Below are 270,811 nucleotides of genomic sequence, written 5' to 3' on the forward strand. Positions count from 1 at the left end.
TAGAAATCTGACTATTGAAAGACATGTTTTAAAGGAATTTGGTCATTAAAAAAATGTTTTTTTTTGTATCATAGTTCAAATGAGTCGTGACATTTTTTTTTATTATTTTTGCCGGCAGGCGTGTGCACTGGAGTCTTTAGGATTTGCAAAAGCACAAACAAAAATAAATAAATGGTTGTAGATTTAATTAAAACAAAACAGGCTATCCATTGAAGTTTGAGAAAATTATTGTGATTTTTTTCAAAGTAAATGACTGTAATTCATCCAGCGTGTCCTGGGTTTTCCCCGGGGCCTCCGCCCAGTGGGACATGCCCGGAACACCTCCCCAGGGAGGCATCTAGGAGTCATCCGGACTAGATGCCCAAGCCACTTCAACTGGCTCCTTTCAAATGAAATCAATTAATGAAATTCTCACACGAAAGTATCACTACAACATCTTACTCTACAGCTTACTATATTACTGAAACAATCAGATAACTATAGAAGTTACATCATGATTTTATTTGCCGTGCAAACAAACATGATCATTTCATCAGCTGAAGAGCTGTTCACTAGGTGTATTAATGTAATTAATAATAATGTTTTAGATTCCCTTTTTTTAGTTGTTTCATTTATTAGACTTCTACCAAAGAAATCTACTAAAGATGAACTCAGGGCAGTACTTTTTAAATGCAACACCAGCCGCATCATTGTCTATATTTAAATACTATTTGTTCGACATTGCAACTATGAATGCATCATTACTGTCCAAAAGCTTTTGTGTTCGTTTAAATATCATGTTCAGTCATTGTCCAAATTGATTCTTGATCTATTTAGTCAAAAAAATATGTAGGCACATAATGGTGTAAAGGGAAATAAATAAATGAAGACATAAAAATACAATGCAGTAATTCACAATGTAGCTTTACTTTTTAAGGTTGAGATGTTGCTGAGAGAGAGCATTGGTGATTCCTTAAACAGCCGATAGCAATGCAGTTTCAAAAAACAGCAAACAAACATAAAATAGTCTGATTTGGATGTTATCAGCATGCAGTCATTCTTCTGTTCTTTTTAAGGGGCCAATCAGTCAAAGACATGCAGCAATTTATGTAATCAAATTCGATGTCAAACTGTGCTCACAAACTGGGATTTTCCTGTACTTTCTGCAATACATTACGAACAGGCTTACAGATCTGTGAATGCTTCTTCAGCTGTCTGTACTGCTGGAAGAGCACTACTCTGGTTTAGTGTAATTAACAATGAGCAATGGAATTTAGTGTCAACACTATACACAGTGTTTTACATCATAACACTTATGGTAAAAGTTCTCATGGATTGTGTTGTTTTTCTCTTTAATTTCAGTGAAAGTCATGTTCACAGATCTGCAGGTGCTGCTATGTAACATCTTGACCAAATCACATCTGTGTGGTTTAGTTCTATAATGTTATATCACGTTGTGCATTTATATTGATGTTTTTGTTTTTTTTCTAAATTATTCTCATTTCTGGGTTCTTTGTTTGCAGATTTTACCAAAATGAAACACATGTCACCGTAAGCCTTTGATTAGCTTCAGATTCAAATCAGATTGATGCAGATCTGAAATCTTTTTTTCTGTTGTAAATATAAAAAATGATGCTCCTCACTGCATAAGCTGGTTTTATTTTTGGTTCCTATCTTATACCTATACCTTAGCTGAAAGAGGTGATTCGTGTGAAATGTGCTTTCATTTCTAACAACACTGCAAACTTTCTCTCAGCTCTTTTTGATAATAGATGGTTGAGAACCTCAGGTATAATCACGGAGGCTGTTAAGATTGTGCAAGTGGAAAACCACGGTTCTGTTTTTTTTCTCAACACCATCCTCACTGCAATATTTCTTCCTGGCTTTCTGCAGCTGCTGCACTGTTCTGCTGTTGAAGTGTTGGTGATCAGGGCTTTTGAGAAGTCAATGGCTCATTCTGTTTAACAACAGCTCCCCTATCATTTTCATCAGATTGCATTGGATTCCTTCTTGCTTGCTGTGATGAAAAGATTTGCATGTAGCACCTCATTGTCATCCTCAGAGCATGCTGTTTTACATTCTACAGCTATTCCTTAAAGACTGCATTTTTGATAAGTGTGTGATTTTCCCAAGATGCTCTTTTCAATGACATTTCTTATTATACTATTTTTTGTTGCATGTCAAGCTATTTTCACAGCTACTTTGAGCCCAGTGAGATACCGCCCTTTGCCAGTTTGTTCATTTGACCGGAAGTCGATTCGACTTCCTTTCTGTTTGCCCTTAAATCCACATGTGATCACCAATGAACATCTAACTGAGGAAATCCTTTTTATAAATACAAACTTGGAATTTTAATTTCTTTTGTTACCAAATATCCATTATAGTATAGCATAGTTAATTATTATTCATAACATTTAGTAACTTATGTATGTAATATTTAATAATATGAAGAACATTTTTTCTGTTAATATCGAGTTTGGCAGCAAAATAGCTTAAACACTTAACCCAGATTCCAATTATGCTAAAACATAAATAAAAAAAAATACAAAATGAGTTGAATAAAGTATAAGAAAGCTAAAAGTGTCTGAAAAGTCATATTAAAAAAGGCTGAAAGGTAACACATTTAATAAAACCCAACTTTCACTGATAAAGCAAGTCAAATAAGCTTGATTAGTGAAGCACTTATCATATACAGAGCCAAGTCAAATTTCTTTTTCCTGCAGATCTTAGAGCCCTGCTGGGCTTTTGAGCCACAAATATATCAGGTTTGGTGTCTTTATCCCACACTAATAAATCATTTATAAACTGGCACGCACATTTAACTGGTAACCACTGTAAGCACTTCAGAACAGGATGAATGTGATCAATTTTCCTGCTTCTGGTCTAAATTCAGGCCGCAGGTCTTTTAGATGTGCTGCTACTTTCTTTCATAATTTTCTTTTGAAGCGGAAGACAGTATAAAATGTTGGAAGTATAAAATGTTATTAGTGTTCGATATATGACAGAGAAATAATACAGAGACTACACAACAGAAGTCCAAAACCTGGGGTGTTCCACATGAAAAAAGTGATTCTTTCTGAATATTGATGGAAAGAACATATCCCCCTAACATTAAAACATAAGATTAAGGGAAAACATGAACAGAAATATCCTACCAGCTAAATTGAAAATCAACAAAACAGTGAAAATGAAAAAATAAATAATAACAAAAATGTAAACTGAAATAATGTTAGGTTCTGGTGCTAGACCTGACAAAGATACCCTCAATTTAATAATACCAACAACAACAAAAAGTAAGGAGTCCAACTGTTGAAACTGGAATGGCTTTAACTGCTGGACCAGGAGGAGATAGGTTATTTCCATTGATCACAAAGTTGACATCATAGCGGGAGACTGGAGACATGCAAAGGTGAAACTTTAGGGCACATTTAGCAGGATGGGCGTGTTGACATCCAAATCCAGGTCTAATAAACATAGTGGGGGTCATAACAAACACCTGTCCAAAGGAGCAACAACCCAATCCGTTATCCAAAACCGAAGTTAAGGGCTGAAACTGGTCAGTGTTTAAAAAGGAAGACAGACAGGTAACAAGGGTCAGCGAGTGACAGGCTTGACAAATATGGTGAAAATACTGAAATGCTCTGACACAGACAGTACGAGTGCAGGCTGTAAAGAAAGGATGTCCCAGGTTTTGTTCAGTGATTACCTTAATCAGAACCAGGAGCAGTGACTGAACCACACAGTATGACAAATAACTGAATGATAATGGCGCTAGATATATTGATCATGTAATGCTTGTGTTAAGATGTAGAGCGTTCAACCTCTGATCGAAAGATTGCAGGTTCGGTCCCGACCCTGTCTGCCCATGTGTCCAGTGTCCTTGGGCACTGAACCCCACGTTGCTCCTGGTGGTTGTAGGTTGGTGCCAGTGTTCTGCAGCAGAGTGAGGGTGTGAATGGGACTGTGACTGTAAAGTGCTTTGGGCCTTCTAAGAAGGTATTAAAGCACCAAAAATGTACGCCATTTACCATTTCCTATACCATTTAGAGGCCAAAGTGCTTTACATTCACAAACTCATTCATTCTCATACACATTCCTACAGCAACAGAGAAGCCATGCAGAAAGCTAAAGCAAGTTGATAAATGGCAACAACAGCAACAAGAAAGACAGAGGACAGTATATGACCAAATTAAAAAGACTAAAATGTATATTAAGAACAACATTATAGAAAAGTTAGAATATGTGAAGGAAATGGTTTTTATTATCATTGTTTAAATGTATTTGGTTAAATGTTAACTCAGATTGACCTTTTTACCTTTTTAGACAGCTTTGTGTGTGTTTTTATCTGCTTCTCATCCCCAGGAAGGATGAGGGGGTTTTTACAACACACTGTCCTGAGTTGATAAGGAATACTGTTTGAAGTTAGAATCCACCAAAAGGGGTCATTATACGATACCCCCTAATGAACGTTTCTCTTTGTCTGGAAATTGTATCAATTCAATTCAATTCAATTCAATTCAATTCAATTTTATTTGTATAGCCCAAATTCACAACAACAGTCATCTCGATGGGCTTCGTATCGGTAATTGAAAAAGTGAAACATGACCTCAGAAGGATCATGAATACATAGAATTCAATAGGAAAATACTAAAATGAACTAACAAACTGACTACACTAAACTGGACATCCTTGCCCTTAGACCCCCCTTCGCGGTAAGGAAAAACTCCTAAAAAAAACGGATTCTGGAAAAAACGAAGAAACCTCAGAGGTGTCCACATGACGGTGGGATCCTCCCCCAGGACGGACAGGCGATTTACCAGAACTCTTAGAAAGGAATGAACTTATCTAACTCTTCAACTACATATTTAAAGTCCAGCAGACGAGCTTCATCCAGCCGGAGTTGTGGGGACAGTCAGGGGCGCGAGTCGAGCCGGAGACAAGATCAGGAGCAGAGACGAGGTACACGGCCAGGTACAGAGCAGAGAGAGTATCCTCCTACTTGAATTCCTAATAAAAGGAGCACGGGGAGAGGAAGTCCTTGGAGAAGAGAAGCGTGGTGGTTGTCTTCTGTCACACTGGCTTCTTCTCTCGTGCATAAGAAACTTGATTCTTGTTGTGGTCTGTTGTTTCTAATTGTGTTTTCTTTAATGTCTAGATGCAGTTAACTGACAGAATAAGAAGTACATTTTACAAATACTTTTTAGCTCAGTATAACCATTTGTCATGAAATACCTCTTCTTTAGACTCAGTACACATTGTTGCAGTCAGAACTATGTGTCATTCCTATTAAATTTTTGTTTTTTTAATTCTTTTTTTTTGTCATATATCTTCCCAAACTCATAAGTAATTCTCCTTCACCTCCTCACAGGGGTGGGCAGAGCAGGAACTGAACAGGGGTTCAGAAGTAGACTGCTCTGCCTCTGCCCAACAGCCTCCCCTAATTTAAAGATAACAGGTGCCAAAAACACCTTAAACATAGTTTACATGATAAAAGAATTACATTTATAAATGCTACATTTATTAAACTAACTTAAAATAAAAGCGGTGTTCCATAGGCATAGTTAAACAACACCAACACAAAATGCTGAACAACTGTTATAAAAGCTGCATGATCAAACAGCTAAACAAACAATTGAAATAGAAATTAACTGAGCACACTCAGTTGATTGAAGTGTAATTACTTCATTAGATGCAACAATTGTAAAAAAAACAAAAAAAAAAAACACTGTAGTGTTTAACTGATGAAGGTTATTTTAATTTAACTAAATAGTGTGTTAAAGCTGAACAGGATTGCAATACCATCTATGATGAAAATATGAAGATGCAAAACAAGCACACAAAATAATGATGATTATAAAGAAAGACAATGAATTAAAAACAGACAAACAGGAATTTTTACTGAACAGCAATCAAACTAATTAGGTTTTTGAAAGCAAGTTTTCCTTTATTACATTTGGCTGTTTATCAGAAAGTTCACCTTCACGGGATGAGTGATCTCAAAATATTACAGACAACCAGAGAAGTCCTTTGTTGGAATTTACTCTGTCTTCCATCAAGCTGCCACATACCTACCGCTATTTTTAAAAGAGAAAAGGTATTAAAACTAAGAAAAGCTTGAATTTTCAGTGTTGATTATTGCATCCTCAAATGATTTCCAAATGAAGTTTTTCAGTGTGAAACTCAAGCTCTTCTTTCATTTCTGTTCGATTCAATTTAAAATGAAGTTGTGCTGCCACACACCTTTCCTTTGTTTCCTTTGCTTTACTGTATCAGTCAGTCTGAAATTTGTTTTCTGCAAAAAAACAGATGTACCAAAAATAAAAAGGTGGACGAAAAGGAGGAAGAAAAAAAACTGAAGCTTCCTGTTAAAAGGTTTCGGAAAGCACTGACAGCACAAGGACAGCTTTTTGTCAAATTGCTGTTTTTTTCTCCATCTCAGTCACAAAAGAAAAAAGGAGGAAACCTGAGAATAAATCCAGCTTTCACTACACATCAAAGCTGAAACATCCTCAATGGGATCTGCTAGTTGGTCCAAGATGTTTGCCTCACTGACTTGAACCAAGCCACATCTCCAAGAAGCAATCGTATAGTGTTTCTTGGAAGTATCTGGAAGACTCTGCTCTTTCAAAGAAATGGGTATTTATTTCACAAAAGAAGAAAACTGACTTGGATTGAAAGGCTCTTTTTGAATTTTCTTTTATTCAAGGTTTCTACCTGTCTGTTGTTGGACCTGGAGAGGGATGGAGGAGGCTTTGAGAGATTGGGAAAAAATTAAAGCCTGAACTGAAACCTCTTCAAAATAAACTCTAAAACTAAAAAAAAGTGTGTTTGCTTGAAAGTATATTTCACTTTTTCTTTGTTTTTTTTATTTCTGTAATTTATTTAAACTCAGAAGGATTGAAGGGAAATCCTGGAATGGTGAAGCTTAAATGAGAAGGAAGTACAATCAAAGTTATTGCTCATGACGTTGAAGTAAATATTTGACAGTAGTGCAAGAAATGAGACAAATTTTAAAAAAGCACTGTGAAAAATCTAAATCAACATTTTTTTTTTTTTTTTTTTTTGAATCTTTTTTTTTTTTTTTTTTTTTTTTTTTTTTATTGTTTTCAAAATTTGAACAATTTGAACACAAAAACATTTGAACAGTTTAAGCATCAAGTATCAAAAATATGTCAGCCCCCCCCACCCTTCAACTTAAGACAGCCATTCAAGTAAAATAATTAAAACAAAAATAATTATAAAAAGGATAAAAACTAAATAAAGACAAAAAATAAATAAAAAGGTATACAGGCAGTTATAATACATACAAGGATGTGAACTTTTTTTTTTCCACAGGTGTTACAGTCCACTGACCAGTTTGTTTATGAACAAGGCATTAAAGAAGATTGCTTAATGTTTTGTCCCTGTAAAAGTAGACCCTTTAAGTCGGCAGGCAGATGGTTTAAAAATGGAGACCATGTTGTAAGAAACATCTCCTCCCTTCCTTCCATAACTGCATGTAACCTCTCATGAGGAAGTGTACTGAACACCTCTCTGTACCAGAGAGTGACAGTGGGAGGGGACTCCTTTATCCATTGTATCAAGATACATTTCCGAGCGATTAAAAGCAGTTTCTCCAGAAGCTTATAATGTGCAGTAGGAATCTGTAGTTTCCTCGAGGGAAGGCCCAGCAGGAAGACACCTGGATCCTTCTTGATTTTTAATTTGAAGATCTCACTGATCACAGATGAAATATGATTCCAGAATCTAGAAATTTTCCTACATTCCCAAAAACAGTGAAAATATGTTCCTCTCTCCAAATTACATTTCAAGCACAAAGGAGACAGAGAACGATTAATTTTGTGTAAAATAACAGGAGTTATGTGGAGTCTGTGGATTATTCTATACTGAGTCTCTCTTAGTCTGTTGCACGTGAACGTAGATTTAATCAAGCGGAGTGCTGTTTGCCAATCATCTTCTATATATTGAGAGTCTAAGTCTATTTCCCATTTACGGGAAATATCTGGAAGGAGGCATATGCCTAAAGAGTTAAGGAGAGAATAAAATGATCCAATCAGGTGCCTCCTGTCTTTGCGATCCCCCAAGAACTTTTCTACATCATTAACAGCGGATGTGGAAACAACATGAGAAGAAATAAAATGTCTCAGTTGGAGATATGCAAAAAAATGTTTTTGAGGAACATGAAATGTGGTTTGTAATTGTTGAAAAGACATAACAGTGTCGTCTTTAATTAAATCGCCAATTACATTAATTCCTAAATTACGCCAGGAGGAGAATACAGATGAGCCAACACCAGCAGGAAAATCAGGATTTTGAGTTATTGGGGAAAGCAAAGACTTAACTTTTGTCTTTCCCAGGTGCTTTAACACATCACGCCAAACTCTAATACCATTATAAATAATAGGATTTTTTCTAACAGATAGTGGGATTTTGGCCACGTCACAGGTGATCAATCCCCAGGGAGAATGAGGAGAGCATGCCCATGAGTCAATGCAGTTCTCCCTCTTTAGATATGTATGTAGCCACAGCCAGTAATGATGGGCATGGCAGGCCCAGTTATAGAAAATTATATTTGGTACCGAGAGACCACCCATATCGGGATGCAACTGCAAAATCTTAAGTTTCTGTCTTGGCTTCTTCCCGAGCCATATAAAGTTGGTAAAGGCCTTTTCCAGATCTCTGTTAGTTTTCTTTGATATGTATAGAGGGAGCATCTGCAGAGGATACAAGAGACGTGGCAGAACATTCATTTTGATTAAACTAATTCGACCCAACATCGACAGCGGAAGTTTATGCCATCGCTGTAGATCCTTCTTTATCTGTGTGCAGATGGGGGAGAAGTTCAGTTTTAACATATCGTTCAGATCTGGGGACATTTTCACGCCGAGATACAGCAAACCACCAACAGTCCATTTGAATGGGAAATCATTGGGAACGTCAGCCTTACTCAGGCCTCCCAATGGCATAGCTTCTGATTTATCAACATTTTTAATGTTCTTTTCCTTCTTTTAAAACTGATCAGAGGTTAAGAAAAGAACCACATGGTGGCACTGTTAAGATGTTTAATGAGTAACCTTTGAGTCCTGCAGAATGGAAATAAACTTGTCTTTTCTCTGTCCTCTTTTTAATTATTTAGTTTTTTTTTCTGATGCAAATCTTACTAAACTTTTAATGAAATTTTCTGTAGCCAAAAAACAAATCTCTTACGTGATAAAAAAAAAATACATATAATATATGAAGCTCTGGGAGTGAAGACTTTTACTGCTTCACAAAAAGCTTTTTCAAGTACAAACATGAACTGCAGATTGACATTTAGTTTTCAATATTTTAATTTTAGATGATTGTAAGACAGATCTGTATTGTGTGTTAAAGTTGATCAATTTGGATGCTACCCCCTTTATTGCATTAGTACAGCAGGTTCTAATTCCCAATTTTTGGTTTAATTACATGTCAGGAGTGGGTGTTTGCTTTTTAAATACAATTAGTTTTTTTAACAGCTATTGCACAACAGTAACTTGCATGGAAACAGATGAAAAATAGAAAAAACTTTATTCATTCCAGAAAGGAAAGGAATCTGAAAGCGTGCTCTGACAAAAACTAACAAGGACATACATGCATAGCGCACATAAGCAAGTTAAAAAAAGAAAAAATCATGCATGTATAAAAAAACCTCAATGTATACAAATACAGAGAGCGTAAACATGACCACGTATGAGTTGTACAATCTATTTGTCGACGGTGCCATCGCTGTCTTTAGCGTCTTCATCCTGGATCTCAGTGACAAGAACCTTTGGCACGACAGCTCCTCTGTTAACACAGCACTTTGTAGTTGGAGTGCTGCATTTTGCTCATTATGGCAGGCAGCTCGCACGCCAGTCTCTGATCCACCACTGCATCCAGTGAGTTCCTTTAGCAGGCTGCGTCCCCAGCTCACAGGAGCACACAGAAAGGAAGTTGCCACCACTTTCAGCTAAAACACATGTAGCATGACCCTGCAGACATCCAATGACCCAACTTTCTTTATGTAAAAACAGACCAGTCTGCCTCTGATGCCAATCATCCAGGTGTGCTCAAAGATACTTAGAGGTGTGCATTTCTTATGATATACTTTGTAATTAATTATATTCCCTCTGTCTTCCTTTTTCTAATTTTTTAGTCAGTTTTTGCTAAATAAGTGATGATGTACTTCATGCAGTTAGTTGGAGGTGTCATAGCTGTTTAATCTTTTAAAGGAATCTGTCAAAAAAGCACATATTTTTATGCTTTCTATATCAGATTAGAAATGTCTTCTGTGTAGCACATGAATGAACACAGTTGTGACTGTTTACAGTAATGCTGTTAGCTGCAAAAACCTGTGTCAACAAGAGAGGCAGGATATAGTCATTCCAGTAGGCTGTTGCAAGAGACATAGTATACCTTTTATGTTCTTTTTTTATAAGACTTATTAGATTCCTCTTTTGCAATACTGCAGACTTCATATGCACAATAGTTACAGTTCTGGCAAAAATGACGACAACAACAAGATCATTTGTGAGAACAAGGTGATCTTTATCTTTTAAGCTAAAACCTGCAACAATGGTCTCCATCTAGCGCTTTAAACGTTAAAGTAAAGACATTTTCACATTCATTTGTTGGCCAGCAGCTACAAAAGAAAATCACCTTAAAGAATTGAAATAAATATACGTTACAGGGGAATTCAACATGTTTACTGGCACTAAAAACTTATACGCAACACTGATAGAAAAAGAAAATTAGTTAGTTTTAGACAGACTTACTCCTACATTAATATCATAATTTGAAAATGTGTTTTGGTCAAATGAACGAAAGAATAAATTCGAAGCACTTAATTGTAAATGTTTTTAAAATATATTTTTCCTTTTTATGGAATCCTGTTTTTTCCCCGTTGCTTATTCTGTATAACAATAAGTCAGCCTCTCTGGATTTTGTGTTGGCATCATAACTGGAATTTTATGTTCTTAACTGACACTAGCCTTGGTACTCCTTGAAGCAGTGAGGTCTAAGTCTGCTCAGAGTTCTCCAGCACGCTCTCCGAAACGCATGGGAGGATATGCAGAAGAGTACGGGGTCCAAAGCCCCGTTGATGTACCACAGTGGAAGGGACAAATAGGATTTGAGGACGGTGTAGACAGAGAGCACCGTGTCAGACCACACGACCACATAGACCTGCATCAGTGAAGACGCAATGTCAGGAAAGTTGAGCACAAAGAAAGCAACCACAACAGCACCTAAAAGAAAACACAAAAAGAGTAAAAAAATAAATATTGTGAAGGTTCACCCAAAAAATTCCCATTAGCATAAACTCCAATGAAATCTTTGGCTTTCCTCCTACTGCTTTGACCCCGGCATCAAAGGCTTAAACCATATGAGGTTCCATTTGTGCCAAAAATATGAACCAGACATGGGAGAATAGAGACACCAATTTCTCAAAGTAAAAACCTAATAAATGTAAACATTTTAAGATAACTTTGTAAATCCAGAGTTCAGATGATGTAAATGTAAAATAAATATTTTACATGTTTTTATTTATTTATTTATTTATTTTTTTTAACTTGTCCTGTCCAACAGCTAGGCAAACAGATGAGAGCTGAGGGCCTCTTGTGTTGGACATATTTTATTTTAACAAGAGGGGTTATTAATCTTCAGACAAACCAAAGGTATGTCTGAATAAACCCCTTTTGTAATTGAGGCCAAACTTTATTAATTTCAATCATGTTTGAAAATCTTTGGTGTTGGACCGGACGGAAAAGGAAAGAGGGGAAGAAGAGAGAGGGACGTTAGAGAGAGGGGGGGTAGGGGGTGATAATAGGAGGGGAAGGGGGGTAAGACCATGAAGCAGAATCAAGCAACAAGTTTACTGGTTGTTAATCATTATGGTACGGTTCAAATGTAGTACAAAAAGGGCGGGGCCTGTTCACACACACTCAAATATTATCAACACACCTGCTAGCTGCAAGAATGTCCACATGTCAACATGTACACAAAACAGATAGTGTTCACACGCATACTTATGCCTTTAAACCAACTAGTGTGAAATCTTTCTTTCATTCAATCATGCAAACTATTAGTGCAAAGGTGAGCTAACACCTGTGCTCAAGTGAGTGTTTATGTTCTTCTAAAATGGATGGTGGAATGTGAAAAGAAGGAGGAGGAGCGCCCAGCCACCCCCACACCCAGACCCCCGCCGCAGCAGCAGCGGCAGCCGGAATTCCCCCAACGCCATACGGGAACAGGCAGGGAACAACCGCCCCCCGGGCGACCAAGACCGCCACCCAGGCCAGGGCCAGCAGGACCGCCGCGAGGCCCCCAGAGCCAGAGAGCAGGGAGGCGCGGAGGGAAAGAGGAAAGAGAGCGCCGCCCCAGCCCAGCCAGGAAAGCAGCCCCCCCGCCGCGCCGGAAGAGCCCAACGCAAGGCCCCACCGGAGAGGGACGCCCACAGCCCCAGACGAGCACCCCACCACCACCCAGGAGTTCCGGGCATCCCCCCGCCCCGACCCCAGGTACGAGCCAGGACCCCCCAAGGGAGACCCGCTCCGCACTCCAGGCAGCCACCCACCCGGCCCACGGTTGGTCCAGGTAGGAGCAAGGCAGGGGCCCGCCGCCCCCGCCCGGAGGGGGGAACCCCGGGGAAAAAAGGGCGGCCCACAAGGGGTGTTATAAATATGGCCCGACCAGGCTCGGCCATGTTGGAAGTTTGGCGGGGCCCAGCGCCCAGGGGCAAGGACCAGGACCCACCCCCCAGGGACACGAACACCCCCTGCTCAGGTGTAATATGAACCCCCCCACCGTGCGGAGAGAGCACCGCCGGGCCCAGGGAGCCGGCACCCAAGGGACACGGCCGCCATCGCCAAGGGGCCCGCACCCCCCACCAGGGAAGGGGTAGGGGACAGATGGACCCAGGTCCCACCTTCCTTGTAAAATGTGTGTGCGTGTATGGGTGTTTGAGAGGGTGTTTGTGTGCATGTGTGTGTGTTTATGTTTGAATGTATATATTGATATTATATATTGTTTTTATTTTTAAATGAAAAAATGCTCAATTGCAATGCATTGGGGTCTATATTTGCCAATCTTGTGAGTATCAAGGTACACTGGTTTCTCGCAGAGACTTCTATGTGAAGGAATTCAGACACAAACAATGATTACCAACATGAAAACAAGATTGTAATTAGAAAATAGCTCTGCTGTGAGGAAACATTATATTGGAAACTTATTAATAACAATAGCCGGGAACATCTCCATAGCACCAACCCAGATGGCAACAAGGTCCACTCCATAGCCGTGAGGCAGCAATGCTGGAGCCCAGTAAAGGTGTGCAGCGCTGCAATAAGCCGGCAAGCCCCAGCCCCATGATCTTAACTAGTTTGGAGCATACGGAACACTGACAATGAATATCCAAAAACTTAAAATATTAAAACACTTTTAATAATAAAAAATGATTAAATACAATCATTCAGAACATTTTGGAGGATATTAATGAAGAAATATCATATTTTTCTCACCTTCTATTATAGAATTCTTAAAAAGCTCGTGCCATTTCCTTGACAATAACCTTTCATCTGACGGAGAATTCTGAAAGCTCCATCCACACAAACGTAATGGTAAAACAAGAGGAAGAGAATCTCTCTCCGTCAGAGACAACCAATCACAAGATCCTGTGCTCTTTCACAGTTGGATACTCAGGGCCAGACATGCTAATGACAAATGTCGGTGGCGCCAGCAGAATTCTTTTTCTACATCAACTATAAAAGGGAAAACATAACTTTATAGAAACAAAACCATCACATCAAAAGAAGAGATGGTCAATTGTTTTATTTGTCCTGTTTAGTTTTTTTTTCTGCTGGAATGAATGGATAAATATTTAATGTGTGAAGGTTGCTGCTTTTCCTGAAACTTTTCAAAGGCAACAAATTTGTGTTCATCCACTGTATTGGAGAAAAAAGGTTTTTGGTCTTACAGTGAGAGCTGCTGTCATTTGTAAAACAGCCACACCTTTCTACGTCTCTCCAGGCTCCCCATTTTTTCATTTTCTTTTCTGTTTGGGCTGTGAATTCAGAGACCACTGAAAAACTCAATAACTTGGTTTTCTTTTCTTTGCTTTACAGAGAAGTGTCTTTGTTTTCATTGCTAATCATCTACCTGTGTGTGTACTTTTGGTGCAATCCAGCAATTTTGCACAGAAACATGAAGGTCTGCATCCGTTCAGGGCTTAAAATAGAAACGGAACTCTGGATCAAGAACCGCCTCGAATTTGATGGTGACTGAGATTTATCAAAGGGCTACATGTAATCACTGTGGCTGCTCAGCACAGTGGTTATTAGTGCATTTGCCTCACAGCAAGATGGTACAAAGTTAGAAGCTCAGCTGGGTGATTTTCACAGCTCTCTGGCTGATTTTCTCTGTGGATTCAGGGTTTAGTCAATCAGGTTGGCTGATGACTCCAAAAGGACTACAGTGGGGGTATCGGTGGGGATTGTGCTCTGTGGTGCACTGGTGACCTTTTTACATAGTGCATAACATACACCTATACCTATAATTCAAAAGACAGCAGGGTTTTTTTCTACTATTTTACAATTTTGTACACTCACCCATGAGTATCAGTGCTCTTTTCTCATTTAAAAGCAGCTTTCCATTCTGGTGGCATTGAACATCTCGCCTTCCGTCCACATCCTGCCTCATGATTCCCATGTTCCTCCTCTGCTGACTGTTTCTTCTGAGGTAAAGCAGGATTAGCATGTAAAGCGTGAAGATGGAGATCAGTGGCACCTGTGGTGAGAGATGCATTCTGAGTGCCCATGAGTGATGCAGGTAAGGAAATGTTGTCAAATGGCACTTATCTGACCAAAAAGAAGAAGGCTGCTCTCAGAAGAATGATTCCTTTGTACATGTGAGCAGGGTCAGGCTCAGTCATTTCGCACATAGTGGAGACTTTAAAAGCATCTTCTGGCCTTGTTGCAGTGTAGTCCAGAATGCAAGCCCATGCCTGATCATAGACGAGAGCGAAGGGTACGGCTGACGCCAGGGAAACAACCCAAACAATTAGAAGGCAGGGCACTCGGGACTTCTTCAGATGTGAAAAGCAGAGGAGAAGAGAGGGGATTCATGGAAAGTGTTTGCAGACTGACAATTCTTTCCTACATTTTTCTTTGAAAATTACTTCTCAGTTGCTTTACATTTTATTCTCGAACACATCTCGAGCTGGAAAATTCAATTCTTTACCCTCTGCTTTCAAATCTTAGTAATATCTAATCTTTTCCAGTCGCCCATCATAAACAGTGTGAACATTTATTTATGTGTTTACATATTATTACACCTTTATAAGTGGACATTTTACAGTTTATCTTGCAGGATAGTTATGCAAATCCATGAAAAGCAATCTTCTATAACTCTGAGTGAAAGGCCCAACAGCATGTGTCATTAAATAGTGTCACTAACATGTAGTTGCAGAGACAAGTGATATGTGGAAAAAATAATAGCGATTAGTCAGACAAGTGCTTAACCTTTAAGCTGGAGACAGACCACATGGTGTGGCAAATTGCTGCATAGCGTTCAGTCGTGAAGATCACAATGACCCAGCTGGTGGTGGCGCAGTACATTTGGCGGACCATAAAGTAGACTTTGCACACAGCTTGGCCAAGACGCCATGGATAGCTCTCCCAATAATACCGGTATAACGTTACTGGGATGGTCAACAACTGCAGAACATCTACAATTTAAGGAAAAGTATTGAGAGAAGTAGTTGTGTAACAAATTTGGTTTGGAATTCTGAGGGAAAACTGATGATAGGCTTGTTGAAGAAGGCTACTTTTACCTACCTGATATAACCAGGCTGAGCAGGTATAAACGGATGGTGCTGACTCTCATATGAGGATCCATGAGTAGGGTCAGAATGCTCACACCGTTAAATAAAACCTGCAGAACATTTGTGGGGAAACATTGCATGACAAATGCTGCTTTACTTGTCATCCACCAGTGTGTTTCAGAATCAATACTCATACTCCAAAAAAGAAGATGATGCTGTAGAAGATTGTCATGGGAATGGCGATGGTCAGCGGCTCACTTTTGGTGACGCCGATGTCCAGCTTTGGCGTCACACTTGGACTCACGTTGCAACTGAAGAGGAACGGAATCTGCTCTGAGCTGTTCATGGTGAGGCCACCAGATAAAAGCTGGATTGATTTTGATGATGAATGGGCATATAAAGGAAAATTAGACACAATTGAAAAGATATAAGGCACATTTCAGTGTTCATTTCAAAAGCAAATGATTGGCAGAAAAAAATGTTTGAATTATTTTGTATTTGCGCTGACGAGCTGTTCACATAATTAAGTGTATTTATATTGATCAAAATGATGAGCCTGAGTGAAAAGAATGAAGCAGGTGGATTGTGTAAATTTTCTCAACAACACACAACATTCTCATAAGCAGCTGGCCTCTGGGGAAGAGCTGACATATGAGAGGCAGAACAGACCAGCAGCCCCTTCAAAATCAGTTAATCCTCTTCTACATCATTAATTCTTGGTGGTGCCATCTTATTGCATAAACCCTGAAGAAAAGATGAGTAAACTACATGCATACACCCAAGTAAAAAGTTTTTCTGGCAATTTATGTTTTATCTAAGATATACATTATAATTCTGGCACTATTGATATGGAAAAAAAAAAGAAAAAGCACGTGCCTGAAGGATAGATGATTGCAGGAAACAGTCACACGTTTTGATCTTTCAGAATGAGTTTTTACACATTATGTTTCCCCCAAAAAATTTTTTTTACGATTTGTTCAGATTAAACAATTATAAAAGGTTTAAAAAAACAGAATTAAATGTGTGACTGTGAGAACATCTGATTTTATTTATTTATTTTTAGTTTCTTTTTTAGTATCAGAACAGTTAAAGCAAAGGTAAAAAATTGAAATATATTTTGAATGAGCAACAGGTAGACTCACCTTTCAGGGGGAAAAAAAATGCGCGACCAGAAGCAGCTCTCCTCTCAGGCAAAACAGCAGCTTCAGTCGTGTCTCTCCTTGCCTCTGTTCTCTCTTTCTCCCCTCTGATTCCAGCTTCTTGCACCACCCTCTCTCAACACATACAGCCAGCCGCCTGAGCAAAAGAAAGCATGGAGAAAAGCTCGTCTAAATGCATGAAATTAACAATAATTTCATGTGATGTTGACAGCGTGAGCATGGAGTAAATGCTGCACTAAAATTTCAAGAGATGAGCATTAAAAAAAAATGAAGAAATTGGGTCTGAATTAACAGAAGTGTCCCCTCTAACAGGTTCTGATTGATGTTAGTGAGGTTGGACAGTTCTAAAAATAATCTATTCACAGCAAGAAGATAAATCCAGAAAAGAGAAATCCAAACAGAATTGTTGCATTAAAATAAAAAAATAAAAAACAACGCTTTTCCTACCTTTAATTGTGCCCCATAAAAAAAGAAAAAATGTTTATGATTTATTCCTAAACATTAGATCTTAATATGTTTCATTCTATAGCAGTATTTTAGGGGTGTAATGATTCATTTTAACTATGTCATAATAAGTGGTTGCTTATAATATTCATAGACAATTTTAGTTCATTTTTATCTATCATATTTACTAACCTAAAAATCAATCCAGGATATCTTTAGCCAAAAATGCAGATTCCTTTTTCCAGATTCCCTTTTTTCCTTGGAAGATAATCAAATGTAAATTACCTATGTGTACAAACAAGTAAACAAGAATAAATGGCAAATCCACCAGCCTACCAAATTAATTAAAGGGAACATTATTAGAACATTCTACCACACCATATGGTGACACGTCTTGTGTGTTTCCACACATTATTAGACTGTATTGATGGCTTGATCATTTTTTGTTGCCATCATGTGAGTGTTGTCCGCTATGATGGCACCTGATCGTTTTAACGTTACAGTACTACAGTGCCTCAATCCAAATGGTATTTTCCATCATCGATATACAGCTGATTAATTTATTTTATTTTACAACAATTTTATAATAGTTTAAGTTGATTGGATGAACAACTTGCCTCAGACAGATCCATCCAGTTGAATTGTAGGAAGCTTATGAGTCATTACACCCCTAAAGGTTTTAAGTATTTAAGAATTATCTAGTACCACACACATATACTTTTCCAATAAAAAGGAGACCCGAGGCTGCCGTGTATTTATTTATTTCTTGCTGCTTTATATTGGCTGGAGTTAATAAGTGCAGCTTTATAAGATCAGGGATAAAAAGAAAGATATGACAAAGGCTTTAAAAAGTTTGGCATATCCAGATAACTGAACCCATTATTAAGATTGCTGGTCAGAAAGGTTTACTTCAACAATCGAGCGCCGACTTTAAGTTCAGGTTCCTCCATCAGGATTTACCCATCGATTGTTTTAAATGTCAGAAATTGAACTGTTGTTTTGTGGTTGACCTATGAGTAAATTGCAAATGTGCCACTTTTCTTTAAAAACAAGCAAACCTGTTATTCATTCTGATGAAGAAAACTAAAGTTGGGCATATACTGTATATATTAAATACCAAATTAATTGTGTTTATTGTGAGTGCACGTGGTTTAAACCAGTGGGATTGCATCTTATTTCAAAAAGAATACTTTATTCTCACAAAACATTATTTACATGTACAGTTGCATTTCTAAATGTTTCTTATATACATACATTTCTTATCACAATGTTAATATTCTGAAAAGGAAACAAAAACATATTTAAGCAATCAAATTATATTTTAAGAGTGAAAATACAAGAGAACAAAATTACAGAGATGAAAATTCTTCTTGTGTTATCCCAGCATCCTTTGCCATGGAGAAGAAATAGCCCCGATTTTCAAGAAGGTTGCTTGGTGAGTCAAATTCAACAATTTTCCCAGCATCAAGCACCATCACTCTGTTGAGAGAGAACACAGGTTAGAAATAACCATCGGCTGAACAGACTTCACGTTGACTTGAAAAATAATTACTACAGCTAACTTTTTTTTAAATTGATTTGCACATTCTTTAATGGCCTACATGTTTATCAGGAAAACTTTGAAACGAAGAGAGAACTGGAGGAAATTAAAGGAAGACTGCTATGAGCTCTAGTTTATTAGAAAAAGCAAATCCATTTAATAAAATTATACCAATCTACTTAAAAAGCTGTTATAAATGCTTCCTGTTCTTTGAGTTGCATGAGACAAGAAAAAAGTAGGTCTACTGGTGCAGCTTTCTGTGCATGACATATCTGTGTAATAGTATTTCTGAACTCTTTTGATCTATAATCTCTGTGTATTTGTTATACTTGATTATTTCAAATCACCAAATAAATAAGAATAATTACGTTACCCAAGTTAATTGAAAATGTTGTTTTAAATGTATTCTTTTATGTAAAAAAGAAAAGAAAATGTTCAAATCCTTTTTGAAGAAGTTATTTTCACCTGAAATAAAAAACTGGTTGAGCCACATTTATAAGCAACTACTGTTAAGATGTTTGAGAATTTTTTTTACTCTTCAAAATTGAGTGGCTAGTTTTTCCCAGCAGATCCAGCTTGTTTCAGCTTATGCTTTAGCGTGAATTCAAATCAATTTTCAAATTTGGACCACTCCAAAAGCCTTTGTCTGGTTCTCTTAAGTCTCCTTAATAAATGTGCTATCTTAGATGACCCCACCCTTACATTGACGTGTTTTCCCTACCATGACAAAGGTGGATAAAGGTGGAAAGATTTCATGTAATCCATGGACACCAGTGAAGATCACAAATCATTGAAGAAAAAAGGTTCAGCGCACTGTCTAGTGGGTCTAGATGAACCAACTCCCAATGTTAAAGTGCCTAGGATAGCACAAGTGTTACAGACCCGCTCAGCGTATTCTCCGCTCCATTCCAATACATCTACTTGCAGACAGATGGATCCATAAACGCCTTTGTTTATTTTTAATCTGAGCTGGCATCTGGTTCAAAACTGTACAGCTGGACAGCTCCAATTTTGTTTACTATTTTGGTTGCACCAGTAATGTTAGGTTGCAGTTGTGAAGGGCTGTAAGCTAGCGGAAGAGCATGTAAACAGACGGGTGATGGGAAATGGGAGAGGGGTTGCTCCACGGCCTTGCCCACAAAGCGTAGGTGAATTTCTAATGAACTACTGCCACTCTGCAGAAACTACGTCCTAGATAACTACAGTTTTTGTTTTTTACTAAAAACGGCATAATCATAATTAAAAGACCACAGAGAATGCTTTTACGATAGATGAAATAGGTAGGAGTGGGAATTTAAGTCCCTGTTAATGTTATTTTTCATTGAGTTTATTCATTGAAAGGAAAAACTGTAAAGTTACAGTTGAAAACAATAACATTAGAGGCCATTCTAGTCTAATATCTATGTTTTTTTATTATCCAACTTGAGACAAACAATATTGCACTGTGTTACATTTAATATTAATGTAATATTAATGGAAAAAATAATCTAACACTGTCTTGCAGAGTCTTCTGTCTCCTGATTGGTCATGCTGTTTCACACCAAGCTAAGGCCAAGGAGGTCTTTGAAGTACATCTTTTCATGTTGAATTCTATGCACAGAGGCTAGTCTGAACCTCAAAGTTGCATCAGCACCTGAACACGAAACCTGACACTTCGTCATGACACCCCATTGTTTGGGACTCCAGGTCTGAAAATTAAAAATGTGATCAGATCTGTTCATCACAGGGGGAATCACATACTGAGCAACCTTAATCCTATAACCCTTATCATATGAAGTGAATAAACTGAAAATAATTTCTTCTGACATTAACGTGGACAATAATTCTGTCTCATGCTGCTCTTTCAATTTTGTCGCTATCTACACCCCACGTGGCAATTAGCTCCTCTCCCCTTCTGTTCCAGAATAAGCTCTGGCAAAGCTGTGCTGCAACTGACAAACAAACTAAGCCACTGGGCAGCATTTCAGACTTCCCAGATTAAGATTTTACTGAGCAATTGTTAATTATCAGCTGGTGTTAATCAATGTATTCAGCAACATGATAACTTTAAAAAACCTATTTGATAATATAAATTTTGCAGAACATTCTTCAGATTTATATTTAAGTTAAGAGCAGACAAAGAAGTGCACAGATGTTTGGGGTTTAAAGGATTAAGTCAAATCTTTTGACATCCAATAAAATCCCTGGGAGGCGTTTATTGATCGACTCACCTGGAGCTGTCCATGATGCTGTGCAGGCGATGAGCGATGGTGAGGACAGTGCAGTGTGCAAACTCTTTGCGGATGGTGTTCTGTATCAGGTTGTCGGTTTCAAGGTCAACAGCTGCAGTGGCCTCATCCAGGATTAGAATGCGAGACTTTCTGAGCAGCGCTCGAGCCAGACACAGCAGCTGCCTCTGCCCGACGCTGGGAAGACACGGATAAGCTCACAATTTAAAGCAACATCTATCAGTGCTCCTAGTTGAAGAGAACATGTGAAAAGTTCCTGGTTTTCATTTTAATACAAGATGGAATAAAATCAACAGAAACATATCTTTACTTTTTAACAGGTATACAATGACATAACAAAACGACGGACTATCATTTACATGTCTGACGACTGTTTTTTCTGTCATTCGAAAGCAAATCGTTCTTGGACGATGATACTTACTGTACTGTTAGGATAAAACCCTTGTTATGCCATTCATGAGTCTCCTTTCTCACCTCAGGTTCTCTCCTCCTTCAGCAACTTCATGCTGTAATCCTTCCTGCAGTCCTGCTACATAGTCCTTCAGGTGGGAGAGCTCCAGCGCTTTCCAAAGCTCCTCATCGCTGAATTTGTCAAACGGATCCAAGTTCATTCTCAGCGTTCCAGAGAACAAAACTGGATCCTGGATTCATGAAATTAAACACATCAGAGCTCAAGAATGGAACGGACTTGCACTCATAAATGTGTCGATCGGCCTCATACCTGTGGGATGATTGTGAGCCTGCCTCTGAGGTCATGCAATCCGATCGTGGAGATGTCCACATCATCAATGAGGATTCTTCCTTCGGCCGCTTCAATAATTCGGAACAAGCAGTTGGTCAGACTTGATTTACCAGCTCCTGTGCGCCCCACTATACCAATCTGTAAGAAAAAGAGTACAAAGGATTGAAAATAGTTGATTGACAAATTAAAACTTGATAGTTCAAAATAAACTTTTTAAAAGCTTTCCTAATCTGTTATGAATAAAAAATACCATGTGTTTTATATTTATTACAGAATCCATTAATTCAACGATTAGCTGCGTTTCTGTTGTGACAGCAGCACACATTGAGCTGGTGAAAGCTTTTGGGTCTTTAGTAACAGCATTAACAGTTATCTTTGACAGAAATAACCATCCCCTGGAGAGCAGAGTATTCTACAAAAGCAATAATTATATCTAATTTTACTGAAGATACTTGGAAAAGATCATTCTTATTTTTGTTTTTTTGCGCTGCAGCGTGTGAAACCAAACATTATAAACCCAGACTTGTAGAAGCTTCAACATTTATCAGGGGAAAAACTCAAAGCAGAAGTTAATGGGTGACTCAACTCGATTGCATGGCAAATAAAATTAATAGACAGCAGAGCAAAGAAGAGATAGTTATGACATTCCAAAGATGAAAGGGAAAGACAGAAGGGTCAGAGGTTCAGATGCTCTGCATAGCTGCTTGTTTTCTTTTGGTCCGTTGTTGTACACCATCATCACAACACAGCAATATAAGCTGCTCCATTTGTTTTTTACTGTTCATGCATGGTTGTTTGTTCCTAAGCAAATGTTTCCTTAACACGGATGAACAGGATTATGCTTAGTGGTGACATACCGGTAATATTGTGTTAATTAATTACAGGCGATTTAGCTCATTATTTCTTTTTTTAATCGCATTTATCTCATATTTAATTTATATTTATTCCCAAAGTGTTGTCCATTGTCATAAATTAATGGATGACAGAGGCCTGATCACTCCAAACCCGGGGCTTTCATGAACTCCGTTAATTTCTGTTAATTGACACCTTGAAGGACATTATCTTATCTATTTTGCCACGGTCACTCACGAAATAAATAAATATTTAATTAAAATATTAGTACTTTAATCTTGTTATATTTTGAGGTTTAAATTGTGTTTCTCATAAGCGGACTGTGAAGCGTGGTGCAAAGTGTGGTCATGGCAACAGCTACAGCGCGTACCCCGACCTCACTCTGCCGCTCATCTACCGGTAAACATCATAAGTTAATACAAGTCATCATTTCAAAGGGAAAGTTCACCTCTTTCTGCTTGTTTTTGCCCAGATGATAAAGAAATAAAAAGTCTAAATAGTTCAATTCTTCGGTTGTCACCTCCTCATTTCTGATCTCCTCCTCCTTCCAATCTCTTTCTCTTTTGCTGCATCCCAGCCTTAAAATGATTAAATTCACTTAACAGGGTAAAGGAATGGGGCGTGTCCACATATGTATTATTCAGACGCTATTGGTTAATTTTTTTGGAATTGTTCAGAAGAGTGTTCCCACTGTTGTTTGATGTGGTCAATTAGACTATTCTGAAAATGATGTTTTTCTTTATCCTAAGTCTTCACTATTAATAAAAATATCTCTTGGTGATGGAATAGTTTAATTTTTGACAATTGAAATGAAAGAACAATGTTTGTCTGGAGGTCAAGTTTAATTTTTTGTGGAGTTTGATTTGGTCTTTAACAAAAAACACTTGTTTTTAGTTTAATGATGAAACCGGGGGAAAATGTGGAATTCGTGAAATGTGAAGCCTTTAATCCTTGACATTTACTCCACTCAATATGGCATTTGAAGAACTTTTATCACTGTAATCACCTGGAATTATTAGAAGTCACGTAAATTGTCGTAAGGAGTCATGTTCAGGCACCTTTTAATTACTCCAAAATACATCAGGCTTTAATTTCTCACCTCTATTCACTAAAAACTGTAATTGCTACAACAACATAAATGCTATTATGACTATGAGTACTTCTTATTTTAGACAGAGAAGGCATAAATACTGACTAAATAACATTTGTACACATACCTTCTCAGAGCTGGCAATATTACAAGTGATTCCATGCAGGACCAGGTCTAATCCAGGTCTGTAACGGACTTTATAGTCAATAAACTGCAGCTTTCCTTCATCTGGCCACCTTTCTGGGGGTCGACAATCAGTTATCCATTTAGCCTGCAAAACAATGTATCAAAGCATATGAGAAACTACAATTCTTCATTGTATCTCCTTAATATGTGCCTGCCTAATGTGGCAAAGCATAAAGTTTACCAATATAAAGCCAAGAATAACATATAAAAACTTGAAAAAAGACAAGATGGCTCACCTCATTTTCGATTTCAGTGTATTCGCTCACTCTTTCCACAGCTACAATATTGGTCTCCAGCTCTGAGCTCATCCTAACCAGCCAGTTGAGGGTCTGTGTTACCTGCAAGACCCCAGAAGGCATGAGTACTTTCATCACCAGAGTAACCCCTGCTGAGCAGATATGATCAACATCTGCTGTAAATGTCATGACTGAAACTCACGTTAAGGGCATAGGATATGGCCAAACCAACCAGGCCACTGTCTAAAGAGTCCTTAGAAATAACAGCAAAGAGAGCGGAAAAAAACACCACCAGATTTCCCAGGAACTCTAAGCGAATGGCGAGCCATCTGTAGAGCAAACAATAACAGACATGAACAAAAAATAAGAAAGAGGTACCATTAACAGATCTGGAAAAAAAGATATGCATAAAAATAATAAAGTTGTGAGAAAAAAGGCAACATTTTGCAAGAGTAAAATCATACATCTATTATTTAAATGGTCATATTTTACAAGGAAAAATGTATGTTGTTTTTTTTTTAAGAAAGTTGTAATTTCCTGACAAAAAAAACAAAAAACTTATTTTCTAAGAAAGTAAATCAGATTCAGACAATTTCTAGAGCAGTGATGTCCATGCGGTGTCTCAGAATTGTCTGGAACATAAACTAAACGGGTAATGTTTGACTGTCTTTGTTGAAACATTTTAAAGATAAGGCGACATTTTCATATAAACATGGTTTTTGAAGCATATTTACAACTTTATTATCATAATTATTTTTTATAGTTGACTTCATTCTCATAGATTTGCTTATTTTTCTTCTTTTTTGATGGCCTTAATACTCCATCGTATTACTTCATGTGTTTTAAAAAAACAGATTTCAACATTTGCTGATAATTATTTATAATACAGTTACAGAATGTTAAAATATGTGGATCAAATTTAAGACAGTGGCTAAATTGTGTACTTTTTTTCCTGAATATTTATGTTTTAAACTAACATTGTTGTGAGCAAAATCACCTAATGATATAATTGATCCATATCTCATTTGAAAAAAAAGACATTGCAATTTTTTTGTGGGTTTCATCAAAGGGTTTGAAAAAAATATCTTAACTACAAATACATTTGATTTTTTTTGCAAATTCTTTGACATAATGGGCTTTACAGGGTTAACAGTTGTACCTGTTAGAGACGATCCACGGGTAGACACTTTTGAGGTTTTCATCAATGGTCACCTCATTGTGTTTAAGAAAACGGTCTTGATGCCTGTACGCTCTTATCACTGACAGTCCGGAAACTGTCTCCCCAAAGTGAGAGTATATAGGAGAGCGGGACACCGAGTCCAGGCGGCGCAGCTGCCTTGACGTGGCCACATAGAAGCGCTGGATAACGACAAAAACAGACAAATCAATTAAGCTGTTCTGCATAAAGTTCTTATAGATTTCCTTGATGACTGGGGAACCTAATAATGCTTTCATTCAACCACAAATAAAGAAATGTTGGGACACTGTGTGTGAGGATTAGTGCCTCTTTAGTAGAGTTTTCTTTCATGTTTCTAAGCCGTGTTTTGCTTTTGGTTCAATACATTCAGTTTTATAGGCTTGTTTTTTCTCTTCTTCAGTCTGAATACCCCCAGCTTTTGATAGATATTTATCCACAGCTCTCCGAGTTTGAGTGGTTTGTCCTCAGCCTAAGATCATGATAATAGCTGTTCATTGCCAGATCCTGTCACCTTTGTCAGGTTTTCAGGACAAACATCTTGCTACGCAGAGCTGGTTTCATGCCACAGATGGAAAAATCTTTTTTTTTTTTGGTTTATAAATGTGTCTATAAATATAATGAACGTCACATCCATGCCCTAGAATAAAAGAGGAATTGTTGTTCATAAGACGAGATGACCGTGAGAATCTCACAGCCACCTCACTATAGCCAGAAATAAAGACAAATATCTTAAATTTAAATAAAGAAAGGTCTGCTTTTCCACTCATGATACATCTGAATGTTTAGATGGGAGATTGAAGTAATGGAGATATGGTCAAAAGTGTGCCTCATTATAGCTTCATCTAAATGCAAAATGTGCAAATGCACAAAACACGTTTCTAAAGAAGACCAAATCAAAATAATAGTTGAGATTATATTTTCTGAGGTCAACTGAAACATTAGTCATTTCTAAATATTGTGTTCTGCTCATCATGTCACTCCTTAAAGAGAAAAGATGAAAAGGTACCAGGACAGAAGTACTTTGAACATTTCTATGGTTAAACTTTCACACATCTTGGGGAGTTGTTTTTTTCCTCAAAGAAAAAAAAACTACTCCATGAGGATTCATTAGGATTCATTTTGTAAATAGATTAAAATTTGTTTATAGATAAGTCATTAATTGCAGCCATAGATGGATGAAAGCCTCCGGCTTGTATATTTCACAGAGCAGGGCTGCGGTGAAAGGTCTTTGGTTCAACAGCCTCCCACCTGTTTCTTTGGGCTTTAAACACATTTAAAACATTAAAATGTGAAATTCCTATTTTATTCCTGTGCCCCTAATGGCTGCATCTAGTGTGAAAAAATAAATAATTGGCATTCCATAAATCTTGCCTAATAAAAAAAATAGTATTTATTTATCTAAGGTTTACATTCACATTGCAGGACATTTGTGTAACATGTGTGAGATTAGTTTAGATTAGTTAGATCAGATTAGTTACACTGGTTGTCATTACCCTGTTTGTCTCTAAAGGAAAAATGAGAATTCTTAGTTTCACCACCTCCAGGGATGTTTATCCCTTACGGGTTTCAGGGGTCTGCTGGAGCCTATCCCGCCACAGCTGGGTGAAGGCTGGTCGACAGTCTTCCACAAGGCCACAATCACGCACCCATGCACACACATATTCAGACCTCGGAACAATTTAGAGTAATCAATTCTCCTAACAAGCATTTTTTTGGACAGTGGGAGGAAGCTGGAGTCCCCGTAGAACACCCACGCATGCACGGGGAGAACATGCAAACTCTACACAGAAAGGTCCCAGCTAGGTCCCAGCTTCTAGCTGTGAATCAAGTGCGCTAACACAGAGGGCCACTGTGCAGCCGATTAGTTCTGTCAAATGCTGATTTAAAAAAAGGTTAATAGTGCTAGTGGGTGGCATGGGGAGTTAGTAGGAGTTCGTGCTCTTGCCTCACAGCGAGAAAGCTCTGGTTCTGGGACCTTTCTGTGTGGAGTTTGCATGTTCTCCTCGTGAATGCGTGGGTTCTTCCTCGGGCGCTCCGGCTTTCTCCCCCATTCCCAAAACATTTGTCATAGGTTGATTGATCACTCTAAACTATGTATGGGTGTGTGACAGGCTGGCGATCTGTCAGGGTATACCCTGCCTTTGCCCAACAGTAGTCAGGTTAGGCTCCGGCAGCCCTGTGATCTCGAAAGGGAAACAGCGGGTTAAGAAAATGGTTGGATGGAATTTTATTTAGAAGGAAAATGGGTCTGGGTTCTTATGGATTTAGATATTTTTTTTACTCCCATAATTCAACTGCAGATCATCCTGAGCTTACCTGTACAAAAAAGTAGATGACAGCTAGAGGAAGGATGATGATGGTGAAGAAAGGAGTGGCCAGGCAGATGACAAACAGGGTCCCCAGCACACCCAGCAGACACAAGAGCCAGGAGCGGAAGGACTGAGGAATGGCTTCATCTATTGTGAAAATGTCCTTCATAAACACATACAAGAAGTCAGTAACTATAAAAAATAAAAAGGATCACAGTCATGTTATTAGAATTTCTGAAAGATATTGTTGTCATTTTTTGTTATTGTCTAAATGTGTTTTTAAATGTTTTAAATGTCAAGCTATAGTTTACAGGTTAGCCTTTCACCTCGTTACCCACAGTTTTTCGTTTTATCACCAGTTTCCTAACCCAAACTTGGATAAGGAATGGTGGTGTTTGAACTGAAAACATTCCCAAAGTTCACTACAGGGCACCCCTAATGAGCTTGATTACTATTTCTCTGCTTGAATGTTGTAACCTTCCACTTGTATTCTCAATAAAAGGACCAAAACGAGAAGCAGTCCTTTGAGAAAAAGAATGGCAGCATTTCTTCACTATATTTGTTTCTGCCTTGTGCACAAAAACTTTGCTTGCTGGTGTGGTCTCTTACTGTGTTTCTCTTTGTCTTTTGGTGAATTTACCTTCCAGCAGATACAATAGTTAGCATCTCAATTAGGATTTATCTGAAACATTTTCTATGAAGGAGAAATCATTCAGTCTTATATGTAACAAAAGCTTCAGTGTTTTGATAATGAAAGCTAATCACCCCGACCAGCAAAATCCGCTTATCCTGAATTAGTACAAAAGTGAACAAAGCAGTCCTACCTTTGCAAAGCGGTTGACCACCCTTCCAACGGGCGTCGTGTCAAAGAAAACCATAGGGACACGCAGTATGTTATTTAGCAGCCTTGAATGAAGGATGCGAGACGCAGAAACTGAAGCATTAGCGAGGAGGAGCGTGCCAAGAAACACAAGGAAACCTGGAATAAAAGCATAATTTTCAGAAAGCAGGCAAACCTTGACAGGAGCTCAGACTGAGCTGATGTTTCACCACTTAGAAGATCAAAAGTATCCAACTTTGTCAAAAAAAAAACAATCTCAGAAGTGTTTTTTTTATGAAAAAAAGGATTTCCTGTGTGACGTGAAAAATGCATTGAATCTTACGAAAAATGTCACAGTAAAGCATTAAATAGTAGGAAAGATCTTTCACATTTTATCGTTTTAATATAATTAAGCTAAAAATGAACAAAACTTTATAGAAAAAAAAGTTGTGTATTTTAATAAACCTGGCTTTGAAAATGTTTCCTTTAGGAGACTGAAAGCATCATTCTCTCTCCACTTCCTGTTATTAAGAGGATCAGTTCTTTTTTCTTTTTTGTCATTTTCAGTTCTAATTTTTGATTTATTTAACATTTCTATTCTTTTTACCTTCTGCCCTGCTCACTTGTACATCTGGTAGACTTCTTAACTGCTCACACCTGGTTTGGTGTGTAATCACCTCAGATGCTTCATTTTGTTGATTATCCTTCAGCGTTTAGGCAAATCTTTGGAATCACTCCACAGATTTCCATCTTACATCTGTTTCCTGCAGTGTGTCATGTGTCAGATAAAACTTCTTTTTACATTTTTTTGCCTCCAGTTCTTTGAATTTTTAAATGTACTGAATTGTAACTTATTTTTTTCCTTTTTTCTGTATTGTAATTATTTATTTAGACACACACAAACTATTAATAATGAAACATTGTTGGAATTGAAAAGAAAAAAGGCTATGCTATATTTTAAACTAAGAGCACCAATAAAAAACCTTTCAAAATAAAGATTATATTAATTTATATTATTTTACATATCGTCTGTTAAAATACAACTATCCTGTTGGATCATCTTGGGTTTCAAATGCAAAGAATTCTTTGAAACTTTTTAAACACTGTTCTCTGTAGACTGAGGAGTTTTAAACGTTTCATCATTTGCATCTCAGCACCTGCTACTTATGGTGTCAATTACATTTTTTTTTCTTAAAGGCTTTCAAAATTATTCAGAAAATGACGGCATTCAGAGATTTAGTGACTGTGATTTAAAAAAAATTAAACCAAGATTTCTATGTCCTCAGCCATTCTTTTCTCCTGATGAACAGACACTGAACACCATGAAGACAGACAGTTCTTTGAGAGGAGACATCACATCAAAGACAACACCATCTGCATAAAAAATGGCTCTAAAATGTTTTGAAAAAAGGATTTTTTACCTTTACATTAGGAGAGAGTACGAATTTAGAATCAAACATTTAAAAGCAATCAAAAAAAAGTGTTTTGTAAAATAATCCTGATTTTCAAATGACGTAAAGAGAAATACTGAAGGCAGATGCACAACACTGCTGTAATGTCTGCGGTGACATCGGCACCGTAAAGCTTTTGTGAAACTAACAGCAAAGGAAATGGTAAACAGTCTCAACGAAGAGATTTTGTGCAAACAAACACATAAAAATGCGTATAAGGAAGGTTAAGTAAATTCTCATAAATGGTGACAAGTGCTGCCAACAAGGTTATATCTGTAACATGAAAACAGTGTCATTCATCACTGCTCAATGTAAAATACATTTAGTTAAGTACTTTAACTTCAGGCTCACAAAGCCACAGTTCTAATATATCATTAAAGAAAAAGTACAAATGAAAAAAAAAAAAAGTTACCCTGAGCAATTCCAAGAGCTCCAAACACACCCACTCTGGTGTCCCTCTTCCAGTTTGGATATGTCTGGTTATAGTAATCCGCTGCATCATTGGTCCAGTCACTAAGCCACAAGTTCTGACCAATGAAAGCAACGTTCTGAATAAAGTAAATGATGAAAACCATAGAGGTATACCCCCAGCCCAGGGCGCGCAGGTACTGGAGGTAGACAGAGAACTTCACCTAGACATAGAAGAGAAAGGACACCCTTAGACCCCTAAATTCAAAGATCTGGTCGTGATATTTTTGTTTGAAAAAGGAAACACAAAATGCGTACCTGTCCCGTTTCCATTGTTTCTTTCTCTATTAGTCTCTGTCCTGCCTTTGTTTCATTAGCATCTTCAGATTTTTTTACTGTACTATTTTTCCGTACTCTGACACTAAAAAAGAAGAAAAGACGACATCAAATGAGAAAACAGATCAGGGACAGAGATGCTCTTTGATGCACTGCATACATGTAAACAAAATCTTTGGATCATTTTTTTAGCTGCAAATGTGCAGAAAGAAACCCATCTGTTAAAAAAATGACCCTACATCTAGTTTTTTTGGTGCTCACAGCATCCCCCAACTTTTTAAACATTTTCTCTAAAATGCTGGGAAATGGAAATGTGCATGACAGTTTCTTTATTTTGGTTCTTGTGTCCAAGTGGAAATGGCAGGTCTTTTTGCTTTCTTCTACAAAAAATAAATAAATAAATACACTTTTCAAGCCTTAAACTGTGCTGCCATGTCCACAGAGAAAAGCAGCTCAGAATTATTAGCTCACAGTGAACTCCTCTCTGTGAGGACTTCTTCCTAACCTTTACAAAGAAGCTATGGCTGTTAGGTCTTTTCTAAATGTGTGATAAATGTCAGCATTTAAGCCTTGATTTGTAGAGATATAGAGCTTCTTGAGCTAACAATTTCCAGGATCATTGAATGGTGTGAGTAAGAGGTGAATCCAGGGGTTTAGCTCCTGGGAATAATAAAAAGTGATATATTAAAAAATAAATGAAATAAAAATATTTGTAAATAACATTTTTACATTTGAACGATGATGAACTGAAGATATAAATGTCTTTTTTTCTGCCTTTTAGCAACACTGAAATGCCAAAAGGCATCAGGTGCTTTTTTTCAGGGTCATTGTTGTTTTCTGGCTTTTGCTCTGCCAGCACCAGCCTGAATGCTCCATAAGAGTAAACATGCTTTTTTTTTAAGATGCAAAGATACCCGTCAGCTGGAAGAAACTGAGTTTTTCAGTTTCTATCGTTAAATACATATTTTATTTAAAATAAAAACTACCGGTAATGCAGAAGTTATCTGACTTTTCATGGTCCGCTGAATATGAAAGTCAGTTCATTTTAATAAAATTCTCTTGATTGAAATCTTAGATCACAAAAACACGTGTTGCTTTTATTTATAAAGCTGTATTGATTGTTGTTTGTGTTTATTTGAGCTTTTTCAGACCTGCTGCTGCGCTGGCTGCGGCGGATGCTGTTCTCTCTCTTCAGAGTAAAAGAAACCGTGTCTTCCAGAGGAGAGTCTGGCTGAGTATCCTCTCTCTCAGGGATGATTTCTAAGTCTTCCGTATCCTGGCAACCATCTGAATGAGTATTTATCAAACAAAGCAAACACTGTTTGTCAACATAACATTAAGGATGTTTAATTAGAGGCTCTGATTAAAGCTAAAAAAGCGCAGCAATATGTTCAATTGATGTTTCAGACGATGGGGGAGACTGTAAATACCTTTGTCTGACTTGGTCTGATTGTTCTGCTCTTTGGCATACGTGTCCAAAAACTCTGAAAAAGCTCCTTTGCTGGCCCGAAGGCTGTTATAGGATCCAATCTCAGAGATCTTTCCATCCACCAAAACCACAACTTCATCCACATAGGGCAGGAAGCTTACTCCATGAGTCACCAGAATACGGGTCTGCAGACAAACACAGCTCTCAGTCAGATCAGTTAAAGGCAGGTTTATGTGGATATTGGAAGTTCAGTTTTAAAGCTTTATGTTTTTGTTGTACCATTTATAACACAAACACCTACAAAATTTGTTTTAGGTTTTTTAAGCCTAGATTTCTAAAAAGTGTCTCCTTAAAAGAATTCATACACACAGTGCACTAACCTTGTGTTTGAGAACTCCGTTTGGTCCAATAACTTTATCAAACAGATGCTTTCCCACATGCGAGTCCACGGCAGACAAAGGGTCATCTAATAAATAAATATCAGCCTGACTGTAAGCTGCTCTGGCTAAGCTCACTCGCTGCTTCTGGCCTCCTGACAGGTTGATGCCCTAAAGATAAAAAAACAAGAAAAGGCAAAAGATATCTTTAATCATCTAACATAAGGTCATGTATTTGCATTTATAGACAAAAAGACAAAGGTCATCAATCCTTTCCATGTAAAACCCTCAAGCTTACTTTCTCCCCAATCTCAGTGAGTTCTCCTGCAGCCAGCAGCTTCAAATCAGGTCCAAGGGCACAGGCCTGTATCACCTCTTGGAATCTCTTTTCTTCATGTGGAGACCCGAACAAGATATTATCCCTTAAAGTAGCATTTTGAATCCAGGCTTGTTGTGGCACAAATGCAAGGGAACCCTGAAGAGAAAGAAAGCAACAAAATGAGACGGTGTTTCTGCCATTTTCCCAGAAAATAAAAAAGGTGTGAGAAACTCTCAATACCCAAAACCACTTGGGTTGTATTTTCTGAGAAAAAAATGTTGCTTTTTTCTTTTCACTTCTGATAAATATAAAGGAAAAACTTTCTATATTGATTCATTCAGATCCCATTTTGAGGTCATCTTTAAATCTACAGGAAATAATATTTGGTAGCACATAACAAAAGATAAAACCATGTGAATCCATAACACAGTACCACAAAAAGTTAAAGACTCACTGTGATCATCTTTAAATCTACAGTAAACATGTCCCCAGTGGTCTTTTAAATATGATGTTGCAGTTTTGGCTTGGAGCAAACCCAGCCTTCCTTCCCGTCACCACTAAGTGAACTATCTTTTACGGGCAGAACAAAATTGGAGCAATCCAGCCGAACAGTTTGGAGCCAGATATCAGCTCAGGGGCCTCATTTATAAAACTTTGTGTAGGATTTGCGTCAGAAGTGGCGTACGGATGAAACATAGGACGTGCGTACGCACAGAAATATTCGGATTTATAAAACTGTGCGCACGCACATCCTACGCATCTTTCCCTTAATAAATCACAACCAATTCTAAATGCAGCGCAGCTTTTGCGGCTTCATGACACGCCCATAGTTGCCCATAAATAGTCCGTGAAACACCCACAAATGAATATTAATGTCTTGCGAGATCATGGCAAACACAGAGAGGAAATCAAAAACACGGAACTTCACTCAATGTGAAGTAGAAGTTATCGTTGGCGAGGTGGAAAAGAGGAGAAAAATGTTGTTTGGAGGGCACAGTGTGGGCATTACTAATGCCAAAAAGGCATTTGAGTGGCGAACGGTGGCAGACTCCGTAATGCTGCAGCCTCACGACCTCGGGGGGGGGGGGAAATTGATCAGCGCAAATGTAATTGCTTGTTGTTGATTTGTGAACGGCTGAGACATTCGCCTTACTTTGTTTCATCAAAAATAAAACAAACTAAAGGCATATGCATGAATACCATAATTCCATAGCTTATGAAGAAATGTTTTAATATGAAAACAACTTTCCCCAATGGACAATTAGTGCGTCCGCACGCCCGCACCTATATCTGCTCCGCCAGACGGACACATTAACGAGAATATCAGTTTTGTACATTATTTCGTTCTGTTAACTATATTATTTATGAGGATGAATTGCACAACATACCAATATTGCAGAACATATTTCACTTTTCTTTTTGCAAATAAGTGTTCATTTGAATTTCTGTTGTAGTTTTCGTTTGATTTTCTTTTTTCACTGGTGATCGATCAAACGGGTGTTCGTGTAGGCTGTTAATTGTAAGACTTGCTTTGTGAAGTCTTCATGTTATTTATGAGAGGCAGTATTGTCATTTTCACTTTCACGTGTTTCTGCCATCTGCCGACGGCGTCGCCGTTTCTCATTTCACCCGTTTTTGTGCGTACGCCTGGGTCAGAGCTTGCGTGAAGGACCGCACATTTTCCCGTCAAGTTTGCTTTTTATAAATATCAACTACTGCGTAGAGAGTGGCGTACGCCTTCTTTTGTGCGTACGCAACGTTTATAAATGAGGCCCCAGATGAGGAAAACGAAGATGTACGTGGATCTAGTCGTCTATAAGTGGATGCATAGAATGAGACGGAGCAGGAAGTTTATGGGTTGCCATAGTAGCTTCTATGTCACACCCACAAGCTTTTTCCAACGGTATGTTTTCCATCTGCTCCTGATTCACATTGATTTGATTAAAGAAATAAGAAATGCAATTTTAAGCTTGAGTTTCTTTATGTCCTCCATCATCAGAAAAATGCCACAAGAACATATTAAAAACACCAAAAACTCAAATTCTTATCAGGGTGATTCTTTAAGAAAACTAAAAGAAAAATATTTTTAACTCAGCAAAAAAATGTTCCTTTTCCTAACTCTAGTCACCTTGATGTTGATGAAGCCTTCAGTGCAGTGCATTTCCCCCAGCAGGGCTGACATTAGAGAAGACTTCCCTGAGCCAACAGCTCCCACTACAGCTACAAGACGGCCAGGTTCAATGTCCAGTGAGACACTGACAGACAGAATGAATATGTTCAACACCAAAAAAAAACACAATATGAACAAACATTTGGCAGCATTTCACTGCAATATGAGGAAGCTTTATCGTTGAATAAAAAAAACAAGCATACTCTTTCAGGAGAGGCTCTGCATCCCTTTCCCAAGAGAAGGAACCGTTTCGTACGCTGACGGCTGAGTCTAGCAGATGAAAACAGACACACTTTTCAGTCAAATGTTCTCTACACAGCTGGGAGGAAAGCAAGTATTGTGATCGCAAACCTACCAAAGCTGGGGTCATGCCGCACAATGTCAGGTTCAAGATCTTCACCTCCAAGAAACTTCTCCAGTCTCTTTTTAGACACTCCTGTCTAAAATGCCAGAGGAAAATTATGAGGGCTTTAATTATAAGTTAGCTGCATATGGATGGTGAATGTTCAACTTTTCCTTACTTGCACAATAGAAGCAATTAGCATGGGCAGCATGGCGAGGGGAAACCGAAGAATGTTGAAGAGCGAGATGGAAGTGAAAGCTTTCTCAGCCGTTAAAATGTTGTCAGGGCTTACGAGAACAAATACTGCAAAGGAAGCCAAAGAAACCTGCAAGTGAAACGATGCAAACACCATGAGGGAAAATACAGGTGTAGAAACCATGCTCATAAATTTATTATAATAACAAACCAGAGCAGGAGCACAGCTGAAGATAAATGTAGAAACTGAGGACAAATAAGCAAACTTCTTCATGACCTTCAGCTCTTCACCCCTAATGGACTCAACCTGAGACTGAAAGGAGGGCTCCCATGCAAACAGCTTCAGAATCTGTAGGATGGAAGACAAAGAGGGACATGGTAAGGGATGCCATGGTAAAAAGGAAAATGTTCTTTTTCTTTTTACATTTCATTTAGAAATACAAATTCTGCTAAAATTGTAAACTGACATTACTATTTTATACATGTTTCAATTAGTAACACAGTTCATGAAGGAAACATGTCAAACATAAACCTCAACAGAATCAATGAGTGCACTCACCTTGACCCCATTGAGTAATTCATTCATGATTTTCATTCTCTTGTCTTTGAAGTTCATGTTTTGCACCTGAAAACAGCACATATTGCAAAATTAACTTCACACAAAGATAAAATAACAGGTTTTGTTACATTCGTGGGAGGAATGTGAACTTCCAACATCAAGTTAAAAAAATCTGGTTTAGGCAGAAGCTCTTTTCTAATGTCTGCGGACTTCATGTTTTATGTCAAGCATGGTGTTTTTATTTCACAAAAATGTAAAGTATTCCAAAATTTAAAAAAATGCAAGATTTAAAACTTAGACTTTTTTTAAATTAATTTCTTTGGTCAATAAAATCCTGGAGGCTTCACTTCAATATTTGTGATGTCTTATGGGCATTAAACAGCTGGAGATTTTACATTACATCTGGATTCACTGAGTTAACTGAGTCTTCCATTTTTCTAAATCTATCATATCAGTGACCTAAATATTGGAATTAGAATGCAGAGAACAATCCTATTGTTAAAGAAAAATATTATTTACTCCCACTATAGTGGATTATCCTTTTCACTATTTATCCCATCAAAGAGAATAAGTCCCTCTTTTTTTTACCTTATTTTCCAAATCAATTATTGCAATTACTCTCAGTGCAAAGTACGTTACACCAATCGTGACTAATTCATCTTTCCAACCTGGTATTTCCTGGCCTGTGTGGCAAGTAGTCCATTGATGGGGACCATTAGCACCATAACTAGCAGGCCTGCTAACACCGAAGGTCCCAGCTCCAGCCACAGGAAAACAATGGACACAATAATCTGCAGAGGGCAGGACCACAGCAGGTGGATGAAGTTGGTCACGTCGTTGAAGCGCTGGGCATCTGCTGACATGAGGTTCACCGTTTCCCCAACTGTTGACTCCTTACGAGTGTCATTAGACACTACCAGAGCCTTAAAAACGAGAGGAAAGGAAAAAAAAATGTAAGAAAGGGAGGTTGTCTGATTCTGAAATATGCACTTACTCAGTAGATCAGGACTAACAGAAACGTTTACTCCTTTTAGCTTAGAAATCGCTGACTCGTGGAAGCACAGCAACCTTCTAAGTCATTAGAGAGAAATTCTACCTGGTATTCAAGTGTGTAATTACAGCTGAACACAACAACACACAACATTGAACAGCTCATTAACCGGCTATTGTGGAACTGCAGAACACCCATAAATGACATGTCAGGCAATTTTCCCTCTATATAGTGACATTGTTTTCATGGCATACATTCGTGAAAGAGATTTTCAGCCTAATAACTGCCTGCCAAGTCTCTTTATTGGGTGTCAAAAACTACTAGTAGTAATTTGTTTTGTCCACTAAAGTTCTGCTGTTGACCATTTTATGGATTAGTGAGTTATGTTCTCCAAATTCAACTGAAATGGCATATTTTAGGCACGGTAGCAAAAATGTTGTCAGATTTAAAGAGAAAAAGTGTTTTTATTTCTCTTCCTGTTTAAATTGTAAAACATGTTTACCTTTTTATAGACAGCAGCCATCACAGCAGTGCGGACCTTCATTCCCAGCACAAAGCAACGCTGGAAATACTGCTGCAGGAACAGAGACTGCAGAATGGCCACCAGCAGTAGCAGCACCGCATACATGTAACCTTCCCAGACAAAACTGTTCGGGTTCTGTGTGAAGGAGATCATCAACCTAAAGAAACAATCAGGGTAAAAGAGGCATTTTTAAAGCATGTGGTTACATTCAATGATTTCATCAACACCATGGTTTTGTTTGTGGCATGTTTTATGCTCATTCCCCCCTCTTCACATGTGTCCCTCTGCCTGGCACTGTCAGTTAATAATTAAACAAATCAATGAACAGTAAATAGTTAAACTGTCTCTGGACATTTACAAGGTCAGACAAGGTTACTTCAAACCACTCAGGTGGAACGGATGCAACATTTCCATTAATATTTTTAAACAGTACTGCCAATGTAGTTAGAAACATAGGCTCAGAAAGTTACAGTTTCTCGATTGCTCTTAAGATTCACCTTTTGGTTAAAACATTTTTTTTTTTAAAAAGGACCAACATTTTTGCACCTGAGTTCAGGGGAGAGTAAAGACTGAAAGCTTTTGCTTGTTGAAGATCAGTACAAATCGTTTGAGGCTTTTTGAAATTGAGAGTCATAAGAGCAAAAAAGAAGACTAAAACACTGCAAACACAAAGATTTTGGCTTTACTATGTACCTAAAAAAAGAACAAAGTACTTTTTATTAAAGAAAGCAAAAAAACAGCGTATTTTAAGAAAAATGTAAAAGAAAATACGATCTCAGAAGTGGAATTAGTGATGTTAGTGATAAAGGAACAGCAAAGTGAAGCCATAATTCAACAGTAAAAACTGCTTTATTGACTAAAAATAAACTAACCTAGACTTACCTTTTTGTATTACAATAGATTGATTTTTGATTTTTTTTGATTTTATTGATTTATTTCAAGCATTGTAGTCAAAGCAATAAAGAATTTACACATATTTATCAAACTCATTACAGAAAAGATGAAATGCATAGAATAAAAAGACAGAAAATAAAACTAAAATGTCACTTAAATCAAATTTGCTTAATTAAATACAGTGATCATTAACTGAAGTATAAGTAGAGATTCAAGTAAAATTTAGTAAAACAAGGTTACGAACATCCAAAACAAATGAAAAAGCACAAAATCTCACTTACTTAAGGAGTTGAGGACTGACAAAAGCCAGCAAGTCCTGCAGAAGTTTGAAGAATGCCGATTCTATCAGAAGCCATTTGAACGTTTTATACATAGTCGAAAGCAACCATGAATTGGGATAGTCTTCTTCCTTCTTTTCCTTTTTCTTCTTTTTCTTTTCTGTGCTTTTTCCTTTGTCCTCCTTAAATATGAGAAGAGTCTTCAGGAACACATTTACAGATTCTACACTTCAAGAAAAAAGCAGCCGTTCACAAGTGTGTGTGTGTTTTTTTATGTTCTTTGTTCTCACCATCATCAGAGCATCCCGACTCACACCTTTCCCCAAACCGTTGGAAATGCCATTTTCAGAGGCTTCTGCCTGAGACCTTCCTTTGTGTATCACGAGATGTTTCTTCAACTTGTTCTGATACCGAACTCGAGCCGCAGCTAACTCAAAATCCATGTGGTGCTGAAAACGTTGGCTGAGGTAAGAGGTGCCATCTTTCTCATTCAGATCCCACATGTCCTCCTGAACCAGAGGTCGCTTGTAGCCCGTCACAACCATGCTGCAAATAAAAACGAAAGTAAAGGATACTATAGAGTACCCTGATGGATGTTTACTTGGATTTTACTGAATGAAGAATCTACCTGTTGAACCAGTTGAAGGTGATTCTGCTCAGAAATGACGCACCTATTTCTGGATTCTGAGGTGGGAAGAGGAAATGACAAACATCACACAGGTAAAGATGAATAATGGTGAAAACATATTAGTGACCGTATGAGGAATACCCTTTTTGCCCGTTCCCTCGCCTCTGGGGTGATATCAGCTATAGCAGAGAGGACAAGTGCAACCAATTCCAACCCAAAAGAAATGTGGAAAAGGCTAAATCGAGGGATATCACTGACTTCTCCCTGAAAACAAAGATGATGGGGATAAAAAAAGTGACGCACGTACAAAAGAGCATCCATACATTTAATTCTCCTTGCTAACAACTTCCTTTGTGGTCTATGTTCATACCAGTTTTAGTGCGTCTCTGATGAGAGTCTGGAAAGTGAAAACGTCACACAGAACCAGCAACAGCCAGAAAAGAAAAAGGCTGGCAGAGTCCACGGCTCCTTCCCTCCGCCTCACTCCTTCCTGACACAGCAGCACAAGGATCTAACAAAGGAGACATGTCAACATTAAAAATAGATTAAAAAAATTAAAGACCCTGAATTGAGTTGAGCAATCAAGCAAATATTTGTCAACAATGTTAATTATTTACCCATGTCACAGCAAAGAGCACAGGATTTGTGTAGTAAACAGGTGCATTTTTAACTGTTGAGCTACTTGGACCAAAATCCTCTCCTAATGTGACCGCCAAGCCCGCGATGGCTGTCAGGAACAACAGAGCCACCACAAACTGAAGAGAAGGGAGTCAAAGAAGAACACGTTGAGGGTGCTTCTGCCCAAGATAAGCTTTATCTTCCTCTCAACATCATATAATCATAAAAGAGATGTTTGTATTTGTCTGTCTGTGTTACCTGTTTACATAGATAGAGCCTGGTCAAGTGTTTTGTGTTTACTCTGGTTCTTCTGCAGAGGGACATGAGGTGGTGAGGAACAAAGAGCCACAGGAACCCCAGAGGGATCCACACCAGCACGGTCTGCTCCACGCATTTTGGCAGATCTGGATCCTCCCGATCCAGATATGAAGCATTCTGGTGACACACAAATGAACAATCAACAACAAGTGTTTGAGAATCGCATTGACTATAAAAACATAGTAATCGTTGAAGACCAGGGAGACCTGATCACCAACCAGTCATTATTAATTTTCTTAAGAAATCAAGGATTGTTTAAATGGTTTAACATGTTAAATTTATAATACCGTTTCACCATTTTACCTCATGTCGTACTGGTGCTAAGAACACTGTTTAAATGTTTAATTTGTGAAGAATTGTGCAAGTTTAGCTTTGCATGCAAAATGTTAAAATGATTTTCAACCTTTACCTCAAAACTACCGGTAGTCAGATTCACTGAGATTATCAAGTTCTTTGTACTTTAAACGTAGAAACCATACAGTCAATGTAGTTTTACAACTTATTTTTCTTAGGTTCTATCCTACTTTTTCTTTACTCATATCTCTTTCTTTTTATTATTAAAAAGCTTGCCCAATGCATCAAAATTAAAGCAAGCATGTTCAGTGCACCCACTGCACCAAAAAACAGAAGTTTTCTTTTTATTTCCCAAAATGCAGCAAACAGATCAAAGTGTTTGTTTTATCAAGTCTTGATTCAGACATTTCTAAATTATGTACTTCATGATACATAGCACTCTTTGGAATAAATCCCCACAAAAAAACAAAAAGTTCAAGGAATGAAATAAACAACTTAACAATATTTTATTATTAAACATTTTCATAACTTAAAAAAATAATAATCATTTTAAATAAAACACTAAAATAACAGAATAAATTATTTTTCTTGCATTCAAAAAATACACAGAAACTCTAATCAGTGTATCAAATGTAAATATATATACATATATACTTTCAGAGACTTTTTAGCTTCTCTGCCATTTACAAAATACATACTTACAAAAAGCTGCAAGACAGATCCTTTCAATGCAACAAGGAGTTTATTGACTTTTTTTTACTTTTGTTAACGATAGTTCGTGCTCTTTACACAGACAATAAAAGTCAGTTATCTGATGCGATGGCTTTTGAGCTTAATTTAAGACCTGACGTAATCCATTATTTACTTTGCTTTCCTTTTCAATGTTTTTTTTTTAAACATTCACAAATCTGTCAGACTCGATCCTAACAAAGCTCTTTAGAGATGTTTTACCTCCAGATATTCCATATTCTAGAATTATTGGTAAAAGGAAATTATATGTAAAAGTATGAAACTGTCAAGCACAAGTAAGTTCATTCATTCAAATTCTAAATGGAACAGAAAACGAATTGTTCAGTTTCAAAAAATGATTGTTTTGAACATGTTTGAAGAATTAAAACTACATATATATGTATACACACACACACACACACACACACCCCCACACACACACTACAAAACCTCCGCTTCCAGTCTGGACACCGTTAAATTTTGTTCAATCTGTTATTTATTACAATTTTACATGCGGTGTAAAGTTCAAATTGTTTGGTTTAAATGTAACACATTTTATATTAGGAATGAGACTGTAGGAATTTTAAACTTGTTAAGATCAACATTATTTTGTTTTGCTTTTACTTGTATTAAAATAAAGAATGGAAACATGTAGGAACAGATTCCTCTCACAGTTTTGATCTTGAACAAAGCCTCTGACAAAAAAAAAAGAGAAAAAAAAATGGAAACAATGAACTTTTGTGAAATAATTTTCCTATGTTCACTAATCAAAAAAAACATCCAAATGCTTTGGTGTTTGGTTTCAGATCAAATGGGTGAACATCAAAAGTAAAAGTGTTTTTTCATCTGGAGATGCCACAATAAAGCCCTTTATACTCATTCCTTCTTTTCTTCCCAAACCAACATCTGCCTTTTCAACTCACCCAGAAGACTGACCCGCAGTACTCCTCCAGAGCGGCAGCGCACATGATCCGCTGTGCTGCCTTTAGCTGCCGTTCAATTATTAGACAACCAGATGCCCCGTGTCCTCTGCTCCACTGCTGCTGAGCTTGACTCAAGCGCTGCTTTTCTTCCCTCTGTCCACCCACTGTTCAGGCACAATTGCAGGATGTGGCTTCAAGGGACTTTGATCCATGAGTCTTATGGGAAGAAACAAAAAAAAATGCAACCTCATTGTGTGTAGAGTTCACTGGATTGACAGTGATTTGTCAGAAAAAGTGTGAACCCCAAAAGGTTGAATGATCGCAAAGTTTAGAGTTGGAATCCCTGGTGAACCTCCAGTTGTCCAAATCCAGGTTTGAAAAATATTCAACAGCTGAAGTGATGAAATCCAGATGTGTTCCAGCCCGCTGATATTCCTCAACCATAAAGGCCGTAAAGTTAAACCTTAATGCAGTGGCACAGAAAAAGTCTTACATAAGCGTGACAGTGCAGTCTTCAGTAGGTTGTGGAGCAGACAGCCCAAAAAAAGAAAAAAAAGGCGGCGTATTTGGGGAAGAGAAGGGAGGGGTCAAATTAGACCGGTTTTCCTGTTGGGCTTCCACTTTGCCTTTAATTTCCTACACTCACATTTGGAGGAGACCCAGACTTAGACCTAAGGCCAGAATCGATCGAATTCTTGAGAACCGGACAAGATTCATGTTTATGTAAAATAATTTGTGACTTAAGAGAGAATGTAGAAGAAGATGGAGGGGTGGGGGGGGGGTTGCTCAGTTCTGGTGCTTTTTTGTTCCCACTGGGAGCTGGGAGGGGGGATGGGGGGTGGGCTGGACTTCAAAACAAGGCTGCTTGCTTCACATCTGGACTCAAATATAAGTGGGAAGAAGTTGTTCAGCTGGATCCACTGATCTTTCTTTTTGAAATACCCTTTTTCTTAATCAAAGAACCATTCATTTCCTAATGGACCTAATAGTTTCTCTGTTTGTTGATCACTGTTAAAGATGATTAGCTAAATCTCCAGGTTCATCCTGAGATAATGTTAACGACGCTGCTGACTGTTCTGAATGATCTGAGTGAAATGGAAAAATAAAATATGAGTAGGCGGGTAATTATATATTTTTAGCATCATTAACATAAAAAAACTAAGCACAATTTGACTCAAATATTGAGAATTAGAACCCTAGACCTGCAGGATCAGTGGACAGAATGGGAATCCATCCATGTTTGAACTCAGCAGCATCTGCAGAGGACAGTCCAAGAAGCAAAATTGCATTGCAAGAAAATATGGTTAAAAATCTGAAAAATAAGTTGCAATTAAAAAGGATAGTGAGAAATTTGTGAAGAGTTTGCACTCTTACTAGTGGTGAAGGGATTCATCTTAACAACGATTCAATTCATCATAATTTGTGGAACGATCTGATTCACAAACCTAAAATTGATCCAGGACATCTTTAGCCAAAAGCTTGATTAACAACTTGCCTCAAACAAATAAATTTGGTTGGATCGTAGGAATGTAAATTTATTAATTCTAACACCACTAGAAAGTTACTTATAATAATTCGAAGAAAAAAGTGATACTCTGCAAACATGCCGACTGAATATCAGAAATGTTCTGTATATTGGAACACCAACACGTTTTCCACAAAAGCACATTTTAAATCATTTTTGTTCAGTATGAGGACATTTGTGGATTTTTAAATTGATAAAGCATTAGAAAGACATTTATGAAAACATTTGTGCAGAATTAGGAACCACTGTAGTCTCAAAAAAGGAAGAGTTTAGAAGCATTTACTGTCATGCCAAGAAAAAACAAATATCTTGATAAACAAAGACTGCAATGATACTTGATATATTACAGACAAATATTTTATCATAGCAAAAACCCAGAAGATTTATTGGGTGTGGAAGTAATAAAGTTATTACTCAGTAAGTACAGCCCTAATTAGTTTCTCATGTGTGTGAGAGGTCTCTCACTGTACCTGATGATGAACAAACAATTGCTCTTACTGTGAACTTGTTAATGATTAAATCCTTGATAACAGCCTTAACGCAATCAACTCACTGTGTATAAAGTTTAAGGGACGCCTCTGTCACGTGAGGGTAACATGTTCAAAGGGCATTTTGATAAACAATTTTGTGCAAGGATGCATAACAGTGAAGTTCCTTGTGTTTTTACAGTACCCTTTATTCCATAAAGGCTTATGGAAGACCGACCACAGTGAGGAGGATTTTCTGATAAAGACTGAATGTCTGGGAGACAAATTAGTATAAAGAGAAGAAACCTTTGATTTTTTTTTAAGTTCCAAACAAAATTGAGAATATAAAATATCTGACACCAGAGAAGAATGTAGACAATTGACTGAAATAATGAGGGCTTGTTGATCAATGGGTAAAGTTAACAGTCACATTTTAGCTGAGCAACATAAAATGATATCTAGAATTTATTTCTACAACATTATACGGTATAGAAAGTTTTGCAAGCTTAGTTTACTAAAACATCTACAGTATTCCCCCCGCAATATTTAAAGGTTAGGATCCAGAAACACCCGCAAATACGCAGAACCACCGCCCACCCCCCTTAAAAAAACCTTCTGAAACATTTCTGATGCTTTGTAAAACCTTTAGTAAAGAACATTGGAACATTGCTCAACAGAAGAGGTTTGTTTTTTTTTTACTCAAAGCAACAGACTGTGCCGTAGTGTACTTTATAATGCACAATAAGGGGGTCACTCTGTTCCTTAAAACCAGGAACCTGTGCTTCCTCCTTCATTAATTAAGTGCAAGAAGGTCTCCTCTTCCAGAGGAGGCTAGTTTCCTCCATCATTCATTCATCCGGATGATAATTATTCTCTGCGATTATCCTCCTCAGCGTATCAGAAAATTATCTGTCTGCTTCTGAGTCAGCTGACGCCATTTCTTTGTGCAGGGGCACAAACTTCGGTTGGTAGCGATTCAGGAACCGGTGAAAATAGCTGTGAAATTTTCCTTGGGCAAATTAAGAATAAAATCAAAAACAGGATACAATTACAAAAAGTAGTTTTCAATAAATTACATAAAAGATAAATAAGAATGCAAAATAAAAATAAAAAAACGCTTTTAATTGACATTTAAAGCGTGTAAGGTCAGATATCATGCGAAGTTCTGCAGGAATATTATTCCAAAACTGAGGGGCAGCAATAGAAAAGCTATTTAAATAGATATAAATTTTGGATTTGAAAACTGAATTTTTGAGTTTTTTATTCAAAAGTCTAACATTTGATCTCATATTTGTGCAAATTGCACCATTGGGTTGAAGTCCCTTAGAGAAAAACGCAAATTTAAAGACATGCTGCGTTCATGTGTTGTTGAAATGATCGGAAAAATGACTCTCCTAAAACATACAGGAATGTTAGAAAAACAACAGATCTTCCAATAAATGCAGAATAACTTTCAGCACCTCAATAAAGATATCTTATTTGTAGTGCACCATCTACGAAGAAACACTAGAATTACAGGTAAAATAAAACCTTAACAAGGATTATCAAATCAATTTAATCCAGATTGGCGGGCCAGATTTTTAACAGGCTGGATATTGCCCCGGGCTATAATGTGCTCAGAGTATCAAAACAATAGAGGCTTCTACTGAACTTTTGCACGGTTCCTTCCAGCCGCTATCGCCTGAGTAATAAACAAAGGCCAGAACTATTACCTTTGTAAAAACTTGAAAGCAAAACATTTCTGACCATAAAGAAGCAAAAAATCTGCGATCTCTATTGATCCTGTACTCAGAGCCTGCTCCGATCAGCAAATCATCTGACAGAAACTCACTGCAGTTAGGCATTTAGAGCTGTAAAACAAAGTGATGTCATATCTATTCTACTTATACAACTAAACCCTTAACTTTCTTTAAGTAGCAGCTTAAGCAAAAACCATAGATAAAATTAAAAACTCCCATCCAAAATAGACTTGAATTTTGCTTTTGCCACAATATTTCTAAGATCACTTTTTTTGATTATCATAATAATCCTAGTGTGTTTAGAAAACTGTAATGCTGTATGACCTTTGCCTTCTGGACCTGTTATTAAACATGTATAGCATCCCAATTCACTCTTCTGGAGAGTTTAGGAACAAGACAAACAAAAAAAAGGAGATTTAGGCAACAATAACTTTCATCTTGGATTAAAGACAAAATTAAGGAGGATCCTAAAAAAACCTTACTCAGATTTACAAAAAAAAAGGTGAAAATCTCAAAAAGTATTTCAATAATAAATTACTTTAAGTATATACTAGAATGAGAGGACACGTGATGCTGTAGTATCGCGAGAGCCGACGAGAGGAGTGTGGTGAGTTTACTTGGCGGCGCGTAAGTTGTGAACAAACATTTTTGATTTATTTTATTACACCGCCATATTTAAATGATCCAGAAAGTTAAAAAATAAAAATCAGAAAAAGTTTGTCAAGCATTTGCCAGCCTGGATGACCCGGAGGACCTGGAGGATCCGGAGAATTACATCGACGAGTGTTTCAATACCTGCCTCATGAGGAAATCCAACACCGCCACTCCGTCCACCAAACGCAACCGTCCCGAAGACTCCCCGGGGGCTGCCTCCTCTCCAGGCAGCAACATGAGTGATATCCTGGATTCAATTGATAAAAAGCTCTCCAGCCTTGATTGCCGTTTAAATCTGCTGGAGATCCTCCATAAGGAATTCCAAGGTCTGTGAGAGTCTCTGGAGTTCAGCCAACAGCAGGTGCAGGAGCTCGCAGCGGAGAACCAGGCCCTCAGAGAGGCCGTGAAGACCCTGAGCAACGACACCGTCCGTCTCTCTGAGGAAAACCGATCCATCAAGGAAACCCTCCTGGATCTTCAGGCGAGGAGCATGAGGGACAATCTAGTGTTCGCAGGGATTCCAGAAGAGGCAGGAGAAGTCCCGGAGAACATTGTTAAGTCCTTCATAGAGGTCCACCTGAAGCTCCCCAAGGAAGAGGTCCAGAAGATCTCCTTTCACAGGGTTCACCGGCTCGGAGGAAAGAGGCCGGACAATCAGCGTCCCCGTCCTATTGTTGCTAAATTTGAACATTATAAACAAAAGGTGCAGGTAAAAAGCTGTTTCTTTCAAAGATCAGTTTCCAGGCGAGATCCTCCGCCGGCGGAAAATCCTCTTCCCGCTGAGGAGGAAGCACCTGTCTGCTGGAGCCCGTGCGGTGGTTGCCGTTGATAAACTTTTTGTGAACGGCAAGCTGTTCCGGGACCCAGAGGTAACACCCTGGCTGTGCTGAAGGCTTTCAGAGGCGCACTGACATCTGCGCTGCCCAGAAGAAACCAGCAAACTTATTTAATTGAATAGGAAATAATCGGATCATCAATAATCCACACCTCTCAGGAAAAGTGTTTTTTCTTTCTCTCACATTCATGTTTCTGTTGTTGTTTCGTTGTTTTTGTTCTTTCTCTTTTCCTCTCTCTTTTCTCTTGTCCCCCCCCCTTCCCATGTCCTCATATGTGAATCAGGTAAAGTCAACGCAACCACGGTGAGTATTTATTTATGCACGGAACGGGCGCGCGCGCATACTAGCGAGCATAAGAGCATGCACACGCGATCCCGCACACACACGTTGATAAACTGCAAAAACCTCACTTAGGCTCACACAGGACGCACGCAACATGCAACTCACAGCCAAGACACGTTCACCCACAATGCACAGCGCTTGTCAGTGTAGCAGGAACGCACAGCGTGCACGCGCACACGGACGGGCACACGCACTATTTAGCCTTGCACTCTCCCGGTTAGAACAACTATGAACAGTCTTAACATCTTTAGCTGGAATGTGCGTGGACTTGGTTCTGGGCCAAAGAGATTGAAAGTGTTAAATCACCTGGATGATCTTAAAGCAGATATAGCTTTACTGCAGGAGACCCATTTATCTTTATCAGCTGGTCATCTCCTGTGCTGTTCCCAGTATCCAGTTATGTATTCTGCCAGTTTCAACTCCAAACAAAGAGGGGTTGCAGTTCTGATTAATAAAAATGTTACATTTACTCATAAGGATACAGTTACTGACCCAGAAGGCAGATTTGTAATCATTAATATATCCATTCAGAATAAGGACTATTGCATCGCCAGCATCTATGGTCCTAATGTTGACGACTCTTCCTTCTTTCACAGATTCTTCACCTCACTCTCAGCTCACTCTGACTCCACAATCATTATAGGAGGAGACGTCAACCTTGTTTTGGACCCTGAACTTGACAGACTCAGCACAGCAGCAAACCAGCGTACATGGCAGTCTGCAAGTATTCTAAAGCAGTACATAAATGATCTGGGTCTCTGCGACGCTTGGCGCTCATGTCATCCAAGCACTAAGGGGTTCACCTTTTTTTCTCCAGTTCATCATTCACACTCTCGTTTAGATTATTTATTAGTCAGTAACTCCCTTTTGAAAGAAATTAAAAGTTCCAACATTCATCCAATTATTATCAGTGACCATGCACCAGTTTCTGTTACTATTTCAAGGGAAGTACCCAGACCCTCGGGTTCAACCTGGAGGTTTAATACATCTCTGTTAAAAGACCAGGAATTTATTGAATTCTTTAAAAAAGAGTGGGCAACCTTCTTAGAATTCAACGATATTTCTGAAATATCACCAAGTGTTCTTTGGGAAGCAGCAAAAGCAGTCATGAGAGGGAAAATCATCTCTTATTCAACGCATAAAAAATGCAAAGAGAAAGCAGATTTATTAGAACTAGAAAATAAAATCAAAACCCTGGAGACTGCTTATGCTGCTTCTGCACAGGAACACATACTGGGCGACCTGAAAAATTTAAAGCTGCAGTTAAATGACATCATCAATAAACAAACACAATTCCAGATACAAAGGCTTCGACTGGAAAGATATGAAAACTCAAATAAATCTGGCAAATTCCTAGCTAATCAGCTTAAAATTAATAAAGAAAAATCAACAATCACTTCTATTATGGACCAAACAGGGAATGTCACCCATGACCCGGTAAAAATTAATAATGCGTTTAAAGACTTTTATCAAAACTTATACACTCTACAGATCAATCCATCAGAACAAAGCATCAACTCATTTCTCAACAATATAAACCTGCCCAAGTTAAACGAAGATCAAATCACAAAATTAGACTCTCCGCTCTCGTTGTCTGAGCTTCACGAAGCTCTGTTACTTATGCCTAATGGTAAAGCACCAGGGCCTGACGGCTTTCCTGCAGAGTTTTATAAGGAATTCTGGGAACAACTGGCACCAACGTTTTATAAAACTGTAAAATTTATCAATGAAAGCCAATCTCTACCACCTAACATGAACTCTGCCAACATTATCCTTCTTCTAAAACCAGACAAAGACCCCACGAGTCCTTCAAGCTATCACCCCATTTCTTTAATTAATGCAGATGTAAAAATTATCTGCAAAGCACTAGCACAGAGAATAGAAAAAGTCACTCCTCACATAATTGACTTTGATCAAACTGGATTCATCAAAGGCAGACACTCGGATGATAATGTCCGCAGACTCGTTAACATAATAGACTTTGCCACCATCAAAAAACAGGAAATGACTATACTATCACTGGATGCTGAAAAAGCCTTTGATAGAGTAAATTGGAAGTTCCTCATTAATGCCCTCCATAAGTTTGGGTTTGGAGAATCATTCATCAATTGGATCAAAATATTATATCACAACCCCAATGCATCAGTTAGAACTAATAAACAGACTTCCAACAGGTTTTTTCTTGGAAGAGGAACTAGACAGGGTTGCCCACTCTCTCCTTCTCTTTTTGCTATATTTATTGAGCCTCTAGCTGCAGCAATAAGACAGAATGAGAGTATTAAAGGAATCAAAACCAAACACAGCCATCATAAAATTAGTCTCTATGCAGATGACATATTACTGTTTTTAAGTAATATACATTCTGTAAATGAAACGGCAACAATCATTAATGAATTCTCTTCTATATCAGACTATTCCATTAATTGGAATAAATCTGTTTTATTACCACTGAACAGTAATGCGGAGCAAAGACTCACAATACCAATACACAATAAAAAATAAAAATAAAAAAAAATTTAAGTGCTTAAACTCACAATACCAGTTAAATCAGGCAATATAAAATATCTAGGTATTTATTTTTCCCCCAAAATATCAGAACTGGTGCAGCTAAACTACACCCCATTACTGAAAAACATACAGGACGATCTAACACGCTGGACCAACCTGCCTTTGTCCCTTATGGGCAAGGTAGCCACGGTAAAAATGAAAATCTTACCCAAAGTTAATTATCTCTTCTCAATGATTCCCACACAACCGCCATTAAAATGGTTCAAAACATTAGACTCATCCATATCAAGCTTTCTATGGAACAATAAACCTGCAAGAATTAGTCTAAAAACTTTAAAATCTGCAAAAAGCTGTGGAGGATTAGAATGACCTAACTTCCACAATTACTTTCTTGCAAATAGATTACAATACATCTTAAAATGGTTAAAAAATAATCCAGAAACCAACTCATGGTTAGACTTGGAACAGGCGTTATGTGGGAAGATCAACCTGTCAGATCTTCCATTTATTAGCCAAATAGTTAAAAAACAGGATTGTTTCAAAAGTATTAATATAGATGCCACTTTAACAGCCTGGTGGGAATTTCTCAAAATATCAAAATCATCAATTCAACCGTGCAAAATGACACCCATCTGGAACAACCCAGACATCCTCATAAACAAAAAAATTATCCACTTCCCAGCTTGGCAAGCAGGGGGCATAAAACAACTAGAGCACGTAATTATTAATAGAAGATTCATAACTCCCCAGGAACTTCAAGACAAACATGGAATATATAACTTCTTGGAATATCAGCAACTTAAATCAATTATTACTAAAAAGTTTAAATACAGAGACAACGATTTAAAGCAACCAGATGTAGTTACCACTCTGATCAATTTCTCAATGAATAAAACTCTCTCCAAAATATACAAACTTTTATGTAATTTAGACAACAATATTTCACTTCCGACAACAAAATGGGATGCGGATTTGAGCATCAGCACAGATGAAAGTTTTTGGTCAGAACTTTGTCTAAACACCTTTAAAATGACAAAAAGTCCAAATCTGCAGCTAATCCATTTCAAAACTCTTCACAGAATTTACTACACTGGACAGAGGATGTTCAAGATGGGTCTCAGTAACTCAGACATTTGTCAGCACTGTGACAGTAATCTACCCGACAATTACATGCATGCACTATGGTTCTGCACGCCTGTCCAGGCTCTCTGGCAGCAGGTATGTGCCGATCTATCAGTCTGGCTTAAGGTTTCAATCACAGCTTCACCGTCACTTTGTGTGCTTGGTGACATGAGTGCCATCGATGTAGAAGGAGGATTAGGCTCTATCATTTTCATAACTCTTTGCATTGCTAAAAAAACTATTTTAATAAATTGGAAGAGCAAAAAAAATATAAATATAAGTCAACACAGAAATCTGCTGCTTGATCATATCAGCTTGGAAAAAATGTCAGCCCAAAGTTCAAGTAACTTTGAAAGAATTCGGTCTCTCTGGTCTCCCATAGCTAACTCCATGACTTAGGGGGTGGGGGGGGCCTGGTCGTCGCTGCTCCTTGCCCTTCTGCCGTGGGCTGGGGTGGGGGTCGGGGCCTCCGGTGCCTGGCGGGGGGTGGTGGGGGCTCCGTTGGTCGGGGGGTCGGGTCCGGCGCCTGGGTGGGGCGGGCTGGGGCGCTGCGTGGTCCTCTGGGCTTGGGTGTGGGGGTGCGTGGGGTGGTGGTCTGGCTTGGCTTGGGGGGGTGGTCCCTTTGCCTGTGCTGGGGGGGGGGGTTGGCGGGGGGCGCTGCTCGGGGGGGGGGGTCAGCGGCGCTGGATGGGCTTCCCATCTGCACCTGGGGCTGGGATCGGCCCTTCCCTGGCTCTGGGGCGGGACGGGACAACCCTCTTGGGGCCCCCGGTCGCTCTGGGTGTCATCCGCTTCGGCTGCGGGGTCTGGGGGGGGGTGGGGTGGGGGGTCTTGTCGGCCTTGTCCTGTGGGGGGGCATTCGGGGGGGGGGGGGGGGGTCACTATTGGTACGGGGCAGGGGGGGTTGACGGGTCGGGGCCTCCGCTGAGGCCATCGGCGGTTTCCCCGGCCGGTTGGCTGCCTCGGTCCCGTCGAGGCCTGACCAGAGCTCTTTTAGGGCCGGCGTTTGGGGGTGGGGGCCTGGGCTTGCTCCGGGGGGGGCCGGCGCTTTCTGGCTCCTCTCTCTCTGTGTGGGGGGGGGGGTGGTGCTGGGCCTGGGGTGTCGGCGCCTCCGGGTGTGGGGCCCCTGGGCTGGGTGGGCCTGGCCCCCTTGCTGGGGGGGGGGGGGGGGGGGGGACGGCTGTTTGACCACCGGGGGACAGTCTATCAGCTGTCCCCAACTTACCCCCTTCCTCATATAACCTCATAATAGGGTGAGGGGGTGGGGGGCTTAGCCTGCGATGAGCCTTGGGAGGGGGGTTTACTAGGCAGTGGCCCCCCTCCTATGGGTACCGTATGGAGTGGGCCCCCCCTCTTTCGGTTTTATTTGCACCTTAGACATGTAGGGCCCTTGGTAGGGGGGGTGCTTGGACATCACTGCCAGCAAGCAGCGGATGTCCTCCTAGCACCTTACCCGCCAATTTTAACCGCACCTTAGACATTTAGGGCCCCTTGGTGGGGAGGGTGAGGGGACGTCACTGTGAGTAATCAGGAGATGTCCCCTTAGTGCCCTACCCGCCAATTTTAACTGCACCCCCCTTAGTACACACACCCCTCCCCCCTCAATATATACATCCCAACATAAACACACACACACCCTCTCAAACACACATACACGCACACACATTTTGCAAGGAAGGTGGGACCTGGGTCCATCTGTCCCCTGCCTCTTCCCTGGTGGGGGGTACGGGCCCCTTTGCAACGGCGGCCGTGTCCCCGGGGTGCCGGCTTCCTGGGCCCGGCGGTGCTCTCTCCGCACGGTGAGGGGGTTCACATTACATCTGAGCCGGGGGTGTCTGGTCCCTGGGGGGTGGGTTCTGGTCCTCGCTCCTGAGTGCTGGGCCCCGCCAAATTTCCAACTGTGGCCGAGCCTGGTCGGGCCATATTTATAACACCCCTTGTGGGCCCTCTTTTTTCCCCGGGGTTCCCCCCTCCTGGGCGGGGGCGGCGGGCCCCTGCCTCGCTCCTCCCTGGACCAACCGTGGGCCGGGCGGATGGCTGCCTGGAGTGCGGAGCGGGCATCCCCCCGCCCCAACCCCGTATCTGGGGTTGGGGCGGGGGGATGCCCGGAACTCCTGGGTGGTGGTGGGGTGCTCGTTTGGGGCTGTGGGCGTCCTTCTCCGGTGGGGCCCTGCGTTGGGTTCTCCCGGCGCGGCGGGGGGGCTGCTCTCCTGGTTGGGCTGGGGCGGCGCTGTCTTTCCCTCCGTGCCTCCCTGGCCTCTGGCTCTGGGGGCCTTGCGGCGGCCCTGCTGGCCCTGGCCTGGGTGGCGGGCTTGGTCGCCCGGGCGGCGGTTGTTCCCTGCCGGTTCCCGTGTGGCGTTGGGGGGATTCCGGCTGCCGCTGCTGCTGCGGTGGGGGTTTTGGGGTGGGGATGGCTGGGCACTCTCCCTCCTTCTTTTCACGTTCCACCACCCATTTTAGAAGAACATAAACACTCACCTGAGCACTGGTGTTAGCTCACCTTTGCACTAACAGTTTGCATGACTGAATGACTGAAATATTTCACACTAGTTGGTTTTAAGGCATAAGTATGCGTGTGAACACTATCTGTTTTGTGTACATGTCGACAGGTGGACATTTTTGCAGCTAGCAGGTGTGTTTAATACATTTCAGTGTGTGTGTGGACAGGCTCCGCCCCTTTTTTTTTGTTTGTTTGTTTGTTTTTTTGTTTTTTACTACATTTGAACCTTACCATAATGATTAACAACCAGTAAACTTGTTGCTTTATGCTGCTTCATGGTCTTATCCCCCTTCCCCTCCTATTATCACCCCCTACCCCCCCTCTCTCTAACGTCCCTCTCTCTTCTTCCCCTCTTTCCTTTTCCGTCCGGTCCAACACCAAAGATTTTCAGACATGATTGAAATTAATAAAGTTTGGCCTCAATTACAAAAGGGGTTTATTCAGACATACCTTTGGTTTGTCTGAAGATTAATAACCCCTCTTGTTAAAGTAAAATATGTCCAACACAAGAGGCCCTCAGCTCTCATCTGTCTGCCCAGCTGTTGGACAGGACAAGTTAAAAAAAAATAAAATAAAAAAATAAAAATAAAAAGTATATATTAGAATATAACTGTGGATAATGATGCTGGTCTTTGATAGTACCATATTCACAGACTGCGCAGATGTTTGGGGTAATAATTACAATCAAATTCGATCCATCAAAATCATGTATAAAAGCATTTATCTTGATCATACCATCACAAAACTGTGTGACCTTGTTGATTTTTACACCGCACAACGTATTCACAGAGCCCGTCGAAAATCACCACCACGCAATATTTAAAAACAGTTCTTAGAAAATGAAAGAGGCTACAAACTGAGGGGATGTCGGAACTTCAAGATCCAATGGATATGAACCACAGAGAAAAGTCTGTGTGTCTGTGTGCCACATTAAACTTTGGAACAGGTTAAGCAATGAGATCAAACAATGTTCAAATATCAAAAAATTAAAGAGAAACACATGGGAAAAATTTAACTTCAATGACAAGGATTTTAAATTTGATTTACATTTTAATGATTATCACTTAATGTATGTTTTCTTCCTACTTGTGACATTGCATTTGTCCCCGTTTTTCTAGAAGGGGAGGAAAAAAGAAAATAAAGGATATCTGATTACATACATCTAGAACTTTAACCCCAAAAAGATTGAAGAATGAGCTGAATCTCAGTTAGCTTCTATGAAGACTTTAAGCATCACCACAGTTATAAAATATATAATTATTAATATAAAATTAATGAGCATTTAATGTTTTCTCATTCTTTACGCATTTATTTTCATAAATTGTGAAATTAGGATATTTGTGCATCATCTATTAATGTGCATTTTACACACATGTATATTTATAGGATTTATTTTTAATCCAGCAGCTTTTACTATGATCTTTCTGGCATTTGCTTTCTTTGAAAGTGGTACCTTTGAGCTTTTTCTTTTCTTTGCCAGACAATGGCTTTGTGTCAAAACATTACAACAAATCTCCATTGTGCACATTCGTCAGATATGTTCAAATCTTTGATTCATAACCTTGGCTTTTGTTTTGCACAAAAGATAATTCCAGCATTTCCAGATTCATATGATGTGATGGAATCCTTGAATTTGGAAGAGCACATGGTTCGGAATAGAACCTTATTAATTGATAACTTAATCCTATCTTAATCGATAGAAATGAGGTAAGCTGCAAAATGTCATCTAGATCAGTGTTTTTCAACCAGTGTGCTGCGTCACACTATTTGAAATGGCCCTCAATAACTGATCTAAAAACATTGGTAACACTTTATATTAAGATTCCTTAACAACCTTTGTTAACACATTAACAAGCATTATAAATGAATTTATAGGGTGTTAGTAAGACATTTATTAGTACAATAAGCCTAATAAGGTTTACTAAATAACTGAGTTAACACATTTACAAGCATAATTTTTAGGATGTTTTTAAGATGTTAATGATACATTTATTGCAATAATAGATGCCTAACAAATGTGTTATGTAATAAGCTTAATAAGATTTATTAAGAACCTTTGCTAATAAATTAAGAAGTATTATTATTGTATTATTGTAGTATTATTAGAACATTGTCTTCAAAATCCATGTTACTAAACTGCTTACAAGCTTAACAAATGTATTAATTAACTTTGTTAACAGTTTATTAAATGTTTTGCAGCACCTCATCTAAAGTGAGGATGGTTTTTACCACAAACAACCACAAAGCATAAAGTTTGTGAAAAGAACTTAACATTAAAACAGACTAAACATACAAAAATCTTTCTGTAAAAGAAATATTATTTATTTCAGACAAATAAAACAAACAAACAAAAAAAAACATAGGGACAGTGTTGGCTGACTCTAGCATCATCATCATAGCTAATAAGGATAAAGTATTAGCATCTATCCTATGTGAAACATTCATTGCGAATCCCATCACTAACAGACACTTCACTGGATTCAATGCCAACTGCATTCAACCACTGTTGCCTTGCTTCCAAGTCCACTGGAAAGTTGCACAAGCCAGTAATTTTTGAAGACCGAAGGCAATAAACCTACAGGAGCCATGCTGAAGCTAACACACTAACGACCGAATGGTACAGAATCAAAGATGGGGAGGTTAACTATTTTACTATTTGCTAATGAATCTGTCAATCAAACTCATTAGCAAAACAGACGTGCTTGCTTTCAGCCAATTGAATGGCCTCTTAGACTTTCTCTAAGCTTTCACACAGGTGACGAAAAAAGCCCCGCCCATCTTTGATTCTGTTCCCGGTCGGTCGTTAGCAAATTTTGAGCCAGATGCCAGCTCAGACGAGGAAAATGAAGACGATCTATTTGTCTGCAAGTGGATGTATCAGAATGCAGCGGAGCAGTGAGACTTTGGCTTATGGAAGCGATTCTGTAGCAAAATTAAAAATTAAAGTCAAAACCAGAGATGCTTTTTCATTTTCAAAATGAAGCTGCATTTTTTGACTCAAAATTAAAATGAAAAAGCAATCCAGCAAAATGCTTCTTCATTTTCTACTTCAACACCAATTATTCTGTCACTTAATTAAAATGATAATGAAAATGATATTTGACATTTCATTTTCAAATAGTTCTCTGGTAAATGTGTAGCAAAATTAATTTAGAAATGTCTAATTTGACAATTAAAATGGATTAACAGAAATTCTTTTTAATTTTCAAAATGAAGCTTGAAAATTGCATTTTCATTTTAACATCCACCCTGTGAACATTGTCGCATTATTCAATTTGAAAAAGCATTTCCAGCGGGGAGGCGGGGCGATGACGTCAGTGCTTTTCTCTGTGTGTTTCTCTGTGCTAAGAGACACATGCTAGGAGCAGTGTAGCTTTGTGTTAGCGGCAGAGAAGAGGGCTTTGTGATGGTTGTGAACTTCTGATGATTTTAGACAGCTTCTCAGGACTGAGGGACAACAGAGCAGCATTTCCACCCTCTGCGGTCCTCCTTCGGACGCACCGCGGACAAGCGTTTTTTCTTCGGAGCGGCAGCTGCCTTCGCATAGCGGAGCGCGAAGGTCCCGATCGCCGAAGGCGGAAATGCTGCTACGATCTGAGAAACCGTCATATGAATTTGTGTTTCCAGTGGTGTCCAGAACAAAATAAAGGATGATATTGGCTGACTCATTTCACTTGCTGTGTCACAGAGCTTTTTAAACTGCATTATTTTCATATGCTTCTGATTCATCCTGATTTTAATAAAAAAAAAAAAATCAGAAATGCAGTTTTAATCTTGAAATATTTTGTCCTCCATCACCTACTCCAATGAAAATCCTGTTTTTATCATGTTTCCTCCATCATTTTAATCATGATGGAGGACATATATAGAGAAAATTACGCTTAAAATTGCATTTCTGAGCATTTCTTTATTTTAATTATTGTAACTCAGGAGCAGACAAAGCTACAAGAACATGTTAAAAACACATTTTCATTGGAGAGGGTCTTTAAGAACTGAATCCTTGTAGAATTTGAGGAGTGCAAGATCTAAAGAATTTCTGACAGTGGTAGAAGTTCTTCGGGATTGGTTGGATGTAAAAACGGCAACTGTTGCTGACGGACTAGAATAGACGGACTAAAGTCCAAAAGACAACATACCAAACAGTGTGTAGATGAGTTTGTGATGGCTGCCTATGCTGCCAACCCATCAGGGCAGTAACCTCCTGCACCACACTCTGTTCACTTTATTTGTTTGCATATACTTTTAGATTTCTTTTTCAAACATACACACATTTGAACATAAAATGTATTAACACGTTTCAGTTTACTTTATTATAATTTGCTTCATTAATTTGATGTTGTGCTCTGAGTTACCAGTGCTGAGGGAACCATAGTTGCTGCTGCTGCCATCTGCTGCTGGAACCATCAAGGCCTGACACAACAATGCATGCCAGTCAGCAGAGGCCTTATATCCAGCAGGCAGCTAATTGGACTGAACCATCGCCCAGTGGACAAGGAACTCTTTTTGTGTTTCTTTACTTTAGTTTTCTGTTTGATGGTCCTTAGTTTCATTCATTGTGTATATTAATTTATCACATGTTGGACATTAGTTTAGTTTTTCTGTATTTTGTCTTAGTCTTTTTAAGTCCCCCCTTGTGTGTCTAGTTGGTCTGATCCGCCATTATATGTGTTCCCTTGTGTTTTCACTTAGGTAGGTCAGTTTAAGTAAGTTTGTTTGTCTGTTCAGATGCCCTCTGTTAAATTTAAAGCTTGAGTTAATTTTGTTACTTTGACTTCTCCATTTTTTAAAATTGTTTGCTGTCCTTGTCTTATACTGCTCGGTCCACCACAGAGTTATTAACACGCCCATCTGGCATGTTTGTTTCTAGGTACTTTTTTTTACCGTAACGATCTTTCGATTGTCTGTGATTTAAATGACTTTTCTTTGTCTTGGTAATAACACTGCTGTTCTGCGTGTCCATGACAGAATGAAATTTCATTTCAAATGTTCCTAAAAATATCACTTTGTGACCAGTCAAAACAATACATCAATAAATGATCGGGCAGGAGAGCAGGTTGGTAGTTGCATAGCATTCTTGGATTTTTTTAATGTGTTATTTATGACACAACAGACTATTTCTGCAGCCAAACTATGACATATTTACCTAAAAACCGAATGAAAGAGCTGAACCAGGGTTAAGTGGGATAACCTTAAACACTCATTAGGTTTTTTTTCAACAGCTTTTAGTTTTGCCTCTCGAAACAAAAAGGAAAATGTATATAAAATATAAATAAATAGGTGGAAAAAATCTCAGTTTTCATGGAAGAATGATGTTCAGAGATGACTCAATATTGAACTGTCAACGTATTAACGTTTCATCTAAGATATCTTGTTTTCTAGCAACGCCTGGATACTCTTTTGCTTCTGTACCTTTCTTTGTATGTCACTCTTCAGGAAAGTCTGCAGCTTAACACAAAGAGGAGCAAAAAGCATGCAACATGCTGTTTGATGACTCTTTGAAAAGGAGCGAGTGTATCTGTGAAAATCTGTAAACACTGTTAGCCAAGTTTATCAGTACTATAAATGCACCCTTTGTCACTAATAATCTTACCATACCCCCCCCCCCACACACACACACACACACTCACACAAACACACACTTACACACACTCACACACCCATGCTAAGAAAGGACCGCTTTTTAGCGGCTGCTCCACCATCAACTTTGAACTGTATGCATTAGTGGTGTAACGATTAATCAAATTATTTCATGAATTGATTTATATTCCTGCAATCCAACCAGATCGATCTGAGACAAGTTATTCATCAAATCGAACTATACATTTATAACATTATTTCAAAAAAAAGTCAATTAATCAATCTATAATCCATTTTGGAAAATACCATTTGGATTTAGACACAGGTTTATTTTACTATAACGTAAAATTGACCAAGTGACATCACGGCGGCTAACATCAAGTAATCATTACAGTCCAATGTGTGGAAACAGTGAATTTTACAAAGTCATGTGACCATAAATGTTCTAATAATGTGGTCAAACCAATCAATCAATAATGGGTTAATTTCTCCTGTTTGAGATTAATAATGTTCTATTCTGAATCATGTGCTTTTCAAGGATATCATCACATCACATCATATGAATCTGGAACTGCTGCTATTATCTTTTGCAGGCATGTATGCAAAACAGAAGCAAAGGAACTCAATTGTCCTTCAATAACTAACTCTTCTCCTCTGTTAAGGTATTTTAAAAGGAAAACTTAGATTCATATGACTATTATAAAAATTGACATTTTGCATATATATCTGAGTGCACTGACGCATGTGCATGAGCAATTATTCCCAGCAAGCATTTTCCAATGATTCATAGCCTGTATATAATGTGCAATCTTCAAAACTGACTGAACCATAAAAATTGCTTTTCCCCTTTGCTGTCCATCTTCTTTGAGTTACAGCTGGAACTAAAAAGAACTGTGACATTTTTGAAAAATGTTATGAAAAAAAACATGAGAGAAAAAAAAGACTCTTTTCTATCATTTATGGTCGCTTTGATGAAATCATTTATAACGTCGCTCATATATCCAAGCTTTTAGTGTTTCGTCATCCTAGTTTTGTTTTATGCTGCTCATGGAAGACTTAAAGAAATTTGTTTTGATATTTTACTAAAGGTACATTCTGTCAATCTAAAATAGTTCTGGGTCATGCGCACTAAATAATTGTAAAGCAGTCCTAACTCAATACTGCCCTCTACTGGAATCCTGTTGGAAAAAAATAAGATAAGATTTTCTTTATTGGGGAAATTCAATAGTTACAGCAGATCAGTGCAAAAGAAGAACAGCAATGTGCAAAAAGAATGAAAGGGTATTTAAAATGTGCAAAAATACAAAAAGTAATAACATTTAATAAAAAGAAGAATCTACACCTATATACACTTTTACGACTTAACATATGTTATACGTAATAATAAAATAAAATAAGGTAAAAGACAATCTATTCGGATGGGCTATGGATGCATGATAACCGATTTTTTACATGCATATTTAAACTGCTGCATTGCACAATCTAACAGCTGTTGGAATGAATGACCTGCGGAACCGTTCCTTCCTACATGGGTGTAACAGTCTTCCACTGAAAGAGCTGCTCAGCGCCTCCACTGTCTGATGAAGTGGGTGAGAGGTGTTGTCCATGATGGATGTTAGCTTGGCCAACATCCTCCTTTCACCTACTTCCTCCACTAAGTCTAGTGGACAGCCCAGGAGAATATTGAGGGGGTTTATTTGTTTCTGTTTTTTTGTCTTTGCCTTTTCTGTGTCTCATAATAAAGACTTTTAGACTGTAATTCTTCAACAAACTTTGATCACCTACAAATGACGGCAGTCATTTCACAACTCATTTGTGACCGAAACATGCTTAACAGAAATGCCACCATATAAGCAGAGTCATGATGTTAGACTAAAAAGATTTGACAAAACTGCTCCCAGGATGTGCCTCACAATTGCTGTGCTCAACAAAACATGCAAATACCTAAACATTACCACACTGGCTAACATTTGGACATCACAGAAACAATCTGTGTAACAGGTAACAGGTTGTTGTCTTTGTTTCTCCTCCAACAATTCATATTTTGTGGGTAATAATAAATATCTCATTTTCTATTCTTAATTTGCAAATAGATGCAGGGAATCGGATTGAAATGGTTTAGACACATCTAGAGAAGAGACAGTGTTTCTGTTGGTGGAAGGAGGCCTAGAGGAAGACTAAAGAGAAGGATGCAGAGGAGGAGAATGTGAGACCAGAATGTTAGATGGAGGGAGATGATTCACACAGGTGGATTTTAAAGGGAGAAACCAAATGCCCAGAATAAAAAAGTTCAGTGCTTGAAGCTGTCTTCAATGCAACGGGTTTGATGGGTTATTGGAAATATTCTTTGTACTCTTTGACCTTCTGCTCATTTCCCTGTTGGCTGTTGGAATATTTATCTTTGGCAGAATCTGTCTAAACTAATTTTGTGTCTTTGGCCCAAGTTAAAGACCTACTCCAATGAAAATCCATCATTTTAATTATGATGGAGGACATATAGAGAGAAAATTAAGCTTAAAATTGCATTTCTGAGCATTTCTTTATTTAAATTATTGTGACTCAGGAGCAGACAAAAAATGCTGTTGGTAAAAGCGTGAAAAAGAAGTAGAGGCTACTATCGGCAGGCTAGAAGCTCCCTGCTCCGCTCCGTTTTGATTTATCCACTTGCATACAAATAGATCCATGAACGTGTTTGTTTTTTCCTCGTCTGAGCTGGCATCTGGCTTCACAAACGGCTGGATAGCTCACCATTTTAGTTGCACCACTAATGTTAGGTTAGGGCTGTTTGTGGCTGTAAGGTAGTGGGAGAACATGCAGTGTCTGCATGATTTCCAAATATCCAAGCCCTACTCATGACTGACTACCTGGTTCAGGTATGTCCAGCCAATTAGAACATGCCAGAAGAGGGTAAGTTGGAAAACATGCAAGAATCCAGGCCTTGAGGCTGGGAGTCTCCTATACCTGATGTAAACAGATGCAAAATGGGAAATGGGATGTTTACTTCTGTCATAGTGGTTTGTCCCACAACTTCGAGGCAATTTCTGATGAACTACTGCCGCTCTGCAGAAACTATGTCCTAGAAAACCACAGTTGCTAAAAATGGCATTATCATAATTAAAGGTCCACTGGGAACGCTTTTGAAAATAGACTAAAAAAGGATTGGGGTAGGTCTTTAAGTTGGTGCCACCTAATTCAGTTTTACTACAAATCAATTTTTCACACAAACTGCATTCATATTTGACTATACTGCATTCCCCTCTTATTTGCAGGGGTTAGGGACCAGAGATTCCCGCAAATAAGCAATCCCCACAAATACAGAGAACCACCCCCGCCCCCACAGTGGAAGAATGTCCGTCACCGATCCTTACCCTCCAAAAACCCTTCTGAAACATTTCTGGTGCTTTGTAAAACATTTTTTAAAGAACATTGGAATATTGCTCAACCTAAAGAGTTTTATTTAGGGCAATAATAACACACATCAGGAGGGTCACTTTGTCACTATCTGCTTTAAAACCAGGAGCCCGTGGTTCCTCATCCATCATTTAAGTGCGGGGGAGCATCTTCTTCCAGAAGAGGTCAGTTTCATTCATGTCAAACATCTGCTCCAGATGATAATTATTCTTTCAGATTATCTTCCTCAGAGTGTCAGGATATTTTCCGGCTGTTTCTGAGTCAGCTAAGACCATTTCTCTATACAGGGACTCAAACTTTGGCTGGTAGCGATTCAGAAGTATTTCTTAGAAGCCGGAGAATAGTGAAACGTGAATACGCGGAGGAACACTGTAGTCCAAAAATTATCTCCCTGGGCCTTTAACCAAATGCTTTGAACTGAAGCAGGTTGATGCAAAAGCAGTTCAGGTGATTATTCTCCTGTGAGAACGTCAGGCAGCTCCTTTGGACTTTTTCTCCATTTAGTACTAATGAAATCCTATCACTTCCTCCAGTCAATTTGCTTTGGTGATGTAAATTCTTTTTACATTTTAATGATCTGCTTAGAATACACTGCTCTTATCAATTAAAGAAAGGGGGCCAGTCTGACGAGTCCATTAATGCAGAGGTTTCTGCAGCATTACTTAGTGGAGCACATATGTAATTTGTGCAGTGATGATGCTGAAGGTTGTACCCATCGTAATGGCACATTTTGGCAGTTTACCACACAGCTAATGAAAAGATAAATATAGATATAAAACATTTATACTCATTAAATGTGCATTTTAATCCAAGGTTAAAGCACAATTGTCAGTATGCTTGTCAGTTGTCTTGAGTAAAAAAAAATGGTTGAGGGGATATTTATCAAATGAAAAATACATTTTTTAAATTTAATTTTTGCTTAATCCAATTTTTGTATTGTTCAATTGTTAGTCGTGTTTAGTTTTTAAATATTTTTTTTTATTGTAAAATAATCAGCTATTGAGTAACTAAAGGTCAGGTTGTAAATTAAATACTCTGTTTTATCCTGTTAAACACCAGATTCCTCTCACTAGATCTGCAGTGAACTTATCAGGCTTCTGAATCAGGAGTGTTAAGTCAATTATCATGCAGGGCAGAGGTTTTTAAGGACCAGGTTTTGGGGAGACCGGTCAAGTCCCCCAAAATGTGATGTCCATTGTGTTAGATTGGCAGATTAAAAGTCTGAAACACCTGTGTGACCTTAATTAGAGGGCACACCTGCACACAGTAAACGTTTTAAAAACTTCTTTTTTTTAACAGGTATGTGTCGTTTGTCATTTGCAAAAATAATGTTTGCTTTCCATGAAATTGTATTATTTTTAGTCTGTTTAACAGACTAATTTGTTAAAATTGCAATGCGGGGGGGGGAGCAATAAACTTACAAAAATTCATGAAAGTAGCGTCAGCTGACAGAACGAGACAGCTTCAAAGATAAAAATTGTTCATTACTATCTGCTGTGGTTTTATGCACTTATTCTCTTGTTTGTCTGCAGAATCGCGTAAATTTGTCGTCTTTTTAAGCGTTGAAAGATCGACTTTGTAACTCACCTGCTCACATCTTCCTGTCTCCGAGAGAGTGCTGAGAGCGGGGGCGTGATGCGGTGACGTCACGTCGGACAAGCAAAAAAAAAAAAAGAAGCCGCTACCTTTTCCACTCACACCTCTTAAACAAATGTAAACATTTAGCATGAAAAACTGTCACATTTCCAAAGAAATTATTTTATTTTATTACTTGAAAGATATTTTAACACAAGTGTTTTTTAATGACGTAATTGCCTAACTGGCACATAAGCAAATTATTTTTTGTGTCAAGATGTTCTTTTAATGCTTAAAGGTGCATGAACTTTTTTTTTAGTTGTTTAAGTTTATAGTTATAGTTTTTATTTTATGTTATTCATAAATGTGAACAAAGTGTGAACTGGTTTTCATCAAGAAGTCAGAGTCAAGAACTGAGACTGTGAGGCTTGTTTTATCCAGAACGTTTTACACAGAAAATAAAAAATAAAAAACTTCTTATGGTTTATGATGTATTAAAACACCTGATATTTTAATAAAAGATTTTCTGAGAAAGACAGTTTTATTTGTGTTAAAATAAAAACATTTACAGCTGAATTTGAAAAAAGTTGCTTTATAAATACAGAATTTTATCCGTCACAATGTTTATCATTTGAAGTGCAACAACAACTTGTACTTAAATCAGAAAAAAACAATGTGAAAGAATAAAATTAGAGAGCAGTATATTCTTGTGTTAGCCCTGCATCCTTTGCCATGGCATAAAACAAGCCCTGGTTTCCAAGAAGATTGCTCGGTGAATCAAACTCCACAATTTTACCAGCATCAAGGACCATCACCCTGTGGAGTGAGAACACAGATTAAAAGTGATCACACACAGAGCAGTGTTTATCCAAGACGAGTGGGGGAAAATCCTGCTCTGATTGGAAAATATCAGTTTGTATATTTGTGCTGTCTGCATGAGCATGAAGGAAACATGGGAAACAATGTGTACAGTCGGAAACTAAAGGCAACATTTACAGTCATAAAAAAGCAGTAAATTCTGGATCTATTAGAAATATCATTTCTAATAGATTTCAATGAATACTAAGAATCTTCTGTCGTAATATCAAAAGTGGATTTGTTTGAGTTGCAAAGGTCAAAAACAAGGATCTGTAAATGCGTTAGTGAATCCTGTAGATACAGTATAACAGGTGTGCATACTCAAAAGTAAAGATAAATCTTCATTGCACTGTAAACTGTAGCATTTCTTTCCAAAGGCTGAATTTTTTCTTTTTTCTATTGAATTGTGTTTACTGTCTTTGATTTATTTTATGTAATCTCTGTCAAAGTTGGAGCTCTTCTGTCTGTCTTTTCTTCTACCATCTTTGTTTGTAGATTTTCACATAAATTTCAGACTTGAACTTCTCCCAACCAAATAAGCTATGGGCTTGAAATTCCAGGATGCAAACAATCCTTAAAGTAAAAAAAATATATATTCGACTCAAAATAGAAAAAATTCCTCATTAAAGAAAGCCTTTGTTGACAAAAGTAGTTTTAAAAACTGTTGAGTACCTCGCGAGGAGCATTGACTCACCTGGAGCTGTCCATAATTGTGTCCAGGCGATGAGCGATGGTGAGGACAGTGCAGTGTGCAAACTCTTTGCGGATGGTGTTCTGTATCAGGTTGTCGGTTTCAAGGTCAACAGCTGCAGTGGCCTCGTCCAGGATTAGAATGCGAGACTTTCTGAGCAGCGCTCGAGCCAGACACAGCAGCTGCCTCTGCCCGACGCTGGGAAGACACGGATAAGCTCACAATTTAAAGCAACATCAATCAGTGCTCCTGGTTGATGAGAACATGTGAAAAGTTCCTGGTTTTCATTTTAATACAAGATGGAATAAAATCAACAGAAACATATCTTTACTTTTTAACAGGTATACAGTGACATAACAAAACGACGGACTATCATTTACATGTCTGACGACTGTTTTTTCCGTCACTCGAAAGTAAATTGTTCTTGGACGATGATACTTACTGTACTGTTAGGATAAAACCATTGTTATGCCATTCATGAGTCTCCTTTCTCACCTCAGGTTCTCTCCTCCTTCAGCAACTTCATGCTGTAATCCTTCCTGCAGTCCTGCTACATAGTCCTTCAGGTGGGAGAGCTCCAGCGCTTTCCAAAGCTCCTCATCGCTGAATTTGTCAAACGGATCCAAGTTCATTCTCAGCATTCCAGAGAACAAAACTGGATCCTGGATTCATGAAATTAAACACATCAGAGCTCAAGAATGGAACTGACTTGCACTGAGAAATGTGTCGATGGGCCTCATACCTGTGGGATGATTGTGAGCCTGCTTCTGAGGTCATGCAATCCGATCGTGGAGATGTCCACATCATCAATGAGGATTCTTCCTTCGGCCGCTTCAATAATTCGGAACAAGCAGTTGGTCAGACTTGATTTACCAGCTCCTGTGCGCCCCACTATACCAATCTGTAAGAAAAAGAAAAAAAAAAAAACAGTTTGAAAGCTCAATAGCCTGTTGCTACCCAAACTGTGTCATATCAATTACAAATGTTACAATGATTTCCAGCTTTTATATTTAGACTGAAGTGCTTATTGAGACCGGCATTTATGCTGCAGGTGGAAGCAGCAGAACTAAGTACTTTATGTATTTTTGTTATAATAGCTTTTGTGTCATAGCTGTAAAGGAACATTGAAAGCCTTATACTGTATATTCACATCTTGTGCTACAGTCTAAGATAAAAAAAAATATTGAACGAAAACCGAGATTCGAATAAATGCACATGTCCAATCAATTGCACAGAAAAAACAAAATAAAACATTGAAAATCAACAAAGACCAAATCTGAGAAAACAAGAACTAGGTAAGACTCACTATAACATTAACATTTTAAACATATAAAAATAGTTTTCTAATTTCCTTGACCTCTTGTTAAAATTAGTTGCCTCCCCTCTCTTTTGAAAAAAACAAATTAAATGTAGATTTACAAACATCAAAAGAGAAAATTGGGAAAATATTAACACAGTCAGACAGAAATTATTTTAATGCATTATTGAACACACGAATAAAGAATGTACATAAAAAAATGAGATGTACACCTTTTCAGTGCTGGCAATATTACAAGTGATTCCGTGCAGGACCAGGTCTAATCCAGGTCTGTACCGGACCTTATAGTCTATAAACTGCAGCCTTCCTTCCTCTGGCCACTTCTCCAGAGGCCGACAGTCAGTTATCCATTCACCCTGTCAGAAAACAAAGCACAGGATAGAACTTAAATGTTGTAAGCATTTTTGTAAGTGTTGAAGAACACTATTTATGTTCAATAATTGGCAAGAGAACATTCCTAATTCAGAAATGTATGACATATTTTTATGGTAACCCATAAAAGAAGTGGCAATAATCAAAACAAGAGGAATCTACTAAAAAAGATAGATTCTTTAGGATTTCTTAAGATCAAATCCCAACATACCTCGTTTTCTATTTCAGTGTATTCAGTAATTCTTTCCACAGCAACAATACTAGACTCCAGCTCTGAGCTCAACCTCACGAGCACGTTGAGGTTGCGGGTTATCTGCAAAGTCCCAACAAAAGAGCTCAGTCATTACCCTCAGATCAATCATGTACACCAAAACCTGTAATAAATGTGATGACAGAGGCTCACGTTAAGGGCATATGATATGGCCAAACCAACCAGGCCACTGTCTAAAGAGTCCTTGGAAATAACAGCAAAGAGAGCGGAAAAAAACACCACCAGATTTCCAAGGTTCTCTAAGCGAACGGCGAGCCATCTGTGGACACAAGTTAGAGGCCATTTACAGTAACACAAAAAATACATTACTTACATTTAAAAAAATTTTTTTTACCTGTTTGATGTAATCCGGGGGTAGACACTTTTGAGATTTTCATCAATTGCTATCTCATTAAGCTTCAGAAATATGTCTTGATGCTTGTAAGCTCTTATTACTGACAGTCCAGACACAGTCTCTCCAAAGTGAGAGTATATGGGGGAGCGGGACACCGAGTCCAGGCGGTGCAGCTGCCTTGAAGTAGCCACGTAGAACCGCTGGAAAAAGAAAGCAAATCATGGATGAAGGTATTTTAGATTTCTATAATAATGGCTTTATTATAAAATGTAATTTCATAATTAGCATTGTTTAAGTGGTGAGACATGATAGGCTTTGTAGACTAATAACTTTATAGCATTATGCCTGAGGCTGATTTTTTTCTTCTTTTGAACCAGTAATTTCAACTCAATTCAGTTTATGAAGTACTTATTCACAGCCAAGATTGTCTCGTTGTGCAGCATAAAAAGAAAAATCTATAAAATGTCATCACCAGCAAAAACCAAGAATCAAATTTCATTCAGATTTTCTGAGGAAATCACTATGAAACACGACTAAAATGCTAGCATAAAAAGGTTTGACAAAATAAAACACAGACAAACTTCCTGGCTAATTTGCCTGAATTACAAAATACTTATTGGTATTTCTGTTAAAAAGTTCAAAATTTAAAAAGAACAGAAAGATAGCAAGACAGGAATTTAATGCACATCCGTGACAAAATTTTGAAAATCATTTTTTTACTCTTAGTAACTTCATCTAAAAGTGTCCCATCAAGAGAGGAAATACTGGGGATATGTAAAGTTACATGGCATTCTTGCCAAACTTTAGATGCAGTCCAGAGGGGAAGTTGTAGCTCAGTGGAAGTCTCACTGTGTCTGGAGATGGGGCGACGGAATAGAAGATTGTATCATCAGCATTGAGGTGAATGGATTATTCTCCTACAGAGACAGCTATATTGTTGAAAGACAAAAGGGTTGGTCCTATAAAAGCTCCATGTGGGACGCCTAGTGACATAAAGAAGTTGAGAAAGAAACTGATCCAATTTAACCAAATATTTCTACAAGATAGTTTGAGAACCATAACAGTGATTTTTTTTTCAGAAACATTTATATCACAAAAGCTATCCAGCAGACAGGAGTTAATTAAATGAGTCAAAAGCTTTAGCTAGGTCAATAAAAACTCCTGCACACAGCAATTTACAGTCAAAAACATAGGTAATGTCATTTGTTGTTGCTCAACCTTATTTGGCTTAAATTCTTTGTTGTATTTTTTCTCATTTGAATTACTGTTTTATTAAGGTATTCCTCTTCCCTTCCTCAATTATGTGCAGGTCATAATGAGCTTACCAGTACAAAGAAGTAGATCACAGCAAGAGGAATGATGACGATGGCGAAGAAAGAAATGGCCAGACAGATTATGAACAGGGTCCCCAAGACAGTCAGCAAACACAAGAACCAAGAACGAAGGCAATAAGGAATGGCCTCATCTAAAGAAAAAATGTCCTAAATGAACACAAAAGAGATCATTATTTAATATTTCAATGAAGTGAACATGTCATTTTGGATTTATCTTTGGCTTTTTTGTCCAAGAGAGGAGTTAATTGGAGTTTTTAAAGATAGAAAAGAAGGGGACATCTTGATACTTTCTTTGTAAAGCTGTCTTATATTCAATCAAAAAAAAATCCAATGAACAAAGCAGTCCTACCTTTGCAAACCGGTTGACCACCCTTCCGATTGGCGTCGTGTCAAAGAAAACCATGGGGGCTCGCAGTAAGTTATTTAGCAGCCTTGAATGAAGGATGCGAGATGCAGAAACTGAAGCATTAGCGAGGAGGAGTGTGCCAAGGAACAAAAAGAACCCTGCAATAAAAGCACAATTTTTGAAAAAGCTGGCATAATCTACCCTTCAAAGTTTTTTTACTTTGAACAACAAAACGAAATGTGTAAGGCTAAACTGCAACTTCCCCCATTTGTCAAAGGCATCAAATCTTTTTTTAGTAACATATACATGCACGTGTTCAGGAAACTATAATTAAGTACAACCCACAGCAATACTGTTTTTTAAAAATATTTTATGGTCTGGGTTTTAATTTCAAATTAATACATTATCATTGACATCATATAGAAGCAACTATTAGTTGAAAAAGGATTTAAGATTTGTTTGTCAATATTTATGTCTCATTTTTGAAAAGTTTAAGCTAATTTTTTTGTAGCTAAAATAGAAGTTTTTAGCTCTGACAAAGAAAAAAATCGAAATGAGAAAATCCTAAAATGCTCCATATGTTCGTAATATGTGTAGGATAAAAAATCATTCTATACAAAAAACGTTTGCTCCAACAATGTTTTAAAAAGTACTACCCGTACAAAAATACTTTCTAGATGTTGCAAAAAAGAAAAAAATGTCATATTTTTTTAAAAAGTAAATTATAAAAAGTTACCCTGAGCGACTCCAAGAGCTCCAAACACTCCTACTCTAGTGTCCCTCTTCCAGTTTGGATATGTCTGGTTATAGTAATCTACTGCATCATTGGTCCAGTCACTAAGCCACAAGTTCTGACCAATAAGAGCAATGTTCTGCAAGAGGTAAACCAGGAAAACCAGCATGGTGTACCCCCAGCCCATGGCTCGCATATACTGAAGGTACACAGAAAACTTCACCTGGATGTAAAAAAGTGTGAAAAGACATAAGTTATAACCAAGAAAGATAGTGCTTGTTAAGTTATTTTCAAAGATGAATGTTACACCTGTCCTTTTTCCATGGTTTCCTCATGTATTATTCTCTGTCCGGTCTTTGTTCCATCAGCACCTTCAGATGTTTTTAACCTGCTCTCTTTTTTTACTCTAACACTGAAAAAAAAGAGCACAAGAGATTAAAAAACAAGTTATAAAATAAAAATAAAGCTCACATTTTTTTTACATAAATGCTAAAATAAAAATTGTGTTGAAACTTTTCCATCTATGACTGGTCCAAATGAGCAAGCTGCCTTTGAACTAATATTAAAGACTTCTGATGGTCAGTAAAGTGGTTTAAAACCGACAACTGCTACTTTTGACTGAATTTATCTGTAGTGCCACCAAGGGTAAACTTTTCTTCTGCTTTGCTTCTTTTACTTTGCTTAATTTCTGGGAAAAGGATGATGTTTCAGTATGATGTGTCATGTTTTTTTTAGTTGAGGAAATGAGGCTGCATTTGCATGAATTTAAGACCTTGTCTTCGGGAGTTGTATGTAACCAATAGAAGATGTGTTTTTCTTTAACATCGATTGCTGTTTGTGTCGTCCTTCATTCATGTTTTTACAGACCTGCCGCTGCGCTGGCTGCGGCGGATGCTGTTCTCTCTCTTCAGAGTAAAAGTAACCGTGTCTTCCAGAGGAGAGTCTGGCTCAGCATCTCTTCCATCAGGAATGATTTCTAAGTCTTCTGTATCCTGGCAACCATCTGAATGAATATTTATCAAACAAATCAAAGGCCATTTGTCAGCATAACATTAAGGATGTTCAATTAGAGACTCTGGTTCAAGCTAGGACAAAAAAGTATTTTAATATGTTCAGGTAATGTTTCAAACAGACGATGGGGGAGAATGTAAATACCTTTGTCTGACTTGGTCTGATTGTTCTGCTCTTTGGCATACGTGTTCACAAACTCTGAAAAAGCTCCTTTGCTGGCCCGAAGGCTGTTATAGGATCCAATCTCAGAGATCTTTCCATCAACCAAAACCACAACTTCATCCACATAGGGCAGGAAGCTTACTCCATGAGTCACCAGAATGCGGGTCTGCAGACAAACACAGCTCTCAAATATAGTAGATCTTAGTCAGTTAAACTCCAACTTCAATCATATTTTGATCTTTTTTAAAAGTGTTCTCAGTGGTCTTTTAACTTTTCAACATTTTAGCCAAAATCAACAGCCTGTGTCCTTTTCTAGGGCATCTTTTCTGAAGAGCGGCAGTAGTTCATCAGAAATTCGCCTCGGATTTGTGAGCAAGGCTGTTGTCATGGAATAAGCCTGCCCTGACTGACTTCCCATCATCCATCTGTTTGCACTCTCTCCTGCTAGCTTAAAGCCCCTCACACCACCAAGCAGTGCAAAAAAATTGAGAGAAATATTGGTACAGCTTTAAGCCAGATGCCAGCTCAGATGAGAAAAACAAAGACGTTTATGGATCTATTTTTCTGCAAGGGGATGCATCAACATGGAGCGGAGCCAGAGCATTGTGGTTTGCCTTGCAGGTCGACCTTCCCCACTAGCTCCAGATTCACAATGGTTTGAATAAAGAAATATTCAGAAATTCTATTTTGAGCTTCATTTTCTGTATATGTTAATATGTTGCGTACCTGTCTGTTTGCATTAGTTAATTTTAGTTGGTGCGTCCTGTGAGATAAGTCTTCCATCATTAATATCGAAATATACTGTATTTTCTGGACTATAGAGCGCACATGTGTATAAGCCGCATCTGCTCTATTAAAAAAAAAAAAAGAAGATATACAAGCCGCATATATCTATGTGAAAAATTAGATATTTATTGCATATACAGAACGATTTTGTACGGTACATGTGTGTACCTGAACACATTCTTTCCAAACTTTGCATTTTAACATTGGAGCGATTTTGCTGATTAAAACATAACAGAACCAAGAGAAAATAACCTGTATTTATTTACCTTCATTTCTCCTGTGTTTGAAACCACAAGTCACTTTAATCATCTTCACTGAAATCCATTAAGTTGATAGTAATTTGTCGTGCGTGTTTGATCTGCTAAAGAAAAAGTGTAGAGTAAGTAGACCCTTCTTTGCATTGATTTTTCATTTATCTTATTTTTTATTTCAATTACGGTTAGAGTTCCCCTAGCTGCACCTTTGTATAAGCCGCATGGTTACAAACATAGGAAAAAATAGTCCAGAAAATACAGTACTTAAAACCTGCAAATATTTGTGTGCAGACTAATTGTTGGTATGTGTAGGTGTGTATAGGTGAATTTGGTCATGCAATTTATGTATGACATTCTCATGTTATGACTCTGTTGTTGACTGCTCCCCCAGCCCCTCTAGCTCCTCCATCTTAGCCCCTTATCCCCCATCTCTGACATCCCACTCTCTGACTCTCTTTTCTTTTTTTTCCGTCTGGTCCAACAAGAAATACATATAAATATAATTATTATATATAAAGCTTAGCCTCAAATACAAAAGGGGTTTATACAAATATACCCTTCATTTGTTTGAAGATCTGTAAACCCCTATAACAGTAAAATCGGTCAAACACTTTAGCTTCTATCTGCTTGCTCAGCTTTTGGACAGGACAAGTAAAAAAATAAAATGGTTTTATTGGTCATCACACACAGTGCACTAACCTTGTTTTTGAGAACTCCGTTGGGTCCAATAACTTTATCAAACAGATGCTTTCCCACACGAGCGTCAACAGCAGACAAAGGATCATCCAATAAATAAATATCAGCCTGACTGTAAGCTGCTCTGGCTAAGCTCACTCGCTGCTTTTGGCCTCCTGACAGGTTGATGCCCTAAAGATTAAAAAAAAAAACACCCTAAGAACTATTTCAGGCTTTTAATGAGCCATCTGTTCATTGAATAATAAGAAAAATATTCCCAAATGTCTTATGTATGAAACCCTCAAACAGTCGCTTACTTTCTCCCCAATCTCAGTGAGTTCTCCTGCAGCCAGCAGCTTCAAATCAGGTCCAAGGGCACAGGCCTGTATCACCTCTTGGAATCTCTTTTCTTCATGTGGAGAGCCGAACAAGATATTATCCCTTAAAGTAGCATTTTGGATCCAGGCTTGTTGTGGCACAAATGCAAGGGAACCCTGAAGAGAAATAAAGCCAGAAAATGAGACAGTGACGTTTTAAAATTGATACTTTTATAAGAAAAACATTGTCCAAAAAACTTTTTTTAATTTCACAATGCAAAGCTACTTTTAGTCAGTAAATAATCAATGAAACTTTTAGCTTTATTAAAAAAAATCTTCCAAGACTGTAAATGTAGCTTTCTTTTAAAAGATTTTAAGGTATACCCGTAAGTTTGTGCACATTTTTAAAACTTTACAGCTTAAGAACATTTTAAACCTATAAATAAATGAAAAAAAATACTTCATGTACACAAAAAAAGTCCCGATAAATCCACTACTGCATTCAAAACCTTTTATGCAAAACTTAACCAAGAAAAGCTAAATCCATATTTTTGAAGAAATAAAATGTAATCTTCCATTAGACCAATTAGTTAAAGGCACACAATGAAACGACACATTCTTATAAAATTATGATAAATCTGTGACGAAATAGAAAATGGTTTTTTGTCTGTCTGGCCTTAAGTTTAAGACTCATTGTTTTCTCCATGACTGCTAGGTTTAAGCAATTTAAGATCATAATTTCAAGTGTTTGTTTCTCTATAAATAATAGCCATATGGCGTTTTTGATTGTGTCTTTCTTCACTTTTAACTTTTTTAGATTGTGTTTATGTTAGTTTTATGTTCAAGCTTAGCTTCTTGCTACAGTTTATCAGTGTCAAGTCGACAGGGTTTGATTCAACTCCTCATTTTAGTGGTAATTAGTCCCCGGTTTACTTAAATCCTGTGCAATTTTTAAATTCTATTTAATTGCATGGCATAACTACACAAAAGATTTCAAAAACAAACAAAAGGTCAAGAATAAAGGCAAAAAGGAAACACATACAGTCAGGACCATAAATATTTAGACAGAGACACATTTTTTCTAATTTTGTTTCTGTACATTACCACAGTGAATTTTAAACAAAGCAACTCAGATGCCATTGAAGTGCAGACTTTCAGCTTTTATTTCATGGGTTGAACAAAAAGATTGCATAAAAATGTAAAAAACTAAAGCATTTTTTATACACAATCCCTTCATTTCATGGGCTCGTACGTAATTGGACAATTGACTTCCATGCTATTGCATGGGCAGGTGTGGGCAATTCCCTTGTTATTTCATTATGAGTGAAGCAGATAAAAGGCCTGGAGTTGATTAGAGGACTCGTGCTTGCATTTTGAAGATTTTGCGGTAAAAGAAAATCTCCATGCAGGTGAGAGGAGCCATCACTAAGTTGAGAAAACAGAAAAAAACCATGCCAGAAATTGCTACAGTATTAGGAGTGGCAAAATCAACAGTGTGGTCCATCCTGAGAAATAAAGAAAGCACTGGTGAACTCAGCAACGCAAAAAGACCTGGACGTCCACGGAAGACTACAGTGGTGGATGATCGCAGAATCATTTCCATGGTGAAGAGGAACCCGTTCATAACAGCTAACCAAGTGAACAACACTCTCCAGGAGGTAGGCATATCAATATCCAAGTCTACCATTAAAAGAAGACTGCATGAAAGTAGATACAGAGGGTACACTGCAAGATGCAAGCCACTCATAAGCTTCAAGAATAGGAAGGCTAGATTGGACTTTGCTAAAAAGCATCTAAAAAAGCCAGCACAGTTCTGGAAAAACATTCTTTGGAAATATGAAACCAAAATCAACCTCTTCCAGAATGATGGCAAGAGAAACGTATGGAGAAGGCGAGGAGAAGCTCCTGATCCAAAGCACACTACATCATCAGTAAAAGACTGTGGAGGCAGTGTGATGGTCTGGGCGTGCATGGCTGCTAGTGGCACTGGGACACTAGTGTTTATTGATGACGTGACACAGGACAGAAGCAGCCCAATGAATTCTGAGGTGTTCAGAGACATGCTGTCTGCGCAGATCCAGGTGAATGCAGCCAAACTGTTTCATAATACAGGCGGACAACGACCTAAAACATACAGCCAAAGCAACTCAGGAGTTTATTAAAGCAAAGAAGTGGAATATTCTTGAATGCCCAAGTCAGTCACCTGATCTTAACCCAATTGAGCAGCATTTAACTTGTTGAAGACTAAACTTCAGACAGAAAGGCCCACAAACAAACAGCAACTGAAAGCCACTGCAGTAAAGGCCTGGCAGAGCATTCAGAAGGAGAAAATCCAGCATCTGGTGATGTCCATGAGTTCAAGACCTCAGGCTGTCATTGCCAACAAAGGGTTTTCAACCAAATATTAGTAATGACCATTTTGTTTTCAGTTATTTCATTTGTCCAATTACTTACCAGCCCATGAAATGAAGTGATTTTGTTTCAAAAATGCTTTGGTCTTTCACATTTTTATGGCATCTTTTTGTTCAACCTATGGAATAAAAGCTAAAAGTCTGCACTTCAATGGCATCCTAGTTGTTTTATCCAAAATTTACTGTGGTAATGTACAGAAACTAAATTAGAAAAAAATGTGTCTCTGTCCAAATATTAATGGTCCTGACTGTACATTTCTGAAAGTTTTCTTAAAGTTTTTAAAAGTAAATTTTTATTAAATTTACTAAAATCCTAAAAAGAGTGCAAACTGATTGCACACCGCATTAGGATTTGCCGATAATTATTAAGGATGATTGCACCATGATAACAGATGAAGTAATGATTTGAAATTTGAATTTGCAAAAGAGCAACCTCATTTCTGTCTCACATTTACTGATACTTATCACAATGAAAGCTCATATTGCACATTCTTTTAAGGCTAATGCCCAAAATTATGTGTTTTGTTTGTTTAACAAATCTGGTTAGTCAATTTGGTGAATCATTTTGGGGGATTTCTGCACCCAAACCCTTTAGTAAACCAGACCCTATGTGTTTATCTTCATCCCCACAGATATCCGATCAAATATATGTTTATTTATTTTCAGTTACATTCACGAAATGACACGGATGGACTGTTAGCACTCAGTTTAGCAACACAAAGTCAATATTTACCTTAATGTTAATGAACCCTTTGGTGCAGTGCATTTCCCCCAGCAGGGCTGACAATAGAGAAGACTTCCCTGAGCCAACAGCTCCCACTACAGCAACAAGACGGCCAGGTTCAATCTCTAGTGAGACACTAACACACAATAGATGTCAGTTCAATACTACTTCCTACAGTTTCAAAAACTCTCTTTTTTTCTGCCTTTAAAGCTGAATTTGTGTAACTATATTGAAAAAATAAAAAAAAGCATACTCTTTCAGGAGAGGCTCTGCATCTTTTTCCCAAGAGAAAGAACCATTATGCACACAGACAGCGGAGTCTAACAGATAAAAACAAATGAAAACAATCACGCTTGTCAAAGACATGTTCCATCATTGTATTTCCACTCCACAGAGAGGAAGGTGAGAAGTTTCAAGTCAAACCTACCAAAGCTGGGGTCATGTCGCACAACGTCGGGTTCAAGATCTTCACCTCCAAGAAACTTCTCCAGTCTCTTTTTAGACACTCCTGTCTAAAATGTCAGAGGAAAATGATGACGACTTTAATTATAAGTTAGCTGCATATGGATGGTGAATGTTCAACTTTTCCTTACTTGCACAATAGAAGCAATTAGCATGGGCAGCATGGCGAGGGGAATTCGAAGAATGTTGAAGAGCGAGATGGAAGTGAAAGCTTTCTCAGCCGTTAAAATGTTGTCAGGGCTTACGAGAACAAATACTGCAAAGGAAGCCAAAGAAACCTGAAATTGAAACGATGCAAACACCATGAGGGAAAATACAGGTGTAGAAACCATGCTCATAAATTAATTTTAATAACAAACCAGAGCAGGAGCACAATTGAAGATGAATGTAGAAACTGAGGACAAATAAGCAAACTTCTTCATGACCTTCAGCTCTTCACCCCTAATGGACTCAACCTGAGACTGAAAGGAGGGCTCCCATGCAAACAGCTTCAGAATCTGGTTGCATTCAAAATTAAATTAGTGCAAAAATAGTCTGTGTTATAAAGATAAACTATTTAGTAAATCCACACTCACCTTGACACCATTAAGTATTTCATTCATAATCTTCAGTCTTTTGTCTTTGAATTTCATGTTTTCTAACTAAAACCCAAAAAAAGGTAATATGCTATTAAACAGTCTTGCAATAGCTGGTCGAATCCAAATCCTTGTAGCTTGACATCAAATGTGTAAATCTGTGGTGATACCAAAATTATGTACACACAAGTGTAAGCTTATTTCTGGTATTATTTCTGGGTTATATAGTGGACAAGAATGTGACAAAAATTGTCACAAATGTGACAATTGCCAGGCTATGTGTCATGTGTACAAGAATAAAGTATTTTAGACCTGGTATTTCTTGGCCTTTGTGGCAAGCAGTCCATTTATGGGGACCATTAGCAGCATAACTAATAAGCCTGCTAACACAGAAGGACCCAGCTCCAGCCACAGAAACGCTGTGGAGACAATAATCTGCAGAGGGCAGGACCACAGCAGGTGGATGAAGTTGGTCACGTCGTTGAAGCGCTGGGCATCTGCTGACATGAGGTTCACCGTTTCCCCAACTGTTAACTCTTTACGAGTGTCATTAGACACTACCAGAGCCTTAGAAACACAGAAAAGCACAATATGAGGGAGAAAATTATGACTGACTTTAAAAAAAAAAAGGGCTCATAGCGCTCTCAGGACTAGGGCCTCGTCTCGATGGGAACTGTGAGGTTTCATACAGAAAAACAGCCTTTGGACAAAACGCTCTTTCTGTAAAGGCCAGTAAATTCTGGAACAGTCTTCCACCGTACATAAGGGAGTGTCAAACATTCCAGACCTTCAAAACACAGCTCAAGCAGTGGCTGAAAGCAAACCAGTCCTGTAGCCACTGACTTTTAACTCTCATAATGTACCACCTTCTTGTGTCCTTATTGTATCTGTGACACTGTATTTTGTTTTGTCCTGTTTTCTGTTTCCTGCCTAGGGACTATGGATGCAAATTAGCATCATTGCTATAATCCAGCATGTTTACGCCTATCATTGTTTGATAGATGTTCATTAATGTGCACTGTTCCTGTTAAATAAAGCTTAAATAAATAAAATTACATTTTTAAGAGCTGCAGTTACAGAAAAAAGTCAGTCTTTCTGCTTCTTTTTATTCACAGTCAGCATTTCCTGTGCTAGTGACAGATTTTTGCCCATATACCTCCCAGCAAAGTATCTTCAAAGGCTTTTTTAGAAAAAGGAACACTAAAAGTCATCATTGACAAGTCCTCTCTCTGGTGAAATCTTTAATGCTGAACAACTACATTCAACAATTTAATTAGACAGAATATAATCTTTATAATCTGAGTGAAAACTGAAAATAAAACTATTGGTTTAAATGGATTTATAGAAAAAAAAACTTTATAGCCCTGTCTAAACAATGCTCTGAATCCTGTTACCTTTTTGTAGACAGCAGCCATCAGGGCAGCTCGAACCTTCATCCCCAGCACAAAGCAACGCTGCACATACTGCTGTAGGAACAGAGACTGCAGAATGGCCACCAGCAGCAGTAGCACCGCATACACATAACCTTCCCAGACAAAACTGTTCGGGTCCTGTGTGAAGGAGATCATAAGTCTAGAAGAAAAAATAAAAGACAGCATTTTACTTTGAGAATCTACTCAATCAATTGTAAAAGAAAACAAGTTTTTCTTAAAAAACGTCTAATTTTGTATATTTCTTTTGTACGACAACCTCTTCAAATATTCATAAATCCCCCTCTGCTCTGGTGTTCCTGTTGATGATTAAACTAATTAATGTGCAATAAGTAGTCACACTCTAATGTCTAAAGTAAGTTTCGACATTTACAAGGTTAGAGAGTGTTACCTTAAAAAAAAAGCACCAAAGAGGGGTTCTTGGCTGAACCAAGCACACTACTCACAGCAAGTTAAGCCCCTGTTACCCTGCCACTATGTGCAATTTGTGTATTGTCCACGGATGAAAAACTGGTCATCTGTCAATATATGTCAATATATGAAACTCGAAACCCTCGAAATGGGGAAACATTAGACTATGGACCAGCACAGGAGGAGGGCAAACACAGAGCTTAAATACACACAGACAAGACGAGACACTGGTGAGAACAATAAGGGCAGATGGGGACCAAAAGTAAAACTCAAAACCACGACATACAAGAAACCCTTCAAAATAAAACAGGAAGCAGACTGGCATGATGAAATAACAAAAATAGAACCAAAATCAAAAGAAAAGAAACTCAAGCCGTGACAGAGTTGCTCAAAACATTTGGTTGTTGAGAATTACACAGTTCATGCAGGGTTTACGTAGTACAAACGCATATATTACGTTCATCACATACACTTGTATGTGATTTTTGCAGGATGCATATGCAAATTTGTGGCTTTCCACGACTGTTCCACGTATGTCCACATATGTCCGATGGACTTTCACGCATGCACTAGAGATGTATAACATTTGTATCGTGTATACAGGACACACATCACGTTAAAATAATGTAACTGACACATGAATCACTAATAAATTGCATACAAACAGCTCATTAATCACACACGGTTCATGCACAACTTTATTGTAGGACGGGAATATAATTGGGCCGATCTTTCATCCCTCCAGCAGTCTATACAACCAGTGTCTGGCACTGCCCAGAGGGTGGGTTGCAGGAGGGGGCCGAGTATGTGCCGGGCCCTTTTCGCAGATCTCCCCAGCTCTGCCGCCCGCTGGGTTCCTGCATCTTGGCGGGACTCCGTCTATCCGCCTCCCCAATTATTGAATTAAAACAAAGCATTGCGAGGGCCCACGCCGGGTGCTGACCATGGTTCTGATGCGATGTGATTTTTTTTGGTCAGTGCGCTGAATGTCAAATTGAAGAAACTCAATGAAGCCTGCCCAGCTGTTGGACAGGACAAGTTAAAAAATAAAAATAAAAAATAAAAAAGAAACTCAATGAAGCGTTGGTTTTATGAGTTCTTTGCGTGGTTTATTTGTACTATTTCTGCAGTTTTATCATGGTTCCTTCATGAAACATCTGTGAAAATTGAGCGTAGATACAGACCCGCCTTCAGAATGGCGCCAGAAACTGCCTAGGGAGAGACTTGCACATGAACTGCAACCAACCAATTGGAGACCCCATAGAGGGGACAATCCTGGCCATACCATAGGAGGCACTCTGACTTTCTGAAGCCGAGCTGTGATAATTCTGGTACAGTATGGGAACTGTACGATGATGAGGGTTCTATGATGTCTCTGACTTAAAATCTGCGGTGACTGGGTCATCTACAACAATCAAATGATTTGTCGCTGACTGGTGATCCCTGCCCAGACTGTTGAACCTCCTCCACCAAAGTGAACTCGGAGGACCATGTTGATCTCAGCGTGTCGCTCACCTCGCCTACTCAAACGCAAACAACAATTATTTCTGTGCAAGTTGACCCAGCCTTCATCAGTGCACAGGATGGTAGATCATTCCTGCATTGTCTTTTGCCCACTGCAAACATTCACGGTGGTGTCAGTGGAGTTCCTGATTTCCCTAAAATCTGGTAAACATAAATCATATCTGAGTGGTACTGGTCATGGTCACGGTCTGTCACTGGTGGGGCTCCACTCCTGGGTCTGTCACAAACTCTGACAGTGGTTCTGCTGATGACACCTTAAAGTTTGAGCTGCACCAATGCAGTGACACTTTGCTGAGTGGAATGAACAACAGTAGTACACAACAGTAGGACAGCTGGTTTTGCACTTAGTATGCTAGGCCTGAAAGGATGGGGGTGCCATTGTTTGAATATGCTCCAATTGTAAAGCGGTTTTCTAATTTCATAGCGCTCAAAAAACTTTTCTACTGCCACCTTTCTACAGATTCACAAGCCCTCTCACACACAAAAAAATAAGCTGGTGAGAAGCTTCACCTTACGTCCGAGTCAGAGTTTTGCCTTAAGACACTGCAAGAAGTGACAGGACAAGCCGAGAATCGAACTTCCTGAATGATAACCTCTTAAAGCCAACTGGGTTTTAAAAGAATGATCCAGCCCAGGCGGTAAATGTTCTTTTTAAGAATAATTTTAATTTATCCTCATTTTAAACTATATTTTCTAAATACACTATTCAGTTGTTGTCTTTTAATTTCCGCATTTATAATACTCCGGAAAAACAAGATAAACACAACTTAGATAAGAAATACCAATATTATGCTAAACTCAATAGAAAGAAAATGTTGGAGAGAATTTGACTCGATTGGAGGACAGTACCGCTGTTCACAGAATGTGAAAAGAAAAGGCTTCAAAGAAAACACACAATCTCACTTACTTGAGGAGTTGAGGACTGGCAAAAGCTAGCAGGTCTTGCAGAAGTCTCAAGAGGGCAGATTCAAACAGCGTCAATTTAAAAGTTTTATAGATGGTAGAAAGCAACCATGAATTGGGATAGTCTTCTTCTTCCTTCGTCTTTTTCATCTTATTTTCTATTGCACTTTGTTTGTCCTCCTAAAAGAAAACAATGCAATTTATTGAAGATATTGTAGATGCTGCCCTGAAGGTTAAAAAAGCGTATTGTCTCACCATCATCAGTCCATCCTGACTCACTCCTTTCTTAAAACAGTTGGAAATACCATTTTTAGAGGTATCTGATTGCCATCTCCCTTCGTTTTTCTTCAACTTGCGTTGAAACCGAACTCGAGCTGCAGCTAGCTCTAAATCCATGTGCTGCTGGAATTTTTTACTGATGCAAGAAGCGCTGAAGTGTTCGTTTAGCTCCCACATGTCATCCTGAACCAGAGGTCGCTTGTAGCCCGTCACAACCATGCTGCAAATAAATAAACGAAAGTAAAGGGTACAATAGAGCCCCCTTATGGATGTTTACTTGGATTTTACTGAATGAAGAATCTACCTGTTGAACCAGTTGAAGGTGATTCTGCTCAGAAATGACGCACCTATTTCTGGATTCTGAGGTGGGAAGAGGAAATGACAAACATCACACAGGTAAAGATGAATAATGGTGAAAACATATTTGTGACTGTATGAGGAATACCCTTTTTGCCCGTTCCCTCGCCTCTGGGGTGATATCAGCTATAGCAGAGAGGACAAGTGCAACCAATTCCAACCCAAAAGAAATGTGGAAAAGGCTAAATCGAGGGATATCACTGACTTCTCCCTGAAAACAAAGATGATGGGGATAAAAAAAGTGACGCACGTACAAAAGAGCATCCATACATTTAGTTCTCCTTGCTAACAACTTCCTTTGTGGTCTATGTTCATACCAGTTTTAGTGCGTCTCTGATGAGAGTCTGGAAAGTGAAAACGTCACACAGAACCAGCAACAGCCAGAAAAGAAAAAGGCTGGCAGAGTCCACGGCTCCTTCCCTCCGTCTCACTCCTTCCTGACACAGCAGCACAAGGATCTAACAAAGGAGACATGTCAACATTAAAAATAGATTAAAAAAATTAAAGACCCTGAATTGAGTTGAGCAATCAAGCAAATATTTGTCAACAATGTTAATTATTTACCCATGTCACAGCAAAGAGCACAGGATTTGTGTAGTAAACAGGTGCATTTTTAACTGTTGAGCTACTTGGACCAAAATCCTCTCCTAATGTGACCGCCAAGCCCGCGATGGCTGTCAGGAACAACAGAGCCACCACAAACTGAAGAGAAGGGAGTCAAAGAAGAACACGTTGAGGGCGCTTCTGCCCAAGATAAGCTTTATCTTCCTCTCAACATCATATAATCATAAAATAGATGTTTGTATTTGTCTGTCTGTGTTACCTGTTTACATAGATAGAGCCTGGTCAAGTGTTTTGTGTTTACTCTGGTTCTTCTGCAGAGGGACATGAGGTGGTGAGGAACAAAGAGCCACAGGAACCCCAGAGGGATCCACACCAGCACGGTCTGCTCCACGCATTTTGGCAGATCTGGATCCTCCCGATCCAGATATGAAGCATTCTGGTGACACACAAATGAACAATCTCCAACAAGAATTTCAGTTCCGGACAACTCATACCCCTTATGTACATGCAATGCCCCCCCCATCTCATATCAGATGTATTTTGTATTGTTAATTTCTTAAATTTAGTTACATGAAAAAAATTTGCTAAATTGCCAAATTTGTAATCTTTCATAAAATGCTCAGCTTACATTTTAAAGTTTGCTTCCTCTTTATGACATTTTTATTTCCAGTATTGACATTTATACCAAAGAACGTTTTGTTTTAAAAATCTGGTAGTGAAAGTTGACAGTTTGTGGGTTATGTCATCCTTAAATTCACCCGTTTTGACACTTAAGACTAACTGTCAATCCTCACGAGTAAATGCTGTCATTCAACTTTCGGCATATCCCTTCAGGGTGCAAATCAGCTTTCACTGATTTCCTGACACAACCCTGTATTTTATCCGGGCTAGGGACCGGCACAAGACAAGGGGACCCAGACTTTGGCGCCCTTGGGGCTAGATAGTTAGGGGGCAATGCGAAGGGTCTTGCCCAAGGAAATAATTTGTCTTTCTTTTATGACCTTGTTTACTTTTGCTGCCATCCATATTAAGCTGCTTTTTTATATATACAGTGGTGGAAAAAATTGTTGGTACCCCTCAGTTAAAGAAAGAAAGTCCACAATGCTCACTGAAATGACTTGAAACGTTCAAAAGTGACAATAAATCAAAACGTATAGAAAATTAAATAATCAAAATCAGCCATTACTTTTGAGTTGTTGATTAACAGAATTGTTTAAAAAAACAAACTAGAGAAATAGGGTTGGACAAAAATGATGGTACCTCAATAAAAGACTGAGAACTAATTGCCCAGGGGGTCATGATGAACTCAGGTTTCCTTTATTGATAACACAGCTGTTTTCAAACCCATAATCAGTCAGTCTACCTATTTAAAGGGAGACAAATAGTCACGTTGCTGTTTGGTGAAAAGGTGTGTACCACACTGAACATGGACAACAGAAAGCCAAGGAGAGAACTGTCCCAGGACATTAGAAAAAAAATTATAGACAAACATCGTAAAGGTAAAAGCTAGAAAACCATCTCTAAGCAGCTTGAAGTTCCTGTGACAACAGTGGCACATATTATTCAGAAGTTTAAGACCCACGGGACAGTAGCCAACCTCCCTGGACGTGGCCGGAAGAGGAAAATTGATGACAAATTAAGGAGACGAATAATTGGAACTGTATCCAAAGAGCCCAGAACAACCTAAAGACATTAAAGGTGAACTCCTAGATCAAGGTACATCAGTGTCAGATCGCATCATTCGTCGTTGTTTGAGCCAGAGTGGACTTCATGGGAGACGACCAAGGAGGACACCACTGTTGAAAGGAAATCATAAAAAAGCCAGACTGGAATTTGCAAACATGCATGTTGACAAGCCACAAAGCTTCTGGGAACAGTTGAGACAAAACTGGAGCTTTTTGGTAAGGCACATCAGCTCCATGTTAGTAGACTCAAAAAATGAAGCATACAACCAAAAGAACACTGTCCCTACTGTGAAACATGGAGGAGGCTCAGTTCTGTTTTGGGGCTGCTTTGCTGCATCTGGGACAGGGTGTCTTGAAGTTGTGCAAGGTAAAATGAAATCTCAAGATAATCAAGGCTTTCTGGATAGAAATGTGCTGCCTAGTGTCAGAAAGCTTGGTCTCAGTCGCAGGTCACGGTTCTTTCAACAGGACAACGATCCAACACAGCCAAAAACACGCAAGAATGGCTAAGAGAAGCGTTGGACTATTCTGAAGTGGCCTTCTATGAGCACAGATCTGAATCCCATTGAACATCTGTGGAAAGAGCTGAAACATGCTATTTGGAGATGACACCGGTCAAACCTGAGACAACTGGAGCAGTTTGCTCATGAGGAGTGGACCAAAATACCTGTGGACAGGTGCAGAAGGCTCATTGACAAATACAGAAACCGTTTAATTGCAGTGATTGCCTCAAAAGGTTGTGCAACAAAATATTAAGTTATGGGTACCATCATTTTTGTCCAGCCCTTATTTCATTAGTTTGTTTTTTTTAAATACTTCTGTTAATCAACAACTCAAAAGTAATGGCTGATTTTGATTATTTAATTTTCAATACATTTTAATTTATTATTATTTTTGAACGTTTCAAGTCATTTCAGTGACCATTGTGGACTTTCTTTCTTTAACTGAGGGGTACCAAAAATTTTGTCCACCACTGTATAAACAGTGTTCAAGTCCAGAGTAGGTAACAGCACCAAACCCCTCTTTTGTTGACCCAGTAAACAGTTTAGATACAAAGTCCTAATACGTTTTCTCTTTACTAAAATGTGCTTTAAATGTTTGTTTTGATAAAGCATTCAACTTGTTAACTGAGTTTATTTGACCAGTTTCATTAGAACAACTATATCCTCTTTTTAATTATTTTATGTGGCCTTTTTTCTTACGTGAAGTTGTGAATGTTGTTTTTTTTTAAGTGCTTATGAATGAAAGCTGGGTTTGATAACAAAAATAGCTAATTTCTCCGGTTCATCGTAATTCTGCAGTCCATGTGTAACAATTCATTTATTTTTGTACAAGTCATTTAAACAAAACATCTAAACACAATCGCGAATAAGAAAAAAATCTGAGATTTAGTAAAAACTAAGAATTGCTTTTTATATTCAGAAAAAAAGTGTTGACTTAATAAATGCTTAGATACAATTGTTTAGCACTTTTTGGAATCCAATGAATATTTTTTGCTATTGGTCAATAGAAAAAAGACAAAAGTACTATCTTATTTTCTTTATTGGTTACAGGAATGATACCTTGAAGCATGCTAAAATCGTTATTCTTTGAATCTGCTGACTTCTATAAAACTTTTATGGTCCAGTCACATGCTTGTGGGAGTGTTTAATACAAAGGTCTCTCTGAAAACAGGAGCACACAAAAAACACAGCTAAGACTGCTTGTTTTGTAATAAAAAAAACATTTATAGCTCCTGCTTGACCATGAGAAACTAAAGAAAATGACAAAAACAGAGGCTTAAAATGACTTCATGTAACTGCAGTTCATACCTTCATTGTCCATAAATGTAAAAATGTGTTGAAAAAACGTTATAGTTAAAAAAAAAAAAAAAAGTTGTATAAAACATCTTTTTACGACATGCATCCACAATTATTATTTCCAGCACATAAAGGCATGTTCCTTCCTTGAGCTACTTTATTTTCAACTCACCCAGAAGACTGAGCCGCAGTACTCCTCCAGAGCAGCCGAACACATGATCAGCTGTTATGGCTGCTGCTGTTCTTCAGTTATGACAGGCAGCTGCCTCAGACCCTCTGCTGAGCCGGAGTCATGCTTTCCTTTCCTCTTGCTGTCCACCCACAGTCCAGGAACAACAGGATGCGGCTGGGAGGTGTCTTTTTTTTAAGTGCTACGACTGTAACATTAGGTGATTATAAGCACTTTTTTTTTTTTTTATCTTTTCAGGTTAATAAAATATATTTTTTAAACTGCATATAAGGTTTTAACCTGTTTCAACTCATGATATAACAAGTCATGCAGTGTTTTACTTTTTTGTGCAGATTGATTATCGTTGCTTTTTTGTAAAACTTTTTTTTTAAACATTGCTTTTGCTGCACATTGTTTTTTATAGGATTTTTATTTTTATAATCACAGACTCAATATGGATTTAACCTGAGATATTAAATAAACATTTGGCCGTCTTTGTTGACATTTTCTAATCTTAACACGTATTTTTGGACATTTTTTTGTAAATTCACAGTTCAGGGTCTACAACTCTATAAACATTTGCAAACAATCACAATGACCTTCACATGCAGAGATAGTTCAAATGCTGGAGCAAAGAAATGGAGCACGAAAGCTTAAATTGTGTTTTAAGAGACACTAAATGAAACATAAAACTAATAATTAATAAAAATTATTAACTAATTAATTAACTAATAATAAACATATTTAAAATGTTCTAAAAAGCAAGGATTTTTCTTTTAGTAGGCTCCAGAGTTTTTTCCATTTTTAGTCTTGATTCGAGTACTTTCGAAACCTGTTGCTGTTTCGTACTGAGCCCGGCACTGACATGGGTAAAATAATCAATATTACGTTCCCACAAAATAAATATTTTGTTCCCTTGAAATAATTAATTCGTGCGAACGAAATAATTATTCACGTGATTAGTCATTCATAAACACGGATGTTAGCAATACAGTACTTGGATTTATTTACAGCAGATATTTTCATATTTCTGTCTGTGTGTGTCTCATTACATTGCATGGAAGACAGGGAGGATGTTTAGAGATCAGATTTCTTTTTATTTTATAAAGCTCTACGAAAGAATCTGTAACTATGTCTTCATGTCTGCATTCTTTCACATCCCGGTACAGTCTCTGTCCGGCCGCAAAAGCCGCTACTTCCGTGTCTCTGTGACCCACATTCGTATTTCGCAGGCATCCGGGCAGCTGGCTGGACGGTAGACGGGCAGCCAGCTGCAGTATGGGATATTGTAGTTTAGGGTCGAATAGGAATAATAATATTCAGGACTTGTCTTTTATTAACATACTCTGTAGCAGTACTTAACATCCAAGGCTACATGCTATGTATCCCATCATGCATCACACATAATGTATCTCAACCAATCAACCGATCCCTGTAACTGTGGTGGATTCAAAGACAACAGGATAAATGTATATCAGAATATTATTCCGTGGGAACGTAATATTATTTTGTGGGAATACTTTATTTATTTTTACCCATGTCAGATCCCGGGCTCTGTAGTTTCGTACCAATGAGAGAAAAAAAAATTCTGTAAATTCTTCACAGCACTTTGGTCCGCTCCCCCTGAGCTTCAACAGTACAATCAGGCAATTACATCAATCACACCAAGTTAATAAAAAAATAAATAAATAAAGAAGGGAACCAATTCTTTTTATTTTTGAGGTATTCCTTAGTTATTTGTCATCAATATAAAGCCTCCATTCACAAGGTATTTTTGGCTATGGCATTTAGAGATCGCACTTTGGAGACGTCAGCCACTTTCAGGCCGTACTCAGGAGCAGAGAAACACGCTCCCATGGTCACTGAGGTGTTTCTGCATTAAAGAAAACAGTACAATTAACATTTAAAACAACATTTCTTTTACATTTCACAAAGATTTGCAATATTTTTTAAATATTTTGGAATGAAAAACAATCCAAATCTTGGGTTATCAAGGCTAAACAAACCTGAATTTCATTGAAGAGTCCCTGCTGGAGCGTGCTGAACAGTGAAACTCCTGAGCCCCTGACCCCTCCAGTATTCTCTGCAGGTTTCGTTCCGTGATGCCTCCTCCTGTTACAAAATGTATTTATTGAATTAAGTTAATACAATAATCAATCTAAATGCTTTAAAACTGAATGGGCAAAAAAGGACTGACCTGGCATCACAATAATTCTGTCTTTAGCCTGTTCAGTGAAAATGATGGAATTAGAATTGCATGAGCAGAGTCATTATATTTATGTTATCTTTGGTTTGTAGGAATGCAAACATGTATCAAATAATACGCTTGATAGTACTTACTTGATCAATGAGCCGTTTAATCACAGGCAGTCCCTCCAAAGCAGAAATATCACAGCCACTTGTCAACACACGCTCAAACCCTAACGATATCAGGGTCTCCAGAGCCACCGCTGAGTCATGAACCATATCAAAAGCTGCAGTGAGATAAACATTACATCCATAATGCTTTCCATGAAAGCGTTTTCACTGATAAAAGTTGTCTAAATGGTTTTGGAAGCCCTGACATTCTTTAAGCGTGATATCTGGCGGCTTGAAAAGCAGAAACTGACCTCGGTGGAAGGTGACGGGTAAAGGTCGAGCAGCAGCTGGAGAAATAACAATAACAAGCAGAAAAGTCAAATAATTACCAGAAAAGAGAACTGTACAGCTTCAAATGTAAAATGTAGGCTAATCTGATCCTCTCATCTTTGAAATTCTCCAGTTACAATAACAAACTGTTTATTCGGCTTCATCCTCTGTGTGAAGACTCAAACAAGTTCTGACTATATTTAGTTGAGGTTTGAAAACAAAAATGTCAGGGAGGGGCAGCTTTGTTTATCCAACAGCTTTCATGTACAGAGACCATTTCAAGAGCTTCATGGGGGGCGCTGTAAAAGACTTCAAGGCAAAAATATAGCAGTTAGAGTGCAGCTAAAATGCAATCACAATGGGACAAGTTTGATGTGATAAGGAAGCTGGTTCTATCTGTGTTCAACATTAAAGCAAAAAAACAAGAAGAAAAAGGTTCTTAAAAGATCTACATCGTTTAAATAGAAATCCCAGACAGAGCGGTCTGGCCTGGTTGAGACCATGGTGTGAGTCAGCTTCTCTAAATCCACTGATTAAGGCTGGTTTAGTTCTGGCCTTGATTTGAGCACTGACACTCTGACTTGAGTCAAATATGACGCCAACATTTATACTTTGAGAAAAACGTGTTTATTTAAGACCCACTCCAATGAAAAATGTTGTTTTTTATGTTTTTAACATGTTCTTGTAGCATTTTCTCATGATGGAGGACACATACAGCTGCGCAAAAAAAGTATTTACCCGGTACTCAGCCACCAATTGTGCAAATTCTCCCACTTAAATAGATGTGAGACTCTGTAATTTTCATCATAGGCATACCTCAAGTTTGAGATACAAAATGAGAAAAAAAATCCAGAAAAGTCCCATTGTCTGATTTTTAAAGAAGTTGTTTGTAAATTATGGTGGAAAATAAGTATTTGGTCACCTACAAACAAATACGATTTCTGGCTCTCACAGACCTGTATCTGATCCTCTGTCATTCACTCGTTACCTTTATCAATGGCACATGTTTGAACTAATTATCTATATTAAAGACACCTGTCCACAACCTCAAACAGTCACACTCCAAACTCCACTATGACCAAGACCAAAGAGCTGTCTAAGGACACCAGAAACCAAATTGTTGACCTGCACCAGGCTGGGAAGGCTGAAGCTGCAATAGGTAAGCAGCGTGGTGTGAAGCAATCAACTGTGGGAGCAATTATTAGGAAATGGAAAACTTACAAGACCACTGATAATCTCCCTCCATCTGAGGCTCCCTGCAAGATCTCACCCCGTAGGGTAAAAATAATCACAAGGATGGAGAGCAAAAGATCCCAGAACAACACGAGGGACCCAGTCAATGACCTGCAGAGAGCTGGGACAAAAGAAAAAAAGGTTCCTGGCAATGACACACTGTGCTGCCAGGGACTCAAATATGTCCCCCTTCTAGAGAGCATTTTGGACGGAGAATGTCCTATGGTCAGACTAAACCAAAATAGAACGTTTTGGTAAGAACTCTACTCGTCGTGTTTGGAGAAGAAAGAATGCTGAATGGCATCCCAAGAACACCAGACCCACTGTAAAGCATGGGGGTGGAAACATCATGCTTTGGGGCTATTTTTCAGCAAAGGGACCAGGATGACTGCTCCGTGTAAAGGAAAGAATGAATGGGGCCATGTATCGTCAGATTTTGAGCGGAAACCTCCTTATATCAGCAATGGCATTGAAGATGAAATATGGCTGAATCTTTCAGTATGACAACAATCCTAAACACACTGCCCAGGTTATGAACAAGTGGCTTCCTAAGAAGCATTTCAAGGTCCTGGAGTGGCCTCACCAGTCTCCAGATCTCAACCCCATAGAAAATCTGAGGAGCGAGTTGAAAGTCCATGTTTCCCAGCGACAGCCCAAAAACATCACTGCTCTAGAGGAGATCTGCATGGAGGAATGGACCAAAATACCAGCAACAGTTTGTGAAAACCTTGTGAAGACTTACAGAAAATGTTTGACTGATGTCATTGCCAACAAAGGGTATATAACGAAGTATTAAGTTGAACTCTTCTTATTGACCAAATACTTCTTTTCCACCATAATTTGCAAAAACTTATGATGAAAACTACAAGTCTCTGTCAACTATTTAAGTGGGAGAATTTGCAGAGTTGGTGCCTGAATAAATACTTTATTTGCCGCATTGTATTTACACACACATATAATATATATATATATATATATATATATATATATATATATATAATATAAAGACAAATAAAAACTGCATTTCTAAGTATTTTTTCAAATTGTGGCGAATCAGGAGCAGATAAAAAATTCCCCTTTGAAAGAACTTGTTATGTTAAACTACTATCGGTGGGCCATAAGCTATCTGTTCTGCTCAGCTACTCTAGAGAGACGAGATTCAACAGAACCATGATAGCTTGGCAAAGGCAGTCGGGAGTTGTTTGTATACTAATTATATGGAAAGTAATAGTGTGCAAAATCTGAGCCAGTAGGCACATGGATAATTTAAATTGCAGTAGTCCAGGAATTGAACCCTGAGGGACTCCACAGCATTGTGATTTACTGAAATGTATGATGATCAGTAATGCAAACAGAGTTCCTGTTTTTAAGAAACATTAACAAATTTAAGTTCATGGAAAAGATAGATCCGGCAATTTGTTGTTTTTATATTATACTACTATATCACTGAACAGGGTGCTTCATTTTAATTTCACAAGCAATTATAACATGGAAATGAAATCAATTCTCCACCGATTCTCATTATTGTCCTGGCATTGCAGTGTTTTTGTTTAGAGAAAAAGACTTTACAGGACCACAAAGAAGCTTTGACTGTTTTTAACAATAACAAAATCAGTTCAAACAAAATGATAATTAACATAAAGGCAAGAAGGGCATTGAATCTGAACCCAATAAATATCAGTGATAGTAAACTGTATGTGCACAGCTATTATGCAGACATAACATTGGGTTTGATAACAGAAAGGTCACTGCGCTGCTTTTGTAAAAGGTGGAGGACAGAAGCTGCAGGTCCCGTGTTTATCACGTGTTAAAGCACTTTAAGGTAGGAGTGCGAATATAGAAGAAAGGAAATACGGAAAAGTAATGAGGGGAAAAAAAGGTAAAGTTTGTCCCCAACAGAGAGCAGCTTCTTCATTTGATTTATTAAATCCAATAAGGGTTTGAGATTTTAGCTGGGGTGGAAGGAGAACATGCTGGGAGATGTCTTGATGTTTGGTTTTGTGATTTAGCTTTGATTCACGGATGAGTGACCTTAGAGATAGTCGAAGTCTGGATCCTTGAAAAGAAAGTGCCTTCGAGGAATTTTGCTGTTTGGATTTACATTTTGACAGTCAGACAACCCGCCTTCAAAGATTGCAACCCAGACAGATGTTTTCCTCACAGAATTGTGTTGTTTCAATCCTGATCCTACTTCTATAAATATTATGTTTTCCAGCATGTTTGATAGAGTTTCAGAATTGCAGTCTATAAAGGCATTCACACTAGTGCTGGCAGTCCCCCTTCGCCTCTATCTCTGTATTGTTGGTATCTGCATGTCTCTGGGGATGGATGTCATTTAACCTGTTTTTTCTGTTAGAGAGGCTGATGTTGTATAAATTAAAGATTATAGTCCCAAACAGCATGATATGCTTTTCTTTTAAGTTTTGATCAATTTACATTTTGTGCTCAACTGTCTCCCTCTTCTGGCAGTCAGTGTAACACAAAAGTCAAACCCCTGATATGCTCACAAATGCTGCAGCTTACTGTCTTTTTGCAAAAGTTCTCCTCTCCTTTTTTGCAAACTAGTCACTACTGCCTGATGCACAACAGGTCATGTCTGTGTGTCTAATTTAAAAGTCCGGTCCACTGGTATATTGAAAAAAAACTTCTTAAAGAGAAGTTTGAGAAATTCCCATTTCAACTGGAGAAACTGAAGAGCGTGTGATCTTTTTGTTTATATTATTGTTCAGCATACAGGTAAGATTATTTAGAGGAAAACAATACCCAGTAACTCCATGCAGAGCTCTGCATCCACTCTTCCATCTTCTGTTAGAGCTCCCAGCACAAATCCATCGACCCCTTGGCCCTTCGTAAGCTCTATGTCCTTCTTCATCACCTCAACTTCTTGATCGGAGTACAGGAAGTCCCCCCCACGAGGCCGGATCATCACAAAGATCGGGATTTTGATATACTGCTTCACAACCTGAACCAAACCTGCAATAAAACACAGAATTAAAAGGTTTATATGAGGAGTAACACCTCCTCAGCTTCAAAAAGGAAATGTTGAATTCACCTGAAGTGCAATAATACCTGTACAGTTGATTTTATTTGACCTTCTCTGAATGTTTCAATGCACAAGTTCAGTTGCTTCCTTTGTCAGGATTTATTGCAAATTATATCTTTTCTTCAAATAGGCGAATCACATGTCTGAACAATGCATCAACCTAGCGATGTTCTGCTGGAATAACAAATGAGCGGAAACCACAGGGTTTTTTTTGTTGCTATCAAACTGCAATTGATGCTCAAGCTGACACATTATCAAACTTTATACATAAAGCATTTTCATACTAAAGAAACACAAAGTGCTTAAAATAAATAAAACACATTTCAAACTTAAAATAAAATGCAAAACCAAAATACTTACCTATAAAACAATACTAAAATACAACACAATGCCTTAAGCCCTGATGCACCTAACATAATAAGCCCAAAATTAAACCTGAATAGACTTCTTTGAAAGCGTGTTTTTCATCCGTTTTTTATGTTTTTTATGTTGCATTTTTCATGCTTTTATTGTCCTGTCAAGCAAATGAACACACAGATTGCAGCTGAGTGCCTCTTGTTATGGACACGTTTTGCTTTTACAATCAGGGTTGTTTGTTACTCTTCGAGTGTGTCAATGTAAACCTTGGCTCTTTCATAACAGATTGTGAATTTTATTGAGATTTGGCTGCTCGGACGGGACGAGCGGGGAGGAGGGGATAATACAAGGTCATGGGTTGAGTGTTGTATGTAACTTACATTACATGCGTTGATGCTTATACACACACACATACACACACCATCACACGGGATCCAAACAACTGTTTACAAGTCCTAATCATATTTATACACATTTACAGTATCTATAGAAGACTTCCTGCCACAACTCACTCCGACCGGCACCTCCTCGTGCACACAGACATGAATTACATGTCCAACAAATAAACAAATAAAAAATCTGGATTTACTTGAAAGCCCCCCATGACATTTTTTTTTTAAATAAAAACCTTTTCCAGTGGTGTTTTAATTATGAATATGACGGTTTAGGCTAAATCTCATCACCTCAACATCTTAAAAAGCCACATTTCATGTTTATCTGAAGCCTCTGCTCCCAAAATCTCCTCTTTATGGGCGTGGCCATTGGTGCTGAGCTGAGTAGCCCCGCCCTCGATCTCCCCTTTCTGGAAGCTGCATCTTGATTCAGTGAAGAGCTTGACACAAGGGATGGCACAAACGCCACCAACTGACATACTCAGAAACTGTGAAAATTGTTGAATTACCTTGCACAGCAAATAAAATGAAATGCCAGAAAGAAAGTGACTATTTGCACATATGCATCTGCAACAGTCGTACGCATCTGCAGGCGTCGTCTGCATCTGCAGGAGTCGAATGCATCTGCAGGAGTCGAATGCATCTACAGGAGTCGTCTGCATCTGCAGCAGTCGAATGCATTAGTAAACTTGTGGTCTCACCTAGACTGGGCGTGAGTCCTCCCTCCAGAAGGCTTGCACACAGCTCAAGTCGACCAGCACCTATTAGGACAGGAGAATCCCCCAGAGAAACTTACAGCAACACAAATGTAACACCTGGCAGAATGAATAAGACTGACTAGTAATAAACTCTACAAACATGGCTGCTGGGATCATGCAACACGTAAAAGGCCAAATTTATACCAACTTAAAAAAAAAGCAATTTAGCATTACCTTTGACCTCACAAAGAGCTGCGTATGATGAGCTATGTTTTGTACTTGGGCATTAATTAAAATGTAAACAGGAACGTTCATAAGCATGCAGAGTTGTGCTCATAACCCTTTACTGACCTCCTCGTTCAGCATTGATAGCAGACTCCACAGAGTCCACACATACCTCCATTAAAAAGGTCTGGGCCATTGTTTACGGACTGAAAGGAACAATGTCAACTATATAAAATTCGAATTCAGCACGTGTACTGTCGTTTATCTCACTTTTCTTTCTGCCTGCTGCTAAAGCTCCCTGTTAGTTTTCTTTACTGCCTAATAACGAGACCGTAAAAAATACTATGGTAAAGTTTTGGAATCAAGACATGTTTTTGTGCAGTAATCAATTGCTTTAGTTCAACAGTTTCCGGTTAGTTCGATTTTAAGCCCATGACATAGCGAAGGGGCGGTGTGCTTATCGTGTGTATTTTATTCTTAGGGGGCGGGAATCTCTCCTCTTTTGTGAGAGGAGCTAAACATCATGAGCTAACGCTAAGGTATGTGTATTTTTTAATCAGTTACAATTTTTAAAAGAATTATATAGTGAAAATCAATTAAATTATGTTGTTTTACACTGTTTACTTTTAATGTGTATATTTTAAAATAAAAATATAATTTTCAAGACTCTTTCTTGTGACGTCAAAGGTTAAAGTTGAACCCCGACAACAGGAAACAGGACGGTAGCGGTCTGCAGCTCCAGCAGTCTTTTTCTGAGACTCGCTTTAATTAATTTGCTTCAGGACAAATTACGATTAAAAAAATATGTTGCTGTCGGCATTACGGACACGGTTTTTTTGTGGCTGCAGAAGTGCTGGTAAACAGTTTCAATACAGCAACGTGAGTAGAGCTAGCTTATTTAATATTTAAGTTAGATAAGAGGTCATGTAAGTAATAACGATTAGCCGCAATTTTAGCTTAATGTTTGAAACCAAACAGGTACTTATAACTATACAAACGGTTTACAACACGAATCAGGAGGTCAGTTGACCTCACATTGTTAATGTTATTAAACAGCATCATTACGTCACTACCTAGCTGTCGAGTCATGTGATGGAGCTTTTGTTTTTTAATAGTTATGAATGATGGATTTTTCTCCATTACCACAACATGTCTATTGTGATCTGGACGATATTAAATACATTTTAAGATATTGAACAATGCAAAAAAAATGTAATTATTCTAATTTAATTATGTCACATAACCCTTTATTCTCAAATGTTTTTTAAATGCCAAACACTGTTAAACACTTTAAATATTCTTTCAGTCAAAACAAATATTTGTATTATTATTGTTTTTTTAAATTAATTAGTATTTAAATTAGCCCCCATGGTTTGATTAATATCCTTACATAAACGTGCCGAGATGATTAAAAAAAAAGTTAAATGCACTAGAAAATGGAAAGAAAACACAATTAAGGTTTTTTAGGATTTCCATTTTTTTAATGAATTGATTGGTTGTTATGTTTTGAAGAATTTTGTAAAAAAAAAAAAAAACACAAGGAGAAAGACAATAAAAATAATAATACATGTGTTTATTAAATTATTTCAGATCCTAACTAGAAGATAAAAGAAAATGATCCCATCTTCTTGACATAGTTCCTTTTAGTCATACATAGAAATTTTGCACTTATAAATACAGTACAAACACGAAACAACTAATGGATTAAAAATAATCGTTAAATACAGTCTGAATAATTGAAATATTTTTTTCCTTTAAGCTAAGATATGCTTTTTTGCTTTGTTTTAGAGGAGTCCACAGGTTCGACAATGGCTTGTGAAGAGAAATCAGAGCACCATTACAGTGGAGGCAGGAACGTCCTCCACTCCAGCCGCTACCGTTCCCAACGCAGCCACAAACCGGATAGTTGGTCGCTGGTTACTTGGCTGCAGTGGGTTGGTTGTTGGAGCTGTGGTTTTGGGTGGGGTTACAAGGTGAGAGTGGCCATAGAAGCAGCATCCGTACATATATATATATGTCTCTTGTTTGTAGCGAGGAGACATCAGCTGGTTTGTACTTTGGTTTGATTCAGGCTAACAGAGTCTGGGCTGTCCATGGTTGACTGGCATTTGGTCAGAGAGATGAAACCTCCTCAAACACAAGAAGAGTGGGAGGCTGAGTTTTTCAAGTACAAGCAGTTTCCAGAGTTCAAAATGTACGGTTCCTAACTAGTTTGATTCCCACTCATAATTATTAAACTTTACAGAAGTGTTGACTGTGTAAGTAATTCAAAACTCTTGTACTGTTTGCATCTCTTTCCCAGACTGAATCATGAAATGACTCTGCCAGAATTTAAATTTATCTTTTACATGGAGTGGGGCCATCGCATGTGGGGCAGGCTGGTTGGTTTGGCATACATCCTTCCCACCATCTACTTCTGGAGAAAGGGATACTTCACACGCTCCGTGAAGGGAAAAGTGTTGGGGCTTTGCGGATTTGTCTTCTTCCAGGTCAGTGAAGCTGCACAGATGAACCAGGAAATGTGTCCGTACCTGAAAATGTAATAAAGCGAAAGTGTTTGCATCTCTTCAGGGTCTTTTGGGGTGGTACATGGTGAAAAGTGGACTGGAGGAGAAGCAGGACTCGTACGATGTCCCCCGGGTCAGTCAGTATCGTTTGAGTGCTCATCTGGGTTCTGCTTTGTTGCTCTACACTGCCAGTCTGTGGATGGGGCTTACCATGCTGCTTCCAGCTCACAAGGTATGCAGGCTCCTGTTTAAACCACAGTCTCTCTCTGCCACCTCTGTTACAATCTTTGTGCGTTTATTTTTACCTCTTTCATAGATGGTGGAATCTAAACATCTTATGCAGCTCAGAAGGTTTGCCAAAGGTACTGGTGGACTGGTCTTCCTGACTGCTTTATCAGGTACCATTTTAAATTCTCTACATGATCACAAACTTTCTTTGAGCTTACCAGAAAATACCAAATTTCCTAAACAGATGTAAAACAACAAGTTAATATTGCTCTAACTTGCTACTCAGCAGAAAACTTTGAAACATAAAAGATTAAAAAGTGACAGGCATTGTAGACGAGTTCCCTAAAGTGCTATTAAAGACTCACTCCAATGAAAATTCTGTTTTTGATGTTTTTAACCATTTTTCTCATAATGAAGGACATATAAAATTAAGCTTAAAATTGCAATAATGAGTATTTCTTAATTCAAATCGTTTTGAATCAGGAGAAGATGAAAAAATGCTATTTAACAAAAAGCGGGCCACAAGCTCCCTGCTCAGCTATATTCCAATGTATCTGCCTGCAGACAAACAGATCCACGTGCGTCTTTGTTTTCCTCGTCCGAGCCGACATCTGGCTCAAAACTATACAGCTGGTTAGCTCAGATATTGATTGACATTTTTGTTGCACCCCTGATGTTAGGTTGGGATTGTGAAATGTTGTAAGCATGTAAGCAAAGGGATTATGGGAAGTCAGGGCAGGTTTGCTTGGCACCAAAAATTCCGACCACAACTCGGAGGCGAACACCGAGCACTCTGCAGAATTTATGTCCTGGAAAATGACACAGATTTTCTATTTTGGCTAAAAACTGCATAATTTAAAGACCACTAGGGACACTTGAAATAGGTCAAAGATGATCGGAGTGGAACTAAAATATTTTCATTCCCTTTCTGTGACTGACAAAAGCAAAATGACTAAAGCCAACGCTTGTCCTTCCCAAAGTAATCATTCATTGTCCACAGTATCTTTCCAATGATCAAATTAAAGGTGATGAACATTAAATTCAAAGGAGAATTTAGGATTTTCTTGTTGGTCAAGCCGTTGAGGTTTTTTTTCTTAATGACTGATGGTGAAGGAGCAGAAATGACATTTCTTGAAGTTGAAAGGAAGTGACCTCATTCAAACAGCTGATCTTTTGGAATTTTCCTCACAGGTGCATTCGTTGCCGGTCTGGATGCTGGGCTGGTGTATAACTCTTTCCCAAAGATGGCAGATAAATGGATTCCTGATGATCTGCTGGCCTTCTCTCCTACCCTCAGGAACTTCTTTGAAAATCCCACCACTGTGCAGTTTGACCACAGAATATTGGTTTGTCATTGAAACAGAAATAGAATCAATCAGATTTAATATGCTTAAAGAATTAGTGCTTATCTACATATTTACCTTTTTTTAGGGGATCTCATCTTTGGCAGCGATTACAGGTCTCTATCTGTTCTCACGGAGGATGGTGTTGCCCAGGAGGGCTAAGATCGCCATCAGCCTCCTGGCGACGATGGCTTATACACAGGTGAACCAAGTGTAAAGCGTGTCCTTCTACTTATGGATCCAGACATCTTTCGGGGTTGAATAAAACTGTTTTTGTGCTCTTCAGGTTGCCCTTGGCATCAGCACGCTCTTGCTGTATGTCCCCACTCCACTGGCAGCCACTCATCAGTCTGGTTCTGTGGCTCTCCTCACATTTGCCATTTGGGTTCTCGCAGAACTGCGCAGAATGCCTAAATAAGCATTGCCACCTTTCCATACAGCCTTATTGACATTACAGACTCTGCAGAGCGACACAGTGAAACATTTGGAGGGAAAAGTGCAAAAGCGGATGGGTGAAAGTCACCAAACTGTCGTTTTTGCTGGGTTCCTTTGTCTTAAGTTTTTTTTTTTTTTTTCACATAAAAGCAATCGGCTGCTTTTCTTTAAAAATATGTCAGGAAAGCAGTTTGATGTGTTCATTAATTTATACATCCTCTTAAAGTTTCCAAATGTATGTAAATCTGAAAATTGTGACATCAATTTAAGCACATTTGAACAGTTTGACTCTGGTGTTATACATTTATTTAAAGGATTGTTTTCATTATTTTTCATTTTTAAAGATTTGCTTTGTTTCGCTCACCAAAGCTCACCAAAAATCATAATAAAAGCTTAAAAAGTCATACTTCAGACTGTTTGCATAGTAATTGTGACTTTATTGTCTCTTTACAAAATATACATATTTTAAATATGTAATTCAACCAGTTGAGGCTAGCTAACTAGACAGTCAGTACACCAGGATATTATGTTTTCATTATTCTAGACACAGTACATGCGGGTATAGACAGGTTTCATTGGTGGACAGGAACAGTATGAGCCAAACGAGTTTTGTTCTGTTAGAAGAAAAACTTAAAAAAAAAAAAAAACATTCCAGTTCAAATAGCTTTTTGAATTTAATTTAATGGGTGGAAGGTGGGATAAGCAGGAAAACTATGTGGCAGAGAAGGTTATTGCTATTCAACGTTTGTCTATCTGCACTGAACTGAATAAAGGACAGATAGCTTCTGGTATGTCAACTTTGAATTGAGGCAAGTTTGGATGTGAAAAGCGGTTAGCTATTTGTTTTAAAAGTAAAACGTCAAATATTATCAAGCAGGGTTTACATCCCAGAATGCAGTCCAAAAAATGAAATAAAATAAAATACTCTAGTCTAAATATCCTCTTTTTCTCACAGATGGGTAACAATAAATGCAGTTTTTTTTCCCTCTAGGAATATTTATCTTTGGTGTCACCAAAAAAAAAGAGAGTAAGATGTGGGAAGGAACCAAAAAGATTAAAGCAAATCCATGTTTCCATTAACAACACATGCAGACTTTCATGTTGAATTAGCATCATTCAGTGCAACACGTGTTTTTGTTTGTTGTTGAAGTAGAACCTGCTACAACCACATGACAGTTTAGATTACAAGATATTCACATCAAATCTGCAATCTAACAAATTATATACTTAAGGGCCCAGTACAGCTGTGGTAGTTCGGCGTTTCTGTTGATCCACCGGTACTTCTGGTGGAATCCTTTCCATGACTATTACTTCACAGGGAAGGCTATGGTACAACAGTCAATAGACATCTAATGCTAGGACTTTAATAGTTTGAATGGCCGAGGCTCATTCTACCAAACTGCCATGACTGGGGGTGGTTGTTCTCCCGGTGTAATCGTAGACAACATCTTTCTGGTACACATGCACACGCACACAAACAGAGGGTGAGGCACCTGTGAATGACCAGGAACGGCAGACAGACGAGCAGACTTTGGAGTATCTCTTTAAATAAATAATTAGATATTAGTGACATCATCATGCGATACTGAAAACAATTCCTCAAGGAAAGGAGTGTTTCTGAATTCCCATCAGTGTTTGATAATATGTCTTCAGTTCGTTGGTTGCTCCTCTTTTTCCTAAAGATGTGTGATTTTCCTTTTGTCCACCAGGAGGCAATAAACTCATTTCCAGTTGTATGGCCTGGAGGTTTTTCCAAACTGATCCAGGAAAAAAAAAGATAAATCCAGTCATCATAGCAAGAAACAAATCTCGGTTGAACTTTTGAGGACTATTTTCCTTTGACTTCAAGCTTCAGAAGCTCATCAGAAGCAGTAGTACAAAAAGTTTGAACAAAAAGAGGTGAGGATTTTTAGATGTAGCTCTGAGTCCACTGCAAGCTTTCTTCCTCGCTGCCTCTAGGATAAAATAAAGAGCTTTGTCTGTTGTTGTTATTGATAGCAAGAGAGAAGAAAACTTTGGGAGGACGGGTCCAGCAGAAAGGAAAAAGGTCTCTGCGCGCCTTCAGGACTCAGAACTCCGAACCGTGACACGAGCGCGAGCCAGCAGGTCCTTCAAGCACTCACAAAGACGCACATGTACATTCATAAACTCTGTTTGATCCAGTCACACCTCTTTCCCTGGTGCGGGTGTCCTTGCTGGTCTTAGATGACGTTGTCAAACAGTTGCATGGACTGCATAATGTTTTCATCCTGGACAGAGAAAGAAGTTTGGATGAACAACGAATCAAATATCTGACTTTTTGATCCAACGCTTCAAAATAGATAGGATACTAAATGATGGAGAAAAGGACAGATGGAGAAACAATTGCTTCTCCATCTGTTGAGAAAAAAACAATTTCTTAAAAATTGTTTTGGATTATTATAAACAGTAGAAATAAGGCACAGTCCTGCAAAGCTTACTAATTAGCACAACATGTCACATTCATTTTTTTTTGTTTTAAATCCAGTCTTTGTCCTTTTTGACTTTCAACCTCTATCTTCGGCTCACGGCATATTTTAAAACACAATCATCTCATCTCTTCAAAACCCCCAAACTTTGAATTTTAGCCAGACCTTTTTACACGACTCAATGAACTCCTCTATAGTGACAACGCCGTCTTTATTTTGGTCCATTTTCTGAAAAGACAGAAAGAGCGGACTCACTGAGCGAGGAACTAATTATGTGGTTTTTAACTGTCACACAGTGAGAGATCACAAGAAAAGGGTTTCACCTGGAAGAAGCTCTCCACATGTTCTAACGGGGCGTCCTCCTGCATGGTGGGGTACGTGCACTTCCCCATCATATCATAGATGGACTTCATGATGTCCAACATCTCCTTCAAATGGTTGGAAAAGAAGGCAATAAAAATAAACATTTACAGCACAAAAATGTTTTTTAAATACTAAATATTAAAACACAAAATAATGTCAGACGGAGATATAAGAAGTACTCAAAATGTTCTTGTATTTCTGTTACCTCTTTGGTGATACAGCCATCTTTATTTAGGTCGTATAGGTTAAACGCCCAGTTTAAGCGGTCATTAATTGTTCCTCTCAGGATAATGGATAAACCAAACACAAAATCCTGAAATAAAAAGGAGGGTTATTCCAGCATTTTTTTAACAAAAGGTTCAAAAACATCTCTCTTATCTGTGTCTTTGGATGTAATCCATGCATGTGCAGCAGCAGCTTTGCAAGCAGATGAGCAGATAAAATAAAACATTAGGGGAGTGTGTGACAGAAGGCTCACCTCGAAACTAACCGAGCCGTTCTTGTTCGTGTCAAAGGCTTCGAAAAGGAAATGTGCATACATACTGGAATCTGCAAAATCAGAGTCTTTCAGTAACCCACGAGCTTTCAAACGCAAACTCTTTGAGCAGCTAGGATTAGCAGTGATCTAAATTTAGACAGGATGTAAAAATAATTTCAAATACAACTGCAGGCAAGTGGTTAACATTTCAGCAACAATTTTTCATGGAAGGAAAAGTGCACACACGCTCTGGTTCGGCGATTACCTCATCATATTTAATTGATTAACAATGTAATTACAAAAAGACATACATCCACTGCTAATATTTTATTCATTCATTGATTGCAAAAATACAACCTTTTTTTTAAAATATAAACTCACTTATGCAAGGTGTCAGCTTCATGCTAACTCACCTCCCTGGGGGAAGAACTGGGAGTAAATAGTTTTAAAGTTGTCCTCATTCACAACCCCACTTGGGCATTCCTGTAGAAAAGGAAAAGAAAAAGGGATGACATTTAGTCCTCTCTGTTAAATTGGGAAACAGTGACTCTTTCTTTAGAGCTAATTACTGAGAAATCTGCAATCATATTTTTGAGCTTTATTATGTCTTCTTGATTTTTTGTCATCAAGGAAAAAGAAGATGGCGGTGCGCATGGACACAGCGGCCGGAGCTCCCACAGTCACCCTTTTTTGTCGATGCTGCAAACACAATTTTTTTGTTTATGCTTTATTGACAATGACAAAAATGAATGAATCTTGAAATACAATTGCAGAACTCTTAGTAATTTGTGTGCATGGGTGTGTGATTGTGGCCCTGTGACAGACTGGCGACCTGTCCAGGATGTCCCCTGCCTTCGCCCACAAGTGGGCGGGATAGGGACAGAACGGGTTTAAAAGATGAGTAAATGAATGAATTTTTTTTCCCATCTTCTTGTAGACCTACGTTTTTAAAGCCTCTGTAGAGAACCTGCAGCTCCTTCTTGGTGAACTTGGTGAGCTCCTCCAGCTTGTCCATGCTTTCAGGGCGATGGCACACAGTGGACAACTCAAAGTCATCTTCTATGCTGTCTGTCATGGACAAAAACAAAAGGTTATATAGCAAATCACAAAACTATTCTAGCCACGTTTTTAAGGAACTAGAACCCAAAAAAGATCAAATCCAAACAAAATATTGGATGAATCAACATTGCCTTTTTCTCTTCTTTTAAGTGAAAAAAGAATTTTATAATCTCAGATTGTTGTCTATTATAGTTGAGCATATCTAGTTTTTAGAGGTGTCATGCAGTTCACTATTTCAGTAAAACACCCCTAAAACTATTTGAAACAAACTTGCTGACCTTACCAGAACTGAGCACTTGCATGACAAAACCAGAGTAATGTTTTCTTGAAGCGCTTTAGGCTGTAAACCGCAACCATCAAGACTAAACAAAATCTCTTAATGGCCAAACAATTCTGTTTTTGTAGTTTGAATCTGCATTGGTACATAAAAATTATATCTGCAACTGGGAACTGTTGCAATTTTAGATAAAATTACGGTAGACAAAAAAGAAAAAAAAGAATCCAAAGTTCCTTGGTAAACTGCACAATGTGAGCTGTACTATGTGTTAGGTTAAAAAAAATGGGTTGGGACCAAAACAAGTTAATAAAAACATAAATAATATTCTTTATAAGAATTTTATATTCTTCAGTTAAAGTCCTGTCATTTTAGTGTTTTATACTTGAACCATGACACTCGTAACAGTATGTTATGTTAATAGATTTACCAGCAAGACAGTATGAGAGTAATTTTCAATAAAAAGGAGTAAAAAATAAATAAATAAATAAATAAAACAAACATAACAACTTTTAACTTTCTGGCTCTAATTCAAAAGTTGAATGAAGCTCATTCTGTCTTGAAAGAATACCAAGACTCATTAAGGGCATCAGAACAAACCAGCACATGAAATAGTGTGTTCTGTACAGATGACACCCAGGTAGAATAGTTTGACCTTAAAGGGCACCACCAAAAACCAAACACCATTACAGGATGTAACACTCACTTTGAAACTTGGTGGGGGAAGCACAATGATTTGGACTTGTTTTGTTGCCACAACTTTACACTGAGTGACTTAAATGAGCTTAATACACACCAGAACATTCGGTACCAAGTTGGAAACTATTTGACAGTCTTGTCCAAACCTCTGTGATCTGAAGCAAAGCAGCAGCTCTACACCAGAATGATGTGGAACTGCATGAAGGGCTGATGTAGGACCTGATGAACACAATGAGCTACACCTCCTTTCAAGTGATTTAAAGATAAACAACCACAGTTTGTTCCTGGTTTAGGTGGATTTCATGTCAACAATATCAATATTCCTTCTTTATTAGTACCTAATACCTGTTAAAAAAATAGCTAAATAATAACTGAGGGCATTGCTGTAAGATGTTTGTGGTTGTGTTTAATAATTCCAATATTATGAAAAGTTTATTAATACACTTTTTATACCAATACTGTTTTGCAATCAATCGAGTAAAGCTTTTATTTGTTTGAACGCATTAAAATAGTCTATATTATTTTATTATTATCATTATTATCATTATTATTATTATTATTATTATTATTATTATTATTATGTTATTATTGGAAAAACCAAATTATAGAAACTACTTTTCTTTGACCAAAGTGTTGCAGCTGCTTTGCATTTTAAACAGGAAGACAGAGATTTGCCAGACTAGAAGTAAATATTGAATTGTGAGTTCATTTGTAAAAATGTTGCATTCAATCCTTGCTGCTCTGTTAGATTTAGAGTTTGACCAGGATAAAAACTTTTTTGTGCTTGTTTTGCAACCTGTACAATTCAAAGGGATGGTTAAAATGTTAAGTTGCACAGAATTTCCACTAACCAGCAAAGTCTTAAAAACGCTTCTTTCATTTTGAGTGAATTTCTATAAAAGAATTCTGGAGGTGGAGAAACTGGGGAATAGGCCTTAAGCTGATGTATGTTGCAAAACTATTGGAAGCTTTCTGCTATACTTAAAGAAGAACAAACTGATCAAATAGACACTACAAAGCTAACCCACCTTCATCACTCATGACTTTGTTACAATGAAAGCTGCTCATCAATAAGTCAAATCCAAGAAGTATAGACATTTTTAAAACAGAGATAAACAAGAAATTATTTTAATTTTTCAACCACATTCATCACTTTTGATCATCCTTCAGGAAATAACTGGATACAAAATTATCAGGCATAAACTTCAACACATGTCCTTCTTTTTAAAACCCTGCTTGCTTCTGAACAACTTGATGAAACCAGAAAAATAGAGGAATATTTTATACGAAAGTTCAAGCACACGAGGGACGGTCAGAAAGCTGAACTTCACTCTGGTGTTGCTACTGAATTTACACACACCTTCAACCCACAAACCAACTAAAGGGTCCAGGGGACATTTTTGCACGACACCGATGCATGTTTTTCTCGAGCGCACCAACACAAATGCCTGCATGAATCTTCCCGATTAACAGCAGAGGCTAGAGGATAAGAAGCAGAGATGTATGAAGTGTGAAGAAGCACTTGCTTTCAGCGATTGAGGGGGCAGTCGAGGGCTTGCAGCACGGCAGCAGCTTGAGGAATCGCTGCTTTATGGTTTTTTTGCTTTGGCTGGTAGGATTACCTGCAATCGCCAACCATATCACAAGGGTTAGAGACACACAAATGCAAGCCTGTGACTTACTCGTGCATTCAAAGACACATGCATGTCAAATCAAAAGCATACAACCAAAAGATGCAGTCATAGAGGATATTATATCCTTCAAGCAAACAGGAAGATGGCTTGGTTTAGCGAAGGGAGACCATGAACTTGTTAAACTTGGTTTTAGCTCCACAGAAACATGAACTTTCAATCCAGTCTGTATGGTTCCTGTTGATCCAAAAATACACCGTAAAAAAAGCTGAGAAACTCAAATTTCACATGTTCTCAGTTTTCAAGCCAATTTAGAACATTAAATTAACTTAAAAACTGAAAAACTGGAGAAATCCAAAGTTTATTTAAAATTCAAAGCTTAAACATTTCCTAAAATTGTGAGTTTTCACAACTTGTTTTTACAGCGCAGTTTTTATTTCTGTATGACAACTGCAAGTTGAGAGCTTGTTCCACACTTTGACAGTCAGATAATTCTCACATTAAATTATTGAATTACAGTAAAAAAGGAAGAAATCTGTTAAAGTTCAAAAATAGTTCAAAATTCTTTCTGATGACATATGACTTCCCAGCAAAAGCATCTTCAATCGAACTTCATGGAGTTTTGATCTAATCCAGAGTCACAGAGATTTGCTGGAGCCTTAAGAGCAGATGCTGGTCTGCAGCCCGTCAAATTCACATCCACAAAGACAAACAGCCACAGACTCGACGGATAACTGAGAACCACCAGTCAATTCAGATTGAAAAAGGAAGGCTGAAGCACCAGAGCACACAAACTCCACATTGGCGCTACACACCTCAGTCCTGACGGGGGACATCAACAGTCTGCAGGCTGAAGGCCACACGGCATAATTATAATTAAAAGACCACAGGGAGCGCTTTGATAAGAGATCAAAACATGGCTGGAGTGGGACTTTAAGATGTTAAACTAATCTAGACAAGCAGGTTGCAAGAGATTATCTGAATACAATAAACAGCCTTTAATGTAGATCCATCTTCACATCCAGAAAGCTCTTTAGCTTCTTTTGTCTTTATTTTACCGATGTTGAAATATACGAAATAAAAGATAATTATTTAAGTACAATTACAGTATAAGGAAGTGAAAACATTTACGTTTGTAAATCCAGAAGTTGGAAGAAATAAAGAAATGCTGACACACCCTTAGTCTGCAGAGTCATGATAAAAGAGTCTACAGAGAGGAAGTCGGTCACAACCAGTGAATTGCTGACATGCAAACACATCTTCCATTTGGAACTCACAGCGAATTGACGGTTTTCAAGAAAAGGCCTTTGCAAAGACTGATGAAAGACAGAGCAACAACAAGAACAAAAATAGATTAATGCTGTGATTTCTGCTGCTTCTGCATGCCACACAGAGCATGAAATACTTAGAGAGAACATGAAAGGTGGATCTACAAGAAACTGTCACTTCCAGATTCATTTGAAGACTGAATCACTTTCTTCTGTTGCTAAGCCACCACATCAATCATCTTTCATTGTTTTTGTCATCTGTCGGTTCATCGATTACTATACTACTGTAACGTGTTCAGGTTTCTCTCAAGTCTTTGATCACATTTTTTTTTATATTTTTAGTGACACAAAATCAGTTTTTCCTCCATCACCTCCAGTAATGCTGGCAGACCATCACAGTTCCTCAGAAAGCAGGAAAGATTGATACCTTTTTCTCAAGTTTAGTACAGAAAACAAGAGCTCCTGGTGTTTTTTTTTTCTCAAAGTACCAAGAAATCATGTAATTACTCAAAAGATGTGAAAGTAGAAAACACATTAAAGCTCTGAGCCAGAGGGTACATTTGAGGACAAAACTTTCGTTAGCTTCAAGTTATTCCAACACATTTATTGGTTATTTTTAGGGATTTGTTGGAGACAAAAGAAAAGCTAATAACTTCTAACTCACTTTGGTAATAAAAGCAATAAAATAATTTTAAACAGTAACTAAACAGTGACAAAACTAATTTTGTAGAAAAATAAAATAAAAAAGTTTGCAAATATCTTACACCATAAATTATTTTTTTAGTTTAAGCATTTAAAAAATACACTTTTAGAATTTGACTTCTATTTAAAAAAAAGTTTGTGAAATTCTAAACTTAGAGAGGTTTTAGATAAAAATGTTATTATAAAACAGCAGCTATAAGGGAATAATGAGGCAAACATGACAAATATTTAGTAAAAATTGAACAAACATGGATTTGTGTGCTGTAAATGTGTTGATAGACCTTTTCAGCAAATATGCAGATTGTATTGCCTCCGAATAAATAGCTAATCATCAGGCAAACTCCCTGCTACTGTCTTGCATTCTCTGCATCTGTCTTACCTGCCACAGAGATGTCGATTAGCCCCAGAAAGTGCATTAGTTTGAGGGAGCTGCAGACCACCAGGATGATCCCCACAGTCTGCAGCCCCTCCACCTCCCACTTGTCTTGGAAGAAGAGAAGCATCCTCCCTTCCTGCCTCTCCCTCTGTTCCTGTCAACAAAAATCTGTCTCCTCTTTTGGGGCAAGCACGTTCCCACGCCCCCTTCCCCCAGTTTCCCAGCACGGAAACACTGTCTTTGTCCCTTCAGTCTCCCTCTATGTGGTGATTTTCAGCCATCCTAACTCCGCACAGCTCCCCCATCTGCTTTCTTCACTGAAGCTAGATCGTTATTCTCCTCGTTTCTTCTTCCAGAGTGTGGCAGCTGGAATGCCGAGTCGCTACCCCACCCCCTCATCCGCGGAATCTGTCAAGGGTTTTTTAAGTTCCAGGTGAAGTTCGGACAATTCACTGTGTGTCCTGGCAGGTTGGTGGCAACTCTGAGTCTCCGTGGATTTCCAGCCACTGGCTGTCAAACTCCCCACTCTCCGCCTGTCCTCCCTCTCTTTCCTGCCTTACCTCCGTCATTCTAGTGCTGCTGTGTCCCTTCTATGCTTAACTGGGTCAGTAGTGGGACTCTATGAAGACAAAACCGAGGAAGAGGATGAGAAATTTAAGAAGAGGAAGGATTGGAGGACTGCAAATTATAGTTTAAAAAAATGGTAAAAAGTAAATAAACCACAAAAGACTTTTAATAAGGAAGTTAAACAAGGGAGAGAGGCTGAGAGGAACTCTCAAATCTGGAACATTGAGGAGGTCCAGAAAGCTGTTTAGAAATCATAAAGAGTGGAGCTTAAGCAATTTAAAGACCCACAACCAACGAAAATTGTGTTTTAAACATGTTCTTTTGGCCTGGCCTGAGTTTTTGAAACTGAGTTTCTGAGTACTACTTTTCTCAAATTGCTCCCTGTTCCGCTCCATTCCAATGCATCCACTTGTAGATCCATGTCGGCCTTCGTTTTCCTCCTCTGAGTTGGCATCTGGCTCAGAACTGTACAACTGGATAGCTCCAAATTGCTCTCCATAGTTGCATTGAACAAATCATGATAGGTTGGGGATGTGAGGGAGAGCATGTAAACCTATGGATGATGGGAAGTGGAGTAGGCTTACTTAGGTCTGTCCACAACTGAAAGGTGAATTTCTAATGAACTACTGCTGCTCTGCAGAAATGATTTCCTATAAAAGGACACAATTTTATTTTATTTTGGGTAAGATCGGCATAATCATAATTAAAAGACAATTCTGAAGGATTTTAGAGTAGATGATGGGAGTGGTTCTTTAAGAGTGGAGAAGGAGGAGGGAATCTGCGATGGCGGAAACCCATCTGACCCTCCAGCTTCTGTGGACAAACGCACAGATGTGGCAGTCTCCCCTGAGTTTTCAGGCTGGCACATGTGCACGCACAAACACGCAGCCTGGAGGTGAAATATGGCTATAACATGAACTGCATATGCAATCCGGCGCAGCCTCCAACTTTTCAGTTGGGGGTGGAATAAACTGTCACATCTGGCACAGTGGCATAAACACAATCTCCAAAGAAATGGAACAGAAATGGCAAAGCCATGACACAATTTGGATGACTTGTAATTTACTGCAGTTTAGTCTTTTTCTTTTCTTTTTTTTTTTAGCATACCACAGGGGATGTGTGATTCATGTCGACTGTTAGGCTTTTCTGCCAACTACGCATTACAGTAAAATCAGCAACACATCACCCAACAAGCCCTTATACCATGAAGTGAGATCTGAGTAATGTAATCATTCCCCACAGGAGTAGCTCGGAAAAAAAAAGGCTGGACTGGTACATTATTCAGCCTTATGGCTTTACTACAAGCAAGTCTGGAACAAACATAATAACAGAAAAAAACTTTATTTATTAGCCACATATGGAACATTTATAATCGATAGAGGGAACTCTGCTACTGCTCCTGCATAGCAACTCAGTTCCACAGTAAAATATCATTTTACTTTATGGTTCGAACTTCTTTTTTCAGAGGGTAAGAGAACTTTCTGAAAGAATAAAAAAAACTCTATTTGGCATGAAGAAGAATAAAGTTTGAACCCAGCTCAAGCTGATTCTGTTTCAAAATGAAAGCAATTTGCTCATTTTATCGTTTAGTTTTAAATTATTAACACTTTAGGTCAAGTCTAAGGCTCTGTCACAGAATTTAAACTAAATCAAATTTATAGTTTAAATTGCAGTAAGTTCAAACTTTAAGATATTTTTTTTCAGAATTCAGATGTAGTTGCTTTTTCCACATAAACATCCCTAAGATTGCTTCTTTTTTTTCCGGAATCCGGATTTTTTTTAGGACTTTTCCTTACAGAAAGAAGAGTCTAAAGGCAGGGAAGCCCAGTTTAACCTAGTCGGTTTAGTTTAGTTTAGCAATTACCTATTGAATTCTATGACTTCATGTTCTTTAGGATTTCATGTTAATTATACAATTACCGCTACGAACCGCATTGGTGTAGTATTAGGCTATATAAATAAAATTGAACTGAACTGAACATAAAAAATAAGTTAAAAAAAAACAAATGATTCAAATAGGAATAAATTGTAAAACCAATGCATTTTGCCCAAATTCAATTCTTATTTCGATTCTTATTACTACAAAAGAGGTTCAACAATTTTCTTCTATTCAGTCACATAAAACAGGATTGTTGGATGACAAATGAGAAGCATGCTAATGAACAATTATTGAACCAATTATAGCTGTAACTAATTCTGACATAATTAAAAATATGAGGCAATGAAAACCAAAGATAACCCATTTAACTGATTTACTAATTCCTACATTGTTATATACAATTCAGTTTGAAAAAGAATATTGAGATTTTTGAGTACATCAATGGAAAGTGAATACATTGACGACATATTCAGGCCGGTACCTCTCTCTGCACTCTGAAAGTCAAATAACTGATAAAAGAGTGAGACAGTGACTAGAATGATCCTATAAGTATTAACGTAAAATGTAAAACATATGATCCTCATGACTGAAAAGAATAATCTTGATCCTTACAAGCAGTTGCTGTCGCATTCATAGGAAGAAAAGTTCGAAAGATACCTCTGTCTGATTGCTTTGTGTTACTTCTTACCTGCTGCTCCACATAAGACTTTCATCTCTATTAGCTTCAAGAAAACGGATCTGCTTTTATTTTGGAAAGATAATTAGGTCAACATCCGTTTTAGATAATTCAGGGTTTTTTTTGTCTTTTTCATGCTTAACTCAGGCTGTGTTTTATAAAAAAAAATTAAAAAAAACATAGTTTTTGTTTTAAAGGATTTTTGGTGACCGTATCACTAAAGTTGTGTCACAATCAAAGTGACTACACACCCGTTCTCAGTTTCTAATCTAGCCCTGATCCAGGCTCTGAGGAAGCAGCCATCCCTCCTAATTCTCTAACAATAATCTCTATCTCTTTGCTTGGAGCTCTTAGGTCTCTTGTGCAAACTGTTACTCATGAAGACAAAAAGCTTGTCTGGTTAAAAAAACAAACAAAAAATGACGTCGAGTTCTCCACATGACAGCTGTCACCAGTGCTTATCTATCAGGAGCTGAGTTCAATCTGCTGCCAACTGAGGGAAAAGTGTTGCTCCTTTGCTTGAAACTGAGAGTGTGACTGAAATAATTAACGGGCTGATGGTGAAAACGGTTTCCTATGAGAGTCCAACCTCCAAACCCACCCTGTGCATTCACACGCTACCTTTGATGGGTTTGTTCTGTTTCAACAAGAATCCTGTGGAAATTCAAAAGCATCCCGCTGGTTTCAACCTCCACGTTTAACGTGACTGAGATGAAAACATCGGCAGCAAGTTTGGATCGCGAAACAATGTTGGACATTTACAAGAACAACTTCTAATCAATGGGGAACACTCTCTCAGGCGTGTGCGTACACTCAACTCAGGCTGTAATGAAATGTTAGGTTAATCAGGCTTAGTTGATTAGTCTCTGTGAGTCACAGTTTGCCTGAAGCCAGACACACCACATAATTAAAATGCCCCCATATTTAGATGTCTACCTGGGCAATTATTTCTCTCAAAACTGATTAAAACATCTGACAGAATAAAAGAAAGAAATGACTGTGTGTGGGAGAGGGGGGGAACGCGTGCAGTAAAGTAGACAAAGCATTCATGTATAGTGCTTAAAATTGGCCACTGTGTGTTCAATTAGATAAGTGAAATTATGGATCAGTTTGCATAGATCAATATCCTTTGAGGGTATTTTTATTACTTTGATGGGAGACAAAAATTATGAAGGAATAGATTGATTAGAACCAGACATAGCTGCTCTGCATGAATCAGGGATGTTCAAAAGTTTAGGAACAATGCATTGTTATTTGAGACAAAAATATTACAATTATATTAATGCAGAAAAATAGGATTTCTGCTGTTTTTCTACAATATTCTTTAGCAGGTGTGAAAACGAAACTATTTCATTTTAGGCTTTAAAAAACCTCACATTTATAACCATTTTGTTAAAAGTAGTCTGTCTTTTTATCTACATTTTGTTTTTTTAAAGGTGCATTTTTTGAAAAGGACTAAATTTGGGTTTAATGGCAGTAATTTCTTCTTAAACCTGTAGAGGGCAGTGCAAATTCATGCTTTAAGAAAAGGCAGCTCCTGAAACCTGTGGTCCACTACATCTGTGCTTTTTTTTTACTTCTGCTTTATCCTTCATTCTGACTTAGTTCTAAACTAATAATTAAAGATCTATAAAAACAGTAAATGCTTCATTGAGGCTTAGAGCTAGTAAAAAATTTCTTTTGTGGGAAAACAAACTACTTCTTTTTTTAGACAAAAATAAATTGCATCAACAAGTACAAAAATATTTCTTGCTTTAAAATATATATATATAAATATAAATGAATAAACTTTTTCAGAAAATATTGAACATTTGCTGGACTAAAGGGGTTTTTCTAAACTGGCTCGGAACGATCATAACGGTATGTTGAAAAAATTTCATGAAGCTTTGACCGTCTTCAACCACTTTTTCTGAACAAAAACAATCTGAATGGGTTTGTGTCTAACACATTATTTTAGCTTAGAGGACCATGTATTTGTGGGTTTGATTAATGATATTAAATATATTAAATGTCTATAAAAGATTTAAATAAGTTCTATCACAGAAAACGCATAATTTAGTAAATTGATTTATTGCTGAAGAAAAAGAAGCCTACTGCATTTGCCAAAAAAGTAATCCCCATCATACAGGAATACACCCTTATTAAAAACCAACTAGTCTGTTGAACCGATGTAAAACAGAATTAATAATCACCATTGCCCAGCTAGCTTGTTTTATTAATTTCAGTCATGTTTCTGAATGATTAGAAACAAATTCAGTCTAAACTGTTAACGGTTGCTGAGAAGGCAAACCTAAAAACTTTAGTATCACTTTCATTATTATCGACTGGGACTGACCGCAAAACTGTACGAGGTTTATGTTAACAAGTGCCTAAGCTGGAAACGTAAAGCATATTGTCCATGTGAAGAAACACTACTTTTGTGATTTGTTAGGTGCATCTCTGATGGATTTAGCTGCAGACAAGAAGCTAATAGGATGGAAATCCTGCAGAAGTCAAGAATGGTTGCAAGGGTTTGCATGTGTCGTGCGTTCAGGTGTGTGTGCAATCATTCCCTCTCAATGTTATCATCTTCCTCCAGATGTGTGAAGGAAGAGGAGCATTGGAATGTCAGGACACTCTTATTGACAAAGCAACAAAAGCAAAGCTCAAAACCTTGTCACACTTTTACTTACCAACAGACACAACACACTGACACACATACACACATAAACAAACCACTCTTATGACTAGCATGCATCGCCAAAGGAAGAAAAAAATTCAAAAGATGGAAAAGTGAAGTGATAAGGAATAATGGAAAAAGGCCACACACAGAAAAAGCTGAATGTTCAAGTCCCTTGTATGATCGTCATGTGCCTGGAGTACCCTGACAAGACAGTCCACCACATTCACTGCACTTTATACCTGTTCAAAAACAGGATATCTGTTGTTCAGACCAACAAAATAAACCCCAGGCTCCACACACACATTTAGATACTCAACATTTTCAATTAAAAGAGGAAATCCTAAAGTGACATTTTCTTTCCTGCCTGTGTTAGCCTTTAGCATCTCTGAACCTAAAGTGTTGAGCAACTAAGATCTCAATAAATAAGCACAGGCATGCACTCCTGCACGCTACATTTCCCATTAGCTTGTCTGTTCGCTGATGGAAAATTTGTTGTGAGGAGAATAGAAGGTTGTGTGCGTGTTTTTGTGTGTGTGCTTGCACACAAATGGGACTCAGTAATTTACCTGAACCTGTTTTATTTTGGCATAGACCGTCACCATATTCTCATTCTTGGCTGGAGTTTAATCTAGAGTTAAGTAATTAAAGCAATAAATTCAATATTTTGTTCCATGACGTTCATTTTGGGCCACACAGTTGGTATGATAAAAGCATGTCTTGGCCATCCACAGTATTTACGTAGATATCTAATCCATTATTAGAAGAAAAAAAAAACAGAGTTCCTGTAAAGAGTCCACAATTTTTCCAGGTTCAATTGCAGACAACAGTTGTGTCCATGAGGGTTAAAAAGTAAAAGCAAATCAGTCACTTTTGTCATCTAAATAAAAAGTTTTGCACGGCACAAGGCTCAAGCAGCATTAATGTTTCTCCACTAATCTTTCATTGAATTTATTGCAGAATAATTATAAGAAATTAATTACGGTTAACTTAATCACCAGGAGTTGGTTTTTAAAGGAAAGTTATTGGAGTAATAAGAGGAAGAATTCAAGTTAACTTAGATGTACTGAATGACAATCTGCGGGTTAATTTTAAGACTCAAATCACACGGCTAAATCAAATCCAAACTTGGAAGAGACACAAGACTACAAGACCTCACAGAAGAGTGGAAAGCAGCACTTGAAGTTGTTTTTGGCACTCACCACATGATCATGCCCACAGCCAAGTCAAATTTACTGCAAAATTAGAGGTTGAAGGAGGCATGGCAGCGTGCCACGCCTTTCATTACAGATATGTGACCATCAACAGCAAAAAACAATGCAGCCCTGACAGCTGAGCACAGGTGATGAGAAGGCAAGCTGTAAATCTGGATGACACACACATTTAATCTAATAGACATCTAGTAGTGCATTTCAGAGCTCAGAAGTATTGCATAGGTGTAAAAAAGACGAATGTAAAGGGGCATAATCCAAAATCGCAACTGCTACAGCAACTAAAATAAAATAATACATTTACTGACTTGTCTGACCACCGTGTGTAACCACGGTGTTCTCTTCCAGATGCCTCACAGAGAGTAATTCCATTTTCAGTATGTTTCCTGCTATTGTGCACAAAGTATATAGTTAATAACAAAAACATATATACAATATTATTATTTAGGTCAAGTTCCTGCTCTAATACAAATGAACAGACACAGCATTGTAGTGACACAAAAACAAAATAAAATACTTTGTTTATGAAGCATCCAAAGTTTTTTCTTTATATCCATAATTTTTCTTGAACAACTAAATATAAGGTCTAATCCCCCAAGTCCTTCTTCATTAACCCACAAGCATTTCAGCTCAATTCTCTGCTTATTTTGAGAGCACAAACACAATTCTAATTCCAGAATCAGGACATTTTAAAACTACGCCCAGAACAGGTTCAAACTCTTACTTCTTTTTTGAGATTAACATTTTGATATTTAATTAGGCAACACATAGTGAGTGTCACCAGTTTTATCCTTGGTTTGTGTAGGTTGAGTCAAATGTAGGTAATTATGCTGTTTTAGTAATTGAATCTTGATGCAGTACCCTATAAGAGGTTCCCTAATGGAAATGTAGTTCTTTTAGTATTTTTAAAGACCAACACTGATTAAAAATCACGTTTTCAGTTTTTTTTTTTACACATTCTTGGGGCATTTTTTTGATGATGGAGGACATATATAAAGACAACTAAGCTTAAAATTTGCATTATTGAATATTTATTGTTCAAATGAATAAAGAAAGAAATAGAACCAAATGCAAAAATGCAGTTAAAAAACAAAAAAACTTGTAGTTGTGATTCAGGACCTGTAATGGTGATCCACAAGCACCCTGCTCAACTCTATTCTGATGCATGCCCTTGTTGATGACTAGATCCATGTACATCTTTGTTTTCCTTGTCTGAAACTGGCATCAGGCTCAAAACGATACGACTGGCTTCAACGCTATTTGCCACTGTTGTTGCATTGGTAATGCAATATTGGGGTGCGAGGAGCTGTAAGCTAACGGGAGAGAGAGTAAACAGCTAGATGGGAAGTAGGGGCAGGCCAGGGGCAGACCAACGGTCCTGCCCAAAACTCAGAGGCAAATTTCATATTTTTATTTTATTTTTATTTTTTTATTAGCTTGTTCTGTCCAACAGCTGGGCAAACAGATGAGAACTGAGGGCCTCTTGTGTTGGACATATTTTACTTTTACAACAGGGGTTATGAATCTTCTTACAAACCAGAGGTATGTCTGAATAAAACCCTTTTGTAATTGAGGCCAAACTTTATTCATTTTAATCCTATTTGGAAATCTTTTGTGTTGGACCGGACGGAAAAGGAAAGAAGGGAAGAAGAGAGAGGGATGTTAGAGAGAGAGGGGATAGGAGGGTGATTATAGAAGGGGGGGTGGGTGTAAAACCATGAAGCAGCATAGAGCCACAAGTTACTGGATGTTTATCATTATGGTAAGGTTCAGATGTAATACAAATCTCAAAGGGCGGGGCCTGTCCACACACACACTCAAATGTTATAAACACACCTGTTAGCTCCAAAAATGTCCACATGTCAACATGTACACAATACAAATGTTGTTCACACACGCATACTCATGCCTTCAAACCAACTAGTGTGAAATATTTCATTCAATCACACAAACTATGGATGTAAAGGTGAGCTAACCTGTGCTCAGGTGAGTGTTTATGTTCTTCTAAAATGGATGATGGAATGTGAAAAGAAGGAGGGAAAATGCCCAGCCATCCCCACACCAAGACCCCCGCCACAGTGGCAGTCAGAACCCCCCAACACCACTCGGCAGCAGACAGAGAACAACCGCCCCCGGGGCGATCACGTCCGCCCAACCAGGCCAGGGCCAGCAGGACCGCCACAGGGCCCCCAGAGCCAGAGAGCAGGGAGGCAGGGGGGGAATTTCTGACGAACTAGTGGCACTCTGCAGAAACTATGTCCAAGAAAATAACACAAGATTTTTGCTTTTGGCTAAAAATAATAATCAAAAGACCACTGGGAATGCTTTGGAAGTAGATCAAAGAGATGATCAGAACAAAAATGTTCTGTATATTAAACTGTAATTTCCCAATTACTTCTTTTCTTTAACTACGTAAGACCCAAGCTAATATTTGAGCTAACCCTCTATCCCTTGTGCTGTCCAAGGCACATTAACGTTGGGAGTGGGGTCATCTGGAACCCACAAGCCACTGCGCTGAATTCTTTTTCTTCTGATTTTTGATTTTCACTGGTGTCCATGGCAGACATGAAATCCTTTCCACCGCACCTTTGTCATGGGAGGGATAACACGTCAATGAAAGGGTGGGGTCATCTGGACCCACCAAAATGGCACAAGGGCTATACGTGTAGTCACAGGGCCCCAGTTAAGAAGAATTAAGTACCGTGAAAATAAAACCCAAAATGCAATGTCCTCCAAGGTTAAAGTTACTGTGATTTTGATGTACATTCCACTCCAATTCCTAGCCTAGAATTCATTGGTAGCACATTACAAATGTAGTGTGTCCTGGATATCTCATTTTAAAAGTCATAACTATCCCTGAATATCTTTGTCAATGTGATGCATGCTTTGTAGATCAAATGAATATCAACATATGTCGTAAACTTTCATTTAACACAAAATAAGGAGCCTTTAACCAATCAATGTAATTTTTGGTCTACTGGTGAACTTTCTTTTCTGCAAAAGATGGGGTGGGAATATGTCAATATCAGTCAAACAACTTCTGATTTTCCTGCTTCTTGAGTAATTTAAAGCATAGAAATATAGACTCATGGTGCAAAAAGGGGAGAATGGAGGATACCTGGTATGTTGTTGGAAACTTCTCTCAGACATGCTGCCATCCAGCCCAGTCGGAAACATCCTATTCGATATTTACCTCATAAACTCCAAAAGAACGCACTCTAGTCATTAGCTTTTAGCTTTAAATCTATTGGCAGCTCATAAACATCCTGGGCAAAGTGCACATCACTTTTGTGCAATGAGACTCATCTAGTTTCTTCTTTTTCTTTATCTCCATAAAAAACATGTGGCGGTAAATGGGTGTATTTGCAAGTTTAATAGGTGTAGGGTGAGCAGCAGAGCTCATTAAAGCCACAATTCACAAGCATCTGTATTTTACTTGTCTCGTTCTTTCTTTTGCAAGAAGAGCCACTCAAGGGGCAGAAGGAGAGGGCATTTCAAACATAATTAATTATTAATCCTTTTCTCTCTCCTCTTTTCGTCTGACCTCACCGTGGTGACGGGTCAGTTCAGCACAATAGAATGATCCATAAAAAGTACTGTCTGCTTTTTTGTTGTTTTTTTTTTCCGTTCTTGTCAATCTATTCATTTTCCAGACAGCCTGTAGCCTTTTTACCATCTGGACTAAGATCAACCATTAAAGAGAAGAAAATTCATTAGTTTAAGTACTTACTGGGGATTTGGCACACATACACACATTAAATCTGCAGTTTCAATAAAGTGTGGTCAAAATGTACTATGAAATGATGTTCGGGAAGTAAATGGAGCTGGTTTGTTTGCTTGCAGCTGCATTTGTTGAATGCAGTTGGGATGACAAAATTCCAAGACCTCGTGGGAATTGGATGGATGGAATGTTGGCAAGCCCCTCTCTGCTGGGTTCAGTCCAGCAGGTGCATCAGGAATAAAGATTTTCCTTTCAAAATCCTCCACCAAAGCACATTTGTAATCATGACTGTATTTATCTAATTAGGCTAGAAACCTGGCTCTTCCGCAGAGAGTCAAGTTTCACGTAGAGGCTGTTGGTACAGAGATTTTGAAAGGAAACAAAAACTCAGACATCATTGTCTTTTCTGTATATATCCATGTCTTACTGATGCAAAATACTGGACCTGGTAGATCACTATTCTACGTCATAACAGGTCACCATTACAGATACACAATTCTGCCCCGGGGCTACCTACAGTATATGTCTTGCTCAGAGGCAAATGGAGAAGATATTGATTTCTCCTACTTGCTTGAAATCTTTCCTAACACACATTTGTTTGGAGCAAGAAGATGATCCCTCTTTAAAACGATATTAAAGATCCACTCCCATGATAGTGTGTTTTGGTGTTTTAAACATGTTCTTGTGGCGTGTTTCTCCTCATGGAGGACATATATAAAGAAAATTAACCACACTGTTGCATTTATTAGTATTTTGCCATTTGAAAAAGAGCTTATTTTGAGGCATAGAAAATACACTTGGCGGGCAACGTCTTCGTTTTCATCAACTGAGCTGGCATCTGGCTCAAAACTGTACTGCTTTTTAGCTCCAATATTGCTCGCCATTTTTGTTGCACTGCTAATGTTAGGTTGGGGTATGAGGGGCAATAAGCTAGTGGGAGAGCGCGTAAACTGGTGGATGACGGGAAGTAGGGGCGGGCCTACTCCTCCTACAACTCAGCCCCATTTCTTATGCACTACTGCTGGTCTACAGGATTATGCCCTAGAAAAGGACACTGTTTTAATCTTTAATTTTGGCTAAAAAAAAGACAATCATAACTAAAACACCACTGGGAATGCTTATTAAATTAGCTCAAAAGATAATCAAAACTTGAAGGAATCTGCTGCTCACAGCGTAAAAAAAGTTGTTTAGCCAGAAACTAATCAGTTCTGAATCTGAATTCAATCAAATTCACCAAAGCAATTTACACCATCCTGACCACAATATATGTCGACTCTAATCCTGAAGCAAAGCCAGATTTCCTATTTAAGCACCCCACCTATAAAGGCTTTAGGCTAATGTAAGTACTAACAGTAAGGCTAACACTTCTCCAATGAAACAAGTGCCTTTACAGAGCACTCCAATCCACTCTGTCCATAGTGTTATCGATTGAAAGGTAAAAGCTCACGCCCTGGGGGCAGAGAAGCCACACACACAGCTAAAGTTACTTTGTGCGAGTTTGGTAGCAGATTTGGGGGGAGTGTGTAGCACGGCTCACTGGTAACTCAAAACCTAGAGAAAAAACTGCAGCTTAGTCTGAGGTAAAGGGCAAAAAGAATCAAAGCTATCTTTCATGCGCTCACTCGTACGGTATCGCACTTTTAAAAAACCTAACTTTTGCTTTATTGCAAGTAATTCATTATAAGCCAGGATCATTACCTTCCCCACCAACAGGCTCGAACATTCCAAACTGCTCCAAGACTTTGATGAAGAGGGCCATGACCACCAACACGGCAATTATCTCCAAGCCGTCCAGATTTAGCATCTTGGTTTGTTGATGTGAGTCATCGCCCAGCACTGTTCCACCAAGCCAGATGTGGCTGGCCTGTCAGGCCAAAAATATTACTTCACCTACCTGGGAAGTTTCTTTTTAATTTTTTAATTTTCAAATCTAAATTGTCTTCCACTTCTTTGCGCACTTAAATTTGTGTTTGTCAATTGAGAAACGTCAGAAGTTTATTAAGCTCTGATAAAAAAGTATTAAAAAATGTTGAATCACGGTCACTTTTCTGATTAGAAATAATGAAGCTACAGTCTGCAAGACTAAGCTCTAAACTAACACCTGAGCCACAGTTTGAACTTTTCTTCTCCTCGCTCGTCTCTTTTATCTTCCAGCTGAATGTCGACTGAAGGAATCTGGGGATGTGCAGCGCCTGCTAGTCCTTTGGCAGCGCTCGTCAGGAAGCAAATGTTGTGAGAGGGAAAGAGAGAGTGAGTGAGTGAGAGAGCAAGCAGACAAAAAGAAGAGGGAGAGCTTAAGAAAATGAGAGGGAGGGAGAAAGACTAAACACAGACAGAATGGGCCAAAGTCAAGCACACACACAGAAACGGGGTGTTAAAAGAAGCAGACATGCCTTCTTTCTCTTTTGCATTACCTTGATTGATTTGCATTAACTTGTTACCATGGAAACTGACAGATATCAATTAAATTATATTTACCTGAAAATATATATATTTTTTAATTTAACATTAAAGATTCAAGTCATTGAGAATTGTGTTTTTAGTGTTTTTAACATGTTCTTTTGTCATCATGTTGTCATGATAGAGGACATACATAAAGAAAATTAAGATTAAAATTGCTTTTTAGGGAATTTCGTTATTCAAATTGTGGTGATTTGGGAGCAGACTAAAAAAAAAGTGTTGTAAAGGACCTACAATGACAAGCCACAATGACAAGCTCTGCTCCGCTCCATTCTGATCCATTTGCAGACAAACATGTAAGTCTTCATTTTCCTCGTCTGTGGTGGCATCTGGCTCAAAACTGTACGGCTGGAGAGTTCCAGTATTGCTCACCATTGCTCATGTCTTTTTTGTTAAGCATCTTGTGTTGATGACAGGTGCTTTATAAAAAAGGGATTGAAATAAAGTGAGTGATTGGGGGTTGAAAGTTAGTGGGTGAGCATGTAAACAAAGGGTTGATGGGAATTCCGCAACTCTGAGGTGAATTTCTGATTAACTCCTGATGCTTTGCAGAAACTGTCCTAGAAACCAGCACAGATTTTTGATATTTTTTCAATCTGCGTTTGAATAATTGATTGGGTTTAGTCAAAAAAGTGTTAAGAGGTTTTTAGAGCAAAATAAAGTTATTGCACTACTGCATTTGATATTCTAAGAGCTTTAGTGGATGTTTTACAACACTGGACAGTAGGCCTGCACAATTTATCGTTATCTCAATTTCCAGCTCTGCAATAGGCATATCGCAAAAGAATGCGAATATCGCAATAAATCGTAAACCCAAAATGTGTTAGAACAATCTTATGGCAGCTTGACGCTTTTAACGAATCAAATAACTCCCTTTATGCTTTGACCAATCAGATGGACCCCTTCCCATTGTTAACCAATCAGCTGGAGGCCTATTATGTTAGATGTTTGTCACCTATGTCGATGAGGGTCAATTGGAGTATGATTTTAAACTGTTTCTAATGAAATGGGAATGATGTATTTAGCACTTTTCTATTTTTTATATACCGCAAATTATATCGTTATCGCAATATTAATCCCTTATATCTCTAATATAGCCCTACTGGACAGTAATTTTTTTGTGGTGACAGCAGTGAATTTCTTTGGAAGAAAACAAAAAATGGATCAACCTCACAGTGGAGGTTCTACCATTATGTATTTTTTTTCCTTTTAAGCATCGTGTTTATTAAGGTGATTTTTAAAACATTTATAATGAAGGCTAATTTTATTTTAAAAAAATTAATATAACATAATAGTATGTATTGACAAAAAAAGCTAACTGTGGCTATATGCTGACAACAAAAAGCAATTAATGAGATTTTTTAAAAAAACTTAGTAATAATTGCAAAACAGCAAAATTGTCCTCAGTTTTGAAATAGAAAATTATCATATGACAATTACATATAGACATTTTTAGGAAAATTAAATTATAAGTCAACAGTTTTAATGAAAATGTTTTGAATTTTCTTTCCTTTTAGTTAGAAACCCTGTTAGCTCCTGTTCCTCCTGTCAGTCATGGGAGTTTGGACTGGTCAAAGCTCCAAAATGAATCTGTTCAAGATGTTTCCATGTGATCTTGTGGCTCTCCCTCGGACTCCCAGTGAGGATATCGTCTTGCCCTTAGCAGTAAAAATAACTTGATTGGAAAAAAAAGTCTATTCCCTGTTTGCTGACCTGATGCATTTCCTTTTCTATTTTGGTGGAGACATCCGGAGGTTTTACGACTGACACTTATCTTTCTAACATTACTGATGCTTCTTCCAACCCGGCATTACCCCCCTCACTGTAGCCTTTTAAAAAAATGCAACAGTGTGGATAAACAGGATTTTAACCATGCAGTTTACAATTTAACATAGTTCAGGCAGGAACCCTTAATGAACCACAACCCTCCCTGTGCAAAGACAAAAAAAACAATCACATCACAACAGCTTATCTTGTGGCTCTATAGAGGTTTTGGTTGAGAGTAGTGCTGCAGAAAGGCTTTCATTGCAGACATGATGAACACAAACAGAGAGATATTGAACCATATTCCTTCAACGGAAACAGAACAAGAAACCTGAGCCCTGCCTATTTGTTGGAGAGGATTTCTCAACCCACTTACTTATTGAAGAATTAGTCATTTGAGTAGAGAGGTGGAGTGAAGAAAGGAGTATTGTGTGAGATGTAGTGGCAGGGGAAAGCGGGAGGAGTACGAAACGACCAAAACACAACGTGATGAAGCAGGGAAAGGGCAAACTGGAGCGTTGTTGAGGTCAAACTGTTCTGTGCAAAGGACAGAAGGGCAGCTGTTCATTATTCTTCAGCTCCTGACCTCTGTCTATTGAAGGTAATCTTCTCTTCATTTGACTGTCACCCATACCAGTGAAGCTGCAGATGTGTTCTCTGCTTCTGCACTATTCTTTCACCTACTTTCTCCTTTTTCTCAAAGAAAAATACTTTAAATGTACAAAATACTTATGAGAAAAATCTACAACAACCGCCCTCTGACTTATGGAAGCGATATTTTTGAGTCAAAATATGCTTTTTAATTTTGAAAATGAAAAAGCATTTCTGGTTTTGACTTTGCTTTTTATTTATGCTACATAATCGCTTCCATACTGACTAGGCAATGTTGAGAACTGATTTAAGATTCAACCCAGTACTGGAAACATTCCTCAGAGAGTTTGGTCCATATTGACATAATAGCATCACGCAGTTGCTGCAGATTTGTTGGCTGCACATCCATGATGGCAATCTCCCATTCCACCACATCCCAAAGGTGCTCTATTGGGTTGAGATCTGGTGACTGTGGAGACCATTTAAGTCCAGAAACCAGTTTAAGAGGATTCCTGCTTTATGACATGGCACTTTATCCTGCTGGCAATAGCTGTCAGGAGATGGTACACTATGGTCATAAAGGGATGGACAAGGGATGGACAATATAGATGGATGCTTTTATGTTGTTGATGCCAAATTCTGACCCTACCATCCGAATGACTCAGCAGAAATAGAGCCTCATCAGATCAGACATCGTTTTCTCAATCTTCTATTCTCTAGTTTTGGTGAGCCTGTGTGAATTGCAGCCTCAGTTTCCTGTTCTTAGCTGAAAGTAGTGATGCTTGGTGTGGTATTTTGCTGCTGTAGCCCATCTGCATCAAGGTTGGATGTGAGTTCAGAGATGCTCTTCTGTAGACCATGGTTGCAACCGATGGCTATGTCTGCTGGAGCCAGTCTGACCATTCTCTTCTGATCTCTGGCATCAACACGGCATTTACTGCCCACAGAACTGCTGCTCACTGGATGTTTTCTCTGTTTTGGACCATTCTCTGAAAACCTTAGAGATGGTTGTGGGTGAAAATCTCTGTAGATCTATAGTTTCTGAAATGCTCAGACCAACCCGTCTGGCACCAACAACCATGCCATATTCAAAGTCACTTCAATCACCTTTCTTCCCCATTCTGATACTTGGTTCGACCATATCTACATGCCCAAATGCATTGAGTTGATGTCATGTGACTGGCTGACTAGAAATTTGCGTTAACAAGCAGTTGAACAGGTGTGCCCATAAAGCGACAGTGAGTGTCCATCTTCTCTTAATCCAAGATCAACCTAAAATTTTTGTTTGCTCAGAATATTATTAAAAAGCACAACTAGAGGACACAAATGTTTTACAGATTCAGCACAAATAATGGATTTTTTGTGCAGACAAATATTTTTTCGTTTATCTTTTAAACCTGCTTATTCCAGCTCATGATCCCGGGTTTGCTGAAGCCTGCCTAGCTACAATCATAAATTCACCCTAAGTAGTTCACCAGTCCATCCCAGAGCCCGATGAAGTATTTCAGCATGACACAAATTTTAGAAAACAGCTATATATTGTACTACTGTGTGATAAAACAAAGATTTTAGTATGCTGGAGCAACCACTAATAACATATTAAAAGACTACTACAGGAAATATTAATACATTGAAGTGCTGGAGTTTTTGCCTAATTAATATTTTAGGTTATTTTAAACGTGATTTTAAAAGGAGCTTAGCATCATAGAATGAATACTTTATTTACAAGAATACTGCTGTAAGAAGATTTGTAAGAAGTGCAGTAATATTCTAGCTTATCACTCTAAGTAGAAGAAAAAATGATCTAGAAGAGAATATACATTCAATAGGACCTCCCTTTTCCTTTAAAAAATTTTTTTCATAGAGCATGTATTCTTTGCTTTGTTTTTTTTGTCTCAGTTGTCCAACAGCAAATTAGTTTTTAAATGGCACTTCTATCTAATTTTTAAATGGCACCTAATAAAATATTTAAAAATATCAGATTTAAAAGCAACATGCAAATTTTCCCCGGTATCTTTGTGTTTTTAAAACGCTCCTTAACATTCCACAGAGGATTCTGAGGTTGTGATCACCTGTGCTCATCTCCGGTGAGGAGCATTCCTAATTTTGTTATTAGCATCATGTTGCATTGCAGAACTTTACTGAGTCCAACCAGGAGATCAGATCAGTTTTAAACGAGGAGTCATCGTTTAAAGACGACAAAAGGGATTTATGAAACATTTTCTGAAAATATATTTGGAAAAAAAAGAAGAAATAAAATCAAATTAGGATTAAAGTTTAATGAGATACGAGCTGTTTTAATAGCACTTGAAAGCGCTTTAAAGACCTTCAATTCTGCATTATCTTATCTAAATGGTGTGTTATTGAAGACTATGATTACTGCCTTTCTGTATGAAAAAGGCTTAACTTGCCAATATCTTGCACACATAAAGACAAATGGGAGGGTGGAAGACCTCCAGCCTTTATGTTTGCAAAAATCACATTTGTTCTCCCAGCATCACAAACAGCACTTTCATCTGAGGCTTTTACATCATTTAGAGCCGCATGGGAATAAAGAAAAAAAAGGTTTTAAAGAAATAAGAAAGTAACCAACTCATTCTCCTCTTAGTGTCGTATCATGAGTCAAGCAAGTATGATCAATAAGCTGTAAGATATTAGAAAAGACACGCTATGATTAAAAGAAATGGTGCTGCAGTTTTCAAGATACACTGGGACATCTAGTGGACACCCAAGGGTACAAAAGTCAAAAGAGATTAGAATTGAATGTGATAACTACATTTAGGGCAAAAGATGTTGTACATTTAGAACGTAATCTGTAGTTCTTTTTTTTACTATGTTTACACACACTGACACTAGCTCAATACGGAGCACTGTAGCATTATACTTAATAATGAAAAAAATCTTTTTTTTTCCGACTAGGATTAAAAAACAAACGCAATAAGAGATTTAACTATTATATTCTGTTAAGAAGATTTTACGGTCAGTTTAGTCACATTATATATATATATATATATATATATAAGTTCTCAAGATCCTCAAACAAAAAAATTTCAATCTGCTAGCTGATCCAGTTATGGATGTCTCACATGTTTCATGCTCCATGTGTGCCACCAACCCTCATAAAAAAATTAATAAATAGAGCAACTCACCTTTTTTTCTAAACAACCAGAAGGACAATGGAATAATTGACATAATAATGAGAGCATATAAGCCTCCACTTCCTCCCTCAGGGCCGCTCAAGATGACCAGTGGCTGAAAAGTCCACATTTTATGATTTAGACTCATGGGCTCAACCACAGGCAAAAGCCTGACTTTGAGTCAGGCTCCCCGTCAGGCATCTTCTCCCTCAGTGGGTGTGATCGAAAATGACAGTTTGCTCCATGCTTCACGCCCACCCACGTGGACAAACACCTGCGGTCATGCATCACCTGTTTTAATAAGGTGTGCTTTGTTTTCCTTCATGATGTTGGTGGAGAGATTTACACAACAGCCACCTCTCAACAGGTCCCCACCAAAAAAATAAATAATAAAAAGCACATTCTTTTATGTCTACATGGGCCATGGCGGCGTGTCACCCAAATGAGCATTGTTGTCTTAGCTCCACACAGTGCTTTAGGACACTGGACAGCCAGCTCAGCATGCAAACACCAAGAGCAGCATAGCATACAGTAAATACAGCTGGAGGGAGAAAGACTACCACAGGAAAAAAAAAAAAAAAGATTATGTGCAGTTTTAAAACGGAAACATGTTTTATATGTGGCATGCATCAAATAAGGATTGAGTTTTGAATTTGACAGCAAATAGGTGCTGGGTGGCAAAAAATAAATAAAAATAATAACTTCTGGGAAGGAAGAAAGAGAATAACAAAGAAGGTTGTGTTAGGGGAGAATACACTGTAAAGAGAAAAAGAGAATGATAGAATAATATAAAAGTGGGTTTGGAAAAAGAAAAATTATATATATATAAATTGATATATGATTTCAGGAACTTATAGTAGTTTCAATGTCAATGAACTAACTGCTCTTTAACCAGCAGTTTCAGACATGTGACTTCAAATAACTTCCAGTAGGGGTCAGTGTAGATTTAAACACTTCCTCTGGCTTTTCATTTTTTCTTCATACTAATAGATGTATGCTCAAATGCAGATTCAAGTTTAATGTGATGTTTCTTACAAGTGTGATTTACATACTAACTAATCTGATGAAATCTTGGAGCAGTTTTGTAATCATTTTAACAGAATTTCATCAGCTCACGCTGTACATGTGGACTGAATAAAGATTTCTAGAAGCTTACAGATTTAGCCAAATATGGTAAGAACTTAAAGTTAGCAGTTATTTCCCGTTTTCTTTAGGAAAATAAATAATACCAAAACAACTTCAGAGGCTCTGATGATAGAATAAATTCTTTTTATCATCCATTTGTAGACAAAAAGTGTTTCAAGGATCATAGCTTCTCTGGTAAAATGTCAGTGACAGATAGACTGGACCATTTGGGACATTGTGCGACAATGACACAAAGCTTGACGCGGCACACTGTGATCCCGTCTGAAGCGAAGGACAAATTCTCCTGTACTGCAGATGCATCAGACTGCAAAGTCACTCAGGGTTGAGAGGACTGCTGGTGATCAGGTAAACAACCATGAGCAAGGTGGAGATCTGGAATCACACGTGAAGCCAGCATGTTTTTGGGTCAGTGTGTTCATTTCACAAAAGTGCAGTCGGAAAGGAGAAAACAAGTATAAAAGCCACAATTTCCTCCCACAACAAGACTCAGCCAAATGCTCCATTATGTTAAACCTGTCAACTGTCACCAAAGAGAGCAAGCGGGAGTGAAACAGACAGTGAGACAGACAGCGAGGCTGTCGCCATGGACACAGCATCAATTCTTTAGGTCTGGGTTGGCATTAACACGCACACACACACACAAAACAGCCCCCCCTCTATTCTACCCCAGCCCAGCTCTGGTTAAGAAAAAGGACAAGCTCTTTATTTAATCTACTGTATTGTGCTGTAATACACTGTACTTGGACACACAAAATACACACTAAAACTCATGCAGCATGTGCTTGACACACATGTCTTCTTGTTTCACTATAATAAACCGGATTATTTTGGCTATACAGGCTACGATTTAAATTATTCATCATTCTGTACATGGAAACACATGCATTTTAATTTGAACTGCCTCTCAGTGCATAAATATTTCACATATATTTCTTGTTATCCCGTTTCAAAGAAAAGGTACTGAGGGCAGTAGAGAACTTCTTTTTCCAGACTGACCAATGGAAAAATCAAAGAAAACTCGGATCAAAGAATCAACGTTGTTGTTGGTCTTCTCATGGGAAAGGATATTAAACTGTAAACAACTTTAAAGAATAATTCAAATGTTCCCAGTTAGCCATTCACCAGCAAAGCCTGGAAACCAAAAACATGTCAGAAAATACTTTTATTGTTTGGAGATAAACAATTCAAATGCATTTTTTAATTGCATTGCATAATGAATGAAATTATATCATTAAATGCTACAAAGTTAGGTTTCACGCCATTTATTGTGTTTCCTGAAGGTAAGACAGTCAACAAATGATTGTGGTCTGAATTGCTCCCTTACCCCTCTGGCTCCTCCCTATTGGTCAATTGTAGGGGTATTTGAAGGTGTAGTGGAGTCCTAAAGTGTTTTTTCTTTTTAGGAGGAGCCCTAGCGACTTAGAACTGGCCATCCCTCCACCAGAACGGTTATCCGCGTTGCGCTGCGCGCCGAGGAGAAATGCGTTTCTCCACGTTGGTGTGCTCTGAGGCACAGACGTTTACACTTAAGTGTAAGTATTGAGTTTTTATTTTTGCATGACTTTTAAAGTTATAAAACCGATGTTGGTATGTATTTTCTGAGCGCCGGCAGCTACTTGCGAACTTAGATGACAGGCGACTTTTGATGACATCATCGTGGTATTAACATCCAGATTTGAAGGCACTATTTTTTTGCATATCTCTCCCCTTGAAGGGTTAAAATATTGGGTAGTGAGAAGCCGTAGGGACGGGTAAGCAATTCGGAATCGGCCCTAAAAATCAGCCACAGACGGAACAGAGATGCACACAGACTCACACCTGATAACATTACTTTGTTGTTGTGTGCCTTCCTTTCCCAAAGCCAGGCAGACACACAGGTCAGGACGCCTTACACACAGTGGAGTGGGCCCTACAGCTATAAATAACCCAGAGAGGAATCAGATTTGGAGAGCGGGAGGTGGGAACTGATGAGATCACGCGTGTGCGTGTCTGCGGCTATGTCAGTGCTTACGAGCACGTGTTGACACACAAAAAAGCTTGGATGTGAGGAAATTGAGTTGGAATGAGACTTGCATCCCGCTGACTGGCAGACAGACAAGCAGACGGAACAGGTGGAAAACAGCAGAGCCGCCAGCGGGATCGTGCTCAGCTCGCCACCACAACCGACACACAGGTGTGAGGTGCGTGTTTGGTTAAGAGACTGAGGAGAAGCTCAACATCAAGTGTCATTTCTTTTCAGCAGAAAATGAGAATGAAATGGAACAGAATAAAACTGTTAACATCCAAGAGGACACTTGTTGATGCTAAATATTTTGTCTTGAAGTAACTAAAACACTCATATAGGCTGTATGTCCTTTTGAGGACATAATTGCTTTGATGGGCAGAGATATCATTCCTGTAATATATTTTCCTTGTGAACATGATGTGAATTTTTGAATGAATGCTTGAGATTGTATGGAAAAATCCACCTTTAACCAGCGCTACTTGGTTTTAATGTTTGTGTTCTTTTGTTTTAAACCTGCAAAGTAATAATTTAAGGTAGTTTTTTTGTTCATTTAATGTATAACAAAGTCCAAAAATGGTGCATAAGTGTGATTCTTTTCCAGAAAGATTTTCAACTGTAAAACACAGGAAGAGGGTGTGAGAAGACAGCTATTGCTTTGCATTAGTTGGGGATTTGCGGTTGTACTTCTTCTTTTTCACATGTAACATCCCCGAATAACTTCCTGATAGCAGTAAAAACTAGGGGTGCAGACAATGTCCCCGAAGTGCAAATCCCACCAACCAATCAACGCAAAAACATTTTAAAGAGCACGACAATTCGAAAAGCAAAAAGAAATTTATATATAAAAAAAAATCATTTTGGAAATCAAAAAAAAATTATATAAACCAAAACACAATTCCAAAAAAAGGAAACAAAATAAAAATGAAACTTTTGAGAAAACAAAAGTAATTTCCATAACTCGAAATGAGATGTTAAAAAACTCATCATCCAATCAGTGATAATGTCCAATTTTACCCATGGTTTCCATTAAATAAATAAATAACAAAAACATTTTGGAGAGCAAAAATATTTTTCAGAAATCAAAATGAAATGTTACAAAATGAACCAAAATAAATGTTTTTTTATTATAATCATCATATTGTGATCTTCAAACTGTTTTTTAGTTGAGTGATTTAATTATATTTCTGTTCAGTCCTGGGATATATGGATAATGCTTGAAACCGAACCAAGCAGAGGCATTACTCATCCTTCAGTCGTTGGTATGACCCAACAACCAAACTTCTTCTAGGTCTTAGGAAGGAAATGCTTCCAATCAGCCACTGATGTTCATGAAATACCTGAATTATTTCCCTGCTTGCTGATCTTGTACATCAAAAACTCATCTATGTTTTTTGTCATAAAAAAGATAACATCTAGAATATTCTTTGAGTTTTCACTATTTCTATGAACTCAACAGTCAAAAAAGTCAGGTAATTAAGTCAGCCTTGTTGATGAGGACTTTAAAAAGATATAAGTAAAAAATGCTGTCAGTGTACTGTTTCTGCTAAACGTTGGTCTTCTTAAACCTCAAAGGACAGAAATGTTTTATTCCCACCATAACAAAAGCAGGAAATGTGACTTAAGCACCAATAGCTCTGAACAAAACAAAACCATAAGAAGTCATTTGACTTCTAAATGTCTGCCTCCTGTGGCAGCCTTTAGATTATGAGTGTGAAGTCTGTGCTGCATACAGTCAAAGAAAACTGTTTAGCACATTTTTTTCTTTTTTCTCTTTCAAATCTGGCTGTGTATGCTGCCCTCCGTGCTGCTCCCCTTCCTACAGGGCATATCACTCACAGCTGTGACACAACCTCCTCTAGGCACAAACACAATCCAACTTACACACAAAATGTCTCAGCTGCACACCGAGGGATAAACATCGAGCAGATCCATAATGAAAAAAAGACAGACAATTGCCACACAAATTTCAAGCAATGCAGAAAAGAATGTGTCTTTCTTTTAATTGTGGATGAAGAGTGAAGATGTACAGTGGTGGACAAAATTGTTGGTACCCCTCAGTTAAGAAAAGAAAGTCCACAATGCTCACTGAAATGACTTGAAACTTTCAAAATGAACAATATCTTAAAATTTATTGAAAATTAAATAATCAAAATCAAGCATTACTTTTGAGTTGTTGATTAACAGAATGATTTAAAAAAACAAACTAATGAAATAGGGCTGGACAAAAATGATGGTACTCATAACCTATTATTTTGTTGTACAACTTTTTGAGGCAATCACTGCAATTAAACGGTTTCTGTATTTGTCAATGAGCCTTCTGCACCTGTCCACAGGTATTTTGGCCCACTCCTTATGAGCAAACTGCTCCAGTTGTCTCAGGTTTGACCGGTGTCATCTCCAAATAGCATGTTTCAGCTCCTTCCACAGATGTTCAATGGGATTCAGATCTGTGCTCATAGAAGGCCACTTCAGAATAGTCCAACGCTTTTCTCTTAGCCATTCTTGGGTTTTTTTGGCTGTGTTGGATCGTTGTCCTGTTGAAAGACCCATGACCTGTGACTGAGACTAAGCTTTCTGACACTAGGCAGCACATTTCTATCCAGAATGCCTTGATTATCTTGAGATTTCATTTTACCTTGCACAACTTCAAGACACCCTGTCCCAGATGCAGCAGAGCAGCCCCAAAACAGAACTGAGCCTCCTCCATGTTTCACAGTAGGGACAGTGTTCTTTTCCTTGTATGCTTCATTTTTGAGTCTAGGAACATAGAGCTGATGTGCCTTACCAAAAAGCTCCAGTTTTGTCCAAAGGACATTTTCCCAGAAGCTTTGTGGCTTGTCAACATGCATTTTTGCAAATTCCAGTCTGGCTTTTTTATGATTTCCTTCCAACAGTGGTGTCCTCCTTGGTCGTCTCTCATGAAGTCCACTCTGGCTCAAACAACGAGGAATGGTGCGATCTGACACTGATGTACCTTGACCTAGGAGTTCACCTTTAATGTCTTTAGGTTGTTCTGGGCTCTTTGGATACAGTTCCAACTATCCGTCTCCTTAATTTGTCATCAATTTTCCTCTTCCGGCCACGTCCAGGGAGGTTGGCTACTGTCCCGTGGGTCTTAAACTTCTGAATAATATGTGCCACTGTCGTCACAAGAACTTCAAGCTGCTAAGAGATGGTTTTCTAGCTTTTACCTTTACGATGTTTGTCTATAATTTTTTTTCTAATGTCCTGGGACAATTCTCTCCTTGGCTTTCTGTTGTCCATGTTCAGTGTGGTACACACCTTTTCACCAAACAGCAACGTGACTATTTGTCTCCCTTTAAATAGGTAGACTGACTGATTATGGGTTTGAAAACAGCTGTGTTATCAATAAAGGACATACCTGAGTTCATCATGACCCCCTGGGCAATTAGTTCTCAGTCTTTTATTGAGGTACCATCATTTTTGTCCAGCCCTATTTCTCTAGTTGTTTTTTTTAAATAATTCTGTTAATCAACAACTCAAAAGTAATGACTGATTTTGATGATTTAATTTTCAATAAATTTTGAGATGTTGTTCATTTTGAAAGTTTCAAGTCATTTCAGTGAGCATTGTGGACTTTCTTTCCTTAACTGAGGGGTACCAACAATTTTGTCCACCACTGTATTTGTCGTTTTAGTTATACGTATGTGTGTGGATTGCAATAGCCGGTTGCAATTTCAGCTTCTAAACACTGAAATAATATAAAAATCAGCTCCTTCTGTGTTTATATCATCTCAATTTGTCAATCTGTGAAATTCTGCAACAATTGTTTTGGTCAAATAAGTCCTAGTTTTAATTCAAATGACTTTTGTGTATGTTGGAAATTAATAAAGCAACTAGCCAGGTTTTATTGTAATTTTATAGTAAGTCCATATTAATTTAAAAAATTCTGTCAACACGGACTTGTACTGGTGCTGTAAATATGAAGACAAATCTTTCTGCTATCAATGCATTGCTTTTTAGAGATGACTTTTTTACTTTTCTGGTAGCATTTTAAGCACAGCACAAAACACCTTAGAAAAATATCCCTTGAACTTCATTTCCTTTCCTCACTGCTCGCATTGTTTCACACCCTCATGGCTGCACTCCATCCTTCTTCTGACCCCTTCTGCAGAATCATTGCATGTCCTGACCTCCTCCAGTCCCTCTACCTTCCAGTCTATGATGTTCACTAGAGGTCAGCAGAACAGTTTCTCAAGGTTGTCCCTGTTCAAAGTCTGCCCTCTTCATGATGCCATGTGGCTGAGTGGATGTGACAGCTTCGTCCCAGCTGGGGCCCATCCGACTTTTAGTGCCTCTGATCATCAGGCTCCCCGGTGGAATCGAACGTATGTGGACCTTGCCTTTGTTCCTTTGCACTGCGGTCCATTACAGAGACACAGAAAGAGGCAGAGGAAAACACAACAGATTTGAAATCTAAATCTTAGAGATCTACATCTGGATTTGAAAATGTTTACGTAGTTGTGTAATGGAAATGTCTAGTTTAAATCTTTGCAGTTGGCTCTTTTGAACATTGTAAACTGCAGTTTTGTGAAGTGGAAATTTGATTGTTTCAGCTGAAAAAGCAACAAGGGCCATCCACCACAGACACTTTGTCTCTGCAATTACTCACTCTTTGTTGCTGTTGTGGCAGTGGGTTTATATTTGTCATGTAACTACCCTGACAGCCCTTTGATTGAATAACAGAAGTTGGTTCCCAGTGTTGTTGACAATCACTTTTTGTGTTGAGAACTTACATAGCTAATACATTTCCAAAATCCCCAAATTCACTAGTTTCAAGACCCTCCAAACCAATTTGCAGTTTTTCTAAGTTTAACAATTAAAATCGATAACTTTATACGGATTTCTGATGGGAACAGCTCTTTTTGGATCTAAAAAATAAAATGTTCTTCAAGTTTTTACCTTTTTTCTTTTTGGAAGGTTTAACAAAGTCCTTATCTTGGCTGAACACACATAAGGATTGACAAGTTTCTGTATGATCCTTCACAGCATTGTAAACATTGTTAACGTAGATATAATGGAAAACTATGAGACGTAATCTTCCAACCAAAGTTAGGCTGCTGTACTTGTAACTGCAGAGGTAAAGGTGCCAGAAGGATCAACAAACAAACTCCGGAATTTAAAACCGTTACAAATAAGAACCTGGAGATGGAACAATTTAGTTGGAAATTTGCTCCCAATCATGAAATCGGTTCCCTCCTTCAATGTAGATCAAAGGAGAATAATCTATAAATGAAATGCTGCCTTTAAGCAGTAACATCCTACGCAAACCATAACTTTGATCAAGTGGCTTAAAGAAAAAAAAACATTAACAAGTATGCGACACTGGATTTTATGATGTGTGAAACATTTAAGGTGACTCATTGGCAATAAGCTGCAGAAAAGAAAAAAAAAATCACTCAAACCACAAAAATAAACTGCAAGAATCATTTTGCAAACATCAGTGAAAGTGCAACTGAGAAATACTGAGGTGTTAAACAGCTAAAGTTAGCTTCTGTGCTCAGATGTCTATAGTTAGCAGTAAATTTATTCATCTGCCATGGAACTTGCCGACAAAGGACTGAAGATACACTCCCATTGAGTTAGTCGGCCTTTAATGACTGAAGAGCTAGCTGGGAAGAGCTGATTAGAAAATGAATTATTTATCAAAATACTATTAACATTTCCCCCTGAAAAGTGAAGTATTAGGAGCAAGTTTTTGAGCTGGAATGTACTGAACATTACACCAAGTCTTCTACCAGGTGAGTACAGGGACTGATGATGAAAGGGATGCCTGGTCACTTGTGAGTCGTGGCACATAAGTGTGTTACGTTAATCACTCTGAAGCTCCGACAAGTGTATTTACATAATGTGTGGATTATGATTAGCATCCCAGCTGTTTGCCTGATCCTGGTTCTTTGTCTCATATTTAGGATAATTGTAACACATCTGTACATTATCAATGATAAATGCCTCTCTGGAAACGGGTTACGTGCCACAGTCTTTTAAATATGCAGTTGTTTAACCTCTTCTGAAAAAGCCCAGTTTGGATCCTAGCATCTTGGCCAACTATAGACCGATATCAAACCTGCCCTTTATTTCTAAAATCCTAGAAAGAGTTGTAGTTAAGCAGCTTTACTGCCACCTACAGGACAACAGCCACTTTGAAGACTTTCAGACGGGGTTTAGACCTCACCACAGTACGGAAACTGCACTAGTTAGAGTCTCTAATGACTTGTTATTGGCCTCAGAAAAGGGACTACTTTCTATTCTGGTCCTGTTGGACCTCAGTGCTGCCTTTGACACTATCGACCACGGTATTTTACTCCATAGATTAGAGCAGGACATAGCGATCAGAGGATCTGCTCTCCAGTGGTTTAAATCCTATCTGTCTGATAGGTATCAGTTCGTTAATGTAAATGGCCATTCCTCTCAGTGCACTCGAGTCAACTATGGAGTCCCACAGGGCTCAGTCTTGGGACCGATCCTGTTTACGCTTTATATGTTACCCCTAGGAAACATAATCAGGAAACACAGCATTAATTTTCATTGTTATGCCGACGATACGCAGTTGTATTTATCCATGAAGCCTGACCAGAATGACCAGATAGAGAAACTGAACGCCTGCATCAGTGACATCAAGACCTGGATGACAATTAATTACCTCCTCTTGAACCCAGAAAAAACTGAGGTCATTATACTTGGTCCTAAAAACCTCAGAGATGCTCTGTCTGCTCAGATAGTCTCCATGGATGGCATAAGTATAGCCCCCAATTCCACAGTTAGAAACCTTGGGGTTTTACTTGACCAGGATTTATCATTTAAGGCTCACATATCTCAGGCATGTAGAACTGCCTTTTTTCACCTGCGGAATATTGCTAAGATCAGAAATATACTTTCTAAGAGTGATGCTGAAAAACTCATCCATGCATTTGTTACGTCGAGGCTGGATTACTGTAACTCCTTGTTAGCAGCGTGTCCTAAGAGTTCCTTAAGAAGTCTCCAGCTTGTTCAGAACGCAGCTGCTAGATTGTTAGCTGGAACCAGCAGAAGAGATCACATCACTCCTGTGTTAGTTTCGCTCCATTGGCTCCCAGTTGATTCTAGAATTAAGTTCAAGATCCTCCTGTTAACCTATAAGGCCTTACATGGAATGGCCCCGTCCTATATTAAGGACCTCATAGTCCCTTACCAACCAATCAGAACACTTCGCTCGCAAAATGCAGGACTGCTTGTGGTTCCTAGAATTAGTAAAAGTACGGTTGGAGGTAGAGCGTTTAGCCACCAAGCCCCTGTCTTATGGAATAAACTCCCAGCTCATGTAAGAGAGGCCGACTCAGTTTCTACATTCAAAGCTAGACTGAAAACATTCCTCTTTGGACAGGCTTATTGTCAGACTAGTTAGTATTCAGAGATTATTTAACTTAATGTTAGTTTGTTTAAATTAAACTTAATAATAACTATTTCTTTTAAAAGGCTGCTAGAAGTTGAAGCTGGGGTAACTATGGTACACTGGGGTTCTGTCCTCTTTCCTTTTTTACTTCTACCCTTCCTCTCCTCTATTCTTGATCATAATTTATCATTTAGTTCTCCATGCCTCTGTTTGGTGCAGTGCGATTCATGTATTGTCCCTCTTTTCCTCTCCCCTCCTGGGGAGTGGGAGTGCTTCCAGACCCCAGTTGGCTCATCCGTGCTCCAGTTCCTGACCGTTTACCTCGCCTTTGCTCCCGCTCCTACACCTGGCTGTGGATCCTGCCTCTGCCTCATCTCTGGCTCGTCTCTGCTCTGCGCCTGACCGAGTACCTCGCCTCTGCTCCTGCTCCTACACCTGGCTGTGGTTCCTGTCTCCGGCTCGACTCGCGCCTTTGACTGTCCCCACAACCACGGCTGGATGAAGCTCGTCTGCTGGACTTTTATATATGTAGTTGTAGATTTAGATAAGTTAATTCTTCTCTAAGATTTCTGGTAAATCGCCTGTCCGTCCTGGGGGAGGATCCCTCCTTCATGTGGGCACCCCTGAGGTTTCTTCGTTTTTTCCGGAATCCGTTTTTTTTGGGAGTTTTTCCTTACCGCGAAGGGGGGTCTAAGGGCAGGGATGCCAGTATAGCTTAGTCAGTTTGTTAGTTCATTTTAGTATTTTTCTATTGAACTCTTTGTATTCGTGATCCTTTTGATTTCATGTTTTACTTCGAAGCCCATCGAGACGACTGTTGTTGTGATTTTGGGCTATACAAATAAAATTGAATTGAATTGAATTGAATACATGTTCTTCATTTGCTTGGAAATTAATCAATTTCCAGTTTATATACAATCATTTTTTTTATCTCTTTTCTGATTTGAAGTGAGGTTCCTCTTTAGTCTTAGACTTTTCAGAGAGATAGTTCAATTCCTTGTTTTTGTATTCTTCTTGCAGATTTAAAATAATTGTCATTTGAAATTCATGTTCCGTTTGAAATCCACCTCATAATTTTCCTAAAGGTTTTAGAAAAAAAAAAAAAAAAGAATTCTGCCATTCCATCCATCCATCTTCTTAACCCGCTGAATCCTTTGCCGGCTATTGAGCTAGCTGGACCCTCTCTAGGCCACTGTTGGGCAAAGGCGGGGTGCACTGTGGACAGGTCAGCAGGGTCACACAATCACACATACATTCATATCTGGCGACAACTGGGAGTAACCAATTAACCTATGAAGCATGATTCAGGACTGTGGGAGGAAGCCAGAGTGCCCTTAGAAAACCCATGCATGCACAGGAAGTACATGCCAACTCCACACAGAAACATCACAGCTGAGGTTCTAACTGGGGCCTTGTCATCGTGAGGCAAAGGTGCTAACCACTGTACCACTGTGCAGCCCTCTGCCATTCCATGCACTAAATAAAAATCATCCACTGCTCCTTGAAAATGAAAAAGAAATAAGACAAATTAATTTAAATTAAATAGAAGATTTTCTCTAAATAAATGGCACTATGAAACATGACAGCCACCAACAGTGTTTCTAATAAACTGTGTTGCACACGCTGGTTTATGTCCAACGATTCCATGAGTCTGACTCCTATTTCCTCTCAAAACTGTGTTTTACTACATTTTAAAGATGTTTGTGGTTAATGGTCTCCACATAAAGATGATGATAGGATCCTGAGAGAAGTGAGAGTCTTAAGGAGATAATACAGGATAAAAGCCAGGACTCCCTTGAAAAAGAGATTCCTAATCTCATGGGACAATTCCTGGGTAAATAAAGGATAAATAAAAAAAGAAAAATAGCAATACAGCAGGTGATGATGTATTCAGATAAGATACAAGCTTTTCCTTAAGTTCATGATAAAAAAAAGCTGATGTAATGGTTTTAGTTTTCTTTTTTTAAGTTGTTTTTTTTAGGGGGGGTGGGGTGTAAAAAAGCATAGTTGTTCTGCTTCTCCTTGACTAAAGATGGAGGCCAATGTAAATGCTTTCCATGTATTAAATCAAAAAGTGAGACAAATGAGCCATGCCTTTAGAAAGTCTACATTGAAAAGCTTTGCCTTAATCTCATCCTTCACCTCTGTCCTGCACATCTAGCACATTCATCCATCAATCTTCCTGGTTATATTTTAGAGGTGGTTTGAAAAAATATAAATTCGATTAATTTGAAAAAATAATAGTCTAAAAAAAGAATTAAAAACTTCTAGTGTAGGTGGGAAATTTAACAAAAAGACATTTGTGAGAATAATATTTTGTAGATTCATCAGTTTCTTTGTGTGCAATTAAATAACTGTTGAGAGAAAGAAATGAGGGCAGTTTTTTTTCTCCCAGTGGTCTCTTGGAGGCAAAATGAAGCTAAACTGAAGTGTGATCACACTAAGCTGCTTTCTGTTTTTTTTAAATGAAAATATATAAAAAAAACATTTCCACATGTGTTAATTCATAGTTTAGATGCCTTCAGTGTAAATCTACAATTTTCATAGTCATGAAAATAAAGAAAACTCTTTGAATGAGGTGTGTCCAATCTCTTGGTCTGTACTGCAACTAAAATATATATCTAAAGCATGAGACTGCATATTAACAGTGATGCCTCACACATAAGCAAAAACCTCATCTAACCAAAAAGCATTTTTTAATAATCCAAAATCAAATAAAAAAACATCAAAACCCGCGCTTTTGCTTCATTTTTGCCTCCTCTTGTCCACATATTCCTTTCAATTTCTCCTCTGCACACACAGAATGCACACACACACACCCAAGAGCTACTAATAGAGGTTTATTTTTAGTACAAGTGAGGAGAGTGTATACACATGATGGATGATGGTGATGTTTTACAGATTTCTTGCAGAAGGGAAGAATGATAAGAAAGATGAGGGTGACATAGATGCTCGAGACGGGTTAAAGGGAGTTTAAGGTGCTGGTTTGTGACAGGCAACACACGCCGACAGAGAGCCTGCAGTAAATAATGTGCTGAGCAGAAAGGACCGGGGAGAAAGTCTGGGTCTTTGCCTCCTCCTGAAATCCCTACAGGCAAAAGGATGACCTACAAGCTCCTGAAGATCAACAGGCTGTTCTGCACTGGATAACAGCGCTTCTCTTCAGAGAAATGAGAGCTGGCAGAAACACCCGGATGTGCAACTTTATCCAATTACAAGCAGCTTTACCTTTCAGCAAAACCATTTGACCAATTCTCTTATCAAATTTGTTTTAACTCAAAGGTTTCTCATGTAGCAGCCCACTATTGGCTACAAGAAGAAACCGAAGCCTGATGTAGAAGATTCAGAAGCTGACAGACCAACAAAAGAGTGAGAGCAATGACTCAATCATCACAAGACAGAAGGCAGCGTGAACAGCATGAAGCAGATTAGGGCTAAAACAGTGGGAATGATGCCTGAGAAAACAAAGGATAAAAGAAAAAACACAACAAGCAACAAATACATAGAGGGAATAGCCATCAAACCCAGCAATAACCAATTACCAGTAGTTGATTTTCCTTTATTAGCCTTATTTGGAATTGCTGTGCACAAAAATGGCAACACGTGTAAAAAAGAAAGCATATACAAAAATTAATCCTACATTTTCTTGAACATGCTTTGATGCTACACAGTAAATGTATTTGTAGATCTTTTGTTTTAAATCTATTTTGCCATGTGTGAGTCAGATGTCAGAAAGAGAAAAGAAACAGATGAGCCCAAGCGGCGTGATTCAAGCGACGATCTTAACACAACTGGCAACAAGACAAGTTCCTAAAATGCAGCGCTGTGTTTTTATTTTTATTTTTTTTACTTTCTGTCCTTTTTTAAGAACAAAAAAATGGTGTCACACATTCATATGACACAACAGCTGTCACAACTTTGTCTGCAGCTCACAAAATCCTAGTCGCAAATGAAGTGGAACAAATTCATGCAAATGGTTGTGAATTTATCCTTGTCGCTGCCCTGGAGGTCACCAAACATGGGGCTTGCGGTGCAGATTCCTGCTGGGTTTTTATATTAACTATTATGCATCCATATGAGACAGAACCCAGCTACGCCGAGAAAAGTGTCTCATCCCTTTGGCAAAACACACAAGCAGGGGACCTCAGCTTGAAATATCTTCCCCGTTTGGTAATAAACAATTCTCCCTCACTGGGAGTGCCATTACCACACGATGAACACAACACATACACACAAAACATTAGCTTCTGTTACATGTCAGAATTTACAATTACAGCCAGGCTATGTTTTATTAATAACGTTTAAGTAATGTAAAATTGTGGGAGGAAACTCGGAGACAGGTTTGTCAACCATAAGAAATGACACCTCTAAATCTCACCTCCATGTTTAATAACCTTCAAATTCGGACTACAAAAAAATCCATTCTAACCTCATTTGGAAAGTATAACACTCTTCTGGGTATAACATGCTGCAAAATGATTTAGACTAAAACAAACACAGCAGCATTCACACACTGATGTGATGCCAAAATAAACAATAAGGAACAGCTCTATTAAAAGGCAAATAGAATAAAATCAGCATCTTATTGAGTGTCAAAGTTCCACGTGACACCCTCAACTTTTGATGAGCTGTGTGACGCTATGGGACCTCTTGTGGCGCCCGGTGTGCAGCGCCCAAGGCAGTCGTTGGTATCCGGTTGTTGGTCACATGACTTGTTTAATTTGAAGAACGTGTTTCTGTTGCAGTTTTGTGAAATAGGTCAAAACACATCTAAAAACACCTCCTCCAAGCACAGCATTTTTTTTTTTAAGATAAATTAGATTTTTTTTTATTTCTGTGTTTCCATTATACAAATGTATTAACCCAAATCCAATTTGCACAATTTCATAGGCAGCCTAAATTGGAGACTCTTCATGACAGGCCCACACAGAGCTCTGCATCTCCAAACTGAGTCCGGTCTCAGACTGGACATATTTTGTTCATAAATGAAAGGTTGATATGGTAATCTCTTTGATCGTAGCCACAAGTGAACTACAGAGTCTGTGAAAAAGGGTTTGTTTCTCTCCCGCCTGAGCGTATCTCAGACTTCAACCCAGTGAAGCAATTCAAGACTTTGCTGCAGAGAGCTGGAGTCGCACACCAAGTCATCAGCAGTTGTTCATTAAGTCAAAAAGTTCTAATCCCATTTAGAGGAGGATTAACACCAATTCCTTTCAGAAAAATGTCAGCACACAGAACAAATGACTCCTATTAGGAAACTAAATGAAAAAAAAGGTTGGAGTTTGTAAAAGTATCACAGCAAGATGGGTAAAGCAGAAAAAAAAAGTTACCATACAATTTTCAAGGAAAGTGGAGCATTGTAGCCTGATTACGTATTCTATTTTCATGCATTTTATTATACTTTTACACTCATCACACATTTTATCATACTTTACACTTTTGATTATGCATTCACTTGGTTCTTTTAAGACATTAACATTCTGTGAAGTAAGTGCTAAAACCTGTAGCTGTTTCTTGTCTGTGCCTAAGGAATGTGGTCATAACTGTCATGTACCAGGAACAGGTTGCCTCTTAACTTTGTGCTTGTTAGGCTGAACACAGAACCATTGTATACCATCATTTGATTTACACATGTTGAGTACTAAAACCTGCCTGCTGCAAAGGGGTAACTGAGAGCAGAGCAGATCAGAGCAGAAGCGCAGCACTTCTTTCTGCAGACGCCCCTTACTCTCCTTTTTGCAAAAGGTTGGAAAATTCATGCAGACTTTTGTGACTTTTCCTTTTCCCATTTGCACATCTGACTTTTAATATCCTTAACCATCCGAACCTGGGAAGGCCTCACGCGGCCGCAACAAAAGTTAGTCTGTGCTTCACTCATTACCTTTATTAATGGCACCTGTTTGAACAGGTTATCTATAGAAAAGACACCTGTCCACAACCTCAAACAGTCACACTCCAAACTCCACTATGACCAAGACCAAAGAGCTGTCTAAGGACACCAGAAACAAAATTGTTGACCTGCACCAGGCTGAGAGGGCTGAAGCTGCAATAGGTAAGCAGCTTGGTGTGAAGAAATCAACTGTGGGAGCAATTATTAGGAAATGGAAGACTTACCCTCCATCTGAGGCTCCCTGAAAGATCTCACCCCGTAGGGTCAAAATAGTCACAAGAACGGAGAGCAAAAATCCCAGAACCACACGAGGGACCTAGTGATGAAGATGAAACGTGGCTGGGTCTTTCAGCATGACAACGAACCCAAACACACTGCCCAGGTAACAAAGGAGTGCCTTCGTTAGAATCATTTCAAGGTCCTGGAAGTGGCCTAGCCAGCCTCCAGATCTCAACCCTAAAGAAAATCTTTTGAGGGAGTTGAAAGTCCATGTTGCCCAGCAATAGCCCCAAAACATCTCTGCTGTAGAGGAGATCTGCATGGAGGAATGGACCAAAATACCAGCAAGAGTTTGTGAAAACCTTGTGAAGACTTACAGAAAACATATGACTGCTGTCATTGCCAACAAAGGGTATATAACAAATAATCGACTTGAACTTTTTTTATTGACCAAATACTTGTTTTCCACCATAATTTACAAATAAATTATTTAAAATTCAGACGAAGTGATTTTTTTTAATCATTTTGTCTCTCTTAGTTGAGGTCTACCTGTGATGAAAATTACAGGCCTCTCATCACTTTAAGTGGAGAATTTGCACAACTGGTGGCTGATTAAATAGTTTTTTTGCTCAAGAGAAACACAGGCTCTAATGTCCAAGCAGATTTCTGTGGTTAATGCTACGTTCACACTAGGGTTGGAAACATGTTCGACCGCCTATTCTAATGAAAAGTCTTTGCAAATGCACATATTTACGCGTTTCAGGCTTTCCTGTTCAAAACTGTTGCATTCATGCGTCACCATGTAATTTTTTAAGTCAGTTTTTGGGCATTACTATGAAGTTATATTTGTTGCAAAAGTATTGTCTGTGTGTAAAAAGGCTTTGTACTTTGTCCCTGTAATAACAAGAAATTTGGGCATCTGTTTTTTAACTAAGAAAATTGTCTGTCCATGTGTGAAACATCCCACACACGAACAAGCACTCGTATTGAACTTCAATAACAAAACTCAACTCACAGGTACAATTCTTTTGTTTCTCAATAAATCAACCTATCAGAAATCAATATTTGTTTTTGTTTTTTTAAGACAAGACTTAATTTTTTTGTATGTGTTTTTCCTGGTAAACTCTAATAAATTGAAATGTGAGAAAACCACTCATCTCTGGATGGACATCATGGGAAATATTCTTAAAAAACTGCTGACTGTTATGTGGATGTCAACATGAGCAGACAGGTAACCCCATAAAAGGTAGAATTTTCTTTATAGTTCAAGTTGATTTTTTTTACTGTTATTTTTTTTGAGGATGTTCTTTATCAAAACATTTTTAGGAACACTTCTGTAAATCACAAGCAAGTTTTCATTTATGTTTGTTAACTTTACAAAAATTTTAAATGTTATAAATATATGTCCATTAATCTAGTTAGAGCCCTCTGCATTAAATTGACTTTTTTATGCACACATTTACAACAGTATTTTCACGTCGGTTGCTATAGGAAGCATTTGCTATATTTTGGGACCCGAGTTGGCAGATGGAGGAAAAAAGTACATTTTCTGTGCTATAGAGAATGATGGAGAACTATAAAATGTGTCACTGCTGATGGTTGTGAAGATAGCCTGAGGGAAAGAGCAATGAAACAACTCAAGATGCCGATTATCAACTTGACAGCATGTGACCGAAGCTCTTAAGAAGTCAGTCAGAGTGAGAAGAAAACTGTGGAGTTTAGGCAGCTGACAAGATGAAGAAACCCTCAAACTCTTAAATGAATTCTGCACGCCCCAGGAACTAAAGTTGTTAAAAGAACATCATGACCTTCGTCCAAAACAGTTTAGCAAAACATAATAGTAATATTCAGATGACAGCAAGTTAACTGATGTACACACTCTATGGCATTTACCTCAGATGGTCAAGGAAAAACACTGAATCCTGAGTATCTAAGAGACTCAAGAGCAAAACAGCAAGACTGAGCAGAAAATAGGAGCGATTTTTCACTGAGGACATCTGATAAGAGAAGGAATTGATTGTCCACATGATGGTCTAAACCATTGTGGAGGAAAAAAGCTAAGTTCAATTTTCTTAATAGAAAGATTAAAAATGTTGTAATGAGCTCAAACAAGCCTAGAGTCAGAATTAGGGGTTGATGGAAGATCCCAATGCAAATGGAACACAGTTTAAAATTTCAATATATGTCGGCAAAATGACCAAATTATTATTCAAAGAAGAAAACAAAATTGTGATTAAAAACAGGATACTAGCAGTAAAGTAAGGAAAACTAAAGTTCTAAATAACGTATGGACTAATTAACAGAAAGAGCTGATTGATTGGAAACTTCACTCTGGTGCTTAAGGCACAAGGAGAAAGAAGACAAAAAAGCTAAACATTCTGAATACAAAACATGACAAAAATCAAGAAATCTAAACAATATACCTAATCCTCACACCTTGAAGGAAGTAGCGTCACAAGAGGGCCAGTTAAAATCCCAAAGACTCATTGAGCAAGGTTATCATGGTCACGCAGAAAACATGGGAAACTAAGATAAAGGAGGTGGAGCAGAAAATGACAGAGGGGAATGAAAAATGAGCTGAAAACAAATGTCTGGAGAGCTCTGCATAAGATGCAAACACAACCCAGGAGGAAGTGAAACAGATATTAAAGATTAGATTAATTGATGATCGATGAGCAGGTGCTTTGTTTCTTGATAATGTCATGACTGTAAATGTAGTTGAGAAACTGATCAATAGTTATAAAAAGGTTAAAAGAAGCTGTGTGGCGTTTACTCAATGGTAGTATGATAAAGCCTTAAATGACAGAACCATGTCTGAGTGTTGTTAAACATGCATTCAAGTTATAAGACAGTCATAAGGTGTGTCAGAGGAGTTCTGTGAGGAGGTGGGAATGCACCAAGGATCACCTCTGAGCCCTTCCTATTTGCTGTTGTGACAAACAGACTGATAAATGAGATTAGACAGGGGTCTCCATAGACCAAGGTGTAAAAGAAGACAACAAGTGTAGGACAAACTGTGGAGGTGGTGTTTTGCTCTAAAAAGGAGAGCAATGAAGGTTAGCTGCAGTAAGACTGCTGCTACATAGCAGTGGCCACATTAGCAACACTAATGTTACATATGTCTGCAAAGTTCTTCAAGAACAGACTAAAAGGGGTTTGAAAATAGCAGCAAGTTTAAAATGTATGTACTAAAATTCTCAGGAATCAATCAGCTGATGGACTAAATAAAGGGATTTCTTGATGATTTCATCTCGAAAGTCCAAATAAATGAGACATTTCACATTGCAGGTATATCGTTTCCAGTTCTCTGAATCTTGTTGACAGGCTTTATAAAAATATCAACTTTAGAAAGCATACTTATACAGTCTACAAGTGTAGAGCAACAAAAAGTGTGAAAAGATTGAAGAAGTGTGTTATATCCGGATGTTACCTGTTAAGGAAAGCGTGAGAAGTGATGAGTGTCAAAAAGAGTGTCAGCATGAATAAAATAAAAGCTGTACATGGCAGAGGAGGGAGCTGAAGCTGAATTTTCTTTTGGAGGTGACAAGGATGGATAGGAGCAGACATGAGTTCACGTGAGAGGAAACCCTTGTTAGATGTTTGAGGACACAGCCAGGGAAGCCAGACTGAAACGATCCGGACCTATTCAGAGGAGGTTAGAGTTTCCAGGTAGGATACTTAGAGGAAGATGAGATTAATGGATGATATGTGAGGAGACATAATAGCAGATGTGAGAAAATGATGCTGAGGATGGGGTTATTGGAGAACAGATGATACTATGTTGTGACCCCTGAAGGGAGCAGCCAAAAGCAGAAGAACTCTGAGACAGTAATGATTGATAACAAGCAGGTATGGATGGCAGCAACAGAACAGTGACAAAGCAATGACATCAAAGATGAAAAAAAATGACCAAAAAATGCTTTCCTTTAAAATAAATGTCCTGGATTTGACTTTTTTTTTTTACTTACATTATACAAAATCTAGCAAAGATTCTCATAAAACGTACAGCAAAAGATGTAGATTACAGAAGTTAAAAAGTAATAAAAAAAAAAAAGTCAGAAATAAATATCCTGTATATAAAAAATTACCATAAGAAATAAACTATGTATGAATGTTAGTTTTCTTATTTTGAATGTTTTAAAATATATGCAAAAGTCCCTCCTCGAAGGAGGGTCTTAGGGCATGGATGCCCAGTTTAGTTTAGTCTGTTTAGTTAGTTCAGTTTTGAATTTTATTCATGGTCCCTGTGATTTTATGTCTACTATACAATTGCCGGTATGAAGCCCGTTGAGATGACAATCGTATTGATATTGGGCTATATAAATAGAATTAAATTGAAAAGTTACACATTAAAAATATTAATTTTTCTAAGTCCCACTCCAATCATCTTTTGATCTATTATAAAAGTGTTCCCAGTGGTCTTTTAATTATGCCGTTGTCAGCCAAAATGAAATTAAAAAGTAACCTGCCGTTTTCTGGGACATTGTGCAGAGTGGCAATAGTTAATTAGAAATTCACCTCTGAGTTGCGGGCAGGACCAATGACATGGAGTAAGTCTGGCCTAAGTTCCAATCATCCTTTTGTTTACACACTCTCCCACTAACTTACAGCCCTTCTCACCTCCAACCTATCGGTGTAAAAAAAGCAACAAACATTGGAGCTATTCAACAATACAGTTTTAAACCAGCTTAGACAAGGAAAATGAAGATGTACATGGACCTATTTGGAGCAGACCAGGGAGCTTGTGACCAGCTGACTAAACCACCTACATCGCAGATACAGGTTTTTCCAAACGATTTTTTTCGTCTGCTCCTAATTTACAACAGTTTTTAACTAATGAAACTGATCAGAAATGACATTTTAAGCTTAATTGTCTTCAAATCTGTCCTCCATTGTGACAAAAAATGGGACAAGAACATGTTAAAAACACCAAAAACACAATTTTCATGTCTTTAATGTTTTCTGAGCTTTTGTGATTAAAAAAAAAGCCCAAAGAGTTCCTGATGAACACAAAACAGAACAAACACAACAGCTTGTTACTGTCAGCTCCTATCTAAAAAATCTTTTAAAGGAGTCCTTGTACAACTTAAACAAATAATCCTAAACAAAAGCGAACAGCATGTACAGACAGTGATGTTCTTTAGAGTACAGTGAAAAGGGAAGCATCAGCTAGTGTGAGTTTGAATGTGAGTTTTAAAACTAGATGCACAACAACAACAAAAAAAATCCAGATTGGACACTTCAAGCTATTGTTCAATAAAGAAGCACAAATGCATGACGTAGTTCAACACAATCCTTCAGAAAAGAACAGAGCTCAAACTCACATAGAGGGTCTGGAGCTGTTTTTGAATTGGTGAGCAAAGAGTGGTTGAAAAAGAGTGACTCGCCACATTGTGTTTTCATCAGCCATGCATAAATCCAACCCTAAGTAGTCACACTCATGCCTCTTGTTGTGGTTGGATGGACAGACCAGGTTAGACTGGAGCCTGAATGAGTGGGACATGTAGAAAAGTGACATGCTGTCTTTGGTTCCTTTTGCTTTCACACCCTTAAAAGCACGAAGAACCATGAACAACTTCACAGTTGAAAGAGCTGCTCTTTAAGATGTTGGATTACCCACAAATGACCACAAAAAAACAAAACAAGACAGAGACCATTGAATGTTAGATCAAAATGTATTTGAACATCCTCACTCTCCTGTCCATGAGATATATTACAAGACTGATGCTAATTGACGGAATAAACACCTTTTGAAATTGAAGGAGATGAACAGAGGAAACAAATTCTGGTCTGGATCAAACAGTGCGAATGAGCCTTCTGATCAAATGCAGTAACAGTAATGACTATAATATAGAAAACTTGAACTCTATATTAAATTCTTTTTTGAAGAACATTATTTAAAAAAATCACCTAGCTATTTACTCTGGGGATTTTGTAATGTCACGGATCCTTCTTTGCATAGTTTAAATCACTTCCACCCTCACACACAGTTTGACAACAAAGTGAGTTCTGTCTTTCCTTGCCTCACCTAAATGGCATGTCCCTCAGCACCCTTTTACAGCCCCAAAATACCACGATACTCAAATACCAAACTCTGAATGGCCTTGATGAAATCCCACTGTAGCACTGCCATTATACAGTTCAGCCCGCTCTAGCTTCCACTGTACTATAGCAGACATTTCTCTCCTTCTCTTTTTTTTTCTGTCTCCCACTGGAGCAGACACGCAGGAGCCAGTAGTCATGGTAACTCCATTCTGGATAAATGGCTGCATACGCTCACTACGTTTAAAAAAAAACATTATGGATGTTATGAGGCTGAGGAAGCTAGTTATCTGTTCAAACAGTGAGTTTGGTTTTCTGTTAAATAAGTCGAACTCAGATATTTTCTTTATGTTGCTTCAACTCTCAAAGGATGAGCAAAAGTTAAATATATATTTTTTTAACATTGCTTAAAAACTTAGAGACCGCACTCTGATGAAAAGTGTGTTTTTGGTGGTTTTAACATGTTCTTGAGGCTTTTTTTTATAAAGAAGGACATAAATTAAGAAAAAATATCTTACAAGTTTTTTGTTTTGTTTTTTTGGTTTTCAAATCTTTGTGAATCAAAAGCAGATTAAAAAAACGCAGTTTGAAAAACATTGTATTTGTTACGTAGAAAATATGCTGGGCGTCCACAAGCTCCCTGCTCCGCTCCATTCTGATTCATCCACCTGTAGACAAATAGATCCATGTAAGTCTCAGTTTTCCTCGTCTGAGCTGGCATCTGGCTCAAAACTGTACGGCTGGATAGCTCCAATATCGCTCACCATTTTTTCGCACTGGTAATGTCAGGTTGGGGGTGTGGGGGGCTGTAAGCTAGCAGGGGAGAGTGGAAAGAGTTATCAGTTATGGGTGACGGGAAGGAGGGGGCTTGCTCCATTGAAACAGTAGCTGTATTTCAAATGAAATACTGTCGCTCTGCAGAAACTATGTCCTAGAAACTGACAGGTTTCTGGATTTTGGTTGAAATAATTATTTTAATTCATTAATCCTAATTCAAAGACCGCTGGGAACGCTTTTACAATAGATCAAGAGATGATCGGAGTGGGTCTTTGGAAGATGAAAGTGCCTTCAAAACTAAATGCCTGATTAATTACTTCACAGTTGAATTGAAATTGAGTTCTGCTTTGGTTTACATTGATTTAAAACTGTGTTTATAATGGCTTATTTCTGTTATGTTGTTTGGAATAATAAAAAAAAAAAAGAAAAGTCTCCATTTTCACATTAAACTACCCATTTCACAAATGTAGTGAAGAAGAATATGTCAAAGCTTTAGCATGAATGAAGCCCATTCCATATGAATAAATACAATGTTTATATTCATTTGAAGTTTCAATAAATTTAGCATGAAGCTATAATAAACTGCATGTTTTCCCTCTTTTACCAGTGAATCATTTTTGCAAAAGCAATTGTTATGTTTGAAATGTTTGCATTAACCCTTGTGGTATCCTCGGCACTTTAACATTGGGAGTTGGGTCATCTAGACCCACTTGACAGTGTGCTAAACCTATTTTCTTCAATGATTTGTGAACCTCACTGGTGTCCATGGATTCCATGAAATCTTTCCACCTTTATCCACCTTTGTCATGGTAGGGAGAACACGTCAATGTAAGGGTGGGGTCATCTAAGATAGCACAAGGGTTAAATTTAACATCCCTATAGAATGTTTGCTTCATATTCGGTATTATTCAAGCTAAGAATGAGTAGATTTGCTCAACCAGTGGATGCGTTTTTGGAAAAGTGTTCCTAATGACGAGCAAATAACACTTCAAAGAAAAGGTTTTAGAGGGAATATTGGAGAAATTAATACAAGACCCATGCACATTCAAACAAATGTTACTTGGCTCTATATTTTTTCTGAGAGGAAAACAAGATCTTACATTTAGAGTGATCACACATGATCACAATATTCTCTATGGGTTGAAAATATATCCTTTTAAATCTATCAAACATATGATAATGAGAAATTCCTTATAATACATCCAACCATTCAGTTCTGGTCACATTCAGCTGCGTGTGCATGCATGCATCTCCCCCAAATGTGCCCAGCAGCTGCCTTTGGAGCACAAATATGAGGCTCTGCAGATGTCAGAGTCTGAAGAGATAACGAAGAGAAAAGCCTCAAGGAAGGGAGCAGCACAATTGTCAAATTAGCATTCAAAGACTGATCTATTGACAAGGTCATCTAAACACAGCTCTACCTCCACCCGCAGGATCAGCCGCTGGCATTCGACAGAACCGCCTCACTCTGTTATGGCTTCCCTAAGGCAATGTGAGCTGCAGCTCAATATCATTTAGAAAATGACTGGAAGGTTTAGCAGCGAGCTGTCAACTGAATTAGATGGAAAAGACTGTCATTTAATGCCAGTAAATGAAGAATGAAGGGAAAAATGAAATGTATTTAAAACATGTGTTTGATTAAGTTACTGAAAATGGTTTTCAAGTAAGCGGCATTTTAAAAGATGCATCAATCCAAAAAATTCTAAAAGTTTGAGTAGGATTTTTTTTTCTGCAACAACAGGCAAAAAACAAACTGCAGGTTCTACATTTGACAGGAAGAAAAAGAAGTGTTCAAGTCTTCATATGCAGATTAGCAAAGTTTCATTTCAAGTTACACAGACATGGAAGCTGGGAGGATGGGCATCAGTGAGCCAAAGTCACACTGCGAGCTGGATGAGAGGCTGGATAAAAGGCTGCATGTGTCTTTCACCCACTGAGAGTTTCTGAATGGAGGTGAAATGACACGATTCCAAAGAGAGAGCTGGAGGAGAAAGAAGGACAGAGCTGCAAGCGGAGCAGGGAGGGAGTTAAAAGGCAGACCAAAAGAGATAAAGAGCAAACCCGTATAACTGCACCAACTTTCATATTCAAAGTGTGCATTCGGAGTTTTCTTTCCATTCATGCATAAACTAAGAGACCTAATGCATGCTCATCTATCTTGCACGTATTTTGTAGCAAACGCTTGGATCTTTGAGCTCCTTTCTGAAAGAGCTCTGCTCAGTCTTTGTGCTACAGAAGATGAAACAGAGCGTTCAGACAGAATGCACACAGATGTCCATCATACTCATCGAAATAGTCCACGTGTGTTTGACCTTTTCAGAAACAGACACATCTTTTGTACCAATGAAAACAAACTTGACAACAACCCAACAATCTCTGAGGTATGAAAGCAGGACTTAAGTTCCAACCACCTCCTCTTGAGAGTTCTTCAAAGCTCCATCAGCAAATCTTTGGTTGAGGAAGTTTTGGCTGCTTACCTTGGGTGAGTGTTCCCGTCAGAAAGCGGTAGAAATAGCGAGCCGCCTTGGTGAGCTGCCTCCTGCACCTTTTCCTGCACTGGCTCATCTTGCTGATGATAGTGATGTGGGTGCTAGGCAGCTAATCCACCAAGGAAAGCGAGCTTTTAGGATAGAAGGAGAGGACCGGATAGGTGTGTGTAAGTGTGTCTATAGATATCTGATTCCAGGTGCCTCTTTTTTTTTCTCCTCTTCACCCCTTCCCTGTTTGTGTCTTTTCCTCCTCTCAGCTCTTCTCTCCACCTGTAGGGTGCTGGCTGTCAATCAGCCAGCATCGCGCTCTCTCCCCCCATCACGCTGCGAGAGGGTCTGTTCTGGTTTCTCATTGGCTGGCAAAAAAATGTGGCTTGAAATTACGGGCAGGCGCACATGAGAGAGAGAGAGATGGAGAGATTGTGTATGAGAGGCAAATACTACGAAGAGGCTGGCGTGAGTGGCAGGTGGTGGTTTTAATTTTGCTCCACTCTGTTGATGTGGCTGTTTTTTCTATTTTTCCCCTTTTCACAGCTCCAGCAGAAGACAGTCTGAGAGTGTGTTCCAGCCAGCAGCTGCTTGACTAAAGTGACAAAGGAAACAAAGCAAATGCATCATTTGCATCACACATCCTTCCTCGCTCTTCCTCATTAATGATATTTATAACACATAAAGGAAGAGTCAACTGAAAGGGGAAAGTAGAAGCAAACAAAACGACAGGAGAGCTGGAGACAGGTAAAAGGGAATGCATAATTAATGTTTTCTGGGCAACTTTGAGGTGGTTGACATGGAAGAATACATGCTAGTCCTCAACAGCAGAAGATATGGATGCATCTCTCCTCTATGTTGCAGCAGAGACAGAAATGAAGCCTTAAATCCTTTGGGAGTAAAGTAAATGAGGTATTTATGTAAAGCTTTTCTGTCTTATCATCCTGCTCCCATTCTCTACAGTGACTGAGCAGGGAAGCACACTCGCTTTGATTTTCCCAGCTGTCACCTCTTTTATTGTTTTCAGCTCTACAACTTCCCTCTTGACTGCTTTCCACTGCACCTTTATCCTCTCTTTCTCCCTCATGTTGAAAAGTGTTTGTGAATGTTAAAGTGGTTACCGTTACCACAGCAACCTCACAGGGTTTTTTGTTGTTGTTGTTGTTGTCACAGCAGCAGTCTCACACAAACGCTGTGTGTAAAAACCTCTGCGCTCCCCAGGTCAAGGAGAAAATGATTCAAACGGCAGACAGATGTTTCCTCTGAATGAAACTTATAACTTCTATATGTTCTTCCGGTTTTATTCCAAAGTCACAGTAGAGTCAAGCGTCAGAGGCGAGATTGTCTCAAAGAAGGAAGAAGCAGTTTTAGAAAAGAGATGTTGCAAAGGTCAAATAAAGTATTCAGAGGTCGTTATGGAGAAGAAAAGCATGACATGGCTTTCTGAGTGTAGAAATAAAGGAAATACTTTGTTACTTTAGGTACAGATTAAAAAATACATACAAATGAAATCTAATATCACCAACTTTCACAAGAAACGTTTGCTTTATAACGATTTTTCTCACTACTTTATTCACTTTTTCAAAAATCTGTTGCTGCAAAATCAGAGACACTATAACAAAAAAACTAATTCAAGATGATTGTGAATTAGAGTACAGCAAACATTTATTTAGATTGTGATATGGATAAAAAATATGCGATATTATTACTATCAAGACTGAACAAGAATTTCTTCATCACAAACATATTAAAATACACTATAAATATCATTGTATTTCTCAAAAAAAAAAAAAAAAAAAATCGACCCCAAATTTGTTCCAGGGTCTTGTGACTTTTAGCTGTAATTTCTAAATTATAGAAAAATATTTTCCTTGTGTTGGATGTTAAAGAAATTCTGATCTTCATCTCATAAATCTTAATAAAAAGAAAAGGCACTGTTCAAATATTCTAACTGGTTTTCTTTCATGAACTGCCTTTGATGTTTCTCCTGAGTTTTTTCTGTCATCACAATGAAGATAAGAAATAAAAAAACTAACTCAAAGCTAGTGTCTTGTAGCAAAAGAGAATATCTGGATAAAAAAAAGTAGCTTTTTTGATGCAGGATATGTAGGAAAAGCTTTGAAATCAATTAAATCCATTTAAAACAAATGTGGTGTTGTAAATAGGGTAGGCTGACTGATAGCAGCTTATGCTAATGTTCCCTAGTGATTGATTAGCCCTGCAGTCGTTATTGCTTATGATAATTAGCCATGTGGAGCTCAAAGCCTGCTGGAGGAAGCTCTGATGTTTCCACATCTAACAGTTGAGTGAACTGGAAAAACATTTGCATCCTTTTGTTACTTGCAATTTAGATCATCGGAACATATGTCATTACAACTCTGCTTCCAAATTAGACTGATGGAGCAATTTGAAAAAAGATGAAAAGAAAGAATTAGGAGACTATAACAGTCTGACAGTATCATAACCATCACTTTTTTATAATTTGGAGATCATAGGAGACACTTTTCAGTAAGGATGCCACAATGCTTGGTTTAAAACCAAACCATGTGTTACACCATTAAACCGAATAGCGGGGAAAGTTGTGCTAAATGTATTGCTTTTAATGTTGGTTCTTATACCAGGATGACCGAAAGATTTTTCTTCATTGTTATATGCCATTGTCATGTATTTTTCAGAATATTTCATTTTTTGTTGTTTTATAACACGAAATTCACATATTGAACTAAAACAAAACCGTGACTCAGAAATTGAGGTTAGCACGGAATCATGCATGCTTACTTTTCAGATTTTTTGAATTTTAGGAAGGACATCAAAAATTTGTCCAAAATAGGGCTGCACAATATGACGAAAACTCGCAATTTGCAATATTAGTGATCAAACCTTAGATGGCCATGTAACCTCCGATACATGAACGAATAAAAAAACAACTAAAAACATCATTTCCATTTCACTGCAAAATTTTAATTTAAATAAGAGCCCAAATAACTTAAATTATACTCCAAATGACCCTAGTCCACATAGCAACATCTAACATAAAAAGTTTCATCCAATTGGTCAAATGCATAAAGGGATTTATTTTATTCGTTAAATACTTCAAGTTACGATAAGATTGTTTTAGCACATTTAAGGTAACCATTTATTGCGATTTCCACCGTTTTTTGCTATATGCGTATTGCACAGCTTGATATCACGATCATGTTAAATTTGTGATTTATTGAGCAGGCTTAGTCCTAAAGCATCAATAAACATTCTGAAGTTAATGGCCTTAATTTTTCAGCTTTAATGCAATCTTCTCTCTGTCTGAACTTTCATGGGGATCAATTAGGCCATTGATAATGCATAAGAAAAGGCTTACTGAGCCCAGTGATGTTGAGCATTGTGAAAATCTCTGATACTAAAGCTACAGACCTCCAATTCAGCACTTTTTGATTTAAAATTAAAAGATAGCAACATTTATAGGGAAAACCTCAATCTCACTTTAGATCATAAAAGTTATTATCAAAAAAGAATGTTGATAGAGGAGACTGAAAGCACATGTCTGAACACAGAGACAATCTGTGCAGCAACAGTGCGACTGCCAAACAATCAGGGGTAAAATAAGCAAATTATTAACAGCTGATTCATTCATTCCTCCCACTACTGATGAGAGCTCTGCATCTTGAAATCTGCTGGATAAATCTGCGTTTCACAGGCTGCACAGCATTTCTGTTTTATATTTGATACATGATAGCATCACACACAAAAAAATAACGGATATTAGCTGCCTGTCAAAATGCAATGTCAAAATGTTAACATCTGCTAAGCTTTTTGCCTTCTGCATCCATGCTTCTATTTTTAGTTTAGAGAGCTGCCAATCAAACTACCTTTAAATACATCCAGTTTCTACATCAGACTCATAGTTTTTTATCGTTTTACTTTTTATCATTTTACTCATTTTTTTTACACTTTTGCAGCTGTATTTATTTAATATTTAATATTTATTTCTTTATTTAATAAGAATCTCATTTTTGATAATAATTTTTCATAGTAATTTTAGTAATATTTTTAATGATCTAATATAAATGTCATTTGCGATGTCCTTTATTGATGTTATATTATATAGTTTATTTCTGAATCTCGTGTTGCTGCCACAGAAATGAAATTTCCCCATTGTGGGATTAATAAAGTCATCTATCTATCTATCTATCTATCTATCTATCTATCTATCTATCTATCTATCTATCTATCTATCTATCTATCTAGTGCTTTCGAGTCAAAAAAAAAAAGACAGTGGAGACTGGAGGCTTTTAAATCTGCTGTCGAAAAGGGATGTTTTCAGTCCTGAAGATCAGGTGAACCAGCAGCATTATATGATGCATGAAAGAGGCCCAAACCTAAACAATTATCTGGTGTTTGGGTTGTAACCCAAAGAAATGGTAAACGGTGTATACTTATATAGAGCTTTTCTACCTTCCTAGCACTTTACAGTCTCAGTTCCATTCACACATTCAAATGCCGATGGCATTCATAGATGGACAGGCTTTTCAACAGCAAAAAATAAATAAACTGGATAGAAATAAAGTCAAAACCAAACCACAGGTATATTCGTGCTGTGTGGGCAAGTGAAGAAGCTGAACTTATCTGCTCCTGCAGCCACTGTCTCCATCATCTTGAAGTTATGTGTCGGACTTTGACAACATGCTATAAAATATTAAGCAAGCAGCTCTGCTTTGCTCAACAAATTTAAAAACAAACATAAAAAAAAAACTAAAGGTATACTGTTTGGGAATATAAAAAAAGGAGTTAAAAAAAGGTTTCCTCCAGACTTCTGAAAAATAAGAAGCTGCTGAGACGGAGATAAATTGTTTGCACAGCTAGAATATTTATGTATTTCTGCAAAAATAAGACAGGTAAAATATGATAAATAGTTTCATGTGGCACACAAAAACCTGTGCGATCATGTAAACTCCATTGACTCCCTGAATCTATGAATAATTGACCCTTTAAGAGTTTCTTCAAATTGCAAAGACTCACACATACACACATACAGAGAAATTCATGCACATACTGAGCGGAAAAAATCTAAGGAAGAATTGAAATGACAGACTAAGAATCCGGCGCCGCATAAGGGATTACATATGTGTATTGGTATGCTGCTTTATAAAAGAATCAATTTCAGGCATGCAGCTCACAGCCTGCTCACTCCCAAACACCAAAGCGGAGCTCATGATCAAAGGATGAAACGTAAAAGACGGTTTTACCTTCAACAAATGAATAAAAGAGAAAGAAAGTTGAATCAACTGTCACTTTTAAAGGATAAATGTGCAGTTATATGATGGAAATATCGAATAAATGAGGAGAAACATGCAAAACTATACTTGTACTTTGTTTTTTACACATAGGAGTACTCTGGAAAATACCTTATATAATTTAACGACTTAGTTGTTCTGATAAACTACAACCTTTAAAATATTTAATATTTATGTTTTGTTTATTTCAAATATTTAAGCTTAATTTTTTTTTTTTCCTACTCCTCTTTACATTCTCTGCAGCATTTTTTAAAGGATCAGGTTTGTCTGATGCAAAAATAATGGGTGTTTTTATGGGTTTGACATTTATTTTGCCCATTTTCCTGAAAAAAACATCAAGATGGAGAAATCCATTTTGCATCCTTCTTTAACAAAGCCATTAAATATCCATGTATTCAAATGATGAAAGGATGCTGACCAAATGGACCACATTCGTGTTGGCCTGTTGTGTTTTCAAGTGTAGGCTCAGACAGACAAATTTGATGTATGATTCTGAGACAAGACAGTGGAAAAAAGACTGGATTAAAATGATTAAATGCAGCATCACTGGCAGACACTCTTTCAAGTTTCCAGGAGTCCATTCATTGTTTAAAACCATTTTTTATTTAAACCTTGTATTTCATTTTCTCAGTCACAAACTGAGATGTATTAAAGACTCTAGTGTAACCTTCTCTAGATACCTGACAAGTTTAAGAACAATGTCAAGTTTTTTGACTGAATCTCATGTAACACAAGGTTTTTTCAGGTTTACGCTTCCATCTAGTCCCAGGAAGATGTCCACAAACCTAAAATAACTGGTTCAAATCAACTTTGATTAAAAGTAAAAGTAAAAATAAAAACTCCTTGAGCTGCTCATATTTTACGTCGATGAAAAATGTTATATTAAGCTGTAAAAATAAATCAATTTAGATGTCACCGATGTGTCAAGATGGCAGCAATCAGACCACTAGAATAAAAAGGAAGGATGAAGAAGGTTTTTCACAGCACAGATCCTATAAAATTACTCTGATGACAAGAAGTGTTAAGAAGGATTTCAGATCCCTCCTTCCAAATTGATACCATATCTGGAAATGTATTTATTTCTGTTCATTTGTATTTATTTTTCAGTTCAAACCTTCATAGTACTGTATTTTCAAATAATGCAGAATTACACAAATGGTATTTCCTTTAGTATAAAATGCAGCCTTTAAAGAAGAACTGCACATCATCACAAAAGCATCCAGAACTATTGGAGGGATGTGACATGTAGGATCTCGCAAAACACGCACACATATTTTTGGTACTATTGATGAGGCAGGCAAAGGCACCAGCTGGTGAAACCCACTCAAGGTTCTTTTCACTGGGAACATGTGACTGCGGAGGCAAGGCAGGCAGACAAAGGGAAGAGGGAGGAGCTAAAGAGCACCTCTTGTCCTCATGGATTTACAATCATAAAGAAAATTAGGATTTAAAAATGCTTTATTTACGGTTTTGTGTTTATTCTTTTTTATTCAGGATGTTTGATTTTTCACATGTTAACCTCATTTGACCAGTGGCCTGATGATTATAAATTATTGAAACACGAGCAAAAAGTCTGTATGTATATATACATTCTTTTAGCTACGAGAAATATATTTTGTCAGTAAAAACTGACTCTAAATTACTCTATATTGCCCCTAGGTGTTACAGCAAGTGTGCGTTGAAGTATGATTGCGACAGATTGGCGACCTGTCCAGAATGTCCCCTGCCTTTGCCCACGAGTGGTTGGGCTTGGCGCCGGCAGCCCTGTGACCCAGAGAGGGGCTCCACAGGTTTAGAAAATGGATGGACAACTGGTTGTAGTTCAAATAAAAAAAATCAACAATCTGACAAAAAGAGTTGATATTTAATAGTTATGCTTAAGTTTTGCACTTAGAATATAAAATACCAAAGAGGGGACAAAAGTGTGTTTCATGTTCCCATTATGCCAGTTGTGAAAGTTTTGTTTTTTTGCAGCTCTATCTTATTTGTTTTGCCTGATTAATTCTTTGACAGCATTTTTATCTCGGAAAAATCTGATTGAAATAAAGTGACATAAAAAGGAGCTTTAGTTTAGCTTATTTTTGTAAACAGAAAAAAAATGTGTAACTTATTTTGTTCCTTTTGTTTAGGACATAAAATCTGAGTTTTCAAGAAATGCTGTCCTAAAGTGTGAGCAATTCTTTTCCATGTTAAAGTTAGCTCATTTAAAATTACATTATGTGATTTTTTTTCTTAATTATTTCAAATCCTTTTGGAAAGTTAGTCTTTTTTAAGGGAACACAGGTAACTAAATATCATCAATTGTAACCTACTTATTTATATTCTTAAATGTTCCCTTTTGAATTATTGATCCTAAAACAACAGTGGTTAAGATCTTAAACATCTTCAACAACGATGTTGCAGTAGATCTCTTATGGACAGAGCAATTTATTTACAGAAAATGAACAATTACATTGAGACCGACAACTCTGATCTATTTTAGCAGCCCAAAAAACAACAACAAATGAATGAACTTCTGAATTGATTTGCTGTCATAAAGCTGACTGTCAATGAAGGCATTGTATAGCTTTGCTGCCATCTGCAGGTGAAAAACTGCAAATCAACACATTGTGTCATGATTTGTGACTTAGATGGACCGAGACAAACACACATTAGGAGAGAATTTTATCTGTACATCAAGTGTGAAAGGATGACCCAATGTGAAGCTTATACGTTTGAATTAGTACAAAAAACACTCTTCTGTAGATGAAAAAAGAGGCTTTATTAATGTGTTTCTTTGGGATTTGTGATCTATGTATTCATGTGAGCACCTCAGTCACATAAAAACATGAAAGGGACATGATTAAACGCAATGGATAGATCGTAAAACTAAAAAAAAGGTTTGAGTTAAAATGATGCCTTAAAACGAATATGCCACAGATTAAACTATAGCATATGTGTATAGAAAATAAATAAATGAAAATAAAAAAGTGAACCTCCTGGATGGCCTTACAGGACTACTTCAACAAAACTAGTTCATTCTGTAAATGAAAATATTTGAAACATTATTGCATCAAACAAAGTGTACCAGCAGAGGGCAGAAGCAGACCAATAGATCTGCAGCAGTGCTGTCCCATTCATTTTTTATGAGCTTGAATCCTTTAATTGACAACCAGCTACAGCCTTAAGTTTGTCTGTGGAAAGTTTGTCTCTTAAATATAGGCTAATAATTATCACTTTATGCCATATTTCATTTCTATCATCTCTAACTCCCCTGTCTACAAACTGAGGGCTGTGCAGAATTAAAAAGCTGCACATGTATAGGTTTGTTTGCATCTGTTCAGAACGTCAGTTTCTTCCAATTTAAGGAGCAAAACTTAAATATTTAACTTAAATATTGTAAGATTGTGAAAAACTGAGAGATTGTGAGAGGTCAGGCACTTATTGAAACCCACAAGTATAAGAAGGTGCTTCAAAAAAGTAACTGAAATTGATTCTTTGCTGCAGTGAAGCAAAACAAATAATATAAATATAGTTTTATACTGCAGGCATAATAAAGTTATTGGTTTAACATTTAAATCCCACAGAAGCCTCTTAGGTTTTCTCAGTTTTAGTAGAGATTCACACCAGGGCAGGACCCTTTTTCAGCTCAGGAGTTTGACATTCAAGTCCAGGTTTTTTTTCTTTTTCTATTTGGATAAATAAACACTGTTTCTCACAAGCCTGTAGTTTCTCCTAGAGCTTTATCCTCATTAGTATCCTGCCATCCCACCTCAGTGGAAGCAGTGAGGGGGTTTCTGCAACCTTGTATATCAACGTCTTGTTGTAAATCAATGTGCAGATTTCATTTTTTACTGTACATGACTATGAAGTGAACCCGAGTCATTGAGCCTTTAAGCCAGTGCCTCATTAACTTCCTTTCAAAATAAAAGACGATGAAGAAACACCTTCAGGAATTTCATTAAACGGTCGGAACAAATGCTTACAAATAAATAATAAATGTTTAGGCGTGAACATTCTGACTAGAGTTTTCTCGTCCACCTCAGCAATGTAACAGACACAGGAGATCAGGTGTGACTAAAAAAAGTGGCAGCTTCACCTCCTGCCAAGCAAAAAGCACACTTACCTACACAAACACACGTTTGTCTAGTTGCTAGAAGACTCAAGTAATAAACTCCAGAAAGATCCCATTTTCTGACTGTACAATGTGCTTTATTGTTGCTGCTTTAATTTGAACTTTAATTGAAAATAATTTCCTTTTGAAATCAATTACTGCCTAAAAATTGGGACCATAATTTGGGGCCAAGGTGAAACACCCTCCAACATATTTTTTTTAGATACAAAAAACTAACAAGCGTGTTGTACAAAGAAATACAGATAATTAATTTGCAGTAAGGCTTCAGTTCAACAAATAGCCACAAACAGAGATCTAGTGGTTTTCCTGCTGTTATGACAGGAAGCATTCAAGTAGGACATTAAAAAAGGATAGGATTTACAGACACTGCAACCTGCACCTGCTTTCAGACATTCGCCCATCTTCCCTCCTGCTCTTGCTCTGCCTTTGTTGCATCTTGCTCCCTCTGTTGTTTTACATGTTATCCTCTAATGCAGACACTGTGCGTTTCTTCTGAAGTCTGTCTGTGCGTTTCCTCTGAAGACTGTGTCTATCTACCTCTCGCTGTCACACCCAACCTCTTGGCTGCCTGACTGCTGTTCTTCCCTCTCCTTCTCCCTGCGTGTCTGAAGGCAGGCAGCAGGTGTTTTGTGACTCCAAGATCAGAGAGCCTAAGAGAGATGGAGCCCCTCTGAGCGAGGCTGTGTAGGAGGAGGAGAGAAAGTCTGCACTTTTTTTCTTTCCTTTTTCAGTGCCTGTCTTCATTGCAAAAGGAAAGAGCTCTTAGCCCGCCCCCGGTCCACAATTGCACCAGAATAATACCATTACATGTACCTTATCCATATAAAATATCACCTTCGCCTGCTCGGCGTGGAGACTATTTTTTAAGGAGTCTGAGAAACGTTCCGTGTTCAGCCGAGGTGTCGCCAGGGAGAACACGACGGGAGTGCCTACAATATGGCAAACGAGGGATGGAGATGGAAAGCGACACAATACAAGAGAAAATGTTATTCATCAGGTCCATTAGGTGTTCTGAATATTAAACCTTAACGAGAAAAGCAGTAGGACTTTGAACTGACAAGGCCGAACATTCCTAATGTTTCCACAGCTTCCCATGAGTTTAACTGACTTAAACAAACCATCACACATCTTTCATTTGTCAAGTATTCATTCAGGATCACAGCACTTTATCTGTATTACTTAAAGACCTACTCCAACGAAAATTCTCTTCTGTTTTTAACATCTTCTTGTGACATTTTTTTGACGGTGGAGGACAGATATTAAGCTCAAAATTGCATTTCTGGGTATTTCTTTATTCAAATCCCTGTGAATCAGGAGCAGATGGAAAAATGCTGTTTGAAAAAGAGCTTATTTGTGACGTAGAAAATACGCTGGGCAGGCTTTCTTCGAAGGCCCAAAGCGCTGTACAATCGCAAACCCAATCACCCATTCACACACATTCACACTCTGGTGGCGGCTCCGCTGCTGATGAACACTGGCGCCAACCTTCCACCAGAGGCAAGGTGGGGTTCAGTGTCTTGTCCAAGTATATTTTGACACATCGGTGGGTAAGGGCAGGAACTGAACCTGCTATCTTCCAATCAGAGGTCGACCACCCTACCACTGCACCGCTGAACATTTGCTTACATTTGAATATAAGACCGGTACTCTTTATTACATTTTGTTTTATTTTGGTGTTGTCTTCCAATTCCAGCTTTGCCTGCTGCCTGGAGCTGCAAAATTGACTAATTGACAGACTGTAACCCACAAAAAAACGCAAGATAAATGTGATAATTAACTTGAGATTTGTTACTTTGCAAAGCATCATTAAGTTATAATACAAAAATACATTTTAGTAATTATTCATCTTCAGCTAAAAATTCAAAGACATTAAATTAAATCCACTTGCAAGACTATGACTAAAGAATCATTTTAAGCAAAGTGTTTTGGATCACTGGTTAGTGACTCCATCCTCTCTGTCATCTGTGTGTTCCTCTTCATTTGCAACCATTGCTTTGGGAAATCCATTAACCAGAGGGTTCGGTCTGGTGTGTCTGATGAGGACAGCTGTTGGGTTAACAGCCCATCTGTATCTAAATGACATAATCAGTCCTAATAGAACCAAGACAGACCAGTCTTTCTGCTGTCCGCCTGAAGAGAACGACAGGTCACCTTCAGCCCGATTTAGATGTTGAATCTGTTGGATTCTGTGAAAGCATGTGGTTGCTCTGTCAGCAATACAAGTGTCGTGATAGCAGTTTGTCTTTCAGTTCGCTGCAACTTGACTGGATGAGAGTTATTTCTGGGGAGATATTTGCATATGGGACGTTCAAGGGGAACCCATTACAAAGCATCAGAAATACAGGCATGGAAACCTCAGCATGACAAAACTGTTTCATATCACACTAATTTCTCTGACAACAAAACACAAGTTTAAAAAGCTGTCTAAAGTATTGTTTTCTGTCTTTCTACAGCCGAACAGCACTCTGTGCTTGCAGTGCAGGCTTTATGAGCTTGATTTGTTTCTCACAATAAGAGCAATAATGACAGCTTTGATCAAGACAAGTGCAGCACTTATCCTACACTACTACAATAGAAAACCCTCCTACCATAATCTCACTTCTTACGTTGCCATCTACACTTTCTCGCAGAGCTCTCTGTGTCAGTCTCTCCTGCAGCGCTGCAGCTGAACTTTCCACCTCACTCAACTCGATTTTCAGCGTTCACTGTCACGCTCTTGCTGGGTTTCGTAAGTGCTTCCACTCGACCGTTTCTGCTGAGTGCGTGTGTGCACAAAAGGTTTGGGGAGACGCCACTCACCGATGGCTTTGTTAGGATGACGCGTGTGGGGGAGCCATCACAGTGGCTTTTGGGAAAGGCATTTCATTTTCCCCTTTCATGGAAGGGGGAAGAAAATATGACCCAAGCTAAATTCCACCTTAGAGTAATAAAGGAGAGGCTTCGGGGTGGGCAGGCAGACTCTGCTGTAGTTACAGGCCTCATTACAGAAATGCACCTACAAAAATGTTGAGATTTATTTTGGCAAAATCTGTTTCTTGTGCAAAAGAATGATGTTGCGTTCACATTAAACGCGATTCACGCTGAAAATTTTAGTCCGCCGCCTCTGTTTTTTATTTGCGAGGAAGTCGCTGCTCGACGCATTTACCAGCCACTCAGTTACTCAGCTAGATGGAGGTATTGTCTATCTTATTAACAGTCAATGCATGGAAGCTACAAAAAACCTACACAATAAAGCATGCACCAATTAAAAGGATGCAGGATGCACCAATTAAATATGACCCACTTATGGTTTTTACATTTCTTTAACATTTGTGAAAAGGTGGCATTACAAAGATGGCATGAGTCTTGACTTCAACATGGTAAATCATTTATGTAATCAGTTATTTACGCTTCTGGCTGATGATTTCTGATGTCATCTTGTTGTCTGCAGCCAGGTCCTTCTCAAACGGAGTTCCTGATTGGTTGACACAATGCAAATTGTTTGTCAAAGGTCAGATTTTTGAACTTTGGAAAAGTCACACCTCGTTGTCACGCCACATGAAACGTGCTGCCACTTGGCAATGAAACTGGCCATGCACATCACATTTGAGGGGAACGTAGCTTGAGAGTGCAAGTTTTTGAGCTTGCCTGTAATCAGTTTGTATTTATATATTTTTTATCCCAGAGAATAATGTAAAGTGGTTGACTTCACAGAAACATTTGGACAGGTGGGGATCTGACAGGAAATGATTAATTGTTTCAGAATCAGTTGCTATTAAGACAAATGTTCCCATTCTGTCAATGTTTCGGTTTCCTAAGATTTACTTCTCAAACTAAGCTTTCATCAGATTAGATCTAGAAGAAGAACCCATATTTTGTGTGTGTAGTGAGTAAAAAAAATACTATGAAGGGGGAAAGAAAAATGTGTTAACAAACAACCATAATTTTCTCAGAGGTGCTTACTTCTAAAGATAACCTCTGCTTTCCTTTCCTTTGAAAAAACAAATTATTTTATCTGGAGCATATTTTTTCTGCATGATAAATTCACTTAAGCAATAAAACTTACAAAGACTGTGTAATTTTGGATTAATTGATAATGACCTGATCATTTTTCTTTGCAAGACTTTTAAAGCAGATGAAGCTAAATCTTCGGCAGAATAATAGCAGGTGATGTTCCCTTGACCACATGCAGGACAAACAACTAAATCATGCCTGTGAATGTGATGTGCTCAGTGTGAGTTACACAAATAAAGGACTGTGAAGTATTTTAAAGTATTTTTTTGTATGCTTGCTTTCCTCTTTTACAGGGTCACAGGGATGTTGGAGGGGGTGTCAGGGAAAAATGAGGCCATACCCCAGAGCATCCTTCACTATATTCAATTTATAATATTTAAATAGCAGTGTAAAATAAATTAAGGTATTTACTCATTTATATGTATGCAAAACAGGACAGTTTCATTATTTAATGCACGTCTTACAGTTTGAAGAATTTTAACTGAACACCAGCGAACAAAATCATAAAAAACCAAGAATAAAATGCTGCTGCGACATGCTTTGCAACATGTTTGGGCTTATGTTTTTCTCGTACTAAAATAATATTTCACCGAAATGGTGAAAGAATTTGGTGTTCGAAAAAACAAAGCAACAGCATTGCAGGTCATGTCCTGCAGTGACAGATGAAGGCACATTTCTGGGCCCCCATTTATTTGTCCAGAACATGACAAAGCTGTGCTGTGAAATTGAGATCTGGAGAAAGTCTATCCAGCAAACTGTCATTCTCGAACCACTGCTGCAGAGAGACGGGATGAATTATCTTGCAGAAAGAAAACCTCTTGGCTTCAGGGAAAGGAGCTGCCATGAAAAAGATATACATGATCTGCAACTATACTTTTTTTGATAGGCTGTAAATGTCAAGGTAACATCCACAAGAATGCCGGGACCCTTCTCAGCTGAACATTGCCCTGAGCCTCACACGTCCGCCTCCTCCTCCTCATGGTGAATCCTGCAGTCGCTTTTTTCCTCAGGTTAGCAATTAACATCTGTCTTGCTGTCCCCGATCTAAAAGAAAAGCCAGTTGAACAATTTGGGAAACCGTGGAGACACTGCATCATCCAAATCTCACAGCTGACACTCCTTTTGATTGACAGGAGTCACTTGATGTTCAGGGCTTTTGGCAAGCGACGTGCCCCAGTGAGTCTTTGTTTGACAAACTGTACTGTGCTCTTACTATTTATGCCAGCAATAAGAGTTTTAATGATCCACATGAGCCTGTTCTAATTAAAAGTACTAATTCACTTGTTAAAGTTTTCTTTGAACAAAGAAATTCCGATAAAAATGATCACATTTGTTAACTCCTGTCTTTGTTTATTTGTTGCATCCATAAAAAAATAAAAATGTAAAATTCAGTCGTCTCAAATTCAATTTAAAGAAAAATGGAGAGGGAGCCCTAAGAGTCTATACTTTGACATAACCATACATCAATAATTTCACATTGGCATCTCTGCTTAAATATAATGTTTAAGAATATGAAATTTGATCACTTCTGTTCATCCTAATGTGCAGTTTTAACGTTGACAAATATTTCAGCTCAGGATTTTACCCAAAACCACTGTCATGATGTTTTTGCCACATTTGCATCTTCCATCTGCAGAAAATCAGTGTGCAGTGTTAAAACTCATAAAGACCCATGGTGACAAAAGTGTAATAGAAAAATAACAGAAATGTGTTTTGAAGTCCACTTGGATTGTGGTGTATTATACAATACTAAATGCCAACTTTATACTCCATTATCCTTTATTTGACTATTTTACTTATCTATACAGTGTATATGTGTGTATATGTGTGTGTGTGTATATATATATATATATATATATATATATATATATATATATATATATATATATATATATATATATATATATATATATATATATATATATATATATATATATATATATATATATATATAGTTATCATAATCTGGTTCATAACTCATAATCAAAGTCTTCAGATTATTCCAGACGTTCTTTATACATTTTACAGCTCAAGCATCATAATTGAGTGCTTATGAATTGTCATCAGAATAGATTATTGCAAAAGTCCAGAATTATTGAATTATTTTCAAAGATCCAGCTTTAAAAAGGGTGTCAATCAGTGGAAAAAAAAGAAAAACAAGCAAAAAACAAACAAAAGATTCATTTTTTTCCCCAATATTTAATGTGTAGTTGGAATAATTTTAAAGTTTAGCTTGTGTCCCTAGTCTGCAAAAACTCTAAGTTTTATTGTAATGTTCATGGAAAAAAAGTGAAAGATTAAAAAAAAAAGTGTATTTTAACTCCAAAATTTCCAAAAAGAAGCTTCTGGTTTCGTCTTTCAGTTTTAGTTTATCCTTCCCTCTCTCATAAACCTATTTCTGATAACCAATTTTGACTATAACACCCACTGTTTGTGACTCACTCCTTCCTCACCTGATTGATTCTTCATATTTTTTTCATTGTAGCCTCCACGTTTAGGGAGACGGGCAACGGGAAGGAAAAAAAAGGAGTTGAAGATGGCAGAGCGGCTAAAAAAGTTCCAAAAGAGGACACATAACATTTAGTTTATTAACCAAAAATTTAGGTAAGCAATCATGCAAAATGGAGTTCTCATTTTTTAGATTTGCTTCACTAAAACAAGTAAATTATCTTTTTTTTATTAGTGGTCGAACTAACATTTATATCAAAGCACATTTAGATGCCTGATTCATTGAGAATGAAGGCCATTGTGAGAAAATGCTTCACCCACTCAGACACAGTAAAATATTTACAGCATGTCAGGGAGTTTTCCCACTGAGGCACTGAGGTGGATTTAACGCACCTTTAAATTAGCATAAAGAAGAAATGTAGTTTTACTTTTTTTTTCGTTCCGGTAAATTGCCCTGAGACAAACAAAGCATTCTGACAGTTTGACAAACAGGTATGAATATGGGAACCTGTCAGAACAGAAACAACTTCTGTTTCTGTAGGAGCCGGAGTGAGATCACCTCAGGACCAAGTCCTTTCTATTCTGCATGCTGGTCGAACCTGTTTTTGTTAATTAAAATATTAGAACTAATAAAGGCATTGTAGTATTTAAAAAAGTTACAATGGAGTTTTAGGGCCAAAAAGCTCCAAATGTTTGGAAGCTCATTTGTTACGATTTAATAATGTTTTATTTAATGATTGGCAGGATCTCTGCAGCCGTTGATGAAGTAATTGGTATCCATGCAGCTGTCCACTTCAATCCTTTCTTCCTCCACCAAAGACAGGATCCACAAGTCTGTGTGAAGCTTTTGTCAAAGGAGGCGCACTTTTTGGCATTTTCAACGTTCTTATGCTAATATAACAGTATTTTCATTCATCATTTTTGTTTTATGTTGAAACAAGACGTGTCATCTGGAGGAGGGGGTGTATGTAACACTATTTTCTCTCAGCTGTAGGTGTTTCTTCTGCACATGACAGTTACATGACATCTGGAGACAAACGGACTTCTGGCTATGTGAACGAAAAGGCGCAGAATAAAGTATCGGTCCCCCTAAACCCAAACTTGTCTCTTAGCTCCTTATTTTACATATGAAACTCCGCTTTGTCGACACCGAACCCCGGAAACCCGGCTACACTAATGATAATTTGAATTGGAGTCGCCAAAAGGTTCAGAATTTCTTTGTTTTTGAAACCTATCCGGAAAATGCTCACAAAATACGCCACATCTTTACGACTTTATTCTCGAAATTTAACAGTATTTGGCTTTATTCTTGTAAAATTATGACTTCAAAGTCGTAATTTAAAAAAAAAAAAAATTGTATTTGTAAACTGGCCCTAAAACTTGGTCGAGAAAAGTACGTTCACAGATAAATACTTTTTACTTGGGTTGTTCTCTTTGGCTGAATTACTAAACATCTTTCTTATACTTTTTTACTGCAATTATACCTTTGAAATTAACTTTTTTCAAAAACGTCTCCGTTTTCTGGCTGAAAAGCATTGACTAACCAAATTAGAGCTGGTTTTAGCCTTGTTGAAGGCCTGTGATAACAGATGCAGTGACTGAGCATGAAGTCTTGTGCTGACATCTATTGTCTGGCATTGAGATATCTGTGGGTTTTCACAGATGTCCCAACAAATTTTCTGTTGCTCCCAGAGTGATAGTCATTAGACTGTTGCTGATAGGTTCACAGATTGCTTCAGGAGACAACAGAACAACTGTTCAGCACAGAACTGTTGAAAGGTCAGCAGAGAAGCATAGAGTCATGCATAAATCCTGAGTGGAGCCATAGATTGCAGTAGAAACACAATCTAAAATTATTGGTCTGTATTCAAGATCAGATTAGTAGCTATTTGTAACAAAACCATTGCATTCTGATGTGGTGTAAGAGTCATGACAATCTTTTTGAAAGTATGTGATTATAGGCATTTATTTACATCTGATACTTCAACCATAACACAAAATCACATTAATAAAAAGCGTCAAGGCTTTTTACTGTAGGGATTTGTTTCCTGCAGTCAAGGCCAGAAACTCACTTTTTTGGGGGTATAATCCCACCAATACAAAGGCAGAATTTTTGTTTTCATGACTGTGCATGAATTTGAATGTATGATCAAGACAAAAATAGAAGTTTTTAGTAGTCCAGTGTGACAGGCAGCAATCGTGACACCGGCCGACCAGACTGTGTTTGCATGAGAAACAGAAGTTGCAATCATAAATCTTGCACAGTTTCTATTTTTTCCTTTGTCTCCCAGCAGACGGTTTGACTCTAACACACTTCTGTGCTTATGAATTCCCAAAAAAAAAAAAAAAAAAAAACACATTCTTTAATACGCATTTTGTGTCAACGACAAAAAGAGAACACAAAAAAACCATAGAGTTCAGCAAGAAGTTGCAACAGCTTTACAGCCTGTGAAATAATGTCACTTTATTAAAGATGTCTCACTTTAATAATCTACTATCAATATTTCAAAAATTGCCTCAGGCTGTTCACTGCTCATTACTGTTTTTTGACTTAAGGACATAAGAATTAGAAGAGGCTATAACTCTGAAAAATGATAATGTTAATCCAAACGTCACCCACACTTTAACAAAAGTAACATTGGAACTCGACAAGTGCAGGGGCAGAAATATCAAAAGCTCTTTGAAAGTAGAGTAGCTTTGGAGCTTTGTATCTGAGCTTGAAAAAATATTCAAATTGGAGCTAAGAAGGAGCAAATGTGTGACATTTAAGCACAAAGGCTATTCTCCCACCTACAGTCGCCGCATGCAGGACAGAGTCCTGTTACTTTGGAGACTGTAGAGCAGCTTCCAACGCACCAACTCCATAGGAAGGTGGGCGAGAGTGTAAAAGACCTGACTGATAGTAAAAAGAGAAGTCGTGGATGACCCAGTAAATGAAGGATACATCTTCTGACTGTAGAGGTTTAATATTCTCAATTAACTAGTCCTTCAAGACCCACTGCAATGAAAATCATGTTTTTGGTATTTTTAACATGTTCCTGTAACCTTTTTCTGATGATGGAGGGGATATATTTAAACTATTAAGATTAAAACTGTTTTTTATTTCATTCATTTTTTTCCCAGCGCCATATGAAAAAATGCCGTTGTAAAAAGCCTGTAGCTACGACGCAGCTGCTACAGTCGGCAGGCAACAAGCTCCCCGCTCCACTCTATTCCAATGCATCCACTTGCAGTCAAATAGATCCATGTATGTCCTCCTTTTTCCTTGACTATTCAGCTGGTACCTGGCTCAAAACTGTCCAGCCGAATAGCTCCAACATTGCTCACCACTTTTGTTTCACAAGTAATGTCAGCTTAGAGTTGTAAGAGGCTGTAAACAAAGAGATGATGGGAAGTGTTGGCAGGCTTACACTTCAGCGACAGTCCCAGCTACAAGTCAGTGGCAAATTTCTGATGAACTGCTTCCACTCTGTTGAAACTATGTCCTAGAAAATGACTAATTTTGATTTTGCCTAAAAACAGCACTATCATAATAAAAAAAAAAAAAAACACTGGGAACGTTTTTAAAACTGCTCAAAAGATGACAGGAGTGGGACTTTCAATGTTGAAAAGTAGTTTGTAAAGAGAAATTCCTGTTTCCATTCGTTCTTTTTCAAAGGAGATTTTAGAATTAGGTATCTTGCAAATTATATATGGAAACACCAATATGTTCTGAGACCTCTGACTCTGATTAAGCTTTTCCACCAAAAAGAAAAAAAACTTGAAATGATCTTGTTTTGGTTTTGGTACCTTTTTCAACTGGAGAATCTTGATGTTCTCGGTATATTGTGCTAAGTCAAGTCAACCGCAAGGTGTAGTAATTTGGGTACTGAGGTTAAACAAGAGTTATCAGAATAATGGAAATCCTCAGGCGATCCAGAGAGAATCAGAGTATATGGTCTGAGAAACACAAGAGAACAGCATCATCTGTAAAAAGCACAAACATGATTCTGAATCCACTAACATCTGTTCTCTGGTGCTCAAACATGGACCTTATTTAGGAAAGTAGAGGCTTTATTTGGAAGAGCAAATATCTTAAACCAATCCAGAAGCACTGCCCTCAAACTGCCATCCGAAAAGAGGACAAGGTTTTAATAAAACTCTATTAAATAATCCTTAAAAAATAAAGAAAATAAAAAAACCTGTTACTGTGGCAACCAGACTGAAAAAAAGCTAATTTAATCCTATATTGCTTTTGAGAGGATGCTATTCTTCTGTGTTGCTGCTCACTTGTAAAATATATATTTGCAAATCATTTTAAGCAATTCACATGTTATCACTAAACAACCACTTAGGCCACTAATCCAGTTCCTAATTTCCCAGTTGCTTTGGTTAAAGGGATAATAAGATGTTGCATAAACACTCATAAAAAAGATAACAGTGACTGCTGGCCCTGTGATGAACTGGAGAAATGCCCAAGGTGTACTCTGCCTTCGCTCATCAAAAGCAGTATAGGCTCCAGTAACCCTAAAAAGAACTAAGCGGGTGTGTAAAGTGATTGCACGGATGAAGTAAATTGTATTCAAAGTGCAAGCAAAACTAAATGCAGCATGGGGGCAGCAATTGGGAATGTGTTGACAATACAAAACAATCAGCAATGGGCTTTTAAAATTATATTAAATTAACACATGTAAAGCCATTTTCTCTTATTTCATTGTTTTAAATTTAATTCTGAAAATGCACGCTGCACACTCAACGCCAGCTCCCCCCCTATCTGTCTCCGCATTTGGGAAGCCTTTAAGCATTTCCCCTGAAATTGCCTCTGTGTTTTTCATTTTCTCATTCAATTGTTCCCTTAACTAAGTGCAGTCAGAGTTCGCCCTCCTGATACCCCAGAGACCTGGAAGCCAGATCTGTCAAACAGCCCAGCAGGAATTAAATAACAGAGCTAACTTACATCCAACCTGTGGCTGCAGCTGCTTTTGTACTTTTGAGGTCCCAGAGCAGGTTGTGCTGTTCCGCTTCGCTGCTTTCTGTTGGATTGACACATGCACATTAAGGATGCAATGAACTAAGGTGAGCATCGTTCGTATCATATCAACCCTGCTTAAATCAACGCCAATAGCTCTGCACCGAGCTTGCAGATATAGACTTTTGTTGTTCAGGCACACAGCATGTGTCCTGTCAAGCAGCCTGTCTTCCTGCTGTTTATATTGCAGCCTTACTCATCACACAAGGTTAATTGATGGCATGACCTTTATTTTCGAACACCACTGAGACATTACAAGCCTGCCAACACTCCCAGCATGAATATAACATAAATACACACAGTTTGTGTTTCTATTTGAGCCGCAAACATTGTCCTAATCTCAGAGTTTGTTTTGGAGCCAGGAAATAGTTTAAGAGTTAGAATTAGATTTTGTGACATGGCAGCCGGTCAAACTATTAAACTCTAAGTTTGCCAGTGTTTTTGCTGTGTAAGAGTTTATAGGATGGACTTAGGAATCCTCTAAAACATATTTAGTGCTTATTATAAATACAAATATTAAAAAATAATCATTGTGAGTTTAAAAATGCAATAAGGAGAAGCACATAAACACAAGCATTTTGCAGAACCACCATTACAAACTGACAAAAGTTTTATGAGAAAAGGCTAGAGCACCACTAAGGCGAGAAGCTGTCAGAGGTTTATGTGGGTGTAATTAGACAGGCAACAGCAAGCGTATCTCAAAATAATCTCGAAAGACAGTCCAATTACTAACTTTAAAAAAAAGTGGCCCCTTTAAGGTTTTGAAGTTCCAACCTGCTGAGCACAGTTAGTGAAGTGATAATTAAAGATGCAGTAATCTGATACAATCAGTAATTGTATTTTATGACTGATTTTATGTTTTGTACAGTTACCGGTGTGAAGCCTGTTGAGACCACTGTGTTGTGACATCGGGCTATATAAATATAACTGAATTGAATTGAACTAAACCTCTTTTGTTGTCCATCATTTTCAAAGTTAGCTTTCTTTAACTGCTCAAACTTAAACATTTTTTCTTTCAAATATTGTTTTTCTGTCATTATCACATGAGCAAAAACAGAAAATATTCACAAATCGTTAATAGTTTTAAACACGCTATTCAATTATGGAGAATTTCTTTTTTTTTAATATTTATTTTTTGCTTTGTTTTATTAAACAGTTGAGTAAATTGCTGATCAATTCATATCTAAAGGTTACTCTCCATACAGGGTAAACTTCAAGCAGGTTTTTAATGCTTTCAGGTTTTCCAAAAAAGGCAATCTTCAGGATTTATTTCCTTTAATTGCACTCCATAAGAGCATAACCATGCATGGTGTCATTTTGAAGTGTTCTCACTGGGATTCCCAAGCAATAAAAACTGAATTAATAGGGTTGGCTGTGGCACTTATGACGCCATGTGTGAATGTGGGCATAGAAAGGAAATGAGAATTAAATGTGATTTAAATAATAGAACCAATAATGGGGAAAGGTGTCAGCCGAAATAGCTGTAATCAAAATATTCTAACCACCCAAATGTGAGCTCAGTTTTTGCCAGAGTCTTTGCCAGGACTTGGCTTCACTCCCCTTTTGCACATGTGACAAAGAAATGAGTCTCCTTTGTGTTTCTTTACAGCTGTACAGTTGTTGAAACATACATATATATATATATATATATATATGTGTAAAAGTTTCACACAAACACTGCTTCTTTAATTTATTAATGCATTCCAAGTAACAGAAAGAAATTAAAAATAAAAGTCTGGCACATATTTTCATAGAAATCCACAGGCATTTCGGAGATTATTTATTACCATTGTAAAGGACAAAACCTAGCTAAAAGGAGCTGAACTTTCCTTTTTACATCCTGTTTTTTGGTTGACTCTGTGCAATGTATGAATGCATTTATGGATGACAACTTCTCTGTCAAATCTGTTATTTGTTGCATCTTTTATGCATGTTTTAAGTCTTTATGAGTGCTTTAATTATGAATAATTGTTGTTGCCCTGTCTTTTTTTTTTAATTCTAGAAAAGCCTAAGTAGGAGGAGACCTTAAGCTCCCCCGAGCAAACTGCAGCTGGCGCGGGCCGATAAGACAAACAGGCCTCCCCATCAGGACGCAGCTGAATAGGAGCAAAAGAAGCAGAAGACGAGGCAAGACGAGAGGATTGAGGAGATACAGCTGAGAAATGTCACCATTTTATGAGACCTACACAGGCATGGCCATGTGTGGATGCCTCTATATCTGTGTGAATTTCTTTCCATGTGGGCGTTTGTTTCAAATTATACTTTTATATCAGACCATTAGCCAGTGTCATTACCCGGCCCAATTTCCTATTCCGCTTTCTTTGTGTGCAGTGCTGCAGTCAAGATGCCAAACTTCTGCAAAGTCAAAAAGACACAAAAATGGCTGCATTTAATATAAAAAAACAGGTTTGCCAAGAAAGAAAAAGAAAAAACAATCTCTAAGTATAACAATTCAAGGATGACCCATAGTTTGGTCCCAATAATGAGATCTTACCTAGCTTTGAACAGGGCTGCACACACCAAGAAATGGAGCTGCAGTTTTGTTTCTATGCATAAAAATGTCATCTTCAGGCAAAGATTGCAGCATTTATAATACCTCCATTTACTTAATTCATTTCACACTGATTTAACAGGTCCAAACTGTGATGAATGTGCATGCATTTTACACTGTTTTTAAAGGTGCTTCTTTTGGTAGAGATGCTTCTGTTTTTCTGGTGTTTTAGAAGTTGAAGATGCCTGGATCCATTTAAATTCAATACAATGTCATTTTTAATTTAATTTTGGAAGTTCAAGGGGAAAAACATTTGGGGCATTATTTGTGAGAATACTAACTATACTATCTTCTGCTAACTTTCAAACAAAGGCAGTATTGTATATCTTAATGCAAACAGCTTATTTTTGTTACTGTTGCACTGGTAGTAACAACTTATTTTTTCTCAGTTGTGTTTATTTATGTAACTTTTTTTTAAATCATGCTCTTTGGAGTAGTTTTTTAGCACCATACTTTTTTCTCTTACTTGTAACAACCAGTTGGCTGCATTTGCTTTGTTACATATGTTCTTAGTAAATATTGTTTAATTTGCTTTAGATGCAGAAAGTTGGCAGTTATTCGTATAAAAGGGTAACAGTCACTGTTGGATAACAGCAAATCTTAGACATAGTTTATCTTTGACTCAAAAACCTCAATGATTAAATCACAGTCTCCAACAAGTGTTCTGTTCACTTGAGCAGCAATGATGTGTAGAGGGGTAAAACATTGATCAAACACGTATTAATTAGTTATGATGAACAAAACCCTTAATTCATCGTAAATGGGAAAATGAATTAGATGTAGTATTTTCAATAAAAGAAATCAAAAGTTCAAATACTGTATAATGAAAAATATTGGCATGTTGGTTTGGAATATGGTGCATCACGTTTTTTAAATGACATCAGTGAAAACTTTGTAACTGTAAACAAGGGGACCTTTTACTTAACCCTTTAACACCAGAGCTTTAGCTCTAGTGTTGACGTTCTTTCGATTACCGTAACTGTTCAACCATTAATGTAATCCCACATGCAACACTTCGTTAGTAGATATCAAGTAGTTGCACATATGTTAATTGAGTAAACAGTCAAAGAGTTGCAGTAATTAAAAAAGCGTGTGTTATTTTGCGTTAGCCAGCAACTCCTCCAGTGTTAAGCACTTTAAAAAACCCTTATTTTTATTAAAATATCTAAAAGTAATATATTTTTTCATAAAAACAAATCAATCAAATATGTTTAACTGTTGCTCAGTACTAGAGTTTTTTTTTTCCTTTTTGACTTTTTCTTTTTCTCTCTTAGTCAAGTAATTGTTCAGATATCTACTATTTACTTCTATTTGAGTAAAGGTGTTTGGAAGCAAATATATGCTTACCTGAGTGCATTTTTGGATGCCCAACCGCCTCTGCTGTTATGTGACTAATTTGCCACATTTCAAGGATTGTTACCCAACTCCAGGTTTCCACATTTGGGACTTTGACGAGACAAGGGGAAGATAAAATCCCTTGTAAAAGGTAAGGAGTGGGTTGATCAAAAGGAGAGACAGAAGGAGAAACTCCTGATTTCTCAACCAGTCCAAAAGAGCAGGAGTTTGTCAGGATAAAGAACAGCGGAATGGCATCCAGGTGTAAACGAGGTGACTGTGCTGGAAGACAACTTCAGTCTCCCGCTGACAATTGCTGCTGTTTGACCAACACTTGACGACACACCTCAGCACCATACTTCAGTCTTTAAGTCATTTCCACAAAACTATCAGGCTTATCACCATTTAGTAAAGCCAGAAGCATAAGTAGAGGACGTATACGACCATTTACAAATCAACCAAGATCTGCTACAAATCGTGAGTGAACCCCTGATTTGAGGACAGCAAAAAGATCCAGAACATTTCCTGGATCAGTGGAATGTGGATCCATCAATGACGTTTCTTATAAAAATGTTTTTAAAGATGTGGGAAAGCAGTTATTATTAGCAAAGTATTTATTTTTTTTATCATATAAATGCAATTTTTAAAATTATTGTTCTTTAAAAAAAAAAAAAAACATTTAAAAAACATGCCCATTTTTTTTTGCTTATGTGCACCAAATATGCACAAACCAGCAACCCAGCAAGGAAATAAACAATATCACACCTTCCCCTTTCAGTAGCAGCAGAAGTTTAAATCACACAGACAAAAGACCAGACAGCTGGAAACACAAGTAATGACATTATTGACAAAGATTTCTTGTGATCACTGCTACACAGCAAGTTGTTAAGAAAATAGAATTGTAAAATAAAAAAAGTAGAAAGAAGATATACATTTTCTGAAAATGTACCTTCTTATAAATAGTAATAAAACAGCAGGAAAAGTGTTTTTCTGCATTTTTCTGCACACACATACAAACTATTTCTTTAAGGTCAGGTCATCTATAAATTCTGAACTTTCAGATTAAGCCTTGCTAAATCTTTTTCGTGCTTTGCATGGAGGTTTGCACTCTGTAAACATGCACTCTGTTGTTTGCCTTCTGTTCTATTACAACTGATCATGTTATTTTTTTGCTGAAAGTAAAATGATAAACTGATGTGCAGCTATGGCAAGCACCGCTCTTTCATTGGTGCTGCAACTTATCTAGACTGACAACCGCACAAACACACAAAAGGAAGAAAAATGTGGTATAAAAAAGTTTCAAAAACATCGACTAACCAGCAGAGCAACATGTAACCTTATCACTATTAGAAAACAAGATGTAGCAGGTATCAGATCTTTAATATCTTGCAGAAAAAATAAACAATAACAAAGACATAAGGCCAAATTGAAAAATGGAAATGTGTAAAACAGTTTGCTTGTGTAAAATATACAAATGTATATTTTTTATGCCTCTGTACATAATTCAAGGACCAAATGAAAGAGGCACTGAAAATATTTCCTATAAGCTTTTATCTGTAATTCAGAGTAAGAGGCAGTGGAGTGGTGACAGTGGCTCTTTCCCAGGTGTTTGGAAGCGATGACAGAAAGCAGCTGTGGCATTATAGATGTAAGACAACACATCATCAGTTTTACCTCCATTGTGGGGCAAGCTGACTGAAAGCTGGATCTTGTTTACTCAATTAATACAGTTTTATTATATAAAATGCGGCTTTGATGCACTGTCTGGTAAAGGAGATTTGACAACACACTAGATCATATCAGGTTATTGCACTTTGTGCTGTTTTACCTAACAAAAATACTGTCAAAGCAGTTCAAAAATAGTGAAATCATCTTAATTGTAAAAAATGTGTTGAGGCCCTTTTTATTTGTAAAGAAATTTTAATCAATTACATCAAGGAATAGTGCATTAGAGCTAAATATGTACAAGTATAAGCACTTTTTTGTTTTTGTTTTTTTGGCAAAAAAAATGCAAAATTCTATAATTTAACGCCAGCTCTCCAATAAAAACAAAATCAGCAACCATTATACCCTTCCTGTGTATGAAAATCTTTATTGTTCTAACAAATGATTATAATGAGATTTTCCAACTTTGAAAAAAGAACTAGCATATGTGCTGACTACATGATTTCTGCTGCTCACCAGCCTGTGGTTCTTTTTGTTTGAATCCCCTCTGAGGCAGTTACATTCTACAGAATCATTTGGCTAATTTGAGGCGAATTCCTGCCACAGCCTCAAGTGAAGTCCCCATCTTCTTGATAAATCAAAGGCCCTTGGGCTGCACGGTGGGGTTGGGGTTTGCACCTTGATCTAACAGTAATGAGGCCCGGGCTGAAATCCTCGATCAGGACTTTCTGTGCTCGAATTTTTTTCTCTGTCCATGCATGTACATGTACTCACCCACAATCCATTACTTTGTTATATAGACTCACTGGAGATGATAAATTCTTGGAGTAAAGATGAGCATGTTGAGGACAGGTAACTTCCTGCAATTGTATGACAAATGCTAATTGATTTTAAACAGCTACATAAACGTCGATGATAAATTTTTGAGAGACAAGGCACATAATTTCATTTTGTATGACCAAGACAAAAATAGAAAAGTACTAAGAAACAAATACAAGTCAAAATGCTGGCAAGCAAATGTATGAGACTGTTGTCACAATTTGTTCTGACATACCCCCAGATTTACACGACTTGCAGCTCATGTATGGTTATGTCAGTCATGTATGGCTACACCGTAGTTTACAAGCAGCTGTATAACTCATTTGGCTGAAAGCAGGACTGTCACGCTGGAAACCTCAGGCCATCCCCGGGCCATCCCAATAATCGCATCTGGGTTCTTAGGCAAGACACTTCACGCTGCTGCCTCTCTGGTTTTCCCTGTCCCTTGAAATACAGGGTTGTGTCTGGAAGGGCATCAGGAGTAAAAATTCTCTGCCGAACCACCTGGTAAACTACAACAACCAGTCAGAATTTGAAACTGTTTGACCATGAAAGGCAAAAAAAAAAAACGTTACAAATATTAAAAATTATATATATTTATCCACTACCTGTTTTGAATCACACAGCCTCCTTAAAAACCCACTCCAATATAAACCATGATTTTGATTTTTAACCTGTCCTTTAGCATTTTTCTCAATATAGAGAACACATTTCACATGTCTGGCTTTAAACTGTACAGCTGGATAGCTCCTATATTGCTCTGCATCATTGCTGCACTGGTAACGTCAAGTAGGAGTTGTGTGAGGCTGTAAACTGGGCGGCGAGAGCGTAAACAGAGAGCTCTCAGTAACGGGGGACAGGGTTGCTCTATGCCCACCCACAACTCAGAGGCGAGTTTTAATACAGGTTTTTTGTTTTTTTATAATAACAATGATCATAGTTGAAGGACCACTGGGAAAAAGTACATAAAAAGATGATCGGAGTGGGTCTTTAATGACAAATATGCCGTCACCTTTTGAATCTTCACAGTGACCCATTCGGGAACCAAAATGAAGACTCTCTCGGTGGAATCATGATCAGGTAAAATAAAAAAGCATCTTTCATGACAATAATAACAGACAACAAAGTGCAGTCACCAACAAAGTTGTGAGTCATCAGCACCAATATGAACCTGCGACTACTGCAAACAACAGCATACAGGCAGAATTTCTCCAGAGGAGACTATAGCTGCAACAGTGAGGCCAACAGGTACGAAGACCTGGGGTGCTAAAAATATGAACAACGGCTTTTTAGGATTTTGAAATCAAACCTTCTGCCACATAGAAACTGATGATTCCCACTGAAAACCCAATTCTGTTTAAATGTGTGGCTGTTTGTGTGAGAACTTCTATAGATATGCGTTTCCATCTCCAGGGTGCTTGAAATGATGATGAAAAGCAGCAGCCTAAACACACAGAGACAAGCGAACATAACTGATTCCTCTTTATGGAGCATTCTTATAAAGATGTCTCCGATGTTTGTTTCCTTTAAAAATGAATATTGATGACTAATAAAAGAAGTTTTCTGTTCAAACTAGTGAACCGACCTTAAAAGAGAGGTCAGTTGTGAATGAATTGCAGGACAAGTTTCATGCAGGTAAGGTGTCACTTGAAACTGCTCATATTTAGGAAGAGGGAAGGAAGACCAGTACTTAAAAAATTAGGAAAAAATAACTTTAAAATAGCAAGAAATAGGTTTCTGTAAAAAAAATTTAACTCGTAGGACTGTTAAACATCCATTCCCAAAATGCTTAATACCTGATTAATGGACACACGACGAAAACTGCAGGCTAAGGCTTCAGGAGGTGAATTTTAAATGGTTCCCATCGATAACAGCTTTCTCTCCTAATGACTTTTTATTGGGGTGCTGCACACACTCATCCTTAATTTGCTCTCAACGACAGCAAATGATGCATTTTCTTTAGTGTCTGTTGTCTATGCTGCCCCCATCAGTTGTGGAGGACCAAGAACCTCGGTTCTTTTGTTGCTTCAAGAAATATTATTTCTGTTGATGTTTGTTTTTTTGTTTTTTTCACAATATCATAAGCCCCATTCACAACTGCGGTGGATACAGGCGAAAAATGGGCAAACCTGTATGGGGCATGCAGGTGGCCCGCATGAAATATGAAGTCTGCAGACCGCTGGGTGAGTCCCCAGTAAAATAATTTTGTTTACATTTTATTATAGGCATTCTGTGATAAGTGGTAGTGAACACTTATAGAACATGCAGGGATAGGTAAGGTTGAAGTTGGTGAGATGCATTATTTTGTTTTAACTTGTCCTGTTTAACAGCTGAGCAGACAGATGAGCTGAAAGCCTCTTGTGTTGGACATATTTTACTGTTACAATAGGGGTTATGAAACATTTGATACACAAGGTGTATATTTAAATAAACCCCTATTTTTGTATTGTAATTTAGGCTAAACTTTATTGATCTTACTGATATCTGTAAAATCTTTCATTTAATCACTCAAACTATTTCTGCAAAGGTGAGATAGCACCTGTGTTGTGCGCAAAAAGTGGGTATGCGCCGGCCAAACCGAAGTTGTGAGAATTATTTATAGTCCATATTTTTGAATTCACAGCTGTTTGTGCACATATATTTACATGATATGATCAGTAACAGAAGCACATCGTAACTGATTGGGCGCCCCCGCCACAGCCGCTCCTCCCTCCGTCTGGTCTTGTACAGAGAGCGCGCTCCAGCACTCCAGCACGTGTTCGTGCACAAAAGGGACAAAGATGTGGTGTGAATGAAGAAAAGTTTCTCTAAATGGTTGAGAGACAGCAGGTACGTTAGCCGTGTTAAAAACAGGAGTGGAAACGTTCAGGTTAAAGCTACCAGTAAAATTGTCAAAACAGTGTCTTGCAGCTGTACTGAGCAGGATTTACAGTGTCAATAATCATGAAGAGAAAAAAGGAGCTTGTTTTTGCTGATTTTGTTTTAAATCATTTCTTTATGTACCAAAATACTGAAAAAGTTTTTATCCTATGACTGTAACAGCACTAAATGATGATAAATGCTGCTAAAACGGGCAGGAGGAGAAGTATGTGTGATGTGGGTTAGATGGTGTTTTTGTTTCTTTTTATGTTAAAAGTTTGGATAACATGTTTTTTGGTTTTTTTTGAGTGACTATTTAGTTTACAGGCTGTTACTTTTAATATCACTTTGGCTGAACGAGACTTTGGATTTTAGTTGAACATTTGGAGATGTTTAACAACAATATTCTATTCTATTACACCACTAATTGACATCCAACACAAATATAATTTAAAATAAAAAATGTTTCTATTTATACATGTAGTTTAGTCACTGCATTCTTTGAAAATCTTCCTAGCGCAAGGTTTTTATCACACATGACGATGATAGAGAGAAAGAGAGACGATCAGCTGATGATGAAGAGGGAGAAGAACAGAGAGGTACAGAGGAGAGGGCTGGGCAGAAGCATTATTTAGACGGTTCTTCTGAATGAACTTCACCACACAAATTTGAGGAATCATTGAGGCAATACACAGTTGAAAATGGCTCACAAAAATCTTCTGCTGTGTCAAATCCAATCAGATAAGAAGTAATGACAATTATACATTTAAACAATAAAAGTGTTGTTGGATGATTAGGTAGCCTTAGGAGGTGTGAATGGGACATTTTATTATGTGCATTTATGTCTGTGTGTTTGTGTGTGGGGGGTTGGGGCCGCATACCCCAATGAAATTAGGTGGTTGCGCCCCTGAGTGGGTCTTTATGTTTTTCTAAAGTGGGTGATGGAATGTAAAAAGTAGGAGGGAGAATACCAAGCCATCCCCACACCGAGACCCCCGCTGCAGCAGTAGCGGCAGCCAGGATCCCCCCCAACCCCGCACTGCAGCAGATGGAGAACAACCACCCGCCATGCATGCCCCAGCCCAACCAGGAGAGCAGCCCCCCCGCCGCGCCGGTAGGGCCCAACGCAGTGCCCTGCCCCAGAAGAGCACCGCAGCCCCAAATGTGGTCCACCATGTCATTTTATGCGCCCCGCGAGAGCATAAAGTTTTTAACTTCTTAAAAATAAAAATTGCTGTGTATTTATTCATATCTAGGGGGAATCGGACTTGAAATATCAGATTGGGCAACTATACATTAGGACTTAAACACAGTCAATATAACCTAACCTGACAGAATCAATTTAAAAAGGATTTATGCTAAAGTAACAAGCAAACATATGTTTTCTATGAAACTGCAATTGTCACTTTAAAAAGTTATAATAAATAAACAATGAGTTATTTAACATTAAGTAGTCGTTACATTTATTTTTCATTACAATTAGTTACATATATAAGTTATATTTGGCCCTTTGAGGAAAACCACTATGCTGATGTCGGTGAAAATAAGTTTGACACCCCTGCTTTAAACTGCAGATGTGGGCATGAGTATTGATGGTTTTCTGCCTGATTTGTCTTGTGCAGGTGACCCATTGATAACCCTGTCAATGGTGTTCCTCTCCCAGTGACAGCTGACATATTCCTTTGCTCACCACTGTGACCCTTAATAAAATACAGCAGCTGATAAAAAATGTTTACAAGTGTAAATGAATAATAGAATCTGTGAGAAACTTATTTTTTTTTATATTAATTGAACGTTATGTTTGCTTGGAGTTGCTTTCTGCTTTAAATTCTGTTGTTTCTTTTCTGAGTTTCCTTTCTCAAGTGCACAACGTTCAAGTCCACCTTTGATGTCAGAGTGTTGCACCGCTCCGGGTTGGTAATGATCCCACAGCTGTCAAGACGGTCTCTTCAGCAATCAATCAAACCAGCCTTTTGTGTGAGTCTGTATGTGCTTGTCAATGTCTGCTGATTAGTAGACTCTACTAACTTTTTATCAAATCTGGTGCCGGGTCGCTGAGTCTATTGGAAGAAACACTTATGGACGAGCGCGTTTTTAATCAGTTAGCCTGTGCCAAAGGGAGGCGGCAAGTCCCGAAGACGAGACTAAAAGGGCATACAAGCAGAGAGCACAGAGGTAGAAGGGGTTTGACAAAAATTACTTAAAATTTGCACATTAAGAAGTGAATTCAGGTTTAACAGTTGAGTCAGGGCAAAGATACTTGATGAATCTGAACATTAAATGTCAAGATCAGCATTTCATTCTCACACAGTTGTACATTCCCTCCAAAAATGCAATTGGTTTCGTTTCTTTGCACATTGTGTGAATATATAGCTGGTTAAAAATATGGCTGACTTAAGCATCTCCCTAGGGAGGGATAAAGACTGAGCTGTCAGGAAGTGTCCCCCCCTAATAACCTGGCCTCTTGCTGACAACACTGCAATGATGAAGGAAGGCAGCCGTTTTAGGGCAGGGACGAGGGAATCTAGTTCTCGCCATGGACCTAATGATGCTGGCTTAACAATTTCCTCTCAGCGCTCAGGTGACAACACCAGGAGATGTAGCAAGGAGGTCCAAATTGGATTCTCATCTTTGGAGAGTCTTGTCTATTTTTAAAATTTCCCCTCAACTGCTCTGCCGGTGTAATAGACATTGCCGCAGGAGTTAGGAAATGTCAGACAAATGTCCATTTGTTAAAGACGCGTACTGACGATTGTTCTGAATTTGGATATTTGCTTCATCGTTATTGATAAAGGGTGAGAACTTTTGAATGAAAAGATTTTGATGAAATACTCCTCTCCAGATTAAAAGATGTTCCAAAATTTTGACGGTTGGCTTCAAGTCACAAAAAAAATGAAATTTAGAAAAACAAAGTGTCACTTAAGACATGAAAATCTTTTAAACTGTACTTATTTCACAGTAGATAATATTAAGTGGCACAAAAAATATTTTTTATTAATTAAGTTTAAGGGGATCTCCACATTTTGTGGAAACAAAAAATGTAAAAACTAACGTGATCCAACTGTTTTAAATCTAAAGTACATTAAAATATTTTTAATGTCATAGGACGAGTTATTGTACACTTGATATTGTGTATGTTAAAATCTCTGTCTGGACAGTTTAGAAAAGCAAAGCAGTGTAATCCAGAAAACATTAAACTCCTCTTGATTGGCCCATTAGTTACAGGCTCGGCGGAGACAATAAGTTTGTTCTGACTTGTGAGCGAACAGGCAGATATTGATCATGCTTCTCCTCTGTTTCCTCTCACGACTGTGCACATGTGAATGTGCGTGTGTGTCTGTGTGTGTAAGTGTGTGCCTCATATTGACTGTTCAGAGTGCTGTCAGAGTGAACAGATTGATCGGAAGACCAGCTGCAATGTTCTCCCACACTCCAATTCCTTAGGCTAGAATATTGTTAGATAGTAAGCCTGTTTTCCTGGAATGTCAGTATTTGGCTGTTAGCTTTTGAGAAAACCCTGCGCTTCTTTTAATCATAATGTTCAGCACTTCCCTGTACCATCAATCCATTTTCTATTCCCCCCCTTATTTCCATATCCTCCTGAATACCAGCAATACAAATTTGTCCTCCGTAAAGAACATTTCTAAACCTAAATATCCTCCCACCACTGCATACTACTGAATTAACCCCTTTTGGAATATAGAAGACATTTGAGGTTGTTCAGTGATACCAAATATGAAGCAGTGGGGCTCTGAGAATTGCAGTTTTTGATGGTTTTTAAAACAAAAATTGACTGGACACATTTCTTTTCCTCTGGTAATCAGGAGGATAGAGTCATGTGGTTGCTGGTGGCTACCCAGCTAATATTGGGCAAAACTTGGCTACACCCTGGATGGTTTGCCAGTACATTTGCAGAGACGTATTTACACCTGAGGGAAATGTAGAATCAGCCTATGAATCGTGTTTTAGCACTGTAGGATGGAGCCACAGAGAAAACCCACGCATGTGAACAGGTGAACTTTCCTGTGCTGTCTGAGCCATATACTGTAACTTTACATAGGACTAAATCACCATGAAGAATACTTGATGGGTTGTCTTTTCCAACCAATCAATAACTATATGGAACCCTGCAAGTTAAAAGGCACCTTGTTCAGAAAAGAAAGTTGCATCATTGTTGTTTTGTGCATTTCTTTCCATTAAAAGATAAACAGTTTTTGTACTTTTATTTTTTTTAAACAACTTGTTGTCAGAGCAAAGAACCACAGCTCCAGGGTACTTACAGGTGTGAAATGCTCATTTATTCCAAATGTTTTCATGACTGAAAAGACCTACTCCAATAAAAACAGTGTGTTTGGTGGTTTGAACATGTTTTCATAGCATTTTTCTGATAAGGGAGTACATATACAAAGAAAATTGAGCTTACAATTTTATTTCCGATTATTATTTTTGTTGCATTTTGAAAAAGAGCACATTTGTTGCGTAGAAAACACACAGGGCGGGCCACAAGCTCCCTGCACCGCTTGTAGATTGTCATGACGGGAGGCGCGGGCAAGCTTACTGCGTAGCAACAGTCCCACAACTCAGAGGTAAATTTCTAAGGAACTACTGCCGAACTATTGCAAAAACTATGTCCTAGAAAACTACATGTTTTTTTTTAATTTCAGCTAAAAAGGACCTAACCATATTCAAAATACCACTGGGAACACTTTTACAAAAGATCAAAAGATGATCGTAGTGGGTCTTTTACTAATCAGTGCATCCCTATATTTGATATGTGCAATAACGCTGTCCAATATTGAGAAAATGCTTTCATTTTGTGTATTTAAACAACTTGTGAATGCACTGAAGCAAAGAAAAATGAGGGGGAAAAATTGGTCAAACTGAATCTCTGACACTACCAGAGATCTTCTATGTGTACAGACTCTCACAACAGGCATTGTAATCCCTGGCCTTCCCTTAGAATTGTGGGAAATAATAAGCCATCGCTATAGAGGACATTCTTGTTATTAAATGCACAAAGAGGGAAGGACACAGCGAAAAGCAGCAGTGTCCCAAGCTGCACTGACATGGGCTGCTGGTCAACCTTCCTGATGCTGATGAGCTACTCACCATCTAATTCAGACGGATTAAGCTGGTGGACAGAGGAGCGTCCTCTAATGCTTATTAGAAGCTGTGAGTGACAGGAAAGCAAGGGGAGATGGGCATCTGATGAATGACACAAGGCCCTGTCATTGTAAGACACACTGTCTGTCAGTCAATCAGATGGTGGCTGATTGAAACATCTCTGCCAATACAACAGTATCAAACGCAGAGACGGCAGGAAATTTCTTCCTAATGTATCTCATCAAACTAACATTTCTTTCCATCATCATTTTTTTCTGCCTCTTCATTCCTTCACAAGTTAGAAATGCGCGTTGGCGTTTTTTTCTGCCACATTCCGATCGTCCATCCCTTCATGAGACTCCTGTTGCTTCCTCCTCTCAGCTCCTTTCCTCTCCTTTTCCCCCCTGCAGACGTTTATAAATGAATGTGTTTACAGAGAAGGCGAACAGGAGAGGAGAAGAGGTTGTGGCTCCAAGGGAGAGGTGAGCAGGGCTTATTTTAATTAACGATTGGCTGGCCCTCTGTAGATTCTATCAAAGATTAAAACTCATTAGGATTGATTCTGGCTTCCCGCCCTATTAAGCTACGGTCCCACTGTGACCTGACAGAACTGGAGAGTGGGGAGGTGGTGTAGGGTTCAGAGAAGGAGTCAGAGGATAGACATTGAGAAAGCTATAAAGTGGCACATGGATGAGACAGCCATTGAAAGCCAGAGCCTATTCTTATGTAATCTGATTTTTTTGTGGAGCTGTAGCAGTGCAGTGACCTTACTGTCATTTTATTTAGAAATGCAATGGGGTATAATTAGTTTCGAGGATGAGAACTGGATGTACTTTTAGTAATTGGAAATCCAACCAAATTTACTTGAAGCCACTTCTTAAAATGCCAGCTAAAGCTTAGGGCTCTTGAGTGGCAGCTCCCACACAATGTCAGAACAAAACAGGATCTTCATTAGTAAAAAATCAGCACAAAGTTTCAACAAAATCTGATTTTATGGTATCAACAGAAAGTCAAAAACAAATTCAAATAAACAACCTCAGCTCTTTGATTTTTTTATTTATTTAATCTAATTTTATTATATTTTCTTTCCCTCCATCAGTGACAAACAAAACGACTTAAGGAGTGAATGTTTCAAATCTCTAATTGCAGCCACTTACAGGAGTACACTGAGCGTAGAAACCAATGATCCACTGTGAGGCAAGAGTCACGCATGTCTTGGCACATGAGACGACACATTAAATCAAGGCTTCTGAAGCGGCAGGAAAAAAAAAATGCTCTTCCGAAAGAGAAACCTAAAGCTAGATGCCCCGAAGAAACGTAGCTTTCCTGGTTATCTTCTCTTTAGAGTCATTTAAGCATAAATTTGCAAACTGTCTGAAAATTCACAAAGCTAGTGTGTTAGCCATTTGGTTTTCTGGGTATCAAATAATTCCCTCCAGAACCTTTGGTGTTTTTCCACAGCTCAACCTTCTGAAGGGTCTCCATTGTCTGAAATGGTAGACGCTGTCGATGTCAAAAACAGTCATTTGCAACTGTGTAAGGAAGTGAAAGATGCTGTGTGTTTAAATTTGAACATGATTAACTCAAGTCAAGAAGAGCTCAGCTGCTGAAGTTCAACCTCATGATTTTACTCAAGCAGATGGAAAAGCGCAGATAATTCCAATCCATTATTATTATTATCATTATTATTATTATTATTAGATGTTGTTCACTTTACGGACATGCAGAACATAACACTTTGGGTACTGTGTAAATAATTTAAGTTGTGCGTGTGTGTTTTCAATTTCCCTTAAAGTCCCACTCCAACTATCTTTTACATAGTATTATGCTGTTTGTAGCCAGAATCAAAAAACCTGTCGTTGTTTGAGACAGTTTCTGCAGAGCTGCAGGAGTTCATTAGAAATTGTGGGCGGGACTGTTGGTGCAAAAGCAACTCCCATTTTCCCTTTGTTTACACTCTCTCCCGCTAGCTTTCAACCCCAAGCTAACATTACCGGGGAAACAAAAACGGTGAGCAATATCGGAGCTTTCCTGCCGTACATTTTTTAGCCAAATGCCAGCTCGAACAAGGAAAACTATGATGTTAATGTATTTATTTGTCTGCAGGTGGATGCATCAGAATGGAGCTGAGCAGGGAGACTTTGTCCCCCCCCATTTCAGTCACAAATGTAAGCTTTTTCAAATGGCTTTTTCAAAATATGTTCTTTGTGGCCTTTTTCTGATCATGTAGGACCACTGGGAAAACTTTTAAGGTGGGGACTTTAAATGCATTTAGGATCAAGACTTGTTGATTTATTCTGTTCCACTACATAGACATCACACATATGTTTTTAGTTATGGTTGCTTTACATACACATAATCTGTTCCGCAATAAAGTCCCTGAATTTTTGAATATTTTTTCTTCCTCACAGAAGAATGATGGGCTCCAGATTGTTTGGAAATGCTCTTTAAACCTTTCCAGATTGATTTTGACTTTTTTTTGCTACATCTTTCCCCTTGGTGTTTTCTTAATTCACATTGAAATGATCCAGAACAGCAAACTGCCCAACCATCTGCTGTCTATAAAATAGCTCACTTTTACTAATGATCAGCTAATCAAGTGCAACTAATTGGCTCCACCTGGCCAACAACCCTCCTAATTCTTATCAGAAAGGTCTTATATACTATACACAAGATTTTTTTTCCTTTTTTTATATTAAATAAAATGTACAAAATATTTTATACTGTTGTTTATCATCATTTCACAAATTGCATTAATGCATTTGTGCTCATCACTTCACTGCTTGTGACTGAAATTAGAGTCATGTGATCAGGAGTGGGGTGGTCGCGGGTGTAGATGCTCATCATATAATTCCCTCACATCATTACGCTAGATTTCTATTTGTATTCCTGTTCTTGATGCAGCATTTTATGTTTCTCTGTGTTGAGTGAGTGGGGTCCTGGGGGCTGAGGGTATTGTGTGTTTTTTGTATTTTTTATTTGAAGACCTTTGTTTTACTTTGTACTTTTAGATTTAAATGATGTTTGTACTCCTTAGAGCACTTTGTGTTACTTAGGGTAAAAAAAAAAAATCTGTATTAATAAAGTTTGATTTGATTTAAAGATTGCTTTTCATTTTGTGGAAGTTCTTGCATCATTCAAATGAAAATTGATGGAAGACCAAAGTAGCAGAATGGTAACAGCATTTGTGGACACTAATGCACAAGTATCAATCAAGTGTCAATAACATATTTGAGTCGAGTATTGTTGAAATATAAAAGTTTAATTTGATCTATTTTTTTTGCAAATCATATATTCTTAAACTTGGTTATTTTTAGGGTAATACTTCTCTGAAAAAAAGCCCTCTTAAGAGATGAAACGTCAAGCACTATTCGCAATTCTTTACACAACCCAGTCCTATCATATTCCAAAGTGATCAAATAATTAATGTATGTGTATTTTTAAAATTGCAATAAATTACTTGCATTTAATTTTAAAAACGTAATCTGACCCCGATTCATGAACAAGGCACCTTTAGGACATCCCACTTGCTCAGTCAAGAAAGCATAGAATGCTGCCAAAAACATTTTTTTAAAGAAATTGTTAGCCCTAACAGATATTTGCCTTATTGTTAAGTTTATTGGTGACCATCGGCGTGACACAAACCAAAATAATGACTGGCAAAGCCTGCTGAAGATAATCTGGAGGAGAAAGAGATGCAGCGAGCGTGACGTTAGAGCTGCACACGAGGCTCTCGTGTGCTGTCTCCACTGTGCTTGCATGCACTATAACCCCCCTGGAGTGTGGCATGTGAAGTAGAAGAGAGGATTACTGCGCCATGCATCTATAATTACCCCTGATTTCTCAGCCGGTACTATTCAAAACAGCAGAAACTGTCAGGCTTAAACACAGACACATGCATTTTGAATTTCATTTATTTCAAGCCGAGAACGAAGGATCTCTACCGAGCAGCCTTCCACTCAGACTAGTAATGGAGATCACCCACACTGCCTTCAAGCACAGCAGGTCTGCAGGCTTTAAACAGCACAAATCAACAATCCTTCTCACTTGTGCTCCCAGTTTGTTGCTAAAAAGAGGAATGACTAACTGGTCGCTGTCCTTGCATCTACAAACCACATATATTGTGGTTTTAGTTTTTGTTTACTCAAGAATGCAAAACGGGTCATTAAAATAAAATGAAAAAAACAATATTCCTTAAAACAACTTTATTAAAGTTAGCCCGAGGTCCTTCCCTGCATGTGTTGCAAGAAAAACAGTCTTCAAAACAGTCAGTCACTGCAATAAAACTGTAAAAAAATGTTTTATTTCTTCAATGTAGTAATTTTATTATAAAACAAAAATAAATAAGTCGACACTCAACTGTTTGGGTCTTTATGCTGCATGGCAACCTTTTTGCTTTGGCATTTGTTTTCCATCCTATCTAAAAAAAAAACTACAAGATAAAAGGTATAATAATATGTCATTCTCTGTCCTCTGTGGATCTTTCTGTAGTGGATCCGCAAATGTTTTTTATAATGTCCAACACTTGAATTGTACTTCTGCCAAGTCACTTTCTGCAGCCCAGTCAGTTTCTACTTTTATTTGAGAGAAATTAAGTTTTTGTGCTGTAATGCTGTGTTGTTTTAGTATTAATAGGGAGTAAGAATGCCTCCATAAACACACTGAATAACTGAAATAAGTTTCCTTAAGAAAAACAGGTCACTTATTCTCAACTTAGTCATTGCCTAAAGCAAAACAGCTTTATTTGTGTAGCGTCTGTCATAGACAGAGGCAATTCAAAGTGCTTCGCAGACTAGAAAAGTATTGAAAACATCAAAATAAAAATGAAAGTGTAAACAGTCACAACGCAGGTGAAGCAACATGTCGAGGCAACAAGCATAAGCAATGCACAAGTCCCTACGAGAACAGTCTGAGCACGGCGGGCAAATACAAAAAAAATAAGTCTCTTTCCGGCGCCTCTTAAGAGGACTCGTCTCCTCTTTATAATGCATGAGCTTCCTTTTGCCTTCAAACATGATTTCTTTACTTCTTCCTTTGTGACGAGGGAGACTCTAAACTATTGAAGTTTTTTTTTATGGATGAAACAAAAAACAAAAAAAATCTGCTCTAAAATTAAATAAACAGTCTCCTTCAGTCTTTGTTTCTCTCTGTCCTTTTAACGCGTTTCATATACCTAATAAAATATTACTTGGTGTGTAAATGAAAAAATATGCCTGGATAGTAAATTCCTTTCACACAGTAAATTCCAGGATGTTCCTCAAACAGAAGGAAAGATATGTTCATGTAAAAAAATGATGAAATCCGGCTTTAAATACAAGGTTTAGAAGGTGAATTTTGAAGCAAAAAAACAGTAAGTGACATCATGTCAAAAGTTTTAAAGAGCTGTAAAGACAGGGACTATAATCTATTTTAATGTGTCTTTGATAAACAAAGACAACACATGTTTTAGACGTCTAAAATAATGTTTTTCTGAAGCGCGTTTCCTGTAGAATAATCTGAGAATTTTGCAAATTGTGGATCTGCAGTGATGGCTGACCTGCTGTAAGACCTCCTCAGAAGTGTGTGACTGTTTCTTCCCACCTGCTTCCCACCTGAAATGACTTTAGTGCTGGAGTGACAGCTTAGGCTAAGTGAGATTTGTTCAGTGTCACAATCAAGCACACAATATGTGATAGAAACCCTATAGTTCACCTGTTTTGTGTCACATTTACAGTTATTTTAATTATAACCATAGAATGTTAACTTGTACGAATTTACTCCAATAAACAGAAAGTGGCAGCTAAAAAAAATGAAAGATCCCTGAACTTTACTGGTCTAATTGGAGTCTGTATAATAGTTCTGTGACATTTAAGTACAATAGTGCACAGCACTGTTATGCAACACTGCTGGGGTGTCTGCGCTACAAAAACATATTACAAGCATGTTTCAGTTGGCAAAAATCAAACAAATGTTTATTTTTCTGAGGCATTTGATTAAAAAAAAGCAATACCAACCTCAGTGAATTATATCACCCTAACCACAGCTGCCGCTGCATCTTATTTTCATCACTCCAAGGGACTCTTGCCCTTATGCCTTAATAACCATATAAACTATCAGGGCTGAGCCCGTTTGAGAAATGACAGCATCCTGCAAAGATGAATTAAAAAACACAATTCACCGCTTTGAAAAAGTCATTAAATACTCTCCAAGTAAATTGCTCTGACACAGTGAATGGCTTACTGGCACAAATTCTCTATGTTGCTAAACAACTGAAAAAGCTATTTGACTTCCTGTGGACAGTCTGGGACATTTTCAACAAGCTGGATTCAAAGGAGAGAATGGTAAATTCTGAAGCTTTCAGATTTCCATCACGAGAGTTTAATCTCTGCCGCCACATTAAACCTCACTTGTCATCGTAAATAAATCCAAAATATTTAAATTACAGCTGATTCCAAATGAAAAGAAAATGCTGCAAAGAAGCTTAAAGGGGTTCACAAATTAAATAGACCTTCATTTGCTAGACAGATTTGTCAGCATCCTTCTTAAATGAGAGGATTAGTGCTTTTTTAAGTATAGGATTCTTAACTTTAGTCATGTTCCAAGTCATTCTAAGTCAAATGTTTTGATTTCCCATCATCCTCAACTTTTTTTTTCAGGCACTTGCATCTCAGTATTTTTAAGTATCCAGATCTTTCAGTCAGGGTTGGAAGTTTACAAGACAATCAAGGATAAAACATTTTTAAATAAAAAAAAAAAAAAAAATCAAAGTCAAAATTGAAAGAAATTTTGATTTTGGATATAGAGAAAATAAAATTATGTGGAATATCATTGATTGATATTTGAAAAGTAGATAGGCGCCTATACCCTTTTTAAACTATTGTTTTGAGTTTAATGGAGAGGGTTTTTTTTTCTTAAACATAGTGATTGTGTTGTTTATTTTATTGTTTCACATGCTTTTTTTAATAAAAACAAAATATAAATAGTTGCAAAAATGTGACCCAAAAAAACCCATGATGTTGTATTTATAGATGAAAATCTGGCAAAGAACTTAGCACAATAAAATGAGGTGCAATTAACTGAAATTGAAACAGCTGATTAGAAAGGAAACCTGGTGCGCCATGACTGGAGGAAAGGAGAACACAACACACGACCGGATGAGACAAGCAACCTTAAAACAGCACCAGTCCTCGGATGCATTGAAGTTGTCACAAAGACCCCATGCGCAGAAGCAAAATAAACACACCTTCCCCTTCTGGACATAAATTTTGTAAAGAAATAAACGTATTCAGGAAGACACTCCCCTCTGGAAAGACGCTGAGAGCTTTAATAAGACGAAATTAAGCGAGGAAAACACTTGAAGGGACCACAAAGGAACCCGGTGAACTGGGTCATTTTATTGTCATTTAATGAGACAAAGGGACGCTGCAAGTGTCCACACTGACAGAACAGCCTTTCCGCGGTCATTGGAGCCTCAGCGCAAACACAAAATTACGCACAGGTGCGCCCCAAAGGTTGGTCTCCCATTGCTAAACCCGGCCAGCGGAATCCCAGACACACAATGAATCACTCACACCATTACGCACGCTGTCATGCACAATGTCATGCGCCACTGCGAGGAAAAGATTCTATACATTGATTCATTTCTCAGGTTGTTTAAATCTGAGACAGAATCAAAGGAGAAAAACAGAAGTGGACCATTTAAGAAAAAATGAATAAACTGGGAAAATCTGGAATAAAATTGGACGCACCCATCTTTATGCTGATGGATTCCTTCATAGAAGTCCAAAAACCTCTTAAGTTAGGTGGAGCAGCGTTTACATAGTTCTTATAGAAGCTTTTTCCCGCCTGCACACATGCTGAACAAACGGTGGGTTTTGGGCACCGGTTCACTCACCCGTCAGCTGGTCGTAGGATCCGTCCAGCTCTCTGGAGTCCGACAAGCTCTGGTCGCGGTTTTTCGCCTTCATATTCCCAGTGTGCGCTGGAATGTGGAACTGTGGTGAGCAGTTGATATTGTTAACGCTTTTTGTGAGGAAGAAACACGTATTTATAAACAGTATGAAATAGGAAATTCCTCTTGGCGCAGAGTGTTTGCAAGAATACTACCGTCAATAATTCATTGTTGAGGTGTTGAGACGCAAAAACTGAGGCGTGCTGTGGAGGTTGTTCCTCTGTGATCCTCTCGGCATCCAGGAGCTGAGTGAAAGAAACGCGCTTCTGCTCCACGCTCCGGCACCGCTTGGCGCGCGTGCGCCTGCACACAGAGAAGAAAGTGTGCGCACAGAGGGAGTAGGAGCGCATGCAGAACGATTTAAATGTTTCTCATTTATCACATCCTTAATATGGCACAGTTGTGTTTGTGTGGAGCTGCGCACACCTGCGTCAGTCCTGCACATCTGTCTATGGGTTGGTCACTTGCCTGCTTCTCTGTGCAATTAATATCATATATCCCCTCCAAATTTTCCTCACTGAGTCATATAGCCATGTTGATTGTGTAGTGAGACATCAGCAGAAGCAACAAGGCGCACGCTGCTGCTGCCAGGCAGAGGTTCTGTCTATATCTGATCTATAAATACTCACTGGCTCCAGAAAGCTTTGTGTTTATCCCTTTACTTCCTCACATCTCTCCCTTTTAGTGCTTTTTTGCTTCTTTTTGCCTCACTCAGTTACAGCGTGGCATTTGGTAACAATCTGCTTGACAATCTGTCTTTGATGCCATGGCTTTCCACGTTTAACATAAGATTGTCCCTTTTTTCTTGTCTTTTCATTCATGTATCTCTTGCATGAATGGTCGTAATTTATTTCTCTGTCATGCTCTAAGCTTGATCAGATGCCCGTGTGTATGATTTCATCCCATTACGATGTTCTCTACCTGAATCTCTCAGAAATTAATTGACATCGGAATCAGTCATGTTATGTGGATCCCCGAGTTGGCTGCTGGATGTTAGAATCATTTACAAATCCATAATAAAGCTTAGCAAGATGTTCAAAGCTGATAGTTTAGCAAATTGGGACTTTAACCTCTTTTTTATAAGGCAACTTTAATGTGTAAATTAGAAGAGGAATAAATATTCTATAAGACACACATTTTTATAGTTTTGTATGCAAGAGACTTATAAAAAATTAAACATTTTGATTCAAAAAATAATTTGATGACTATTGTACTTTAGCTGTGCCTCAATGATTATAAGAGAAGTCTTTTTTCTAATTAGAAGATCATCAGATCAGACCCTGCTGGGGTGTACAGCACCAGTGACCTGTTGCATGAACCAATTACAGCTTTAGCTGTCAGTAAATTGCTTCAATTTTTGGTCTCAAGATATCCCTACTGTAACTCTCTGTACAGTGGTATAGATCAGTCTCTGCTCCGCCGCCTCCAGCTGGTTCAAAATTCAGCGGCCCGCCTGTTAACGGGGACCAGACGGTGTGAGCATATAACACCGATATTACGCTCACTTCATTGGCTGCCTGTGTCTTTTAGAATTACTTTTAAGATTTTGCTTTTGGTTTTTAAATGTCTGAATGGTCTGGCACCTCAGTATCTTTCTGAGCTTCTGCATGTTTATCGTCCTTGTCGAGTCCTTAGGTCTGAAGATCAAATGCTTTTAGCGGTTCCCAGGACTCGGCTTGTGACTCGGGGAGACAGAGCCTTTTCAGTTGCAGGTCCTAAACTCTGGAATGCTGTCCCTTTTTCTGTGAGGTCTGCCAGAACTGTCAGTAATTTTAAGACTCTTTTAAAAACACATCTTTTTACTCAGGCTTTTAACTCCAGTGAGCATATCTAGTGGGCCAGCTTGTTCATTGTTCATTTTATTAATCTTATTCTTTTATTGTTTTATTGCTTTTATTGTTCAATTGATTTTATTGTTTTATTCCTATTGTTTCTTTATTGCATCGTATTGTTTGTGATTTTAGTTGATTTTATGTTAAGCACTTTGGTTGCCTTGGCTTTTATAAGTGCTATACAAATAATAAATTGATTGATTGATTGATTGATACAAAGTGTCTGTGCAGTTAAAGGGGGAGGGGGTCAACAAGGGTCACTGTATTTTTCCACACTTCTTTAATTTGACATTCATTTGCTTGAAACACTAACAGTTATTTTTTTTTTAAATCGTCACTAATAATCCTCTTCCAATGGAACAATCTTTTTCAATTAAGATGTCAGTTATTCAAGTAACTAGTCTAAAAGTTTTTATCCTGCTCTTTTTTTTTTTTTTACAATTTTTTATTTTGTTTAGAATAAAGTTTACAATTATTTGATCAAACTAGAAAACTTTAATTTCATTTTATTAACTAAAGTTATGCCTCTGTTTGTTCTTAGATTGAATTTCATTGAAAATTTGTAAGTCAATTTTTGCCTTTTTGCAGTGATACAGTCTTTATCATAAAGCATTTTTTACATTAGATGGTGATAAGAAATTGTTGTGACCACTTAAAATCGACAGAATAATGGTTTTTTTTCTATGTTATTTTTTATATCAATTTTATGCTTGTGTTTTTTTCCTGCATTATTTGGAAAAAGTCCCGTACATTTTCTTTTTGTTTATTTTTAATTCCTGTTTGTTTTTGCCAAATCCCTAGACCTGGTCAATCCGTTTTTAGGATGTTTACATCCTTGTTTTCTTTGTTACTATTTTGCTGTTGGTTTATTTTAATCTTTGTAGTGTTTTCACACACTAATCTTTGGTGTATGTGTGTGTGTTTATTTATATTTCCATCACAATTCATTTATCAAGTTTTAAAATTAAAAGCTTAAAAACTGCACTGACTTCTGGTCAAACTCATATTTTATTTCTGGGACTCCCCCTGCCTCAAATATTAATTTTTAAGACTGGACTATTTCGTACGGTGGCCTAGAGGTGCAAGACACGCTTACATTTAGAGAGGTGCAAGACACGCTTACATTTAAGACACAGCAACAGCAAATCCCAGTACAAATGAACAAATCACGAAACACAACAGCAAATCATGAAACACAACAGCAAATCACGAAACACAACAGCAAATCAAGAAACACAACAGCAAATCATGAAACAACAGCAAATACTGAAACACAACAGCAAATCACGAAACACAACAGCAAATCAAGAAACACAACAGCAAATCACGAAACACAACAGAAAATCATGAAACACAATAGCAAATACTGAAACACAACAGCAAATCATGAAACCTACGGTGGCCAAGAGGTGCAAGACACATTTATATTTTAGGACACAACCAACAATAAATCCCAAACTAATAAATCACAAGCACTAATAACAATCTCGGAACAAATTAACAAATACTGAAACACAACAGCAAACCACGGAACAAATGCGACCACCAGTGTGTGACTGTGTGTGTGAATGTGTGTGTGACTGGGTGAATGGGTCTGTGACTGTAAAGCGCTTTGTCCTTGTAGGAAGAAAGGCGCTATATAAGTATACGCCATTTACCATACGCCAACAAATGACAGAGCCCTGAAACACAAAAGCAATTTTGGGTGAAAACTAACAAATACTGAATTACAAAAACAATCTCGATACAAATGAACAAATCCAGAAACACAACAAGGAAAGCGGAGAAACGGCGTCTAACTGAAACGGAACGTCCTGAATCCCGGAAGTGACGTAGTATAAAACTAATTGTGTATTATTTTTTACATTTCCTTATTACTGTCTTTTTTATGTGGAAATTTTAAATACATGAGACAGTCCAAAAGCATTTCTTCAATTGTGTTACTAAAATAAAAATCACAACAACGTTTAGCACGGTAAAGTTTTTGCTTTTCCGGTGTTAAGGGTATTCCCTCTCCGTTAAGACCTCTCTAGCAAGAATGCTTCAGGACTGTTTCATGTATTTAAAATGTCCACATAAAGAAAACAGTAATTAATAACATTAAAAATATCATACACAATTAGTTTTATATAACGTCCATTTCTGTTAGAAGCCATGTCTCCGCTTTCATTGTTGTGTTTCTGGTTTTGGTCATTTGTAACGGGGTTGTTTTTTTTTGTAATTCTGTATTTGTTTCAGGACTGTAATTTTCATGATTTGCTGTTGTGTTTCAGTATTTGCTGTTGTGTTTCATGATTTGCTGTTGTGTTTCATGATTTGATGTTGTGTTTCAGTATTTGCTGTTGTGTTTCGTGATTTGCTGTTGTGTTTCAGTATTTGCTGTTGTGTTTCATGATTTGCTGTTGTGTTTCAGTATTTTCTGTTGTGTTTTCTTGATTTGCTGTTGTGTTTTCTTGATTTGCTGTTGTGTTTCAAGATTTGCTGTTGTGTTTCGTGATTTGCTGTTGTGTTTCAAGATTTGCTGTTGTGTTTCGTGATTTGTTCATTTGTACTGGGATTTGCTGTTGCTGTATCTTAAATGTAAGCGTGTCTTGCACCTCTCGGCCACCGTAATTTCGGAAGTGACAGACCAACAATGGAACTGGAAGTCAGCTGACAGGACAAGCAAATTGTCATATAAAGTAAAAGAAAATGTCCTTGAAATTTCAATAAATACACAATCCCAATGGTTTGTTTTTATTTTTAATACGTTAGTTGCTGACATTGAAGTGTGGAAATCAAATATTTTATTTCCTATAAAGTAAAAACAAGTAGCACATAAATTTATTCTAACACATCAGGTGAGCTCTGCAGGGCAGATTTTAATTCTTATGTAAATTTCCCACCGTTTGCTTTCAAAGGTCCTGGACAAAAAAGTAATGCAAAAGCTGTTTTGAAATTTTGTTCAATTTGTTCAACTTTTTTTTTTTATTTCTTTTGTAAAACATTGAAAAAACCCAAAACTCATTTAAAGTCTGTTCAAATTTTTTCATATGTATCAGGCGTAAATGATTTCTGAAAATTCTCCTTATTATAATTCAGTAAAGGATAGTTGGTCACACAAACTAAGAAATGTTTGCTTCTAAGATTAAGCTCTAAAATTTTACAAGAAGTCCACAATTTTGAATGAATGCTGTTATCTGAGTAGGTATTCTTTAAATATTCACTTTTGAAATCTTGAAAAACAAAAAATGAATACCTTGACTAATGAGACATCAAAATCTATGCATGAAGTATTGACAATGTTTGATGCTGCTGAGACATTCTGTTAGGGTTATACAGTTTGACAGCTCTGGGGGAGAAGTATGTTTTTTTTTTTCTCTCATATTACTCTAAAGCTGGCATTTCACACCTACGATGACCCAAGTACAAATACATAAAGAACTTGTACCTGCCCTAACACTGACAGCAGGAGATATCAGACTTCACATTGAGATGATCCTCATTTGGTTTTTGATAGAAAAAGGTAAAATAATCAGATGTCAAATGTGTTGGTGCTCTGGTTGGATTATATCTGAGTGTGACTCCTGTGCAGTGCATGACTAAAAATACAAGAGATGATGTAAAACTGCGAGAAGGAGAGCGACTCCCTCATTTGAGCTTCCCTTTATCCCCCCATTCTTCCAATAAACACCGGGAGGCCTGCAATAACGACCGAGTCGGCTTTGTCAGTCATCCAACACTAGCAAAATATTTCACATATACGGACAATTGGATAGTGATTGGATTTCTGTGCGTGGTAAATGAAAGGAGACAAGGATAGGTGGATTCTAAATGAAGGTGAGGAGGCGTGTGCAAGAATGAAGGATAGGGGAAGTGGGGGGATCGATTCGTGGTTGGTTAGAGGAGATTTAGTGATTCATGGCCAAAATAAAAAGATTCGGGTACTTATTGATGGGAAGACTGTATGTGACTGCAGGGTTAGCAGAGGACTTCCAGACAAAGTAGGATGTAAATGTGAAAACGCCATAGCTGTGGACTGACCCAGAGACGACCTTGTTGTGCGTCCAGACAGCACAGACAAAAGCTGGTAGGGAGCCAGCTGCATTGTGAGATTTGCTGGTATTTTGGTTTTATGTGCCATTTGGATTCAGAAGGATGACATTGGAGATCAGGAAGGAGAACTCAAGGGTACTTTCTTAGGTCTGATTCAAGATATTCTCTTTCTGATACAAAACTTTCAGTTCTCTCACCCTTTTTGGATCTGTGAAGGTACGGATACACCGGGCAGGTGACGCATCACGCCCAGTGATGGGTCACAAACAAGCAGTTTGAACCCTGCTTGTCCAGTGACCAGTATTAACACTGGACATGCAGGGAGGTCCTCCTTTTTTTTCTTCTACAGTTTACCAGCACATCCGCCACCTATTGGAAGGGGCTTGGTGCCGATTGTCAAAGCGGTGCAAATCTTACTTAGTGATCAATATTACGATGGGGATATAACTTGTGATACATGAACAAATAGCAAAACAACCAAAAACATTTTTACATTTCACTGCAATATTTTAATTTAAATAAGAGTCATCATAACATAAATTGTACTCCAAATGACCCTCATCTACAAAGGAGGCGAACATCTAACATTAAAGGGCTTCATCCGATTGGTCAACAACGTAAAGGGATTTATTTGATTCGTTAAATACTTCAAGCTGCCATAAGATTGTTTCAGCACATTTAGGGTAACCATTTATTGCCATTTTCGGCGTCTTCTGCGATATGCGTATTGCACAGCTTTATATTGCGATGACGATAAATTTGTGAATTATTGTGCAGGCCTACTCCACGCTTTCACAGCTCATTTCGGATACATGAAAGACTTGGTGTCATATAAATCCGGATGGGCACAAATCGCAATTATGAATTTGTCCTCCTGCTCAGTGTTCAAACGGTTCGTACTTCCGTGAATTAAAAGTGACAGCATCCATTCATCACTACCAAATCCGAGACCCTGATTTGACCTGGTTTGATTTTCAATGTGCACTCAATGCACGTCTTGTACGTAGAGCCAGAAGAAACTTTCCCAGCTATCCAGAACACTGGAGTTTTAAACGCGGAAGCCAGAAACACGGGTGTACTGCATTTACATAAACCTTTCATCGGAAAAATTGGAACGTGCATCCCCAAGGGTGGTAGGAACACTGGATTTCATGAAAAAACATTTATTTTTATTAGTTTAAAGCAGTTTTTTTTCTTTTGTCTGGGTAAAAGTTTGGAATCCACAACAGAAAGTTGTAAAAAGTTGTACAAATTAACTAAAAAATTGAGGAATATGTTATGTGTTGTTGAGTGTGGTGGCAGGCTGTAAAGGCCATCTAGGATTTTATACTCCTTTTGCTACTCCATTTCAGTAATGAAGATGTGTGGACTAATGTTGAGTGAAATAAACAAAAAATAACCCAAAACAGACTTTGTGTTTTCACGTTTCATGAGCTCCTATTTAAATTCAAGGACACTTTTCATGAAATAATTGTCAAGACAAATCAGAATTTAATCTCAGTCTACCTCAAAGCTCTTACGGCTACTTCATTCTAACTGCTTAAAAAGCATAGACCGTCATGAATTGGGTGTCTGCTAGAAAGTGATGAGGTCTGCGAAAGCAGAAGACAGAAAAAAGAGAATGTACGGAGATGCACTCTGGCACTTGGTGCAACCTCAAGGTCAGTCCCCTGTCCTTAGTAATTCACTTATGAGCCAGACTGCAGAATGAATATAAATGACTCAAAACTCTGGGATCCCCAAACAAAGCTGTGTGCTCAGATTGTGTCATGAGTGAAACTGCACTTTAAAAGCAAACAAGAGGCTGATTTCCATTATTTACTCCCAATATTTTGTGCAGTTTTGTTTGGCTGATGCACTGGAGGACTAAGGATTAATAAAAAAAAAATTATCCCCTCAGCCAGAACAGACAGACTGAGAAAGATCAACTTAGTAATGCCTGTCAGAGTATATTACAAAACCTCCAGCTTTGCAGAGTACATAGAAAGCCTCTTTGAGTTAAGCAGCACTAAAAAGTACTTCAACCATCTAAATGACACCTCCACTCATTATTCACTGCAGCCAGCGACCTCCAGTGCGGAGCTGGCAGCTTTCCCTCGGTCACAGCCGATACTGACAGAGGGACTGATTGATGATGTCCAGTGAGACTCAGCCTCACAAACATGCGTCGCTAATGTACACACACACTTTTTATGTCCTGAGCAAATTGGCAATTTGATAAAATTTCCTTACAGTTGAGTTATTATCAGTGCAAAATGTTATTACATTTTTAGCTTAAAGGATTCCACAGTGCCTTAACTGTTAAGTCAGTTTTAAAACATAAAAAATAAGAAAAAGTCAACTGTATTTCAGATGAATTAAAATGTTTTTTTAGATAGGTTTGTGCTAGAAACAGGTATTGATTTTTTCAAGCAATCAAAACTAACAAAAGACAAAAAAAAGACAAAAACAATTTTAATTATACATTTATTTTATTTATATATATATATATATATATATATATCACGGTTGTGTATCTTTCCCTCTCACATGATTCAATATGCATCTTGATACACGGTCCCTCTTTTATGTATCGATTATACATAAAAGATTCAACTAACATTACAGTATAATTATTATAAATAAATGGATGCAATCTAGATATGTATCATTCATTTGGCATTTTAAACATGAAAATGCCTTTTAACAGGCTTCTTTTTCTCTTAATAGCACTCTTTACTCTAAGCAACAAAAAAAAATGTATTTGACATAACAGTGTCTAACATTAAAACCTGGCAATTTGGGTCTTTTAAATTGTTTTGTTTTGTGATTTAAAAAATTGTCTCATACCAACTTATTCGGTCATTGTTTAAATATGTTTAGTGCACCCAACACACATCCTTTGCTGTGATTCACCTTCAGCCAAATGTAACTGACCCAACTTGGTTGACGCGAGCTTGTGATTGAACGTCTTTTTACATACATCACATGTACATAAAATTGGCAAAGACAGTAGAGAGCAACACAGGAAGAGACCTTTTTACCAACATATCTGTGATTTTAACCGATATTGCTGCCACTCCCAGTGCTAGAAGTATTTTTCAATATGTATTCTTATATACTTTGATTTTTAGTAATTTAAAGTATTTTTTATCTGAAATCTTAAAACAAGAAAGAAATTTCTTTTACATTTTTGTTCATTTATCCTATCGATAAATTTCTCTTCTCTTGTATGCAAACCGTCCTTTATTTTAGCTTTTTGTGATGGAGTTAAAAAGAAAAAAAAACTTAAAATAACCTACAGTAGATTTATTTGACCACAAAACTTTCAAGCCATGCAGAACCAAGCAGCCGTTCTTGTCCAATATATCTAGAAGACGCAGAAACTTTAATGACCTGCTCCTCAGCAGCCTGCGAGGCTCTGACTCACATTACACAGTTTGAATTTAAAATGAGAGTTCAGCCCTCTTAAAGCAAAGCCGTTTCAGTTCAAAGATAAATTGAATATCTGCTTTGACTCTGAGCTTGTTTGCCGTGCCCTCATAGTCGGTGTTCTCTGTGAAAGCCCCTTTGAATCACAGATACACCATTACGCCTCTCCTAAAAGAGGAAAGTTTCCATTGTCTTGAATTTGAGTAAATTTTCTTTCACATACCACAGACATGGTCCCCTTGTAACCCCTAGATTTCCCTTGAATGTTTTTATTTGATTCACTGCTTCTGTGTCAGGAAAATGTCAGTAATGTGGCCTCTGGCACGTAGGTCAGTTTTCTGTCTCCACCAGCAATGAAAAACCTGCAATAGCTTCTGACAGATGTCTGCTGGGCGTCACCTACTGCCTGAGGGATGACACCCCCTGAGAGGGAGTGACACTTATGCGCAGTCATGCCAGGACTTGCCTGTCATCGGGGTGATTATTCTGGAACAGTGTGGGTGTCACAGAAATTTGCAACTCAATGTTTTTTTTTGCTTGTACACAAAATGTGTTTTTGATCTTACACGGTGTACAGAGCACTGGGTTCGCCACAGGACTATGAGAAAAAAAATGGTGAAGAAGTGAGTGGAAAACGACAAGAATAAATTACTCATGAATGGAAAGTGCATGCTTTCTATCTTTCATATTCATTTACCTCCTTTTTCTGTCCCATTTTATCTCCGTCATGTGTCCTTAAGGAGCCCCCTCCAGATTTCTTCTGTCTCTTCAAACATTTCTGCGGAAGCACACAGGGCACACGATTGAAGACTGTCCTAATGTTTTGGTAGATTTGAGGCTATGGAAACACAGGCCATGTGATGCACGTTCAAGAACGCGTTAAACGTGGGTTTTTAAAGGCACATTTAGCGTTCACACTGGACTAGCAGGGAGGTGGGTCATCTTCTTTTTCTACCATTTACTAGTACATGTCCACATAAGCATTTTGAGCGTGGAAGCCGGAAACACGCATGTACTCAAGTTTTCATTGATTTTCATTGGAGGTGGCAGCTTGAACGCGGGTTGCAGAGGATGATGTGAACATAGCTGCACAGTTGATGTTTAAACACATTTTTGCTCTGAAAAGTTCTTAAAAGAAAGCAGTGAAATCGCACCATTGACTGAGAAACTCGAGCACAAGAAACACAAAACTAAATCTGTAAACATTCTTACAGTTTTCCAAAAAGCTCAGTTACAATAGAAGCCTGCCATAAGATCTCTTATGATGGTGCTGAAATGAAGATTAATATGCACACCTCACTGAGCATCGACCCAAATGTCCTCCTAAAGCAAATCAAACTTTATTCATAAAGAACTTTTCGTGCAAAAAGTGCTTTGCAGAATAAAACAATTTTAAGGTATTAAAAAAAAGGACGTCGTACAAGGTTATATTATGACATTTCTGGAAATCCGATTCCAGTTGCTTCATTCATTCATCTCTACAGGAAGGGTTTGGAGAATTTGTTCAAAAAAAACTGTGAAATACAGACAATAGGGACTGAATATCTTGGTAGGGCTGTGAGGTCTGTTGATGTAAGGTCATCTGTTCCAAGTATTTATCGAGTGGAAGTGTTATGCACAATATCTGTGAGATTTGAAGCCAGTCATGATTTATTTGTGATACAGAAAGATGTGCATGTAATGAATTCATAATCTTTGGCCGTTGGGCCCTGGGCTGGTGATGTTTTGCATGTTTGGGATGAACTCGGACCATGTCTGAATAAACCCCAGAGCCTAAATGCTGAGACCAAAGTGGATGAGGGCTAGCAAACTGTCTAGAATGCAGAGAGAGACAACCATTTAGGAATTTAAGTCAGGGCATCATCTAAGTTTATGAAAAATATCGAACCTTAATCCAGTTTAGCCCACTGCGTCAAAGAAGTGACATTGAGTCATTATATCACTAAGATGTTTTTAAAGCCTTTGATGAAATAGACAAAAAAAATTGCAATCTTTTTTCTTTTTCTCTTTTTTAGATATAGATAGTATCAATTGTGATATGTTGGATGATTGGGTACATTTTTGCTCACACTGATGTTAGTTTAAGATGCAAAAACGTTTACATGAATGTCTAGCAATGAAGCACCTTATTTACCCACTATTACAAATCTGATCCACACGTTTTTTTTACATGGTGTGGCTGTAAAGAATTAATTATCAACACATTTTGGATTTTTTCGAGACAGCAAGTTGTCATTTAAAAAGTCAAATAACAAACAACAGTTTTTGAAAATTAGGTAGCCTAGACTTTTTTTCTGCCAAAGGGTTTTTGGAGATATCAAGGAAGCAGCCATTTCGAAATGAGCAGGAAAAGTCCTTCTACTGCCCCTATGGAATAATATTGATGAACAACAGAGCGGAAAACATGGACCAAGTTACATCCAATGGGTTTTTAAGGAAAGTTTGGATCATGCTGAGATAGGGATCTCAGAAATGCGTGTATCAAATATAACATGAAGGGGGTGAGAGGACAAAAAAAAAGAAGCTTGAAGATCAGCGCTTCATTACGTGCACAAAATAGCATGGCAGGTGAATGTAAAAGCTCCTGTAGGGCAGATACAACCTGGATCCTCAGCTTTTGAACTCATTATATTACATTGTGAAAAGTTCCAAGTATATTTTTGACCTGGTGCAGTTTCCTTTTCTCACATGGCATTTTCTTTGTTGCGGTGATGGACTTGCAGCCGGCCCAGGGTGCACCCTGAAGACAGTTCAGATGAACTCCAAGCTCAGCACCCTAATTAGGTGAAGCAGGTATGGGAAATGGTTAGGTTTTTTTCCCTCCAACTTTCTGTTGAGCACTAATTACCATTTCTTTTGTCATTCAGAGGACATAATGTCTCGCTTCCTTTTTTTTAAAATTACCAGATTGTAATTGCTTGTCAGCCACGCAGCTCACTGGGAAGACTCAGTTTTTTAATTTGTATTAAAGGTGCAACTTTTAAAGCAGTTTTCTACTCGTTGTTCGTAAAGGACAATATCTGGAATTGTACTGAGCCTCCAAGTTCTAAAAGTCCAAATTTATATTTGTAAGAGACAAGATGAGGGGCAGAAATCCAATGGAGGAGGAAGATGGAGCTACATATAACATTTCCTCACTTGATCATCATAGAAAGATATGAGATCGGGAACCTGAAGAGGACTGAGACTGCAGATATAAGAGCAGCTTCGTTCTCTCAGACATCAATGTTAACAGATTTCAGGCCACAGCTCAGATTTAAACCACACTGGAGAAGAAACTGTAGACAGAGCAGCAGTGTCACTCTGATCATGGTGCTGTGGGGCATCATACAGCTGTCTGATGCCTGGAGGTCTGAACCCCCTTTAATGCACACCTGTTTACCTGCTGAAGCTGCAGCTCTCGTTTGTTGCTCACCATTTTTCAGGCTACAACATTCTTTCATGATGACGTGAAAATGTAGTGTTATTTTAAGAATTAATTTAAATTTTAGTGAAGGATATAGACTTAATAATAAAGGTTAAAAAAAGAGGATATAAAAAGGATTTAAAATTAAAATATTTTTTGTGTTCTCTGTACAGTGCTGATCAAAAATGTGCAAATTACAAGTAAATTCTTCTCCTTATTTTAAAAACTTTTTTTTTTACGTGTTCATCACATCATCCAGATTTGTTGAATTTCAGCGATTTTATTTCTTTTGCTTTTACTTTCCTTTTCTTAATTTTATGGGAACTACAGCTGGAAATTAGCATTTTTGCTATAACCTTACAACCTGGCACATCAAATCTTTTCATATTTCACGTGATCAATGTTTTTTTTTCATTGTCCCTTGTTTTAAACTCTTATCCAACCACATTTCATAATTGTTTTTTTATCCTTTGTCAGTCAAATGTAGGACGAAGATGATTTTACCTTTGAGATGTTTCAAGCTCTGGGCTGCAGTCCTCCTTAGAAGGTTTTATGACCGCTGCGTCTCTAACAACATACATTATCATGCCAAAAAATTAATGAAAATAAAAGATTAAAAACTTTATTTTAATTACTGGAGTAATGAGCCGTTTGATCATCAATCATATTTACACTTTTTTTGTTCTGATGACGTGACTTAAGCAAGATCCAAAGCAAAAATTCAAGGAAAATGTTTCCCTAGTTCAGAGGACTGGTGTCATACGACCCACACAAGCAGGAAACTAACCCAGGTGTAAACTATTGACATTAGATATTAGATTTCACCAACATATATCCACAACAACAGAAGATTGAAGCGGCATAGTCATTGAAAGCAATGATTTTCGTACCTCACAGACACGGTGCAACCATAAAGGAATGAAATTAGTGTTAACTAGACCAGCAGGTTTTTGTTTACACTGAAAGCATAAATCTTTAAGCAGATTTGCTCATTTAGAAGCCAATTGTTTTCCTTTCAATTCAGCGCCTGCCTAATGATGCTAAAACTGCAAACCAACACTCGTGATTGAAAAACACTTCCAGCTCTCTTTGTAATCAGTTTCTAGTATTTTTGATGTGGATAAAACAGCCACCGCTGGATTTTAGATCAGTTTTGAGAGTTTTTCTTTTCAATTGAAGCCAAATTTTCTTCTCAAGCAGACCTGGCTGAAGGTGTCAATGTATCCAAAGAGTCAGTTCTGTCTACATTTGATAAAAAATAAAAGATATATAGATTTGATAAGAGAGAATCTAGAATCTATTTCTCCTACATGTCAAAATCCCATCACACTCTTTGATGTGTAACCTGCTCAGTACCCTCAAAACAATCTCATTATCTCCTTCCATTTCCCCAAAGTGTCATTGATCTGTTGACAAAATGAATTTTTATAACATTCCATGAAATATTCTCTCTGTTCCATCAGTGCACTATCAGCGCAAATAGTCTAAATGTGTTGGACAAACACTTACTATAACAAATTGTGCAGGGCTGGGTGAGGACAGCTAAATGGCCATCAGTGAGGAGAAAAGCCCATAAAATCACCTTCTGATAGATCGCTTGGGTGTGCTCAGCTGAGGCAGCCGCTCAGGTTTTATAGTGTGTGTGTGTGTCGGGGGGGCTTCTAAAGGAGATGAATGGAAAAACTGCTTCTGGTGTGTAGATGCAGGATATGATGGAGAGAGCAAGCAGCAAAAATTGGACAAATGGATGGAGTCTGGAAGGCTGGAGCTTCTACTCAAAGTTGTGTTTCTCTGTTAATGTCGCTGGGGTGTTGTTTTGTTGCTCTTCTGATGGGGGAGAGGTCTGCATTTCAAGCTCGGTTCCACTCCGAGGAACAGGAACACCAGGTATTTGACTTAGCCACTCCTTGATGCCAGGATTCCTTCTCCGACTGCACTCACGGGAGCTACTCTCCTTTTTATCAGGGTACTCTTTACAGCACTCCCTGCTCTCATTGCCAATTTAATTATCCCGTCCATCTGTAAAGTGGCTGACTGATTGGTGTCATGCGACACAAGTGGGCAAGAAAAAAGTTGAATGGTAGTCAAAGAAATGACACGTGTGGATAATATATTCAATTGAGCCTAATCAGTGTCTGATGAAACTGCCCAAACATCTTTAATCCAAGAAGCTGCTCCAAGTTCACATTTTTTGATCAATTTTAATAAATCGTAGCTTTATTTAGCTGCCTATGAGTTCGGGAGCACATCTGTGCGTGATCCGGTGTTTGTGTGTTTGTAAGCTTGTTGAATAAGTAATGAAGAGGAGATTACAGTAATAAAAGATGTCTAGCTAATGATCTGTTAAAATTAAGCGTTTTTATTGAAGAGGAGATCATGCAGAGCGTTCATTTCCTGCCTCAGACTCATTCTAGACTCCAGTATCTGCTACACATTTGCACAAGCGTGCATTTTCAATCTGAACTGCATGCGGTGCAAAGACCTAAATATACACACATACAGTGAATAAACTGTCAAAACAAAATTCATCAGTCTGTTTACTATTATGTTCGCGATTAAAAACTAACAAATCATTTTAGTCATTTATCAACCAGCATTAAATTCTGGAACTAGAGCTCAACGACCAGGACAGTGGATTGATCACTGCTTTGTGTGGAGAGTAAAATGTTTCTTCAGGCTTTTACTGTCAAATAAGCCAAGCAGCACTGAAGTGAAATAAAATTAAAATTCTCCGACTTAAAATTCGTCACTTTCTGCAGGTAAAAATTAATCCGAGAAATGGCCAAATAAAAATCGTTTAATGAATCAATTGCAGGCACGAGTTTGAAAGACATCCCAGATTGGGATTTGCATTTACACTTGTCAATTATCATTTCATCAGTGTTTTGACTCTCATGTCTGAGGAGAAAAGACTCACCACTCCCAAGTGCTACATTGTTGATGTTGTTAATGATTAAAACTGCTTAATTATTAAAATTAGTACATTCAGAACATTGTATACATATTACGTTATTTATGGCTGCAAAAAAATGCCCTAACTAGACTATAATAAATAAAAAAACATGTTTAATGAGAATGTCTGAAGATTCTCAGTCATCCAGGACTGGCTGATGAAAGATTCTGGTTTTCTAGCTCGACCTTTTAACCTTGGAAATGTTCACGTTGAGAGACACATTGAGGGCTATCTTATCTCTCATCTTACCTTAAAGTCCTGTTTGTCTTAAGAATGGATTCCTGCAAACATTTAAGCAGAACACCAACATTTTGTTCGGTATTACATTTAATAGATAATATTTTTGAAAAAGCATAATTAATGCAAAACTCAAATAAATAAAGCAATTGCTGCTTCAGTTTAGACAATTATCAAATAAAAAGTCTAAAAAAAAGAGATTACATAACTATTTTAAAAGCTTGATTAAATAAATGTATGAAATCTGTAGTGCGTAGGAAATGGAAATTGCATCAGTTTTCTAGCAACAATATTGTGGAAAAATTCTGGGACATAAAGGTGACTCATACATTTTAAAAAGGTCATTTGAATTAAACTAATTTTGTTTAAAAATAAAAGAACACAAACATTAAGGTTTATCTTTCCTCTGCTCCTTTTGCTCATTTGGTTTTTATCTATTTCATGCATAAGAATGAATGAAAAAAAAGGAATCAAGTATTTCCCAGAAAGCACAGTTTGTGTTAAACATGAGCTAATTTTTTAAAGGAAAACCTTCAATATAATGTGAAAATATTCATCATTAAAACAATCACATTTCTATTTTAGCAATTCTATATTCAAATAGACAAAAGAATTCAAAATAGGACTCCAGTCATGCGGAATTTTAACCTTGTGAATTCTGTTCTCTAATAGAATCCAGTAGACAATCAGCGTTTATCTCAGCATCCATCTGTACCTGTTGAGAAGAGAGCCTCACCAGGTCCCGGTGCCCCCCGGCGCCCTGCTGTTTCCCCCCACTGGGCAGAGATTTCATCAAACAGGGACGCTTCACAGAACCTAGCCTCATCTCTGATAGCTAGAGCCAACATCCTAATGCTCCGCAGGTACGAAGATGAGTTTAAAAAAAAACAATGCAAGTCTTTTTTTCCATTCATCCTTTCAAAAAAACATAAAAATTGGCATGTCTGTCTTATATTGCGTACCTTCCCAAAAAAAAACTTCAAAATACAAACTTAATTCCCTCGTTCTGGAGAAAACTTTGGCCATAGACATGCACAGTAAGCAAAATAATGGACATACGGAGTAGAGTCAGCCTCCTCTCCTTATACGGGTTTTTTAATGGCCTGTTACCACACTCAGCAGGGCAAGGCTGTCGGTGGTATCAGAATGGCTATGTCTGGCAACCTGAGTTATAGCCAATAAGAAGGTTACGCAAAACATAGAATAACCACATCATGAATTATAGAACAAAAGTTAAATGCAGCCAAAGAAAACTGCAGATTTGACATTTCAGCATAACCATCAACACATTGTTTGTTTAACCTGAAATAAGCAAAATTACATGAGAAGCCTCATATAACCGGCACACAGATAAAACCCCATGCCAAAACCACTATTTTAGAACAGAACAGAATAGATCCCACAATGAGGAAATTGATTTGATACTGTAATTAAAGAAAAAGTTAAATAAATATATAATACTAAGCAAGAAACAACACACACACACAACAGGCAGAAACAACATGAGATATACATGATCTTATGGTCTTTATTTAACTTTCTTGGATTTGTTAGTAGGTTCTAACAATTTTTAGCTTGAGTTCAGGACATCTGGGTCGGTTTCTTATTTTATGTTTAGTTGCTGAGAATCCAAAAATTTAGATTATAAGTGTCTTTTTCTCAATTCCAAATGAGGAAAATGGGATTTATGGATTAGATTTCCTATCAACTTCCGTACAGTATAAATGTCTTATGTCTAAAGGGTTTGTGAAGTCGAATTTGCACCCAATCCAAAGGTTTTTATAGAAGTGCAAAGCATCAACAAAGTATGGCTCTTAAAGTAGCTGCTGCAAAAAGATTCACATTTAAGAATCATCAAAAAATCCTATATAGCATGTTTGATGGTCATCAAAAGAGACTTGAATATTTTCTGTGAGATTTTGCGTGATTATAAAGAAAAAATTTTCTGACAAACTTTAGACTTGAAAGCTTTTTGGTCCAACATATTCATTAACGTTTTCTCCTAACATGTTGTAATAATAATGTAGGATAAGAAGACTTGACTAGAAACTGCTGTGCAAACTGCTGTTTTTAAGACGAGACTTCCCAGTTAACAAAGGGCGCCATTATTTGGGATGCATACTAAACACATATGTCTGACCTTTTGCAGTATAGAGAGAAGATGATCAGAAGCTTAAAAGTCATAGACTCCCTAAAAATATGATGTAGTCTTGGACTATCCAGTTCCCTGGATTTTATAAGCAATTCAGACACCACGTTCACTACTTTTTATATAAATATGACGTCAGTGTTATCCTATTAAATTTGAACATTTAACTGAGACTGTTTATGAATCCACTATGTTCTGATGTTGAAAACTTGGACAGATTTATTTATAAAAAGAAAAAACATAATCAGTCTAATTTTTTTCACATGGAAAATCATTCACACACAGTGCATTGTGGTTTATATTTGCCAGTGTAGTAATTGTATATGGTTCATATATATATATGGTTTTTGCAGAGATGTTCAGAAAATGTCTAGATTCAGACAGCTCTACAATGTGGTGAACACACTTACAGTTCACTAAAGTGTGTAGAATTCTAACAAAGCCACAGTTGTGATAAACCATCATTATGCTTCTCTGTCTGTTTGAATAAAGTTGTTTGTTTACTTGAAGGCTTGTTACAACTGCACAAACTTTTCCGAGTCACTCATGCTTTGCAACAACTGACTAGTAATTTATCCATCATCCCAGAGTCATGGTATCATCTGGGAGAAGCGATGATTCCGGCTCCATCCCAATGATGTAGAGGTTTGAGAGTCTGTGGCAGAAGTAGGTCGACACTGGAAGACGAGCTAAACTGGTGTCGTTTTCCTTGCTATGGAGAGGCAGATGAAGGGAAATACACAATCAATGACTTCCGTTTTCAGCTAACAATTTACTTTCACGTAATGATGTGTAATTTTTTGTCCTGTACCTTTTTACATTATTTATATCAGCTAACGGCCTCAAAAAAGGTTTCTATTATATAAGATAAGGTCTTAATCGGAACCGAAAAGTGTTGAACTAAGACTAATGGACATGAATGACCACACAAACTGGATAATGAGAAGAAAAAACAAAAAGTGGTAGCACTAAATCTATGGCTCTTCTATGTGGTTAACCATGCAGTGTCATTGAAAGCGTCATAGCATCCTCCTTAACCCTACAATACTTTTGCATTAGGAACATCTCAGATTAAAGTCAAAGGCAGATGGTGACATTTTTACCCAGCAGACACTGGGAGCATGTCACAAAGCATCAGAAGGGATTTAACTCAGAAAAAAAGAGACAGCTAAATGCCGTAACAACAAATGATAGACTCTCAAATGCATTCGTGAATGAAAGAAAAAACAAGTCTCAAGCACTTTGCCAAATGAGTATTAATAAGTCCTAGTTTGACTAATTGCAGACTAATGATAAAATACTGGTAGAAATCTGTGAGCAGAAACACAATAATGAGATTTAAGCATATTATTAGTCAAAGCAGCCATTAGGTAGGGATTTGTGGGAACACCATTGTGGAAAGAGGCGGTCATTACAATCAATATACCAATGTGGTGCACTGCAGCCCATTAGCTGGAGATATTTATGTCTGGTTTCAGAAGCAGACTTGAAGCCATTTGTTCCCATGAAAAAGATTCAACAGGATGATTGGACAATAGCATGCAGAAATGTAATAAACCATGTAAAATTCCGTAAAAGCAAGTTCTGTGATTTATCAGAGCAAATTATAAAAATAAAAAACAAGTTTTTTTTTTTTTTTTTTTTGTAAGCATTCCTATTGTCTTTGAAAGCTTGTGGCCCACCAACTGTAGCTTCTACATCACTACTACAGGCTTTTTCCAGTGTTATTTTTTCTTGTGCTCCTAATTTACAACAGTGTGAATAAAGAAATTCTCAGAAATTCTGTTTGTTTAATTAATCTTTACCCGTAAGAACCCATGGTGACATCAACAGAAAAATATCAGAAATGTGTTTTGGAGTCCACTTGGTTTGTGGTGTATTCATTATTTATCTTTTCAGGAACAATTGGTCTGGTTTTTTTATGGATTCAATAATTTTATATATGTCCTTCATCATAAGACAAAGGCTGCAAGAACATGTTAATAACACCAAATAACACAATTTTCATTGGAGAGGGTCTTTAAATAATGATGCAGAAATATAAGTCTTTGCTACATTCATACTTAAATAAATGATGTGCACTTACGCTTCATCATTATGTCAATTTACATTGATGTATTGATGTGTACTTTTCTGTCTGGTAGCTTTTTACATTATTTATATCAGCTAATGGCCTCAAAAAAGGTTTCTATCACATCAGATACGGTCTTAATTGGAAAGTGTTCCAATTGAGACACAGCACAGACATGCAGGATATGGGCCTCATGCCCTGTATGTCTGTCCATCTGTAAGAATTTTTGTTAAAGTAAATTTATGACTGAAGTTTGTACAGATCAACCTAAAGTTATGCAGTAAGAAGAAACTCTTATTGGCAGAATCAAATCCAGGAAAAGAAATTCTAAATGATTACAGCATGACACACTATGCTGAGCTGCTTTTGGGTCACAATTAAACAAACCCTCCTCAAAATCGTCTTCTGCTAAAGATGTCTTCAATCTTTTATGTATGAAAGCAGCCATCAGGTTTGGCAAAAACGTCACAAAGGTTATTTTTTGGTTGAATGGCTTGGAAATAAATGTGATGGCAAAAGTAAATAAACAGAAGGACCCCAGCAACCTGCACCCCCTAAAGTCACCTTTCCCAATAAAATAGAGACTCAAAGCTAAGAGGGGAAAAAAAAACAAAAGGGTGAGATAGAGACGAGAAAGGCTTAAAGATGAAGAAAGATACTGAGCAAAGAAGGAATAAGCAACATAGCCGTGATACTGGAGAGTAAGCTGAGCTCCAGGCTCAAGATGACAGATAATCACTCACACACAATACATTTTGACAGCACATGAAACATGTCCAAAAAAGATGCCCCACGCAAACAAGTGAAAGCACTTCAACTGACACACACTCTCAGGCATTCCTGCTTTCAGCAACTCAAACTGGATTGATTTTAAAGCAGGGACATGCAAACGCAAACAATATTAAACACCAATGGTCCAAAAAATGATCTGTTAACTTAAAAGACCCTAAGCTGATCATGCACAGGAGCTTTAGTTTGTAAATATTGTTGACTAAGGTCCAACTCTTCACATAAACAAAGGTTTGAGGGAAGACGCATTAAGGCAGAACGTATCAATAGCCTTACTTTAGGCAGTGAGCATGCATACTGATTGCAGTTGCCAATAAATGAGGAGTGTGCACAGAGCCCTCGGTAGTGAGGCAGATGTTCTGTCCACAAGATGAATCCACTCCGCAAATAAATCAGACCCTCATAGAATTTTCTCAGGAGGATTAGCTTTGCTGGGGCACACCTGCGCACTTACACATGTACAGGCGCAAGGCCTACAGTACATTAAGTCTGTGCCTCATTGACATTTTGGCTAAAAAAAAAAAAATCTGTGCTGCACACAAAAACAAAGTGATGCTCGTGTCGGGGACTCATTCATGACCAACTCAGGTGTTACACAATAAAAACCTCAACCTCACTGATTGGATGAAATTCTCTAATCTGGTATGAAATCAGCTGTGATAGTGAATAGATTAATCTTATATCTGGGTTTATTGCTTAATGCGGAGTAATGCAGGGTCAAGCTCTTATGTTCTTCAACAAAGCTGAGATTTGAAATGAAATATACAGCTAAGTGTGTGAGCTGGCCGAACAGGCACAAATACGGGAGGGGGCTTAATCCAGACAAGGATAACTAAATAAATGACTGACTGTTTTTCTTTATATCACATGGATATGGCTGCCTAAATATATTTTGTGGTTTATGCTGCAGTGGATATTCAAATCAACCTACTTAATCTTCACAAACACTTTAAAGACCCGTTCCCAGTGGTCATATATTTATTTATTTAAACATTTCTTAAGCAATGGGAGGATTAGCTTCTTGAGATGCCACAGCTCATTTTCAAGGCATTTCTTTTGTTAGATTTATTACAGAAGAAAAGATAACAGCATTAACCGACATACAATTTAAAGTAAAATTTTTAGCATTTTTCTTTTTTTATCTGTCATCAGAAAAATGCCAGAAGAACATACGATTTTCATTGGATTCTTTAAACATCAGTTGTATTTTTAAATAATTTCAGTTTGTTCGGCACATTTCTTTCTTTGTTGCACAACTGCAGACAAAACACTTAACTCTAAAATAAAAAATACACAGTATGAACTATTTCTGTTAGTGAATAAAGAGGGAAAACCTGAGGACACATTAAATGTTTTAAGCACATTTTCCACCATTATGTATATTATTGATGAAACACTGTCGGTCAAAGCTCTTTTCTATTTAGTTTTATTGGTTAGTTTTCATACTAAAATATTTAGTCTAGCAAAAGCTTCAACTGTAAGTTGCAGCTGATGTTATTGATGCAACAGATGTGCACTTTGGTGTTGTTTACAGTGAATAACTTCCAAGCAATAAATCAGCCTCTGTCATGAGAAATTAAACTGAATGACAGGATAATTGCATATAAATAGCTCCATATATTTAGAATTATGAGGATGAAATTGCACTTTTTATATAAACTTGATTGATAGCTTTATTTAATTTTTTTCAAGATTGCAAAAAGCACATATCTTGTTGAGTTGAATTTAAGCTCCTGAATTTAAATGTCATTAATCACTATGGAATTATGAAAATAATACCTGCAGGGCTAAAGCCTAATTTCCACATTACGTTTATTTAAAAACTCTATTCTAGCGGAAAATTAACATATGATGGCTGCTAAAAGAAGAATTCATATAAATGTTGCAGATTTACAAGTATGCAAAAAAAAAACTGGACCTCACCCCTTTAACACTGATTTCAATGACAGTAGAATTGGCAACATGAAAGACTATCAATTTGGATTGAGGACAGAAGTGAAAATGGAAAAACAATTCTGTTCGGAGAGAATGGAAATGAAGAGCTGAAGGCAAAGGAAGGTGGTAAGAGACAACAAGAAGCCAAAGTTGAGGTTATGGAACACAAAAAAAAGAATACAAAAGAGGTGGGGGTATATCAGTGTTCACCCAAGAAAAGCTGTGGCTGTCAGAGAGAGATGAAACCTTTTTTCTGTATTTATTTTAGACGCCAGTTTGTTTTGCTGGTTTGTGCTTGGTTTATTCTGAAGAATAACCTCATGCACAGGCGGTAAAATAAATTTGATTCAGGCCATATTAGGCAAAAGTAGAGAAAGCACAGAAATGGGAATACATGCAGACTTTATTTTCTGCAGGCAGAGGCTGCAATTCTCCCAGAAGCAAACCATTTGCGTATTTTTCACTCAGAATAACCAGTTACAATAAATTGAACTACATTTCCATGGTTGTGTATAGAACACCAAGCGAAAATTTGTTGGTTGCATTAATGGAAACACTGTGCTTAATTACCTGCACTCTGTATGTCCTAGTAGAGGATATTGAGAGTCAGCAAACAACACAGTAATACTTAACCCAAAATCCCAACTACAGTGTGGAACATGACGACATGGATGTTTTCACTGTAGCTCCACATCTCTGGTGAAAAGAAGAATTGCATTGCATACCATAACTGTCATCCTGCCCTCAACTACTTTTTGCTTTCAGTTTTTGGATTGGCAGTGGCGGACCTGGAACACTCATAAGATGGGGGAGAAGACTTTGGAAGGGTGTCAAATAAGAACGGCAGAGTGGAAGGCCATTAGAGATTAAAGGATTAAAAAAAAAACATTTCAAAGAGTTTGATTTATTTAGGCATTCTTTCAGCGTTGGAATTGCTGAAAGAAATTTGCAATAATGGCATTTTAATCTTTGTCACTAAGCTCAGAAATTGAGGGACAAATGGTGTGGCAAATATTTTTGCTGGGGGACAGCTCCCCCCTTTATTCCCCCTGTTGCTACGCCCTTACATATTGGTCTATGTTAGCTGTTTTGTTTTCTTGCTTAAGAGAAATTAATAGCTTCTTTAATGGAGACAAATAAGAAGAAAAAAGAATTTACCACATTTATTGAAGACTACATCTCTGAATACGCTTCTATTTTGCAAGAAACAATTCACTTATTTACCAGCATTTATGACAGTTTCACTGAAATTTAGCTCCTATTTCTACAGGCTTTCCAAGGTCCTAAAAAGTCTCTCATAGGCACATTCACTCTGGAGTCAAAGTGCAAAATCTCCTGCTTCTCCGTTGGAGAGCTTGCAGAGCAGAGGTATCCCCTCCACTCTGATAAACGAGCTGTAAGAGAGGAGAGCCACACGGTGAGCACAGGAGAGGAAGCTATTATACACGAGGAGAATGAGGTCGCGGTTGAAGAAGAGCTGGAAGAACAGAGAAGAGATAGCAGCTGCATTCACAGATGACAGTAGTGGCTGGTCACTGGCCTGTAAAATGCAACGAGGGGAAGGGCTGTGCTACGCTAAGCTGAAGCTCCGTCAGTTTGGATTAGATCCTCTTTTTCCAATCGTGTCTTACTCATGTTCCCCTTAATTGGAAAGGTTGTTTGTTACACATATTAATGTATTTATGGTGGAAAATGAAGAACTTTTGAAGCTAATAATTGAACAGCCAGTGTGGCATTTCACAGTCTGCTTCATCTTCAACCTTGGTTTCCATTTGTAAAACTTGGTTATGACCTTGTGTTGTATCTGAAAGCGCTTGATACCCAGTTCAACACCCAATTGCCCAGACATCTATAAGTGGTGATATACATTTTTTTTGCAAATGATCACAAGAAATTTGAAAAATGTCCCATGATAAAGAACATATTTTTCCTAAATCGTTATGTTAAACGTTATAATTCAAGAAAGAAACCCAGAAAACCACATGTGGTATCTACTGGCATTTTTCTCATTAAAAAACAGCTTGCTTTCAACCCCAAAAAGTCCTCATCTACTTCGTTTGTAAGTCAACCTGTACAGTTTTGTATCAATCTTATCCCCAGTTTTTTTCAAATTCAATTAAGTGTTCCATGTGACATTTAAAGCAGACGCTTTCCTAAAAATCTATAAGAAGGTAAATTTTAATTTAGGCACAGTTGTGCTTGAAATAAACCAATAATGCAAGATTTTTAATACCTGCATGGGACAGGAAACAAAGTCTCCCTGTCACAGCATGACTCATCTCTGGTCCTCAGGAATCCTGGCAACTCATTCTTTATTTTTGAATAGACTAACACACCTGAGTCAGCTCTGCAGAGACCTGATAATGAGCTACTGTGATTTGAATCAGCTGTGTTGAAAATGGAGGGCTAAAGGGTGCAGGCCCACAATATTCCATCCATCCATCTATCTCCAGAACCCACTGAATCTTTTTTGTGGTTGTGGGGGTGCTGGAGCCAACGCAGCTACTGTTGGGCAAAGGCAGGGTACACTCTGGACAGGTTGCCAGTCTGTTGCAGGGTTACACACTCACATGCACACTTAAGGGTAATTTAGAAATGCCAATTAACCTACGACGCATACCTTCAGACTGTGGAAGCAAGCCAGAGTGGCTGCCGAAACACACACCTGCACCGGAAGCTCCACGCAGAAAGGTCTATCCAGGATAATGGTCTATTCAAGGACTGGGTATTGATGAAAGACCAAGACAAAAGACACAGAAGTGCTACTTACTTTATCGGATTCATAATTCTGATTTATTAGTAGAAAAGTTATGCGTCTGTCTAAAGTTCTTCTGTCTACTTGTGACCATACATTTTAAGAGTTTCACTGTCTTAAACAAACACAAAAATAAATATTGTTTATTTTATTTAAAGTGTTCGTATGTTTTAAATTCAACGTATTTATTTCATTTGCAGTAGCTCAGAATTGGGTTTTGCTGTTCACATCTACAGAAAAGACAGCATTTTTATCAAAATCAGACACAGTTTATGGCTGGACTAAAATGTCATTTGCCATTGTAGCGCTTACACACAGCTGTCCAAATACAAGCAAATGTCGGCAGGAGATTTTCTCTCGTTCAACATCGGTTTGAGCTATTAAGGCCAACGGCTATTGTTCCTTCAGGCGGTCTGGCAAACTTTAGGGCTGAGCTGTCAATCACACAGACGCCTGAGCAGCAGTCCACCAGCTTGTGACGGCCTGAAGGAAAATCAGGGATCGTTTCTTCTATATCTCATTGCTGTGCAGCAGTGGATGGTATGACCATTTACATGTGGCATTTACTCACTGAATGTGCTCATTGGCCTTTAGATAATACTCATTCACAGACTTTACCTGGCCTTTTATTCCATGTTTAAAGGAGCTAACTTATTACACCTCAATAGGGGGGCATGTTGCTGCTTCTTATATGATCCAGAACTTCATGAAAACATAATATATTGTATTCACGTTATTTTTCCCTGATATAATTGTTCTTCATTTTTCTAGACTTTGCCTTGTTTTTAACACTTCAAAACTCACAGTAGACCTTTGTTGATCACTTTTCCTCAGCAGGAAAACAAAGCACCCCCCCTGTACCAAACTATGGTTTAGCAACCCCTGAGTGAAAATAACAAAGAATCCAAGGTGTTGACCCCGTTTCTGACCTCCCCAAGTCTCAATCCAATCCATAATACTTTGAACTGACTTACAGCCTTTTGAAAATGTAGCACATTGTTTCTCAGATGAAACTGCAGGACTGTGCAAAATACATTGTGGTTAAAAAACGCTGTCAGAAAAAGCAAAACAGGCTATCACTGGGTTTAATTCAAAGGATCAAATTAAAAACACACAACAATATCAATTAGTTCTTCTTACAGATAAGAAAATGTAAGAAGAACTTACATTTTCTTATCTGTACAGATAAGAAGAACTACTACTATATGTTTGAGTTCACGTTTTTAACTAAAAAGCCCACACCCCAAACCATAAAACCTCACTGAGTAGTTTGGCCTAGTTTCTAGTTCAATAACTTTTAACACTTGTTATGAAACAAAGCTAACTTACCTTAACTTACCTTACCTTCGTAACTTTTTAAGAAGATGTAGTGACTTATTCAAAGACAATCAATCTTAAATTTCTTGTTCAGTCATTTGATCTTACTTTAAGCAAATCTCTAATGAAACAAGTCTTTTTTTTACTTTACATATTTTTGGCAGATGTTTTAGTTGTGAATGGTTAGTGGCTTTGGTTCAAGAAGCAAACTTGCTTGATTTAGAGAAACTTGAAAGTTTTATCAACTGTATGTAATTTTTAAGAAAAATTTATCTTAAATTGTTTGATTCTAGTCTTACTTTAGTTTGAGTATGGTCTAGAAATAAAGACAGGTTGGCTTAGTTGTGTGGATGGAACGTGCTCGTGGGGGACTTTTGTCGTAAATATGACTATAGAGTTGGACTGTTGTAGTGCTTACAATAATGAAGTATTTGCAGGTAAATGTATATCTAACTACTACAAAAATATAATTTTTTTTATTTTTTTTTTTTTTTTGCAAAACATGCCAATTCTAAGACAAAACTTCCAATTACCAGAGGACTATACCTAAATACAGGTGTTAATATATAATTTCATTTTGTCTTAAAAGGTTAGGTCATTCATTTTCTACCGTTTTATCCCTTTCGGGGTCACGGGGCTGCTGGAGCCTATCCCGGCCACTTGTGGGCGAAGGCAGGGGGCACCCTGGACAGTTCACCAGTCTGTTGCAGGGCCAAAAATCACACACCCTTTCACTCTCACACAGAGGGACAATTTAGAATAACCAATTGACCTATGAAGCATGTTTTTGGACAGTGGGAGGAAGCCGGAGACCACGGAGAGAACCCACGCATGCACGGGAGAACATGCAAACTCCACACAGAAAGGTCCCCCATTGATGTTGTAGAAAATGTATGTTTTAATATCTTATTCTTCATTATGTTATAGCTTTATCTTTAGTGTGAAGTGAACTCATTTTGAACTCAACAGGACTTATTCTCCAGTGACCTTCACTTGTGCTTTGTAGTTGCAGCAGCAACTAGGACTTCTTTGTGCAAATCTAGGAGTTTCCAGAGATGCGATAAATATGTCATGGACTACATTTCTACTATCTGGGTTGAACACCTTATCCTTGGGAAAGTGTTCAGGTTCGTGTTCTCATGTGGAGGATGAAGCTGACCTCTGATCTCGTGCCGGCGATGGAGTATTCGTTTGGCTGGTATGATTTACTTTGGACCAGAGGAGGACTCCTTTTGATCATGGATTGTGTGCGCCGGTGAATGGCCCCTACCCCTGGAAAGGCGGAGCGGATCTGGACTTTGCAACCTTCAGCTATTGGCCGGTGGAAGCACGAGGGATACCGGCTGACGAATCAGAGTGTTCCGGGGCGGAGGACCAGTATTTTTAATCCGGTTGAATCCTTGTTTGCTTTACCACTCTCGACTACTGAACACGCATGTACGGAAAGAACAGAAAAACGAAGATTTCTTTCCTACAATGTTCTGGTTCAGGATTTGAACCGGGGGGCCTTCTTGCTGTTAGGCAAGAGCGCTAACCACTGCGTCCAGGGCAGCAGCAAAGGTTAGGTCATCACAACTTATTTTAAGGAATTTTACCAAAACAAGTTCTACTAGTTCCATTGGCAAGTTAAAAAAAAAGTTGTATTTTTAACTTGTTTGGGGAAGGGTTTTTTTTTCCATCTGCAGATGGTGGAATTTCTCCAAATGACTCATTTGCAATCTCAAATGTCTTTACCACCTTTTTCAACTGAGAGCCTCGGTCTCAGACTTGAGGATGCTGGTTCTCATCCCAGCTGTTTCATACTCAGCTGTAGACTGCTGTAAAGAGAAAGGAGGGGTTAGTCAAAAGGGCTACTTCATTCACCAATAGCAGATCGAAATCTACACTCATTGACCAAAACCCTTTGCCATTTGACTGCATCTTTCTCCAAGGCAAGTCTAACTTGACGCTGACTTTAAAAGCCAGGCTTGTGTTCTGTCTGTTAAGTGACCAAATGGACCTCAACAGTGGGCCATTTTCCATTGCCAGAACACCCCTCCACCGAGGTGACTTTGTTTATTCATTCTCCAAATCCACGAAACAGAATGATTTTTAACAAGTCAGATTATACAGCAAAATGATGGCAAAAGGTAAAATCTGGTGTTAATCCATCCATGCATCCATCCATAATGATAGAAATGCTGTTTGACTTAGCTTCTTTTTGTGCTTTTTTAATTCAAGTAAATCTGCTGCAGCAGGATGACCTCTTTTGAAACGCGGTGGATTTTATTCTTGAAAGGAACTGGATGTGTGGCTGGCAAAAGTGGAATTGAAGAATATAACCCAGTTCAATTATTGCAAACATTTAAAGCCTACATGTTATAAACACATGCTTCAATGGCAACAAAAACATAAATAAAGTGCATTTTTCTTAACATGAAAATGGGACCCTGTGGGTCTTTTTTTGGTCAGCAAAAAACTGGACTTAAATGCTTTTTTAGCGTTAAAGGTTGAAGACCCCTGCCCTAAAGAAAACATAGATCTAGAATTACTGTCAGTAATTTCCATGCAATGTTGCACAGTTAGCCTTGACAGTCCAGCAGCATGTAAAGTCTTAACACTGGAAAAGCCTCATCCATTTGTAAATTTTAACCACTTCCGCCTGAAAATGAGTGACCCAGGTTCCAAATCCACAGACCTGCTTCCTCAGTAGAAGACATGCTGGTAGCAAACTCATAATTAAATCCTTTGAATTATTCCCTCCACCACCTGATAATTAAGGTCTACAATGAACAAATGTTCTTCATTGCTGTTACAGTGTGTCATTCAATAAAACACAGATACAAACACACGGTAGTAAAAAGGGTTAAATAGCTCCCCACACACACCATGCAGTGCTGTTAGAGCACTGCTTTCCTGCCTGAGGCACCTGAAAGGTTGCCAGATTCTTCAATGAGCTGATTAAAAGTCATGGCCTCACCAAATTGATTCCAGAGTAACTGTCATCAAACAAGTATGCTCAACTTGACTTAAAATAGATAATACAAACACAGTCGGCATGTGAAATTAACCGACAGACTGTGAAATGTATGGAAAAGACACTGGTTAAATTCATATGCCTTGGTTCAATTCCTAACAATGTGGGCATGTTGGTCTTCTCCTGACACCGGATCACTGCTGTTTTTTATAATGTGACAGAGGCAGAGGGCCACTGCTAAAGTCTGCAGGGATATACTGTCTCCTAATGTTTAGACCGATGACACATATTTGACACAAACACACCAAACGGCACAAAAGAATAATGGCCAGAAATGTCACAAACATTTTTGAGGGTAATAGTGTGAACTATTGTCCAATGGCTGTATGGAACAGCTGACCTAATAATTTTTAGAGCTGAATGTTCAATGTTTTGTCAAAAAACTGGTGCTATACCGGGACACCCCAATCTTTTCCATCGTTGCTTACAGCAACTAGAGCCTGGTCCTCAGGCTCACTGTCCCCTGGACCTGTCTGGGGCCTCGCTGGTCGCCTGCGTCCGGCTTCCCACTCGGGCGGTCGGTTTCTGCCGCTTCCCCCCTCTTGATCTCGGTGGGGCTGGCGGGCAGGTTGCACGGGTGCGCAGTGTGGGCTGACCATGGGCTGTGCCGGCCTGCCTCTGGGGTTGGGGGCGGGTGGGGGCTCAGGACTCCTGGGCGGTGGCGTGCCTCTCGTCTGGGCGCTGGCGTAGGTCTCGGGCAGTCGGGGCATTGGATATAGGCACGGTGCGCCTTGGGGTGGGGCTGGTCCCTGCTGGGGCCAGGGCTCCGGCTCTGCATGTCCTCGTTCCTCCTACTCCTCTGCCGGAGGGCTGCTTGGTCCTGAACTCCGTCTCCGTTTCTGTGGTAGGGGTCCAGTGCACGGGAGGGTGGTTGCTCATGGATCTTTGTCTGACAGTGCGGCTCCTGGATGCCTGGATCGGCCGGGTTGCTGCGCTGTCTAGCCCTAACTCTGGGGTGTGGGGTGCTGGGCCTCCTGCCTCTGCTGGAGCATTCAATGTGATCAAGGTACACTCTATAAGGCCGCATTTACACTGCATGGTTCAAGTGACCCAATTCCGATTTTTTCCTCTCATGTGGCACAGATCGGATATGACCGGTGAACGTGTAAGCAGGACAAAAGCGCATGGATTCCGATTTTCTCAGATCGGATACAGGCCTCATTAAATCGGGTACGAATCGGATACATGCATTTGTGTGTGCCATATAAGCAGACAAATCGGATATTCCCCAGTAAATGCGAGTCGTACGTCAGTGACGTCAACTCAGGACACCACCAACTGAGGTCACGACTTATTAAGGTGCTTTTGTGCGCTGATCTTGCTGTTTGAGGACAGCTGGAGCCCCATCAGCGTGTTGCCTTTCAGCCTCAGGCTTCAGACCGTAGTCGGAAACCGCTGTTATCTTGGGTCCGGTCCCGGTCGGGACGTAAACGTTAACTAATGAAACGGGACACTGTTGCTCTGGAACAGGCTAGAAGCCATTTATTTCTTTGCTTGGAACAACTGTTAGTACAGCGCAACGTCTGCAAACATTTCCTCATTCAAAACTCAGAGAGAGCACATAAGCCGGCAGAGCAGCCCTCCTTTTTCCTCTCCTGCGCATCCCCGTCCAGCCTCATCCTGGAGCGCCCAAGGCAACGCCTCCTTCCGTCGCTGCGTTGCCTCCATGACAACCGCAGTCAAACAAAAGAAACACAACATAGATAAAGGGGAGGGTTTCGCCATGCTAAACGTTTGCCGTTCGGACCAATACGCATCTTCTAAATGTGCTTTTATTACTGTTATGATTATTATTAAGGGCCTGCTCGCACATTTCTTTTTAAATCCGTGTGGTCAGTTCTCAGGTCCGCTGCTACATAGTTATCAGAACGTCTACGATGGATATTTTCAGCATTGTATAGTGTGAATGCAAAAATCGGATACGGGTCACTTTTAAAAGATGATGTAAGCGGGTCATCGAAAAATCGGATTTAGTCAGAAAATCGGATTTACACCTGCAGTGTAAATGCGGCCTAAGAGGCACACATTCCATCAACCCATCCCCTTATTTACCTTTGCACAAATACGGGCATGGGTATTGTTTTTTTTTCTCTCTTTTTCTACACCCTCTTCATGAATTTTGGGAATGCAAATATTGTGTGTACCTGGGCAGTAATCTTGGAAGATAAATCTTTCATCATTGATGCATGATTATACTTCAAACCTGTAAATAGTTGTGTGCAGACTTTTTTTGTTTGTTTAGTTTTTGTTTTGTTGTCGTGTGAACCAAGTTATGTAATTTAATTTACTTATGACGCTTTTATGTTTTAACTTTGTGATATCGACTATCCCCCACTCTGACCCCTTATCTCTCATTTCTAACATCCCACTCTGTCTCTTTCTCTCTTCTTGTGTTTCTTTTTTTCCGTCCGGTCCAACACAGAATGCATACAAATACAATTTTCAAAAATAAAGCTTGGCCTCAAATACAAAAGGGGTTTATACAAATGAAGATCCATAAACCCCTATTGTAACAATAAAATCTGTCAAATACAAGGCACTCAGCTCTGATCTGCTTGTTCAGCTGTTGGACAGTACAAGTTAGAAAAGAAAAAATAAATAAATAAATAAACTGGTGCCATCACGTAAAATAAAAAACAGTTATAACTCAGACCTGATGAAAGAAAATGAAATTTAAAAGTGTCTTCCTTCAGACATGACAAGGAAATTTGTTTTACATAAAGTTCAACTAAAACAACAGAACTATGTTAAAGTTTTGCCCATTTAAATCCAGAGTGTCAGCATTTTTACTTTACCACCAATGCACACACTCAGTGTGTTCGCACCACGGAAACAATCATTAGATTACACAGACGCTGAAGTGACTCCACATGTTGTCTCCCTGGGAAAGCTACCATGCTGCGCCATTACATTTCTGAGTTGCATTGAAACTGAACCACTAACTGATAGGGAGGTCTTTGAATCTTAGGCGTGTTAGACTTTTGCTTTATAGAGCTGACTCTAATTTACATAAATTACACAAAAAAAATCTGTAAACAGTGCACAGAGAAACTTGACCTTTTCTACACATTCCAAGGACTACTGAAGACCTGTAACAATGCACAAAAAGCCCAAAACAATTCAAGATTACATATTTAGCAGTTAGTGACAGCTGATGTAGCATTATATACACGTTTTTTTGTAATATCCGGTATAAGTAAAGTATGTACACACGGAGCTATGAATTTAGATCTGAGATCAAGGGCAATTAAATCAATGAAAAGGGTTTAAGAGAAGATCTAAATGCAGGATTCATGCGTGAACAGGAACCCAATTTAATAAACTTTCACAGAACAAAAAACATAGGTTAATTGGTCACTCCAAATTGTCCATAGGTGTGAATGTGAGTGTGCATGGGTGTGTGATATGTGTGACCCTGCGACAGACTCGCCACCTGTCCAGGGTGTCCCCTGCCTTCACCCATGAGTGGCCGGGATAGACTCCGGCAGCCCCGTGACCCCAAAGGGGACCAACGGAAGAAGATGAATGAATGAAAAAAAAAGAACATAAAACAAAATTTCTTTAAAACCTTACCAAAACAAAAAAAAATCTTTGTAACACAACTACAACGATAAGTTACAAAGGGAGAGGCTGGCAAAGACAGAATGGATAGCCTAACTTATTTCCTGATAAGTACTCAACCAACAGGAAGCAGCTGTGATGAATGAAATCAGAAGCAAAGTTGGGACATGGAGGGAGAACCCAAATGTCAGAAGCAAGGAAGCTAAACTGCTAAAAAGCACCTAAAGACCCATAAGTGTTGGTCATGACAGCTGTCCTCTCATAATTATGGAATATTTCATTATACTCTCAAGCTACTAAACTAAAATGTATGCACAAATATAGTGAAAGGGAAAGGACAAATCCGAATTCTTCGCCTACTCATACGGCTTGTCCCCATCCCCACATTTAGCTCTCCACCGCAGCAAAGGTTTCCCATTAAAAAGAAACTACTTCAGACACCCTTATCCCTCCAAATGCCCCTACAATTGGAGGGATAGGGAGAAGCCGAAGGGGTAGGGGAAGAATTTGGATTCGGCCAAAGACTGACTTAAGAAATTACTGGACACTATTTGACTTAGTTGAACTTGAAGCCAGTTTTGATTCCGTTCAATTCTATTTCAACTAACTTATGTTGAAGTTTGAAATACTTTGGCATCGATGAGTCTTTACCCCATTTAGTCAAAGATTTATGCAAAAAAGATTCTGGTTTTTAGCCCAATTTTTACGAAAGTGTTGATTTTTTTCAAACTATTAGTCAGCGGTAAAGGTATTGATTGAAAACTGTTGTCTTCAAAATCTCTCCTCCTGCTCCTTACTTTATTCTGATCGTTATTTTAAAATTAAACTCAATAAAAGCATTAAAAAGTAATAAAAAAAGATGTTCACCGAATCACAATATTTCACTCATATTTGCACTGTAACCTAATGCATCAAATTCAAGGCAATTCATTATTAAAGATAGAAAAAATCTTTTAAATTGATTAAGCAATAAACTATATTTAAATAAAATTTAATGACCTAAAAGTTGGAAAAACAAAATGACAATTTCACAGTTAAACCTGTTCTAAATTTATTTTAATCCAAACCCTGAGTTGAAAATAGCAGATCAATATTTTTTTTTATAAAATATACTGACTGTTGCGGTTTTTAGCTTGATATAAATAACTTGAATGTGTGCAAGAAGTCTCCTTGAAGCCACGGAAAAAATCTCCCTGGGAAATATTAAGCAGGTACAAATCAATACTTTTAGGCTTACATACCAAACTTGCATTTTCTACATTTTTTGCACCAAAGCCTTTACTTGACATAGGCCTCCTCTTACAGTATTTACTCTGCTTCAAAACTGTCCTGTTAGTTTAAGAAAAAAAATCAAAAAGCTTTTAAGTGTATTCTGTTTTAAGGGTTGATTAATCTTAAGAATCACATTTTTTAGATTTGTCCTTTCGCTTTGGTCGTGTGGCACAAGTGTGTCCTCAACTGTTTCCCCATACAAAACAATTCTGCAAGCCTCTCTGATCCTTTTTCTCCTCCAGCACGGTTTGATCCCTTTATCAACAAAGCCCTAAGCCTTTGTCTCTGGTGACGTGTCTACTTTTGTAGCTTCTCACAAACGAGCAAAGGTTTTGTAAAGACCTAACACAGACGTCAGACTTTCTTTATACAAAAACTGTTAGATTTCCGTCTCTTCTTGTTTTCCGTCTTAATGAACATCAACAGTTGTACTGAAGAATGTTGATCATAAAACAGGGAGGTTTAACAGATCCACAAAAAAATTACAAACCGTCATTAAAAAAGGATCACTACACCCACCGATCTTTTTTGGCACTAAATACATTTGATTAACTAGATAAAATGCTATGTAAAGATCTGTATGCAGTCATATTTATCCTGAAATGACCTTCTATGCCAATGGACTGCCCTTCAGAGTTCTAATAATCTGCTTATTTCTAAGCTCTTTCTTTACAGTATGTTGATCAGCCTAAACTGCTGCAATTTGTTCATAAAAATAAGGCTGTAGTGCTTGTCTGATTTTAAGTAACAATATCTTTGTCAAGCAGATGTTTAGTGAAAACCGACACTTAATAAACCTGATAATCTTTTTTTAAAGCATTTTTTTAATGTTTTTTAATCAAAGATTTGTGGTTTAGTTTGTCAAGATAGTCACATCCGCATTAAAAAAACGTTTGTTTTTTCAAAATGGTTTAACTTTATATCTTTCATTTGGTGTTTTTATGTCATGTTTAATCATAATGTACTAATAACATAGTAAATGGTAAATGTGTGTACATATATAGCACTCCAAGAGCACTACAAGAACATGTGTTCTTTGGTGTTCGAAACACCAAAAACACAATTTTCATTGCAAAGCACTTTACAGTCACACGCACTCACATGGCAGTTCTGCATACTTCAACCACCAAGAGCAAGGACCCTTCGACAGATAGGCGTGCAAGGTAGGGAACTGAACCTTCGATCACTGGTTGACCGCTCTACCTCTATACCACAGCCCCCACATTTATTTATTTATTTATTTATTTATTTATGTATACATGTTCACCAACAGCCAAAACCCATTAATAGGCAAATTCACAGACTAAAATCAAAGGATTTTGATTTAAAATATATCAAATAAATATAACAAAAAAATAAATATAATAAAATAAAATGAGATCAAATAAAATAAAAGAGAGACATTCATAATTTCCAATTTTCACATACTTTTGAAATGTTAAAAGACAAGATTGAAAAGTGCGATGAGGACAGGAAGAGATTAAATTGTTGCCAAAGTACAGAATGTGACAAATGTTATCTGTTAAAACACGAGCAAATGGAACATGTTGGTCATTATATTCCTCAAAATTGAACACGGTGTGATGCTAGTGTTGGGACAATGAAAATTGCTAAGAGATATTGATAATCTGAAGATAAAGCTGCAGTCAAAACATAAACATAAAATCTGTAGCACCTCAAGATGATAGCGGTAGAAATGTGTGCACAATAAAGATATCAAATCTCCTCACTGCACTATAATTTAACTTTGTTTTGAAAGTTTCATGCCAACACTTAACAAACCCCAAAATAGGCTCATACAGTGAATGCAAACAGTACAGAAGGGGTGTGAGAAGTAGTACACGCTGAATAATAGAGAACTGAACAGAAGCATTCAGGTTTCTTTTTGTAAACGCTTCACATTTATATGCAAAGAGATCTAAATTCTGATCTCTCCAGCAGCATTGACAAATTGCATTTTGAAGGATGGTCTGCATTTTTCTAATTACTCAAGGCGTTCCCTGTAGATTTTGTTCCATGCATAATGCACACACTGAAAAAACATGCACGCACACACATCACCCACCAGAGCAGTGAAAAAGGACCATCATTCTGGCCCATCAGCCATATTAAGTTTTCAAAAAACGCCATCACCATCTAAGTACGCACTCATACAAACAGTCGCACCTAAGGGCATTCATTCTGCTGCTGCTATTTTGGAAGTGAATAAACCCCATCCTTCATGTCCTGAATTATTCAAAGAGAATCCAAAAACACTCTGATTTAGATGGTGTTAGGGTTAGATTTGCAGGGATTGCCACACAAACGCAAATGCCAGAGCACCTCACATGAACCATGATGTTATGGACCTCAGGCTGTATTTAAAGTGAGGAAAACCCTGTTCCTCTCTTTGTTCTGCAAATGCATTCAATGGCCAAACGTCCACCCGTGTACAGCTGTGAAACTTCTCCCAAAACGTCTGAGTTTCTTAAAATAAAAATGAAAAGCATTAATTGCAAATAATCTGCCAAAAAATGTTTTTTACTTTCTTTCTCACGGTTTTTCACATTTATAAAGTTTTGTTCTATTGCTTTTATAGTCATTGGATGTAAGTATTGTTTCAAGAATAATCAGGGTTTAGCATAATTGATTTGCGAACTGCATTTTGGAAACCTGTTGACTGGGAAATACAATGTCTTCTGTTTATTATCTAACTTGTTAAAACCAACCGACATCCAATCAGCTTTCAGCATGTTTTACCATTAATAGAAGATTTTCAACAAAATTAAAGAAAAAAACGTCGAACGAGTGAGCTTGTTGCCATGAAGTTTACGGGCCACCTGATTTACTTTTCTTTTTCTTACAAGGAAAAGCGTATAAATCTAAAAAGAGTAAGAAAATAAACCAGTCAAAGATCTGGAGTGCAAACACAACAAGGGCATTAACAAATATTTGGGTTTAATTGTTAAAAATTATTAGTTATTAGTGATAGTGAGCCACATCTGTTTAAATTAAGCGTGTTAGACAAGAGAAAAACTGTAACCACAGGGCAGAAGTGCTTAAAGACCAGAATTAAGAAAACTGATTATTGCTGAATTAAACTGAAGCTTTACAAAAGAGCCTTAATGGCTTAGAAATGCCACTTTAGCAGAGTCTATAAAATGTTTTAAGTCAAAGAGAACAGGAAGTAAAATTGGTTTTGTTTGCTTTCAGTCAAATCTATATACACAAAAAATGCATCTCACTTGTCTACTTTTTCCTGTCTTTTTGGACAGTATGAAGCCACATTTCCTTTTTGCATATCAGGCTGTCCTGTGTTTGTATGGCAGTTGCCTGCGGATCATTTACAACACTTGGACTCAGTTGTCTCTGTAAAGTTTTTGCAATTTGTAGGCTTTCTAATATGCATGAGGTTCAAATTGAATTTGGTTCATAAAATGTGCATGTGGGTGTGTTTATGTTTGTCTGCGAATATTGTCTCTGCTTTATTTCCAATAAAAGACAATAGCGGTATATATTACAGTAATTTTTGAAATCTGAGGGCCACATTAAATAAACAATATGCAAAAGAATTTCCCCAAGCTTCTGTCCATTAGTCAGAACCCACACTTGTCTTTCTTTGTGAATGTTTTCAGGTGCTGTCTCAGTATATTCCCACGCATACTGAGAAAAGATACTCATGACTTAAACACTATAAAAAAACGTTTAAATTTATGCTCACTTCCATTGTTTTCTTACTCTGCATTATATGCTATTTAAGAGTTTGTCATGTTGATAAGGTTAGGCTATAATACACTATAATAAATCAATTTAAAAGAATTATCTACGCACCGGCCACTTTATTAGGTACACCCTGCTAGTACCGTGTTGGACCCCCTTTTGCCTTTAGAACTGCCGTAATCCTTAGTGGCATAGATTTAACGCGGTGCTGGAAACATTCATTAGAGAGTTTTGGCCATCCAGGGATGACTGGGCTCGTTCCCTCCCTCTTTTCACATTCCATCATCCACCCCAGAAGAACATGAACACTCATTTGAGCACAGGTGCTATCTCACCTTTGCACAAATAGCTTTGCTTTTTTACAACTGAACTCACTGTTTCTTCTTCAAAGGCCGCTTCCGGTATTTTAGATTGTTCTGCGCATGTCGAAAGGATTTATTCTGATCGAAAGTGTGGCCTATGGAAACGTTTGTTATAATCAGATGCAGTTTTTCTGGGCCATTGTACACAGTTCAATTCTGATCCAATCTTTGATCCCATGAAATACATTTTGCACATGTTACCGCAGCTACTGTGGTTAGAAAGGGATGGACATGACCAGCAACAATACTCAGGTTGGCTGTGGTGTTTAAGCCATGCTGAAGTGTGCCTAGAATATATCCCCACACCATACACTCATTAACATAAATATAATTGTAAGTGTTCTTTTTTTTTCATTTACTGTATTTTACTTTATTATCAAAGCAATATATAATTATAAAAATTTAGACAAAAGTTCACATTTCTCCAAACTGTTTTCTGAATCAGGCTTTCAAAGCTGATCCCACTTCTTTATGCGACACACAAAGACACATTTTTCCGCTTTATGAAATATCCATGAAGGTTCTGCAACAACTGCTTTCAAATCAAGACCCAAAATAGGTCACGTTTTTTCTTTTGCCTGCAGTTTTTCATTTTATACAACAGTAGCCTTGCTGATGTTATGAGTGAGGAATCCAGGATGTGACATAAAATACAGAAAAACATTGCATTAAGATAACTTTAAAGCAGAAAAGAACTTAAATGTGTGGTATAACTTTAAAAGTTTAAAATGTAAATAACAATTACTTTACTTTCTTTGTATGAATTGCTGGGAAGATAATCCAGGTCATGCTGTTGCAAGATTTCAGTTGAACCAGACATTTAAGGGTTAAACTATAAGACTTTTCGCTGCTAATTGTAGAACTTTTTTTTTAGGTTTATGTCTTTGTTGGTTACAGGGGAGGCACAAGCTAAAGACCCACTGCAATGAAAACCGTGTTTTTGGTGTTTTTAACATGTTCTTGTGGCCTTTTTCTTATAATGGAGGACATATATTAAGAAAATTAAGTATAAAACTGCATTTCTAAGTATTTCTTTGTTCAAATTATTATAAATCAGGAGCAAATGAAAAAAGCCGTTTGATAAAGCTTGTAGTTATTACATACAAACCACAATCAGTGTCCCATTAGCTCCCTGCTCTGCTCCATTGCGGTACATCTACTTACAGACAAAGAGATCCAGTAAAGTCTTCAATTTCTTTGTCTGAGGTGGCATCTGGCTCAAAACTGTACGGCTGGATAGCTCAGATATCGCTCAGCATTTTTTGTTGGGCTAATATTAGGCTGGGGTTGAGACGGGCTGTAAGCTAGTGGGAGAGAGTGTGAACAAAGAGCTGATGACAAATGAGGGGAGGCTTACTCTACACAGACAGTCCTGCACACAACTCAGGCGAATTTCTGATGAACTACTGCCACTTTGAATGGTTCGTTTTTATTTTGGCTAAAAACAAATAATCATTATTAAAATACCACTGGGAATGCTTTGAAAATGGAGCCAAAGGATGATCGGAGTGGGACTTTAAATAACTAGGTGTCATGTGAGCAGTTGCAAATCTCTACGAATGTAAGGCTAATCAGAACTGTTATCCAATGGGGGTCTTGGTGTGGTTCAAAGGTGGGGGCTCTCAATAGTAGTTTGTTGTTCTTGGACAGGGGTCGGGAACCTATGGCTCGCGAGCCATATATGGCTCTTTTGATGGTCACATGTGGCTCGCAGACAAATCTTTAATTATACTTTTTTTTTTTCATTAGACCAGTCCTTCTCGGGCGCGATGCGATGCCAGAGGCGCGCAGTAGTAGCAGTGCTTAGAGAGAGAAATCTGCGCCAGCGCTATCAGTTACTATTATCTATAATTTCACAGAGTTTGTACCAGCCGGAAACCTGTGAATTGACGTGCCTAAAACTACGCGCTCCCGTCTCTGAGAAAGAGCGCGCAGATGCGGGGACGGGATGTGTGAGGGAGAAAGCAGAGGGTGGGGCTGAGGTGTTGTGGGGACCGGCAGCAGGTGAATCGCGCAAGGATTGTAAAAACGTAAAACCCACTGCCTGTCACTCACTGCAGTGTGTGAGTGTGTGTTTGGCTCCCCGTCTGCATGTGAGCAATCTTTGTCACATCTAAAGAACATTCAGACCTACGATCCCGTTTAAAGTCTCAACGCCTGCATGAAGCAGAAACTCACCACGTATCAACCAGACTAGACAATCAGCAAAACTACCACGAGAAATACTCATCATTTATTAGCAACAGCATAACAATGTTATTAAAAAGAATCCACAGACTTATTGTACTTTAAAAATGTTGAAATTAAATCAAATGCACACATTCATTTGTATATTTAGTTTTAAACATATTGTCGCGGACTGAGTTTAACTTGGCTGTCGGGCCGCGTTAAAAGTTCTGGAGTTCATTAAACGCATCAAGCAGAGATCTGATTGGCCCTCAGTTCTGTCGCTCAGCCTGTTGTTAGGTAGTTTGGACCAATGGAGTTCAGCTATGGGCCGAATAAGGGAAATGGGAGGGCTGCAGCGGGAGCAGGGGAATATAAAGTTGGGAGAAGCGCTCTCGTCTCGGCGGGAGAGATTCAGGAGTTGCTGAATTAATTGAACGGCGTTTGTTGCGGTCTGCAGTAATCGGAATAAAGAAATTTAAAAGAGGTTAAGTCTCCGTGCCTCAGTGTGGGGAAGGGACACTACATTATTGTATGGCTCTTTCGAAATTACATTTCAAAATATGTGGCATTTATGGCTCTCTTGGCCAAAAAGGTTCCCGACCCCTGTTCTTGGACGTAGGGTATGGATGGGACCTGAGGCTGACAAAAACCTTTAAACAGGATTGTACATCAGAAATACTGAATGTGTGGACACTCCTTTGAAGACACATTCTGGACAAAGAAGATGGATGGTTTGAAGGTGACATCCATGCAAACAGAGGTGAGGGTCTGCAGTCCACTTCACGAGCTACGTTTGATGTGTTTGTGCAGAAGAAAACTGCACTACTTTATCTCCCAATAAACAGTAAAGATGAACAAACTAAGAAAAGAATCAGTGAGCCAAAAAAGTGTGCAGATGATAAGAGGCTTTCCAAGGAAAGGAAAACTTGTGACTCACCAATATGTTTGCCCAAAAAGAAGAAAATGAGAAAATCATTTATTTAGTCACGAGTCACAGTCAACAAAATTGGAGTTAGGTACAAAATCTGGCAGTTTCAGTTTTGTTCTTATATAACACTGGGATGCTGTGGACTTTCTTTAAAAGAAGCAGTTTTAATTTGCATGAGGACTTTTTCCTCCCAGAGTTTAGACAGAAACATCACAGCACTGCACCAGTTTACCAAACAGAAATGGCGACTATTGTAAATCAACTGAGTATCATCAGAATAATTGTAAAGGTTTATGTCTTTCACATCAACAAACCTTATTTCACACTTAAGGTCTGTTTTTTTACCTTTAGGCAGGAAATAACTGGCTGTGTAAGTTGGGGTTATAATAGCTCATAAGATGAATGTACCTTTCCAAAAAGTTAGAATATCATGAAAAAGGTATTTATTTCTATAATTCCATTAAAAAAACTAAACTTACATAGAACATAGACTCACAGCGCACTGTTTTCTTGATATGAGGTATTTATTTGCTTATTTTCACAAAGTTTTCGTGTCACGACAGAGCTTTTTTTTTTTTATTAGGAGGAGAAAAATAGCCCTGACATAAGATAAACATTTAATTTAGATAATTTTAATGAGAGGAATGCTGTAAACCTGACAAATATCCATAAAAGACAATCAAGAAATAAATCATTTCTGAACAGGTTTATTACCTGACTATTGGATTCTGACTAAGCTTATGTAACTCTTGTAACACTTATGCTTTTGAGGAAGAATAAAGTTGCTTTTTCTTATTAAATTTTGAAAGAAAAAACGTTTCATTGTATTCATTTTGTTTTATTTTTTTCATCAGCATCCCCTCATCTCCCTAAATTGCATACAGCTCTTGTCTGGTCTTTGTTTAATCAATAATTATGATTTTTATTTTTTTTATGTGACAAAATTAGTATTTTCTTAAATTTCTTTGAAGAAGTGGAGCTCCAATTGTAAAAAATTTTAGCTGAGCATTTTTGAATTTAAATTTACAAAAACCACAATGAAAAGTGAACACACCTGCCTAAACTTGATGGGAATTATTGGAAATATGAGCTTTTAAAGCGTTGACAGTCCAAATTACAGCTTATGGAGGCAAAGTGACATAAAAAAATACTACACAACTTTCTAACTCCCAGCTGTTCAACCACTAACCTACGATCTTTGATCGTACACCTCTGGTTAAGTATCATTAATCTGCCCACCTTTTAAAATATACTGTGTAGTGGTTACATAAAACACGGGTCCTCCTCCAGCTCCAGGCTCTTACTTACTGTGAGCGCTGACATGGTCTTTTAACTTTACCTCCTCTGTGTTTGTATGTGTGAGTGATGTAATGACCACTGAAAGAGGCTTTTTTTCCTGTCTATTAAGTCAGATTTACATCTCCTTTACCTTCTTTCCTCTGGGCTCCTTGATGTCCATTTCCTTTCTTCTGTATTTTTTTCCTCCAAACAGCCTTTCCAGTTTGTTCTCCTATTTACCTGTCAGCCTAAACTCAAAGTTGTCACAAAGATGGTGTGTACAGCGTATCCTGTTTTGCTCGCGTGGAAGGGTTATGGTTTTTTGAGTTTCTGTTTTTCCAGACTCCACAGACTGTTTTTACTGTCTGTGGAGTCATGCTGGATCAAGTATGCTAATGACCCATTTTCAGGGTTTGTGACAAATCTGAACAGATTACACCCTCATTTTTTTATTTTGTTATCTTTCTCTGCTGCTCTCCTACCGACCCTTCTTGCATTAAACGCGAGATTTAACCTCCACCCACAGACGTCAGTCGCTTTACCTACCTGGTAAGCTTTCGCCCACACACAGGCCCACCTATGCTTTCTTTGCCATGAATCCGGCACTTGAAAGAGTCAGAGAGAAGCCTGCTTTTTGACTGCTTTTTTATATATTTTAAAAATACATGATGTAAACCCCAGGCGAAGCAGCAGACGTTTGTCTCCATCCTCTTTAGATTACCTCTACTGGTGCTAGTTTTATTTGCAAATGAAAAAACTTTGATAAATAAGAGCTGTAGGTGTGTAGTCCTAGCAACGTAACACTTTGCTAGGAGGATACTTTTTGTTTATTTGGCACAGACGTTTCTCAGCCTATTTTGTGTAGAAAGTGTTTCTGCGTGTGAGTCAAATTTCTTTGTGGTGTGTATATATAGATTAGACATTGTGTTTTAAATATGAACCATTGGGCCTGTGAGGATTTAGTCCTCAAAATTGGTCAATTAAAAAAAGGACAGTTGCAGCAGCAGTCAGGTAACTTGTTATTAACAGTAGGTGTGTTCATTAGAAAGGGTCACTTTTAGGGCAGATACAGCTGTAGTTGCAATTGAAAGTCCCTTTATTGGGAGTATTTTTGTGACACTAAAACTAATGAGGAGTTTAATTGAGCCAACCCCTCCATCTGTGAGCATCGCTGAAGACTTCATTCGTCTTTTATTGCAATCAATAAAGGGATGTTCAAGCTGTGTCACACTCTTCATGATCATTCTTCAACTGCGTGCTAAAAAAAGCAAATAAATGACCCACATCTGTACCAATATCAATGTCAATAAAGGTCGCATGCTCTGAAATGGAAACTATTTTGCCTCAGAGTCTTTAATTTGTTTCAATAAAAGGTGCATTCAAGCTCTTTGCCTGGCACAACCGCTGTCGAGCCTAAGGCAGGCAAGCATCAGTTCCTGCTTCACAAGCATAACAAATTATTTTAAAAATACTTAAGGTACCATTTTTTTAAATAATGATCTTTCTTTAAAAAAAATACAATTTTCACTTTAAACTTATTTCAGAGCAGGAAATCTAAGTTATTTTTGGAATAATTTCCACAAAAACTGAAAGGAGGTAGGCAGACATCAAAATTATTTACAATAACTGTTTTTATTAATTTAGTATGAGAAAATTTTCTCCAACCGTGTTTTTTTGTAACTTTAGAAATGTTTTAAAGACCTACTCCTATAATATAATTGTGTTTCGGATGTTTTTAACATGGTCTTGTGACATTTTTCTGATGGAGGGAATGCTAATAAAATGTAGCTTAACGTTGCATTTCTTTATTCAAGTAAATCAGGAGCAGATGAAAAAATGCCCCTTGGAAAAAGCTTGTAGGTGTGGCATAGAAAAGCTACAATAGCATAAATTAGTCCACCATAAAAACAGTTTTAAAAAATAAAGGTTCAATGTTCAAATATTTACCAGATTTGGGTTATTTTTTATTCATCTTCTAAACCCATTTTTGTCCCTTTCAGGGGCTGCTAATTTAGGTTAAAATATTATTATTTCTTTTTATTTGGCAGTTTTTATGAGTTCTAGAGACAAATGTAAAAAAGATCATTACAGAGGAACAGGCTTTTACTCTCTCCTCGTTGGCACAGAAAACGTTAAAGTCAGTCATTTGTGAATCACTTTGTGTGAGTCAGTGGTTTTGCTAACAGAGACTCATGAGGCATTTGTTGTGTTGGCCATCTGCACCTCCATCAAGCTGGATAAACCCCACTGATGCCCTGTGGCAGAGAACGTTCAGGCAGCAGGTGCAGCATGACGTCCAGCTCTGCTGATCAGTCCTTGAATGCTGGCGGGGTGGCCCACAGGGAAAAGAAAGCCATGATCAAACCCCACATCAGGACATCTACACTCCCCCTTTAGACTGAAACAATGCAAGGAAACCCCATTGACTCAACAGATGCTATTAGAAAATGACAATATCTCTAGAAATAATAAAAAATAACTTGTTTATTTGTGCTCAGACTGCAATAATGCACAGATCTCACTATACTAGCAGAATAACTTTCTATTCTCTTGGAAATAAAACACCCTCCTTTTTGCACATGGGGTTGTAGTTTGTTCCAGCATGGTCCAAAAGTGGGTCAGTTACCCTGTAAAACTCCATAAATTTTAAAACATGTGGTCACAGAATGGGATTTGTGTGACAACAATAGAAAAAAAACACACCATTCCATAGCATTCTGTTGTGCAGGCTGTGTGAAGAGTTTAGAAAAAGATTACTGACATGCTCTTTCAGCAAGGATATTAAAAAAAACTGCAAGTTTAAGCAAAACAATTAAAAATAGAATAATTCACAGATTGTTTGAGGATTAAAAAAATGGAAGTCTTATATAATATCAAAGAGAGGAAAACACTGGAGTTGGACACATATGCTCCTCTGGAAATAGACCTCAGAGTGGCTGACACCATATGGGGCAGACGCCACTGTACCAGATCAAAGCGGGGCTCTTCTAGAGTGTTTGTAAGTATGTGTCAAACTATCCTTGTGAGGATTAATTAGAGATTTGCATTTTTAGATGAAGGGATTTACGTCAGGCCTGAAACAGGATGATAGAAATTATTGATTGAAATTAGCCCACAATTGGTATTTGGCTGATCATTATCAAAAGTTCATAAAAAAGGCTTTTTTAAAATCAGAAATAAATGTAATGCTCATGATAGAGTAACGTGAAGTATAGTTATCTATTCTTGATTAATTGCAGTTGCACTTGAAAGATAATAATCAACAATTCTTAATCGACATTGCACAAAAAAATTAACTTCACTTTTAAAAAATCAACATGAGGATTGTTCTTCAAAGAAGTCATTTAGGTTTTTTTGATAAAAAACTAAAAAAACATTTATGTCAATGCTGGCAGCAATAACTAAGTAAAGTTTATTTCTGTAGCTTTTCTCCCAGAAAGAATCACAAAGTACTTTACAAAGCAAGTCAAAACCATTTAAAAGACAAAATAAAACAAAAAGCAAAACATTAAAAAAAACAGAAGAATCAATAATTACATTATTAGCTAAAAGTTAGTTGAAATAAAGGGAAGGCTCTTTTGTCACTGACTTGCATATTTTTTTTCAAATTTACTCTATAAATTTGTTCTGCTAAAGTTTTATTTTTTTGGGGGGGAAAATTAAGCAAAGTAAAGATGGAAAAGAATGTTGAGAAAGGGGGAAAAAAGTAATACTTTTTTTACTATTTAATTTAAAATATATATATATTTAAAGGGTTTTAAAACATACAATGAAAATCCTCATACCTCCACCTTCCAGTTTCTATATAAACATGCACAATGCAGAAAATCCAAAAGCACTTTTTATTCTCATGTATTTAAGAGATAAATGTATGTAAATAGAAAACTGATGTGAGTAAAACAAACTGTAGCTGCAGGTGAAAGGCTTTAACCCAAAGTGAGCACGGATAACACTCAAGGGAACAACAAAAAAAGAATTTAGGTCAGCACAAGCGTGATTTTAGAATGAACAGATATTTGACACTCATAGCTTCTCCACAATGGCCTCACTTGCTTTTTTCCTTCTTGCTATTATCAAGGTTTAGACAGTAACAGGTGTTTCTTCTCATTTGATTTATCTGAAAACACCAGTAATACAGTAAAATGTTTGAAATGAACCAAGAATGCAACATTCACTTTAGATCAGGAGGTTTAGCAGCTCCTGGCTGACAAGAGTCGGTGGTTTTTCTGGCATACACAATTGATGAGTCCTTGGGCAAACCACTTAATCCTATATGACCTTCCGTAATGTATTCATCTCGACTTGAGTGATACTTTGTAAGCCACTTTGGGAAAAAATCATCTGTTAAATGTAGAACTTCTTAACTTTTAATGAGTATGCCTTGATCCTGTTGGTAATTTGCAGAATGTTAAAAAGAGAGCAGTTCGGAGGGACTCACCAAACAACATGCAGTAACAAATTAGAATTCAAACTAAAGACTCCACAACAGCAACGTGTGTACTTGCAATTTTATTGCTTCTGAAGCTCACCTTGTAAACAAATCAGCTTCACTTTGCAATGCTGGTGTACCAAAGTTCAGCTCAATCCATCAGAACCTGGAGGTTTCAGTGTGTTCCACATGAAGCAGGTCTCTACTAATACTATCAAGAGTCTGGAAGTTGACTGAAAACACTGGTAAGGTAGAAGGAAGACTATTAGGATGCAGGGGTCCTGGAGAGGAGAATTTGGTCAACAATATCAAAGAGACTTCTCAAATGTTAAAAGCTTAATGTGCACTGGGGTAGTTTGATGTTCGAAGTGGCTGGAATGAGAATTAGCCTCTCCAAGTTGAACACCACAAAAAAGCTGGTTTAGGGTAAGAGATTGAGGGGCAAAAAGGCATCAATCAGTTTAAGTGAAAGCGCAGCCAAGCCAAAGGGCAAAGCTCTCAATTCACTGGTCAATCTCTGCGCCTATCCTCACCTATGGTCGTACGTTTTGAGTCACAACCGAAAGGATAAGATACTGTATGCAAGCAGCTGAAATGGGTTTCCCCTTCAGGGTGATTGGGAGCTCCTTTAAGAGGAGTTCAGTTACCTGGAAGTAGCTCAGAGTAGAGACACTACTCCTCTACATTGAGAAAAGCCATCTGAGGTGGCTGGGGCAGTTGGTTTGGATGCTTTCTAGATGTCTCCCTGGGAAGATGTTTCTGACATGTCCCACCAGACGGAGACCCCGGGGAAGACACACAGGGAGAATAAGAATATTGAATTGAAAACTTCAGCTTAATCTGCCAGTTTTCAGTTTTTTTTCAGCTAAATCAGACATTTCATGATCAAATTTGCAGGAAACTAACCCCTGTTTGTTTCTTCTTTTTTTATTATTTTTATTAATCAAATACACTCTTGCAATGATCATTTGTTGATATTGGTGGTTCCCTCTTCTGGTTGGGAAAGCCTCAGAGTATTTCACCACCCAGCTGTCACGTTGTGCAGGCACTGAGGAAGATTAAGTGTTGCCAAAGCACCATGCAAAATTAAAGGTCTTCTCTGCATTAGCAGCTCTTCCCTCTGACTCTTTGAGCATGTCCACTTCTCCAGACACAAAAGACACACAAACACCACTCCAGCCACCTGCTGATTATTTTTTCCCTCCTGATCAAATCTCCCCTTCCTCACAAAAACATTTGTTTTGGTGGCTTGTTAGGCTGCCAGGTTTATTAGTGAGGAATACTTGTGAATTTAGCCACCAAATAAATATGTGTAGTAAATGTAGGGAAAATAGAACATACTTTTTTTGTTTGGTTGTGTTAATCTTGTTTTTACGTAATCTAAATATGTATTAAAAACATAGTATGCAAACTGGAAGAAGCAGAAAAGACTAGAGTTCAGTTGAATAATAATATCAATAAATATACAGTTCTTGCTTGGACTCTGTCTGTGTCCTCTTTTGCAGAGTCTCTCTGGTGTAATATTTTCACCATTATAAGCGACAGTGAGCACAGCAGAGGAGGATGAGCACCTCTCAGCCTAAAGAACAATTTTCCACACACAAATCAAAGAAAACCTATTTATCGCACAGATCATGCTAGAGTCTGTAAGATTACATTTAATTGGAAACTTTCTCAGTAACACAAACTCTAAATCCCCTATCTGTCCACTCACAGCCAATCTCTGCTTCTGTGGAAGATGATCGATCACCACAAGTCCTTGGTAAGATTTTAATTTCAAGGGAGATCTGGCCAATCAATAAGTAACAGACTGGTAAAGAAATATAAAGAAAGAATTTCAGAGCAACAAGGCCCCTGCTAGATATACTTTACTGTTTTGTCACTGAACTGCTTAGGATTGAATTATGGTTCTGTTTTAAACAGAAGACATTTGAGTTCCTGCACAGCATCGTTTTGCTAATCCTAGAATGATGGGCAACAACACACTTTCCTTAGTCCGCAGCTGCGGACGGTGTTTTTCTAATACAAAAAAGGGTAACACTTCCTTTCATAGTTTAGTCCTTAATGGGATTTATGGTACCTATAGGATACATGGTACCTAAGATGGGTTGTACCTTTAAGGTAGCAACTGGGTATTTACATGGTACTTACATAGGCAATCATGTGACACTTCAGTTGTTCCTACATGCTACTTACATGGTACCTACTGAATTTGTATGAGTTACTTATGTATGTACTATATTTGTGGTTCGTTATTACGTGTTTCATGGTACTTACCATATGTAAGAAGAGAGCAGATTACCAAAAAAGACGTCTAATAACGAATAAAAACTATGCCTGTCAAGTTTAAAACATGAATTTCAAAATAGTTATTTTTTGTCTGTTGATGTTTTCATTTATCCAGGGGATTTCTTGAAGTTGAGTCAAAGGATCTGGACTTAAAACCTTTTTTTTATTTATGTTTTTATTTTTGCATAAATAATCTATTGTCACCCTAGGACTTCCTCTGTTGTCCTTCTAAAGTTGTTTGAAAGCCAACCCAGCATTTTCTGTCAGCTGTGGAGTTGAGGGACCCAACTCTACTGAGGAGGAATCACAGGAGCTGCTTGAACCAAATACCATCATTTCCATTTTTTGTTATGAAAACTTAAAAACCTTAGGGCCGTCTCTCATGTCTAAAAGTTTAAACTTAAGTGACATGTAAACCACAAATATAAAAATGGATAAAAAGTGTTAAACCTTTTGGTAGATGTTACCGAAACCAAATATTTTGTTTATCGCAAACCTGAAGACTCACACTCAGTAATGTACAGTTATTGTATTTTAAAGAAAAATTGGCTTTCAGAGTATCTTCACTGAGGTTTTCACATTTAATCCACAAGGTATTTCAGTCCATACAAAAAGGACAATAAAAATCTCAATAGAAACAGTAAAATCCCTGTGAAATATAATTAGTGATTAAAATACAATGATGAAAAATATAAATAACAATTAAACATTTGCTTGAAAAGAAGATTAATAGACACTAGAGTGTAGGTAAAATATACACAAATGTCAACTTGTACTTGAATATTGTGTGACATACTGTGGCAGGAGGATGCAGTCACCTTAAATGTTGACATTTCTGAACCCTGAGGATAGTCTGTGACTTTTAAAGGGTAGATTTAGAGAGATATTGATTTGTTTTCTCTTTGACTAATGGGGTTGTTCAAAGTATTTATGAATCCCTTCTATTCCTTTCTCCAAAGAATTTGGGTAATTTAGGTGGTATTAACAACCGCACTAATAAAGAAAAGTTAGCAATGCAATATATTGTTATTATGATACCATTTTGTTTTTATGGTGTGAATTTAGATATTTTAGTTACAAAAAAGTGAGTAATGTTTTTAAACATGCACCGTCCTGAGATTTATGTGCTTTGTCCCAATGTTAACACTCAACATATCCTTTGCTTTTTACCATTTTAGTCATACATTGCGATTTTTGTGGTTAAGAATCCACATGATCCTTGGTAATGATCAAGCAGGAGATAAAGTTTTTACTCCTCCTGAAGTCTTTGAAAGTCCTGTAGTTTTAAATACTGATGCTTCTGTTGCTGACAACTTATTTGCTTTCCCTTCTTGTGTTGTCACACGTGCACAGATGCGAAAGATGGGTGATGTTCTTAATTTGTCCGATACCTTCTTGTGCAAAGATGACAAAAATGAACTGGTTAAATCTGATGGGGAAAAACCTAAGAACAATGTGAATGATATCTTGTCATTTGTGGACGCTTCACTAACCTTTGCTTTTGACAAGGAAGAATTTATGCAATCTCAAAAAAAAGATCTTTCGTTAGGAAACTGTTTTACTGCTGTTAACTCTAGCAGGAGAAATTTGCCATACCACATTAAAGATGGTCTGTTGGTGCGTACCTGGGTTCCCCCTGCACTTGGTAACCCAGGCTGGAATGTTGTTGAACAAGTGGTAGTTACACAGAAGTTTCAGTCACAAATTCTTAGTTTAGCTCATGATGGTTCAGCAGGTCACTTAGGTGTTAAAAAAATGACTAATCTTATTCTTCTACATTTCTTTTGGCCGGGTTTGAAGTCTGATGGATCTGCATATTGCTGGTCATGTCATGTGTGTCAGATGAGTGTAAAACCTAATCAAAGCATTCCACCTGCTCCCCTGCACCCCATTCCTATGATTGAGGAACCCTTTGAACATCTAGATTGTGTTGGTCTCCTACCCAAAACCAAGTCAGGACATCAGTACATCCTAACTGTAATGTGTGCTGCAACATGCTATCCTGAGGCAATACCTTTGCGCACACTCAAAGCAAAAACCATTGAGAAAGCCCTTGTGAATTTCTTTTCTACATTTAGCTCGCCAAAGGTTATCCAAACTGACCAGGGCTCAATCATTACATCTCGCATCTTCAGTCAAGTCCTCAAAACGCTCTACATTACACATCGAATGTCAAGTGCATATCATCCCCAGTCACAAGGTGCCCTAGAAAGTTTTCATCAGACCATGAAGTCTATGATTAGAAAGTTTTGTTTAGAATCTCAAAAGGACTGGGATGAGGGGCTTCCTTTTCTGATGCTGACAACTCTTGAGAGCAAACATGAATTATATATATATATATATATATATATATATATATATATATATATATATATATATATATATATATATATATATATATATATATATATATATATATATATATATATATATATATATATATATATATATATATATAATCATCAATTAAAGGCTCACATTTATTAGAACAAATTATTTTTCAAAACTGTTCATTACCTAAAATATTATAAATATATGTTTTATTCCTAATATTGTTTTTTTAAATGTACCCAAACTAACTAAACAAACCAAGACATTGACTGAACTCTGGTGTAATTGCTTTGTCTATTGTGTGTTTGAATTCTCTGAAATATTAGAGTCAGTTGAAAGTTCCAAACAACGAATGTCTGTATTAAATATTTATCTGCAAATAAAAGAGGTGCATAGGTTCCTGGAATTTATACTCAATTCACGCCTGAACACTTTGTAAGTATGCTTAATCTGTGAAATGCTAACAAGTAAAAAAGGGGGGAGAGCTGTTGCATTTTTAAAGACACACAAGCCTATTGCTCCATGCCCCCTTTGTGCATTTGTTTGTGTGCTACTTTGAAATTTGCTCACAGGGCTGTTTAAATGCCTCGTTTCCTTACTGTCCTCAAAAGCTCAGTCACTGCAGAATTATCTCCTGATTTACCCAACATACTCCTCTCAGCAGGTGGGAGTATAGAGCAGGAATTCACACGCACAAAAAAGTCATCCACAGCACCAGACTTCAAGACCAGTGCCATCTCTTGCATATGTTATGCACCAAAATAAGAGGACATGAAAAAAACATGAGGAGGAACCAGATTCACAGAGCTGAAGCTAAGAGACTGTTCTATTTGGCCATTTTAAGAACATCCTCTTAGTATTGTCCTGATTATTACTCATTTTAAAAGTTACATGAAAAGCAAAACACTAATAAAAGTAGAACATATTTGACCAAAGTTGGAGAACTAGAGAATTAAACAAATGTGTGTGCAGGTGTAGAGCAATAGTTCTCATAAAAACTAGCACCTGTAATTATGAAGAAATTTTTTATTTGAAGATATTTTCTTGCAGCTGTGCAAAGTGGACAATTCTACAAATACATTTTCCGGTTTTAATACAAAAAAGCCAATTTATTCAACCATTTCTAGTCCAGACTGTTCATGCTCATCTGGTTTACCCACCGCATTTCCAAACACTGAGCCACATTATACAACCCTTTACCCACAGCCCGGAAGCTCTTCATGAATTATTTTGAGTAAAATCTACATTCCTTCTTTTTGGAACACTGAATTTTAACAGCAGTGAGCAGCTAAACCAAGCTTCTGATGACTTCCTCTCATCTGTACCAGACAAGGACTCAAACTGAACCCAAAAAGACCAATATGACGACGACTGCAACAAATGTTGATCATACAGTTTTTTTTCTATAAAATTCTGTTGTACAAATATCTTTTTTGAAAAACAGTGTTGTTGTTTTTTTTACATTTTATGATCAAGCAAATTTCATGAATGCTAAATAAACTTTGTCTAAGAGCAAATATTCATTTTGACGGTAATCTTACCCCACAGCCACAGGACCACGTCTACCTCTGTCATTTGGGGCAATTTTGTTCCCTGGTATAAACCAGACCAATGGGGCATATGGGTACATTTGACCCATCCTGGTTTGGATTTTGTGGTCTCCAGACTTTGGAATAAGAAAAAGGCTAAATAGTTGTTTGTTTGTTTGTTTGTTTGTTTGTTTTTATTCCTTACATGAAGAATATCACATTGCATTAATATATTCAGCACACCACATACTTCCACACATCCCCATGACTGGAGAAAAAAAGTCTTATATTATTTCTTAATTATTTCTGCCCCCATATCACCTCACAAAGAAAAATGGGAAGAAAAAAAAACAGTCCTAGATGGCCTTTACTGCCCGCCACCTCACACTAACAACAAATTCCATATTCCTCAAGTTCCTTCTTGATAAATATGTTTTAAAACAAAAAAAATGTTTGTACAACATTTCCGAATTTCCTGTTAAACGTTCCAAACTTTTACTAAACTCAGACACTTTTTTAACTGTTACTCCATCAATTGATAGTTTTAGCTCCTCCTGTTTTTTATTAGTAAAAAAAAACATACACTTGTTTTTTTGCAAATTCAATAACAGATTATTATTATTAAACCATTATTTAAGTTTAACCATTTCGATTTGAACATCCTTTAATAAATTGTCATTTCATCAGCAAAAAGAAAAAGATTATTTACATTTGAGACTTCACAAATGTCATTTATATATTAAATTAAAAGAATAGGACCCAATATTGAACCTTGTGGGATTCCACATTCAATGTCTTTCTCACTGTGTACAGCTGGCCTGGGACCAGAGACATAAATTTCATTTTATTCCTGTGGTGAAATGACAATAAATAATCCTGAATCCTGAATATTCATGCATTTTGAAGAATGACCTGCAAACTGTACATTGTTGCCTTTTATGAAAATAGCTGGTGAGGAGTGAAGGGACAATCCTCTAACTCCAAACAGATGTAACTTTGAACTTAAATTGGAATGATCAACAGTATCAAATGCCTTTTTTTAAATCAATAAACACTCCTGTTTTGTATTTCTTTTCATTAATTTCTGTTGAAATGTTCTCTGTTATTTTCGTCATTGCCAAGACTGTTGATCAGTTTGACCGAAAACCAAACTGACAACCACTTTTTCAACGAAGCAATTTAGCAAGTGAACAAAGAACTTTTCTCATTTTTTAGAAAACTGTGAAAGCAACAATACTGGTCTATTTATTGAAGGAATGTCTGTCGCCTGTTTTATGAAATGGGATAACTTTAGCAGTTTTCTTACCCTCTGGAAAAAACCTATTTTAAAGGAAATATTAACAATATAACAATATAACTCACAATACAATCAATGGTCCTTTTTTTAATTTTCATATCAATACCATCACTATCAATTAAAGTCTTCTATTTGAATATTTTGACCACAGCGAGTATATCTGTTACAACCACCTCCAATTGATACATTGACTGCTTCATCTTACTTTTCCTTTTCTGACTTTCAAATTTCCTTAAGTTTTTGTAATTTCAATTTGCTAAATAAGGACCTATATTTACAAAAAAAAATTACATTTATTAACCGCTGTATCCATATTTTTAACAGGCTGGCAATCTGTCCAGGGTGTCCCCTGCCTTCGACCACAAGTGGCCGGGATAGGCTCCAGCAGCCCCGTGACCCCGAAAGGGATAAAGCAGATTGGAAAAAAAATGAATGAATGTATCCATATATTTTTTTACTGTTTTATGATCCTTTATGAAGTATTTTGGTAGGTCTGATCCTGTCTTATTGCCCATTACTTTGTTCCATATTCCAACGTTAGATCCATTCCATGTGGATCTAATGTTGTATTTATTTTCAACTAAAATCTTATTGTAATATTCCTTTTTTTGCTTTTCTTCGGATGTTTATCAATTGTTTTTTGTATCTTGTAGCATTTTTCAGAAGTCTTTTTTTTAAATATAAAGAATAACTTATTTTTCTTTTTGCAGGCATTCTGTAAACCCCTTGTTTCCAAAGTTTTCTATTATTGCTAGTTTTTTTCTGAAAAAAAAACATTTGGGCAGTGCTTATCATACAGGACTAAATAACAACTAAAAAAGGACCCAGCTGGGTTAGGGTTGGTGTTATTTACCAACTGGTGACAGTTAATGACGGATTTTTTTTTAAAGAATAAATAAAGCGCCAAAGGAAAATAGCTGCAAGTTCCACCACATTTTTGGAATACTGTTGAGGCGCCCTCCCACTTAAGGCTTCATTTTTCCTGCTCTTATTCTCATGTGTAAAGTACGAGAGTTTTTATTTATAGTTACTGTCATGTATTGCCTTTCCATCTGTTAAAACACATTTTTTGCTGTCCATTTCCTTTTTTCTTGAAACCACTCTTTAAAGAATTATTCCATCTTCAGAATCACAATCAAAATCAGAGACTGTCAATGTCTAAAGGAAAAAACAACATTATTACTATTTAATTACTATTTTCACTAAAACACCTAGATTTTACAACAAAACTGGAGTTTAAACGAGAAAAGCTCATCATAACAGCATCTATTGTGTCTCACTAGAATCCTGCAGTTTGAAGAGGCAGCAAGGGCTATGGCTTGATGACTAAGAATAATTCCTCTGTCCGGATCTGCCAAACATAAAACACACGAGACGTGCAGCTATAACTGCTCCAAACACATATACTGCATATGTTTCTACTTAGAAACTCAAAGTAGCTGATTCCACTCAAGTGTCTGGTTGGAGTTAAGGTTTCCCTTCAAACCAGTGGTTTGTAGATTCTTTAGTTTGGACCGTTCACGGAGGAGGTCAGGCATGAATGTGGAGCTATCCACCTGTCTGGGGGAAAGAAGACCAACTTCCTGCATCAAAAGTTACCTAATTTGCTTTTTTCTGAAACTGAGCTGAAAACGAGCTCCTTTTGCCTTCAAAGAAAGCAGTGAACTGCCTGACTCAAATCTAAAACAGAATTTAATAAACCTGTCAGCAGGAAAATACCTAAATCTACCTTGACAAAGCTTTTTTACATTCATGTGTATGTTTTTGGTCTTGCTTTTAAAGCTGATTTTTGCCAACATTAAGTGACAGCAATTAATGTGTGCTCTAACAGCTTATTAAGTAAAAAACGTTGTGAAAACAATGTAGCAAATAAAGACAACATTAATGTAATAGCAAGCAGGCTGGAAAAAGGCAGTCCTTGATGTCCAAAAAATGAAAAACCATTGTCTGTTATTTCTAATCCTGTCCCTGTCTGCCACAACATGTTCCTCATTTGCATAAAGAACCCACTTACCCCTGAGTATCATACACACTATCCTAAGCTATAACACTTGTTAAGGTGACAAAAAGGATGGTGAAAACACCAAAACCAGGCTGGTGCCCAGAAAAATCCTCTGCAGCATTTGGTAATCCAAGCCACTGGTTTCTAGAAAGGAGGAAGAAAGAGAAGAAATAGCCTCAGTTGAACCTCAGGGGTATTTTCTTTTTCTATGCAAGAGAATGCAACGTAATGAGAGGATAAAGCAAGAAGGCATTCATTTGCGGTCACATCATTACCCCTGAGCCTTACTGCACAGCGGCATGAACGGGACATTATGTGTGTACAGCAAAACACAAGGCTCTGCAATTGCATAAGCAGTAATGATCATTACTTAATCTTTTATATTATGACGGAAACAGCTTATTTTACTTTTAAATGAACCCAAGGGAAAGCAAACTAGTCCACTCTAAAGTGGAAGCGGCAGATGCAAAGGTGCATTGTCTCGTAAACAGCATCTGGGACCTGTAAGATATAGACATTAGTCCTAAATGACAAATGTTACATGCAACAATGCTTGGTAATAAAATATTCTGTGTAAATGATTATTGTCTACTAGCTTTACCAACACTTAATATTTGAAAAAATTTCTGATTAAAAAGCATTAAGTAAAATAACAAAAAATACAACTTCTCATAAAATATTGTTTTCTTTAATTTCCTTTATTTCTGTGTGCCTAACTACATGAGAAATTGAAAAAATCATGGTTTGTAAATTTTCTTTATTTTGAATTTTTTTTAGAAAATTTAATGTTTACATTCTGTAAACACTCTCATAATTTAGTGCTAAAAATGACTTAAAAGTTTGATTTGATTTGATTTTTTTTATCAAGACATGTATTTAAAAATGAAAATAATGACACATAAGAAACAATTTGAGCACATGAACATGTGTCTTTTAAAATTGCAGCATGGGTGGCTCATTTAAAGTTACAGCAATCCTTCAATTTCAGTATTTGCATCAAGAGTTGTACAGCAATAATTAGGATTATTTTTTCAGGCATGTTCATTTGTTTCATTTGCTTTATTTGTTTCATTATGGGTTTTTATCTTATTAACAGAAAGGTACCAATTTTTTGGACGGCAGCAGAATTGTGTATGATTTTGTGTTCCTGTTTTCCTGTTTGTGTGTGCAACAGCAGCTGCTCACTTCTAACATTGTGTATCATGCAGCAATAAGGTCCAAAGAGGGTTTTTAGGTTCTTCTACTAAAGATCTTCTCTTACATTAATATCTCTAAAAATAAGATGATCATAGGTGGGCCACGTCACGCCCTCAGTTGTAAAGTGATGGGCGGTGATAATTCATCATGCAGTGTGACTTAAGATCAGGAAGTGAGTAAAAATCAAAGTAGTCTATTTTTTCTTAACATTTGACAGAGGCAGCTGTGTGATACCAAAGACTTTATTCCACTTTAACTTATTAGTGTGATTTGGCAGACTCACAATAGTATGTTGCTATTAAAAACACTCTAAAGTCTGGTTTGTTTGGAACAAACTATACATGTCACTTTATTAGTTCAATTAGAGTCAAGACTATGAGCTTTTTCAGACTTGTAACAAATATGGTTTTTGTTTTTGTTGTAATTTTTACTTAGATGAGCTTGATGATCTTTTTCCTGGTTTTCTGACCGCCTGGGTTTGTTTGTTTCGTCAACAGCTTGAGCATTGTGCTTTATAATTTGCAGTTCTTTACAGATTCCCCCTCTTTGTTGAAGCGTAAATGGTATATATGTATATAGTGCTTTTCTTCCTACATTAAGTCCCTAAGTGCTTCACAGTTCAATTCACCCATGCGGGTGTCACACATTTAAAAACTAACAGTGGCAAAAATGCCATATCATGACTTTTTGTGTTGTTGTTTGTTGTAAAAAAAAAAAAAAAGAACCTTGAATTTTCAGGAAAAGGTTAACAAAAAATTTGAGCAGCAGCTTTTTGTGTACAACTTCTGCTTTTTTTCTCTCTTAATATCATGTTTACACCCTTTTATGTCCAAACAAACAAAATAACAAAACACAATTTTTAATATATATGAACACCTGACCTGTAGTTCTTTTAACATTTTATTGGTTAGTCTGTGCATAAAGTAGGTTAAAACATGCTTTTGGAAGTTTTCAGTTCCAATATTTTTCCCATACGTCATTACTCCCCAATACTTTTAGTTTAAACAGTAAATGTGTATTTTACTAGTAACCAAAAAAGCAGCTTTCAACAAAAGTTTGACATGAGTAAAATTACAGTTAAAGACTTTTTAAAAAATGTAATCAAAATCAAAACTTGATTTATAAGAGGTGATTCTTATAGTTCAGTATAAGCACTTTTACAATTAAAAACAAAACCATAGGCACCGAAATTGAATTAAAAACCCAACCCACCCTTTACCATCTCACTTCGCTCCGTTGATCCTATACATCATACATAGTTATGAAAGTTGTTTCTCTTTCAGATTTTCCCATCAGGGGTCGCCACAGCGAACGAGTCGCATGGTAAACTTGGCAATGTTTTACGCCGGATGCCCTTCCTGACGCAACCCTCTCAAAGCAACTGGGCTTGGGACTGACACAGAAGTAGAGAAGGGAACAGGGAGCAGCCTGGAGTTGAACCCTGGTTTCACAGACGGAAGGTGCCGCAAACCAGCACGAGCTAAACCAACTCCCATAAATAGTTATGAAAGTAATTTATAAAAAAAAAACATGTTCAAAAAAAGTACTTTAGAGACCTATATAACCTGTTTATCTAAAATATTTCAGGTAATTATTATTTCTGCTCATGTGTTTATCTGTTGTTCCAATAAACTTATAGTAAATGTGTTAAATTCTGTCTGGAAACAGATTTCATACATAGAGAATAAATTAAATAAGATATTCTCCCGAACAGTCTCTTTTTGGCAGCTTTTCTGTTATGCAAACACAGCAAAGATGAGAATCTTTGTTACATCTCCATAGGCTTTTCCTGGTGTCATCCTCTTATCGCTTTGCTGTTGTAGGCAGATAAAGGGGCGTACATGTACCACACGGATCAGATTACTGTGCTTTTGCACCGCAGGGTACTTCTGAAAGTTGTTCTAAGGTTTCACAACCTAAAGGGACACAGATTTGTTTTGGAAATTTGAAAGCTTAGTTGTTTTGTTTTTTTCATTTGTTTTTTTTTATCCATCGGGCGATCTTTTGGGAGAATTCACTGGCAGACAGCCAGTTTTATAAAAACTGGAAATACAAAATTATACAACTCTGTCGACCAAAGTCTCAGTCTAACCATGCTGCTATTTTGGGACATTGTGCTGCACTAGTTTCAGAACAGATGTTGCATTTGATGTTGTAGCATCAAAAGAAAAAGTTAGGATACTGAAAATGTTCTGGTCTTGTGGGTTTTTGGAACTTTTTACACAGCTGGATTGACAAGGATCTAGCAGAGTCAAACTAATTTGTTTTGCTTTCTCTTCTAAAAACATCTCTGTCTCTTCTTTACCTCTGGCTTTCTCATGCTTTTCTCTACAGGGATCTGTTACATCTGAGTGGTCCTCTAATGATCTCCGGGTGAGAAGCAGAAAGTCATCCTTCGGCATTCACATGGTCAAAGTCACAGGTGTCTTTGCTCAGCCAATCCCAGCATGCCGCCACCATTAAAGCGGAGAGATATGTCCGTGTAGCCGAGTTGAGTGAACTTTTCTGTTGTCACTGAATGTGTGAACGAGTAATTCAGTCAGCAAAACAGACACCGCATTGGGTTGGACCTGACACATAAATGTGTGTTTTTATGTCAAAATTAAGTTCACGCTTGGCCAGTTGTGTTAATAGCATGAAACTGCTTCCATCTCAGATAAAAACAGGAAGAGATTGGAGAGAAAAGAAAGACGTGCATCAGCAGGAGGGAACTCAGATGCAGGACAGAATCACAAACTACTGTGTAACAAGCCCAAAGAGTTTGATGACAAAGCCTAAAGCTAAGAAGCACATAGCTGGAACACAGAGCGAGGCGACACTGAAAACTGATGGTGAGTTCCTTAAATCTTGTGTGGTTGATTAGCAAAGTGCAGGCAGCTGTGACTGCTTCACACGAGCACAGGTGAATGGGTAGAGTCACAGCCAGCCTGCCCAGAAACAAAAGACAAAAAAAAATCTTTAAACAAGAATTACATAACTACGACAGAGTTTTAGGGCCACCCAAAAATAAAAAAGATAGTAAAATTAGGAGATTTTAAGTCATAAATGTACGAGTTTTTGAGATTTATCTCCTAAATTTACGACTTAAAATCTTGTAATATAACAGTTTTGACTTTCCTTCTTGTAAATTTACAACTTTAAAGTCGTAATTTAAAAAATACATGTTTTTGTAAACTGGCCCTAAAACTCCGTCTTACATAACACTTAAAGCTAAAGTTTATTTTTAAAAAACTAAACAAATCACTTCTTTCTGTTTTTTCATCAAGACTCTTAAAGCTGCCTCTTCTAGCTGACTCATTCCGGGCAATTTTTTACCATGCTAAGTATGATTGACCCTAAAGCTTAAAGTGCTTTTGGCAAGAGTTTTTGCTCTTATAATGGCAGGATTAAGCAAACCTGGGTGACAGTGGTTTACAGAGTTGGCCAAATCCTGTTTCAGTGGACACCTTGCCAATTAGCAACATAAATAAAGATGCTAAGAAATGTAACATATCGAATAATTGTTTGAAAAATGGGTAGAAGTGAAAAAGATTGAAAAGCCTAAGAGCACTTTTTGAAAAGCTGAAAAGTGAAATAAGCCCTTCATGTGCTGAGCTGTTAAGAGTTTGAACGATCACACCAGGTGAAAGTGTGATCAAGTTCATTACTTTTAAAGTGTTTGAAAGGTTTGAGGCCTCGTTTTCAAAGAGCATAAGACTGATTGATACATCAAAAACCATGAAAGTGAGCAAAATCATGCACCAATTCCTTGAAATAGCTAAATGTTTTGATGTTAGGTTGACGTAAGATGAAAATACAAAGTTTAAAGGTACTAACAACTACAGAAAAACTGTCAATTAATAATCCATTATATGTTATTTAAGGCTAGAGTGGACATCAAAAATAATAATAATAATATATAGAATGCAACTTCTTGCTACTTTTCTACCAAAAGCAGTACAAACCTTGATTTTTGAGTATAATTAATAAATACATGCTCACATCAAAAATCATAAATTCTACTTTTTTATTGTAATATTGGTCAAAATATTCTGTTGACTGAAGAAAATATGAGGTGATATTTGCACTGAGCAAGCTTGGAAACTCCCCCCTAGATTAGTCACGCAGCATTTGAAATCAATCTGGCGGATAATTCATCCTCTCCAATGATTTTAATGAGCCAATAAATCCTTTCGTCCCAGTTTCCACAGCTAATACCGCGGTGATAGACCACAACCGATGGCTACCACGTTATGTCAGTGGCATCATGGGCAACCCCTCGTCAGATTTTTGCTGTGAAATTCCTGCAACAGTGCCAGGGGGAAAACATTAACACAGACTCATGTAAATCCCCTCAAAGTCACATAATCTTGAGGGAACAGCTTTAGAATGCTATTTTGGGATAAAAAGGTCTGGACGCCATTATAGTTTGCTTCTCAGGAATATTAGAATAACATGCTGTTCTTGGATTATTGCATGTACAAGCACTCTTTCTTACTGTGAATCTAAAGTAGTTAGGGGTTTAATTAGCATTTATGTGCATAAAACTTGATATGCTAAAGTGCAAAAAAAATACTTTTTATGATCTCAAATATGAAAAAGGAAAGAATAGGAGCTGATTGGAGCTTGTTGTGCTATATAATCTGTAGAGATGTATTCATTAAGCACAGTTGTTTGTCTGCACCTGAAAATGTTGGATGCATGCCTTCATAAGGCTTGTAAAGCATCAACTTTTATAAATGTATGGTGCTTACATTAGGGCTATCAAATTTTCATAATTTGGGCCGATGTTAATGTTTGCGAAGGTTCTAACTTTCTCAAATTTAAGGTTATCATCTTTCCAACGCAAACTGATAAAAGTGACGCTGGAAATCGCTTCAGGTGAAGTGACTTTTTCATTCATAAAAATCTAAACAGACAAGGAAGGATTTGTGAAAATGCAGCTTGTTTTGCTTTTTTTGCAGTGAAACCATTCCCCCTTTGTTACCTAAAACTCTTCACCAGTCTGAGGCAATTCTGCTTTGTCTTTAAAGAGCGTGAATTAGTGGATGGTCTAAAGATGTAAAAAGGGTTGTTGCTCACCTTTTTGACTTGTCTCGTTAGGGGCCGCCACTAGGTGGTTTGGCAGAGAGTTTTCACACCGGATGTCCTTCCTGACACAACCCAAAGGGTTTTGCCTGAGGGGCCATACTCGATTTTTTGCTCATTGCACACTCTGGGAAGCACACCCAGGTTTCCTGCATGACAGTCCTATACACGTAAAAATGTCATCCATCAATCAACGCCAGGTACGTCTTGAGTTGAGTTGAGTCAGGGGGTTGTTGAAGACTCTCCAAGCTACCTCTAAGAGAGGTCACTAGTCCATTGTCGAATGACATAGAGACAAGGAATCACACAGACTCCTAAACGTCAATTTAATTCAATTCAATTTTATTTATATATATTGAGCTGTATGCTTCATACCGGTAAATGTAAAACTGCATTAAAAATGCTTTATTCTTTTTAATAGTTGTCTCTTTATGTCTGAAAACATTTTTTTTCTCATTTGTAACATTTTAAAAATACTGAATATTAGCTTTTTTTTTTTTTTACAGGGACAATTTAGAGTCACCAGTAAACCTATAAAGCAGGTTTTTGGACAGTGGGAGGGGGTGTCCATGAAATATCAAGCAAGCACAGGAAGAACAGGCAAAGTCCACACAGAAAGGAGCCAGGTGGGATTTGTACCACTACACCACTGTCCAGATCACAGCTTAAAGACATAGACTTTTCCTTTTTATACCAAAGAAGTATCTAACATTTGTTAAAACATTTCAAGTCCTTTTTCAAAATGTTTTTCTGTATTTATTAAGGCGAGTTAACCAACTGTCTGTTTCTGTGTCTATACAAAGCTTGTCATTACATGTGTGTGCTCCAACGTCAGCTAATCACACCATCAGTTCCTGTCGGTGCTCTTGGATGCAAACATCATCAATCATCACAGGAAGTGACCTTATTTTTCTGTATCATGAAAAGACTTTCTCTTTATGCAAAAAAGTCAAAATAGTCCAGATGATTTCAATTAAAATCCTTATCAGAGGAGGTGTGCGTGACTTTAATCAATATAATGAATGTGTCTCTTAGATCGATGTCTCAGATTAGTGTAATTACCTGGCTGTTTATAGAAGACACGCATTGGTGCATTTTGTCCTTCTTGCCTGTCTCTCAGTTACCTAAGAAACTGGGTGAGTCATGGTTACAGCTCAGTGAATGTTTAGAAAGTGATGGATATCAAGTGAGGGGGAGGTAAAAACAGTAATCTCAAATCTGTCCAACACCCACTCTGGTCTATACTTTCACACCCTCTTTTTTTATAACTTCTCCATGATTTTTGAAGGACTCAAAATATCAAAGTCTCCCCTCAGTAAACAAAGCAACCGTTTTCTCTGAAATGCTTTTAAAGTGATTTTTTACTATGTGATCCGGGGAACCAGCCGTTTGTCTCATTCCAATCACAGAAACATAAAAAAGGAATGTGTAAAGTATTTTAATGTACTCCAAATGTAAATGTAGAACAAACAATACTTGAAGGTTAATGTACTTTTCTGCACACATCTCGGACCTGAAAAACAAGCCTACACTAGGCTTTGCCTCAAACTTTTTTTTTTAATGAAAAATAATCTAAAAGAAATCATTTAAGATAAAAAAAAAAATTCCATTGTGGCGGCTTCAAAATTATATGACATTCCCAAGTCCTCAGTCACAACTGCCCTTACGGGTGGATGTGGGCTGTCTGCAGAAAGAAAATGGGCAAACCTGTACTGGGTACACAGATGACCCACATGAAATATCAAGGTCGTAGACCGCTCGGTCATGTTGCAAGTGACACTGATACAAGACACAGGGGTAAGTAAGGGTAAAGTAACTGAGACTTAGGTGTGTCCTACAGATTTTTCTTTTTTTTTCACACCCTGAGCTCTAGGCAGGAAGTCCCTTTGTGTTGTTCCTGTGAAATGTGCATCTCCTTAGCGCACAGCCTGAGTGTTAGAAATGATGAAATAAGACAGAGTGTACTTTGTGTGGGCAATGGGGATCATGCAGGCACTTGCGCATCAGCTGTTAAGCATTACACGCAGTCAGTGAAATGCCAGTGTGCGCAACTCACTAATGCCTGAAGGGCTGTGTACAAATATTTCACAATACACTTACCAAACGCACATCAATGGTACAGTCCACTTTCATGAGGTGATCGCAATAGCCTCAAGGCAACTGCAAGACACACCTGCACCCCACTTAAGATCTCCTCTCTACGACAACCGACAACCCAAAAACTTGCAGCACCCATGCAGGGTTTGACTTGTACCAGTGCTTTAGACGTAACCGAACCTCTCTATGACCTTCCATGGCTCGGACAAACCAAAACCCATACAAGTCAACCTTATAATATTTAATTACTTGGTCTGATTTCTTGAGGGTGTTATTTGACAATACCTGCTCAAATCACCTGCTGGGAGTTCAGGGAAAGGTAATATTCAGTTGTCTGCGGGCTTTTTATGTATTTAATACGTACACTGTAAAAGTGTGTATTTTATTGGTTATGAGTGAGGTTTGGTGATTTTATATTTACATAAAAGTTTAAGGTTACAAAGTTACTATTTTACTTGCTGCATTTTCTCCATTGTTATTTCTTGCCCCCCTAAGGTTTTGTCAAATTAACTCGAAGTTTTGTGCTTGCTCCTAAGTTGCTGCTGTCTGCAGCTTCTTGGGACAGATACAGAAATGTGTGTGTGTGCGTGTGTGTACACCTGTCTACTGGTGTGGATTCTGGTTTATTTGCCATATGCCAAGGGCTCTCTGGAACAGAGGTACTGTTATCCATTTATCAGGCCCGCAGCATCAGTGTCTGCCAGTTTCCCTGATGTACAGTCTAATTTACACCCCAGACAGCAGCTCTTCTTCTTCAAAAAATGCCTGTTGACATTAAACTGGATTAAAAGCTCTAAATCTTTGCTCTCCAATGTTTCTGAGTCCCAATGAATAATTTGTTTGTGGTTTGAAAGACAACCGTTTTAAATCAATCTGATAAACTATTAAAAGAGAACCCAATAATTTAATTTAGGAAACCGCAAATTACATTTTGAGGTTTTATTGGAAGACATTTACCCAAAACTTTCATCTAGAAATATTAACCAAAAACAGTCGTGACACTCTTGAATAACAACAGCCATAATAGGCAGGTCAAGACCTGGTATATATATGCACTTTAACTTAGCGCATCCACCTGCTTTTTGTGCTTTAAAAGTCAAATCGTGTTTTTTGGGGGGTTTTCTTCCCCTTCATCTTTGCACCCCTTTCCCTTTTTGAGCAAATTTAGCAGGTGACAGTTTTTTTAATTTTTTTTACTTATTTTTTGTTTAACTACCCAGTTTATTACTGTTTTTATTTGGTCTAGTTTTTGGAGGAGTGACCTATTAGTATCTATGCAAGGAAATACAGTCGCTAAAGGAGATTTGTCAGTATAACAAAGACTGTAGACGCAGTCTGAATCAAATTGCATCCTTCCCACCTACTAAACTATGTGACAGCATGTACTGAGACAGGACAGTGGCTCCACTGCAGAATATTTGCATCATGGTATAAAAAGTGTGACAGCTGCAGTCTGCTGTCAAGCTGTTTTTTGTTAGGCTGCCTGCATACACTGAGACCATTTTACCTCTAACTCATTACATTGTGGAAATATAGAGAAATAGCAGTTTACCAAAAGTAACTGTGCTACGCTTCGTTTTTAAGTGATCTTTAGACATAAGTAAACGTATTTCAAGTATGCACAGCTAAAACAGAGAAGGTAAAAACTAGCAACAGTTATTTTTAAATCCTGACAAACTGGTATTGCACAGATGTTGCATGGACTCTGAGTGAAGCTAAAACCCCTGATTAAGTCATGTGTGTTGGAAAAGTATGTACCGGTAGTTCTTGCCCCAAATTTGATACATTGAAATTGGGGGAGTCGCAAACTGGTTTTAAGTTGCTCATTCTTTTTAACGTCTGAAAGCTGGAAATATTAATAAACGGGAGACGGAGAAGAAAGATTACAAGTGAAGATTATTCAGGTGTGTTTTTGGAGCATATTCAAAGTTTAGTGGGACAGGGACATGAGACAATAAAAAGGCATTGCAACCACTTTAGAAATCTGGTTAAAGACCTACTTCAAGGAAAATTGTGTTTCCTGTGTTTTTTACATGTTCTTGTGGCCTTATCAGGGCATATCTAAAGAAAATTAAGCTCACATTGCATGTCTGAGAATTTCTTTATTTAATTTGTTGTGAATAAGGAGCAGAAAAAAGCATTCTGTCTGAAAAAGCTTATAGCAGTGATGTTGACGCTACAATTGGCAGCCCACAAGCTCCCTGCTCCACTCCATTCAGATGCATACACTTGCAGACAAACAGATCCGTGTACGTCTTTGTTTTACTCGTCTGACCTGGCATCTGGGTCAAAACTGTACACCTGAATGGCTCCAACATTGCTCACCATTTTTGTTGCACCAGTAATGTCAGGGTGAACGTGTGATGGGTTGTGGGCTAAAGCATTTAAACAAATGGGTGATGGGAAGTGGGGTGGGCTTACAAGTCAGAGATGTATTTCTAACGAACTATTGCCACTCTGGAGAAACTATGTTCTAGAAAATGACACAATTTTTTTAAGTTGATCTAAAAACAGCGCAATTATAAAATAAAAGAACACTGAGTACGCTTTTAGAATAGCATGAAATATCAAAAAGGAGGTCGGAGTGGGACTTTAACAATTACAGCTTTCAAAAACAACTTTAAGTTCTGAAAACTCTGGTCCACTTTTTAAAGTGGTTCTGTTCTGAAGCCAAAACAATCTAATAGCTACAACAAAACCAGTTATGTTAAAAGTCCAAGAATTTCCAATACCTATGGAGCTGCTGTGATCAAGGACATAACTTCAGGAGTGAGTAAAAGGATTACTTTGGAGTTCTTCATCTGACTAAGGTAGAAACATGTCTTTCTTGGATTTATTTGTGTTATTTTAGCAGTGTTGAAAGCAGTCAAAGCAGAATCAAAGTTGTTCTTTTAACCTTCTAAAGTAAAAGTACAGCATAAATGGACTTCAGTACAAATCAGTACAATCTCTTCAAACTTTACTTGTTCTCTAAGTTACATTTCTTTTTCAATATGGGGGTGCGCCTCATGTCAAAACCTATTTCTTCGTTTTGTTCCCCGAGCTGATTTGGACAAACCGGTCTGTTACGCTTTAGAGTGCAAGAACCCAGATGCAGACTAAGACTCCAATGTAAAGAGGGCAAGTTGAAAGCTGTTCGATAACAAGTCAAAAAAATTAAGGCGCAGCGTCTGCAACACTAAATGATAACAAGACAGCACACAAAACGTTCCATCACAGAGACACAAAACAAGGTGACTTAAATAGGCAGACAACTCAATCACTAACAGGGTGCATCTGTGGACTCCAGCAGGAAGCACAGGTGAGTAGGCGGAGCAGCAAGGAGAAGCCACAGCAGACCTGCACAAGTTCAAAAAGTGAAAACCAAAAACAAAACAAGCAGAACGTGTCACTGTCTGTTTACCAAGCACCTGTCCATAAAGGATGCTATCCAGACTCAAACCCGGTCAATTTTGGGTTCTGTGGATCTGCAGTGTTCTTAGAAGACTTTTAATATTTCTGATGATATCAAGGTAACATGCATTCATATAGCACTTCATTTCCCCCCTGTTTATGGTAAACGTTTAACAAATGCGTCATATAATGTTAGATGTCTAGCTCAGGATCTAATTAGTGAACTAAGGCCCATCAGTGTGAAAGTCATTTGCCTGTGAGATCTGGTCTCAACAAATGACTCAGAGGCTGTAATGGGCTCAGAGTTAGGAAACCTTTGAGTATTTCTTCCACCATGAGTAGGACAGCCATGCGTGAAAGGATTCTGGGGTCTCAATTAGAAGACACAACATGATTATTTCATTATATCACATATCGTTGTGCCCAGCTGTAACTAACCAGTTGTGTCTAGTTTGATCTCCTGATCTGGAATTCTGTGGTTATTAGCTCAACACATTTACAGTTTTATAGGTTGTTTTTTTATGTTAGCTGAGGAAATTTAGCTCTCTAAGCCAGTTTTCAACATAATTCACATGCCAGATGTTGGAAGACTCTTTGGTTGTAAAACCAAAGAGATACAACATTTGATAAGCCCTGAAATGGAGTGGTGGAGCCTTCAGGGGTGTGCCCTGGCTCTTGCCTGCTGAGTTTGGCTTCAGCCTTTGTCCTCCTTGGAATGAACATGTATTGACTCTGTCACAACAAATATGGCCCTGTATGCTTTCCTAATTAAAAACTCAATTTAGTTATTGTGAGGCATTTGTTTTGATTATACTGCATGTACAAAATTAAATGAGGAGGTTCCACAGCAAACCAACAAAAGTATTAGATATTTTGTTCATTTGTGTCATGCCAACCAGTAATAAAAGTATAATAAACGGGGAAATCTTTGGAGGGATTTAATGGGTAAAGCAAGTATTTCATTAATGTGCCACATCTGATCGGATTTGGTCGCCAAAGAAAAAACTCCACCATATGTCTGTTAGTAGAACATGGAGCACAGTTCTCTTAAGAAGAGCTGCACCAGAAGAGAGGAAGACAACAGTAAACGACTGAATGTTTGTGTCTGCGAAAGCAAAGTAAGCAGATGTTGCATCTAATGCATCTCTGGCTGAGCTGTTATGACCACCTATAAAAGATTAGAGGCAATTTAAGAGAACACACAGAGACTATTATAAATGCCAAGACATTATAACGTCACAGCTCATCAACCCTAGACCAATCATGGACATCTTCATCACATGTTTATGTTAATTTAAGGAGAACGATTTCAGGAGAAGACAGAAATGCTCACAACAAATGAGAGTGACGATCCAGATTTGGCTCCTTGAATTAAAGACACCCTGACATGCTGACATCTTTACCTCAAAAGGTGACAAGGTAGAGCCTTTTAAAATAAACCATCAAGACTGTCTAAATTCAGGAGCTGCTCTGCAAAGGAGCCGCCTTGAGTGATCAAAGGATGTACTCATAATTGTTTCCTGTTGCTGAGGCAAACCCAATGTTTTTAGATACAAATAAAGATATTGCATCAGAGTAGAAATTCTACCTGATACTAGGACACAAACATGGGAGTAGCAGCTGAGGCTGTGTGGGAAAGAGAGCAAACACTAAAGGTGGAGGAACACCTCGATACAATTCCAGGCTTATTAATGAAGAGACAGCCAGGTGAAATGAACAGGAAATCAAGGAGAAGGCTAAAGCTAAATCCGATTCTTTGATCTTTTCGCTCCAGTGAGACTTTGTACAATCAAAGCTGCAGCAAGCACAGTGAGTCACACCTGTTTCCCCAGCCATGAAGCACAGACGAGACAGAATTTGTTACTAGCTTGTAAGCACTTGTGTCAGTATCAAAAAAAAGAGGAAGACTACACACACTCTTCCCCAGACCCTTCAGATACGATTAAACAGTTCAGTCAACACAACAGAAAAAACTGATGCAGTGGAGCAGAATAAAACTGTGGTCACAAATGGTACTGCTTTGCTTAAGTTTGTGGCTTTTATCTTGTCTTAAATGAGAATTTGGGGAAATAGAATAGCAAGAATTGCAAAGATAGGACACCTGCGAGAGAGGAAATGGAACTTAAAGTTAACTACATCCTACATTAAGCCAAGGGTCATAAATCCGATTAATAGAGGAAAGTGAAAGCTAATGCTATTGATGTTCAAAGTTGGGGAATGGATCATTTAGATAAGAACCAAAGCTTAATCTAGAGGGACAGCCAATTGTTAATGGTGTGTTATCTGCACAGCCAATGAGGCAGGGAGAATCTGTCATGAGCAGCAGTGCAACAGACTTTTGGGCAAAATACACTTAAAGTTTTTTCCAAGGGTTTTTCCTGAGATGAGTTTTCCTCATTACTTGCTCAATAACATCTCTTCATTGGTTTTGAACCCCCATCTATCTTGTTTGCCGCTCGGTCGCGTGAGCTGAAGATATTGTGTGTTGTTCCAGTTCTGCTGTTTCACTAATGACCTTGAACTTTTCTTCCTTCTTAATATGTGTGTCTACTCTTCACCAAACTGATTACAGTCAGTGCTACAGCTGAAATCCCCCATACTGGGCAGCCAATGGAACCATACCATTACCATCACTGAAATAATTCCTGTTTTTGTTTTAAGATTTGTGTTGTTCCACACTTTTCAGACAACCCTGCTTAGTCTCAGTGATTTTAAGTCCCCCTTCAATAAAAATCTTATTTTTGGGGATTTAGACATGTTTGTGTGGCATTTCTGTTGTGAAAGAGAACAAATGTAATAAAAAAATCCTTTCATTTTGGCATTTCTGACAAGCTCCCCGATTTCCCAGTATGCACATCAGCTCAGGTGCGGGTGAAGAGAAGATGACACATTGCTGCATTCCCCACACATTTTAAAGGTATCTACTGCTGGACTTTGTTGTTAGTAGCACATATTTAAAATTAAACTTAAAGTCCAAAATTTGTTCTCCGCATTTGTGTTCTCTGACCGAGTTTGAAGGCTTGCTGTCACGCATTAACCAGACAGGGGAAAAAATAAATACAAGAATAAAGTCAGAGGCCCCTTTTTTCATTATGGCCTTGATGAAAATTAGAAAAATATCATAAAGTTCAGGAGGCCTGAACCCCAGCAGCGGGTCCCTGTCTCCCGGGTTGCCTCTGGGGGCCGGCATAGTGGTCGCTCCAGCTCCATTGACCCTGAGACAGACTGTCCAGTGCGAACAGTCTGTCTCAGGGCCAGACTGGTTCAGACGTGTACCAAATTGCACTGCACTGCTGAATTCAAGCTGCAGCCAGACCTTTCCACCACAACCATCGCTCACATCGCACCAGCTGACCTCACATCGTATCTGTACCATTGACTGAACATTGAAAGTGGCTGCCTCTGTGTAAGGCAGCCTGACCCTAACCTAACCTGTAATCCCAAATTTAACCTTTCCTCTGGGTCTGTTCGGCCTAGAAAAAAGTTCAGCTCTGACTACATATTTGGAAAATGCATACTTTCTTTCTGGCATTTCATTTTAATTGCTGTGCAAGTGAATTTAACAATCTGCATGTGCTGGCACAAAATTAGTTTTAAGCAACAGCCAGCAATGCCTGCTGGTGCAGTGTAGTCTGAATTATAATGTTATTCAAATAATTTTTCATGGGCTTATCAAAGTTCTTTTATGTGTGTAATTTTGTTAAACTGCAGCGTCTGATGCACACATTTGTTTTGTCGTTCGGCACATTTTTCAAAAAGTCTTTTTGGAACCAAAAACCTGTACTTTTCAACATTTCTGTGTGACTAAAGATAAACTTTTAAGAATAGAGACTGTCAGTCTGTGTTGTTTGTGCCCCCCCTTGTGTCAAGCTCGTCACTCATGCAGGGGTGGGGGGGGGGGGGGGGTCAAGGGCAGAGCTAATCAGCTCAGCACCAACGGCAACACGCATGTAGAGGTGATTTTGGAAACAGAGGCTTCAGATGAACACAAAGTATGGCTTTTTATGACATTTAGGTTTTTTGGCAAAAAACTTCATAATCATATTTAAAACACTGCTTGGAATGCTTTTATGAAAAAAAATGTTACAAATTGTAATGGGGGACTTTAAGAAAAATAGTGGGTTTCCTGATTATACCTGTATGTGTCGCTGACGTAAAATAGGCTAAAGTCCTTGTGCTTCAGAATTTGTGCTATTTTGATCGGTGAATGCTATGCTATAATTTAATCATGCTAAAAATATGGCCTCATACAGTCGGATTCAGAAGAAGGTTTTAAGCCTTATCACAACTTTAGCGGTGGATATGGGCTGCCACCTGGCAAAATATAGGCAAACCTGTACGGCGCACACAAGTGACCCACAGGAAACTTTAGAATAGTGGATCACTTGATAGACACAAAATGTTCATGCGCATTTTTTTACAAACATGCTGCGAATGACAAGTCGTAGCGAACACCTAACCAACATTAAGGGTAAGTAAGGGTGAAGTAGGTGAGAT

General features: G+C 37.9%; 6 protein-coding genes across 14 annotated transcripts; 1 reads left to right on the top strand and 5 right to left on the bottom strand.

The window, feature by feature from the left end:
• Nucleotides 1-10,814: 10,814 nt before the first annotated feature.
• On the bottom strand, nucleotides 10,815-17,076 carry LOC105355796 (neuromedin U receptor homolog nmur-2-like). Of its 2 annotated transcripts, none has more exons than XM_011484471.4 (7): nucleotides 16,939-17,076; nucleotides 15,993-16,163; nucleotides 15,810-15,906; nucleotides 15,495-15,700; nucleotides 14,837-15,058; nucleotides 14,583-14,760; nucleotides 10,815-11,225 (listed from the first exon to the last, which is right to left on the bottom strand). In XM_011484471.4, the coding sequence occupies exons 2-7, from the start codon at nucleotides 16,140-16,142 to the stop codon at nucleotides 10,966-10,968; spliced, it is 1,113 nt and encodes a 370-aa protein (XP_011482773.1). In that variant the 5' UTR covers nucleotides 16,143-16,163; nucleotides 16,939-17,076; the 3' UTR covers nucleotides 10,815-10,965. The 2 variants fall into 2 exon arrangements, with proteins under 2 accessions (XP_011482773.1, XP_078788026.1); XM_078931900.1 differs by having other exon boundaries at nucleotides 16,055-16,163; nucleotides 16,939-16,956.
• A 1,496-nt stretch (nucleotides 17,077-18,572) lies between these two features.
• LOC101165337 (ATP-binding cassette sub-family C member 2) lies at nucleotides 18,573-64,739 on the bottom strand. The gene is made up of 33 exons (XM_020709601.3): nucleotides 64,653-64,739; nucleotides 42,385-42,600; nucleotides 40,379-40,555; nucleotides 40,120-40,257; nucleotides 39,873-40,013; nucleotides 39,644-39,766; nucleotides 39,503-39,558; nucleotides 39,165-39,420; nucleotides 38,878-39,056; nucleotides 37,682-37,859; nucleotides 36,857-37,111; nucleotides 36,189-36,254; nucleotides 35,841-35,978; nucleotides 35,613-35,759; nucleotides 35,447-35,531; nucleotides 35,295-35,361; nucleotides 35,050-35,176; nucleotides 32,901-33,077; nucleotides 32,606-32,773; nucleotides 32,227-32,410; nucleotides 31,948-32,083; nucleotides 30,779-30,881; nucleotides 30,465-30,684; nucleotides 28,606-28,760; nucleotides 27,789-27,944; nucleotides 25,434-25,633; nucleotides 24,477-24,603; nucleotides 24,275-24,376; nucleotides 23,980-24,123; nucleotides 21,890-22,048; nucleotides 21,643-21,809; nucleotides 21,151-21,345; nucleotides 18,573-18,879 (listed from the first exon to the last, which is right to left on the bottom strand). The coding sequence occupies exons 2-33, from the start codon at nucleotides 42,427-42,429 to the stop codon at nucleotides 18,750-18,752; spliced, it is 4,701 nt and encodes a 1,566-aa protein (XP_020565260.1). The 5' UTR covers nucleotides 42,430-42,600; nucleotides 64,653-64,739; the 3' UTR covers nucleotides 18,573-18,749.
• Nucleotides 64,740-65,216: 477 nt separating this feature from the next.
• LOC101162066 (ATP-binding cassette sub-family C member 2-like) lies at nucleotides 65,217-87,553 on the bottom strand. 2 transcript variants are annotated; one of them, XM_023963755.2, is made up of 32 exons: nucleotides 87,399-87,553; nucleotides 84,002-84,178; nucleotides 83,743-83,880; nucleotides 83,496-83,636; nucleotides 83,267-83,389; nucleotides 83,126-83,181; nucleotides 82,798-83,041; nucleotides 82,547-82,722; nucleotides 79,669-79,846; nucleotides 78,587-78,841; nucleotides 78,275-78,340; nucleotides 78,059-78,196; nucleotides 77,831-77,977; nucleotides 77,665-77,749; nucleotides 77,491-77,557; nucleotides 77,247-77,373; nucleotides 74,103-74,279; nucleotides 73,810-73,977; nucleotides 72,053-72,236; nucleotides 71,765-71,900; nucleotides 71,207-71,309; nucleotides 70,901-71,120; nucleotides 70,168-70,322; nucleotides 69,810-69,965; nucleotides 68,485-68,684; nucleotides 68,283-68,409; nucleotides 68,091-68,192; nucleotides 67,720-67,863; nucleotides 66,932-67,090; nucleotides 66,685-66,851; nucleotides 66,193-66,387; nucleotides 65,217-65,456 (listed from the first exon to the last, which is right to left on the bottom strand). In XM_023963755.2, the coding sequence occupies exons 1-32, from the start codon at nucleotides 87,441-87,443 to the stop codon at nucleotides 65,330-65,332; spliced, it is 4,683 nt and encodes a 1,560-aa protein (XP_023819523.1). In that variant the 5' UTR covers nucleotides 87,444-87,553; the 3' UTR covers nucleotides 65,217-65,329. The 2 variants fall into 2 exon arrangements, with proteins under 2 accessions (XP_023819523.1, XP_078788025.1); XM_078931899.1 differs by lacking the exon at nucleotides 87,399-87,553 and adding an exon at nucleotides 87,239-87,260.
• Nucleotides 87,554-89,084: 1,531 nt separating this feature from the next.
• cutc (cutC copper transporter homolog (E. coli)) lies at nucleotides 89,085-96,387 on the bottom strand. The gene is made up of 8 exons (XM_004077155.5): nucleotides 96,098-96,387; nucleotides 95,750-95,809; nucleotides 94,020-94,229; nucleotides 90,005-90,040; nucleotides 89,736-89,869; nucleotides 89,593-89,620; nucleotides 89,402-89,507; nucleotides 89,085-89,268 (listed from the first exon to the last, which is right to left on the bottom strand). Exons 1-8 carry the CDS (start codon nucleotides 96,165-96,167, stop codon nucleotides 89,157-89,159), a joined length of 756 nt encoding a protein of 251 aa, XP_004077203.1. The 5' UTR covers nucleotides 96,168-96,387; the 3' UTR covers nucleotides 89,085-89,156.
• Nucleotides 96,388-96,649: 262 nt separating this feature from the next.
• cox15 (cytochrome c oxidase assembly factor COX15) lies at nucleotides 96,650-100,890 on the top strand. The gene is made up of 9 exons (XM_004077156.5): nucleotides 96,650-96,850; nucleotides 97,760-97,944; nucleotides 98,043-98,165; nucleotides 98,274-98,460; nucleotides 98,543-98,710; nucleotides 98,795-98,876; nucleotides 99,898-100,052; nucleotides 100,138-100,251; nucleotides 100,336-100,890. Exons 1-9 carry the CDS (start codon nucleotides 96,776-96,778, stop codon nucleotides 100,465-100,467), a joined length of 1,221 nt encoding a protein of 406 aa, XP_004077204.1. The 5' UTR covers nucleotides 96,650-96,775; the 3' UTR covers nucleotides 100,468-100,890.
• Nucleotides 100,891-100,900: 10 nt separating this feature from the next.
• LOC101166244 (A-type potassium channel modulatory protein KCNIP2) lies at nucleotides 100,901-197,996 on the bottom strand. Of its 7 annotated transcripts, none has more exons than XM_020709605.3 (10): nucleotides 197,664-197,995; nucleotides 197,452-197,551; nucleotides 107,331-107,426; nucleotides 104,716-104,840; nucleotides 104,186-104,255; nucleotides 103,773-103,843; nucleotides 103,500-103,607; nucleotides 103,255-103,359; nucleotides 103,097-103,159; nucleotides 100,901-102,733 (listed from the first exon to the last, which is right to left on the bottom strand). In XM_020709605.3, the coding sequence occupies exons 1-10, from the start codon at nucleotides 197,856-197,858 to the stop codon at nucleotides 102,686-102,688; spliced, it is 981 nt and encodes a 326-aa protein (XP_020565264.1). In that variant the 5' UTR covers nucleotides 197,859-197,995; the 3' UTR covers nucleotides 100,901-102,685. The 7 variants fall into 7 exon arrangements, with proteins under 7 accessions (XP_020565264.1, XP_020565265.1, XP_004077206.2 ...); XM_020709606.3 differs by having other exon boundaries at nucleotides 197,452-197,538; nucleotides 197,664-197,795; XM_004077158.5 differs by lacking the exon at nucleotides 107,331-107,426 and having other exon boundaries at nucleotides 197,664-197,996.
• Between the last annotated feature and the right edge of the window lie 72,815 nt (nucleotides 197,997-270,811).

This window comes from Oryzias latipes, chromosome 15, assembly GCF_053564925.1.
Source record: "Oryzias latipes strain Hd-rR chromosome 15, Olatipes_Hd-rR_3.1".
NCBI lineage: Eukaryota > Metazoa > Chordata > Actinopteri > Beloniformes > Adrianichthyidae > Oryzias > Oryzias latipes.

Excerpts from the sequence above, each read along its gene's own strand:
- LOC101166244 (XM_020709605.3), bottom strand. The coding sequence starts at position 197,858 with ATGCGCTCCTACTCCCTCTGTGCGCACACTTTCTTCTCTGTGTGCAGG. Across the intron at positions 103,608-103,772 it reads ACGGCTCGGTTAGTTTCGAG|GATTTTGTGTTTGGTTTATC; the intron begins GTGAGCCTTCTG and ends TTTTTATTTCAG. Across the intron at positions 102,734-103,096 it reads TCATTGAGTCGTGTAAAAAG|GATGAAAACATTATGCAGTC; the intron begins GTCTGGCTAAAA and ends TTCTCTGTCCAG.
- cutc (XM_004077155.5), bottom strand. The coding sequence starts at position 96,167 with ATGGCCCAGACCTTTTTAATGGAGGTATGTGTGGACTCTGTGGAGTCT. Across the intron at positions 94,230-95,749 it reads AGGACTCACGCCCAGTCTAG|GTTTGGTTCAGGTTGTGAAG; the intron begins GTGAGACCACAA and ends GTTTTATTGCAG. Across the intron at positions 89,508-89,592 it reads CAGAATTATTGTGATGCCAG|GAGGAGGCATCACGGAACGA; the intron begins GTCAGTCCTTTT and ends ATTTTGTAACAG.
- LOC105355796 (XM_011484471.4), bottom strand. The coding sequence starts at position 16,142 with ATGAACAGCTCAGAGCAGATTCCGTTCCTCTTCAGTTGCAACGTGAGT. Across the intron at positions 14,761-14,836 it reads GAGCAGCCTTCTTCTTTTTG|GTGCCACTGATCTCCATCTT; the intron begins GTCAGATAAGTG and ends CTCTCACCACAG. Across the intron at positions 11,226-14,582 it reads AAGAGCACTGATACTCATGG|GTGCTGTTGTGGTTGCTTTC; the intron begins GTGAGTGTACAA and ends GTTTTCTTTTAG.
- cox15 (XM_004077156.5), top strand. The coding sequence starts at position 96,776 with ATGTTGCTGTCGGCATTACGGACACGGTTTTTTTGTGGCTGCAGAAGT. Across the intron at positions 96,851-97,759 it reads AACAGTTTCAATACAGCAAC|AGGAGTCCACAGGTTCGACA; the intron begins GTGAGTAGAGCT and ends GCTTTGTTTTAG. Across the intron at positions 100,252-100,335 it reads CGACGATGGCTTATACACAG|GTTGCCCTTGGCATCAGCAC; the intron begins GTGAACCAAGTG and ends TGTGCTCTTCAG.
- LOC101162066 (XM_023963755.2), bottom strand. The coding sequence starts at position 87,443 with ATGTGTTCGGCTGCTCTGGAGGAGTACTGCGGCTCAGTCTTCTGG. Across the intron at positions 79,847-82,546 it reads GCCAGTCCTCAACTCCTCAA|ACTTATGATCTCCTTCACAC; the intron begins GTAAGTGAGATT and ends TTTTTCTTCTAG. Across the intron at positions 73,978-74,102 it reads TCACTGAGATTGGGGAGAAA|GGCATCAACCTGTCAGGAGG; the intron begins GTAAGCGACTGT and ends TTTAATCTTTAG.
- LOC101165337 (XM_020709601.3), bottom strand. The coding sequence starts at position 42,429 with ATGTGCGCTGCCGCTCTGGAGGAGTACTGCGGGTCAGTCTTCTGG. Across the intron at positions 39,559-39,643 it reads CGAGGGAACGGGCAAAAAGG|AATCCAGAAATAGGTGCGTC; the intron begins GTATTCCTCATA and ends TTCCCACCTCAG. Across the intron at positions 36,255-36,856 it reads CACAGGCCAGGAAATACCAG|GTGCAAAACATGAACTTCAA; the intron begins GTTGGAAAGATG and ends TGCTGTTTTCAG.